The sequence below is a fragment of the Brachyhypopomus gauderio genome, chromosome 2 (genome assembly GCF_052324685.1).
Source record: "Brachyhypopomus gauderio isolate BG-103 chromosome 2, BGAUD_0.2, whole genome shotgun sequence".
NCBI classification, from domain to species: Eukaryota; Metazoa; Chordata; class Actinopteri; order Gymnotiformes; family Hypopomidae; genus Brachyhypopomus; species Brachyhypopomus gauderio.
In genome coordinates this window covers 4,239,839-4,525,677 of record NC_135212.1, presented here as the reverse complement: position 1 = coordinate 4,525,677, position 285,839 = coordinate 4,239,839, and the positions used below count along the sequence as shown (strand labels likewise).

General features: G+C 41.6%; 18 protein-coding genes and 10 long non-coding RNA genes across 33 annotated transcripts in view; 12 read left to right on the top strand and 16 right to left on the bottom strand.

Moving 5' to 3' along the window:
• Positions 1–2,636, bottom strand: part of LOC143490074 (uncharacterized) — a 12,347-nt gene extending 9,711 nt beyond the window's left edge. Inside the window, exons 1-4 of the mRNA XM_076988802.1 lie at positions 2,546–2,636; positions 1,241–1,378; positions 890–1,033; positions 1–141 (exon numbers count right to left, since the gene is read on the bottom strand). The exon at positions 1–141 is cut by the window's left edge and continues 24 nt beyond it. Coding sequence (XP_076844917.1) covers positions 1–141; positions 890–1,033; positions 1,241–1,378; positions 2,546–2,636 — 514 coding nt within the window. The remainder of the gene's footprint in view (positions 142–889; positions 1,034–1,240; positions 1,379–2,545) is intronic.
• Positions 2,637–5,095: 2,459 nt separating this feature from the next.
• Positions 5,096–11,940, top strand: LOC143489882 (uncharacterized). Its single transcript, XM_076988786.1, has 4 exons — positions 5,096–6,447; positions 6,524–6,600; positions 7,072–7,983; positions 11,934–11,940. The coding sequence occupies exons 1-4, from the start codon at positions 6,445–6,447 to the stop codon at positions 11,938–11,940; spliced, it is 999 nt and encodes a 332-aa protein (XP_076844901.1). The 5' UTR covers positions 5,096–6,444.
• Positions 11,941–17,668: 5,728 nt separating this feature from the next.
• On the bottom strand, positions 17,669–29,077 carry LOC143489688 (uncharacterized). Its single transcript, XM_076988772.1, has 4 exons — positions 28,930–29,077; positions 27,581–27,657; positions 26,379–27,102; positions 17,669–17,815 (listed from the first exon to the last, which is right to left on the bottom strand). Exons 1-4 carry the CDS (start codon positions 29,026–29,028, stop codon positions 17,669–17,671), a joined length of 1,047 nt encoding a protein of 348 aa, XP_076844887.1. The 5' UTR covers positions 29,029–29,077.
• A 201-nt stretch (positions 29,078–29,278) lies between these two features.
• Positions 29,279–46,461, top strand: LOC143484444 (uncharacterized). The gene is made up of 31 exons (XM_076983163.1): positions 29,279–29,731; positions 30,245–30,361; positions 31,450–31,614; positions 34,026–34,157; positions 34,370–34,513; positions 35,260–35,424; positions 35,640–35,705; positions 35,868–35,985; positions 36,183–36,288; positions 36,596–36,831; positions 37,329–37,454; positions 37,724–37,850; positions 38,226–38,394; positions 38,480–38,569; positions 38,788–38,905; positions 39,103–39,208; positions 39,516–39,751; positions 40,246–40,404; positions 40,696–40,822; positions 41,197–41,365; positions 41,451–41,540; positions 41,705–41,799; positions 42,149–42,199; positions 42,466–42,844; positions 42,956–43,132; positions 43,456–43,567; positions 44,192–44,289; positions 44,470–44,640; positions 45,056–45,261; positions 45,825–45,906; positions 46,249–46,461. Exons 1-26 carry the CDS (start codon positions 29,644–29,646, stop codon positions 43,560–43,562), a joined length of 3,663 nt encoding a protein of 1,220 aa, XP_076839278.1. The 5' UTR covers positions 29,279–29,643; the 3' UTR covers positions 43,563–43,567; positions 44,192–44,289; positions 44,470–44,640; positions 45,056–45,261; positions 45,825–45,906; positions 46,249–46,461.
• A 4,013-nt stretch (positions 46,462–50,474) lies between these two features.
• On the bottom strand, positions 50,475–50,906 carry LOC143508744 (uncharacterized). The gene is made up of 2 exons (XR_013129446.1): positions 50,753–50,906; positions 50,475–50,665 (listed from the first exon to the last, which is right to left on the bottom strand). It is a non-coding gene; the product is annotated as an uncharacterized LOC143508744 (long non-coding RNA).
• Positions 50,907–51,091: 185 nt separating this feature from the next.
• Positions 51,092–53,260, bottom strand: LOC143489254 (uncharacterized). The gene is made up of 9 exons (XM_076988146.1): positions 53,247–53,260; positions 52,938–53,162; positions 52,689–52,847; positions 52,441–52,588; positions 52,167–52,324; positions 51,932–52,075; positions 51,597–51,795; positions 51,347–51,469; positions 51,092–51,247 (listed from the first exon to the last, which is right to left on the bottom strand). Exons 1-9 carry the CDS (start codon positions 53,258–53,260, stop codon positions 51,092–51,094), a joined length of 1,326 nt encoding a protein of 441 aa, XP_076844261.1.
• Positions 53,261–69,837: 16,577 nt separating this feature from the next.
• On the bottom strand, positions 69,838–72,836 carry LOC143508743 (uncharacterized). Of its 2 annotated transcripts, none has more exons than XM_076997384.1 (3): positions 72,659–72,836; positions 71,297–71,373; positions 69,838–70,813 (listed from the first exon to the last, which is right to left on the bottom strand). In XM_076997384.1, exons 1-3 carry the CDS (start codon positions 72,755–72,757, stop codon positions 70,165–70,167), a joined length of 825 nt encoding a protein of 274 aa, XP_076853499.1. In that variant the 5' UTR covers positions 72,758–72,836; the 3' UTR covers positions 69,838–70,164. The 2 variants fall into 2 exon arrangements, with proteins under 2 accessions (XP_076853499.1, XP_076853500.1); XM_076997385.1 differs by having other exon boundaries at positions 69,838–70,810.
• A 171-nt stretch (positions 72,837–73,007) lies between these two features.
• LOC143484402 (uncharacterized) lies at positions 73,008–234,700 on the top strand. Of its 2 annotated transcripts, XM_076983106.1 has the most exons (39): positions 73,008–73,475; positions 73,989–74,105; positions 75,194–75,358; positions 76,531–76,668; positions 76,873–77,016; positions 77,765–77,929; positions 78,352–78,469; positions 78,667–78,772; positions 79,080–79,315; positions 79,811–79,936; positions 80,206–80,332; positions 80,708–80,876; positions 80,962–81,051; positions 81,270–81,387; positions 81,584–81,689; positions 81,997–82,232; positions 217,454–217,579; positions 217,849–217,975; positions 218,350–218,518; positions 218,604–218,693; positions 218,912–219,029; positions 219,226–219,331; positions 219,639–219,874; positions 220,372–220,530; positions 220,802–220,928; positions 221,302–221,470; positions 221,556–221,645; positions 221,810–221,904; positions 222,254–222,304; positions 222,571–222,949; positions 223,061–223,237; positions 223,561–223,672; positions 224,297–224,394; positions 224,575–224,745; positions 225,156–225,361; positions 225,925–226,006; positions 226,349–226,673; positions 229,145–229,326; positions 234,063–234,700. In XM_076983106.1, the coding sequence occupies exons 1-32, from the start codon at positions 73,388–73,390 to the stop codon at positions 223,665–223,667; spliced, it is 4,575 nt and encodes a 1,524-aa protein (XP_076839221.1). In that variant the 5' UTR covers positions 73,008–73,387; the 3' UTR covers positions 223,668–223,672; positions 224,297–224,394; positions 224,575–224,745; positions 225,156–225,361; positions 225,925–226,006; positions 226,349–226,673; positions 229,145–229,326; positions 234,063–234,700. The 2 variants fall into 2 exon arrangements, with proteins under 2 accessions (XP_076839221.1, XP_076839214.1); XM_076983099.1 differs by lacking the exons at positions 229,145–229,326; positions 234,063–234,700 and having other exon boundaries at positions 226,349–227,351.
• Positions 86,660–89,711, top strand: LOC143484418 (uncharacterized). Its single transcript, XM_076983117.1, has 5 exons — positions 86,660–86,750; positions 86,931–87,101; positions 87,516–87,721; positions 88,285–88,366; positions 88,709–89,711. Exons 1-4 carry the CDS (start codon positions 86,665–86,667, stop codon positions 88,338–88,340), a joined length of 519 nt encoding a protein of 172 aa, XP_076839232.1. The 5' UTR covers positions 86,660–86,664; the 3' UTR covers positions 88,341–88,366; positions 88,709–89,711.
• LOC143508742 (uncharacterized) lies at positions 94,127–94,671 on the bottom strand. The gene is made up of 3 exons (XR_013129445.1): positions 94,561–94,671; positions 94,326–94,469; positions 94,127–94,205 (listed from the first exon to the last, which is right to left on the bottom strand). It is a non-coding gene; the product is annotated as an uncharacterized LOC143508742 (long non-coding RNA).
• Positions 95,079–98,232, bottom strand: LOC143508956 (uncharacterized). Its single transcript, XM_076997536.1, has 5 exons — positions 98,067–98,232; positions 95,824–96,017; positions 95,648–95,740; positions 95,332–95,556; positions 95,079–95,241 (listed from the first exon to the last, which is right to left on the bottom strand). The coding sequence occupies exons 3-5, from the start codon at positions 95,659–95,661 to the stop codon at positions 95,079–95,081; spliced, it is 402 nt and encodes a 133-aa protein (XP_076853651.1). The 5' UTR covers positions 95,662–95,740; positions 95,824–96,017; positions 98,067–98,232.
• LOC143484375 (uncharacterized) lies at positions 102,635–109,179 on the top strand. Of its 2 annotated transcripts, XR_013122629.1 has the most exons (8): positions 102,635–103,070; positions 106,073–106,163; positions 106,531–106,925; positions 107,007–107,109; positions 108,447–108,506; positions 108,655–108,706; positions 108,889–108,936; positions 109,088–109,179. It is a non-coding gene; the product is annotated as an uncharacterized LOC143484375 (long non-coding RNA). The 2 variants fall into 2 exon arrangements; XR_013122627.1 differs by lacking the exon at positions 102,635–103,070 and having other exon boundaries at positions 105,900–106,163.
• On the bottom strand, positions 103,672–105,414 carry LOC143484386 (uncharacterized). The gene is made up of 3 exons (XR_013122632.1): positions 105,091–105,414; positions 104,487–104,609; positions 103,672–103,908 (listed from the first exon to the last, which is right to left on the bottom strand). It is a non-coding gene; the product is annotated as an uncharacterized LOC143484386 (long non-coding RNA).
• LOC143484392 (uncharacterized) lies at positions 107,321–110,800 on the bottom strand. Of its 2 annotated transcripts, XR_013122634.1 has the most exons (5): positions 110,758–110,800; positions 110,427–110,612; positions 108,635–108,718; positions 107,787–107,874; positions 107,321–107,662 (listed from the first exon to the last, which is right to left on the bottom strand). It is a non-coding gene; the product is annotated as an uncharacterized LOC143484392 (long non-coding RNA). The 2 variants fall into 2 exon arrangements; XR_013122633.1 differs by lacking the exons at positions 110,427–110,612; positions 110,758–110,800 and adding an exon at positions 109,035–109,162.
• LOC143508741 (uncharacterized) lies at positions 136,471–153,097 on the top strand. The gene is made up of 4 exons (XR_013129444.1): positions 136,471–136,735; positions 152,147–152,341; positions 152,418–152,494; positions 152,707–153,097. It is a non-coding gene; the product is annotated as an uncharacterized LOC143508741 (long non-coding RNA).
• LOC143508955 (uncharacterized) lies at positions 162,956–164,174 on the top strand. The gene is made up of 5 exons (XM_076997535.1): positions 162,956–163,054; positions 163,172–163,328; positions 163,420–163,563; positions 163,684–163,897; positions 164,025–164,174. The coding sequence occupies exons 2-5, from the start codon at positions 163,201–163,203 to the stop codon at positions 164,172–164,174; spliced, it is 636 nt and encodes a 211-aa protein (XP_076853650.1). The 5' UTR covers positions 162,956–163,054; positions 163,172–163,200.
• LOC143508740 (uncharacterized) lies at positions 164,266–165,798 on the top strand. Its single transcript, XM_076997382.1, has 4 exons — positions 164,266–164,401; positions 164,540–164,743; positions 164,834–165,030; positions 165,148–165,798. The coding sequence occupies exons 1-4, from the start codon at positions 164,274–164,276 to the stop codon at positions 165,270–165,272; spliced, it is 654 nt and encodes a 217-aa protein (XP_076853497.1). The 5' UTR covers positions 164,266–164,273; the 3' UTR covers positions 165,273–165,798.
• On the bottom strand, positions 168,326–182,706 carry LOC143484361 (uncharacterized). Of its 2 annotated transcripts, none has more exons than XM_076983061.1 (29): positions 182,580–182,706; positions 181,278–181,415; positions 180,927–181,070; positions 180,014–180,178; positions 179,733–179,798; positions 179,453–179,570; positions 179,150–179,255; positions 178,607–178,842; positions 177,984–178,109; positions 177,588–177,714; positions 177,044–177,212; positions 176,869–176,958; positions 176,533–176,650; positions 176,230–176,335; positions 175,687–175,922; positions 175,034–175,192; positions 174,617–174,743; positions 174,075–174,243; positions 173,900–173,989; positions 173,641–173,735; positions 173,241–173,291; positions 172,596–172,974; positions 172,308–172,484; positions 171,990–172,101; positions 171,263–171,360; positions 170,912–171,082; positions 170,291–170,496; positions 169,644–169,725; positions 168,326–169,301 (listed from the first exon to the last, which is right to left on the bottom strand). In XM_076983061.1, exons 1-24 carry the CDS (start codon positions 182,668–182,670, stop codon positions 171,995–171,997), a joined length of 3,390 nt encoding a protein of 1,129 aa, XP_076839176.1. In that variant the 5' UTR covers positions 182,671–182,706; the 3' UTR covers positions 168,326–169,301; positions 169,644–169,725; positions 170,291–170,496; positions 170,912–171,082; positions 171,263–171,360; positions 171,990–171,994. The 2 variants fall into 2 exon arrangements, with proteins under 2 accessions (XP_076839176.1, XP_076839182.1); XM_076983067.1 differs by having other exon boundaries at positions 170,912–171,077.
• On the top strand, positions 186,321–188,073 carry LOC143508739 (uncharacterized). The gene is made up of 3 exons (XM_076997381.1): positions 186,321–186,474; positions 186,543–186,619; positions 187,098–188,073. The coding sequence occupies exons 1-3, from the start codon at positions 186,472–186,474 to the stop codon at positions 188,071–188,073; spliced, it is 1,056 nt and encodes a 351-aa protein (XP_076853496.1). The 5' UTR covers positions 186,321–186,471.
• Positions 196,061–210,458, bottom strand: LOC143508954 (uncharacterized). Its single transcript, XM_076997534.1, has 4 exons — positions 210,298–210,458; positions 208,941–209,017; positions 208,010–208,454; positions 196,061–196,207 (listed from the first exon to the last, which is right to left on the bottom strand). The coding sequence occupies exons 1-4, from the start codon at positions 210,394–210,396 to the stop codon at positions 196,061–196,063; spliced, it is 768 nt and encodes a 255-aa protein (XP_076853649.1). The 5' UTR covers positions 210,397–210,458.
• LOC143508953 (uncharacterized) lies at positions 210,647–214,692 on the top strand. The gene is made up of 5 exons (XM_076997533.1): positions 210,647–211,114; positions 211,628–211,744; positions 212,833–212,997; positions 214,169–214,306; positions 214,514–214,692. The coding sequence occupies exons 1-5, from the start codon at positions 211,027–211,029 to the stop codon at positions 214,690–214,692; spliced, it is 687 nt and encodes a 228-aa protein (XP_076853648.1). The 5' UTR covers positions 210,647–211,026.
• LOC143508738 (uncharacterized) lies at positions 229,927–231,011 on the bottom strand. The gene is made up of 3 exons (XM_076997380.1): positions 230,913–231,011; positions 230,629–230,825; positions 229,927–230,511 (listed from the first exon to the last, which is right to left on the bottom strand). Exons 1-3 carry the CDS (start codon positions 230,975–230,977, stop codon positions 230,387–230,389), a joined length of 387 nt encoding a protein of 128 aa, XP_076853495.1. The 5' UTR covers positions 230,978–231,011; the 3' UTR covers positions 229,927–230,386.
• Positions 231,252–232,144, bottom strand: LOC143488822 (uncharacterized). The gene is made up of 4 exons (XM_076987749.1): positions 232,092–232,144; positions 231,757–231,955; positions 231,507–231,629; positions 231,252–231,407 (listed from the first exon to the last, which is right to left on the bottom strand). Exons 2-4 carry the CDS (start codon positions 231,883–231,885, stop codon positions 231,252–231,254), a joined length of 408 nt encoding a protein of 135 aa, XP_076843864.1. The 5' UTR covers positions 231,886–231,955; positions 232,092–232,144.
• LOC143488678 (uncharacterized) lies at positions 232,321–233,425 on the bottom strand. Its single transcript, XM_076987530.1, has 5 exons — positions 233,412–233,425; positions 233,096–233,320; positions 232,847–233,005; positions 232,617–232,746; positions 232,321–232,482 (listed from the first exon to the last, which is right to left on the bottom strand). The coding sequence occupies exons 1-5, from the start codon at positions 233,423–233,425 to the stop codon at positions 232,321–232,323; spliced, it is 690 nt and encodes a 229-aa protein (XP_076843645.1).
• A 4,311-nt stretch (positions 234,701–239,011) lies between the features above and the next one.
• Positions 239,012–240,679, top strand: LOC143508737 (uncharacterized). Its single transcript, XR_013129443.1, has 3 exons — positions 239,012–239,231; positions 239,812–239,998; positions 240,217–240,679. It is a non-coding gene; the product is annotated as an uncharacterized LOC143508737 (long non-coding RNA).
• Positions 240,680–263,534: 22,855 nt separating this feature from the next.
• LOC143508736 (uncharacterized) lies at positions 263,535–264,793 on the bottom strand. Its single transcript, XR_013129442.1, has 4 exons — positions 264,672–264,793; positions 264,289–264,465; positions 263,836–263,953; positions 263,535–263,638 (listed from the first exon to the last, which is right to left on the bottom strand). It is a non-coding gene; the product is annotated as an uncharacterized LOC143508736 (long non-coding RNA).
• Positions 264,794–271,018: 6,225 nt separating this feature from the next.
• LOC143508735 (uncharacterized) lies at positions 271,019–272,277 on the bottom strand. The gene is made up of 4 exons (XR_013129441.1): positions 272,156–272,277; positions 271,773–271,949; positions 271,320–271,437; positions 271,019–271,122 (listed from the first exon to the last, which is right to left on the bottom strand). It is a non-coding gene; the product is annotated as an uncharacterized LOC143508735 (long non-coding RNA).
• Positions 272,278–278,579: 6,302 nt separating this feature from the next.
• On the top strand, positions 278,580–282,310 carry LOC143508734 (uncharacterized). Its single transcript, XR_013129440.1, has 6 exons — positions 278,580–278,728; positions 279,098–279,234; positions 279,980–280,073; positions 280,158–280,288; positions 280,529–280,720; positions 281,728–282,310. It is a non-coding gene; the product is annotated as an uncharacterized LOC143508734 (long non-coding RNA).
• The last annotated feature ends 3,529 nt before the right edge of the window (positions 282,311–285,839 follow it).

The following is a 285,839-nucleotide window of genomic DNA, read 5'->3' as shown; positions in this document are numbered from 1 at the left end:
GAGGCTCTCGGCCAGCAGGTTTGGGGAGTGGAGGCAACTTTGTGAAGGTGGGTGGAGAAGGCCTCATCAGTCTTGACGAGGTCACTCTCGTGCGTGAAGTGAGCACAGGCAGTTTGCAACACCTGATGGAGCCAACTTCACCTGCATGGGCGAATAAGGACATTAGCAGAAATTAACTCACCATAACATTTCTCAGTGCCTTAGTACTACGTTGCATATGTTTCTTTATCTGAAAGTGCCACTGAAATATGATTCAAGCAAGATGGACCGAGAACGGCAACTTCTCATATGCATCTTGCTACAATTCATGTAATGGCAGCACAATGAAGTAGTACTGAATAACTGAAAGCAGGGCATCCGTGAGCCCAGAAGCAGGAAGACATTTATCAGAGCTTCAGTAAATGTGTGACCCAGTTTTAGTTTAGCTTAGTCATGATTCTTTTAGTTTGTTGCATCATGAAATCTTACATTTCAATACAATTTGATACAATTTAACACAATTCAGAATTATTTTAATTCTGATACTGGTAGATACATTAGCCTAGTTCTGCTAATGGCTAGCACATCTCGCCTCTGCTAGACACTGTTCCATTACTGAGTGAAACCATGTCAGATGAAGATCATCAAATTTGAATCTAAGTATTTTGTACATTTGACAAGTGGTGACTATAAATGATCTAAGTATATGCACATTTTTTGGTTAAAATTTAATTCATGTAGTATGTATGACACCACAAAATTGGGTCTGCTCATCAATCCCACTGACGTGGGAACAAGTGCAAGACAAGCTTAGTGCAAGACCAACTTAACTTAAGCGGGCACCCAAATAACCAGCCATGCCTCACTGTGTGTGCCTAGCACGTTCTTAGCAACGTAGCCATGCACTCACCAGTACTGTCCCTCCACGGGCCCGGGTCTCTGCGCCGAGGGCTTGTGTCTCGCTGCACTCCCGGAAGAGTGACCAGAGGGTAGGAGGGCAGTAGGAAAGACCCGGGGGGGTTCCCAGGCAGCAAGCGGCTGGATTTGGGCAAACCTGCATGGAAAAGGGCATCCATGATCATGTGTTTAGCTCCGTTCACTTGACACCTGAGTGAAGTTTCTGACTAAATGATCTCCTTGTTCCCAAATATCGTATTTACCAATATTTTAACACAAAAACAAATGATGCAACATTATAAATTCTACATTTTGTACAGGTATTTCAATGACATATAAAGTAAAGCCAACATCAATAAGTCACCTCTACCAGCATCACTGGGGTTAACTGCTTTGAAGATGTCTGGGAGCAAGGGTTGACGATGTCCTCCGCTCCGGTGAAGTCTCCCCACTCTCTCTCTCCTCCACCCTGGAGAGTGGAGCTGGGGAGGCTCCACTGAACCTGGACATGAAACACAGACAGAACTGTAGAGGACACGTTCAATCTTCAGACCAGCATATGAAATTAAGACCTGCAGATCATACTGCATTTTAAATAATAATAGATTATGATAATCGATATTTTGGCATGGCTCAAATGTATATCAAGAGTAGCATTAAGTGGATAAACGAAATGTGCTAATGAATAGGAGCAATTCGAATAACATTTAAGAAAACTTTTATTCATAATCAAATCTGCATATGGCAGTGAGGAGCAAAAGTGGCTATGGGAGAGCTCTGGAGAGCTGTGGATCAGAACAGCGCAGGCCCGGGGTAGTGGGGTGCTGGCACAATCAACTGACTGCAATAAAACATTCAAGTCTAGTCTTGCTTGTAAGCTCACATTGTCCTTGCCAACAGAAGTAGGTACAAAACACAAACTCCTTATATCACACAGACTGCTGCTGCATACCACAGCTTAACGCTGGCCAGGTGATACCCAATACTTAAAGAAGCCATGTTATATAGATTACAAAGATTAATAGATATATGGCAGCATATCTATTAACTTTGGCAGCAGTCCAGATGAGGTATCAGAGGCCAGCAAAGCAGCATGACAATGTTTTGTTTAGATTGTTTGAGGGTGTACTAAAATAGTGAAAAATGACATCTGTAATCCATATACATGTATTATCAGTATTATACTATGCTGGTATAACAATGATTTGAAGCATTATCACCTTAGACTAAACACAACCACCTAGCAGATCACAAGTGTCACAGTACACACACACTGTATGTGGGCCGTCAAGGTGCCCACTCTAAAGTGCTCTACTCTACACCAAACATATCACAGCTAAAGTAAAGAATGGAACATGAAATACATTCAGTTTTTTCTCAATGGAATCGGCATGTGCCTGTTTACAGCCTTGATATTCACCATGTGGGATCAGGGAGGAATTGGGTAAATACTGAAATGATCATATGACTCCTATCTTATCCATGATCAGTGGAACTGATGGTGTTACAACTCTCCCCATGTTACAACCATACCCGGTCTCCCCTATAGGGCTTTCAAAGCAGTTTTTGCTTTTTTTAATACTTTTTTTTTTTTTTTACTTTTTTTGTTGTTGTTGCTGCAACAAATGATTTGGATGCCATTTCCAGGAGAGCAAAAGAGTGAGCTCACCTTTGGCAGGCCTGAAGGCACGGAGAGGCTCTCGGCCAGCAGGTTTGGGCAGTGGAGGCAACTTTGTGAAGGTGGGTGGAGAAGGCCTCATCAGTCCCGACCTGGTCACTCTCGTGCGTGAAGTGAGCACAGGCAGTTTGGAACACCTGCTGGAGCCAACTTCACCTGCATGGGCGAATAAGGACATTAGCAGAAATTAACTCACCATAACATTTCTCAGTGCCTTAGTACTACGTTGCATATGTTTCTTTATCTGAAAGTGCCACTGAAATATGATTCAAGCAAGATGGACCGAGAACGGCAACTTCTCATATGCATCTTGCTACAATTCATATAATGGCAGCACAATGAAGTAGTACTGAATAACTGAAAGCAGGGCATCCGTGAGCCCAGAAGCAGGAAGACATTTATCAGAGCTTCAGTAAATGTGTGACCCAGTTTTAGTTTAGCTTAGTTATGATTCTTTTAGTTTATTGCATCATGAAATCTTACATTTCAATACAACTTGATTCAATTTAATTATTTCGGCACAATTCAGAATTATTTTAATTCTGATACTGGTAGATACTGAAGAGCCAAACTACAGTACCTCCTAGCTCTGCTCATGTCTAGCACATCTCGCCTCTGCTAGACACTGCTAGACAGTCCAGATGAGGTATCAGAAGCCAGCAAAGCAGCATGACAATGTTTTGTTTAGATTGTTTGAGGGTGTACTAAAATAGTGATAAATGACATCTGTAATCCATATACATGTATTATCAGTATTATACTATGCTGGTATAACAATGATTCGAAGCATTGTCACCTTAGACTAAACACAACCGCCTAGCAGATAACGAGTGTCACAGTACACCCAGACTGTATGTGGGTCGTCAAGGTGCCCACTCTAAAGTGCTCTACTCTACACCAAACATATCACAGCTAAAGTAAAAATTGGAACATGAAATACATTAAATTCATTTGTCTTCCTCTGGTCCATCTGGTTCATTCGTTTGTCTTCCCCTGTTTCTAATAAATACTGTCCCCATGTTTAATAATACAAATATGCAGTCATGGTCCGGTGGTAGGGAACTGGTCTTGTGAGGGTCGTGGGTTCGATTCCCAGGCCTGAGGCCATGAGTGAGGTGCCTTTGAGCAAGGCACCTAACCACAACTGCTCCCCGGGCAAATGTAATAAAAGTTTTTTTCTACTTTATCATGCATGGTTATTTGGATTGTTGAATACGCATGTAATCTTCAGTGTTACACAGTACCAGTGTGGAGTGGTCTTTCTACAGGCATCTTAACATGGCCGACATCTGAGGGTCCCGCCGTACTTCCGTGAGGGAAGGGTGCTGGTCCACAGGGATCTTGGGGGTTGTAGGCCACACCTGAAAATACCACAGCAGGTAAAGTGAAACCCAGCATGCCTCCCGGTGAGGCTCAAATGCCTTTAAGTGATTCCCAATGAACAAGTGATTATAACAAGGGCTATGTGATGCCATGTGATGTCATTAGAATGTGGGGAGAAGGCTTAAGAATTTGTGATGTCATGTTAGAAATCTGTCTCTTTTTAAAAATGTTTATTTTTATTTGCTTTTTCCATGACCACATGGACAATGTTAACATGGTGGGATTTATGAAAATTGTGCTGAGTCAAAGAAATTAAAGAAATAACCCATGCTCCATTAATTATATTATCCTGTACACATGAAATAAAGAGCTTGACAGTCATCAGTAGAATAAATATACATGTTATTTTTCTGAACCTTAGAAACCTACTATATAAATGTGTATATTTAACTTTTAATTATTATGAAAAAGCCTATAGAAATCCATACTCTTAAGAATTAATATACTGTCTTACATAGAAGTATAAAAAGAAGAAAATTTATTTTTCTCACCATGAGTGGTAAAACCTGGTGTGTCTATGAAGGTCTTCTGTTCCTGTCCAGGCCTTGGCTGGTCAGTTCTCCTGGGGTAAAAACTCATTCTCCACCTGAAAAATAGAAAGAATAGAAAGAGAGAAAGATCTAGAAAAAATTGAAAGATTAGTTAAATTTGTATGGTTTGTAATTCTCAGCAAAATGTCGTGCGCCTTGTTCTGAGCTTTTCAGCATCAAAACTGAATCCAAACATTCCACCTTCCCAACCAAACATTCTACATTCTAAACCAAACATTCCAAAGTTGAGTAGCACGTGATATCACAGTTTACTATTTTTCTAACCAAAACACCAAATCAGCCAGACTGCTACAATAACCTGATGCAGCCTGGCTTGTACCCAAAGGGTTCATACCAGAGCCCGTATATATGTTATATATACATCAAAGAAATGAATAGAAACTAGCTAGCAGTGGTGCTAACGACAGCTAGCGTCGCCACAGCGGGCGGAAATGATCATACAGTTAAGCCCGCCCACTAAGAGGGAAGATATGATTGGTCAATTTTGCTGTCATTTGAAACTGGTATTGCGCTGATTGGTCTAGGTGCACGCACCACTTCCTCGTTGGTGTCAGGATGGTACCGTATTTCCGGTTGGTATGCGGAATGGCCGAGTGTAATGGCCGAGTGTAAATTCACAAGGTGCCTCTGGGAGTTCCCGAAGTTTACCGTCAACGATGTGCGTCGTATTGTCAGAGCATCAAGTACAACGACACAGAGTAAACTTGAAAAGGGTTTCAAGTTCTACGTTTCATCCTACCTCTGCAATTTTGAAGGTAAGTGGCTGACGCTAGTTAGCTAGCTAGCCTGAGGTGGCAGTCTAATGAAGTGATGTTGTTTTTAGTAACGAACCGACCTGTCCTAGTACTAGAAATGCCTTTTAAAACATGTTTGTATTTCTGATGGAAGTATCAGGCAAAAGTAAGGCTGACGAGATAACAGTGAGGGCTCACTGCTACAGATCTATGAAGAAAACAGATACACCACACCAGCTGAGAGTAGCACTGGTTAAAATGATACGAGTTCTGTTCAGTGTCACGTTCAAAGTTCTGTTGAACAAGTTCAAAAGTTAGTTCAACACAAGTTCAATCTTTTATCCTTGCTCTTACTTCACGTAAGCTGTGATAACCATAGGCATTGGTTTTCAAAGCTTACAATGGTAGCCGAATGCAGAGTAGCTGAGTGGGAATCATTAGCAGTCTGTTTTGCCTATAGTAAACAAATGGGAGTTTATTTTACAGTTCGAGCTATTGTTATCTACCTCTATGACTCAAAAGCAGAATATAGTCCACCTCAGCTATTCTTCAAACTGCATTTTCTAAAATCTGTCAATCTGTCTTTCAAATCCTTCATCTTCTTTATTTACATATGGCTTCAACACTTACACCTATTAACATATTCTGATAACACTCTTCAAGAAGCAGTTGAAGTAAAACCTGCACTGTTCTGTTGTAGGTGGTGGAAACAACAAAATAATATAAATATAAGTAGGCCTGTTTCACTCCTATGTGTAAGCATTTCATCTGGAGTGAAAATGAAGTTTAAATCTAAAATATATTTAGTTTATAGTTGCTCAGTGAACTAGTAGATTGAACCATGCACAACACTGTAGAATAGAAAGACAGTATAGCCAAGTGTTTTAAGAGTGATGCAAAACAGCACAAACGTTACATGAGACAATAGACAAGTGACATTCACCACTAACAACATGATGGGACAGATATTGCGCCTATTGACATTGCTGAAGTCTTTTTTTCAAGATATTAAATTTAGCCTCTTGTGTATTTCAGATGACATTACGTGATTCAATGCCAGTTGTGCTCATTAACAGCAACTGCTCTTGTGTTGCTGGTTGCGGAATCTGCAACCACTTGGTTGCATTGCTTTTCCAGACTGCTCATTATTCTGAATCTGGCATGTCTGTCGTCCCTCCTGTCCTTTCATGCACACAGACAGAAGTGGCATAAACCACGAACAATGGTTTGTCTTATTTCATTATTTAATGTTAGTTAATGTATCACAGTCACTTTACTAACACCATCTTTTAAATTAATAGGGAGTGAAGCCTGGACCCGTGGATGCCATGGTTGTCCTAAAGCCAAAACCAGGTGCTACTACAGCCAGTGGAGTTAGGTATGTAGTACCAAATTTAATAGGCAGATTACAGTGTGTGCTAAAAAAATAAATGCTTTTGATCATCTGATAAGACCCTGTTCTCTTCAAAATTTAATTTAGCCTCGTTGTACTTCAGATGACATGTGATATAATAATAATAATAATTTTTATTTATATAGCGCTTTCCACAATGCTCAACGATGCTTTACAAAACACATTACAACAGAAGGCATAAAGATAATGTAAGGAACAGGCAGCAAGTGTACCCTATCCCGAAAATACACTCAATATATAAAATACACAAAAAGAAAAAAAATAAAATACATATATAGGGCAAATATGTATATCTACGTATGCACACATGCATAAACATATACATACACATACCTACACACACACACAATGTGATATGTGATTCACAATCAGTTGTGCTGGTGAACAGATTACAATGTGTAAAAATAAATGTTATTCACTCTTCTTTTATTTCAGAAGTACACTTTTCAAGGGCTACTGCGGTGACCTCCCACACCCGGCCACCCTCAATCCTGGACCAGTCTACGCTGGAATGAAAGCAGATTCTCTTCCACTCATCTACACAATGAACATCTCGCCTGACAAGCCACTTGTGGACTCCATCTTTGGGAAGGTACAAGTTGGCAGTGTACTGTCCTATCAACAACCACCACCTCCATCTGACAGTGTTGTCATACATGAGGATGCACCCCCATTCCCGAGTCTGCCACTAGAATATTACCATCTAAGCCCACCTGAATATTCATTTGTGCCAACACACCAAGAACAGCTACACCTAAGCTCACTTTCTGTGACCTTGTCACAGTCACACCTTATTGAGGAGGCAACAAGATCCCAAAGTGCTACACCTGAGTGGCATTCACTTAGGAGAGAAAGATTGACTGCCTCACATTTCAGAGAAGTGAGCCACGTTAGAGGTCCAGGTGCTGCAGAAAGCCTGGCAGAAAGGATAATCCGAGGGACACGACAAACAGCACACGTGAAGAGGGGACTTGAAATAGAAACAGGGGCCTTAAAGGACTATGCAGTTCTGAAAAACTTGAACTTGACCAAGTGTGGGCTAGTGATTCATCCAGATGCATCTTGGCTGGGTGCATCACCTGATGGACTTGTATATGACCCACTTGAGCGTCCATCATTTGGGCTTGTTGAAATTAAGTGCCCAAATGCACAAAGCTATGTAGACTGCAAATTCCTCAAAGTGGCACAAGGCCTACACAAATTGAAGGAGAGCCATTGTTATTATTGGCAAATTCAGGGCCAATTATTGATTACTGGTATGCAGTGGTGTGATTTAGTTATCTGTGCCCATGATATCTTTGTGCAGCGAATTTACAGAGATAGCAGTGTATTAGAAGAGGTGAAAAGGTGTGATATGTTTTTCTTTAACACTTACATGCCAAAATACCTCTCTATGCCCAAGCAATAGAAAATCATAATGAAGACATAAACTCATGAACAATTAAAACAATTTCAATTTATTCTGTCAATTGTATTACTATTGTATTTCATTTTTTACAAATACAGTAACAGTTAAGAAATACATAATGTTGTATTGTGTTGTGTCAATTTTACATATAAAAGTGAAAGCATTTTATACAATTAATCATATTGCACTGTACCTTAACATTGCAGCCAATATTTACAGACTAGCATGACCTAAAGCAGGGGTCGGCAACGTTTTTGACTCAGAGCCACAAAAGCAAAGTAATTGGAAATTTATTTCAGTGACGATGACATGTCACTCAAGCGAACCGAAACCGGACATTTGTGAAATTCCACCCGAACATTTTTTTAAGTCTCAAAAATAATATACGTTAATTAAATACTCATGAATTCTATTCAAAAGCTGAGCCGCATCAGAGGGATCAAAGAGCTGCATGCGGCTCCGGAGCCGCGGGTTGCCGACCCCTGACCTTAAAGGGATCATTTTAAGGTTAGAGAAATAAATAAATAAATAAATCACCATAATTCACATTACATCATCTGTCTAATTCTGGATTGAGATTAGCCATTGTTTGCCCAGGCTTTTACCAAGGGGCCATTTTGATAATTCACCAAAAGACAGGCAACAGTAAAAATTTGGTTTATGCTCCCTGTGATTGAAAGGGGGATCACTGTGCTGAATATTTTATGTTCTTTGGCTCTGCGAATCACACGCTCAACATGGACTCTCAGTCTTGCAATGGACTGTGACGTTCTGATTTCTGACCTAGACAGTTGAGCTCTCTTTGACAGAAACGTGGGTATGTGGACTTTGCATGGAACGCAGTCTTCAACAAGGAAACCCTTGTCCACCATGATGGCCATAGATGGGTCAAGGAGGGCCACAATGCCAGACTGCTTTAAGATCTCTTTATCACTGATAGCACCTTGATAAAGAGAAGACACAAAGGTCAATGCGCCATGAGGGGCTATCTCAATCAACCCTTTGAATGTACAGTGTGATTTATAAGTGTAAAACACTTCACTCTGGAGGAGAAGGGAATTTGGAGTTTGACATCCTAGTTCTGTGCAATCTAAAATTATTTGAGTGTCAGCGTAGTCCTGAAACACATCTCAGAGGTGAGTTTTCACAGTGTCCACATCTAACCAAATAGAAACAGCTCCCAATACAGTATAAAGGAAGTTGGCCCAGGTGTTAATAATACGACTAACAGTTGACCAATGTATTCTAAATCTGTGGGCCAAATCCTTTTGCATCAGTCCCAATGACAGGTAGTTCATAAGAGAAAAAACTCATCAATTGGTTGAAGAACCTGGGGAAAAATACATTATCCTATTGTCATATTACATTATGACTATCAAAACTTCTTTTGATGTAAAGATTAATTTGAAAATGATGACATAACATGCTTTGTATGGACAACACGAAAACATTTACCGTTGCACTGGCAGTGAGGGACCTGATCAGTCTTCTCAACAGTCCGTGCACTTGTAACCCGTATGATGTTGTGGGTGACTGGCTCTATTTGCTTCCAAAAGCCCATCAGGTGGGCATGGCTTGCAAATCTGTGGAATATAAAAGTTATATATAAAGTTATATAATGGCTAATTCATTCATAATGTATTTCAGACACCAGGGAAGGCCCATCCGTATACTGTGTCCTGCCATATTTTTTATTTCCCTGGTAAAGAATCATATGTCGTCATCAGAGGCAGAAAACCGCTCCAAACAGAACTTGCTGCTGACAGTTAAGTCTTCGATTTGTTTTCGGAGCCTTGATATCTCCTTGCGTAGCTCTTGATTTTCATTGAGGGAGAGATCAAGCGCAGCAGGCTCATTACTGACGCAGTAGTCATGTTCATGACACGGTAAGGGGTCATCATCATCATGGTCAGTCTGCATCTCTGTTAGATCAGTGTTGGGTGGACGCTCTGTTCTTTCCCATACTCCAGGTCGTGGAGTTGGAATAGTATAGTTATTCCATTGAAATAGCACAGGAAAAGCTCCAGGTCGCAGTCATCGTCGTCCAGCAGGAGTGGTTCGAGCAGATCAGCAGTGATAAAATGTCGCGAACACACTCAGGAAGTACTCGTGATGATAAAATGATCTCTCCTGATCTTAACCACCCATTGTTTCTGCAGTTCTGGGTCCTTTGGAAAGGTGTGGAAGCTCAGGTAGGAATTACACCTTGTCGATGCTGTGCAGAATGGCACACAGCAGTGGTGGTTGGACCTGCTGTCTGTACGTTGTTGAAACGATACTTTTTTTTGTTTACCTGTCATGTTTAGGACACGTAAACGGACAGGAGATGAAGGAAACTTCCAAGTAAATAACGGTAAATATGCTCGTTACAAGACTGGTGAGGTGAATAGCTAGCACAGTGTACGCTTTCAATGGCTACCGGATGTCAACAACCATCCTAACCTTTTAGCAGAAATTACGTTACTTAACAGCGTGCACATAGGCCATTATAACTGCCTGGCCCTCTGTAAACGAACAGCGGGCATCACAGTCCTGATAGGGGGAGACAGGCTCACAGGCTTCCACTTAACCTCTCACCTTCCAACACAGATTGAATAGACACAGGTGAATAATGTATTTGCTTATATTTTTGTAATTGTTTAGATGTCGTATGTCAAACTGTAAGTAGATTAAATAAAATTGGATAAATTATATTATATATATGTTTTAAGAATATTTTATGGCCCTCTGAGAGTATATGTATATATATACATACGGTCTCTGGTCTCAACACAGCTCACTGTCAAATACTCCCCACTAGTGGGACAGTGATGTAGTACAAGTGACAAACTATTTAAAAAAAAACCATACATTGCATAAAATTATACACATAATCACCATTAATAGGTTAAAAGCAGGAATGCTTAGATGTATAATAATTTATAGCTATAGTAAATTATATATGCTGTTTCAGTGTGCCTAAAAATACACCATTCAAGTGTGTGGATTATAGTTCGACTGTAAATTAAACATAGTATTTTTGTTGTATAGTCAAAGTCAAATTTATTTATATAGCTTTCACAACATATGTCACAAAGCAGCTTTACAATCGTATGGGTCCAGATCCCTAATGAGCAAGCCAAGGCGACAGTGGCAAGGAAAAACTCCTTATGGTGGTGGGGATTAGGAAGAAACCTTGGGAGGACCAAGACTCAAAAGGGAACCCATCCTCCATTGGGCGGCCCGTTAGCACAAGTCCGTGGTGCGCAGGATGGTTCTACAGATAATGTTTAAGGTCCTTGTTCCCTGGCCAAGTAGTCACAGTCTCTTTGGTGTAGATGGTGAGCCTCAGGTAGGAGCATCAGCACGTCCTCTTGCATATAGTGTCATTAGCGTGCACACACACACAGGATGTGGTAAATCTCTCTTATTATTTGAGTGTTTGGAGTTGATTTAAATGCTTTAGCTAATATTACTGTCATTTAATTACCCTCGCATAAGACCCAAAACAAACACAAAAAGCAAGAACAAATGTTCAATATAACCCACAAGCACTTAGTGTTGTGCTGAAGTCCTCCCTGAGGCCGGTCTACAAAACCACACCCACTCAAAGGGGGCGTCAGCTCTGGCTGGGGCTGGCTGGGACTGGAAGGCTCAGGTGGTAGTGGGTTGTGACCTGCTCTCGGGCAGGTAGAGGACCATCTCTAGAGACACCAGCACATTGAATTCAAAGGCGATCAGCTCCAAAAGAATTCTTCAGTCTAACCTTATTGAACCTTGGAACACTATAACGCCGCCCCGATGGGAGAAGTACATATTCACTCTTCAAAACATGATTAGTACCAAAAATTATGTTTTTAGCCAGCCACATTGTGTTGGTATGATAAGTGGTCTCATATAATCTTTCTAGAGGCTGACCCACAATTTTTGAATATATCTTAATCAAATATTTCAATCCTGACTTTACAGATAAGGACAAGCAATTATACCACACAGCATTGCAATACTGCAGAACACTCAAAATAACAGCAGTATAGAACAACAGGAGTACAGTTGTGATCAAATTTATTCAACCCCCACTGAAATAAAGTGTTTTGGCCAGTTTGACATTGATTTTGATCATTTCAGTCATCTTATTTACAATTATATCAAAGAGGCACTTATAAATTAGACAAACATAACATAATATTTATGATGGAATAACCACAAATGTCTTTACTGTGCTCACATCATTATCAGTTTTATTCAACCCCCTAGTGACATTATTTTTTAGTACTTAGTACAACATCCTTTTCCAGTTATGACAGCTTTCAAGCGTGAAGCATAGCTTGACACAAGTGTCTTGCAGCGACCTATGGGTATCTTAGCCCATTCTTCATGGGCAAAAGCCTCCAGTTCAGTCACATTCTTAGGCTTGCGCACTGCAACTGCCTTCTTTAGGTCCCACCAGAGGTTCTCAATTGGATTTAAGTCTGGTGATTGCGATGGCCACTCTAGAATGTTCCAGCCTTTCATGTTCAACCATGCTCTAGTGGACTTGGATGTGTGCTTCGGATCATTGTCCTGTTGGAAGGTCCAACGTCTCCCAAGCCGCAGGTTTGTGACTGACTCCATCACATTTTCCTCCAAGATCTCCTGGTACTGAAGGGAATTCATGGTACCCTGCACACGTTGAAGCTTTCCTGTACCATTAGAAGCAAAACAGCCCCAAAGCATAATTGACCCCCCGCCATGCTTCACAGTAGGCAAGGTGTTCTTTTGTTCATAAGCCTGGTTCTTCCTTCTCCAAACATAGCGCTGGTCCATTGTCCCAAACAGTTCTAATTTAGTTTCATCTGACCACAGTACACTGTCCCAAAACCTTTGGGGCTTGTCCACATGACTTTTGGCATACTGCAGTCGACTTTTCTTGTTCTTTGGAGTCAGCAAGGGGGTGCGTCTGGGCGTTCTGGCATGGAGGTCTTCGTTATGCAGTGCGCGCCTTATTGTCTGAGCTGAAACTTCAGTGCCCACATCTGACAGGTCTTTTTTCAGTTCCTTAGCAGTCACGCGGGGATTTTTCTCCACATTACGCTTCAGGTAGCGCACAGCAGTCGCGGTCAGGATCTTCTTTCTGCCACGACCAGGTAACGTTTCCACTGTGCCCTTTAACTTGAACTTGCGAATGATACTTCCGATAGTGTCTCTTGGAATATTTAACAACTTCGCAATCTTTTTATATCCATTGCCATTCTTGTGAAGAGCAATAACCTCTTCTCTTGTCTTCTGGGACCATTCTCTTGCCTTCACCATGCTTGGAAACACACCAGTAGATGTCTAGAAGGAGCTGAGTATCACAGTCCTTTTAAATCTGCCTAATTGGTGCTTATCATGCTTGATTGCTGCTCGTTGACATCCACAGATGTTTTCAATACCTGATGGAAAACACTGGAATGAACCTCTGTTCTTAGGAGTGGTAGTCGTAAAGGGGAAATCACAAAAAGGCCATTTAATACTTTGACAAAAAAAAATTGATGCTATCCTAGTTGCATTTAGTTCTTTAACAAGTCCTTGTAAGATTTCATTCAGAACACAATTACAAATGTGCACTGAATTCCATAAAACCCTTTGCAGCATTGGGGGTTGAATAAATTTGATCACAACTGTATCTGCCGAGTAGCTCCAAAAGATCGGAGGCGACGGAGAAAATAAAGTCTCTGTCTGGTTTTTTTACAGATGTAGTTGATGTGGTGTTTCCATGATAAGCTAGCATCAATCATCACACCAAGATATTTATAGGACTCTTATAGGAAATTTGTAAGACTACAGCCGGAGGCAGAGCTTTTTCATTTAAAGCCCCCCAATTATGGAATAGCCTTCCAGCTCCAATCCGAGATTCTGACACAGTTCCAATCTTTAAATCTAGACTTAAGACTCACCTGTTTAATCAAGCCTTCAGCTAATATTCTCATTGTAAGGTGTAGGGGCTTGGGGGCCCCCCAGACGTTGAGATTTCTGGTGATCTGAGATGTTGATGCTCTCATCCAGCTGTGTCATGGCATCACTCTATTTGTGACAATGACTTGACTGGAAAGCAATGTCTCAGTGAGCCCTCATGCCTGTGGTCAACTCTGAACTCCTCCCTTTAGTTATGCTGCTATAGATTAGCCTGCCGGAGCCACATGCTCATCACTGGCACGTGAGCTATGTACATTTAAAACAATGGTGGTTTAAATTCAGGTCCACTCAGTCTGTATCTTCTATCTTCTTGCATGCCTCCACCCAAGACGATTGGATACAGGCACCTGCAGGCACCTGGGGGATGGTCTGGCTTGCTGGTGAATGTGCTGATGCCGGGGTTGGATGAGCCGTTGCCACGAGGGGTCGTGCTGATGCTGGCCCGCCTGAGGCCCACCGCCTGCACCGAGGGAACAGGAGCCTGGACTGTTGCTGTAGAACTTTGAAACCACTCTGCGACCACGAACTTGTGTTAACGGGCCGCCCAATGGAGGATGGGTTCCCTTTTGAGTCTTGGTCCTCCCGAGGTTTCTACCTAATCCCCACCATCATAGGGAGTTTTTCCTCGCCACTGTCGCCTTTGGCTTGCTCATTAGGGATCTGGACCCATACGATTGTAAAGCTGCTTTGTGACAACGTTTGTTGTGAAAAGCGCTATATAAATAAATTTGACTTGACTTGACTTGACTCCACCTGTTCGATTACCTCATTATTGATAATAGTGGAGGTAACAGATATTGGTTTCTGGCTGAATACTATTCCCTTTGTTTTCTTTGTGTTTATTTCCAGAGTATTATATTTGCTCCATGTCACTACTTTGTTAACACCTTGTTGGTGTAGATCATGGTTGTCCGAGTCATGTAATAATGTAAACAAAACAGTCATCTGAGTATTTTAGCACATACTGATTATTTGAAGACGAGCGACAGTCATCTGTGTATAGAGTAAAAAGAACAGCAGAACTCACACAGCCCTGAGGTGCACCAACATTAGTTGAAATAGCCAAAGAAAGTGTCTTATTCACTTTGACTAGCTGGACTCTGTTTGTAAGGAACGAGGCATACCAGTGGATCAAATAAGGGTTCACACCCAGATGGGACATTTTGGAAAGTAAAATACTGGGATGTATTGTATTGAAGGCTGATGAATAATCTAGAAAGAGTGCTCTTGCATAGTTACGAGGTTTATCTAAATGCTTAGTGATTATATGAACCAATGTGGCAACAGCATCTTCTGTGCCACAACCTATTTTATATGCAAACTGAAATGAATCCAATTTATCATTAATACAAATAATTTGTAGATGTCTGAGCATGAGTCTCTCTAGAGCCTCATAATTACTGAAGTCAAAGCTATAGGTCTAAAGTCTTTATGTTCCCTTCATAATTACTGAAGTCAAAGCTATAGGTCTAAAATCTTTATGTTCCCTTCATAATTACTGAAGTCAAAGCTATAGGTCTAAAATCTTTATGTTCCCTTCATAATTACTGAAGTCAAAGCTATAGGTCTAAAATCTTTATGTTCCCTTCATAATTACTGAAGTCAAAGCTATAGGTCTAAAGTCTTTATGTTCCCTTCATAATTACTGAAGTCAAAGCTATAGGTCTAAAATCTTTATGTTCTTTTGGATGTTGCGTTTTAGGCAGTGGTTTTATATATGATGTTTTCCATGCTGTTGGAACTGTGCAAGTATCAACTGAAAGTTGAAACACTGGTTGCCAAGCTGGTGTCAGCTCTGTCGCGAAGGTTTTTAAAATAAAAGGGCTACACTTATCAGGCCCTTCAGCTTTTCTGGTATTAGTGGCTTTAAAAACTTTCCTAACTTCATCACCACCAGTTATAATTCTGTCTGATGGCAGAGGTTGAATATTTCTAAGAATTCGATTACATTTTGCAAGACTGTCAGGTAATTCAAATCTTGTAAAGTAATTATTTAAGTCAGGCATGTCAAACTCAGTTTGGCTGTGGGGCCGGATCCAGACCTTCTGTTCTCAGGTGGGCCGGATCAGTAACTACAAATCAACTCCAAATATTTAGCTTTATTTTTCAGTACTATGCTTTATCATTCAGCCTACATTTTTAGCCTACCCTACATATTATAATCATGGATGAAAAGGGATCTTTTCTAAGCACAACACATTAAAACAATGAAAAAAAAAAGATTTTCATGTTTGACGGTGAATGTGTTAACAACTGGTTTATTTTAACAGTTGAGTGAATGCAGTTTTATACCTGAAGCAACTCACCACATTAACAAACTCAAGTGGGAGCTATGAAAAAAATATTTTCGCCTTAATTGTCATACTGCTTTGAAATAAATTAAAAAAGGAATACAAATAAAAGTTATAGCAGTGCATGGGTAATAAGATTAGACTACATCAGATCAAACTACTAGGCTGGGCCTACTGAAGCTGAGAACATACTGCACAATATTAATGATCTTTAATATGAAACCAGATGAATCTTATTTTTAATGATCTGTATTCATGAGTGCAAACAAATTTCGTGTCATCACACTTTTTTTCTCTCTCTCACTGCATTCCTGCAGTCTACTTGCTGCTGCTGGCTCCTGTAACTTGGCATCTTTTTGCCTTCACAAGTGCATCGATATTAGGTGTCAAATCCTGAGTAGCGGCACATTTAACAATGTAATTCAAGTGTTTATTTGTTAACCTTGAGCGCTGCTTTGTTTTATTATTGTTCATTACAGAGAACACCTGTTCACAAAGATAAGTAGTCCCAAACATGGATAGAACTTATGCAGCCATGGCTGTTAATTTGGGGTAACCTGGCACGAGATATTGATAAAACGTATTCAATTCCACGGACCCAAATTTATCCTTCATAGCAGAATCGCTTCATAGCGGTATCGCATCCTGTGACTGAAGCTTTAACTCGTGTCAGTGCTGCATGCTGTCATTTACTGCCCTCTAGCGACCAGAGAGAGCATTTGATTTGTATTCATTTTTTCAAAATCACAACTTTTCATAGAAATGATCTAGAGACTTGCTTCATTTTTTGACATACTCAGAAATTTATGCCGGGCCGTATTAAATAATCCAACGGGCCGGGTCCGGCCCGCCGGCCCTATGTTTGACATGCCTTGTAATCATTATCTGTTACAATGTGTTTATTTGGAGATATCATTCCTGTCATGGATTTCATGGTGTCCCACACCTTTTTTGAGTTATTAGTTTTGAATGCGTTTTCTAAATCTAAATGATTATGATATTGTAGTGAACTTGAAGTGACTCAAATCAATGGTTATTGTGGGGCTCGTAAAAGCAACCTTACAGAAAAGGCTGTTTACATAGCAGTTGCATTCCTGCAGACATCAAATTCTTGACATTCAATAGACTCAAAATGCTATCTTGTATAGCTACAATACAATGCTACACATTAACTACAATGTCCTGTTCAAACTCTTGAACAATGTCATGTTCAAGCTCCTCTTGATTACAACAGTAGTTCATCTCCTTACACACTGGCTCTTCTCTCAACATCCACAGCACATAATGATGTGCTTTCCTATGTGATACTAATGTCATTCATTGCTGTGAACTGAATACACACACACACACACACACACATTTATGTATGTATGTATTATGTAAGCATGTGTACTGATTCCTTCTCCTAGCAGGTTCCTCATGCAGCTCTTTGATTGGTCCTTTCTGTCTGGTCTGCACTCACGCCCATCAGCTGTTTGTCCTCTTGTTTCTGCAGGTCGCTGTTGCTCTTGGTGGCCAGCAGGGGGCAGGCGGCGCCACCAGCTTGTGGTTGGCCTTGATCGGCCTGCAACAACCTCACAGGACTGAAATGTCTGGTTAACACTAGAACTACCAAACCCCCTTTAGACAGACTCTCAACTAGACTCCCAACTAATGTCAAATGACAGGATCTCTTGCTCTCTTGGCAGGTGTGATAAGCCCTTCTTACCTCCAGTGTTATGTAAATGAGGCGTGTGTCAGCTGTGGGTGGTTGCTGTTGACACACCTTTCAATACACACCTTTGGCTGCCTCATGAGACTGCAAGCTCTCTTGCAAGAAGAAGTCTGCTCATCTCAGGAGCATATGTTTGAGATTTTATTTGAGAAAGGTTGAAATAATGTGAAATTGACACAAACATAATATTTGAATTATAGTGGCATATTGAATATTCAAAATAGCTGATTTTTTTTTTTTTTACCTTATTTGAAATAGTTTTTGTCTTTTGAAAAACTGCCACTAGGTAAAGATTTGTTTACATAAATTTATACAAAAAAAATCCTCAGCTCCTTGAAATAGAATAATAATCTTGAGTAATTTTAACTTATCAAGATGGTACTTTTTGCAGCGTGCCTCTTCCAAAACACAACAGCCATAACTAGTAAACAAAAAGGAAATTTAGGAAATCTTACACTGCAGAAAGTAACATTTTCATTAGTCAAAATAGCTCTGATTTGTTTTAACTTATTCGAAATAGTTTTTGTCTTTTGAAAAACTACCACTATATGTACAGAAACAGCCTTTTCTGTAAGGTTGCTTTTACGAGCCCCACAATAACCATTGATTTGAGTCACTTCAAGTTCACTACAATATCATAATCATTTAGATTTAGAAAACGCATTCAAAACTAATAACTCAAAAAAGGTGTGGGACACCATGAAATCCATGACAGGAATGATATCTCCAAATAAACACATTGTAACAGATAATGATTACAAGGCATGTCAAACATAGGGCCGGCGGGCCGGACCCGGCCCGTTGGATTATTTAATACGGCCCGGCATAAATTTCTGAGTATGTCAAAAAATGAAGCAAGTCTCTAGCTCATTTCTATCAAAAGTTGTGATTTTGAAAAAATGAATACAAATCAAATGCTCTCTCTGGTCGCTAGAGGGCAGTAAATGACAGCATGCAGCACTGACACGAGTTAAAGCTTCAGTCACAGGATGCGATTCCGCTATGAAGCGATTCTGCTATGAAGGATAAATTTGGGTCCGTGGAATTGAATACGTTTTATCAATATCTCGTGCCAGGTTACCCCAAATTAACAGCTATGGCTGCATAAGTTCTATCCATGTTTGGGACTACTTATCTTTGTGAACAAGATCATTAATATTGTGCAGTATGTTCTCAGCTTCAGTAGGTCCAGCCTAGTAGTTTGATCTGATGTAGTCTAATCTTATTACCCATGCACTGCTATAACTTTTATTTGTATTTCTTTTTTAATTTATTTCAAAGCAGTATGACAATTAAGGCGAAAATATTTTTTTCATAGCTCCCACTTGAGTTTGTTAATGTGGTGAGTTGCTTCAGGTATAAAACTGCATTCACTCAACTGTTAAAATAAACCAGTTGTTAACACATTCACCGTCAAACATGAAAATCTTTTTTTTTTCATTGGTTTAATGTGTTGTGCTTAGAAAAGATCCCTTTTCATCCATGATTATAATATGTAGGGTAGGCTAAAAATGTAGGCTGAATGATAAAGCATAGTACTGAAAAATAAAGCTAAATATTTGGAGTTGATTTGTAGTTACTGATCCGGCCCACCTGAGAACAGAAGGTCTGGATCCGGCCCCACAGCCAAACTGAGTTTGACATGCCTGACTTAAATAATTACTTTACAAGATTTGAATTACCTGACAGTCTTGCAAAATGTAATCGAATTCTTAGAAATATTCAACCTCTGCCATCAGACAGAATTATAACTGGTGGTGATGAAGTTAGGAAAGTTTTTAAAGCCACTAATACCAGAAAAGCTGAAGGGCCTGATAAGTGTAGCCCTTTTATTTTAAAAACCTTCGCGACAGAGCTGACACCAGCTTGGCAACCAGTGTTTCAACTTTCAGTTGATACATGCACAGTTCCAACAGCATGGAAAACATCATATATAAAACCACTGCCTAAAACGCAACATCCAAAAGAACAAAGATTTTAGACCTATAGCTTTGACTTCAGTAATTATGAAGGGAACAAAGATTTTAGACCTATAGCTTTGACTTCAGTAATTATGAAGGGAACATAAAGACTTTAGACCTATAGCTTTGACTTCAGTAATTATGAGGCTCTAGAGAGACTCATGCTCAGACATCTACAAATTATTTGTATTAATGATAAATTGGATTCATTTCAGTTTGCATATAAAATAGGTTGTGGCACAGAAGATGCTGTTGCCACATTGGTTCATATAATCACTAAGCATTTAGATAAACCTCGTAACTATGCAAGAGCACTCTTTCTAGATCAGGGGTGCTCATTACGTCGATCGCGATTGACCGGTCGATCGCGAAGGAAGTGTCGGCCGATCGCGAAGGAATGTGCGTAGATCGCGTCACATAAAATAGTAGTAGATGAATCGCACATCTGCGCTGACGGTTGTATTTTGATTGACATTCACGGTAGCCAATCTGCAATCCACTCAACAAATTACGTTCGCCTCCCCCCCCCAACATATTACGTTCGCCACCCCCCCCCCCCCCCCCCCCCCCGCTCAACAAATTACGTTCGCTGCCAACCCGGTAGATCTTTCTGACTGGGTCATCTTATAAGTAGCTCGCAAGCTGAAAACTGTGGGCACCCCTGTTCTAGATTATTCATCAGCCTTCAATACAATACATCCCAGTATTTTACTTTCCAAAATGTCCCATCTGGGTGTGAACCCTTATTTGATCCACTGGTATGCCTCGTTCCTTACAAACAGAGTCCAGCTAGTCAAAGTGAATAAGACACTTTCTTTGGCTATTTCAACTAATGTTGGTGCACCTCAGGGCTGTGTGAGTTCTGCTGTTCTTTTTACTCTATACACAGATGACTGTCGCTCGTCTTCAAATAATCAGTATGTGCTAAAATACTCAGATGACTGTTTTGTTTACATTATTACATGACTCGGACAACCATGATCTACACCAACAAGGTGTTAAAGTAGTGACATGGAGCAAATATAATACTCTGGAAATAAACACAAAGAAAACAAAGGGAATAGTATTCAGCCAGAAACCAATATCTGTTACCTCCACTATTATCAATAATGAGGTAATCGAACAGGTGGAGTCAAGTCAAGTCAAATTTATTTATATAGCGCTTTTCACAACAAACGTTGTCACAAAGCAGCTTTACAATCGTATGGGTCCAGATCCCTAATGAGCAAGCCAAAGGCGACAGTGGCGAGGAAAAACTCCCTATGATGGTGGGGATTAGGAAGAAACCTCGGGAGGACCAAGACTCAAAAGGGAAGCCATCCTCCATTGGGCGGCCCGTTAACACAAGTCCGTGGTCACAGAGTGGTTTCAAAGTTCTACAGCAACAGTCCAGGCTCCTGTTCCCTCGGTGCAGGCGGTGGGCCTCAGGCGGGCCAGCATCAGCACGACCCCTCGTGGCAACGGCTCATCCAACCCCGGCATCAGCACATTCACCGGCAAGCCAGACCATCCCCCAGGTGCCTGCAGGTGCCTGTATCCAATCGTCTTGGGTGGAGGCATGCAAGAAGATAGAAGATACAGACTGAGTGGACCTGAATTTAAACCACCATTGTTTTAAATGTACATAGCTCACGTGCCAGTGATGAGCATGTGGCTCCGGCAGGCTAATCTATAGCAGCATAACTAAAGGGAGGAGTTCAGAGTTGACCACAGGCATGAGGGCTCACTGAGACATTGCTTTCCAGTCAAGTCATTGTCACAAATAGAGTGATGCCATGACACAGCTGGATGACAGCATCAACATCTCAGATCACCAGAAATCTCAACGTCTGGGGGGCCCCCAAGCCCCTACACCTTACAATGAGAATATTAGCTGAAGGCTTGATTAAACAGGTGAGTCTTAAGTCTAGATTTAAAGATTGGAACTGTGTCAGAATCTCGGATTGGAGCTGGAAGGCTATTCCATAATTGGGGGGCTTTAAATGAAAAAGCTCTGCCTCCAGCTGTAGTCTTACAAATTTCCTATAAGAGTCCTATAAATATCTTGGTGTGATGATTGATGCTAGCTTATCATGGAAACACCACATCAACTACATCTGTAAAAAAACCAGACAGAGACTTTATTTTCTCCGTCGCCTCCGATCTAGTGGAGCTACTCGGCAGATACTCCTGTTGTTCTATACTGCTGTTATTTTGAGTGTTCTGCAGTATTGCAATGCTGTGTGGTATAATTGCTTGTCCTTATCTGTAAAGTCAGGATTGAAATATTTGATTAAGATATATTCAAAAATTGTGGGTCAGCCTCTAGAAAGATTATATGAGACCACTTATCATACCAACACAATGCGGCTGGCTAAAAATATAATTTTTGGTACTAATCATGTTTTGAAGAGTGAATATGTACTTCTCCCATCGGGGCGGCGTTATAGTGTTCCAAGGTTCAATAAGGTTAGACTGAAGAATTCTTTTGGAGCTGATCGCCTTTGAATTCAATGTGCTGGTGTCTCTAGAGATGGTCCTCTACCTGCCCGAGAGCAGGTCACAACCCACTACCACCTGAGCATTCCAGTCCCAGCCAGTCCCAGCCAGAGCTGACGCCCCCTTTGAGTGGGTGTGGTTTTGTAGACCGGCCTCAGGGAGGACTTCAGCACAACACTAAGTGCTTGTGGGTTATATTGAACATTTGTTCTTGCTTTTTGTGTTTGTTTTGGGTCTTATGCGAGGGTAATTAAATGACAGTAATATTAGCTAAAGCATTTAAATCAACTCCAAACACTCAAATAATAAGAGAGATTTACCACATCCTGTGTGTGTGCTAATGACACTATATGCAAGAGGACGTGCTGATGCTCCTACCTGAGGCTCACCATCTACACCAAAAAGACTGTGACTACTTGGCCGGGGAACAAGGACCTTAAACATTATCTGTAGAACCAGCCTGCGCACCACGGACTTGTGCTAACGGGCCGCCCAATGGAGGATGGGTTCCCTTTTGAGTCTTGGTCCTCCCAAGGTTTCTTCCTAATCCCCACCACCATAGGGAGTTTTTCCTTGCCACTGTCGCCTTGGCTTGCTCATTAGGGATCTGGACCCATACGATTGTAAAGCTGCTTTGTGACATATGTTGTGAAAGCTATATAAATAAATTTGACTTTGACTATACAACAAAAATAACTTCTATGTTTAATTTACAGTCGAACTATAATCCACACACTTGAATGGTGTATTTTTAGGCACACTGAAACAGCATATATAATTTACTATAGCTATAAATTATTATACATCTAAGCATTCCTGCTTTTAACCTATTAATGGTGATTATGTGTATAATTTTATGCAATGTATGGTTTTTTTTTAAATAGTTTGTCACTTGTACTACATCACTGTCCCACTAGTGGGGAGTATTTGACAGTGAGCTGTGTTGAGACCAGAGACCGTATGTATATATATACATATACTCTCAGAGGGCCATAAAATATTCTTAAAACATAAATATATATAATATAATTTATCCAATTTTATTTAATCTACTTACAGTTTGACATACGACATCTAAACAATTACAAAAATATAAGCAAATACATTATTCACCTGTGTCTATTCAATCTGTGTTGGAAGGTGAGGGGTTAAGTGGAAGCCTGTGAGCCTGTGTCTCCCCCTATCAGGACTGTGATGCCCGCTGTTCGTTTACAGAGGGCCAGGCAGTTATAATGGCCTATGTGCACGCTGTTAAGTGACGTAATTTCTGCTAAAAGGTTAGGATGGTTGTTGACATCCGGTAGCCATTGAAAGCGTACACTGTGCTAGCTATTCACCTCACCAGTCTTGTAACGAGCATATTTACCGTTATTTACTTGGAAGTTTCCTTCATCTCCTGTCCGTTTACGTGTCCTAAACATGACAGGTAAACAAAAAAAAGTATTGTTTCAACAACGTACAGACAGCAGGTCCAACCACCACTGCTGTGTGCCATTCTGCACAGCATCGACAAGGTGTAATTCCTACCTGAGCTTCCACACCTTTCCAAAGGACCCAGAACTGCAGAAACAATGGGTGGTTAAGATCAGGAGAGATCATTTTATCATCACGAGTACTTCCCGAGTGTGTTCGCGACATTTTATCACTGCTGATCTGCTCGAACCACTCCTGCTGGACGACGATGACTGCGACCTGGAGCTTTTCCTGTGCTATTTCAATGGAATAACTATACTATTCCAACTCCACGACCTGGAGTATGGGAAAGAACAGAGCGTCCACCCAACACTGATCTAACAGAGATGCAGACTGACCATGATGATGATGACCCCTTACCGTGTCATGAACATGACTACTGCGTCAGTAATGAGCCTGCTGCGCTTGATCTCTCCCTCAATGAAAATCAAGAGCTACGCAAGGAGATATCAAGGCTCCGAAAACAAATCGAAGACTTAACTGTCAGCAGCAAGTTCTGTTTGGAGCGGTTTATTGCCTCTGATGACGACATATGATTCTTTACCAGGGAAATAAAAAATATGGCAGGACACAGTATACGGATGGGCCTTCCCTGGTGTCTGAAATACATTGTGAATGAATTAGCCATTATATAACTTTATATATAACTTTTATATTCCACAGATTTGCAAGCCATGCCCACCTGATGGGCTTTTGGAAGCAAATAGAGCCAGCCACCCACAACATCATACGGGTTACAAAAGCACGGACTGTTGAGAAGACCGATCAGGTCCCTCACTCTGCCAGTGCAACGGTAAATGTTTTCGTGTTGTCCATACAAAGCATGTTATGTCATCATTTTCAAATTAATCTTTACATCAAAAGAAGTTTTGATAGTCATAATGTAATATGACAATAGGATAATGTATTTTTCCCCAGGTTCTTCAACCAATTGATGAGTTTTTTCTCTTATGAACTACCTGTCATTGGGACTGATGCAAAAGGATTTGGCCCACAGATTTAGAATACATTGGTCAACTGTTAGTCGTATTATTAACACCTGGGCCAACTTCCTTTATACTGTATTGGGAGCTGTTTCTATTTGGTTAGATGTGGACACTGTGAAAACTCACCTCTGAGATGTGTTTCAGGACTACGCTGACACTCAAATAATTTTAGATTGCACAGAACTGAGATGTCAAACTCCAAATTCCCTTCTCCTCCAGAGTGAAGTGTTTTACACTTATAAATCACACTGTACATTCAAAGGGTTGATTGAGATAGCCCCTCATGGCGCATTGACCTTTGTGTCTTCTCTTTATCAAGGTGCTATCAGTGATAAAGAGATCTTAAAGCAGTCTGGCATTGTGGCCCTCCTTGACCCATCTATGGCCATCACGGTGGACAAGGGTTTCCTTGTTGAAGACTGCGTTCCATGCAAAGTCCACATACCCACGTTTCTGTCAAAGAGAGCTCAACTGTCTAGGTCAGAAATCAGAACGTCACAGTCCATTGCAAGACTGAGAGTCCATGTTGAGCGTGTGATTCGCAGAGCCAAAGAACATAAAATATTCAGCACAGTGCTCCCCCTTTCAATCACAGGGAGCATAAACCAAATTTTTACTGTTGCCTGTCTTTTGGTGAATTATCAAAATGGCCCCTTGGTAAAAGCCTGGGCAAACAATGGCTAATCTCAATCCAGAATTAGACAGATGATGTAATGTGAATTACGGTGATTTATTTATTTATTTATTTCTCTAACCTTAAAATGATCCCTTTAAGGTCAGGGGTCGGCAACCCGCGGCTCCGGAGCCGCATGCAGCTCTTTGATCCCTCTGATGCGGCTCAGCTTTTGAATAGAATTCATGAGTATTTAATTAACGTATATTATTTTTGAGACTTAAAAAAAATGTTCGGGTGGAATTTCACAAATGTCTGGATTCGGTTCGCTTGAGTGACATGTCATCGCCACTGAAATAAATTTCCAATTATTTTGCTTTTGTGGCTCTGAGTCAAAAATGTTGCCAACCCCTGCTTTAGGTCATGCTAGTCTGTAAATATTGGCTGCAATGTTAAGGTACAGTGCAATATGATTAATTGTATAAAATGCTTTCACTTTTATATGTAAAATTGACACAACACAATACAACATTATGTATTTCTTAACTGTTACTGTATTTGTAAAAAATGAAATACAATAGTAATACAATTGACAGAATAAATTGAAATTGTTTTAATTGTTCATGAGTTTATGTCTTCATTATGATTTTCTATTGCTTGGGCATAGAGAGGTATTTTGGCATGTAAGTGTTAAAGAAAAACATATCACACCTCCTTTTCACCTCTTCTAATACACTGCTATCTCTGTAAATTCGCTGCACAAAGATATCATGGGCACAGATAACTAAATCACACCACTGCATACCAGTAATCAATAATTGGCCCTGAATTTGCCAATAATAACAATGGCTCTCTTTCAATTTGTGTAGGCCTTGTGCCACTTTGAGGAATTTGCAGTCTACATAGCTTTGTGCATTTGGGCACTTAATTTCAACAAGCCCAAATGATGGACGCTCAAGTGGGTCATATACAAGTCCATCAGGTGATGCACCCAGCCAAGATGCATCTGGATGAATCACTAGCCCACACTTGGTCAAGTTCAAGTTTTTCAGAACTGCATAGTCCTTTAAGGCCCCTGTTTCTATTTCAAGTCCCCTCTTCACGTGTGCTGTTTGTCGTGTCCCTCGGATTATCCTTTCTGCCAGGCTTTCTGCAGCACCTGGACCTCTAACGTGGCTCACTTCTCTGAAATGTGAGGCAGTCAATCTTTCTCTCCTAAGTGAATGCCACTCAGGTGTAGCACTTTGGGATCTTGTTGCCTCCTCAATAAGGTGTGACTGTGACAAGGTCACAGAAAGTGAGCTTAGGTGTAGCTGTTCTTGGTGTGTTGGCACAAATGAATATTCAGGTGGGCTTAGATGGTAATATTCTAGTGGCAGACTCGGGAATGGGGGTGCATCCTCATGTATGACAACACTGTCAGATGGAGGTGGTGGTTGTTGATAGGACAGTACACTGCCAACTTGTACCTTCCCAAAGATGGAGTCCACAAGTGGCTTGTCAGGCGAGATGTTCATTGTGTAGATGAGTGGAAGAGAATCTGCTTTCATTCCAGCGTAGACTGGTCCAGGATTGAGGGTGGCCGGGTGTGGGAGGTCACCGCAGTAGCCCTTGAAAAGTGTACTTCTGAAATAAAAGAAGAGTGAATAACATTTATTTTTACACATTGTAATCTGTTCACCAGCACAACTGATTGTGAATCACATATCACATTGTGTGTGTGTGTAGGTATGTGTATGTATATGTTTATGCATGTGTGCATACGTAGATATACATATTTGCCCTATATATGTATTTTATTTTTTTTTCTTTTTGTGTATTTTATATATTGAGTGTATTTTCGGGATAGGGTACACTTGCTGCCTGTTCCTTACATTATCTTTATGCCTTCTGTTTTAATGTGTTTTGTAAAGCATCTTTGAGCATTGTGGAAAGCGCTATATAAATAAAAATTATAATTATTATTATTATTATATCACATGTCATCTGAAGTACAACGAGGCTAAATTAAATTTTGAAGAGAACAGGGTCTTATCAGATTATCAAAAGCATTTATTTTTTTAGCACACACTGTAATCTGCCTATTAAATTTGGTACTACATACCTAACTCCACTGGCTGTAGTAGCACCTGGTTTTGGCTTTAGGACAACCATGGCATCCACGGGTCCAGGCTTCACTCCCTATTAATTTAAAAGATGGTGTTAGTAAAGTGACTGTGATACATTAACTAACATTAAATAAGACAAACCATTGTTCGTGGTTTATGCCACTTCTGTCTGTGTGCATGAAAGGACAGGAGGGACGACAGACATGCCAGATTCAGAATAATGAGCAGTCTGGAAAAGCAATGCAACCAAGTGGTTGCAGATTCCGCAACCAGCAACACAAGAGCAGTTGCTGTTAATGAGCACAACTGGCATTGAATCACGTAATGTCATCTGAAATACACAAGAGGCTAAATTTAATATCTTGAAAAAAAGACTTCAACAATGTCAATAGGCGCAATATCTGTCCCATCATGTTGTTAGTGGTGAATGTCACTTGTCTATTGTCTCATGTAACGTTTGTGCTGTTTTGCATCACTCTTAAAACACTTGGCTATACTGTCTTTCTATTCTACAGTGTTGTGCATGGTTCAATCTACTAGTTCACTGAGCAACTATAAACTAAATATATTTTAGATTTAAACTTCATTTTCACTCCAGATGAAATGCTTACACATAGGAGTGAAACAGGCCTACTTATATTTATATTATTTTGTTGTTTCCACCACCTACAACAGAACAGTGCAGGTTTTACTTCAACTGCTTCTTGAAGAGTGTTATCAGAATATGTTAATAGGTGTAAGTGTTGAAGCCATATGTAAATAAAGAAGATGAAGGATTTGAAAGACAGATTGACAGATTTTAGAAAATGCAGTTTGAAGAATAGCTGAGGTGGACTATATTCTGCTTTTGAGTCATAGACGTAGATAACAATAGCTCGAACTGTAAAATAAACTCCCATTTGTTTACTATAGGCAAAATAGACTGCTAATGATTCCCACTCAGCTACTCTGCATTTGGCTACCATTGTAAGCTTTGAAAACCAATGCCTATGGTTATCACAGCTTACGTGAAGTAGGAGCAAGGATAAAAGATTGAACTTGTGTTGAACTAACTTTTGAACTTGTTCAACAGAACTTTGAACGTGACACTGAACAGAACTCGTGTCATTTTAACCAGTCCTACTCTCAGCTGGTGTGGCGTATCTGTTTTCTTCATAGATCTGTAGCAGTGAGCCCTCACTGTTATCTCGTCAGCCTTACTTTTGCCTGATACTTCCATCAGAAATACAAACATGTTTTAAAAGGCATTTCTAGTACTAGGACAGGTCGGTTCGTTACTAAAAACAACATCACTTCATAAGACTGCCACCTCAGGCTAGCTAGCTAACTAGCGTCAGCCACTTACCTTCAAAATTGCAGAGGTAGGATGAAACGTAGAACTTGAAACCCTTTTCAAGTTTACTCTGTGTCGTTGTACTTGATGCTCTGACAATACGACGCACATCGTTGACGGTAAACTTCGGGAACTCCAACAGGCACCTTGTGAATTTACACTCGGCCATTACACTCGGCCATTCCGCATACCAACCGGAAATACGGTACCATCCTGACACCAACGAGGAAGTGGTGCGTGCACCTAGACCAATCAGCGCAATACCAGTTTCAAATGACAGCAAAATTGACCAATCATATCTTCCCTCTTAGTGGGCGGGCTTAACTGTATGATAATTTCCGCCCGCTGTGGCGACGCTAGCTGTCGTTAGCACCACTGCTAGCTAGTTTCTATTCATTTCTTTGATGTATATATAACATATATACGGGCTCTGGTATGAACCCTTTGGGTACAAGCCAGGCTGCATCAGGTTATTGTAGCAGTCTGGCTGATTTGGTTAGAAAAATAGTAAACTGTGATATCACGTGCTACTCAACTTTGGAATGTTTGGTTTAGAATATTTGGTTGGGAAGGTGGAATGTTTGGATTCAGTTTTGATGCTGAAAAGCTCAGAACAAGGCGCACGACATTTTGCTCTGAGAAAACCAAACCATACAAATTTAACTAATCTTTCTATTTTTTCTAGATCTTTCTCTCTTTCTATTCTTTCTATTTTTCAGGTGGAGAATGAGTTTTTACCCCAGGAGAACTGACCAGCCAAGGCCTGGACAGGAACAGAAGACCTTCATAGACACACCAGGTTTTACCACTCATGGTGAGAAAAATAAATTTTCTTCTTTTTATACTTCTATGTAAGACAGTATATTAATTCTTAAGAGTATGGATTTCTATAGGCTTTTTCATAATAATTAAAAGTTAAATATACACATTTATATAGTAGGTTTCTAAGGTTCAGAAAAATAACATGTATATTTATTCTACTGATGACTGTCAAGCTCTTTATTTCATGTGTACAGGATAATATAATTAATGGAGCATGGGTTATTTCTTTAATTTCTTTGACTCAGCACAATTTTCATAAATCCCACCATGTTAACATTGTCCATGTGGTCATGGAAAAAGCAAATAAAAATAAACATTTTTAAAAAGAGACAGATTTCTAACATGACATCACAAATTCTTAAGCCTTCTCCCCACATTCTAATGACATCACATGGCATCACATAGCCCTTGTTATAATCACTTGTTCATTGGGAAACACTTAAAGGCATTTGAGCCTCACCGGGAGGCATGCTGGGTTTCACTTTACCTGCTGTGGTATTTTCAGGTGTGCCCTACAACCCCCAAGATCCCTGTGGACCAGCACCCTTCCCTCACGGAAGTACGGCGGGACCCTCAGATGTCGGCCATGTTAAGATGCCTGTAGAAAGACCACTCCACACTGGTACTGTGTAACACTGAAGATTACATGCGTATTCAACAATCCAAATAACCATGCATGATAAAGTAGAAAAAAACTTTTATTACATTTGCCCGGGGAGCAGTTGTGGTTAGGTGCCTTGCTCAAAGGCACCTCACTCATGGCCTCAGGCCTGGGAATCGAACCCACGACCCTCACAAGACCAGTTCCCTACCACCGGACCATGACTGCATATTTGTATTATTAAACATGGGGACAGTATTTATTAGAAACAGGGGAAGACAAACGAATGAACCAGATGGACCAGAGGAAGACAAATGAATTTAATGTATTTCATGTTCCAATCTTTACTTTAGCTGTGATATGTTTGGTGTAGAGTAGAGCACTTTAGAGTGGGCACCTTGACGACCCACATACAGTCTGGGTGTACTGTGACACTCGTTATCTGCTAGGCGGTTGTGTTTAGTCTAAGGTGACAATGTTTCGAATCATTGTTATACCAGCATAGTATAATACTGATAATACATGTATATGGATTACAGATGTCATTTATCACAATTTTAGTACACCCCCAATCAATCTAAACAAAACATTGTCATGCTGCTTTGCTGGCTTCTGATACCTCATCTGGACTGTCTAGCAGTGTCTAGCAGAGGCGAGATGTGCTAGACATGAGCAGAGCTAGGAGGTACTGTAGTTTGGCTCTTCAGTATCTACCAGTATCAGAATTAAAATAATTCTGAATTGTGCCGAAATAATTAAATTGAATCAAGTTGTATTGAAATGTAAGATTTCATGATGCAATAAACTAAAAGAATCATAACTAAGCTAAACTAAAACTGGGTCACACATATACTGAAGCTCTGATAAATGTCTTCCTGCTTCTGGGCTCACGGATGCCCTGCTTTCAGTTATTCAGTACTACTTCATTGTGCTGCCATTACATGAATTGTAGCAAGATGCATATGAGAAGTTGCCGTTCTCGGTCCATCTTGCTTGAATCATATTTCAGTGGCACTTTCAGATAAAGAAACATATGCAACGTAGTACTAAGGCACTGAGAAATGTTATGGTGAGTTAATTTCTGCTAATGTCCTTATTCGCCCATGCAGGTGAAGTTGGCTCCAGCAGGTGTCCCCCACTGCCTGTGCTCACTTCACGCACGAGAGTGACCAGGTCGGGACTGATGAGGCCTTCTCCACCCACCTTCACAAAGTTGCCTCCACTCCCCAAACCTGCTGGCCGAGAGCCTCTCCGTGCCTTCAGGCCTGCCAAAGGTGAGCTCACTCTTTTGCTCTCCTGGAAATGTTATACAAATCATTTGTTGCAGCAACAACAACAAAAAAAGTAAAAAAAAAAAAAAAAGTATTAAAAAAAGCAAAAACTGCTTTGAAAGCCCTATAGGGGAGACCGGGTATGGTTGTAACATGGGGAGAGTTGTAACACCATCAGTTCCACTGATCATGGATAAGATAGGAGTCATATGTAGGGTTGCAGCGGTAACCGGTTTCACGGTATACCACGGTATTAAAATGCACGGTTATCATATCGTGTGCGTTTGCTTATTACCGGTAAAAAGCAAGCCAGCGGAGAAACTGACCCGCGCATGCGCAACTCCGCTCCGGTTCAGCTACTCCGCACACAGCGGTGAGAATGGCAGAAAGTGCATCAGACTTAACACATTATTTAACAAAAAAAGCTAAACTAAAATCAGCGGCGAAAATGACGTAATCGCGGTGGCTCCGCCCGGACATACTTGGTCTCGCGCGCTGTCGATTCGCGAGGTCGTGCACCTCTCGAATTTTGTAACTTTGCGCGCGCTGCGCCTCAGCGCAATGAACAAAGTCATGTTTGCAGGGTTCATACACCTTTATAAGGTGGAATTAAAGTACTTGTACGTAACTTTAAAGGTCCGTTTCAATATTTCCCAGCACCTTAAACTTAATTAAGTTAAATATTTATAAATTTACTCGAAATAATTCGCTTATTTAATCACATTATTTAATGGTTGTTTATTTCCAAAATGCCCAATCTTAACATCTTCACGTTCTCTCATGTTTCGTCCTGGAATTACAAGAGGCTCGTATTTGTTAACGTAAGACAAAAGAACTGTGCGGAGTCGCGAGCTACGGTCACTAGTGAAAGTATAAACCTAGCTTTTTAAGGTCCTTTCTTTCACTGGATGTGAAAGACGCCATTAATTTACATGCGTTCATTTTCAAATTCTAACGTGCCTGTTTTTGATATGTTAAAACCAGACTCGGTGTGAAAGCCTTAAAATAGAAATCTCTATTGTGAGGATCATGTCAGAAATAAATCCTCTCTTCCTGCAGTATCTGGTTATATTCTAACTTGGAAGTACAACGGACGTTTACAACAGTTGTTGATCAGACAGCGACCCCGGCTGAGTTTATCAGATATTAAATAATTTAAACTTAAATAATTGTACTGAAATCCATGATTTAGGTTTCTCTAATTTTGCAGTATTTATATAAACATGTGTACAGCTTATTTTTTTAAAGGACACATTTTGTATACAATAGTTCCAGGTTTCTACAATAAATAGTTAATTGAACAAAAATAACTTGTTGTAATTTCTTTAAGGGTCAGTGTATCTTTTAATAATATACAAACTAACTGTGATACCGTGATAACCGTGATACCGCGGTATTTTCTGAGACGGTTATCATACCGTGAAAATCTCATACCGTTGCAACCCTAGTCATATGATCATTTCAGTATTTACCCAATTCCTCCCTGATACCACATGGTGAATATCAAGGCTGTAAACAGGCACATGCCGATTCCATCGAGAAAAAACTGAATGTATTTCATGTTCCATTCTTTACTTTAGCTGTGATATGTTTGGTGTAGAGTAGAGCACTTTAGAGTGGGCACCTTGACGGCCCACATACAGTGTGTGTGTACTGTGACACTTGTGATCTGCTAGGTGGTTGTGTTTAGTCTAAGGTGATAATGCTTCAAATCATTGTTATACCAGCATAGTATAATACTGATAATACATGTATATGGATTACAGATGTCATTTTTCACTATTTTAGTACACCCTCAAACAATCTAAACAAAACATTGTCATGCTGCTTTGCTGGCCTCTGATACCTCATCTGGACTGCTGCCAAAGTTAATAGATATGCTGCCATATATCTATTAATCTTTGTAATCTATATAACATGGCTTCTTTAAGTATTGGGTATCACCTGGCCAGCGTTAAGCTGTGGTATGCAGCAGCAGTCTGTGTGATATAAGGAGTTTGTGTTTTGTACCTACTTCTGTTGGCAAGGACAATGTGAGCTTACAAGCAAGACTAGACTTGAATGTTTTATTGCAGTCAGTTGATTGTGCCAGCACCCCACTACCCCGGGCCTGCGCTGTTCTGATCCACAGCTCTCCAGAGCTCTCCCATAGCCACTTTTGCTCCTCACTGCCATCTGCAGATTTGATTATGAATAAAAGTTTTCTTAAATGTTATTCGAATTGCTCCTATTCATTAGCACATTTCGTTTATCCACTTAATGCTACTCTTGATATACATTTGAGCCATGCCAAAATATCGATTATCATAATCTATTATTATTTAAAATGCAGTATGATCTGCAGGTCTTAATTTCATATGCTGGTCTGAAGATTGAACGTGTCCTCTACAGTTCTGTCTGTGTTTCATGTCCAGGTTCAGTGGAGCCTCCCCAGCTCCACTCTCCAGGGTGGAGGAGAGAGAGAGTGGGGAGACTTCACCGGAGCGGAGGACATCGTCAACCCTTGCTCCCAGACATCTTCAAAGCAGTTAACCCCAGTGATGCTGGTAGAGATGACTTATTGATGTTGGCTTTACTTTATATGTCATTGAAATACCTGTACAAAATGTAGAATTTATAATGTTGCATCATTTGTTTTGTGTTAAAATATTGGTAAATACAATATTTGGGAACAAGGAGATCATTTAGTCAGAAACTTCACTCAGGTGTCAAGTGAACGGAGCTAAACTCATGATCATGGATGCCCTTTTCCATGCAGGTTTGCCCAAATCCAGCCGCTTGCTGCCTGGGATTCTCCCCGGGTCTTTCCTACTGCCCTCCTACCCTCTGGTCACTCTTCCGGGAGTGCAGCGAGACACAAGCCCTCGGCGCAGAGACCCGGGCCCGTGGAGGGACAGTACTGGTGAGTGCATGGCTACGTTGCTAAGAACGTGCTAGGCACACACAGTGAGGCATGGCTGGTTATTTGGGTGCCCGCTTAAGTTAAGTTGGTCTTGCACTAAGCTTGTCTTGCACTTGTTCCCACGTCAGTGGGATTGATGAGCAGACCCAATTTTGTGGTGTCATACATACTACATGAATTAAATTTTAACCAAAAAATGTGCATATACGTAGATCATTTATAGTCACCGCTTGTCAAATGTACAAAATACTTAGATTCAAATTTGATGATCTTCATCTGACATGGTTTCACTCAGTAATGGAAGTGTCTAGCAGAGGCGAGATGTGCTAGCCATTAGCAGAACTAGGCTAATGTATCTACCAGTATCAGAATTAAAATAATTCTGAATTGTGTTAAATTGTATCAAATTGTATTGAAATGTAAGATTTCATGATGCAACAAACTAAAAGAATCATGACTAAGCTAAACTAAAACTGGGTCACACATTTACTGAAGCTCTGATAAATGTCTTCCTGCTTCTGGGCTCACGGATGCCCTGCTTTCAGATATTCAGTACTACTTCATTGTGCTGCCATTACATGAATTGTAGCAAGATGCATATGAGAAGTTGCCGTTCTCGGTCCATCTTGCTTGAATCATATTTCAGTGGCACTTTCAGATAAAGAAACATATGCAACGTAGTACTAAGGCACTGAGAAATGTTATGGTGAGTTAATTTCTGCTAATGTCCTTATTCGCCCATGCAGGTGAAGTTGGCTCCAGCAGGTGTTGCAAACTGCCTGTGCTCACTTCACGCACGAGAGTGACCTCGTCAAGACTGATGAGGCCTTCTCCACCCACCTTCACAAAGTTGCCTCCACTCCCCAAACCTGCTGGCCGAGAGCCTCTCCGTGCCTTCAGGCCTGCCAAAGGTGAGCTCACTCTTTTGCTCTCCTGGAAATTGCATCCAAACCATTTGCTGCACCAACAACAATAACAAAAAAAGCCCCTGCTGATCCTCTTGTACATTGCTATGCCTGCACCCATGAACATTGTTTTTCTGCACCATGAAGAAACCACTATGAAACCAGAAGTTATATTTGAGATTTTTGATAGAGTACGTGTTAATATGTATTGTACTTTTCAGGATCTCAAGTGCAAAGCACCAGGGCGTCCCCTGCTGATGACATGTCTGAAGGAGTTATTGGCAGAGGTTGGAATTGGTTTGCTGTTAACACTACATTACACAACACAATGTTTTAAATCTAGTTGAATAATGTTTTGCAGTCAGTCTTCAAGCTGATTTGAACCAAAGTTGAGCTGGTAGCCCTAAAAGTCCTAGTCAGTTTATTTGGGTTCTGGTATCCCTCTCTAGATGAATTCACACCAGGAACTCCCAGGAAGGATCCCCACGAGCAGCAGACTTTACGGCCCTTCTCCAAACCAGACCTCGCTCTCGCTCTGAGCTTCAGTCTGCTTAGCTCTGATGACTGGTAAGTCACACCTGCAAAATTCTGAAGCATATGGCTAGGGCAGGTTAAACAGCAAGTCATTTATGGTGTTCTGCATATATGGTATGTATGCATGTATTTAGTGAAGTTTTTTCCTCTTTGTCCCTTTTCTTGTAGCATTTTTTTCTTGCAGTAGCAGATGGTTACAGTGTGTGTCTATGTCCAATATCTTCATACAGGGAGAAGAAAATTGAAGGGTTGATTTTCATCCGTAGATTGGCTCAGCACCACTCTGATGTGCTTGGCAGCAGGCTTCATGAGGTCTGCATTGTTCTTATTCAAGAGGTAAGCCACTAGATTTGCTGACTGTGTATCTGTCTGAATTCTAAAATTAGCAGACACCATCAGCATGTACACATTACAGGTGATGTTGCTGACAAAGTCAAGTCAGAGTTAGCATAGTACTTTGAAATTCCTTTTTTATAAAAACATTTCTCATCTAATTGAAATTCAGATGGCATAGCCAACTGTAATTAGTGATTAAGGTATTTCCGCCTACATAACACATTGCAGTGGTGGATTATACTTATTAAGATGGTGGTGGCAGTGTTGGATGTGGCTAAAACGAGGTGGAACGTCGTGTTTCCTGCAGGTGCTGCACCTGCGCTCCGCCGTGTCCCGCACGGCGGTGGTGTCCTTGAGGGAGTTGTACTCCAGCCTGCAGAAAGGGATGGACCAGGAAGTGGAGACTACAGCTAAGGTCCTCCTCCACAAAGCAGCGGAGTCCAATGGCTTCATCAGGCAGGACGTGGACACAGCTCTGGACAGCATGGTGCAGAACTGCACCCCCATTTGGAGCATGAACGCCCTTCTCGCTGGAGGACTCTGGTCAGTTAGCCTGCAGTGAGCTTTAAACTGTGGCTTTCAGATAGCAACAACAGTCACAAGAGACTAACTCAGCACTGATTTTGGCTGCTGTTCTTTGCTGCTGTTTTTACTTCTCCATTGTTCTTTCAAAATATTGCCCTGGCCTATATCAATATTTGTAGTTATTTATCCTCTTAGATATTCTTTTCATTGCATTCCATCTCCGCTCTGCTGATCCAAACTGCCCTTCACACCACTTAAAGAATAGGCTAGTTAGCTAGCGCACAGAGGACATGCAAACGTTTTCTGTTTAAAAAGTACAGATGTACCCTAACTGGTGCAATCTAAGCCATCGAATAGAATATGATCATTTGATTGTGCACTTGGATCATACATAAGGGTATTACGTTTCTTTATAGAAGCTAAAAGTTGTACTGTGTACATTGATTGGATGGATTAATAGTTATTGCCTTCTTTTTTAAATGCCCTAATTTTTTTCCTTCTGTTTTCCTCAAAAGTCATCTGAATGCTGCAGTAAGAAAGTGTACTGCTCGGCACTTGGCTACTTTGGTAGCGAAGATTGGTGCAGAGCGAATTATTCCTGCAGTCTCCAAGTTGGCACAGGACTCTTCCCAAGAAACCAGGTTAGTACTGGGATCAGAACGAGAATTCTACAAAGCTTATTCAGTTTCCCAGATATTAATCTTTTGCTCATTCTTTTAGTCTCCTAGTCTGATACTCTGAAGTCAGCAAATGCTGCTAAATTGTAGAGTAATAGAAGCACTATCGTGTTTTCTAGACACAGACGTCCTTGTAAAATTGTGCGCTGGTAAGATAAATGGTCGGTGTGCTGTGAGTTACGGGTCCCTCACTCACGGTTCTCTCCTGTTTTGGGGTCTGTTCCTCGTCTCAGGCGCTTGGGCCGGCGTATGCTGCTGTTCCTGTCCTCCCACCACGACTTTGATAAGATGGTGGAAAAGTACATCCCTGCCAAAGACCTGGCAACCATCAGGAACACTGTCCACACTCTGAAATCCAAGGTGGCGATTCATGTTTAGATACATGATGAGGATTTTTTTATCCCATTCAGCACTATGCCCCATGTTAACTTACTAAACAAACTTATTCACAAAAGTTTTAGGTGAAACAGACTGCAATAAAAAAACCATCTAAACTGTGATGGTAGACATTGATTGTAAACAAATATTAAAGTACAGGGCAGTGTGTGGCACCACACATTGTATTTACAGTAAGGCATGCACAGTGTAGTCTCAGACCCAGTAGTTAAATGACAGAGCATAGTTCAAAATGAACCGGCTTGAAACTTTTGGGATAGAATCAAAGTATGAAGCAACATGTGGACTTCAATATCATCACTCCATATTTTGTGGTGATTCGTACGTGTGTATTCCCAGGAGAGGACAAAGGTGTCTAGGATTCCAAGATATAAGACGCGTCAGCCTCGTCTGGAGCAGCAAGAAGCTCCAGCCGCACAGGTGGAGCGTCACAACACGCAGCGAATGAAGCGCAGCCTTAGGCACACGGTGAGGGACGTGAGCCCAGACGACGCGGCACCTCTGAAAGGTAACGGCTGACCTCGGCAAACGCTCCCCTCCTGTTTCCTGAGAACCTAACCTTACCGCTTACCCGTGAACCTCCTTCCCATCAGACCTGCAGCTGAACAGTAATGTTCCAGCCCAGACTAGCAGACGAGCTACCAGACTGATCACAGCATGTCCGTCCCTTTCAAACAGTTCTGGTGAGTGTTGCCTGCTCTTCAGCGCTTCATGTGTGATCACTGCTCTTGCACGTAAATTGCTTTGCTGTTAACACTGCATTACACAACAATGTTTTAAATCTAGTTCTCCATGTTGAATAATGTTTTGCAGTCAGTCTTCAAGCTGATTTGAACCAAAGTTGAGCTGGTAGCCCTAAAAGTCCTAGTCAGTTTGTTTGGGTTCTGGTATTCCTCTCTAGATGAACTCAAACCAGGATCTCCCAGGAAGGATCCCCACGAGCCGCAGACTTTACGGCCCTTCTCCAAACCAGATCTTGCTCTCGCTCAGAGCTTCAGACTGCTTAGATCTGATGACTGGTAAGTCACACCTGCAAAATTCTGAAGCATTTGGTTAGGGCAGGTTAAACAGCAAGTCATTTATGGTGTTCTGCATATATGGTAAGTATGCATGTATTTAGTGAAGTTTTTTCCTCTTTGTCCCTTTTCTTGTAGCATTTTTTTCTTTCAGTAGCAGATGGTTACAGTGTGTGTCTATGTCCAATATCTTCATACAGGGAGAAGAAATTTGAAGGGTTGATGTTCATCCGTAGATTGGCTCAGCATCACTCTGGTGTGCTTACCAGCAGGCTTCATGGTGTCTGCACTGTTCTTATTCAAGAGGTAAGCCACTAGATTTGCTGACTGTGTATCTGTCTGAATTCTAAAATTGGCAGACATCATCAGCATGTACACATAACAGGTGATGTTGCTGACAAAGTCAAGTCAGAGTTAGCATAGTACTTTGAAATTCCTTTTTTATAAAAACATTCCTCATCTAAGTGAAATTCAGATGGTATAGCTAACTGTAATTAGTGATTAAGGTATTTCCGCCTACATAACACATTGCAGTGGTGGATTATACTTATTAAGATGGTGGTGGCAGTGTTGGATGTGGCTAAAACGAGCTGGAACGTCGTCTTTCCTGCAGGTGCGGAACCTTCGCTCTCGCGTGTCCCGCATGGCGGTGGTGTCCTTGAGGGAGTTGTACTCCAGCCTGCAGAAAGGGATGGACCAGGAAGTGGCGGCTACAGCTAAGGTCCTCCTCCACAAAGCAGCGGAGTCCAATGCCTTCATCAGGCAGGACGTGGACACAGCTCTGGACAGCATGGTGCAGAACTGCACCCCCATTCGAAGCATGAACGCCCTTCTCGCTGGAGGACTCTGGTCAGTTAGCCTGCAGTGAGCTTTAAACTGTGGCTTTCAGATAGCAACAACAGTCACAAGAAGCTAACACAGCACTGATTTTGGCTGCTGTTCTTTGCTGCTGTTTTTACTTCTCCATTGTTCTTTCAAAATATTGCCCTGGCCTATATCAATATTTTTAGTTATTTATCCTCTTAGATATTCAATTCATTGCATTCCATCTCCGCTCTGCTGATCCAAACTGCCCTTCACACCGCTTAAAGAATAGACTAGTTAGCTAGCTTACAGGACATGCAAACATTTTCTGTTAAAAAACACAGATGTACACTAACTGGTGCAAACTAAGCCATCGAATAGAATATGATCATTTGATTGTGCACTTAGATCATACATAAGGGTATTAAGTTTCTTTATAGAAGCTAAAAGTTGTACTGTATACATTGATTGGATGGATTAATAGTTATTACCTTCTTTTTTAAATGCCCTAATTTTTTTCCTTATGTTTTCTTCAAAAGTCATCTGAATGCTGCAGTAAGAAAGTGTACTGCTCAGCACTTGGCTACTTTGGTAGAGAAGATTGGTGCTGGCCGATTATTGTCTGGGGCGAAAAACGTCACAGCGCGAATTATTCCTGCAGTCTCCAAGTTGGCACAGGACTCTTCCCAAGAAACCAGGTTAGTACTGGGATCAGAACGTGAATTCTACAAAGCTTATTCAGTTTCCCAGATAGTAATCTTTTGCTGATTCTTTTAGTCTCCTAGTCTGATACTCTGAAGTCAGCAAATGTTGCTAAATAGAGTAGAGTAATAGAGTAATAGAAGAGTAATAGAAGCAGTATCGTGTATTCTACACACAGACGTCCTTGTAAAATTGTACCCTGGTAAGATAAATGGTTGGTGTGCTGTGAGTCACGGGGTCCCTCACTCACGGTTCTCTCCTGTTTTGGGGTCTGTTCCTCGTCTCAGGCGCTTGGGCCGGCGTATGCTGCTGTTCCTGTCCTCCCACCACGACTTTGATAAGATGGTGGAAAAGTACATCCCTGCCAAAGACCTGGCAACCATCAGGGACACTGTCCACACTCTGAAATCCAAGGTAGCATTTCATGTTTGGATACATGATGAGGATTTTTTATCCCATTCAGCACTATGCCCCATGTTAACTCACTAAACAAACTTATTCACAAAACGTTTAGGTGATACAAACTGCAATTAAAAAACCATCTAAACTGTGATGGTAGACATATATTGTAAACAAATACTAAAGTACAGTGCAGTGCGTGGCACCACACATTGTATTTACAGTAAGGCATGCACAGTGTAGTCCCAGACCCAGTAGTTAAAGGACAGAGCATAGTTCAAAATAATCCGGCTTGAAACCTTTGGGATAAAATCAAAGTATGAAGCAACATGTGGACTTCAATATCATCACTCCATATTTTGTGGTGATTCGTACGTGTGTATTCCCAGGAGAGGACAAAGGTGTCTAGGATTTCAAGAGATAAGATGCATCAGCCTCGTCTGGAGCAGCAAGAAGCTCCAGCCGCACAGGTGGAGCGTCACAACACGCAGCTAGTGAAGCGCAGCCTTAGGCACACGGTGAGGGACGTGAGCCCAGACGACGCGGCACCTCTGAAAGGTAACGGCTGACCTCGGCAAACGCTCCCCTCCTGTTTCCTGAGAACTTTACCTTACCGCTTACCCGTGAACCTCCTTCCCATCAGACCTGCAGCTGAACAGTAATGTTCCAGCCCAGACTAGCAGACGAGCTACCAGACTGATCACAGCACATCCGTCCCTTTCAAACAGTTCTGGTGAGTGTTGCCTGCTCTTCAGCTCTTCATGTGTGATCACTGAGCTTGCACGTAAATTGTTTTGCTGTTAACACTGCATTACACAACAATGTTTTAAATCTAGTTCCCCATGTTGAATAATGTTTTGCAGTTACAAGGATGTAACTTGTTTTTGTTTCATGTAGTGAGCTTCACTTCACGCTACACTGTGGGAGATCTCCTGGGCTCAGGAGGATACGGCGCAGTGTATGCAGGAGTCCGCAAGGCTGATGGAAAACAGGTGAGCATCAGCACACAATACAAGAATGATTGTGGGACCTAATTTCTATTTTAGATTGTGATTAGAACTTTGAAAGGAGCGATGAGTTTTCCCTAGAGAGCCTTTGTTATTCACATGGCAATCAAGTGGTCAAATCTAATGTACCTTGACCTTTTACCACTTTTTGAACACAAAGATCCTGATTATACAATGTGATAAGCTTGACAATCTGTGGATGAGTATTTATCAGACTCCAGATTTATGTGTTACCTGAGAAGCTGTGGCTACCATCTGCAAGCCCTTAGATATGTTAAATGTACTGACTGTTTTGTGTAAACAACTTCACTTACTGTGTTTTTTATGTGACCAGATCGCCATTAAATATGTGCCAAAGCATCACGAAGAACGGTTCATCACTGTTGTAAGTCCAATATCTTTACTTATGTAATATTGTAACAATGTCTGGAACTTTTTAGATGGGTAAAACTGCAAAGGGACTATAAACGCAAAGCTTTTAATTTTCCATTCAGTGACTCCTCCCAACACGAATGGAAAACAGTTCACTTTTTAGATTCATGTTTCATCTAATGATTGGTACCAATCCAGATCCCTTTCGTGTTATCCTGCTAACCATAATTCCACTATAAAACTTCAAACCTACACTAACCATGTGTTCCTTAATTTTAGCCCGGCAAAACTCGCAGTCTCCCCCTAGAGGTGGCTTTAATGAAGATGGTGTGCAGGCCACCTCGTTGTCAGCATATTGTGAAGCTCCTAGATTGGTATGAGTACCGCTACTGCTTCATCTTGATTCTGGAGCGACCCGTCCCCTGCATGGACCTGTTTGGCTTCTTGGACTTGTACCAACGCCAACTGCCTGAGCCACTGGCACGACGGATCATGCGTCAGGTGGTTCAGGCTGTCCTTCACTGCCGTGACCGAGGAGTTCTGCATAGAGACATCAAGGAAGAGAACCTTCTGGTCAACACGGACACCCTTGACGTCAAGTTGATCGACTTTGGTTGTGGCGATCTGCTTAAGACCGAACCCTACAGGCGCTTTGAAGGTTATTCACCATAGGAATGAAATGTGCACCTTAAGTAAAAAAATGGGATCAAATTAGAGACTATTATAAACTTGTTATTTTGTTACTGATGATTCTCTCTCGTTGTCTCAGGCACCATGGTATACTGCCCACCTGAATGGCTGGTTGACAGGGCGTATGAGGGCCGTCAAGCCACCATCTGGAGTCTGGGTGTGCTCCTCTACAGTATTATCTGTGGACATGTGCCCTTTCAGAAGAAGGAAGACATTGTTGAGGCACACCTGTGCTTCAAGGGAAACCCATCCAGAGGTGAAAAGGCAGAAGCATCTTCAAGATAACTTGAAAGTCTAAATTGCAAAATGATAATTTATGTAATTATTTCATCTGGTAATGTAATACACAACCACAGATTGATCAAATGGACTAATGAAGAATGGAGAATTGGCAATACAACATTTTGTAACCGTCTTAAAATTCTAAAAAGACTTGTTCAGTCTTTTTTGTTAGTGATGGATGTTTCTGTACAGTTCTGTCATTTAAAAACGTTGAATAAGCCATTAGAACAGTCAGATCAGAAGTTTCAGATGGTAACTGATTTTCTTTCTCAACTAATCCCGTTGCTACACACACAGACTGCCGCCATCTGATAACATGGTGTCTGCAAAAGGACCCTGAAAAACGTCCTGTGCTCGAGGATGTCCTGGCACATCAGTGGTTTTTGGAAGGTCTTCAGAACTAAGTCAGGTTAGACAGGGAGTGTACATGGAACTGGGCATGAGACTAGAGGACAGCCACCAGTGCAAAATTACATAGTCTGGGCCACTGATATTGAGTAATATGCAAGGTGCAGTGTAATATTAGATGAGCTTATCAAGTTGTTGCTTATGGACCAGAAAAATCTGGGTCAGGCATAGTGTACTATATAACAATTGAATGCTATAAGTGGTATATGCTTATATGTAGTACTTATTAATCGAAAATATCCAAGGTGTATCCACTCTGAAATCCAAGATGGCGATTCATGTTTGGATACATGATGAGGATTTTTTATCCCATTCAGCACTATGCCCCATGTTAACTCACTAAACAAACTTATTCACAAAACGTTTAGGTGAAACAGACTGCAATAAAAAAACCATCTAAACTGTGATGGTAGACATTGATTGTAAACAAATAATAAAGTACAGGGCACTGCGTGGCACCACACATTGTATTTACAGTAAGGCATGCACAGTGTAGTCCCAGACCCAGTAGTTAAAGGACAGAGCATAGTTCAAAATGAACCGGCTATCTTTTGGGATAGAATCAAAGTATGAAACAACATGTGGACTTCAATATCATCACTCCATGATGTTGATGTGGCTTTAGGGTCTGGGTGAGATGCCTCAAGATACTCCTTCAGCTCGAGGCAGGCGCTCTATCCCAGCTGTGGAGTCATGCGCACCTCCTCCTCAGTTTGCCAGCAGGTGAATATTTAAACAGTTAATCAAAACAACAACAAAAAAAAGTGCATCCTGATTGGAACTGCTTTGATGTTTGCAATTTTTGATGGTGTTGATGTTGGTTTAATTTGATTGCAGCCTTGTTCATTTTCTGTTTGGACACTATAACCCAATCCTTGTGTTTTCTCTCTTGTGTGTTTTCAGCAAAGATGGCAGCAGAGCACACATCCACAGCATTACAGACAAGACAGAGTACATCAAGCAGCTCAAGACCTGCTGGGTTCAAAAGACTTCAGGGAGCCCATCAAGGGCATTGATCAGCTGGTGGCCGACTGCGAGGACAACCCATATATGGTCATGGGCAACATGTTCCTGGTAACACATTTGAACTGAATTGATTTTTAATGTTTTCAGCAGCTTTCAGAAGTGATCTGTATGGGGGGGTCATACGTTGGAGAACATTAAATGCTGGCACATCTGAAGAAATGTCAAAAGCTCAGATGCTCCAGAGTAGAAAATATTACAACAATCAGTTTTAACTATTACAGTGGAGGGCAGTCATGTTCATTGTTAGCGTGAGCTTGTTTTACAATGTATGTGAAGATTTCACCCAAGTGTATCCTTGAAATTGCATTAAACCAAAGAATCCAAGTGAATGACTTGAAAAATCAGTTGGTTGAAATGAAAGGGCTTGAAATCAAATCAGCTCCAGGGCTTAGTGGCACTGATATGGTGAGTGTCTGATGAATGCATGGGCGGCTTGCTCTATACCTCTCTTCCTCTGCTACAGGTATTTGATGCTTTCAAAGCACGACTGCAAGGTTAACCTCTATGCCTTGGAGGCCTTACAGAAGATAATCACACTGCTCAGAGACAACCTGGCCCAAGTGGTCTACATCTTAGTCCCAGCTATAGTGGACAATCACCTCAACTCCAAGAATAACGCCATCTACATGGCAACAAGAGGTGCCATTCAAGCTCTCATCAATAACCTTGGTGGGTTCTTTTCTCTCTTTAAAAACATCTTGAAGGACACATGCCACTGGGCTTTAGAAAAACAACAACAAAAATGATTGTGTTCTGTTTTACCTTTGTATCTTTCGATGAAAGGTTGCTAGGTTGGGGAAAGGTTCACACAAATCAGTAAAAAAATGTTCTTGCTCTTTGGCTCGATGTTTGTGGTGCAGATCAAATGGAAATCTCCTTTCATATTAAGGCACAGTCCAATATAAAGAAAAAAATATTTCTGTAAGACTGACAGGAGATCTTGCGTTATCTGACAGCAGATTGTTAAATAATGGAGTTTACAGTGGATGTGCTTAGGCTCTTTTGTTCTGCCTATTCACTCAAATAATTATGCATATGCGTTCCAAATGACCATTTTCAAACAGAGCTTTGTGCTCCTATCAGATACTGTTCATATATATTTAGTTAAAGTGTAACATTTTATGTGAATAATTAGTTGTTTTGATAAAGCAGGACACGTTTCTAAAAAGAATTACCATACTGTAAATATTGCTGAACTTGACCAACACTGTCCTTGATATATATTTTTTCAGATAACACTACTTCAACCGTTTTGCACAAAGGCTCAATTTCTCAGTGGAAAAGCTAAAGTGGATCTTGTTGATAAAGTTGCAGGTAAGTAAACAATATACAATATCTAATGTTTTGTGGTTGTGTATACAGAAATATTTTACAAATTCAAATACATTTATCAAAAAACAATTCTTTCAGAAAGTCATTCCACTGATATGCTAAGAGATGGCAGAGATAAAAAAAGATAAAAGATTTACCAGAAATACTATAATTCCTATATTAATTAATAATATTTATAATATTGATAATAATAATCATTCCAGAGAGTTACCACATTTACCAAATACTGTCACTTTCTAGGTAAAAAAAATGCTTCTGTAATAACCCAGTGCTGTCCAGGGTTGATTTATTTATCTTTGTTCCTTTTAAATGTTCTTTTTATAGAGCTGGTTAGGGAACTCTACCCCTGCAAGCCACAACTGGTTGAACAGAAGGTGCTTCCTCTGCTCTGGTAGCTCCTGGGGACCTCCAGCAACAGTGGTACGGTCCACGGGAGGGGTGGAAGCGTGAGGGGTCCACTGTCCACCTATGCCAAGCCCTTCATGCCCACATGGGTCCGGCGCTGCTGGACTGTGCTGCTTCCCAACCTTCCAATATCCGCAAGAGCCTAAAGGAGTTTGTGAAGAACCTCCCGATCACCTCAGAGCTGCCAGCCAGACCTCCAGACCAAAATAAAGCCCAACATGGATTCTACTTGAAGATGTTTGTGCATTTCTTACTGTGCCTGCACTCTAAATGAAAGAGAGAGGAAGAAAGTCAAACGTTTTTAACATTTTGAATTAGCAGAAAGCTAAATCCTTAAACTTAGAAGTCCTTTTAAATAAGGAGCACAGATTTTAGTGAATCACATCAGGTTTAACATGCCTAGGAGCTCTGCTCTTTTTGCACTTTGAAATACTAACACATGATTATTTTCTGTTGACATATCCTGAGGTAACTGTGCAGAATGTAATTTATCACATGCAAAAGGAACAAGGATCTATAGTCTTTTTGTTGTTTGGTATGTGTAATGTGACTTTTCAATGAGGAGTCTTAAAAAATGAAAAAGCTATGATTCATAAAATTACTTTTGTATTCTATAGCCAGGGCTTAATTTGAGCCGGATCCTGCCGGAACAGGATCCAGGAGCTCTTTAATTTTGAAGGGTGCGTTCTGGGAACTGTCTGCCTCACTCCAGTAACTTTCAAGCCTACTAATTATAAGTTATGAAGAAATCTGTCTGCATTGAACCAATTAATTGAACAAATACAGTTGCAATCAGAAATATTCAACCCCCTCACCTCCAAAGACATTATAGAGATGTGGATGAAAGACAATGACAATAAATGACAAAAAAAACCACATTAAGCAACAAGTAGTATTTATTCATACATATTGGAGTTATTTTGACAACAGAAGTTGACTTAACTTTGAAGTTCAAATGAAAAATGTAACTCTTTGTACACATGTGCATGTGCACTATTATTCAACCCCCTGCTTCAATACTTTGTGGAGCATTCTTTAGCTTTTATAACTTCCAACAAACGTTTTTGGTAAGTACTAACAAGCTTCTTACACCTCTCAATTGGAATCTTGGCCCATTCTTCACATGCAAAAGCCTCTAGTTCAGTGATGTTTGATGGCTTCCGTGCTGCAACTGCCTTCTTTAAATCCCACCAAAGATTTTCAGTCAGGTTTAGATCTGGGGACTGAGAAGGCCACTCCAGGACATTCCAGGATCTTTTTCTCAACCAAGCTTTGGTTGACTTGAAGGTGTGCTTGGAATCATTGTCTTGCTGGAAGGTCCAATGATTGCCAAGGTTTAATTTGTCAACAGATGGCATCACGTTCCTCTTTAAAATGGCCTGGTATTTCTGAGAATCCATGATGCTAGGTACACAATCAAGATTGCCATTTCCTGCTGCAGAAAAACAGCCCCACATCATCAATGACCCACCTCCATGCTTGAGTGTGGGGATGGTATTCTTCTGGTCATAAACCTGGCCTTTCGCACGCCAGACATACCGTTGATCCATATGTCCAAACAGTTCCAGTTTGGTTTCATCAGTCCATAGAACTGTCTCCCAAAACTCTGTAGCCTTATCCAAATTCCTCCTGGCATATTCTAGTTGACTTTTGATGCTCCTTGTGGTTAAGAGTGGAGTGTGTCTTAGAGTCCGGCCATGAAGTCCTCTTTTATTCAGCGCACGTCTTATAGTAGCTACTGAAGCACTTGTTCCAGCCTTCATCAGGTCATCCTGTAGGTGTCTTGCACTCACACAGGGGTTTTTCTTAGTTGTCCTGACTATGTTGCTAAGGACCCTTGATGAAATTTTGGGCTTTCTTCCACAGCCAGGCAGGTTTGCAGCTGTTCCATAAGTTTTAAACTTCCTTATAATGCTCCCAATGGTGTCCCTTGGGATGTTATATTTTTTGGAAATCTTCTTATACCCAAGGCCCTTTAGGTGTGATGAAATCTTTACAAAATATACTGTTACACACAAATATTATATCATGCATTTTCTGTTCTGATTTTATGTATCACTCAACCCATGAAGAAGTCATCCAAAGCAGAATCTTGAAAAAACTTATATTGATAAATCCTTAATATCTTTGGGGGGTTGAATATTTTTGATTGCAACTGTAATTCTATAAAAGAGATTTTTTAAACACAAGATCCACATTCAGGCTTCCTAAATCACATAAGAGCTCTCCCTTTTAGCGTCTCCCCTATAAAGCTAGTTATACTTTCGAGAGTGACCGTAGCGCGCGACTCCGCACAACTCGCGCAAACCTCCGCGAAGGGTGGAGGTGTTTATACTAGCCGCGTCACATTCTATGCAGTGTTGTCTGAAATGATATGATGTGGTAGTATAAAGAAACACCCAAAAACAGGGGAAGGAACATTTACCTGATGAATTTTAATGTTGCTTTGTGTTTCAGATTTGAAAGTGCTGGAATTTAGGCTATAGTACTTGAACATGCACTTAAAATGCACTTCTGCACTTAAAACACTTATAAAACACATGTAAATAATTTAAAAGTAATTTATATATACAAATTGGCTTGTTATTTTGACATTTGTGTGCCTAAGCGTTGCGTTTTGTGTGTGATGCGGTGACATTTTTGCCCCCAGTGACCCCTTGTCTCATGCCGCTGTTTGCGTTCCGGCATCGTTCTGCAGCAGAAGAATCTCAAGAAGTCAGATGAAGTCCGTTCTCAGTGGAGTAGAGTGACCTGGTCTTGACAATCCAGAAACTGGTTATGAAGTGGACTCTCTGTGTGGCCTCTTAAATAAGGCCTCCCCACTGCCTCAAGGTGACACACTCTGTTAATGGCCTGAAGAGGAACAATAGGTATCGTTAGCTGCATCCTAATTTACATACTAAAAGGCAGGAATCAAAATGGCCCCAGTCAATCTGCATTGCATTTTAATTTATCTAAGTTACTTACATACTTACTTCAGTTACTTACATTTCTGCTGTATTTATAATTACATTAAAAATTGTTCCTTCCCTAATACTACTGCTAAACTTCTTAAAAATACAGTGATGATGAAGATAATGAAAGAGCAGGAGGTCAGTCTTTATCTTTAAATAATATTGTTCCTTCCCTAATACTAAACTTAAGGGGCACACCTCTGGGCATGATGTGAGGTGAGAGGCCTCTTGGGCCTGGGTATTTTAATGCACAAAGTGGTCATTTGTACAGGGTGGATCACCCATGCCTATAATCCTACTGTGTGTGGCGGGGGCAAGGTGCACCTTGGGGAGACACGGTATTCTAAGAATAAAACATAAGTTTAATTTTTTAAATGTTCAAGAAAATTACGCATACATAAAAGCATAAAACAAACATCACATTATTTACATTTTTTCCCCCTCAGGAGGGTCAGAGCCACACCAAGTCCAGGCCTTCTCCAGCAAACGATTTTCTTTGGACTCAATAGTCAAATAAGAGTTCCTCGTTCACTGCAATGTCCCGGAGAGCCAAAAAGAGAACAATATCGTTGCCGTCCACATGGTAAAGCCTTGGCCTAATGTTCGCCTTCTTGCTCGAATGATTAATCAGGCGTCCAAAGGTGGTCATCTCCGGATGGCAAGGACAGGTCTCCTCGTGTGCATCCACGCACTTTGCCTGACCTGACTTGTCTGTAAAGAAGAACATGTATCCACTGTCCAGTTCTCCAGTGTACTTGTGTATACGCAGACCCTCCTGACGTGACACCACTGTCCCATGGTAGTCACACACCACCTCTCCCTGTCGGAACCTCCTGGACGTGAACACTCCACGTCTTTTCCCGGGAGTTTCCAGGACGACAAGGCCTTTCCACTTTTGGGTCCTGGTCATCTTCTGTATTGTGGTGGAGTCCAAGGCGGCGTCAACTTGGCCAGCGGGCTTCCACTGTTGTAGAATCTGTGTGGCATCGGGGACGTTCACCTTCCACCCCTGCTTGCCCAGCCATCGGCGCACACTTGACTCCGATGGCTGCCGCCGGCCAAAGTGTTCTGTGAAGAAAAGAAAAACACATGGGTCAGCTCAAGCATAAGTCAAATAGTGTGCATAAAATGCATGACGTGGTTGGGGTTGTGTTGGGCCCTGGTGTTGGGGTTCAGATAACTCACCTAGCACATGCTGGATGCGCATCTGTAGCTGTTCACAGCGCTAGCGGTCATAACAGTAGCGCTCGTGCAGTTGCGTCATCGCAGTCCGCACCGACCGCTTCGGAGACACACCATCGACGGTCACCGGATGTGCCCGGACGAGCAAATCGTATGCCGCCTGGTCATCCAGCTGAGGGCGGCCACGTCTGTTCTCTGATCTACAAGGAACAAGATAGATGATGAGTATAGGCAAAATCACTACAATTGGAGACCATACTATAGTGGAGACTTGAACAAGCACTCACTCTGAACCACCGGTAAGCTGCTGCAGGACCAGACTCGCTGACACCACATTCTCAGGCACCTTCATGCGGTTGTGACGTTCTGCAGTGGCCGTGCTGTGGGTCAGGTAGTCTGCTACCATGGATTTGTCGCTGTCTGACAGGAGCTTTGTGGCCGATGCAAATGACCGCCGCGCCACCTGGCTGGTGACCTTCTCCATGTTGTATCTGCAACATAGGGGTAATGTGCTCATTAATTCCACATCCAACACACACATATATGTATGGTGTTAAAAAAAGAATACTAAAAAAAATAATAATAATAAAACTGTATTTGAAAGAAGACAGGTTTATTTGTTTCACTTACTTATCATGCAGCCGTGCCAGGTCATTCGATGCATTGTGAATCGGATTCCCCGTTGAGGAGATGAAAAATGTCTCCTCATCAGCTCCATCCATGTGCTTCCTCTTCTTCCTCAAGAAGACCGGGCGCATCTCCGTGAAATAGGCATCGAACCACTGTGGAAACAGGAAAGCAGTTAATTTCATATCAAATGCAAGGACACATTCACATAATTAACATTTTTACCAGAATTAAACCAGTGCTGAGCATCTTACCATCTCCTCCTCCTGGGAGAGGGCAAAGGTGGCAACCTGTGTGGCAGCGTTCTTGTGCTCCTTAACACCCACCACAACATGGCCACCTTGCCCAGAGACTCTCCGCAGCATCCATTCTTTAACCTACAAGAGGAGGGAAAGATTCTTAGTTAAGCATGAGGCTAATTAAAAACTGTAACGAGGCAAATATATATATATTTAAAAAAAACCCACAAAACAAAAGGCCCGTGTTTTTAATGCTAACACTTACAGTCATGTGCTCGACTACACCCGGTCGCTGAAGGTGGCGCAGAATCAGTAGTGCCTCCAGGTAGTAGAGTATCAGCTGAGACTGTTTGGTTGACAGCTCCTTGGGCTCAGACGCAATCAGTATCTCCATTGCATTCAAGAAGTCGGCCTTGGCTGCCTCCAACACTGCCACGCACTTCTCAAGAGGGACGCAACCCTCGCTGAGAATTTCAAAGCCGTTGAAAGAAGAAAAAAAAAGTGCACTTTAACTTTATGTACGATTCACTTACATCTTTCCATCCTTACTACGACATAAGATCTGTAAATATAAATTGGGTGTGGTATAAAGATGCTAACCGTTTCCTTGTCACCTCCTTACTGACTTGCTTCTGGGTTGAGGCCTGTACGTGCCCAAGAAACAACAGGAAGTTCTTGCAGTCTGCATGCAGCTCTTTGTCACTGAACATTATGTCAGTGAATCCCACGTGGAAGTTCAAGAAGCTGAAATGAAACAGGATGAGAATCAGCCCCTGTGATTACAAAAGCCCTGCACTGCAGCATACACTACCAGTAGGAACAACACACTGCTTACCGTTTGATGCTCTTGACATAGTTCTGCACGGTCTGCTTAGTCAGACCAGCTCCTGCGAGGTCGGACAAGTACTGCCGTGTCTTCTCTGGCTGTCTTACAAAAAACAAGTTGGGCTCCCTGTGGTCCATGAAAAACAGGAAGCGTGCTACGTTGTCCACCTGGAACAAAGCAAAGAGTGTGGGCTCTTTAGTCTGAAATGTGCCGTGGTCTTATTGAATCAAGATTTATTAATCGTATAAATGCAGTAATACATTTGTATTGAGAATGTTCTTACCTCCTGTTTGGAGTTTACATTTCCCAACTCCTTTCTCAGGTACGTGGCAAATGCACAGAGGAGAGGATGGTCATTGGAGTGCTTCTTATATAAGCCGGCCGCTGACATCCGCTCCCTCAACGATGTCCCCTGATTAACATCAGCAGGGCTGAAAAGCAAACCAAAACATAATTAAATATATTGCCTACGACACATGGGCATTGCTATGTGAAGTGCAAGCAGAGTACGTGAAACCATGAAACACTCACCACTGGTAGAGCTCCCCAGAGCTGCTGCTGCTGGCCGTATCGGACGCTCCGGCGACGGGATCAGCGGCGGATGGAAGATCAGGGATGGCAGGGGTGGGATCTGGGATGGGGGGGATGTTCAGCACGACATTCCCCCTGACCTGAAGCTCCTCAATCAGTCTACAACAAACACACACGGCAATTATAAATCATACAAGTACAAATAGGCTGACAACAAAGACCATTAAATGTAATACTATTGTACAGTACCCGTCAACAGGAGTGGGACTGGACACGATCCTCTTTATGAGGTCGTAGTCCCATACACGGCCGTTGCGCAGGAGGTTGTTTGCTTCTGTCTTGGCCGTCTCCACTGCCCTCGCAAAGTCTGTCTCTGAGGCGTTCTTCATGCAGTTCCTCCTCAGGTGCACCGAAAGACTCCAGTGGGTCTTCTTGCACAAAGTACACAGGAGGAAGGTCCTATGGCAAGCTTGGCTATGTGGGAGAAAGAAAATTAGAAAACTAATACTAATGGTAACAATATAGTTTGATACAGATAAATAAGCAGACTGTACTTACGCATCAGAAGCCATCCTAATTTAATCAGGTGCAGAGCTCTACAGAGTCAAAACAGCTGTGGTAGGACGTGGAGTGGACCCTCTTGGATGTTACCTGTAGCACAAGGAAGTAGACAAATTGCAAAAGCAAACAAACCAAAAAAGTTCAGAAACAGTAATAAAATCAATGTAAAAAACCTGTAGAAAATCCTGTTTCCGGTCAGGCAAAGTCAACTAGCAAAGCAATCTGCAGCAGAAGAATCTCAAGAAGTCCAGTGGAGTAGAGTGACCTGGTCCTGACAATCCACTGGTTATGAAGTGGACTCTCTGTGTGGCCTCTTAAATAAGGCCTCCCCACTGCCTCAAGGTGACACCCTCTGTTAATGGCCTGAAGAGGAACAACAGGTATCGTTAGCTGCATCCTAATTTACATACTAAAAGGCAGGAATCAAAATGGCCCCAGTCCATCTGCATTGCATTTTAATTTATCTAAGTTACTTACATACTTACTTACTGCAGTTACTTACATTTCTGCTGTATTTATAATTACATTAAAAATTGTTCCTTCCCTAATACTACTGCTAAACTTCTTAAAGGGGGCATATGGCTCTGTTCCCCGAGCTGCTCTGGGCCTATCTGACCACTCTATGGTCCATCTTCTCCCAACCTACAGACAGATGCTCAATCCTGAGGTTAGTATTGTAAAGAAGTGGACCAGTGAGGCAAAAGAAAGTCTTCAGGACTGCATGGAGTCAACAGACTGGTGTGTGTTTGACGACGCTACAAGCAGCCTGGACGAATACACTGACACAGTGACGTCCTACATCAGCTTCTGTGAGGACATCTGTGTTCCAACCAGGACTCACATAAGATGACAGTGACAAGCCCTGGTTCAACGCCAAACCGAAGCAGCTGCGCCGGTCTAAAGAGGAAGCATTTAAGAGCGGGGACCGGGCGCTCTACAACAAGGCAAGGAACACACTCAACAGAGAGATCAGAGCTGCTAAGAAGAGCTACTCCACCAAGCTGAGCAGACTGATGTCCACTAACGAGCCATCAGCCGTCTGGAGATGCCTGCACAGTCTCTCAGGCTACAAAAGAATCCCCCACCAGACAATGGGGGGTCGTCAACTGGCTGATGACCTCAACAGCTTCCACTGCAGGTTTGAAAAGCCCAGCTCCACCCAACCGGACAGCACCAATTCATACCCCCCTGACTCTCAGCCACCCATCCAGCCTGCCCTGAAGATCTGTGAAGGAGACGTCAAAAAACAAAGAGTGAGGAAGGCCCATACGGAGTGTCACCCTCCTGTCTGAGGATCTGTGCAGACCAGCTGGCTCCTGTCTTCACAGAGATCTTCAACAAATCACTGGAGCTGTGTGTCGTACCGTCGTGCTTCAAACGATCCACAATTATACCCATCCCCAAAAAGCCCACCATCACAGGACTGAACGACTACAGACCCGTTGCACTGACCTCTGTGGTCCTGAAATCCTTCGAGAGGCTGGTTCTCACTCACTTGAAGGAGATCACCAACCCCCAGCTAGACCCCCTGCATTTCGCTTATCGAGCCAACAGGTCGGTGGACGATGCAGTGAACATGGGTCTTCACCACATCCTCCAGCACCTTGACCCTCCATGTACATACGCAAGAGTTCTGTTCTTGGACTTCAGCTCTGCGTTCAACACGATCATCCCCGGACATCTACACACCAAACTGACCCAACTCAGTGTGCCAGCCTCCACCTGCCAGTGGATCACCAGCTTCCTCACTAGCAGAGAGGTGAGGCTGGGAAAGATCACCTCAGGAACCAGCACCACCAGCACAGGAGCTCCACAAGGTTGTGTTCTCTCCCCTCTGCTCTTCTCACTGTACCTCCACTGACCCCTCAGTCCAAATCCTGAAGTTTGCAGACAATTTGACGGTCATTGGTCTCATCCGGGACAGCGATGAGTCTGCTTACAGACGGGCTGTTGAGCATGTGGTCCTCTGGAGCAAATACAACAACCTGGAGCTGAACACAGCAAAAACAGTGGAGATGAGAGTGGACTTCAGGAGAAGCCCCCCAACTCTTCCAGCACTCACCATCCTGGACAGTACTGTGATGGCTGTGGACTCCTACAACAATCTCCTGAAATGGACTTGAAATGGGAGTACAACATCAGCACCATCATCAAGAAAGCTCAGCAGAGACTGTACTTCCTGCGTCAGCTGAGGAAGTTCAACCTGCCCCAGGAGCTGATGGTGCAGTTCTACACCGCCACCATTGAGTCTGTCCTCACTGCATCCATCACAGTGTGGGGCAGCTCAGCTACCAAACACGACACCCACCGACTGCAGCGCATCATCAGGTCTGCAGAGAGGACCATCGGAGTGACACTACCCACCCTGCCAGATCTACTCACCTCCAGAACCAGGAAACGTGCAGAGAACATTGTGTCTTTTTTTTTTTTTTTTTTTTTTTTTTTTTTGGCCCACCTCCACCCCCCCCATCTTTGGAGGACAACTTTGTTTTTATGTACAGATTTAAATGGCAATTATAACAATTCTGTATAATATATAGTGTAGTGATAACAATATATAGTGATAACAATATGCAAAGTGATAATTATTGGGGTTAGGTGGACCAAGAAAAGAGGGGGAGAGAAATAATAAAAAGGGAAAAGACAGAGGTAGGAGAAGAAAGGAAAAGAAAAAGAAAAGAAGAAAAAAAAAATAATAATAATAAAATAAAAAATAAAAAATTAATAATAATAAAATAATAATAATAATAATAATATTAATAAAATAAAACACGCAACCAGCTCAAATGACCACTGCAAAGAAGTACAGAAAGTAAACCAAATACATATAGTGCAGATGAGTGCGATGTATGGGTGTGTGTGAGTGTGTGTTTATGTGCAACCTAGAAGTGCAACATAGGATAGATGTATGGAATGTACTTACCAGCAAGGGTGGGTAGCTGCGACAGCATTCCCCCAGAGGCCAGAGGCGGGTGGAGAGAGACCCGGGAATCCCACCCGCCCACGGCCCCCCACAGAGCGGTGGAGTACCAGAGCCGCACTTCCCAGAAACCCTCACCCGCCCGCCCCCGCAGGCGGGAGAGAGAGACCCCGGACAGCGCCCCACCAGTTAAGGAGCGCAGGTCCAGGGGAACCAGAGGGAACAGAGCGCCTCCCCCCCAGGATGCCCCCCCCCCCCCCAGGGGCCAGCGGCAAAACCACGGCGCCACGCGCCCGGAAAGCCACCCACCACCCGGCAGGGCCCACCTCCCGCCGAGGAGCACCCGGCCGCCCCATACCACCACCGCCCAGGGGAGCGGGCCAACCGCCCCTACGCCGGGGGGCCAAGCCGGACTCCGGAGCTCCAAGGCGCCCCCCCTCTGGAGTGGTGCAGTAGTCTCAGGGGAGTGTCCATGAGTGAACCGGGCACGACCAGCCCCGACCCAGAACCAGCTGTCCTCACCCACCTAACCAAACCCACCCTACATTCGCCCCTATACACCCCCACCATGTACACACCCACCCCCACACACACACACACATACACTCAAATTCACCCTCACACCTCCAAACCTGGCCATATGTCCCCTCCCTCCAACACGCACTCATTCATCCACCCATTCAGAAACAAGAAGAAAACAAGGACAGAGACACACACTTATCCAGACTAGCACACCCTCTGCGGCAGGGGCAAATGGCTGGACCAGCAAGGACCTGCAGTGGTCCTAGGAAGCCACCAGCCCAGTCCCGTGCCAGCAACCCCCCCCCCCCGCCCCGGCAGGGAGCAGGAAGTGGGTGAAGGAAGGCCTTCCCACCCCTCCACCCCCAGTGTTGTGTGTAGGTGTTGGTGTATATGCATGTGTCGTAGTGTGTGATACTATGGTGCAGTTAAAATTGAGGGGACAGGTGCTAGGACAAACGTGAGTGCATGTCCACACCGTCCCCTCAAAGGCCCTCAATGTCTAAAGTGCAGTAAAAACTGAGGGACAGACAGTGGTGAGGAGACGGGTGAACCATGGCAGCAGGCCCACCTCATCAACCTCTGGGTACCTGCCTGTCCCCAGAATCCTAAATGAGCAAGGATGTGTGTGTGTGTGTGTGTGTGTGTGTGTGTGTGTGTGGGGGGGGGGGGGGGGGAATGCTTAGGTCCAGAGGAAAGGGTCCTCTGGAAGAGGAGAGCCAGCTTGCTAGCTGGCTCATTGAGCACCGAACTTCACTGCCCCCCCAGCTCAAGGCAGGGAGCGGTCGACCCGGGGAGACCAGGGCGGCAACCCCCCCCACCACCACATCCAAGCCCGGGTCCACACCACCCCCACCACAGAGAGCAGCCGGTCCGCACATCCACATACACCTAGACACACATTTCTTTCATACACGTATGCACTCACACACATTTAACCCATAAATATATACATATATACACATATACATACATACATCCATCCATATATATAAATATATACATACACATACATACATATATACATATATATCTACACATACATATACACCCACACACGCTAGTCCCATATACACCACACCCCTGTGTATGCACCCACAACCATACCAATCGCACAGTGAACAAACGATGACAGACAAAGACAGTATTGAGGACATGCTGGTCGGAGTCCGGAACCCTACCTCCCGGCCCACCCCAGACATCCCCATCATCCACCACCCCACTCCCACCACCCAGGCACCTCGGAGCCCCAAGGCCCAGACCCGACCCCCCGACCCAGGCCGACCGACCCACCCCCCCAGCGGCGCAACCGCAGCGGCGCAGGTCCCCCCGCACGGGCAGGGCCCCAGCTCGGGGTCGGGGGGCCCCAGGCACCAGGCCCCGGGTCCCGCCACCCGGCCCCACAGGGGAGGCCAGCCACCCCGCCGAGGGCCAGCACCTGCCCCCCCCCCACGCCCCGGCCCCACACCCCAGAGCCCAGAGGGAGCGCCACCCAAGCCCCCCCAACCACCGCCCGCCAGGGCAAGCACATGCCATCCCAGGTCGGCAGCCCCGGCCCCCCCGCCCAGAAAGTGGCCGGCACGAGCAGTCTCCCCGGGGTCGACCCCCAGCCACCAACCGGCCCTCCGGGGGCCGAGGCCCCTGCCAACCACCCCGACTAGCTAATGGAACTGATCAGTGGGGACCAAAGAGAATTAAATTCCTCCAACTGGTCTTTAGAGGAAGCAGACATTCTCTCCAGACAGATGTGATCAAGTAATGAATTTTTGTAATGAGTAATATGCAGGTCCTTTTTCGTTTTCCAATTGATAAGAATGGTTTTCTTGGCGATGCATAGGGCAGTGAGAACTATGTGTGATATGTCTGCCTCTGTATCTAATTCACTGACGTCTCCTAAGATGCACAGTCTGGGGGAAGTTGGGATGCAGCTTTTAAGCCCCGTGGACAATTCTACACATACCTTCTTCCAGAATTCCTTAACAGGCCTACAATCCCATATAGCATGCATATAGTTATCAATTATATTGCCTGTACAGTGGGTGCATATGTTTGATTGTGCTAGGCCCATTTGGAACATCCTTTGTCCTGTATAGTGTGTTCTATGAAGGACTTTGTATTGTATAAGTTGTAAGTTGGGGCTTTTACTTATTTTGAAGATATTTGTACATATGTCGGTCCAGAAATGTTGATCTGGATTAATAAATAGATCTCGTTCCCATTTGGCTATCGGAAGGGATATTGAGTCATCAAATTTTAACAATAATTTATACAATTTTGATAATAATTTAGGAGTATATAGATTAAAAAATTCAGTTATCCATGCTGATATTTCTAAGTTCAGTTGATTGCGGTTGAATCTCTGTTGAATGATGGATTTTAATTGTTGATATTCCAGAAATCTACTGTTGTTTATTCCATATTCTGATACAAGTTCCTGGAATGTGACAAAGTTTCCATCTTTAATAACATGTTCTAAATTTTTTATTCCCCTGTCATGCCATGATGAAAAATGTAGTACTTTCTTGTTCTGACAGATGTCTGGATTGTTCCAAATGGGTGTTAGTTTGCATGGGATGAGTGGGGACCAAGTTAATTTAAGGAATTCCCACCAGGCTGTCAGTGAAGTATTTATATTAAGGCTTTTAAAGCAGTCCTGACGCTTAATATTAGAGCTAATGTAAGGTAGGTCTGAGAGTTTTATTTTCCCGCAAAATGCTTGTTCTAGGTCCAACCATGGCCTGTCTATTAAGTCGTATTTGACCCATTTTAAAATGTACTGTAATCTATTGGCTAAGAAATATTGATAAAAATTTGGTAATTCTAAGCCACCATTGCGTTTTGGCTTTTGGAAGGTTTTCATACTTATTCTTGATGGCTTGTTTTTCCATAGAAATTTTGAGATGTTTGAATCTAGGGATTTAAACCAAGCAGCAGAGGGTTTATTTGGGATTAATGAGAATAAATAGTTAACTTTGGGTAGAACCATCATTTTAATGGTAGCCACTCTCCCCATGAGTGATATAGGTAAAGCGTTCCAACGTGTGAGATCATCTTCTATTGTTTTTAATAGAGGGATACATTGTGTCTGATGCTTCACACCCTGGACACCACCTGTTCCATCGTCTTCCCTCAGGACGGCGTTTTAGACAACTGAAGACTAAGACCACCAGACTAAAGAGAAGCTTCTTCCCACTTGCCATCACTCTCATGAACAGCTGAACACTACAACACAACATACAGGATACAGTCTGTCACATACACACAAGACCGTTACGTACAATCCATCCAGCTCGTCCCTCTCACCCTGTTCACCTCCTGTACTGCACTTTATTATCTGGTGATGGTGCATAAGAATACACTGTACTTATTGCCCCTGCCAGTAATTATCCTGTTCCCATATTTATATGCCTTATTTTAATTCAGTTTAACTTATCTATCTAATTCAGTCTGCACCTCATATATACAATATGTTGTATATATACAACTCTGTACACTGTGTACAATGTATGTGTATGTAAAAAATTTATGTTTTGTGTGTGTGTTTCATGTGTGAGTTAATGTTTTTACTTCGGTAATGTTATTGTTGGTTTTTGTACACTGGGAGCTACTGTAACCAAACATAAATTCCTTGTATGCGTGAGCATACTTGGCCAATAAAGCCAGATTCTGATTCTGATTCCGATTACAGAATACCTGGTACATGCTGGTTTTAGACAGTCAAACCACAAACCAGCTACCAGATGGTTTAAGATGGTACAACCAGCTATAAACCAGCTACAAGATATAATCAAGCTACCACGTATGAACAAGCTAACAGCTGGCTTTGGATTGTTTAACCAGTTACCAGCTACACGGTTCCAAAACAGCTTACACTGGTGCAGCTGGTCAGCCAGTTTAACCAGCTTTAGATGTTTTTTCCAGCAGGGAAATGTTTAATTGTGTCAGCCTGCACAAGGGATATGTGATTTAGGCCTCTATGTTTTATAATTATTTATAATAAACTATGATTACCTACGTTATCAGAATGTGACAACACTATACTGTAACAGCACATTTCTTTCTCAACAACGAACACACAGATGATGTGCAACAACGATCCTTGTGCTCACATGGTCAGATTTCGGTGTAACACCGGCAAACATGAGTGGAGACGTGCTCACGTGCTGCACGGCACACCAGATAGCACTGGGCACAGAGGGTCGTGTTGTACTTTGCATCGACTGCGATGTTAAAAAAGAGAGAGAGAGAAAAAGAGAGATCATATTACACCTGCACTCCACTCACTGCACTGGTTACCTGTCAGTTTTAGAATAGATTTTAAGGTTCTAGTCATGGTTTTTAAATGTCTTCATGGTCTTGCTCCTCTTTACCTCAGAGAAAATATGGTTAGATATGTTCCAGTCAGGTCTCTCAGGTCTTCAAACAGTAATCTACTGGTGATTCCTAAAAACCGATTTCTTTAGGCCTAGTGAGTGACACTAACTCATTTACTGCCTCACCAGATTCACAGACTCAAAGTCTGAGTCTTCATCATCATAGATGTCCTCTTGTTGTTGTTGTTGTTCTTCTTCTTCTTCTTCTTCAGTCTTTTTTGCGCAGAGAAAGCCTGGAAACACAAACCCACACACAGTAAGCTCAGAAGGTTTAAACCTCCATAAGCTTCCACATTCCTTCTGGAGTCAACAGAGTTGTGACTTTGCTGCCAAATTAAGTCCTCAGACATCAGCAATTTCTACACACACACACACACACACACACACATGCGCGCACACACACACACATGCGCACACACGCGCACGCATGCTCGCACACACACCCAGGATTCTAAGGGGTCTCAAGATACCAGGTCACGTCCACCTGAACCAAGCACCACCAACACTACTTTGCAGTCACTGTGAAGCATTGCCTACATTTCCCTGTTTGCATGCTAAGCTGTTCCTATCGTTTACTCTCGTGTTACTCAAGAATTGCAGAATATGTCATCTGCTGTCTGCCGTCTCACCTGCTACCACAACCACTTCTACCCCTTCCAAGTCTCATGGAGGGATGAGTTCCCCTCTACACCTCGCCACAATTATTTTAAATAAAATACACACTGGCTATACTGAAGTTCACCTCTGACCACATGACTTCGCAGTATTAAAGCAGTATTATGTCTAAATATCTATATAGTTATAGTCACTACCTCACAGGATTGAAATGTCTGTTTTGGTTTTTTTTTTTTTGTGATTTATCTGTGTTGGCCTCACCAAAATCATACTGCCCTTAAAATAACCGTTGTTGAATGTAGATATATGTGCTTCATATAGAATAGCCTACACATCCAGTTAAGTCACAAAAATTAGAGTTAACCAGACATTTCAGTCCTGTGAGGTTGTGTTGCAGGCCGTCTGATCAAGGCCAACCACAAGCTGGTGGCGCCGCCTGCCCCCTGCTGGCCACCAAGAGCAACAGCGACCTGCAGAAACAAGAGGACAAACAGCTGATGGGCGTGAGTGCAGACCAGACAGAAAGGACCAATCAAAGAGCTGCATGAGGAACCTGCTAGGAGAAGGAATCAGTACACATGCTTACATAATACATACATACATAAATGTGTGTGTGTGTGTGTGTGTGTGTGTGTGTGTATTCAGTTCACAGCAATGAATGACATTAGTATCACATAGGAAAGCACATCATTATGTGCTGTGGATGTTGAGAGAAGAGCCAGTGTGTAAGGAGATGAACTACTGTTGTAATCAAGAGGAGCTTGAACATGACATTGTTCAAGAGTTTGAACAGGACATTGTAGTTAATGTGTAGCATTGTATTGTAGCTATACAAGATAGCATTTTGAGTCTATTGAATGTCAAGAATTTGATGTCTGCAGGAATGCAACTGCTATTTAAACAGCCTTTTCTGTAAGGTTGCTTTTACGAGCCCCACAATAACCATTGATTTGAGTCACTTCAAGTTCACTACAATATCATAATCATTTAGATTTAGAAAACGCATTCAAAACTAATAACTCAAAAAAGGTGTGGGACACCATGAAATCCATGACAGGAATGATATCTCCAAATAAACACATTGTAACAGATAATGATTACAAGGCATGTCAAACATAGGGCCGGCGGGCCGGACCCGGCCCGTTGGATTATTTAATATGGCCCGGCATAAATTTCTGAGTATGTCAAAAAATGAAGCAAGTCTCATTTCTATCAGCTCATTTCTATCAAAAGTTGTGATTTTGAAAAAATGAATACAAATCAAATGCTCTCTCTGGTCGCTAGAGGGCAGTAAATGACAGCATGCAGCACTGACACGAGTTAAGGCTTCAGTCACAGGATGCGATTCCGCTATGAAGCGATTCTGCTATGAAGGATAAATTTGGGTCCGTGGAATTGAATACGTTTTATCAATATCTCGTGCCAGGTTACCCCAAATTAACAGCCATGGCTGCATAAGTTCTATCCATGTTTGGGACTACTTATCTTTGTGAACAGGTGTTCTCTGTAATGAACAATAATAAAACAAAGCAGCGCTCAAGGTTAACAAATAAACACTTGAATTACATTGTTAAATGTGCCGCTACTCAGGATTTGACACCTAATATCGATGCACTTGTGAAGGCAAAAAGATGCCAAGTTACAGGAGCCAGCAGCAGCAAGTAGACTGCAGGAATGCAGTGAGAGAGAGAAAAAAAGTGTGATGACACGAAATTTGTTTGCACTCATGAATACAGATCATTAAAAATAAGATTCATCTGGTTTCATATTAAAGATCATTAATATTGTGCAGTATGTTCTCAGCTTCAGTAGGTCCAGCCTAGTAGTTTGATCTGATGTAGTCTAATCTTATTACCCATGCACTGCTATAACTTTTATTTGTATTTCTTTTTTAATTTATTTCAAAGCAGTATGACAATTAAGGCGAAAATATTTTTTTCATAGCTCCCACTTGAGTTTGTTAATGTGGTGAGTTGCTTCAGGTATAAAACTGCATTCACTCAACTGTTAAAATAAACCAGTTGTTAACACATTCACCGTCAAACATGAAAATCTTTTTTTTTTCATTGTTTTAATGTGTTGTGCTTAGAAAAGATCCCTTTTCACCCATGATTATAATATGTAGGGTAGGCTAAAAATGTAGGCTGAATGATAAAGCATAGTACTGAAAAATAAAGCTAAATATTTGGAGTTGATTTGTAGTTACTGATCCGGCCCACCTGAGAACAGAAGGTCTGGATCCGGCCCCACAGCCAAACTGAGTTTGACATGCCTGACTTAAATAATTTCTTTACAAGATTTGAATTACCTGACAGTCTTGCAAAATGTAATCGAATTCTTAGAAATATTCAACCTCTGCCATCAGACAGAATTATAACTGGTGGTGATGAAGTTAGGAAAGTTTTTAAAGCCACTAATACCAGAAAAGCTGAAGGGCCTGATAAGTGTAGCCCTTTTATTTTAAAAACCTTCGCCACAGAGCTGACACCAGCTTGGCATCTACAAATTATTTGTATTAATGATAAATTGGATTCATTTCAGTTTGCATATAAAATAGGTTGTGGCACAGAAGATGCTGTTGCCACATTGGTTCATATAATCACTAAGCATTTAGATAAACCTCGTAACTATGCAAGAGCACTCTTTCTAGATTATTCATCAGCCTTCAATACAATACATCCCAGTATTTTACTTTCCAAAATGTCCCATCTGGGTGTGAACCCTTATTTGATCCACTGGTATGCCTCGTTCCTTACAAACAGAGTCCAGCTAGTCAAAGTGAATAAGACACTTTCTTTGGCTATTTCAACTAATGTTGGTGCACCTCAGGGCTGTGTGAGTTCTGCTGTTCTTTTTACTCTATACACAGATGACTGTCGCTAGTCTTCAAATAATCAGTATGTGCTAAAATACTCAGATGACTGTTTTGTTAACATTATTACATGACTCGGACAACCATGATCTACACCAACAAGGTGTTAACAAAGTAGTGACATGGAGCAAATATAATACTCTGGAAATAAACACAAAGAAAACAAAGGAAATAGTATTCAGCCAGAAACCAATATCTGTTACCTCTACTATTATCAATAATGAGGTAATCGAACAGGTGGAGTCAAGTCAAGTCAAATTTATTTATATAGCGCTTTTCACAACAAACGTTGTCACAAAGCAGCTTTACAATCGTATGGGTCCAGATCCCTAATGAGCAAGCCAAAGGCGACAGTGGCGAGGAAAAACTCCCTATGATGGTGGGGATTAGGAAGAAACCTCGGGAGGACCAAGACTCAAAAGGGAGCCCATCCTCCATTGGGCGGCCCGTTAACACAAGTCCGTGGTGGTTTCAAAGTTCTACAGCAACAGTCCAGGCTCCTGTTCCCTCGGTGCAGGCGGTGGGCCTCAGGCGGGCCAGCATCAGCACGACCCCTCGTGGCAACGGCTCATCCAACCCCGGCATCAGCACATTCACCGGCAAGCCAGACCATCCCCCAGGTGCCTGCAGGTGCCTGTATCCAATCGTCTTGGGTGGAGGCATGCAAGAAGATAGAAGATACAGACTGAGTGGACCTGAATTTAAACCACCATTGTTTTAAATGTACATAGCTCACGTGCCAGTGATGAGCATGTGGCTCCGGCAGGCTAATCTATAGCAGCATAACTAAAGGGAGGAGTTCAGAGTTGACCACAGGCATGAGGGCTCACTGAGACATTGCTTTCCAGTCAAGTCATTGTCACAAATAGAGTGATGCCATGACACAGCTGGATGACAGCATCAACATCTCAGATCACCAGAAATCTCAACGTCTGGGGGGCCCCCAAGCCCCTACACCTTACAATGAGAATATTAGCTGAAGGCTTGATTAAACAGGTGAGTCTTAAGTCTAGATTTAAAGATTGGAACTGTGTCAGAATCTCGGATTGGAGCTGGAAGGCTATTCCATAATTTGGGGGCTTTAAATGAGAAAGCTCTGCCTCCGGCTGTAGTCTTACAAATTTCCTATAAGAGTCCTATAAATATCTTGGTGTGATGATTGATGCTAGCTTATCATGGAAACACCACATCAACTACATCTGCAAAAAAACCACACAGAGACTTTATTTTCTCCGTCGCCTCCGATCTATTGGAGCTACTCGGCAGATACTCCTGTTGTTCTATACTGCTGTTATTTTGAGTGTTCTGCAGTATTGCAATGCTGTGTGGTATAATTGCTTGTCCTTATCTGTAAAGTCAGGATTGAAATATTTGATTAAGATATGTTCAAAAATTGTGGGTCAGCCTCTAGAAAGATTATATGAGACCACTTATCATACCAACACAATGCGGCTGGCTAAAAACATAATTTTTGGTACTAATCATATTTTGAAGAGCGAATATGTACTTCTCCCATCGGGGCGGCGTTATAGTGTTCCAAGGTTTAATAAGGTTAGACTGAAGAATTCTTTTGGAGCTGATCGCCTTTGAATTCAATGTGCTGGTGTCTCTAGAGATGGTCCTCTACCTGCCCGAGAGCAGGTCACAACCCACTACCACCTGAGCCTTCCAGTCCCAGCCAGTCCCAGCCCACCCCCTTTGAGTGGGTTTGGTTTTGTAGACCGGCCTCAGGGAGGACTTCAGCACAACACTAAGTGCTTGTGGGTTATATTGAACATTTGTTCTTGCTTTTTGTGTTTGTTTTGGGTCTTATGCGAGGGTAATTAAATGACAGTAATATTAGCTAAAGCATTTAAATCAACTCCAAACACTCAAATAATAAGAGAGATTTTCCACATCCTGTGTGTGTGTGCACGCTAATGACACTATATGCAAGAGGACGTGCTGATGCTCCTACCTGAGGCTCACCATCTACACCAAAGAGACTGTGACTACTTGGGAACATGGACCTTAAACATTATCTGTAGAACCATCCTGCGCACCACGGACTTGTACTAACGGGCCACCCAATGGAGGATGGGTTCCCTTTTGAGTCTTGGTCCTCCCAAGGTTTCTTCCTAATCCCCACCACCATAAGGAGTTTTTCCTTGCCACTGTCGCCTTGGCTTGCTCATTAGGGATCTGGACCCATACGATTGTAAAGCTGCTTTGTGACATATGTTGTGAAAGCTATATAAATAAATTTGACTTTGACTATACAACAAAAATACTATGTTTAATTTACAGTCGAACTATAATCCACACACTTGAATGGTGTATTTTTAGGCACACTGAAACAGCATATATAATTTACTATAGCTATAAATTATTATACATCTAAGCATTCCTGCTTTTAACCTATTAATGGTGATTATGTGTATAATTTTATGCAATGTATGTTTTTTTTTTTAAATAGTTTGTCACTTGTACTACATCACTGTCCCACTAGTGGGGAGTATTTGACAGTGAGCTGTGTTGAGACCAGAGACCGTATGTATATATATACATATACTCTCAGAGGGCCATAAAATATTCTTAAAACATATATATAATATAATTTATCCAATTTTATTTAATCTACTTACAGTTTGACATACGACATCTAAACAATTACAAAAATATAAGCAAATACATTATTCACCTGTGTCTATTCAATCTGTGTTGGAAGGTGAGGGGTTAAGTGGAAGCCTGTGAGCCTGTGTCTCCCCCTATCAGGACTGTGATGCCCGCTGTTCGTTTACAGAGGGCCAGGCAGTTATAATGGCCTATGTGCACGCTGTTAAGTAACGTAATTTCTGCTAAAAGGTTAGGATGGTTGTTGACATCCGGTAGCCATTGAAAGCGTACACTGTGCTAGCTATTCACCTCACCAGTCTTGTAACGAGCATATTTACCGTTATTTACTTGGAAGTTTCCTTCATCTCCTGTCCGTTTACGTGTCCTAAACATGACAGGTAAACAAAAAAAAGTATCGTTTCAACAACGTACAGACAGCAGGTCCAACCACCACTGCTGTGTGCCATTCTGCACAGCATCGACAAGGTGTAATTCCTACCTGAGCTTCCACACCTTTCCAAAGGACCCAGAACTGCAGAAACAATGGGTGGTTAAGATCAGGAGAGATCATTTTATTGTCACGAGTACTTCCTGAGTGTGTTTGCGACATTTTATCACTGCTGATCTGCTCGAACTACTCCTGCTGGACGACGATGACTGCGACTTGGAACTTTTCCTGTGCTATTTCAATGGAATAACTATACTATTCCAACTCCACGACCTGGAGTATGGGAAAGAACAGAGCGTCCACCCAACACTGATCTAACAGAGATGCAGACTGACCATGATGATGATGACCCCTTACCGTGTCATGAACATGACTACTGCGTCAGTAATGAGCCTGCTGCGCTTGATCTCTCCCTCAATGAAAATCAAGAGCTACGCAAGGAGATATCAAGGCTCCGAAAACAAATCGAAGACTTAACTGTCAGCAGCAAGTTCTGTTTGGAGCGGTTTTCTGCCTCTGATGACGACATATGATTCTTTACCAGGGAAATAAAAAATATGGCAGGACACAGTATACGGATGGGCCTTCCCTGGTGTCTGAAATACATTATGAATGAATTAGCCATTATATAACTTTATATATAACTTTTATATTCCACAGATTTGCAAGCCATGCCCACCTGATGGGCTTTTGGAAGCAAATAGAGCCAGTCACCCACAACATCATACGGGTTACAAGTGCACGGACTGTTGAGAAGACTGATCAGGTCCCTCACTCTGCCAGTGCAACGGTAAATGTTTTCGTGTTGTCCATACAAAGCATGTTATGTCATCATTTTCAAATTAATCTTTACATCAAAAGAAGTTTTGATAGTCATAATGTAATATGACAATAGGATAATGTATTTTTCCCCAGGTTCTTCAACCAATTGATGAGTTTTTTCTCTTATGAACTACCTGTCATTGGGACTGATGCAAAAGGATTTGGCCCACAGATTTAGAATACATTGGTCAACTGTTAGTCGTATTATTAACACCTGGGCCAACTTCCTTTATACTGTATTGGGAGCTGTTTCTATTTGGTTAGATGTGGACACTGTGAAAACTCACCTCTGAGATGTGTTTCAGGACTACGCTGACACTCAAATAATTTTAGATTGCACAGAACTAGGATGTCAAACTCCAAATTCCCTTCTCCTCCAGAGTGAAGTGTTTTACACTTATAAATCACACTGTACATTCAAAGGGTTGATTGAGATAGCCCCTCATGGCGCATTGACCTTTGTGTCTTCTCTTTATCAAGGTGCTATCAGTGATAAAGAGATCTTAAAGCAGTCTGGCATTGTGGCCCTCCTTGACCCATCTATGGCCATCATGGTGGACAAGGGTTTCCTTGTTGAAGACTGCGTTCCATGCAAAGTCCACATACCCACGTTTCTGTCAAAGAGAGCTCAACTGTCTAGGTCAGAAATCAGAACGTCACAGTCCATTGCAAGACTGAGAGTCCATGTTGAGCGTGTGATTCGCAGAGCCAAAGAACATAAAATATTCAGCACAGTGATCCCCCTTTCAATCACAGGGAGCATAAACCAAATTTTTACTGTTGCCTGTCTTTTGGTGAATTATCAAAATGGCCCCTTGGTAAAAGCCTGGGCAAACAATGGCTAATCTCAATCCAGAATTAGACAGATGATGTAATGTGAATTATGGTGATTTATTTATTTATTTATTTCTCTAACCTTAAAATGATCCCTTTAAGGTCAGGGGTCGGCAACCCGCGGCTCCGGAGCCGCATGCAGCTCTTTGATCCCTCTGATGCGGCTCAGCTTTTGAATAGAATTCATGAGTATTTAATTAACGTATATTATTTTTGAGACTTAAAAAAATGTTCGGGTGGAATTTCACAAATGTCCGGTTTCGGTTCGCTTGAGTGACATGTCATCGTCACTGAAATAAATTTCCAATTATTTTGCTTTTGTGGCTCTGAGTCAAAAACGTTGCCGACCCCTGCTTTAGGTCATGCTAGTCTGTAAATATTGGCTGCAATGTTAAGGTACAGTGCAATATGATTAATTGTATAAAATGCTTTCACTTTTATATGTAAAATTGACACAACACAATACAACATTATGTATTTCTTAACTGTTACTGTATTTGTAAAAAATGAAATACAATAGTAATACAATTGACAGAATAAATTGAAATTGTTTTAATTGTTCATGAGTTTATGTCTTCATTATGATTTTCTATTGCTTGGGCATAGAGAGGTATTTTGGCATGTAAGTGTTAAAGAAAAACATATCACACCTCCTTTTCACCTCTTCTAATACACTGCTATCTCTGTAAATTCGCTGCACAAAGATATCATGGGCACAGATAACTAAATCACACCACTGCATACCAGTAATCAATAATTGGCCCTGAATTTGCCAATAATAACAATGGCTCTCCTTCAATTTGTGTAGGCCTTGTGCCACTTTGAGGAATTTGCAGTCTACATAGCTTTGTGCATTTGGGCACTTAATTTCAACAAGCCCAAATGATGGACGCTCAAGTGGGTCATATACAAGTCCATCAGGTGATGCACCCAGCCAAGATGCATCTGGATGAATCACTAGCCCACACTTGGTCAAGTTCAAGTTTTTCAGAACTGCATAGTCCTTTAAGGCCCCTGGTTTCTATTTCAAGTCCCCTCTTCACGTGTGCTGTTTGTCGTGTCCCTCGGATTATCCTTTCTGCCAGGCTTTCTGCAGCACCTGGACCTCTAACGTGGCTCACTTCTCTGAAATGTGAGGCAGTCAATCTTTCTCTCCTAAGTGAATGCCACTCAGGTGTAGCACTTTGGGATCTTGTTGCCTCCTCAATAAGGTGTGACTGTGACAAGGTCACAGAAAGTGAGCTTAGGTGTAGCTGTTCTTGGTGTGTTGGCACAAATGAATATTCAGGTGGGCTTAGATGGTAATATTCTAGTGGCAGACTCGGGAATGGGGGTGCATCCTCATGTATGACAACACTGTCAGATGGAGGTGGTGGTTGTTGATAGGACAGTACACTGCCAACTTGTACCTTCCCAAAGATGGAGTCCACAAGTGGCTTGTCAGGCGAGATGTTCATTGTGTAGATGAGTGGAAGAGAATCTGCTTTCATTCCAGCGTAGACTGGTCCAGGATTGAGGGTGGCCGGGTGTGGGAGGTCACCGCAGTAGCCCTTGAAAAGTGTACTTCTGAAATAAAAGAAGAGTGAATAACATTTATTTTTACACATTGTAATCTGTTCACCAGCACAACTGATTGTGAATCACATATCACATTGTGTGTGTGTGTAGGTATGTGTATGTATATGTTTATGCATGTGTGCATACGTAGATATACATATTTGCCCTATATATGTATTTTATTTTTTTTCTTTTTGTGTATTTTATATATTGAGTGTATTTTCGGGATAGGGTACACTTGCTGCCTGTTCCTTACATTATCTTTATGCCTTCTGTTTTAATGTGTTTTGTAAAGCATCTTTGAGCATTGTGGAAAGCGCTATATAAATAAAAATTATTATTATTATTATTATTATTATTATATCACATGTCATCTGAAGTACAACGAGGCTAAATTAAATTTTGAAGAGAACAGGGTCTTATCAGATGATCAAAAGCATTTATTTTTTTAGCACACACTGTAATCTGCCTATTAAATTTGGTACTACATACCTAACTCCACTGGCTGTAGTAGCACCTGGTTTTGGCTTTAGGACAACCATGGCATCCACGGGTCCAGGCTTCACTCCCTATTAATTTAAAAGATGGTGTTAGTAAAGTGACTGTGATACATTAACTAACATTAAATAATGAAATAAGACAAACCATTGTTCGTGGTTTATGCTACTTCTGTTCTGTCTGTGTGCATGAAAGGACAGGAGGGACGACAGACATGCCAGATTCAGAATAATGAGCAGTCTGGAAAAGCAATGCAACCAAGTGGTTGCAAATTCCGCAACCAGCAACACAAGAGCAGTTGCTGTTAATGAGCACAACTGGCATTGAATCACGTAATGTCATCTGAAATACACAAGAGGCTAAATTTAATATCTTGAAAAAAAGACTTCAGCAATGTCAATAGGCGCAATATCTGTCCCATCATGTTGTTAGTGGTGAATGTCACTTGTCTATTGTCTCATGTAACGTTTGTGCTGTTTTGCATCACTCTTAAAACACTTGGCTATACTGTCTTTCTATTCTACAGTGTTGTGCATGGTTCAATCTACTAGTTCACTGAGCAACTATAAACTAAATATATTTTAGATTTAAACTTCATTTTCACTCCAGATGAAATGCTTACACATAGGAGTGAAACAGGCCTACTTATATTTATATTATTTTGTTGTTTCCACCACCTACAACAGAACAGTGCAGGTTTTACTTCAATTGCTTCTTGAAGAGTGTTATCAGAATATGTTAATAGGTGTAAGTGTTGAAGCCATATGTAAATAAAGAAGATGAAGGATTTGAAAGACAGATTGACAGATTTTAGAAAATGCAGTTTGAAGAATAGCTGAGGTGGACTATATTCTGCTTTTGAGTCATAGAGGTAGATAACAATAGCTCGAACTGTAAAATAAACTCCCATTTGTTTACTATAGGCAAAACAGACTGCTAATGATTCCCACTCAGCTACTCTGCATTCGGCTACCATTGTAAGCTTTGAAAACCAATGCCTATGGTTATCACAGCTTACGTGAAGTAAGAGCAAGGATAAAAGATTGAACTTGTGTTGAACTAACTTTTGAACTTGTTCAACAGAACTTTGAACGTGACACTGAACAGAACTCGTATCATTTTAACCAGTGCTACTCTCAGCTGGTGTGGTGTATCTGTTTTCTTCATAGATCTGTAGCAGTGAGCCCTCACTGTTATCTCGTCAGCCTTACTTTTGCCTGATACTTCCATCAGAAATACAAACATGTTTTAAAAGGCATTTCTAGTACTAGGACAGGTCGGTTCGTTACTAAAAACAACATCACTTCATTAGACTGCCACCTCAGGCTAGCTAGCTAACTAGCGTCAGCCACTTACCTTCAAAATTGCAGAGGTAGGATGAAACGTAGAACTTGAAACCCTTTTCAAGTTGACTCTGTGTCGTTGTACTTGATGCTCTGACAATACGACGCACATCGTTGACGGTAAACTTCGGGAACTCCCAGAGGCACCTTGTGAATTTACACTCGGCCATTACACTCGGCCATTCCGCATACCAACCGGAAATACGGTACCATCCTGACACCAACGAGGAAGTGGTGCGTGCACCTAGACCAATCAGCGCAATACCAGTTTCAAATGACAGCAAAATTGACCAATCATATCTTCCCTCTTAGTGGGCGGGCTTAACTGTATGATCATTTCCGCCCGCTGTGGCGACGCTAGCTGTCGTTAGCACCACTGCTAGCTAGTTTCTATTCATTTCTTTGATGTATATATAACATATATACGGGCTCTGGTATGAACCCTTTGGGTACAAGCCAGGCTGCATCAGGTTATTGTAGCAGTCTGGCTGATTTGGTGTTTTGGTTAGAAAAATAGTAAACTGTGATATCACGTGCTACTCAACTTTGGAATGTTTGGTTTAGAATGTAGAATGTTTGGTTGGGAAGGTGGAATGTTTGGATTCAGTTTTGATGCTGAAAAGCTCAGAACAAGGCGCACGACATTTTGCTCTGAGAAAACCAAACCATACAAATTTAACTAATCTTTCTATTTTTTCTAGATCTTTCTCTCTTTCTATTCTTTCTATTTTTCAGGTGGATAATGAGTTTTTACCCCAGGAGAACTGACCAGCCAAGGCCTGGACAGGAACAGAAGACCTTCATAGACACACCAGGTTTTACCACTCATGGTGAGAAAAATAAATTTTCTTCTTTTTATACTTCTATGTAAGACAGTATATTAATTCTTAAGAGTATGGATTTCTATAGGCTTTTTCATAATAATTAAAAGTTAAATATACACATTTATATAGTAGGTTTCTAAGGTTCAGAAAAATAACATGTATATTTATTCTACTGATGACTGTCAAGCTCTTTATTTCATGTGTACAGGATAATATAATTAATGGAGCATGGGTTATTTCTTTAATTTCTTTGACTCAGCACAATTTTCATAAATCCCACCATGTTAACATTGTCCATGTGGTCATGGAAAAAGCAAATAAAAATAAACATTTTTAAAAAGAGACAGATTTCTAACATGACATCACAAATTCTTAAGCCTTCTCCCCACATTCTAATGACATCACATGGCATCACATAGCCCTTGTTATAATCACTTGTTCATTGGGAATCACTTAAAGGCATTTGAGCCTCACCGGGAGGCATGCTGGGTTTCACTTTACCTGCTGTGGTATTTTCAGGTGTGCCCTACAACCCCCAAGATCCCTGTGGACCAGCACCCTTCCCTCACGGAAGTACGGCGGGACCCTCAGATGTCGGCCATGTTAAGATGCCTGTAGAAAGACCACTCCACACTGGTACTGTGTAACACTGAAGATTACATGCGTATTCAACAATCCAAATAACCATGCATGATAAAGTAGAAAAAAACTTTTATTACATTTGCCCGGGGAGCAGTTGTGGTTAGGTGCCTTGCTCAAAGGCACCTCACTCATGGCCTCAGGCCTGGGAATCGAACCCACGACCCTCACAAGACCAGTTCCCTACCACCGGACCATGACTGCATATTTGTATTATTAAACATGGGGACAGTATTTATTAGAAACAGGGGAAGACAAACGAATGAACCAGATGGACCAGAGGAAGACAAATGAATTTAATGTATTTCATGTTCCAATCTTTACTTTAGCTGTGATATGTTTGGTGTAGAGTAGAGCACTTTAGAGTGGGCACCTTGACGACCCACATACAGTCTGGGTGTACTGTGACACTCGTTATCTGCTAGGCGGTTGTGTTTAGTCTAAGGTGACAATGCTTCGAATCATTGTTATGCCAGCATAGTATAATACTGATAATACATGTATATGGATTACAGATGTCATTTATCACTATTTTAGTACACCCCCAATCAATCTAAACAAAACATTGTCATGCTGCTTTGCTGGCTTCTGATACCTCATCTGGACTGTCTAGCAGTGTCTAGCAGAGGCGAGATGTGCTAGACATGAGCAGAGCTAGGAGGTACTGTAGTTTGGCTCTTCAGTATCTACCAGTATCAGAATTAAAATAATTCTGAATTGTGCCGAAATAATTAAATTGAATCAAGTTGTATTGAAATGTAAGATTTCATGATGCAATAAACTAAAAGAATCATAACTAAGCTAAACTAAAACTGGGTCACACATTTACTGAAGCTCTGATAAATGTCTTCCTGCTTCTGGGCTCACGGATGCCCTGCTTTCAGTTATTCAGTACTACTTCATTGTGCTGCCATTACATGAATTGTAGCAAGATGCATATGAGAAGTTGCCGTTCTCGGTCCATCTTGCTTGAATCATATTTCAGTGGCACTTTCAGATAAAGAAACATATGCAACGTAGTACTAAGGCACTGAGAAATGTTATGGTGAGGTAATTTCTGCTAATGTCCTTATTCGCCCATGCAGGTGAAGTTGGCTCCAGCAGGTGTCCCCCACTGCCTGTGCTCACTTCACGCACGAGAGTGACCAGGTCGGGACTGATGAGGCCTTCTCCACCCACCTTCACAAAGTTGCCTCCACTCCCCAAACCTGCTGGCCGAGAGCCTCTCCGTGCCTTCAGGCCTGCCAAAGGTGAGCTCACTCTTTTGCTCTCCTGGAAATGGCATCCAAATCATTTGTTGCAGCAACAACAACAAAAAAAGTAAAAAAAAAAGTATTAAAAAAAGCAAAAACTGCTTTGAAAGCCCTATAGGGGAGACCGGGTATGGTTGTAACATGGGGAGAGTTGTAACACCATCAGTTCCACTGATCATGGATAAGATAGGAGTCATATGATCATTTCAGTATTTACCCAATTCCTCCCTGATCCCACATGGTGAATATCAAGGCTGTAAACAGGCACATGCCGATTCCATCGAGAAAAAACTGAATGTATTTCATGTTCCATTCTTTACTTTAGCTGTGATATGTTTGGTGTAGAGTAGAGCACTTTAGAGTGGGCACCTTGACGGCCCACATACAGTGTGTGTGTACTGTGACACTCGTTATCTGCTAGGTGGTTGTGTTTAGTCTAAGGTGATAATGCTTCAAATCATTGTTATACCAGCATAGTATAATACTGATAATACATGTATATGGATTACAGATGTCATTTTTCACTATTTTAGTACACCCTCAAACAATCTAAACAAAACATTGTCATGCTGCTTTGCTGGCCTCTCATACCTCATCTGGACTGCTGCCAAAGTTAATAGATATGCTGCCATATATCTATTAATCTTTGTAATCTATATAACATGGCTTCTTTAAGTATTGGGTATCACCTGGCCAGCGTTAAGCTGTGGTATGCAGCAGCAGTCTGTGTGATATAAGGAGTTTGTGCTTTGTACCTACTTCTGTTGGCAAGGACAATGTGAGCTTACAAGCAAGACTAGACTTGAATGTTTTATTGCAGTCAGTTGATTGTGCCAGCACCCCACTACCCCGGGCCTGCGCTGTTCTGATCCACAGCTCTCCACAGCTCTCCAGAGCTCTCCCATAGCCACTTTTGCTCCTCACTGCCATCTGCAGATTTGATTATGAATTTAAGTTTTCTTAAATGTTATTCGAATTGCTCCTATTCATTAGCACATTTCTTTTATCCAGTTAATGCTACTCTTGATATACATTTGAGCCATGCCAAAATATCGATTATCATAATCTATTATTATTTAAAATGCAGTATGATCTGCAGGTCTTAATTTCATATGCTGGTCTGAAGATTGAACGTGTCCTCTACAGTTCTGTCTGTGTTTCATGTCCAGGTTCAGTGGAGCCTCCCCAGCTCCACTCTCCAGGGTGGAGGAGAGAGAGAGTGGGGAGACTTCACCGGAGCGGAGGACATCGTCAACCCTTGCTCCCAGACATCTTCAAAGCAGTTAACCCCAGTGATGCTGGTAGAGGTGACTTATTGATGTTGGCTTTACTTTATATGTCATTGAAATACCTGTACATGTAGAATTTATAATGTTGCATCATTTGTTTTTGTGTTAAAATATTGGTAAATACGATATTTGGGAACAAGGAGATCATTTAGTCAGAAACTTCACTCAGGTGTCAAGTGAACGGAGCTAAACTCATGATCATGGATGCCCTTTTCCATGCAGGTTTGCCCAAATCCAGCCGCTTGCTGCCTGGGAACCCCCCCGGGTCTTTCCTACTGCCCTCCTACCCTCTGGTCACTCTTCCGGGAGTGCAGCGAGACACAAGCCCTCGGCGCAGAGACCCGGGCCCGTGGAGGGACAGTACTGGTGAGTGCATGGCTACGTTGCTAAGAACGTGCTAGGCACACACAGTGAGGCATGGCTGGTTATTTGGGTGTCCGGTTAAGTTAAGTTGGTCTTGCACTAAGCTTGTCTTGCACTTGTTCCCACGTCAGTGGGATTGATGAGCAGACCCAATTTTGTGGTGTCATACATACTACATGAATTTAATTTTAACCAAAAAATGTGCATATACGTAGATCATTTATAGTCACCGCTTGTCAAATGTACAAAATACTTAAATTCAAATTTGATGATCTTCATCTGACATGGTTTCACTCAGTAATGGAACAGTGTCTAGCAGAGGCGAGATGTGCTAGCCATTAGCAGAACTAGGCTAATGTATCTACCAGTATCAGAATTAAAATAATTCTGAATTGTCTTAAATTGTATCAAATTGTACTGAAATGTAAGATTTCATGATGCAACAAACTAAAAGAATCATAAGTAAGCTAAACTAAAACTGGGTCACACATTTACTGAAGCTCTGATAAATGTCTTCCTGCTTCTGGGCTCACGGATGCCCTGCTTTCAGTTATTCAGTACTACTTCATTGTGCTGCCATTACATGAATTGTAGCAAGATGCATATGAGAAGTTGCCGTTCTCCATCCATCTTGCTTGAATCATATTTCAGTGGCACTTTCAGATAAAGAAACATATGCAACGTAGTACTAAGGCACTGAGAAATGTTATGGTGAGTTAATTTCTGCTAATGTCCTTATTCGCCCATGCAGGTGAAGTTGGCTCCAGCAGGTGTTCCAAACTGCCTGTGCTCACTTCACGCACGAGAGTGACCTCGTCAAGACTGATGAGGCCTTCTCCACCCACCTTCACAAAGTTGCCTCCACTCCCCAAACCTGCTGGCCGAGAGCCTCTCCGTGCCTTCAGGCCTGCCAAAGGTGAGCTCACTCTTTTGCTCTCCTGGAAATGGCATCCAAACCATTTGCTGCACCAACAACAACAAAAAAGTTAAAAAAGTAAAAACTGCTTTGAAAGCCCTATACTACAAACAAAAAGGCCCTGCTGATCCTCTTGTACATTGCTATGCCTGCACCCATGAACATTGTTTTTCTGCACCATGAAGAAACCACTATGAAACCAGTAGTTATATTTGAGATTTTTGACATGTCTGAAGGAGTAATTGGCAGAGGTTGGAATTGGTTTGCTGTTAACACTGCATTACACAACACAATGTTTTAAATCTAGTTCTCCATGTTGAATAATGTTTTGCAGTCAGTCTTCAAGCTGATTTGAACCAAAGTTGAGCTGGTAGCCCTAAAAGTCCTAGTCAGTTTATTTGGGTTCTGGTATCCCTCTCTAGATGAATTCACGCCAGGAACTCCCCGGAAGGATCCCCACGAGCAGCAGACTTTACAGCCCTTCTCCAAACCAGACCTCGCTCTCGCTCGGAGCTTCAGTCTGCTTAGCTCTGATGACTGGTAAGTCACACCTGCAAAATTCTGAAGCATTTGGTTAGGGCAGGTTAAACAGCAAGTCATTTATGGTGTTCTGCATATATGGTAAGTATGCATGTATTTAGTGAAGTTTTTTCCTCTTTGTCCCTTTTCTTGTAGCATTTTTTTCTTGCAATAGCCGATGGTTACAGTGTGTGTCTATGTCCAATATCTTCATACAGGGAGAAGAAAATTGAAGGGTTGATGTTAATCCGTAGATTGGCTCAGCATCACTCTGGTGTGCTTACCAGCAGGCTTCATGAGGTCTGCATTGTTGTTATTCAAGAGGTAAGCCACTAGATTTGCTGACTGTGTATTGGTCTGAATTCTAAAATTGGCAGACACCATCAGCATGTACACATTACAGGTGATGTTGCTGACAAAGTCAAGTCAGGGTTAGCATAGTACTTTAAAATTCCTTTTTTATAAAAACATTTCTCATCTAATTGAAATTCAGATGGCATAGCTAACTGTAATTAGTGATTAAGGTATTTCCGCCTACATAACATATTGCAGTGGTGGATTATACTTATTACGATGGCGGTGGCAGTGTTGAATGTGGCTAAAATGAGCTGGAACGTCGTGTTTCCTGCAGGTGCTGCACCTGCGCTCTGCCGTGTCCCGCATGGCGGTGGTGTCCTTGAGGGAGTTGTACTCCAGCCTGCAGAAAGGAATGGACCAGGAAGTGGAGACTACAGCTAAGGTCCTCCTCCACAAAGCAGCGGAGTCCAATGGCTTCATCAGGCAGGACGTGGACACAGCTCTGGACAGCATGGTGCAGAACTGCACCCCCATTTGGAGCATGAACGCCCTTCTCGCTGGAGGACTCTGGTCAGTTAGCCTGCAGTGAGCTTTAAGCTGTGGCTTTCAGATAGCAACAACAGTCACAAGAAGCTAACACAGCACTGATTTTGGCTGCTGTTCTTTGCTGCTGTTTTTACTTCTCCATTGTTCTTTCAAAATATTGCCCTGGCCTATATCAATATTTGTAGTTATTTATCCTGTTAAATATTATTTTTATTGCGTTCCATCTCCGCTCTGCTGATCCAAACTGCCCTTCACACCGCTTAAAGAATAGGCTAGTTTGCTAACTCACAGGACATACAAACATTTTCTGTTAAAAAAATACAGATGTAAACTAACTGGTGCAAACTAAGCCATCAAATAGAATATGATCATTTGATTGTGCACTTAGATCATACATAAGGGTATTACGTTTCTTTATAGAAGCTAAAAGTTGTACTGTATACATTGATTGGATGGATTAATAGTTATTACCTTCTTTTTTAAATGCCCTAATTTTTTTCCTTCTGTTTTCCTCAAAAGTCATCTGAATGCTGCAGTAAGAAAGTGTACTGCTCAGCACTTGGCTACTTTGGTAGAGAAGATTGGTGCAGAGCGAATTATTCCTGCAGTCTCCAAGTTGGCACAGGACTCTTCCCAAGAAACCAGGTTAGTACTGGGATCAGAACAAGAATTCTACAAAGCTTATTCAGTTTCCCAGATATTAATCTTTTGCTCATTCTTTTAGTCTCCTAGTGTGATACTCTGAAGTCAGCAAATGCTGCTAAATTGTAGAGTAATAGAAGCACTATCGTGTTTTCTAGACACAGACGTCCTTGTAAAATTGGGCCCTGGTAAGATAAATGGTTGGTGTGCTGTGAGTCACGGGTCGCTCACTCACGGTTCTCTCCTGTATTGGGGTCTGTTCCTCGTCTCAGGCGCTTGGGCCGGCGTATGCTGCTGTTCCTGTCCTCCCACCACGACTTTGATAAGATGGTGGAAAAGTACATCCCTGCCAAAGACCTGGCAACCATCAGGGACACTGTCCACACTCTGAAATCCAAGGTAGCATTTCATGTTTGGATACATGATGAGGATGTTTTATCCCATTCAGCACTATGCCCCATGTTAACTCACTAAACAAACTTATTCACAAAACGTTTAGGTGATACAGACTGCAATAAAAAAAACCATCTAAACTGTGATGGTAGACATATATTGTAAACAAATACTAAAGTACAGGGCAGTGCGTGGCACCACACATTGTATTTACAGTAAGGCATGCACAGTGTAGTCCCAGACCCAGTAGTTAAAGGACAGAGCATAGTTCAAAATGAACCGGCTTGAAACCTTTGGGATAAAATCAAAGTATGAAGCAACATGTGGACTTCAATATCACCACTCCATATTTTGTGGTGATTCGTACGTGTGTATTCCCAGGAGAGGACAAAGGTGTCTAGGATTCCAAGATATAAGACGCGTCAGCCTCGTCTGGAGCAGCAAGAAGCTCCAGCCGCACAGGTGGAGCGTCACAACACGCAGCGAATGAAGCGCAGCCTTAGGCACACGGTGAGGGACGTGAGCCCAGACGACGCGGCACCTCTGAAAGGTAACGGCTGACCTCGGCAAACGCTCCCCTCCTGTTTCCTGAGAACCTAACCTTACCGCTTACCCGTGAACCTCCTTCCCATCAGACCTGCAGCTGAACAGTAATGTTCCAGCCCAGACTAGCAGACGAGCTACCAGACTGATCAGAGCACGTCCGTCCCTTTCAAACAGTTCTGGTGAGTGTTGCCTGCTCTTCAGCGCTTCATGTGTGATCACTGTGCTTGCACGTAAATTGCTTTGCTGTTAACACTGCATTACACAACAATGTTTTAAATCTAGTTCTCCATGTTAAATAATGTTTTGCAGTCAGTCTTCAAGCTGATTTGAACCAAAGTTGAGCTGGTAGCCCTAAAAGTCCTAGTCAGTTTGTTTGGGTTCTGGTATTCCTCTCTAGATGAACTCAAACCAGGATCTCCCAGGAAGGATCCCCACGAGCAGCAGACTTTACGGCCCTTCTCCAAACCAGATCTTGCTCTCGCTCAGAGCTTCAGTCTGCTTAGATCTGATGACTGGTAAGTCACACCTGCAAAATTCTGAAGCATTTGGTTAGGGCAGGTTAAACAGCAAGTCATTTATGGTGTTCTGCATATATGGTAAGTATGCATGTATTTAGTGAAGTTTTTTCCTCTTTGTCCCTTTTCTTGTAGCATTTTTTCTTTCAGTAGCCGATGGTTACAGTGTGTGTCTATGTCCAATATCTTCATACAGGGAGAAGAAAATTGAAGGGTTGATGTTAATCCGTAGATTGGCTCACCATCACTCTGATGTGCTTGGCAGCAGGCTTCATGATGTCTGCACTGTTCTTATTCAAGAGGTAAGCCACTAGATTTGCTGACTGTGTATCTCTCTGAATTCTAAAATTGGCAGACACCATCAGCATGTACACATTACAGGTGATGTTGCTGACAAAGTCAAGTCAGAGTTAGCATAGTACTTTGAAATTCCTTTTTTATAAAAACATTTCTCATCTAATTGAAATTCAGATGGTATATCTAACTGTAATTAGTGATTAAGGTATTTCCGCCTACATAACGCATTGCAGTGGTGGATTATACTTATTAAGATGGTGGTGGCAGTGTTGAATGTGGCTAAAACGAGCTGGAACGTCGTCTTTCCTGCAGGTGCGGAACCTTCGCTCTGCCGTATCCCGCATGGCGGTGGTGTCCTTGAGGGAGTTGTACTCCAGCCTGCAGAAAGGAATGGACCAGGAAGTGGCGGCTACAGCTAAGGTCCTCCTCCACAAAGCAGCGGAGTCCAATGCCTTCATCAGGCAGGACGTGGACACAGCTCTGGACAGCATGGTGCAGAACTGCACCCCCATTCGGAGCATGAACGCCCTTCTCGCTGGAGGACTCTGGTCAGTTAGCCTGCAGTGAGCTTTAAACTGTGGCTTTCAGATAGCAACAACAGTCACAAGAAGCTAACACAGCACTGATTTTGGCTGCTGTTCTTTGCTCCTGTTTTTACTTCTCCATTGTTCTTTCAAAATATTGCCCTTGCCTATATCAATATTTTTAGTTATTTATCCTCTTAGATATTCTTTTTATTGCGTTCCATCTCCGCTCTGCTGATCCAAACTGCCCTTCACACTGCTTAAAGAATAGGCTAGTTAGCTAGCTCACAGAGGACATACAAACATTTTCTGTTTAAAAATACAGATGGACACTAACTGGTGCAAACTAAGCCATCAAATAGAATATGATCATTTGATTGTGCACTTAGATCATACATAAGGGTATTAAGTTTCTTTATAGAAGCTAAAAGTTGTACTGTGTACATTGATTGGATGGATTAATAGTTATTGCCTTCTTTTTTTGAATGCCCTAATTTTTTTCCTTCTGTTTTTTTCAAAAGTCATCTGAATGCTGCAGTAAGAAAGTGTACTGCTCAGCACTTGGCTACTTTGGTAGAGAAGATTGGTGCTGGCCGATTATTGTCTGGGGCGAAAAACGTCACAGCGCGAATTATTCCTGCAGTCTCCAAGTTGGCACAGGACTCTTCCCAAGAAACCAGGTTAGTACTGGGATCAGAACATGGATTCTACAAAGCTTATTCAGTTTCCCAGATAAAGTAATCTTTTCCTGATTCTTTCAGTCTCCTATTCTGATACTCTGAAGTCAGCAAATGCTGCTAAATTGTAGAGTAATAGAAGCACTACCGTGTATTCTACACACAGACGTCCTTGTAAAATTGTGCCCTGGTAAGATAAATGGTCGGTATGCTCTGAGTCATGGGTCCCTCACTCATGGTTCTCTCCTGTTTTGGGGTCTGTTCCTCGTCTCAGGCGCTTGGGCCAGCGTATGCTGCTGTTCCTGTCCTCCCACCACGACTTTGATAAGATGGTGGAAAAGTACATCCCTGCCAAAGACCTGGCAACCATCAGGGACACTGTCCACACTCTGAAATCCAAGGTAGCATTTCATGTTTGGATACATGATGAGGATTTTTTATCCCATTCAGCACTATGCCCCATGTTAACTCACTAAACAAACTTATTCACAAAACGTTTAGGTGATACAAACTGCAATTAAAAAACCATCTAAACTGTGATGGTAGACATATATTGTAAACAAATACTAAAGTACAGTGCAGTGCGTGGCACCACACATTGTATTTACAGTAAGGCATGCACAGTGTAGTCCCAGACCCAGTAGTTAAAGGACAGAGCATAGTTCAAAATAATCCGGCTTGAAACCTTTGGGATAAAATCAAAGTATGAAGCAACATGTGGACTTCAATATCATCACTCCATATTTTGTGGTGATTGTACGTGTGTATTCCCAGGAGAGGACAAAGGTGTCTAGGATTTCAAGAGATAAGATGCATCAGCCTCGTCTGGAGCAGCAAGAAGCTCCAGCCGCACAGGTGGAGCGTCACAACACGCAGCGAATGAAGCGCAGCCTTAGGCACACGGTGAGGGACGTGAGCCCAGACGACGCGGCACCTCTGAAAGGTAACGGCTGACCTCGGCAAACGCTCCCCTCCTGTTTCCTGAGAACTTTACCTTACCGCTTACCCGTGAACCTCCTTCCCATCAGACCTGCAGCTGAACAGTAATGTTCCAGCCCAGACTAGCAGACGAGCTACCAGACTGATCACAGCACATCCGTCCCTTTCAAACAGTTCTGGTGAGTGTTGCCTGCTCTTCAGCGCTTCATGTGTGATCACTGAGCTTGCACGTAAATTGTTTTGCTGTTAACACTGCATTACACAACAATGTTTTAAATCTAGTTCCCCATGTTGAATAATGTTTTGCAGTTACAAGGATGTAACTTGTTTTTGTTTCATGTAGTGAGCTTCACTTCACGCTACACTGTGGGAGATCTCCTAGGCTCAGGAGGATACGGCGCAGTGTATGCAGGAGTCCGCAAGGCTGATGGAAAACAGGTGAGCATCAGCACACAATACAAGAATGATTGTGGGACCTAATTTCTATTTTAGATTGTGATTAGAACTTTGAAAGGAGCGATGAGTTTTCCCTAGAGAGCCTTTGTTATTCACATGGCAATCAAGTGGTCAAATCTAATGTACCTTGACCTTTTACCACTTTTTGAACACAAAGATCCTGATTATACAATGTGATAAGCTTGACAATCTGTGGATGAGTATTTATCAGACTCCAGATTTATGTGTTACCTGAGAAGCTGTGGCTACCATCTGCAAGCCCTTAGATATGTTAAATGTACTGACTGTTTTGTGTAAACAACTTTACTTCCTGTGTTTTTTATGTGACCAGATCGCCATTAAATATGTGCCAAAGCATCACGAAGAACGGTTCATCACTGTTGTAAGTCCAATATCTTTACTTATGTAATATTGTAACAATGTCTGGGACTTTTTAGATGGGTAAAACTGCAAAGGGACTATAAACGCAAAGCTTTTAATTTTCCATTCAGTGACTCCTCCCAACACGAATGGAAAACTTAACTTTTTAGATTCATGTTTCATCTAATGATTGGTACCAATCCAGATCCCTTTCGTGTTATCCTGCTAACCATAATTCCACTATAAAACTTCAAACCTACACTAACCATGTGTTCCTTAATTTTAGCCCGGCAAAACTCGCAGTCTCCCCCTAGAGGTGGCTTTAATGAAGATGGTGTGCAGGCCACCTCGTTGTCAGCATATTGTGAAGCTCCTAGATTGGTATGAGTACCGCTACTGCTTCATCTTGATTCTGGAGCGACCCGTCCCCTGCATGGACCTGTTTGGCTTCTTAGACTTGTACCAACGCCAACTGCCTGAGCCACTGGCACGACGGATCATGCGTCAGGTGGTTCAGGCTGTCCTTCACTGCCGTGACCGAGGAGTTCTGCATAGAGACATCAAGGAAGAGAACCTTCTGGTCAACACGGACACCCTTGACGTCAAGTTGATCGACTTTGGTTGTGGCGATCTGCTTAAGACCGAACCCTACAGGCGCTTTGAAGGTTATTCACCATAGGAATGAAATGTGCACCTTAAGTTAAAAAATGGGATCAAATTAGAGACTATTATAAACTTGTTATTTTGTTACTGATGATTCTCTCTCGTTGTCTCAGGAACCATGGTATACTGCCCACCTGAATGGCTGGTTGACAGGGCGTATGAGGGCCGTCAAGCCACCATCTGGAGTCTGGGTGTGCTCCTCTACAGTATTATCTGTGGACATGTGCCCTTTCAGAAGAAGGAAGACATTGTTGAGGCACACCTGTGCTTCAAGGGAAACCCATCCAGAGGTGAAAAGGCAGAAGCATCTTCAAGATAACTTGAAAGTCTAAATTGCAAAATGATAATTTATGTAATTATTTCATCTGGTAATGTAATACACAACCACAGATTGATCAAATGGACTAATGAAGAATGGAGAATTGGCAATACAACATTTTGTAACCGTCTTAAAATTATAAAAAGACTTGTTCAGTCTTTTTTGTTAGTGATGGATGTTTCTGTACAGTTCTGTCATTTAAAAACGTTGAATAAGCCATTAGAACAGTCAGATCAGAAGTTTCAGATGGTAACTGATTTTCTTTCTCAACTAATCCCGTTGCTACACACACAGACTGCCGCCATCTGATAACATGGTGTCTGCAAAAGGACCCTGAAAAACGTCCTGTGCTCGAGGATGTCCTGGCACATCAGTGGTTTTTGGAAGGTCTTCAGAACTAAGTCAGGTTAGACAGGGAGTGTACATGGAACTGGGCATGAGACTAGAGGACAGCCACCAGTGCAAAATTACATAGTCTGGGCCACTGATATTGAGTAATATGCAAGGTGCAGTGTAATATTAGATGAGCTTATCAAGTTGTTGCTTATGGACCAGAAAAATCTGGGTCAGGCATAGTGTACTATATAACAATTGAATGCTATAAGTGGTATATGCTTATATGTAGTACTTATTAATCGAAAATATCCAAGGTGTATCCACTCTGAAATCCAAGATGGCGATTCATGTTTGGATACATGATGAGGATTTTTTATCCCATTCAGCACTATGCCCCATGTTAACTCACTAAACAAACTTATTCACAAAACGTTTAGGTGAAACAGACTGCAATAAAAAAACCATCTAAACTGTGATGGTAGACATTGATTGTAAACAAATAATAAAGTACAGGGCACTGCGTGGCACCACACATTGTATTTACAGTAAGGCATGCACAGTGTAGTCCCAGACCCAGTAGTTAAAGGACAGAGCATAGTTCAAAATGAACCGGCTATCTTTTGGGATAGAATCAAAGTATGAAACAACATGTGGACTTCAATATCATCACTCCATGATGTTGATGTGGCTTTAGGGTCTGGGTGAGATGCCTCAAGATACTCCTTCAGCTCGAGGCAGGCGCTCTATCCCAGCTGTGGAGTCATGCGCACCTCCTCCTCAGTTTGCCAGCAGGTGATTATTTAAACAGTTAATCAAAACAACAACAAAAAAAAGTGCATCCTGATTGGAACTGCTTTGATGTTTGCAATTTTTGATGGTGTTGATGTTGGTTTAATTTGATTGCAGCCTTGTTCATTTTCTGTTTGGACACTATAACCCAATCCTTGTGTTTTCTCTCTTGTGTGTTTTCAGCAAAGATGGCAGCAGAGCACACATCCACAGCATTACAGACAAGACAGAGTACATCAAGCAGCTCAAGACCTGCTGGGTTCAAAAGACTTCAGGGAGCCCATCAAGGGCATTGATCAGCTGGTGGCCGACTGCGAGGACAACCCATATATGGTCATGGGCAACATGTTCCTGGTAACACATTTGAACTGAATTGATTTTTTATGTTTTCAGCAGCTTTCAGAAGTGATCTGTATGGGGGGTCATACGTTGGAGAACATTAAATGCTGGCACATCTGAAGAAATGTCAAAAGCTCAGATGCTCCAGAGTAGAAAATATTACAACAATCAGTTTTAACTATTACAGTGGAGGGCAGTCATGTTCATTGTTAGCGTGAGCTTGTTTTACAATGTATGTGAAGATTTCACCCAAGTGTATCCTTGAAATTGCATTAAACCAAAGAATCCAAGTGAATGACTTGAAAAATCAGTTGGTTGAAATGAAAGGGCTTGAAATCAAATCAGCTCCAGGGCTTAGTGGCACTGATATGGTGAGTGTCTGATGAATGCATGGGCGGCTTGCTCTATACCCCTCTTCCTCTGCTACAGGTATTTGATGCTTTCAAAGCACGACTGCAAGGTTAACCTCTATGCCTTGGAGGCCTTACAGAAGATAATCACACTGCTCAGAGACAACCTGGCCCAAGTGCTCTACATCTTAGTCCCAGCTATAGTGGACAATCACCTCAACTCCAAGAATAACGCCATCTACATGGCAACAAGAGGTGCCATTCAAGCTCTCATCAATAACCTTGGTGGGTTCTTTTCTCTCTTTAAAAACATCTTGAAGGACACATGCCACTGGGCTTTAGAAAAACAACAACAAAAATGATTGTGTTCTGTTTTACCTTTGTATCTTTCGATGAAAGGTTGCTAGGTTGGGGAAAGGTTCACACAAATCAGTAAAAGAATGTTCTTGCTCTTTGGCTCGATGTTTGTGGTGCAGATCAAATGGAAATCTCCTTTCATATTAAGGCACAGTCCAATATAAAGAAAAAAATATTTCTGTAAGACTGACAGGAGATCTTGCGTTATCTGACAGCAGATCGTTAAATAATGGAGTTTACAGTGGATGTGCTTAGGCTCTTTTGTTCTGCCTATTCACTCAAATAATTATGCATATGCGTTCCAAATGACCATTTTCAAACAGAGCTTTGTGCTCCTATCAGATACTGTTCATATATATTTAGTTAAAGTGTAACATTTTATGTGAATAATTAGTTGTTTTGATAAAGCAGGACACGTTTCTAAAAAGAATTACCATACTGTAAATATTGCTGAACTTGACCAACACTGTCCTTGATATATATTTTTTCAGATAACACTACTTCAACCGTTTTGCACAAAGGCTCAATTTCTCAGTGGAAAAGCTAAAGTGGATCTTGTTGATAAAGTTGCAGGTAAGTAAACAATATACAATATCTAATGTTTTATGGTTGTGTATACAGAAATATTTTACAAATTCAAATACATTTATCAAAAAACAATTCTTTCAGAAAGTCATTCCACTGATATGCTAAGAGATGGCAGAGATAAAAAAAGATAAAAGATTTACCAGAAATACTATAATTCCTATATTAATTAATAATATTTATAATATTGATAATAATAATCATTCCAGAGAGTTACCACATTTACCAAATACTGTCACTTTCTAGGTAAAAAAAATGCTTCTGTAATAACCCAGTGCTGTCCAGGGTTGATTTATTTATCTTTGTTCCTTTTAAATGTTCTTTTTATAGAGCTGGTTAGGGAACTCTACCCCTGCAAGCCACAACTGGTTGAACAGAAGGTGCTTCCTCTGCTCTGGTAGCTCCTGGGGACCTCCAGCAACAGTGGTACGGTCCACGGGAGGGGTGGAAGCGTGAGAGGGGCCACTGTCCACCTGTGCCAAGCCCTTCCTGATCGCATGGGCCCGGCGCTGCTGAACTGAGCTGCTTCCCAACCTTCCAATATCCGCAAGAGCCTAAAGGAGTTTGTGAAGAACCTCCCGATCACCTCAGAGCTGCCAGCCAGACCTCCAGACCAAAATAAAGCCCAACATGGATTCTACTTGAAGATGGACATGTTTGTGCATTTCTTACTGTGCCTGCACTCTAAATGAAAGAGAGAGGAAGAAAGTCAAACGTTTTTAACATTTTGAATTAGCAGAAAGCTAAATCCTTAAACTCAGAAGTCCTTTTAAATAAGCAGCACAGATTTTAGTGAATCACATCAGGTTTAACATGCCTAGGAGCTCTGCTCTTTTTGCACTTTGAAATACTAACACTTATCATGATAACTGTTGTCATGGTGACTATAGATATATATTGTTCTATGATTATTTTCTGTTGACATATCCTGAGGTAACTGTGCAGAATGTAATTTATCACATGCAAAAGGAACAAGGATCTATAGTCTTTTTGTTGTTTGGTATGTGTAATGTGACTTTTCAATGAGGAGTCTTAAAAAATGAAAAAGCTATGATTCATAAAATTACTTTTGTATTCTATAGCCAGGGCTTAATTTGAGCCGGATCCTGCCGGAACAGGATCCGGGAGCTCTTTAATTTTGAAGGGTGCGTTCCGGGAACTGTCTGCCTCACTCCAGTAACTTTCAAGCCTACTAATTATAAGTTATGAAGAAATCTGTCTGCATTGAACCAATTAATTGAACAAATACAGTTGCAATCAGAAATATTCAACCCCCTCACCTCCAAAGACATTATAGAGATGTGGATGAAAGACAATGACAATAAATGACAAAAAAAACCACATTAAGCAACAAGTAGTATTTATTCATACATATTGGAGTTATTTTGACAACAGAAGTTGACTTAACTTTGAAGTTCAAATGAAAAATGTAACTCTTTGTACACATGTGCATGTGCACTATTATTCAACCCCCTGCTTCAATACTTTGTGGAGCATTCTTTAGCTTTTATAACTTCCAACAAACGTTTTTGGTAAGTACTAACAAGCTTCTTACACCTCTCAATTGGAATCTTGGCCCATTCTTCACATGCAAAAGCCTCTAGTTCAGTGATGTTTGATGGCTTCCGTGCTGCAACTGCCTTCTTTAAATCCCACCAAAGATTTTCAGTCAGGTTTAGATCTGGGGACTGAGAAGGCTACTCCAGGACATTCCAGGATCTTTTTCTCAACCAAGCTTTGGTTGACTTGAAGGTGTGCTTGGAATCATTGTCTTGCTGGAAGGTCCAATGATTGCCAAGGTTTAATTTGTCAACAGATGGCATCACGTTCCTCTTTAAAATGGCCTGGTATTTCTGAGAATCCATGATGCTAGGTACACAATCAAGATTGCCATTTCCTGCTGCAGAAAAACAGCCCCACATCATCAATGACCCACCTCCATGCTTGAGTGTGGGGATGGTATTCTTCTGGTCATAAACCTGGCCTTTCGCACGCCAGACATACCGTTGATCCATGTGTCCAAACAGTTCCAGTTTGGTTTCATCAGTCCATAGAACTGTCTCCCAAAACTCTGTAGCCTTATCCAAATTCCTCCTGGCATATTCTAGTTGACTTTTGATGCTCCTTGTGGTTAAGAGTGGAGTGTGTCTTAGAGTCCGGCCATGAAGTCCTCTTTTATTCAGTGCACGTCTTATAGTAGCTACTGAAGCACTTGTTCCAGCCTTCATCAGGTCATCCTGTAGGTGTCTTGCACTCACACAGGGGTTTTTCTTAGTTGTCCTGACTAAGTTGCTAAGGACCCTTGATGAAATTTTGGGCTTTCTTCCACAGCCAGGCAGGTTTGCAGCTGTTCCATAAGTTTTAAACTTCCTTATAATGCTCCCAATGGTGTCCCTTGGGATGTTATATTTTTTGGAAATCTTCTTATACCCAAGGCCCTTTAGGTGTGATGAAATCTTTACAAAATATACTGTTACACACAAATATTATATCATGCATTTTCTGTTCTGATTTTATGTATCACTCAACCCATGAAGAAGTCATCCAAAGCAGAATCTTGAAAAAACTTATATTGATAAATCCTTAATATCTTTGGGGGGTTGAATATTTTTGATTGCAACTGTAATTCTATAAAAGAGATTTTTTAAACACAAGATCCACATTCAGGCTTCCTAAATCACATAAGAGCTCTCCCTTTTAGCGTCTCCCCTATAAAGCTAGTTATACTTTCGAGAGTGACCGTAGCGCGCGACTCCGCACAACTCGCGCAAACCTCCGCGAAGGGTGGAGGTGTTTATACTAGCCGCGTCACATTCTATGCAGTGTTGTCTGAAATGATATGATGTGGTAGTATAAAGAAACACCCAAAAACAGGGGAAGGAACATTTACCTGATGAATTTTAATGTTGCTTTGTGTTTCAGATTTGAAAGTGCTGGAATTTAGGCTATAGTACTTGAACATGCACTTAAAATGCACTTCTGCACTTAAAACACTTATAAAACACATGTAAATAATTTAAAAGTAATTTATATATACAAATTGGCTTGTTATTTTGACATTTGTGTGCCTAAGCGTTGCGTTTTGTGTGTGATCCAGTGACATTTTTGCCCCCAGTGACCCCTTGTCTCATGCCGCTGTTTGCGTTCCGGCATCGTTCTGCAGCAGAAGAATCTCAAGAAGTCAGATGAAGTCCGTTCTCAGTGGAGTAGAGTGACCTGGTCTTGACAATCCAGAAACTGGTTATGAAGTGGACTCTCTGTGTGGCCTCTTAAATAAGGCCTCCCCACTGCCTCAAGGTGACACACTCTGTTAATGGCCTGAAGAGGAACAATAGGTATCGTTAGCTGCATCCTAATTTACATACTAAAAGGCAGGAATCAAAATGGCCCCAGTCAATCTGCATTGCATTTTAATTTATCTAAGTTACTTACATACTTACTTCAGTTACTTACATTTCTGCTGTATTTATAATTACATTAAAAATTGTTCCTTCCCTAATACTACTGCTAAACTTCTTAAAAATACAGTGATGATGATAATGAAAGAGCAGGAGGTCAGTCTTTATGTTTAAATAATATTGTTCCTTCCCTAATACTAAACTTAAGGGGCACACCTCTGGGCATGATGTGAGGTGAGAGGCCTCTTGGGCCTGGGTATTTTAATGCACAAAGTGGTCATTTGTACAGGGTGGATCACCCATGCCTATAATCCTACTGTGTGTGGCGGGGGCAAGGTGCACCTTGGGAAGACATGGTATTCTAAGAATAAAACATAAGTTTAATTTTTTTAATGTTCAAGAAAATTACGCATACATAAAAGCATAAAACAAACATCACATTATTTACATTTTTTCCCCCTCATCGTTGCCGTCCACATGGTAAAGCCTTGGCCTAATGTTCGCCTTCTTGCTCGAATGATTAATCAGGCGTCCAAAGGTGGTCATCTCCGGATGGCAAGGACAGGTCTCCTCGTGTGCATCCACGCACTTTGCCTGACCTGACTTGTCTGTAAAGAAGAACATGTATCCACTGTCCAGTTCTCCAGTGTTCTTGTGTATACGCAGACCCTCCTGACGTGACACCACTGTCCCATGGTAGTCACACACCACCTCTCCCTGTCGGAACCTCCTGGACGTGAACACTCCACGTCCTTTCCCGGGAGTTTCCAGGACGACAAGGCCTTTCCACGTTTGGGTCCTGGTCATCTTCTGTATTGTGGTGGAGTTCAAGGCGGCGTCAACTTGGCCAGCGGGCTTCCACTGTTGTAGAATCTGTGTGGCATCGGGGACGTTCACCTTCCACCCCTGCTTGCCCAGCCATCGGCGCACACTTGACTCCGATGGCTGCCGCCGGCCAAAGTGTTCTGTGAAGAAAAGAAAAACACATGTGTCAGCTCAAGCATAAGTCAAATAGTGTGCATAAAATGCATGACATGCGGTTGGGGTTGTGTTGGGCCCTGGTGTTGGGATTCAGATAACTCACCTAGCACGTGCTGGATGCGCATCTGTAGCTGTTCACAGCGCCAGCGGTCATAACAGTAGCGCTCGTGCAGTTGCGTCATCGCAGTCCGCACCGACCGCTTCGGAGGCACACCATCGACGGTCACCGGATGTGCCCGGACGAGCAAATCGTATGCCGCCTGGTCATCCAGATGAGGGCGGCCACGTCTGTTTTCTGATCTACAAGAAACAAGAGGATAGATGATGAGTATAGGCAAAATTACTACAATTGGAGACCATACTATAGTGGAGACTTGAACAAGCACTCACTCTGAACCACCGGTAAGCTGCTGCAGGACCAGACTCGCTGACACCACATTCTCAGGCACCTTCATGCGGTTGTGACGTTCTGCAGTGGCCGTGCTGTTGGTCAGGTAGTCTGCTACCATGGATTTGTCGCTGTCTGACAGGAGCTTTGTGGCCGATTTAAATGACCGCCGCGCCACCTGGCTGGTGACCTTCTCCACGTTGTATCTGCAACATAGAGGTAATGTGCTCATTAATTCCACATCCAACACACACATATATGTATGGTGTTAAAAAAATAATACTAAAAAAAAAAATAATAATAAAACTGTATTTGAAAGAAGACAGGTTTTTTTGTTTCACTTACTTATCATGCAGCCGTGCCAGGTCATTCGATGCATTGTGAATCGGATTCCCCGTTGAGGAGATGAAAAATGTCTCCTCATCAGCTCCATCCATGTGCTTCCTCTTCTTCCCCAAGAAGACCGGGCGCATCTCCGTGAAATAGGCATCGAACCACTGTGGAAACAGGAAAGCAGTTAATTTCATATCAAATGCAAGGACACATTCACATAATTAACATTTTTACCAGAATTAAACCAGTGCTGAGCATCTTACCATCTCCTCCTCCTGGGAGAGGGCAAAGGTGGCAACCTGTGTGGCAGCGTTCTTGTGCTCCTTAACACCCACCACAACATGGCCACCTTGCCCAGAGACTCTCCGCAGCATCCATTCTTTAACCTACAAGAGGAGGGAAAGATTCTTAGTTAAGCATGAGGCTAATTAAAAACTGTAACGAGGCAAATATATATATATAAAAAAAAAACCCACAAAACAAAAGGCCCGTGTTTTTAATGCTAACACTTACAGTCATGTGCTCGACTACACCCGGTCGCTGAAGGTGGCGCAGAATCAGTAGTGCCTCCAGGTAGTAGAGTATCACCTGAGACTGTTTGGTTGACAGCTCCTTGGGCTCAGACGCAATCAGTATCTCCATTGCATTCAAGAAGTCGGCCTTGGCTGCCTCCAACACTGCCACGCACTTCTCAAGAGGGACGCAACCCTCGCTGAGAATTTCAAAGCTGTTGAAAGAAGAAAAAAAAGTGCACTTTAACTTTATGTACGATTCACTTACATCTTTCCATCCTTACTACGACATAAGATCTGTAAATATAAATTGGGTGTGGTATAAAGATGCTAACCGTTTCCTTGTCACCTCCTTACTGACTTGCTTCTGGGTTGAGGCCTGTACGTGCCCAAGAAACAACAGGAAGTTCTTGCAGTCTGCATGCAGCTCTTTGTCACTGAACATTATGTCAGTGAATCCCACGTGGAAGTTCAAGAAGCTGAAATGAAACAGGATGAGAATCAGCCCCTGTGATTACAAAAGCCCTGCACTGCAGCATACACTACCAGTAGGAACAACACACTGCTTACCGTTTGATGCTCTTGACATAGTTCTGCACGGTCTGCTTAGTCAGACCAGCTCCTGCGAGGTCGGACAAGTACTGCCGTGTCTTCTCTGGCTGTCTTACAAAAAACAAGTTGGGCTCCCTGTGGTCCATGAAAAACAGGAAGCGTGCTACGTTGTCCACCTGGAACAAAGCAAAGAGTGTGGGCTCTTTAGTCTGAAATGTGCCGTGGTCTTATTGAATCAAGATTTATTAATCGTATAAATGCAGTAATACATTTGTATTGAGAATGTTCTTACCTCCTGTTTGGAGTTTACATTTCCCAACTCTTTTCTCAGGTACGTGGCAAATGCACAGAGGAGAGGATGGTCATTGGAGTGCTTCTTTTATAAGCCGGCCGCTGACATCCGCTCCCTCAACGATGTCCCCTGATTAACATCAGCAGGGCTGAAAAGCAAACCAAAACATAATTGAATATATTGCCTACGACACATGGGCATTGCTATGTGAAGTGCAAGCAGAGTACGTGAAACCATGAAACACTCACCACTGGTAGAGCTCCCCAGAGCTGCTGCTGCTGGCCGTATCGGACGCTCCGGTGACGGGATCAGCGGCGGATGGAAGATCAGGGATGGCAGGGGTGGGATCTGGGATGGGGGGGATGTTCAGCACGACATTCCCCCTGACCTGAAGCTCCTCAATCAGTCTACAACAAACACACACGGCAATTATAAATCATACAAGTACAAATAGGCTGACAACAAAGACCATTAAATGTAATACTATTGTACAGTACCCGTCAACAGGAGTGGGACTGGACACGATCCTCTTTATGAGGTCGTAGTCCCATACACGGCCGTTGCGCAGGAGGTTGTTTGCTTCTGTCTTGGCCGTCTCCACTGCCCTCGCAATGTCTGTCTCTGAGGCGTTCTTCATGCAGTTCCTCCTCAGGTGCACCGAAAGACTCCAGTGGGTCTTCTTGCACAAAGTACACAGGAGGAAGGTCCTATGGCAAGCTTGGCTATGTGGGAGAAAGAAAATCATCAGTGCCCCAACTAATACTAATGGTAACAATATAGTTTGATACAGATAAATAAGCAGACTGTACTTACGCATCAGAAGCCATCCTAATTTAATCAGGTGCAGAGCTCTACAGAGTCAAAACAGCTGTGGTAGGACGTGGAGTGGACCCTCTCGGATGTTACCTGTAGCACAAGGAAGTAGACAAATTGCAAAAGCAAACAAACCAAAAAAGTTCAGAAACAGTAATAAAATCAATGTAAAAAACCTGTAGAAAATCCTGTTTCCGGTCAGGCAAAGTCAACTGGCAAAGCAATCTGCAGCAGAAGAATCTCAAGAAGTCCAGTGGAGTAGAGTGACCTGGTCCTGACAATCCAAAAACTGGTTATGAAGTGGACTCTCTGTGTGGCCTCTTAAATAAGGCCTCCCCACTGCCTTAAGGTGACACCCTCTGTTAATGGCCTGAAGAGGAACAATAGGTATCGTTAGCTGCATCCTAATTTACATACTAAAAGGCAGGAATCAAAATGGCCCCAGTCCGTCTGCATTGCATTTTAATTTATCTAAGTTACTTACGTACTTACTTACTGCAATTACTTACATTTCTGCTGTATTTATAATTACATTTAAAATTGTTCCTTCCCTAATACTACTGCTAAACTTCTTAAAGGGGGCATATGGCTCTGTTCCCCGAGCTGCTCTGGGCCTATCTGACCACTCTATGGTCCATCTTCTCCCAACCTACAGACAGATGCTCAATCCTGAGGTTAGTATTGTAAAGAAGTGGACCAGTGAGGCAAAAGAAAGTCTTCAGGACTGCATGGAGTCAACAGACTGGTGTGTGTTTGACGACGCTACAAGCAGCCTGGATGAATACACTGACACAGTGACGTCCTACATCAGCTTCTGTGAGGACATCTGTGTTCCAACCTGGACTCACATAAGATACAACAATGACAAGCCCTGGTTCAACGCCAAACTGAAACAGCTGCGCCGGTCTAAAGAGGAAGCATTTAGGAGCGGGGACCGGGCGCTCTACAACAAGGCAAGGAACACACTCAACAGAGAGATCAGAGCTGCTAAGAAGAACTACTCCACCAAGCTGAGCAGACTGATGTCCACTAACGAGCCATCAGCCGTCTGGAGATGCCTGCACAGTCTCTCAGGCTACAAAAGAACCCCCCACCAGACAATGGGGGGTCGTCAACTGGCTGATGACCTTAACAGCTTCTACTGCAGGTTTGAAAAGTCCAGCTCCACCCAACCGGACAGCACCAATTCACACCCCCCTGACTCTCAGCCACCCATCCAGCCTGCCCGGAAGATCTGTGAAGGAGACGTGCACCGACTCTTCAAAAAACAAAGAGTGAGTATGGTCCATACGGAGTGTCACCCTCCTGTCTGAGGATCTGTGCAGACCAGCTGGCTCCTGTCTTCACAGAGATCTTCAACAAATCACTGGAGCTGTGTGTCGTACCGTCATGCTTCAAACGATCCACAATAATACCCATCCCCAAAAAGCCCACCATCACAGGACTGAACGACTACACACCCGTTGCACTGACCTCTGTGGTCATGAAATCCTTCGAGAGGCTGGTTCTCACTCACTTGAAGGAGATCACCAACCCCCAGCTAGACCCCCTGCAGTTTGCTTATCGAACCAACAGGTCGGTGGACGATGCAGTGAACATGGGTCTTCACCACATCCTCCAGCACCTTGACCATCCAAGTACATACGCAAGAGTTCTGTTCTTGGACTTCAGCTCTGCGTTCAACATGATCATCCCCGGACATCTACACACCAAACTGACCCAACTCAGTGTGCCAGCCTCCACCTGCCAGTGGATCACCAGCTTCCTCACTAGCAGAGAGCAGCAGGTGAGGCTGGGAAAGATCACCTCAGGAACCAGGACCACCAGCACAGGAGCTCCACAAGGTTGTGTTCTCTCTCCTCTGCTCTTCTCACTCTACATAAACGAGTGTACCTCTACTGACCCCTCAGTCCAAATCCTGAAGTTTGCAGACAATTTGACGGTCATTGGTCTCATCCGGGACAGCGATGAGTCTGCTTACAGACGGGCTGTTGAGCATGTGTTCCTCTGGATCAAATACAACAACCTGGAGCTGAACACAACAAAAACAGTGGAGATGAGAGTGGACTTCAGGAGAAGCCCCCCAACCCGCCCAGCACTCACCATCCTGGACAGTAACGTGATGGCTGTGGACTCCTACAGCATTCTACAAGGTCTTGAAATGGGAGTACAACATCAGCACCATCATCAAGAAAGCTCAGCAGAGACTGTACTTCCTGCGTCAGCTGAGGAAGTTCAACCTGCCCCAGGAGCTGATGGTGCAGTTCTACACCGCCACCATTGAGTCTGTCCTCACTGCATCCATCACAGTGTGGGGCAGCTCAGCTACCAAACACGACACCCACCGACTGCAGCGCATCATCAGGTCTGCAGAGAGGACCATCGGTGTGACACTACCCACCCTGCCAGATCTACACACCTCCAGAACCAGGAAGTGTGCAGAGAACATTGTGTCTGATGCTTCACACCCTGGACACCACCTGTTCCATCGTCTTCCCTCAGGACGGCGTTTTAGACAACTGAAGACTAAGACCACCAGACTAAAGAGAAGCTTCTTCCCACTTGCCATCACTCTCATGAACAGCTGAACACTAAAACACAACATACAGGATACAGTCTGTCACATACACACAAGACCGTTACGTACAATCCATCCAGCTCGTCCCCTCTCACCCTGTTCACCTCCTGTACTGCACTTTATTATCTGGTGATGGTGCATAAGAATACACTGTACTTATTGCCCCTGCCAGTAATTATCCTGTTCCCATATTTATATGCCTTATTTTAATTCAGTTTAACTTATCTATCTAATTCAGTCTGCATCTCATATATACAATATGTTGTATATATACAACTCTGTACACTGTGTACAATGTATGTGTATGTAAAAAATGTATGTTTTGTGTGTGTGTTTCATGTGTGAGTTAATGTTTTTACTTCGGTAATGTTATTGTTAGTTTTTGTGCACTGGGAGCTACTGTAACCAAACACAAATTCCTTGTATGCGTGAGCATACTTGGCCAATAAAGCCAGATTCTGATTCTGATTCCGATTACAGAATACCTGGTACATGCTGGTTTTAGACAGTCAAACCACAAACCAGCTACCAGATGGTTTAAGATGGTACAACCAGCTATAAACCAGCTACAAGATATAATCAAGCTACCACGTATGAACCAGCTAACAGCTGGCTTTGGATTGTTTAACCAGTTACCAGCTACACGGTTCCAAAACAGCTTACACTGGTGCAGCTGGTCAGCCAGTTTAACCAGCTTTAGATGTTTTTTCCAGCAGGGAAATGTTTAATTGTGTCAGCCTGCACAAGGGATATGTGATTTAGGCCTCTATGTTTTATAATTATTTATAATAAACTATGATTACCTACGTTATCAGAATGTGACAACACTATACTGTAACAGCACATTTCTTTCTCAACAACGAACACACAGATGATGTGCAACAACGATCCTTGTGCTCACATGGTCAGATTTCGGTGTAACACCGGCAAACATGAGTGGAGACGTGCTCACGTGCTGCACGGCACACCAGATAGCACTGGGCACAGAGGGTCGTGTTGTACTTTGCATCGACTGCGATGTTAAAAAAGAGAGAGAGAGAAAAAGAGAGATCATATTACACCTGCACTCCACTCACTGCACTGGTTACCTGTCAGCTTTAGAATAGATTTTAAGGTTCTAGTCATGGTTTTTAAATGTCTTCATGGTCTTGCTCCTCTTTACCTCAGTGAAATGATGGTTAGATATGTTCCAGTCAGGTCTCTCAGGTCTTCAAACAGTAATCTACTGGTGATTCCTAAAAGCCGATTTCTTTAGGCCTAGTGAGTGACACTAACTCATTTACTGCCTCACCAGATTCACAGACTCAAAGTCTGAGTCTTCATCATCATAGATGTCCTCTTGTTGTTGTTGTTGTTGTTCTTCTTCTTCTTCTTCAGTCTTTTTCACGCAGAGAAAGCCTGGAAACACAAACCCACACACAGTAAGCTCAGAAGGTTTAAACCTCCATAAGCTTCCACATTCCTTCTGGAGTCAACAGAGTTGTGACTTTGCTGCCAAATTAAGTCCTCAGACATCAGCAATTTCTACACACACACACACACACACACACACACACACATGCGCGCACACACACACACATGCGCACACACGCGCACGCATGCTCGCACACACACCCAGGATTCTAAGGGGTCTCAAGATACCAGGTCACGTCCACCTGAACCAAGCACCACCAACACTACTTTGCAGTCACTGTGAAGCATTGCCTACATTTCCCTGTTTGCATGCTAAGCTGTTCCTATCGTTTACTCTCGTGTTACTCAAGAATTGCAGAATATGTCATCTGCTGTCTGCCGTCTCACCTGCTACCACAACCACTTCTACCCCTTCCAAGTCTCATGGAGGGATGAGTTCCCCTCTACACCTCGCCACAATTATTTTAAATAAAATACACACTGGCTATACTGAAGTTCACCTCTGACCACATGACTTCGCAGTATTAAAGCAGTATTATGTCTAAATATCTATATAGTTATAGTCACTACCTCACAGGATTGAAATGTCTGTTTTGGTTTTTTTTTTTTTGTGATTTATCTGTGTTGGCCTCACCAAAATCATACTGCCCTTAAAATAACCGTTGTTGAATGTAGATATATGTGCTTCATATAGAATAGCCTACACATCCAGTTAAGTCACAAAAATTAGAGTTAACCAGACATTTCAGTCCTGTGAGGTTGTGTTGCAGGCCGTCTGATCAAGGCCAACCACAAGCTGGTGGCGCCGCCTGCCCCCTGCTGGCCACCAAGAGCAACAGCGACCTGCAGAAACAAGAGGACAAACAGCTGATGGGCGTGAGTGCAGACCAGACAGAAAGGACCAATCAAAGAGCTGCATGAGGAACCTGCTAGGAGAAGGAATCAGTACACATGCTTACATAATACATACATACATAAATGTGTGTGTGTGTGTGTGTGTGTGTGTGTGTGTGTGTTCAGTTCACAGCAATGAATGACATTAGTATCACACAGGAAAATACATCATTATGTGCTGTGGATGTTGAGAGAAGAGCCAGTGTGTAAGGAGATGAACTACTGTTGTAATCAAGAGGAGCTTGAACATGACATTGTTCAAGAGTTTGAACAGGACATTATAGTTAATGTGTAGCATTAGGGTTACCAAACGTCCGTATTTCCCGGGACATGTCCGTATTTCACGTCCTGTCCCGGGCGTCCCGGGATATTTTTTAAAACTGTGGAAATGTCCTGGTTTTTAAATTACGTTAATCGGGCCATTAATTCTACAGGCACTAGGACCCTGAGCACGGCGCTGTATGACACGGAATCCCTGAGCCTCATCAGTTGAGCCTCATCATACTCAACTGGCGGAGAACCAACAACTTACGTTCCCCCCCCCCCCCCCCCCCCCCCCCTACATAGGTCACCCTATGTAGCATTGTATTGTAGCTATACAAGATAGCATTTTCAGTCTATTGAATGTCAAGAATTTGATGCAATATTTAATGATGTGTATTAAACAGCCTTTTCTGTAAGGTTGCTTTTACGAGCCCCACAATAACCATTCATTTTGAGGATGGAGCTGATCGCCTTTGAATTCAATGTGCTGGTGTCTCTAGAGATGGTCCTCTACCTGCCCGAGAGCAGGTCACAACCAGAGCCCTATTAAAGAGAGAGAGTCGCGTCAACTCCGTTCACTCCAATGGACCAGTTTTTTTACAGCAATGGCGGATCGTGGAGCCTGTCAATAGTTCCCGGAAGTTAGCAGCAAATACGAGCAGCGCAGTCAAACTGGAGCAGTGGACCATCTGTGATACACTTTTACAGGTTAGTACGCTTAAAAAATCAGATTGTGTATTATAAGGACATCAGAATCAAATTAGCATGTGCATTAAAATGTGAATTAAAGCATTTTAGTGAATTATCCACCTCCTAATAAGCAGATTGAACTAAATCTATGCTAAGACAACGCGAATACGGTTAGCGAGATTTCACATTAACGACCGACAGCCTATTAATTGTAAATTCCTCTCTTAATGCCATTTCACCTAAACGCGATGTTTTTGCGGGGTAACTAAATATTGGTTAAATATAACATTTGAGTGTGATTGTAGAGTGAGTTGGGTCGAGGAGGTAAAATGAAGATATCCATTTTGGAGTACCAACGTTTTATTTCCTTTTATTTTATTTATTTATCCTTTTATTTATTGTATTTTCCTTTTTATTTTGTTTTATTTATTTTTATTTTATTTTATTAACGTATTTTCTCAGTTTTTGAAACTGCTGGATATAAAAGACGTATACTATTTAGTGTGATTAAGTTTTAAATATTCTATCACTTAAAGAAATAATATAATTATTAGGAGTTCATACTTATTATACCTGTGTCAACACTATAGCTGGGATCAGCAGCTATGGGCCCTGTCTTTACAGGTCCAGTGGTGCATCGTAGTGCAGGGGGCTTCCTCTTTCTGAGTGCGGGGGGCGATGCACAAATATGGTGGGAACAGCATCTGCTCTCAGCCTAGTCTTGCCCTGTTTGGTTTTGATGAACTGGTCTGCCTCAAAATGTGCCTGCAGAGTGATGTGAGTTTACTCCTCACACATGACAACTCAGTTTTGTCTACCCATATACATATTCCATAGTGGGTGAATACACAGTATTAGAGAACACTTACTGGATACGTATACACTCATTACACATATAAAAAACAACCAAGGATGTGCAACAAGTTCAAATTCCTATCACATCAATACTCATAATAATCATTTTCTACTGTATTTTTCTCCTCTCTCTCTTTAAGCCAAAGAACCATAGGGGATTCAATGGAGCCTGCAACTAGATAGCACCCTCACCCTGCACCCGAGTCTGTCTGGAGTCTTAGATGCTTTTTTTGTTCACTATTCTGTATTTTAATAAATCAGGCATTAAGCTTTCCAATAGTGTGTTTCCCAGACAGCACAAGTACGTCTCAGAGACGTCGTATTTACATCAGTATATCGTAGAAACATCGCGTTCCATTTTCGAACGTCGCATATACATCATATGCACATCTAATTTACGATTTAAAGCGGGAGCGTCATATTCATCGCCATTGCATCGCTGCGACGTCAAAACAACGTTTCCCATCCTGATGTGGCAGAGTGAGATTTTTGGGGCAACCCCACTCCCTCCCTAATTGTAAATTGCGGTGGAGCCGTGTGAGTCGCGGGGTAGGTTAATCCTGGCATTATAAATAGCGGGGGTGTGGTTACGGGTGCGGATTCCCTTCTGTCATCCGGTTTTCCCAGCACCTCTAACGGTGGCAAGTTATCGTTGTTGGGCCTGGCTTCCTTTGGTGGACCAGCTTAATACCGTCGGGGTATGGCGCTTCTTTTGGCGTCTGATTATCGGTGCGTGCGGTGCGCTGAGAACTAACATGCTCTGCTGTTTCGTCGCAGTTCGGTGGGCGCGTCATTGGAATTACTGTGCTGATCTATCAACCACGGGTGGGCAGTTACTATTTGCCCTTGATTTTACAAAACGTTGGCATATTAAAGAGTTTGCTAAGTAATGTTTTGATGGATTGATAGCATCAACAACAGCTGCAATGAAGGCATGGATAGTTATGTCCTGTGTTCGACACATACTGTGTTGTATGTGAGTGCTGTGTTTGTTTCAGTCTGTTAGAAAAATCATGTACTGACGAGGCCTGACAGCAGTGCATCCTGTTATATTTAATACTGAGATATAATTATAACATTATTTTTCTGTATATTCTAACTGACATGCATATACATTTTAAATTAAAGTTATGGTGTTGCATCTGTAAAGATGGTTGGTTGTGTCTATATGGCTACAATGATTTTGAGCTAGAATCAACAACATTCAAACAAAAAGTGAGAGCTACTGCACATTTATAGAAATAATAGAAATAATTGGTAATATTTTTTATTTTACAGTTAAATAAATAACAGCAGAACCTAAAGCAAGAAGTTTACAAAAGAAAAAAAAAACACCAACAGTGCAAGGTTAGGCCAAGTATTTACAACAATAATAACAGCAACAACAGTAATTTAACAAAAACAATAATTTAAAATCACAAACAATAAACATCACCAATAATAATACATAATAATAACCAGCCATTAATGCATTTTATTTGCAAGCTGGACATGTATAATCTTTATCAACTGAAGGCTTCTGGACGCAGTCATGGTGGTACCATCTCTCACAGTTGTCACAGCATATCTGGAACAAATGAAAAGCAGGTCTAACTGAAAGGTGCCCATCTAAAATGTAGAAATTACTATCATGCTTTACATTTTTAGTCCAAAGATTTGATGCAGTGCTCTATTGATAAGTTAAGTGCAAAGATGTTACAAAATAAATGATTGAGAATTTACTGCACTCATTTGCATGTCAGAGTTAGCATATTAAACTGCCTAAAAGGTGAGTGTAACATTCTGCTTGACGCAGAGCAGGGAGGCGGACACAAACGCTGAGAAGAGCGAGATTTATTCAAGGGGTTTCCATAAACAGAGTCGTAGTCACGGGCACGGGTCATAACGGGAGGGCAATCAGGAATAAGAGTGTGTATTACAAGGGCCCAGAGGTAGAAGCCTGGATGCAAAGCAGTGAAAGGATGAGCCTTTTGAAAATGAAAATGTGAGAATTAGACCTTCCTTACTTGAACAGGAAGCCAGCATGGTGTTTTCAACAAGAATCACATGTTGACAAACAATATGAGCTGCAGTATTTTGAATGCTTTCTAGAAGCCAGCAAAATGTGAGTTACAGTAGTCAAGTGTAAAGATGACTAGAGCTTACTGATGTTGCTCGTATTGATTTAGCATTTCAAGAGAAAAGATCAAACTCATGAGGAGCTCCAGCAATGACACTTGAAGGTGAGGTTGTGTGTGAGCCATCCCAGGCTACATGACCAGATAAACCCTGAAGATAGGATGAGAACCAAGCATCACAAGAAAGTGATGAAATTCACATGTAGTAGTTCACAGTATCAAAAACAGTAGACCAATCTAGTAGGATGTGAACAGAAGACAACCTTTTCCTGGCTTTGTGGGGAGGTTTTGTTATAGACAATACAGCAATATCTGGTGAATACCCTGGTCTGTACCACAGATGGTTGACTTAAAGAAATTTGTTCCTCTCAAGATACTAATAAAACTGAGAAAAGACAGCCTGTTCCAAGGTCTCTGACAGAAATTTGAGAAAATGGGTCTAATTCACAGTATAACTGAGCATAATTATAAATGAGTATAATTCGTAGTTTGTAGGATTTAAAGGATCCCTGAGAAAATGCTATATTATGACATTATGTACGACTAATAGCCTAATATCTCATATTTGTAGTACTAATATCTCAACAATAGTACATGCAGATCAATGTATTTAGATGTGTTGCTGCGCTTACCCAGTTTGTTTGATCATGATCCTCCATTCCACAGTAATGGCACAGGTTGCTCAGATTGTCTGAGATGAAAGTATTAATACATTTCCTCATTTTTACATGTCAAACATATGTCCATACAGGATGTGGTACTAATTAACTAGCATAAAACGTATATTATTTTAATAAAGAACATGCATTTCAGAGGACATAAATTTTATGCCATTTACAGTGACCAACCACAAAGACAACACGCCAGATTCCTGGAGGAGAGTCATGGCAATGCCCAGCCTCAGCTCATTGACTGCCTCTTGAGTGGTTTGGGTGTTGACAGCCATTTCCTTTAATATGCACTCTAAACTAAGGACAGTTTAGATCGATCAAAATGATAAGCCTGCATTGCTAAATAATAAGGTTGACTGTTAGACAACAAAATCTTTAATATAAGTAACTAAAAGATCTTGACAAATGCCACTTGACCTTCATCATCATAATTTGGGTTCAAGTGTAAAAACGGATAAAGTTCTTGTGAACTTTTAAATTAAAATTATAATGTTACAACAACTGCTGTAGTCTACTGTACACTCACGTTCAAAGCCAAGACACCACCACGATCCTGCTGACGTGCATGACGGAGAGTGCTGCACGTTACAGCCTGTCTTTCGCAGGAACGCCCTTTAGTGTAATTATGAAAATACACACTCTTATTCTCAAAAATGCATTTGGGATGATTTCTAGTATGTGTATGATTTATTGTGATTTATAATACCACTGTATATTTACCTTGTTGCTTCCAAGCACCTGCTGTAAAATGCACCCCCTTGTAACTCAGTCTCTGTTGATGGTAGGTCAAATTCACTTTAGAATTACACAGCTGAGACCATTTCATGTTGATTGAGTTTCATTAATATAGGACAATACAGTTAAGCAATGTATAATCATCCTTCTCTAATACATTTGTCCTGGCAAATTACTGGGGATCAATACACTCGCCATGACGTTCTAGAATGTTGACGTATAATGGAAAGGACCAATGAGCGTCCAGCAGTCCTGTACCTGTGGGTGAGCAACAGACGGACTTCTTCAGGGAAACCCAGGTAGGTTATGTAGTTATAACTCTACTGAGGTAAAATAAATAATGAAGTAATGTTTAATAACTGGTTGTTTCCAAGAATCTAACTATCTCTGAAAGTTAAATCTTAGCTATCCATTTTACTACAACGGCCTACGGTTAAAGTGTTAGCATCTAAGCTAACCATCATTTTACTACAACGGCCCTGACGGCAATCGCGCGAGACAACACCGCGAGTTCAAACCAGCTTGTCCGTTAGCTGTAGCCTAGGTTAGCTAGCTAGTTCGCCTTAGCTTAGCTTCTTTGTAACTAAAAGACAAATCGGTATGACAAAAAGGGAAAGGGAGTGTAATCGCTAGTGTTGTTGGCTAACTTATTTCCTTACTTTTTAGATACACTACACCAGGGGTCGGCAACTGGCGGACCGCGGTCCGTATCCGGACCCGAACGCAGTCCTGTCCGGACTCAATCTCATTCCTGATTAACTGGATACGGACCCAAAAAAAAACATATTTATTCATTTTGACGGGAGAATTAATTTTAAACCGGAGTATTTATTTCAGGGCTATTGAAAAAAACACTCCGTCACGAGTGTTACGTTCACCACCACAGCTCAACAACTTGCGTTCGCCACCCCCCGGACCTTAGGTGACAGCTATCTGCCAAAATTGGACCGCGGACAAATTTAGTTGAGTACCCCTGCACTAGACAATGTCAACAGGAAATGGAAGACATCATGTGACACATCCGACCTTATTTCCGATGGAGAAAACGGACCTAAATCAAGGTACATTCATCTTCCACTGAGGTAATCTAGACATAAGTATATATTGTGATTTAGATGACTTCAACTATAACTTACTTGCAGATCAAAAAAGAGACCATGTTGGTGGTCAGATGAAGAGTCTCAACCAAAGCAAAGAGGCCCAAGAGCAAATTACCTTGGCCACCACCACCACCACAAGTACACAGTAAGCACAAAAACACCCAAATATTGTGTAGGAGCAGGATTGAGAAACCCTGATGTACAGAATGTTCTCTACAAATATATTAAACTCCAAATAATATATACATACATAATTAAAATGCACTGTCCCTTACTAAATCAAATCAAATATATTTGTATAGCAATTTTCACAACACAAGTTGTCACAAAGCGCTTTACAGGATTTACATGGTTAACAATACTATGGGTCCAAATCCCTAATGAGCAAGCCAAAGGCGACAGTGGCAAGGAAAAACTCCCTAGATGGTGGGGAATAGGAAGAAACCTTGGGAAGACCAAGACTCAAAAGGGAACCCATCCTCCATTGGGCGGCCCGTTAACACACAAATTACACAAAAACAAATTATACAGACGAATACACAAGTCACAAACAAATCACATAATCAGGCTAAGTATAAGGTAACTAGAATAAAAGTTCTGGGTGTTGATATTGTCAATGTAAATGTCTTGTGATGAACGCCAGGTTTTCATTCCGTGTCGGAGTGATGATAATGGTATTGTAGTCTCCGACTGCAGTCCTGTGAACGAAGTGAACGTGCTGTGTTGTAATGATCAATAAGTTCACTAAAAGTATTTTATAGTTAATACGGAATCTAACAGGCAGCTAATGTAATGACGATAGTATAGGACTAATGTCCTTACCTCTTCTTAGCTCCAATATCAAAACCACAGCTTACAGCCAAGGGGAAACCAGTAAACCCTCCAAACACTTGTAGGTACCTGATCATACCTGCATTGAAATACAAAAAAGAATGACTTAAATGTATTTATATTCATATGCCATTTATGTATTCACAGCCCCAAGTCTACCCAGAGTAAGGCAGCATTGGATGGAGGTTAACTTCAGGGATTTCACTAAACAACGCTAAAAGAAATATATCAGCAATGTTAACATTCAATAAATCTCCTAGCAGAACTACTCGCACACAGAATAGGGGCCAGGAATCCAGTCGACACTTCTGAAAATGAGGGGGAAAAGGGGGAAAAACAAAGAAAACCTGCATACTTCCACATTATACCTACTAAATTAATACAACACCACATTTCAACCCATTTAGAAACATAAATAGATCACTTTATTAATCCCAGAGGGAGTCACGTATTGCAGCATTGTTATAATAGTATTCATGATGCTAAAAACACACTTATTGTGAACATTACACTTTGCTCTGCTGACACCACTCAGTGGTCATATTCTAATGGATACTTTTCAAAGTAAGAAAGCACTGCTGATCTAAACTGTCATTAAAATCTGATCAATTAAGTCTGATTAAACCTATTGTGTCAATGTTTCCCCCCTAGCATCAAACCCGCCACTACACAGTCAGAATGTGGATTTTAGAACAATGTCCTCCTATCAAAGTAAGGTTATAGGGTACAGTAAAACAGATACTCCATGTAAACTTAGCTTGTTCCCTAAAATGCAGACAGTATCTGCAGTGTACCTTTATAAAGAAATTACAAACACATATGAACACACATGTACTTACCAGACATATTCTTTCCACAGCGCCACAGCCACAATAGGAGTCCTCCGATTGGTCTCACATCTCCACCTCATGGTAGGACACATACTGAAAGTTTAAAATGTTTACTCTAAGCAGTGCAAAATTACACATACACTGGGTCTTCATATTAAATATTTGTTGTTGGGCACAGCAGTTTAAGGCAATGTCCTTATTTTATCCTTATTTTTGTCCATTGCATTGACTCTAATTACCGCATGTTTTTACTACTTTTTTAGCATCAAGAGCTCGCGCCTCAGGACGTTTAATACCCTCCCAGTGCACTCGTATGTTTTCAAAAATTTAATTCCAAACAAACTCAATTTCACTAAACATCCTTGCTCAAATTAAATATATCAATGTATATGATAATGTGAATGCAAACCTTTTTGAATATTCATTTAAATTTTATTGTTGTGTATGTTATATATGTCACAGCCACTGATTGATGCATCCTTGAGGCTATTGGTGAGGTGCAGCTGCAACTGCAGCATTTAACTGCAGTTGTTCAGGCAATGGCAGGAGAGAGGAACAGAAATCTTCCAACACCACTGGAAGAAGATCTGGAAGAAAACATACTCCCCCTCCAGTGTGCAGAGGATTTCGTGCGTCTAGAACATGATTTGACCAACAGTGATACAAAAAAAAAAGGTCAGTACTGAAATATACCATTTTAACAAACTCGCACAGAGTACACATTTTGTAAACATCTTGTAAAAGATAAACATTTATTTAGGAACAAAGTAATTATCTTTTCTTTCGAGTACAAAATTAAGAACGATATATCCATCCATCCTGATGGTTGATTTAAGGAACATTATTATGAACTCCTTAATGTTTGTAATCATACCTTTGTAAATTTTAAAAACCTTTTATGAATTCGGTCCCTGGTTTTTATTTGTCTGTCTGTCTGTCTACAGATGTCAAAGCTGTCATTAGATGGGGGCAGTCAGGGCCTGGTGGTTAGGGAACTGGTGTGGCAGAGGAGAAAAAAAGGAATTGGGCACACTCGCATCAAGGAACTTGTAGTATGTAAGTATGAAAATAAGACCATAGTATACCAAACATGACAAATATAGTACCATAAAAAACAAATCACAAATAGCTTTGTTTTATAATTGACATTTACCGTCTTGGTTGGTGATCCTTAGTTTTGATGTGTATAGTCACAACAGGGGTGAATAATCTTATCCACAAAGGCTTCATGTTGGTATCAGTTTTTAAAAAATTATCATGTGTGCTTCTGCAGCCAAAGTGCCCCTTTCTGGATAGAACTGGACACCACTGAGTAAAATAACTGACTTTTAAAGAAATTTTAAGATGGCATATCTCAGAAATGATTTGCAATGCATATTACATGAAACAATTCAGTGTCACTCTTAAATCTTAAGACGCACATACATTTAATTAGAAATGCTTGCCTTCTAATATGAAGAGAAATTAGTGCCAAATTGAAAAGCAGTCATTGGAAAAATGTATTCAAAGTATAATATCCATAGTGCCGTATTGCTCTAAACCACAGGCATACTAATTAGTACCTGCACTCATCTGTTGTGTTTTCATCCCTCTTTCCATCCCATTCATTTTTCCACACCCACAAGCCATAGAGTTTCTGTATCTGAACAGCCACTAAACTTCATGTACACAGCTTTTCATTAGCACTTCTTAGCAATAGTGCCTAAATGGCTTATTAGCAACAGGCTCATCCTTAGGCTCAAAATTATCTTAGAAACTAAAACATACAAGTAATTTTCTAATTAAACAATGTTGTACTTACAGCATCTGCGATGAGAAATCCTCAGCTGTCCCACCCATGTGAAGCTGATGCAGAAAAGTCGATGAAAGACTGGCTTCGTCTGGCGCCTGACAGACTTCATCGCGGAAGACCACGCTGAATCAACGTGATCAAGTCGATTTAAGCCCTTCGTGTTCATACATGGACAGTTCCGTTTTTGTTACAGCACTGAGAAAATGATTTACAATATCATACTTAAACAACTACAACACTTTTATTATTATATGGTGTTAAAGAAAGGAATACGGAAGGACAAGTGGTGGTAGATTTTGCTAAGAGGATAAAGATAAAGATGGCTGTAGTTAACACTTACTTTAAGAAAAAGGAAGAGCACAGGGTAACATATAAGAGTGGGGGAACATGCACACAGGTCGACTATATCCTCTAGGAGACAAAACCTGAGAGGTTAGTGATTGCAAGGTGTTACCAGGGGAGAGTGTAGCTAAACAGCATAGGATGGTGATATGTAGGATGGTTTTAGAGGTGAAGAAGAGGAGAGTGAGAGCGCCACCTAAGATCAGGTGGTGGAAGTTAAAGGATGAGGACTGTTCGCAATTGTCATGGACAGAGTGACACGCAATTCCCGAAAGATGATTATTTTGAATAATAATAATAATGTGATTTACATTTTATCATTTTTTAGTAATTGTTTGTTTATGCATGTGAATTGGTTCTAAAATACAACTTTTCAAAATAATATTTTATGTACACTTTAGAATTTGTTAAGTTTTTGTTTGTGCATGTGAATTAGTTAATACAACTTTTCAAAATTGTAAACTGGCTGTCTCTTTACATCTTTTAAACTGGTTGTCTCTAAATCTTTTAAAGGCAAAATCTGAATAACAGGAAATAGGAATTAAACTCCACAAACAACTATTTCGTTATCTAGCTAGTTGTCTACCTGGGATTATATGCAGAACAAGAATAAATAGGCTACTGCTGCTCGCGTGAAGATCTTTAAAAGAACAAAACATGCAAACTCTCTGCGAAAACGCACGACGGAATAACGGACTCGCATGGCTTGATCTAAAAACGACGTTGGTAAGACGATGTATAGACACTTTAACGATGAAGCTGTAAGCGTCGTATAAACATCGTAAATACAGCTTAAAAGCATCAGATAATGAACGTCGTTCGGAGATCAGATGGACGTCGTTTGAACATCAGGTAACGACGTCTATGCGACGTCGTGCCAGTGAGCAAACGACCGACCGCAGATGCTTTAACGACGTAACTGTGAACGTCGCATAAACGTCTTGCCGACGTATCTGTGCTGTCTGGGTTATTGTGAAAAGTGCAAATGCAGTGTTTGATGATTACCTCACATATATATTTGCTGTTGTAATCTTTAGTGAGGGTAAGATTGCTCCTGCTTAGTTGAGACAACCATTTTTTTCTCCTCTCAGTATCAGTGGGGAAACCATACATTTTTGCTCGATTGGAGCATCCCCATGCAACACAGCAAACCATGGTGGACACTACACAAACAACACGGAGGAAAGGACCCAGAAAAAACTGCTTGACATGATATTCATATTTGAGATTATTAGAGATTTATTTAATGAATTAATTGCTGTAAATAAGTGTGTATTAAAAAGACAAGATATATATAATTTATCTATGTATTTTAATATGTCATATACCAGAGGTGGGGACTCGAGTCACATGACTTGGACTCGAGTCAGACTCGAGTCATTAATATTAAGACTTTTGACTTGACTTGAAAAAATATTCAGAGACTTAGACTTGACTTGGACTTTTACACCAATAACTTGGGACTTGAATTGGACTTGAACCTGTTTACTTGCAAAGACTTGATTTTTTTTTTACCCCAAATCTAAATTTTAAAACGCATATTAATATTTATAAAGTGCGCCCCATTAATTTCATTTCCGTCCTTCTGACGCAGACCGGCGTTACACCAGATTCTGTGACCGTCGAGTTTTGTGACCACAGGGGGCGCTATTTCACAGTTTCTGTTCAGAGGCACAAACGCTTTACGAATGCTACGTAAACTACGCTGATGCACTTTCTTTACTCGTTTTGTTGGTGTCCACGAGCCAAAATATGACAGATGTTTATATTTACATTTATCGTCTCTTAATTACATAAATGTACTTAAACAAGATTTACCATCCCCTCACCATTGCAGCCAACAAAGAAATCATGAATGGGATGTAGAGGTGAGCCTTTTTAACTGGGGTCACCAATTCTGACGGCAGCCATCAGAAATTGTGACCCCACTGAATCTCCAGGTAACAATAGTAGCCTACACCGTGACCCCACAATAACAGAAAACAATGAAAAAATAACCCTAACCTTTTATTAGTCTATATTTAAACATTTTATTCAAATGTTTAGAATAACCATTCGTAATGACAGCATCTTGCTTACGATGAAGCTTGCTATTTTCGTGTAAAATGATGTAACGAAACATTCTTGTTTAAGTACATTTATGTAATTAAGAGAAGATAAAATGTAAATGATCTGTCATCTTTTGGCTGGCGGACACCAACAAAACGAGTAAAGAAACGCATCAGCGTAGCATTCGTAAAGCATTGGTGCCTGTAAAAAAAAAAAGACTCGAAAGGACTTGAAATTCCAAGTTTCAGACTTGGGACTTGACTTGACGGTTGCCTGTCTTGACTCGAGACTTGACTTGAGTTGACGGTTTTTGCTTGAGACTTGACTCGGGACTTGAGGATAAAGACTTGGACTTACTTGAGACTTGCAAAACACTGACTTGGTCCCACCTCTGTCATATACTGTCTGGATGTAAATGTAAGGTGTTTTAATGTACCCTTTTAAAGCATATTTCTGCACAATGAAGTCAAAGAAAAATTTCCTTCTGTCAGAAAATGTACATTAGTCATTTAGATTACTTAGGTCACCAATACCATGGGATTACAGAAATTACCATGAATGTTAGAAAATTAATCTCAACTGAATTTCTCACCCCTTCCTGTCCCTCTAAATATATAAATGAACGTAATATATAACAATTATAAAACAATCAAAGCATTAAACAGCAATGTGCTCTAAAATTAGCCTAAAGTTGGTCGTTATATGTTCACAATAATCCTCAAATCGCAGTTCTGTCTCTGTGTTTATGCGCTCAAATTGAACTTCCTGGAACTATCTGAAGCCTCCGTGAATCACGTGACCATCAAGCTTTTTGAACTTCCGTTGTCGCGACTCTCTCTCTATACGGCTCTGGTCACAACCCACTACCACCTGAGCCTTCCAGTCCCAGCCAGTCCCAGCCAGAGCTTACGCCCCCTTTGAGTGGGTGTGGTTTTGCAGACCGGCCTCTGGGAGGACTTTAGCACAACACTAAGTGCTTGTGAGTTATATTGAACATTTGTTCTTGCTTTTTGTGTTTGTTTTTGGGTCTTATGCGAGGGTAATTAAATGACAGTAATATTAGCTAAAGCATTTAAATCAACTCCAAACACTCAAATAATAAGATAAATTTTCCACATCCTGTGTGTGTGTTAATGACACTATATGCAAGAGGACGTGCTGATGCTCCTACCTGAGGCTCACCATCTACACCAAAGAGACTGTGACTACTTGGCCGGGGAACAAGGACCTTAAACATTATCTGTAGAACCATCCTGTGCACCATGGACTTGTGCTAACGGGCCGCCCAATGGTGGATGGGTTCCCTTTTGAGTCTTGGTCCTCCCAAGGTTTCTTCCTAATCCCCACCACCATAGGGAGTTTTTCCTTGCCACTGTCGCCTTGGCTTGTTCATTAGGGATCTGGACCCATACGATTGTAAAGCTGCTTTGTGACATGTGTTGTGAAAGCTATATAAATAAATTTGACTTTGACTATACAACAAAAATAACTTCTATGTTTAATTTACAGTAGAACTATAATCCACACACTTGAATGGTGTATTTTAGGCACACTGAAACAGCATATATAATTTACTATAGCTATAAATTAGTATACATCTAAGCATTCCTGCTTTTAACCTATTAATGGTGATTATGTGTATAATTTTATGCAATGTATGATTTTTTAAAAATAGTTTGTCACTTGTACTACATCACTGTCCCACTAGTGGGCAGTATTTTACAGTGAGCTGTGTTGAGACCAGAGACCGTATGTGTATATATATATATATATATATATATATATATATATATATATATATATATATATATATATATATATATATATATATATATATATATATATATATATATATATATATATATATACACATACTCTCAGAGGGCCTAAAAATATTCTTAAAACATAAATATATATAATATAATTTATCCAGTTTTATCTACTTACAGTTTGACAATCGACATCTAAACAATTACAAAAATATAAGCAAATACATTATTCAACCGTGTCTATTCAATCTGTGTAGGAAGGTGAGGGGTTAAGTGGAAGCCTGTGAGCCTGTGTCTCCCCCTATCAGGACTGTGATGCCCACTGTTCGTTTACAGAGGGCCTGGCAGTTATAATTCAGCGCAATACCAGTTTTAAATGACAGCAAAATTGACCAATCATATCTTCCCTCTTAGTGGGCGGGCTGTATGATAATTTCCGCCCACTGTGGCGACGCTAGCTGTCGTTAGCATACCACCGCTAGCTAGTTTCATTCCTAGCTTCGATTCATTCCTTTGATGTATATAATATATACGGTCTCTGGTATGAACCCTTTGGCTACAAGCCAAACTGTGTAGCAGCCTGGCTGATTTGGTGTGTTGGTTAGAAAAATAGTAAATTGTGATATCACGTGCTACTCAACTTTGGAATGTTTGGTTTAGAATGTTTGGTTGGGAAGGTGGAATGTTTGGATTTCAGTTTTGATGCTGAAAAGCTCAGAACAAGTCGCAAGACATTTTGCTCTGTGAATTACAATACATACAAAACTAACAAATCTCTCTATTTTTTCTAGATCTTTCTCTCTTTCTATTCATTCTATTTTTCAGGTGGAGAATGAGTTTTTACCCCAGGAGAACTGACCAGCCAAGGCCTGGGCAGGAACAGAACCACTTTAAAGACACACCATGTTTTACCACTCATGGTTAGAAAAATACATTTTCTTCTTTTTATACTTCTATGTAAGACAGTATATAAATTCTTATGAGTATGGATTTCCATAAGCTTATTCATAATAATTAAAAGTTAAATATACACATTTATATAGTAGGTTTCTAAGGTTCAGAAAAATAACATGTATCTTTATTCTACTGATGACTGTCAAGCTCTTTATTTCATGTGTACAGGATAATATAATAAATGGAGCATGGGTTATTTCTTTGATTTCTTTGACTCAGCACAATTTTCATAAATGTTAACATTGTCCATGTGGCCATGGAAAAAGCTAATAAAAATAAACATTTTTAAAAAGAAACAGATTTCTAACATGACATCACAAATTCTTAAGCATTCTCCCCACATTCTAATGACATCACATGGCACCATAGCCCTTGTTATAATCACTTGTTCATTGGGAAACACTTACAAGGCATTTGAGCCTCACCGAGAGGCATGCTGGGTTTCACTTTACCTGCTGTGGTATTTTCAGGTGTGCCCTACAACCCCCAAGATCCCTGTGGACCAGCACCCTTCCCTCACGGAAGTACGGCGGGACCCTCAGATGTCGGCCATGTTAAGATGCCTGTAGAAGGACCACTCCACACTGGTACTGTGTAACACTGAAGATTACATGAATTGTAGCAAGATGCATATGAGAAGTTGCCGTTCTCGGTCCATCTTGCTTGAATCATATTTCAGTGGCACTTTCAGATAAAGAAACATATGCAACATAGTACTAAGGCACTGAGAAATGTTATGGTGAGTTAATTTCTGCTAATGTCCTTATTCGCCCATGCAGGTGAAGTTGGCTCCAGCAGGTGTTCCAAACTGTCTGTGCTCACTTCACGCACGAGAGTGACCAGGTCGGGACTGATGAGGCCTTCTCCGCCCACCATCACAAAGTTGCCTCCACTCCCCAAACCTGCTGGCCGAGAGCCTCTCCGTGCCTTCAGGCCTGCCAAAGGTGAGCTCACTCTTTTGCTCTCCTGGAAATGGCATCCAAATCATTTGTTGCAGCAACAACAACAAAAAAAGTTTAAAAAAAAGTAGTAAAAAAGTAAAAACTGCTTTGAAAGCCCTATAGGGGAGACCGGGTATGGTTGTAACATGGGGAGAGTTGTAACACCATCAGTTCCACTGATCACGGATAAGATAGGAGTCATATGATCATTTCAGTATTTACCCAATTCCTCCCTGATACCACATGGTGAATATCAAGGCTGTAAACAGGCACATGCCGATTCCATCGAGAAAAAACTGAATGTATTTCATGTTCCATTCTTTACTTTAGCTGTGATATGTTTGGTGTAGAGTAGAGCACTTTAGAGTGGGCACCTTGACGGCCCACATACAGTGTGGGTGTACTGTGACACTCGTTAACTGCTAGGCGGTTGTGTTTAGTCTAAGGTGATAATGCTTCGAATCATTGTTATACCAGCATAGTATAATACTGATAATACATGTATATGGATTACAGATGTCATTTTTCACTATTTTAGTACACCCCCAAACAATCTAAACAAAACATTGTCATGCTGCTTTGCTGGCTTCTGATACCTCATCTGGACTGCTGCCAAAGCATATATCTATTAATCTTTGTAATCTATATAATCTTCTTTAAGTATTGGGTATCACCTGGCCAGCGTTAAGCAGTGGTATGCAGCAGCAGTCTGTGTGATATAAGGAGTTTGTGCTTTGTACCTACTTCTGTTGGCAAGGACAATGAGAGCTTACAAGCAAGACTAGACTTGAATGTTTTATTGCAGTCAGTTGATTGTGCCAGCACCCCACTCCCCAGAATGCCAATCCCACATGCCAAAATATTGATTATCATAATCTATTATTATTATTTAAAATGCAGTATGATCTGCAGGTCTTAATTTCATATGCTGGTCTGAAGATTGAACGTGTCCTCTACAGTTCTGCCTGTGTTTCATGTCCAGGTTCAGTGGAGCCTCCCCAGCTCCACTCTCCAGGGTGGAAGAGAGAGAGAGTGGGGAGACTTGGCCGGAGCGGCAGACATATTCAACCCTTGCTCCCAGACATCTTCAAAGCAGTTAACCCCAGTGATGCTGGTAGAGATGACTTATTGATGTTGGCTTTACTTTATATGTCATTGAAATACCTGTACAAAATGTAGAATTTATAATGTTGCATCATTTGTTTTGTGTTAAAATATTGGTAAATACGATATTTGAGAACAAGGAGATCATTTAGTCAGAAACTTCACTCAGGTGTCAAGTGAACGGAGCTAAACTCATGAGCATGGATGCCCTTTCCCATGCAGGTTTACCCAAATCCAGCCGCTTGCTGCCTGGGAACCCCCCCGGGTCTTTCCTACTGCCCTCCTACCCTCTGGCCATTCCTCCGGGAGTGCAGCGAGACACAAGCCCTCGGCGCAGAGACCCGGGCCCGTGGAGGGACAGTACTGATGAGTGCATGGCTACGTTGCTAAGAACGTGCTAGGCACACACAGTGAGGCATGGCTGGTTATTTGGGTGCCCGCTTAAGTTAAGTTGGTCTTGCACTAAGCTTGTCTTGCACTTGTTCCCATGTCATTGGTAAATTGATGAGCAGAATTTTGTGGTGTCATACATACTACATGAATTTTATTTTAACCAAAAAATGTGCATATACTTAGATCATTTATAGTCACCACTTGTCAAATGTACAAAATACTCAAATTTGATGATCTTCATCTGACATGGTTTTACTCAGTAATGGAACAGTGTCTAGCAGAGGCGAGATGTGCTAGCCATTAGCAGAGCTAGGCTAATGTATCTACCAGTATCAGAATTAAAATACTTCTGAATTGTGCCAAAATAATTAAATTGAATCTAATTGTATTGAAATGTAAGATTTCATGATGCAATGAGCTAAAAGAATCACAACTAAGCTAAACTAAAACTGGGTCACACATATACTGAAGCTCTGATAAATGTCTTCCTGCTTCTGGGCTCTGGAATGCCCTGCTTTAAGTTATTCAGTACTTCATTGTGCTGCCATTACATGAATTGTAGCAAGATGCATATGAGAAGTTGCCGTTCTCGGTCCATCTTGCTTGAATCATATTTCAGTGGCACTTTCAGATAAAGAAAGTGCAATGTAGTACAAAGGCACTGAGAAATGTTATGGTGAGTTAATTTCTGCTAATGGCCTTGCTAATGGCTCACTTCACGCACGAGAGGGACCTCGTCAGGACTGATTAGGCCTTCTCCGCCCACCTCCCCAGTGGAAGCCCTGCAGAAGGAGAAACCTGGCAGGAACCTCCACCTGGACCTCGCCCTCATGTGCTTACATGACCCAGATGAGGAGCCGGTGGACAAGGAGTAGGTCAGTAGGAACATATTTCATGTTGTATATAGTCGAAGTATCTCAGTCTCAGATGCATTAGTTTAACTGATTTGGTTGCTGCCTGCAAATGTTACTCAAGTGTTGTACTTCCTGGATTTTAATGCATAAACACAGCATTGGTCCTAATATAAGCTGACAAACCTAACGTCTGTGTCTACATAATAAAGGCCCTGTAGCATCCCAGTATTAAAGCTGACCATGCATGTGATATGCTTTGCTTAGGTGTCCAAATATGATGAGACGATGTTTCCTTCTGCTGATGCTACATTTGCATTTATCTCAGTTGTTAAGGATATCAAGATAGTCCTAGCACTATGAGAGGGAGCATTGTCTGGTTGAGAGTATCCATCTCCCTTTGGGTATATGGTGGCTGTGAATAAATTAATTAACCTAGTTAAGATATGAAGCGTTTGGTTCCAAAACGCTATAAATCCATTTTGATCAATTTGAGTAAAAATGTGTTTTCTTTAAGTGGTAGGCTGAAAACCACTGTTTTCTGTTTCAAACTATCAAATACCATACTAAGGTTAAAAAAACACAAACAAATTAAATCAAGATTTTAATATTTAAAGATTTATTTTAAAAAACAATTCATTTTTTTGCAAAACGCAAGAAATCCATGCCATGTTTTTTTTCAAAATGTCTTATATATCCTTTGTCATCAATAGAATTTTTTTTTTTACTGAAAATGTGCAAAATACAGTAATAAATAACTGTAAATTGTACATCTTAATATAATAGTTTGACCCTTGGGCCTAAAAACACAAATTCATATAATATATAAATTTATATTATTATAATATAATAACCCCACTCCTAGCTTGGTTATGAACAACCCCAGCAAACAGTGTTTGTACATGAGTCACAGAGCTAAATCTTTTCCACGTTTGATAATTTTGCGAGCTAAACGTGCGCACTTTAGCCAGTCCGTCTACTTCGCGGCGATGTAACGATTCTCGGTTAGGGGCTGGATAGTCTGCCGCTGAATGATATCCAGCCGTAAGTGGGACTGGTAAGAATCTGGGCATTGATAAAATAAAATAAGTATATCTCTTTTTCCAATAACTGCTGTACAAACAGGCTCTTCTATATAATCAAAACCGTTCATTTTTGCGGACTTTGACAGTGAAAAACGAGATATATTTTAACAAAGTAGGCTACAAGAAATGCCGGGCGGCTCAACAGGTTGCGTGCTATGATGTTTACATTCCGTATCTGGTGGTGCACTGTGATTGGATGAGTGGAGATGTGGCGTACTGCGGGAAATCAGAATTGGCGTTGCATTTTGGAAGGAAAGAGAGAAAGCAGGGCAGTATTACACGGCGGATGTGGCGTTTTGATAAAATTTGAATATTGGCTTTTCAAGAGTGGTCACATACCATTCTGATCTCGGCTCTAACTCATTTTTTTTTTTTTACGGCGTTTATCGCGTTTTGGAACAAAACTCTTCATATATTCTGGCATCAAGGCATTGATATGTAGTTATTAGACCCAGTAAATGGCATTTACCTAACATACAGGGAGGATCCAGCTTCAAACTGGGCAAAATTTGTGTTTCTTTGGTCAGTCAATACTTGTATAGTATTGTTGTATGTACTTGTACTTGACAGATATAGCGGGTATGGGCAGTTGCACTTGGGCTGACAGACTCTTTATTTTTCAGATGATGAACTCCCTGCGCCTCTTGCGTAACAGAGTGGCTAAGAAGCGGGCTAAGGTGAATGCGAGTGGCAGAGAAGCAATGTTGCCTCCACTCACCAAACCTGCTGGCCGAAAGCCTCTCCGTGCCTTCAGGCCTGCCAAAGGTGAGCTCACTCTTTTGCTCTCCTGGAAATTGCATCCAAATCATTTGCTGCAGCAAAAAAAAAAAAAAAGTATTAAAAAAGTAAAAACTGCTTTGAAAGCCCTATACTTCAAACAAAAAGCCCCTGCTGATCCTCTTGTATATTGCTATGCCTATGGCAAGCCGTTTTAGCTTTTATTCCTTTAATACATGTGAAAATACAATTTCCACTAGTACAAATTTAATTATTGATATCATAAATTAAATTCATTCAAGTAAGAATTCATTTTTCACTAGTAAAAATTTTATTTCTACTAGTAAGAATTTAATTAATAAATGTACAAATTATATATTTGATATCAACAATATAAATTTTACTAGTGAAACTTATATTTTTGATATCAAGAATAGAATTCTTACTAGTAAAAATTTAATTCCTACATGTAAAAATTTAATTTCTACTAGTAAAAATTGAATTATTACATGTTCTAATGTTAATTAGCTTGATTTGCATGTGGATACAGACGCGGAGACCACATCAAGTATTGTCTAGTTTTCAAAAAAAAAAAAAAAAAGTAGAGCTTGCTCCTTTCTTCATGGTGTCATGCACACAAGATTACACCTTACTTTAAGTGTGGGCTTAAACTCTTGTAAATTCAGCCAATTTAGGTTTATCACAGATTATGAGGAGAGTCAGACTACTTCATAGGGAAATGTAATGGAGGCTTGCGTGGAGGTTGCCTTGCTACAAGTAGAAAAATCAAAAGCTCTGTTGTCTTAAGCGTCAAAAATGACCCGCCACCACATTTAACTGAAGAGACTGCATATAACCCCTTATTGATCTTTTTTCAACATGAAGTTTGATTACTTTTCCTACAGTGTCTCGAAGATTGGACAAAGTGAAGAAAACCTTTGTTAATATTTTCATGAAAGTTGTACAACACTACACTGTAAAACATTTATTGTAGAATTTACAGTAATTAACTGGCAAAAAAGTTGCCAGTAATCTACTGTAAAAAGTGTTGTTAATTACTGTAAAAGGAATTACAGTATGTTGCTGTAACTCAGATTACAGTTTTTCCCTGTATTTAAATTACAAGCATTTCCTGTGTTTTTTACAGTAACCTCTTGTAATCCATACGGTAGAATTTACAGTAATTAGCTGGCAAAAAAGTTGCCAGTAATCTACTGTAAAAAGAGTTGTTACTGTAAAAGGAATTACAGTATGTTAGTGTAACTCAGATTATAGTTTTTTCCTGTTTTTAAATTATAGTAATTTAATTAATTTAACATTTACACTAACTACTGTTAACTTTCGGTTTAAAGCAATTTTCTTTAATATAGTACTACTTTACTGGCATCAAGGGTTGCAGTAGATTTACCCTGAAAAATTAGATTTTTTTCAATTCTAGATATTAATGCTAATCATATCCTAGCCATATGCATACTCATCAATACATTAAATTGAACTGCATTAGAATTTTTTCACAAAAATAGACAGCCACACTGTTAAAATGTAAAACATTTAAGAATAATGTTGATAAGGTTGGACTAAAAAAACATGTTGAAAATTCATTCAAGGAGTACAGGTGCATACAGGGCATTGTGTCAACATGACATAACAATCTGGAGACTTATAAAAAAATAATTATTTAACTTTCTACTATATCTTTAGACATTGTGACCTCTCATATTTATCACCAACACTGAAGAAATTAATGTGTTTACAACAAATGATTTAATTCTGAAATGGCCTTTAAAAATACCTAGACAACATATTCATAAACATGTACCAAAATAAGAACTACAAACATCAGTTAGCAAAACAACTTAACCAATAACATTTCTGAATACAATATATGAACAACTGGCATAATATGTTCACAAAGTTCCTTGGTTCGTTCTTTAGAACTTTTCATGCCATACTCACATAGACAGCCATTGAAAGTCCATTAAGTATTTGAGAAGAGTACACACGTGTGGGTTGACCGTGTTGTTCTTTTTCGCAAAGACCTTCCCACCTTTCTTGCCGATGGTTGGAATAATTCCAATGAAGTATCTAAAACTGAAAAATAACATAGCCCCATGCTTTATATCAAAGTATATGTTTGATAGGCTCCATGTTTCACATTTAAAATAAGATGCAATTCTAAATTATACCTGGTCTTACTTTAAACCATCATTATCCCAAGTCCTTAAATCAAATGTTAACAATTATATTTTGGCCTTTTCTGAAAAAGCTGGCCTAAACTACTGCAGTGTACTTAATTCCAAGTTCAATAGTATTTTTTTTTTTCAAAGGCCTGATGTGGCTGCGGGGGCAGTGAAGATTTATCAGTTAAATATTCTGACCATTTGAGGTTATATTAGAAAATATAAATGAGTGTAAAATATATCACTTTTCTATTTGGTACAAAAACAAAAATGTTCACAGTGATACATCTTTGCTTAGTTATCTGAGGTCTTCCTAACACAGATTTAATTAAATGCAACCCGTACTTGCGTGTTAGCTTATAACAGCATTTAGAGGCCACGGTACTGAACATGGAAATATCCAGTAGTTAGCGTCATACATGCAGCATGTAGAACTAGTAGTTCTCAATACACTTCTCCACTGAACAGCACGTTAACAAGTAGCTACTACCAGGAATAAAATGGCCACAGCACTACAAAATAATATAAAAACGCAGAGAAGAGGAGCACGATGTTTTAGTTGGTTCAGGTGCTGCCGCAGCAAGCTTTTTAATGACCAACAAAGTCTGGTAAAAACGAAGGAGCAAGCTTTAACTATGACCCACATGGTGTTTAAAAAAACACATGCAGTCATGCACCTTTTATAACTGAATGCCAAATGTCGTTGTAAACGTAGCTATAAACGAGAGCACTAACCTGGTTGGTCAACTATTTCCATTATTACGGAGCAAATAAAGTAAGATTTAACCGAAGAACCACCTCACACATTTAGCACTAGCAGACCGACAGGGAATACAGCTAACGTTAAACACTTAGCCTCGTTTTAAAAATGAACTTGAAACTATAAATTGCTGTTGAAAAATGTAATGTTGGCTCAAGAAAATAACGCCTTTTCACAATGTCGACACACAGTGATTATGAAGATGTTTGTGCTGGTAGAGTTGTAACTCCAGGAGAAGAGTAGCCTAGCGAATAGCCATTGCTATTGCTGCTATTGCTATTGGTTGCTATTGGTTGTCCTAAAAGTCGCTAGTGTTGGGAATTTTCTTCTCCGACCCAGACGGGCCCCAACACCGCCCCGATGAACCGACTGGTTTTTGACTGAGTGGTCCAAGCAAAGTCTTGACAACAAAAGTTCTTTTAAAATGATTTATATAGAATATAATTGAATGCAATATAATAGAAGTATACGTGGTACAAACTCTTCAGTGCACTGGTGCTAGTTGCCTAGGAATCTACCTAACCCAAGTGGATCTCAGCAGTGTCCAAGCGAAAAGCCTCTCGTGCTGGGCGATGTCCTTTCTTTCATACTCTCTGTCCATAAGTTTCGATTTGTTAAGTTTCGATAACTCCCCAATCCTGGCTGCTCTCCATGGAAAATCACCTGCTCCTCTTCTCCCAGCCTGTGTGTCTGGTTATCTAAAAACTGCTTGCTACACATCCTGCACTGAATAGGCCCCTTCTGTTCTCCTCAAGGCCACTGAGGCCTCCTTACTCCTGCTTTCCCACAGTCTTCCTGAAAAACACTAAATGGACACATCAAGTTATTAGCCTTTAATTTTCTTTTTTCCAACACTAGAAGTCACTAAATGACGTCATCACCTAATTTGCATAATACATGTTTTTGAAGCTGTAAAAGAATAACGTTGGGAGAGATTAATTAAAATGAGTAAAAACACCCTAAATATGTTAGAACTACAAATGAACAACATCTGTTGCCTTTGAAATAGGCAGTCACTTCTCAAAAGAACTACATGACTTTAATGCTTTGTATAAATAATTTTTACGTAAATTACAGTTTTTTTGCTGTGTCGTTAAATGTTAGTATATGAGTAGCAGTTAGCAGGAACTAGTTGGCATAGAAATCAACCTTACAATACAGGCAGTATGCCCGTGTATTATCTCCAATACATGGCTTCAGCCAGCCAGCCAGGATTTGATTCCCACTCATTCCTGTATTTTTGAGAATAGAGTTTAGAGTAAGACATGATGAGCAAGTTAGCTAGATGTTAAGCTTTCACAGAGACGCACTGTGGACGAGTCCAGTGACCGGCTACGTGGTGAATGAGGTGTAGAATGACTGAGACTGTGTGAGTTAAATTCAGTGATTTCTTTTCGTGTCTCACATATTTACATCCCCCGTCGGCGGCTGCTTTGGGCATGCGCAGTTCATTTGCAGTGTGGATGTGGAGCGGTGAGGGTCTGCTCTGAGTGTTGTGGGGCTCACGGCAGCACCCGCCGGGGCTCACGGCCCAGAGGACAGCAACTAAAGAGCGTGTTTGTTCAGAGTCGCAAAAAGTCTCCAATAACACCACAAAAAGTCGCTAGATTTGTCGCTAGTCGCTTTTTACTACAAAAAGTCGCTAGAGGGTCTGAAAAGTCGCTAAATATAGCGACAAAGTCGCTAAGTTGGCAACACTGCTCTGGAGCGAAAGCACTTGACACAACTTGGCTAATCTAGCTAACAAGCTAATGGTGTCCATAAGCAACATTTACGAGTAATATTGTCCACAGTTTATTTTTACAAGGTAAATACTGACTAGCTGTCCGTATATTATTCGTAGGTTATCATATTTTGCCAGCTAGATGTGAGTTTCAGTAATATTAACTTGAACTTACAAGCTGTGCCGTATAAAAAATGGCATTCTTCAGGCTGTCTTCTCTCTTCTCCTGTCTTCCCACGCAATCCATTCAAGACTTTTACAGTGCATTACTGTACACGACCCTGCCTGCGGTTGTGCTCTTCCATTACTGTTATTTCCTGTAATTTTTTTTTTGCAACCACAATGCACTCTAAAATACAGTTACAGGTTGTAAAAATGTAAAACAGTATATTACTGTAAAAAAATACTGTAAAAACTACAGCAATTTTTTACAGTGTAGGGTACAAAGATTTTTTTAGGGTCATTTTTGACCCACCAGTCTCATATTCAGGTTCACGCATGCACACACACACACACACACACACACACACACACACACACAGTCTTGTGCCAGTTCACATGAGTTCAAAGTTCAGTTCATACTAATGAAAAGGAACTACAATGAGTCCCCACATAACGATGGGGTTAGAGACTGAAAAGTCCGTCGTAAAGCAGTTTTTATTGTTAAGCGTGACCCTAGATTTAGATATACTTTGATCGTAAATACAGTATAGAAAAAACTAACAATGTTCTTGTGCGTGCGTACAGCATGAGAAAGAGGGATTGCGTTGCCGAAATGGTCTGTGGTGGAGGCTGCGCTGCTAGCTGCCTCAGCCCAGCGTATCGTACACAACACTATGCAACACTCCATTGTGCTACCACTGCTCCTCCACGCACCGCGCAAAATAAAAAAAAAGTCGTTCCTTGCAACGGTAATTTTTGCTCTTACGACAGGATGTGTGTACATTATTTTAAGACAACATGAGGGCTAAGAAAAAAGTATGCTACCATAAATGCATACAATTTTGTAAACATGGAAAGCTTCTATTAAGATACAAAGGGCCAGCCCTTCCATTAGGCGACATAGGCAAATGCTAGGGGCGCCGTCTGTCCAGGGGGGCGCTCGTGTGAATACGTTTTTTTTTTTTTTTAACAAATGAACAATAAATGTGAAAACAAGCAAAGTCGTTTTGCGCTCTGCGCACCTCGTTACTGTTTCTCTGTGGGGGAAAAAACACCACAGAGTGAGTGACATCTCCTCGTAAAGATGTCAAAAAGGCAGAAGTCCTCTGGTGCCAAGGGTAGTAAAAGGAGATAAGTGGAGGAAGAAATGCGGCAAAAAACAGGTAATATAATGGTAATATGTGGTGAATTAACACTATACCATTGGCGAACCGTCAGGGACTTCAACGCCTTCTCTGAAGGTTAATTGATCTTAAAAACGATGCTTTATCTATTATATGTAATATATGTTAATAACGCTTTACCAATAATTTGTATTTTCCCTATAAATCGGCTTTCAAATCCACTTTTCTGTGGTGGAAAAAAACCTCAGCGGTGAAATAAAAAATCAACCAATCAGAATATTTCACACCATTGTCTCTAGGTAAAAGAGAGAAAGGACCTTTTACATTGAGAGCTTTTATTATAGATTGGCAGTTTTATCAACCAATCATATTATTGAATTAGAATCGTGGGGGCGTGCTCCAATGGTCTCTCATTTTTATTTGAAACAAATTCAAAATGTTGCCAATCTGTAGCTGTTGTGTTTTTCTTTGAAACCAGCTCACTTGACTCACAACTAACACTCCATCGTCATTTTGGCTTTTTCCCCTCAGTATGATCTTAGTGAAAACCGCCACTGTCATCATACTGCCCAATCCTAGTAGGTGCTATGATAGCTTAGATCAGCAAGTTTTAAAATAAACTGTTCATTGCAGATGCACTTTTGAAATAATAATGTTGCAGTAGGCAAATTGTCCTGATTTGCACTGGTGGTAGTTGTTGTTTTTTTATTTGTTTATTTTATTTATTATTAATATTTAAAAGTTGTTCTCTGCACTACGTTATGTAAAATATTTTTAAAATATTTTTTGTACAACACCTTTATATTTATTGCTTGTTATATGGTAATATTTAAGTCATTTGCTTTTTATTTGTTTCTTTAATAGTGACACAATCAACCCAATGATTGATGATGCAGGGGGCACCAACCAAAATCTCGCCTAGGGCACCACATTGGTCAGGGCTGGCTCTGAAGATACAGAATCCATTGCCATTTTGTCATGAACCACTCATATTAAAGATGGCTGCATACTTGGCAACCTTAGATCTTTGGAGCCACTCCCACAGAGTGACAATGGGCCACTATTGAATAAGTTTATACACATGCTTCATTAGCTCATTTGTATAGATTTATACTAGTAAAAATGTTATTCTTACATGTATGAATTTAATTCTTGATATCAATAATGTTATTTTTACATGTAAGAATTCAATTCTTGATATCAAGAAAGAAATTCTTACATGTAAAAATAACATTTTTGATATCAAGATAAGAATTCTCACATGTAAAAATTCTATTTTTGATATCTGATATCAGAAATAAAATATTTGATATCAGAAATGTAATTCATGATATTAAAAATTAATTTTTTACATGTAAGAATTTAATTTTTACATGTAAGAATTAAATTCTTGATATCAGAAATTTTAATCTTGATATCACAAATTACATTCTTACTAGTAAAAACTCAATTCTGATTTTTCACTAGTAAAAATTGAATTCTTACATGTAAGAATTACATTCTTACTAGTAGAAATTGAATTCTTACATGTGAAAATTATTTTTGAACATGTAAAAATACAATTTTATATGGCAAGCCGTTTTAGCTTTTATTCGTATTTTATTTATTCAAAGTTTTTAAATGACAACTGTACAGAAACATCCATCACTAACAAAAAAGACTGAACAAGTCTTTGTATAATTTTAAAACGGTTACAAAATGTTGTATTGCCAATTCTCCATTTTTCATTAGTCCATTTTATCAATCTGTGGTTGTGTATTACATTACCAGATGAAATAATTACATAAATTATCATTTTGCAATTTAGACTTTCAAGTTATCTTAAAGATGCTTCTGCCTTTTCACCTCTGGATGGGTTTGGTGTGCCTCAACAATGTCTTCCTTCTTCTGAAAGGGCACATGTCCACAGATAATACTGTAGAGGAGCACACCCAGACTCCAGATGGTGGCTTGACGGCCCTCATACGCCCTGTCAACCAGCCATTCAGGTGGGCAGCATACCTTGGTGCCTGAGACGAGAGAGAATCATCAGTAACAAAATAAAAAGTTTATAATAGTCTCTAATTTGATCCCATTTTTTAACTTGAGGTGCACATTTCATTCCTATGGTGAATAACCTCTAAAGTGCCTGTAGGGTTCGGTCTTAAGCAGATCGCTACAACCAAAGTTGATCAACTTGACGTCAAGGGTGTCTGTGTTGACCAGAAGGTTCTCTTCCTTGATGTCTCTATGCAGAACTCCTCGGTCACGGCAGTGAAGGACAGCCTGAACCACCTGACGCATGATCTGTCGTGCCAGTGGCTCAGGCAGTTGGCGTTGGTACAAGTCCAAGAAGCCAAACAGGTCCATGCAGGGGACGGGTCGCTCCAGAATCAAGATGAAGCAGTAGCAGTACTCAAACCAATCTAGGAGCTCCACAATATGCTCACAACGAGGTGGCCTGCACACCATCTTCATTAAAGCCACCTCTAGGGGCAGACTGCGAGTTTTGCCGGGCTAAAATTAAGGAACACATGGTTAGTGTGGGTTTGAAGTTTTATAGTGGAATTATGGTTAGCAGGATAACATGAAAGGGATCTGGATTGGTACCAATCATTAGATGAAACCTGAATCTATAAAGTGAACTGTTTTCCATTTGTGTTGGGAGGAGACACTGAATGGAAAATGAACAGCTTTGCGTTTATAGTCCCTTTGCAGTTTTACCCATCTAAAAAGTTCCAGACATTGTTGCAATATTACATAAGTAAAGATATTGGACTTACAACAGTGATGAACCGTTCTGCGTGATGCTTTGGCACATATTTCATGGTGATCTGGTCACATAAAAAACACAGGAAGTGAAAAAAGTGGTAAAAGGTCAAGGTACATTAGATTTGACCACTTGATTGCCATGTGAATAACAAAGGTTCTCTAGGGAAATCTCATAGCCCCTTTCAAAGTTCTAATTACAATCTAAAATAGAAATAGGTCCCACAATCATTCTTGTATTGTGTGCTGATGCTCACCTGTTTTCCATCAGCCTTGCGGACTCCTGCATACACTGCGCCGTATCCTCCTGAGCCCAGGAGATCTCCCACAGTGTAGCGTGAAGTGAAGCTCACTACATGAAACAAAAACAAGTTACATCCTTGTAACTGAAAAACATTATTCAACATGGAGATCTAGATTTAAAACATTGTTGTGTAATGCAGTGTTAACAGCAAGGTAATTTACGTGCAAGCGCAGTGATCACATGAAGCGCTGAAGAGCAGGCAACACTCACCAGAACTGTTTGAAAGGGACGGACGTGCTCTGATCAGTCTAAAAAAATGACTAAAAGAATGAGCAAAAGATTAATATCTGGGAAACTGAATAAGCTTTGTATAATTCTCGTTCTGATCCCAGTACTAACCTGGTTTCTTGGGAAGAGTCCTGTGCCAACTTGGAGACTGCAGGAATAATTCGCTCTGCACCAATCTTCTCTACCTAAGTAGCCAAGTGCCGAGCAGTACACTTTCTTACTGCAGCATTCAGATGACTTTTGAGGAAAACAGAAGGAAAAAAATTAGGGCATTCAAAAAAAGAAGGCAATAACTATTAATCCATCCAATCAATGTACACAGTACAACTTTTAGCTTCTATAAAGAAACGTAATACCCTTATGTATGATCTACGTGCACAATCAAATGATCATATTCTATTTGATGGCTTAGATTGCACCAGTTAGTGTCCATCTGTATTTTTAAACAGAAAATGTTTGTATGTCCTCTGTGAGCTAGCTAACTAGCCTATTCTTTAAGCAGTGTGAAGGGCAGTTTGGATCAGCAGAGCGGAGATGGAATGCAATGAAAAGAAGATATAAGAGGATAAATAACAAAAAATATTGATATAGACCAGGGCAATATTTTGAAAGAACAATGGAGAAGTAAAAACAGCAGCCAAAATCAGTGCTGTGTTAGCTTCTTGCGACTGTTGCTGCTATCTGAAAGCCACAGTTTAAAGCTCACTGCAGGCTAACTGACCAGAGTCCTCCAGCGAGAAGGGCGTTCATGCTCCGAATGGGGGTGCAGTTCTGCACCATGCTGTCCAGAGCTGTGTCCACGTCCTGCCTGATGAAGCCAGACAGATACACAGTCAGCAAATCTAGTGACTTACCTCTTGAATAAGAACAATGCAGACATCATGAAGCCTGCTGCCAAGCACATCAGAGTGATACTGAGCCAATTTACAGATTAACATCAACCCTTCAATTTTCTTCTCCCTGTATGAAGATATTGGACATAGACACACACTGTAACCATCTGCTACTGAAAGATAAAAATGCTACAAGAAAAGGGACAAAGAGGAAAAAACTTCACTAAATACATGCAAACGTACCATATATGCAGAACACCATAAATGACTTGCTGTTTTACCTGCCCTAACCAAATGCTTCAGAATTTTGCAGGTGTGACTTACCAGTCATCAGATCTAAGCAGTCTGAAGTTCTGAGCGAGAGCGAGATCTGGTTTGGAGAAAGGCCGTAAAGTCTGCTGCTCGTGGGGATCCTTCCTGGGAGTTCCTGGTTTGAGTTAATCTAGAGAGGAATACCAGAACCCAAACAAACTGACTAGGACTTTTAGGGCTACCAGCTCAACTTTGGTTCAAATCAGCTTGAAGACTGACTGCAAAACATTATTTAACATGGAGAACTAGATTTAAAACATCGTTGTGTAATGCAGTGTTAACAGCAAACCAATTCCAACCTCTGCCAATTACTAGACAGATGGGTCTGCTCATCAATTTACCACTGACGTGGGAACAAGTGCAAGACAAGCTTAGTGCAAGACGAACTTAACCAGGCACCCAAATAACCGGCCATGCCTCACTGTGTGTGCTAGCACGTTCTTAGCAACGTAGCCATGCGCTCACCAGTACTGTCCCTCCATGGGCCCGGGTCTCTGCGCCGAGGGCTTGTATCTCGCTGCACTCCCGGAAGAGTGGCCAGAGGGTAGGAGGGCAGTAGGAACGACCCGGGGAGGTTCCCAGGCAGCAAGCGGCTGGATTTGGGCAAACCTGCATGGGAATGGGCATCCATGATCATGAGTTTAGCTCCGCTCATTTGACACCTGAGTGAAGTTTCTGACTAAATGATCTCCTTGTTCCCAAATATCGTTTTTACCAATATTTTAACACAAAACAAATGATGCAACATTATAAATTCTACATTTTGTACGGGTATTTCAATGACATATAAAGTAAAGCCAACATCAATAAGTCACCTCTACCAGCATCACTGGGGTTAACTGCTTTGAAGATGTCTGGGAGCAAGGGTTGACGATGTCTGCTGCTCCGGTGAAGTCTCCCCACTCTCTCTCTCTCTCTTCCACCCTGGAGAGTGGAGCTGGGGAGGCTCTACTGAACATGGACATGAAACACAGGCAGAACTGTAGAGGACACATTCAATCTTCAGACCAGCATATGAAATTAAGACCTGCAGATCATACTGCATTTTAAATAATAATAGATTATGATAATCGATATTTTGGCATGTGGGATTGGCATTCTGGGGAGTGGGGTGCTGGCACAATCAACTGACTGCAATAAAACATTCAAGTCTAGTCTTGCTTGTAAGCTCACATTGTCCTTGCCAACAGAAGTAGGTACAAAGCACAAACTCCTTATATCACACAGACTGCTGCTGCATACCACTGCTTAACGCTGGCCAGGTGATACCCAATACTTAAAGAAGCCATGTTATATAGATTACAAATATTAATAGATATATGGCAGCATATCTATTAACTTTGGCAGCAGTCCAGATGAGGTATCAGAGGCCAGCAAAGCAGCATGACAATGTTTTGTTTAGATTGTTTGGGGGTGTACTAAACTAGTGATAAATGACCTCTGTAATCCATATACATGTATTATCAGTATTATACTATGCTGGTATAACAATGATTCGGAGCATTAGCACCTTAGACTAAACACAACCACCTAGTAGATAACGAGTGTCACAGTACACCCACACTGTATGTGGGCCGTCAAGGTGCCCACTCTAAAGTGCTCTACACCAAACATATCACAGCTAAAGTAAAGAATGGAACATGAAATACATTCAGTTTTTTCTCGATGGAATCGGCATGTGCCTGTTTACAGCCTTGATATTCATCATGTGGGATCAGGGAGGAATTGGGTAAATACTGAAATGATCATATGACTCCTATCTTATCCAAGATCAGTGGAACTGATGGTGTTACAACTCTCCCCATGTTACAACCATACCCGGTCTCCCCTATAGGGCTTTCAAAGCAGTTTTTGCTTTTTTAATAACTTTTTTCAAACTTTTTTTGTTGTTGTTGCTGCAACAAATGGTTTGGATACCATTTCCAGGAGAGCAAAAGAGTGAGCTCACCTTTGGCAGGCCTGAAGGCACAGAGTGGCTTTCGGCCAGCAGGTTTGGGGAGTGGAGGCAACTTTGTGAAGGTGGGCGGAGAAGGCCTCATCAGTCCCGACCTGGTCACTCTCGTGCGTGAAGTGAGCACAGGCAGTGGGGGACACCTGCTGGAGCCAACTTCACCTGCATGGGCGAATAAGGCCATTAGCAGAAATTAACTCACCATAACATTTCTCAGTGTCTTAGTACCACCTTGTAGGGGTGTATTCAACTAAGGATTTTCATAGTCGAATCTGATTCGTCAGCTTTTCCCTTTAGTCGACTAATAGTCGAATCGGGTTTATTATTTTATTTTTTTATTTAGAGCACCTTAAACGGGATCCCGTTCTCATTCAGGACTTTTTCCTCTTCAAAGTAAAAACCTAAAACACTCAGATAAATGAATAAACACGGTAGGTTGGCTTTATTCAGCTTTTATTTATTTACTTATTTATTTTTTTATGAAACGTTAGAGAACATTAACCGTCAGTGCGCATTGCGCATATCGAACTGTCAGACAGGCACTGTGCAAAATGTCAAAAATATTTTAAATAAAATATGCCTGCCTGAAAATATAAAAAAAATTGCCACACAACAGCAAAAAAATACAAGGAAAGGTTCAAGTAACGGGGTTTAAAAGCAAACAACAACAAAAAATATTTATAGGCCTACTTGCCCAGACGCACCGCGACGAGACGAGACAACACAACTGAAACGACAAAAGTTTTTTTTTCGCATTACGCGTTTTAAATGGTATGCCATGTTGGTTGTTGTCGTGCGAAATGAAAGACGTTGATGACATAACTTGCACTTTACTTTGTTTGATTCATCTTTATGTTTTTCAAAATACTTTTGAAGTTTTTTAGTAGACATTATAATCTCGGCAGATGCTGCGCGTATTGTGTAGCGTGTTCAGCTCCGCTCGTTTGGATTGGGCAGCTGCAGGGTGTGATTTATTAATATGTAGTAAGGAAGATGCCTATTGTTAATGCGCAAACATCATTTCTAAATATTTATTAACAGAAATTAGGATGATTTTATTTGACAAAAGGCTATATATAACGAAAACAAAGACATTTCATGTAACAACTAATGTTTAGCTGCATCCTTGGGCACCCCCATGCAGTTAGAATGGTACATTCGACTATGACGTTCATAGTCGACTAGGGGGTATAGTCGACTATAGTCGAGGTCGAATGTTCTTTATCTGAATGTGCCACTGAAATATGATTCAAGCAAGATGGACCGAGAACGGCAACTTCTCATATGCATCTTGCTACACTTCATGTAATGGCAGCACAATGAAGTAGTACTGAATAACTGAAAACAGGGCATCCGTGAGCCCAGAAGCAGGAAGACATTTATCAGAGCTTCAGTAAATGTGTGACCCAGTTTTAGTTTAGCTTAGTTATGATTCTTTTAGTTTATTGCATCATGAAATCTTACATTTCAATACAATTTGATTCAATTTAATTATTTCTGCACAATTCAGAATTATTTTAATTCTGATACTGGTAGATACTGAAGAGCCAAACTACAGTACCTCCTAGCTCTGCTCATGTCTAGCACATCTTGCCTCTGCTAGACACTGCTAGACAGTCCAGATGAGGTATCAGAAGCCAGCAAAGCAGCATGACAATGTTATGACAATGACAATGTTTTGTTTAGATTGTTTGGGGGTGTACTAAAATAGTGAAAAATGACATCTGTAATCCATATACATGTATTATCAGTATTATACTATGCTGGTATAATAATGATTCAAAGCATTATCACCTTAGACTAAACACAACCGCCTAGCAGTTAACGAGTGTCACAGTACACCCACACTGTATGTGGGTGGTCAAGGTGCCCACTCTAAAGTGCTCTACTCTACACCAAACATATCTACAGTGCCATGTGAATTCATTACAATGTTGAAGAATATGTGATGTCATATTTTCTGATAAAACTGATGTTTTACTGGTCAGGTCATGTGCAGAAAGCTGATGGTTCTGCACCTCTGCCAGTCCTTACAAACAAATGTAATAGATGTTTTTTTCTACTTCATCAAGCATGATTATTTGGATTGTTGAATACGCATGTAATCTTCAGTGTTACACAGTACCAGTGTGGAGTGGTCCTTCTACAGGCATCTTAACATGGCCAGGGGTGCAATTACTTACTTTCTAAGGTGTATGCAAACATACTATCGGCGCCCCCCCGGACGAAAATTGTTGACGGGGGGGGGGGGGGTGGCGAACGTAAGATGGACACAAATTAAGTATTACATCGATTACAATCATTAACATGACAGTCCTGTGTTGTACGTAGCACTGATTACAACGACGCTCATTACATCTAGTGCAGCGCCCCTATGCATCGCATACGCTGCATGCCCCCACTGAACATGGCCGACATCTGAGGGTCCCGCCGTACTTCCGTGAGGGAAGGGTGCTGGTCCACAGGGATCTTGGGGGTTGTAGGGCACACCTGAAAATACCACAGCAGGTAAAGTGAAACCCAGCATGCCTCTCGGTGAGGCTCAAATGCCTTGTAAGTGTTTCTCAATGAACAAGTGATTATAACAAGGGCTATGTGATGCCATGTGATGTCATTAGAATGTGGGGAGAATGCTTAAGAATTTGTGATGTCATGTTAGAAATCTGTTTCTTTTAAAAAATGTTTATTTTTATTAGCTTTTTCCATGGCCACATGGACAATGTTATGGTGGGATTTATGAAAATTGTGCTGAGTCAAATAAATCAAAGAAATAACCCATGCTCCATTAATTATATTATCCTGTACACATGAAATAAAGAGCTTGACAGTCATCAGTAGAATAAATATACATGTTATTTTTCTGAACCTTAGAAACCTACTATATAAATGTGTATATTTAACTTTTAATTATTATGAATAAGCCTATAGAAATCCATACTCATAAGAATTAATATACTGTCTTACATAGAAGTATAAAAAGAAGAAAATGTATTTTTCTCACCATGAGTGGTAAAACCTGGTGTGTCTTTGAAGTGGTTCTGTTCCTGTCCAGGCCTTGGCTGGTCAGTTCTCCTGGGGTAAAAACTCATTCTCCACCTGAAAAATAGAAAGAATAGAAAGATTAGTTAGATTTGTATTGTAATCCACAGAGCAAAATGTCGTGTGACTTGTTCTGAGCTTTTCAGCATCAAAACTGAAATCCAAACATTCCACCTTCCCAACCAAACATTCTAAACCAAACATTCTAAACCAAACATTCCAAAGTTGAGTAGCACGTGATATCACAATTTACAATTTTTCTAACCAAAACACCAAATCAGCGAGGCTGCTACGATAACCTGATGCAGCCTGGCTTGTACCCAAAGGGTTCATACCAGAGACCGTATATATTATATATATGCATCAAAGGAATGAATCTAAACTAGCTAGCGGTGGTACGCTAACGACAGCTAGCATCGCCTCAGCGGGTGGAAATTATCATACAGTTAAGCCCGCCCACTAAGAGGGAACATATGATTGGTCATTTGAAACTGGTACTGCGCTGATTCGCCTAGGTGCATGCACCACTTCCTCGTTTGGTGTAAGGATGGTACCATATTTCCGGTTGGTATGCGGATGTGCCGATGTTATGGCCGAGTCTATGAAATTCACAAGGTGCCTCTTGGAGTTCCCGAAGTTTACCATCAACGATGTGCGTCGTATTGTCAGAGCATCAAGTACCACGCCACAGAGTAAACTTGAAAAGGGTTTCAAGTTCTACGTTTCATCCTACCTCTGCAATTTTGAAGGTAAGTCGCTGACGCTAGTTAGCTAGCTAGCCTGAGGTGGCAGTCTAATGAAGTGATGTTGTTTTTAGTAACAAACCAACCTGTCCTAGTACTAGAAATGCCTTTTTAAAACATGTTTGTATTTCTGATGGAAGTGTCAGGCAAAAGTAAGGCTAACGAGATAACAGTGAGGGCTCACTGCTACAGATCTATGAAGAAAACAGATACGCCACACCAGCTGAGAGTAGGACTGGTTAAAATGACACAAGTTCTGTTCAGTGTCACGTTCAAAGTTCTATTGAACAAGTTCAAAAGTTAGTTCAACACAAGTTCAATCTTTTATCCTTGCTCCTACTTCACGTAAGCTGTGATAACCATAGGCATTGGTTTTCAAAGCTTACAATGGTAGCCAAATGCAGAGTAGCTGAGTGGGAATCATTAGCAGTCTATTTTGCCTATAGTAAACAAATGGGAGTTTATTTTACAGTTCGAGCTATTGTTATCTACCTCTATGACTCAAAAGCAGAATATAGTCCACCTCAGCTATTCTTCAAACTGCATTTTCTAAAATCTGTCAATCTGTCTTTCAAATCTTTCATCTTAACTTCTTTATTAACATATGGCTTCAACACTTACACCTATTAACATATTCTGATAACACTCTTCAAGAAGCAGTTGAAGTAAAACCTGCACTGTTCTGTTGTTGGTGGTGGAAACAACAAAATAATATAAATATAAGTAGGCTTGTTTCACTCCTATGTGTAAGCATTTCATCTGGAGTAGGGTTGTCCTGATCCGATATTTGGATCGGATCGGCCACCGATATTAGCAAAAAATGCGTATTGGTATCGGATCGGCAGGCACGAGAAAATGCCGATCCAGACTCCCGATCCAGTTTTTTAGATAATCCATTGCAGTTTTTGCTGTGGTTTTGCCAGTGAGAGTAAAATCCGGTCCGCATTTTCCAGCACATCTTCAGCACACGAGCACAGCGTCTCCCCAGTTTAGCTCCGCGGCATCTCCTAACCATTAGGACCGCCGTGTAAATTGGAAGTTATCGATAAAAATGTCAGTTGTGTGGGATTATATTACCTTAAAGCACATATGTCAAAGTCAAGGCCCGCGGGCCAGATCCGGCCCGTGAATTGATTATCTATGGCTCCCTGGATGATATTTAATTACTATTAGAACCGGCCCGCAGGCCACAGCCGCCCGCTGGTGTTTTGCACGCACAAACACTACATTCCCCACAATGCAACGGTAGCCCGCAAAGTCACTGCAGCGCGCACAAGCGGCGAGGGTCTGCGCGCCGAAAATAACGTAATCGCAGTGGCTCAGCTCGTGGGTGAGCGTCTCGTGCGTCTTTCGATGTACTGTATTGCTGTTTGTACTTTGCGCGCGCCGCGCCTCAGCGCAATGAACAAAGTCATGTTTGCAGGGTTCATACACCTTTACAAGGTGGAATTCAAGCACTTGTACGTCACTTTCAAGGTCCATTTCAATATTTCCCAGCATGTTAAACTTAATTAAGTTAAATATTTATACATATATTCGAAATTATTCGAAATAATTCGCTTTTTATTCACATTATTTAATAGTTGTTTATTTTCAAAACGCCCAATATTAACGTCTTCACGTTCTCTCATGTTTCGTCCTGGAATTACAAGATACAAGAGAACTGTTCAGTCAGATAGCTATTTGTTGTGAAATGAAGTAGTTACAATTTCAAGCATTTTCAAGTACTTTAGCTTAAATTCCAGCAAAATTTCTAACCTTTATTACTTTATTCGTGTTTGCTTGTTGAAAAATATTTTCACTTGAAATTACTGACAGATCCATAAGAAAATATTGCTTTATTCATTTAAGCATTAAATAATATACACTGTGTTAGGTCTTGGTTCAATAGGCTATGTGCAATCATTTTAATATGTTTTAATAAACATTGAACCAGTCCGGCCCTCGGTTTGTAGCAAATTTGTTTTTTTGGCCCTCTGTGTATTTGACTTTGACATCCCTGCCTTAAAGGATGACAAAGATGAAGAGGTAGAGTGCAACATATGCCACAGTAAAGTCAAGCATGGTGGTAAAGCTGTAAGAACTTTTAATACAACCAATCTAATCAAGCATTTAGCGAAATACCACCATAAACAACATGACGAGTTTCTAAAGAAAACCGAAGACAAAAAGAAAGGTCCTACACAACTAACACTGGCAGAAACGTTTGAATTGAAGGGAGTGTATAGATGGGGATGGAGCAGCAAAGTGTGGAGTAGAAGGCATTTTGCTTTTAGTTAGTTTACGATATGTGCACGGATTTTTTTTAAAGCTTTGGTTTACACTTGTTCAAGAGCACTGATGGATGTTAATGTTAATAGACTATTTGTTAATAGACTATTTTACACTCAGGTTGTGTGTTTTGCTTTTTTAATATAATTTACAATATTATTTGCACTTGTGGCTTTTTAATCCTTGGTTTACTGATGCTATTTCTGTTATTTAATATTTTGTCTATTTTGAGTTTATTAATTGCTAAATAAACAGGTCAGTTTCTCCTTACCAACCACTGTGTATTATTCAAACACACCTAATTCAGCTGGCTACTTGTTATCAAGAATAAAACGCTTTTCAACATGTGTAGTGGCAACTCTTTCATGCTCTGCTACCACCAACGGAGCGGGCGAATAGCAACCAGTCTGACGCGACAAAAATTTTCCTCAAGCTCAGAAAATATTCATGTAACAATGTTTACTGACATATAAGGTAAAAATACAAAAAATATCAATAATCCAAGCTGTACATGTCTATCTTAGTTGAGGTCTTAACTGGTCGGTCGGTCAGAAAACTGTATCACCTCAACCCGACCGTCTAAAGAACTTAAACAGAACTGAATTGATTTAACTGCAATTGAAGCACATACACACTCCCCTAGTGGGTAAACACATGTACTGCATTTCTCAACATGGCTCTTACATTTCCGGCCCCTAATTGTTTATGCTATGGGCAGAACAATGACCAAATTCTCATTTTAAAAGAGCCATTGTATATAAACTTTAAACTGTCAAATGTCAATAAATGTCAATACTGAAAACATTTCGTTCAGTCCACTTGAAGAGTCCTTATGCCAGAATTTCCTGACTCCTGGATCAAGCAGAGCTTAGTCACTGGTCTGTCCAATTGACTGGTCTTTGTTTGCACAACAGCCCGCCTGACCAAGCCCTTGGCATCAGGCAAGGTCTTTGTGATTCGTCCCATCGTCCAAGAGTTGCGTGGAGCAGTATCATCTGCTATCAAGACGACATCTCCCTCTTGAAAGTTCCTCTTTGGTCTTGACCACCTTTGGCGACTCTGAAGTAGTGGAAGGTACTCTTTAAGCCACCTTGTCCAAAACAGATCTGCGATATATTGCACCTGCCGCCATCGTCTTCGAACATACTGGTCATTCGCGGAGAAGATTCCAGGCGGGATGTTCGTTTGTGTCTTCATAAGCAGTAAGTGATTAGGTGTCAAGACATCAAGATCATTAGGATCGTCTGATGACAGTGTGAGAGGCCTGTTGTTAATGATGGATTCCACCTCACACATGACAGTTAGCAGACCTTCATCATCCAGTGACTGCTGTCCGACGATTGAATTCAGGATCTTCCGGACTGTACGTATCTGCCTTTCCCACACACCACCGTGATGAGAGGCTGCGGGGGCACTGAATATCCATTCGACTCCTCTCTCCATCATTGCATCAACGATTCTCTTTTGGTTCAGGTCTTGTAGTGCCTCACGAAGCTCTCTCTCAGCAGCAACAAAATTAGTCCCATTGTCCGAACGCATAATCTTGACCTGACCTCTTCTGCATGTAAAGCGACGAAGTGCATTTACACAAGAGTCTGTGTCCAGACTATGGGCAATCTCAATGTGAACAGCTCTTATGGTAAGGCAGGTAAAGAGTACTCCGTATCTTTTGACATGGCTTCTTCCTCTCTTGACCAAAAAAGGTCCAAAGAAGTCTACTCCTACGTTGGTAAACGGAGGCTGATCTGGTATGATGCGGTCCAATGGCAGATCTGCCATTTTTTGCTCTCCTGTCCTACTATTGAGCCTTCTGCAGACTGTGCATTTTGAAATTACGCCTCTAATTGCTGAGCTTACTTGAGGTATCCAATACTTGGCACGCAGCTTGGATAGCATGTAGTTGCGCCCACAATGTCCGATTTCCTTGTGGATGTGTTGCAAGATGAGAGCAGCAATTGAAGACCCCTTGCAAAGAATTGCAGGGTGCTTCATCTCCTCAGACATTGACATTCTGGAGAGACGTCCTCCCACTCTCACAATTTCCTCTTTCAGGAAGGGATCCAGCTTGTAGATTGGACTGGTTCTTTTTACATGTCTACCTGTCTGTAAAGCCATAATTTCCTCTGGATACGTTTGGAGCTGACTAAACCTGATTAGCTCATTTTCAGCCTCTTCCAGGTCTTTTATGGTGAGCAAAGTTGGTTTCACCATCAGGCGACACTTTCTCATGTGTGCAGTTGTCAGCAGCTCTTGTTGGTTTGGACAGCTCTCTGACAATGCGACTTTGTCCATAAAGATCTTTCTTTCCTCTCTCAAATGTAGCAAAATTCGTTTCAGCTTAACACTAGAGCTCCTAGAGAAGCGAAAATTTTCACAAGGCTTGGTAAGGTCCATGTAGCCCACTCCCCTGCTGTGAAGGGATTAACGCCCATTGTCTTGGTAATGCGGTGGAAGCGGCTCACCCCCAGCTCATACGCCTGCCAAAGCCCTGGCTCTCCCCCAAGCTCATACGCCTGCCAAAGCACTGGCTCACCCCCAAGCTCATACGACTTCACGAAAAACTTTTCAAGGTTACAAAGTCGGTATATGTTACCGATGCTACAACAAACAGCGGAAAATTTGTAGACTCGTGTTTCAAAAATTACAATTCAAGCGCACGTAGAGACGACAAGTTTCTGTAATGAGTCCCATCAAACTATAAAAATAAATAAAATTGTTTGAATCTTGCTCTTTGTATATTTCCTATACTATACTGTATAATATTTGTTGTAATCGAACACTTTCTGATTCCGCGTTTGAATTCGCGTTTGAAAAGCTAAGAAATTATTAGGCGCAATTAGCTTGATGCTAATGTTATATAGGAAATCTCATCATATGGCTAGCGGAAATTAGCGTGATCGCGTTGCATCACTGCATCACTGATAAATATTGTGATCTAAACAGCAGGCTGGAAAAGGAGAGGAAAAGACAGGAAAACAAATTCATGTGCTGCAAAACAACTTTATTCTGATCAAATATGGATGTCTATTCCGGGTTTCTTGAAGTGGAATGTCCATTCCGGGTGTGGTGAAGTGCGACTCTGGAACAGAAAGAAGATTATTGGAGATTATAAAAAGCGATAGGAGATTATAGTGTGTATGTGTGCCTCTTGTGCTCGCAGTGTTTTTGAACTTTCCTTTCCATGATGTCGACAGGTGTAAGTGCGTCTAGTGCTCGCGGGGTATTTGAACCTTCTGGTCCATGATGGCGATGCCACACTGAAGAACAATTCAAAGTACACCTTACATTTTGAATAAGATCTTTCAGAAGACAAAAAAATATGTACCACCACATATACTTATCAACGTACCTTCATGTAGTTGTAGCTAACACTTGCTACACCGCCAGGGACCCTCGTTCTTACATTTGCGGCAGGTGTACTTGCCGCATTCAACACACACGTTGATGCTGTGGTTGCGGTTGCAGTGTGACTGCACTTGACACGTGGTCGTCTTTCCAGGTGAAGGCGAAGGACGTGGCGTTTTCTTCAACTCCTTTTCCTGTAGATGACGATGACGAAGTTCCCCAGCAAGAGCATATAGAAAAACTCTCCTGCTCTCTGTGGACCCCGTGCATGCTGTGTACAAAACATGCGCGTTCATCGCTGCCAGGTCAAGTATGTTATAAAACACTGCAACGGGCCACCGGCGTGTTCCTGCGCGCACTGTGTATGAACGCACCTTCTGATCCATGATGTCAACGGCGCACTGCAAAGAACAATTACAAAGAAGTACATGTTATATTTTGAACGAATTCATTCATGTATAAATTGATTCTGCCATGCCAACACATATGCATACCTTCATCCGGTTGTAGTCCGTCACGGTGTTTGGCTTCTTTTTTCTGTCGTCGGCAATCCTCACGTGCGTATGCATAGTGCTGAGAACGCAGACGACTTTATTAGCCTTGGGGGCATACACCGTCAGCAGCGCATCATGTGATCTGTACAGCTCTGTTGAAAACTTGTCACGTCCCTTGGTGTTTTTGGCTTCCGTGGGAATTTCCCGTCGAATCTTATTTATTGTCCCAAGCAGAGTTGTGTTGGCCTCCAGCAACTTTTCAGCCAGTGAAAGAGATGTGAAGAAATTGTCCGTGGCTACAGTTCTTCCCTTGCCCAGGTATGGCTTCATGAGTTTCATAACCACATTCTCGGACACTCTTTCACCCTTGGGACGATCGGGGTCCTTTCCCAGATATGGAATTGCGTTGCACATGAACTTCGTCTTCAAGTCAGAAGCAACCCAAAACTTAATCCCAAATTTGTCCGGCTTTGATGCAATGTACTGTGTGAACGGACAGCGAACCTTGGTAGGAAACAGCTGCTCGTCGACTGTAAGATCTTGACCGGGGGTGTAAGACAGGTTGCAATTCTTCACAAATCGCTGCCAGATGTCCGAGATCGCAGCAAACTTGTCGCTCTTCGCACGCTCCGCACGGGTGTCCTTGTTATCAAACCGCAGGTACCGCATAATTTCCTGGTACCGGTCCCGCGGCATTGTCTCCTTGATCGAAGGCACAGCGAACATTGCTGACCAACACTCCGTCATGGCTCCAACAGGAGAGAGGACTGCACGTAGAAAAAGGATGGCTACGAACGCCATCAATTCACTGACCGAAAAACTCCAGGTGCGGTCTGTTCTGTGGGCTTCATGGACTGTGCAATCGGTGATGAGTCGCAGCATCTCCATGTCGAGCAAACACAGAAAACTCTGCAGCCTACTTGTGATCCTACGCTGTATGAGTAAAAATAAATAAATGACGCAAGGTTAATTACACGTACGAAATATCAGTCAAACACAAGCATAAACACTGCAAAGAATATTACGTTACTACGTTGTATGAGTAAAAATAAATAAATGACGCAAGGTTAATTACATGTACGAAATATCAGTCAAACACAAGCATAAACACTGCAAAGAATATTACGTTACTACGTTGTATGAGTAAAAATAAATAAATGACGCAAGGTTAATTACACGTACGAAATATCAGTCAAACACAAGCATAAACACTGCAAAAAATATTACGTTACTATACCTTGGCATGTTCTGTAGGCCCAGCCGGCTCAACGAATGATGAATTGGGCAAACGGCTGACATGAGAGCGTGTGATGTCAACCTTCTCCCACACAGTACCGTCTTTTGCCCGTACAGCCTGTGTAGAAGCGCTTGGTCCAGGTGTGGTGTCGGCCTGTGTAGCGCTTGGTCCAGGTGTGGTGTCGGCCTGTGTACGATTCCTCTTTCTTGGAGGGCTCTTCTTTACCTCATCCGATGAAAAGTTTGTGTCTTCATCCGATGAATCGCTGGTAAAACTACAGCAAGAAAGTTCCTCTCCCCCATCGGACTCGCAGCAGTCCACGTTAGTAAGGATGGTCGCAAGTTCTTTAGCAGTGTACCTCCTCTGGTGCGCCATAGTGTTTTCCGTCTTCTCCACACAGGATAGTAAGGAAAATGTAAGTCACCAGCATTTGTGTTTCTGCTTTTATCATGACTCTGAAGAACACACCCACAGCAGCTCATACAAATGTAAATCTGGGACGCTTCATACATAACGCCGAAACCACGCTAATGACATACATACATGGGACCCGTGATAATGGTTCAAATATGTAAATGTGTTGCGCTATTGAAATGTGGCGCTATTCCTGCTTCTATCATGACTGAAGAACACACCCACAGACAGCAGCTCATACTAACTGAACATACCCCTAACTGAAAAGAAAAATCTATCTATCTATCTATCTATCTATCTATCTATCTATCTATCTATCTATCTACGTATCTATCTATCTATCTATCTATCTATCTATCTATCTATCTATCTATCTATCTATCTATCTATCTATATATCTATCTATCTATGCTTCATAAATAACGCCAATACCACGCTAATGATAATGTGTTTCAGCTTCTATCATGACTGAAGAACACACCCACAGACAGCAGCTCATACTAACTGAACATACCCCTCACTGAAAAGAAAAATCTATCTATATATATATATATATATATATATATATATATATATATATATATATATATATATATATATATATATATATAATCTATCTATCTATCTATCGACGCTTCATAACGACAATAACACGCTAATGATAATGTGTTTCACGGGAACACTATGGACCCGTGATAATGGTTCAGCGATGTAAATGTGTGGCGCTATTGAAGTGCATACACAAGAAAATCTGGGACGCTTCATAACGACAATACCACGCTAATGATAATGTGTTTCACGGGAACACTATGGACCCGTGATAATGGTTCTGCGATGTAAATGTGTGGCGCTATTGAAGTGCATACACAAGAAAATCTGGGACGCTTCATAACGACAATACCACGCTAATGATAATGTGTTTCACGGGAACACTATGGACCCGTGATAATGGTTCTGCGATGTAAATGTGTGGCGCTATTGAAGTGCATACACAAGAAAATCTGGGACGCTTCATAACGACAATAACACGCTAATGATAATGTGTTTCACGGGAACACTATGGACCCGTGATAATGGTTCAGCGATGTAAATGTGTGGCGCTATTGAAGTGCATACACAAGAAAATCTGGGACGCTTCATAACGACAATAACACGCTAATGATAATGTGTTTCACGGGAACAATATAGACCCGTGATAATGGTTCAGCGATGTAAATGTGTGGCGCTATTGAAGTGCATACACAAGAAAATCTGGGACGCTTCATAACGACAATACCACGCTAATGATAATGTGTTTCACGGGAACACTATGGACCCGTGATAATGGTTCAGCGATGTAAATGTGTGGCGCTATTGAAGTGCATACACAAGAAATTTTGGGACGCTTCATAACGACAATACCACGCTAATGATAATGTGTTTCACGGGAACACTATGGACCCGTGATAATGGTTCATAATAATGACTGAAGAACACACCCACAGACAGCAGCTCATACTAACTGAGCATACCCCTAACTGAAAAGAAAAATCTATCTATCTATCTCTCTCTCTCTCATTATATATATATATATATATATATATATATATATATATATATATATATATATATATATATGTGTGTGTGTGTGTGTGTGTGTAATTCAAGCGCACGCAGCAGCAGACGTAGAGACAACTGTTTCTCTAACAACAGCTTGAGGCTAATGTTATATTGGAAATCCCATGGCATTGCTAGCCGAAATTAGCATTATGATTGCGGTGCTATCTATCTAATTCTAGACAGAATATACCCAATAAAGACAGTGAGAGGATCAAACAAATACATGTGCTATACTTTATTGACAGATATACAACAAATTTAGCAGTATATAATATATTTACAGAGGATATTAGTAGCAGTAGTAGACTGCAGTAGTAGACTGCAGTAGACTGCTGCCTCAGACTTGCTCTGTGAATTAACATAATAAAGGGTGATGTTTGTTCTTGCTAATTGCTGGTAAGACAGAGGGGAAGGAGGGGTGATGTCCTGACAGTCTTGAATTTTCAGGAGCTCTAGTGTTAAAAAACCAGGCCACTGCTCCTTTCAGCCGTGTCCAATCAGAATAGTAAGCGATCAGCTTATCCAGAGCCAACACCTTCTTCTGCCTATCCTCTTCAACCTTTATTGCACAGGACTTGATCTCAGGATCATCTTGGGGTATGTCATTCCCATAAGGCAATTCCGGCCAATCTTCCTGAGACTTTAGAAGGAAACTTGGGCCTTGCAACCAAGTCTTGTTCTCAAGAAAATCCTTCACTTTCACCCCCCTTGAGGCTTGGTCCGCTGGATTTTCTCCTGACTTAACATAACGCCACTGGGAAAGCTGGCTATGTTCCCTTATCACTGCAACTCTGTTCGTGACGAAAGTCTTGAAGCGACTATGCTCATTTTCAATGTATCTCAGGACTGTAGTGCTGTCAGTCCAAAAGATGGAGTCTTGGAGTGGCACCTGTAGTTCACGTTGCAACATCTGGTCCATTTTTACAGCCACCACCGCAGCTGTTAGCTCTAACCGTGGGATTGTTACATGTTTCAAAGGGGCTACTCTGGCTTTTCCCATTAAGAGAGTGCAACATTTCTCTCCAGCTTGGTTTGACAGGAGCAGGTATGAAGCAGTGCCATAGCCGGTCTCGGATGCATCAGCAAAGTGATGCAGTTGTGCTGACTGCAAAGGTCCAAATGCTATTGGCTTCACACACCTGCTTACTGAGAATCCCTCTAGCATTTTCATTTCTGTCAACCATTCTTGCCATCTGACTGTCTGTGAGTCTTTGATTTCTTGATCCCAGCCACACTTTTGTTCACACAGAGTCCTCAGGATCTGCTTTGCGGGCAGAATAACTGGTGCCAAGAGTCCTAGGGGGTCGTATAATGCACTGACCACAGACAGAATCCCCCGCCTTGTTTTTGGCCTTTCAGGAACATTCAGTTGAAATTGGAAACTGTCTGAGTCCGTGCGCCACTGGACACCCAGGGCGCGCTCTATGGGAGGGATGCTGTGGCTCAGATCCAAGTCTTTGACATCAGTTGCACGATCTTCTTCAGGGATGGTCAACAGAACAGCATTACTGGAACTGACCCACTTAGTCAGCTGAAAGCCACCCATGGCGCACAGTGCTCTTAGGTCTTTCACAAGCTGAATTGCCTGAGTTTCAGAAGAAACTGACTTCAAGAAGTCATCTACATAACAGTTGTGAAGAACTGTATCAGCTGCTTCTGGACTTGCTGTTTCCTTGTTGTCCTCTGCAGTTTTCCTTAAGGCATAAGATGCACAACTGGGTGAAGATGTTGCACCGAAAAGGTGAACAGTCATTTTGAATTCTTCCATCTCTTCATCCAGGTTGCCATCTGGCCACCACAGGAAACGTAGAAGGTCTGCATCCTCTTCAGGAACTTTAACCTGATAGAACATGGCTTTGACATCTGCCATCAATGCCACAGGCTCTTGCCTGAATCTCGTTAGAACACCGACAAGAGTATTGGTAAGGTTTGGGCCCTGCAGTAACTGCTCATTTAAAGAGACTCCTCTGTAGGTTGCGGTGCAATCAAAGACAATCCGAAATTTCTTTTTCTTGGGATGATACACTCCGTGGTGGGGAATGTACCACACCCTGCCATCATCACGCAGTAATTTCTCCCTGGGAACCTTGACTGCATATCCATTCTTAATGACGTCTTTCATGAACATCTTATAGTCTTCATGGAAGCTTGGAAGTCTTTTCAGTTTCCTTTTCAGGCTGACTGCACGTTGTTCTGCAATACAGCGGTTGTTTGGCATTTTTACTGCCTCATCTTTCAGTGGCAAGCCTACACAATAATGCCCATTCACTAGTCTAGCAGAATTACTCACTAGAGACATGAACCTTTGGTCTTCTTGTGACAGTTCTTCCTTCTCTTCATGGACACGTTCTGGGAAATCTGCATTGTACTGTTGTCTTAACAGCTCCTCTATTTCCACAACTGAGAGACGGTTAACAGTGTGGTTCTCGCCGGAGTTACTGTCCATCTTCAGACTTCTTAGCGGTCCATTAATCACCCAGCCTAAAGCAGTTCTCACTGCATAGGGACCATCTCCTTCACTATGTACTACATGCCATGGCTCCATTGCCTTTGGAACATTGGTGCCTATGAGCAGGCCCACTTCAGCATTGATCTGAGGTAAAGACACATCTTTCAGATAAGACCACCTTGCAATGTCTTCTGGCTTAGGAATATTCTCCTTTTGCACTGGGATGAAACTATGGGTGAATACTCTGCCCAGGTCTATGTACGTATCCTCCTCCACACCACAAACTTCTAAGTCTGTCAGAACAAATGTCTTCAAAACCTTACTGTCATCTGCCCTGTTACAGCCCATGGTGTTGAGAAGAATCTGTGTTCGTCTGCCCCTGAGTTTCAGCTTTCTTAGTAGATCTTCAGTGCAGAAGCTTGCTGTGCTGCCAGGATCCATAAATGCATATGTTTCCACATATCTATCACTCTTCTTGGATTTGATCTTCACGGGCAATACAGCTAAGGCACATTTCCCTCCGGCCCCAGTATAAGCACAAGCTTCACTGTCCAGAGAGATGCATGCACTGGTGATTTCTTTGCTCTCTGAGCAATCTTCTTCCTTTTTATCACAAGGCAAGATGTCTTCATTCTTTTCCATGTGCAACAGGTCTGGATGCCTTTGTGTACATATCTGACACTTTGCTTTCCTTTTGCAGTCCTTGCTAAGGTGTCCTGGAAAGAGACATCCAAAGCACAAGCCCTTGGACTTTAGAAAATCCAATCTATCTTTAACTGGTAGCTCTCTAATCCTTCTACACTCTGCCAGAGTGTGCTTGTTGTGACAGTAGACACAAGGTTTCTGCAAAGCAATATTAACAACCTTCTTCACTGTCACTTCTTGTTCTTTTTCTTCTAATGGAGCCTTAACGCCTGTAGCAAAGCTACTCCTTTGACTACCTCTCCTGACTTCATTGTCTTTTCTGTTCTTTCCTTCTTTTATCACATGAGACTCTGACATGATTCCAAATATGGGGTCCATGATGATTTTTGCCTGGCGATCAATGAACTCGACCATATCTGAGAACCTGGCACGTCCTCTCCCCTTCTCTTGAATTTCAAAAGCTGTCACTCTCCATTTCTCACGCACTTTGTAAGGAAGCTTCGAAAGAACAGTCCGCATATTAGTGGGGTTGTCCATTTCCTCCATGAAGTCTAAATCACCCATTGTGTTCTTGCAGCCGATCAGGAACAGCGCATATGCATTGAGAGCTTTACCGTCTTCTTGCCTGATGATAGGCCAGTTCAATGCTTTCTCCATGTAGGCATTTGCAATCTTTAACTCATTGCCATAGTTTTTTTGCAGCAGCCTTCTGGCTTCCTTGTAGCCTCTTTCCGATGGCATATGCTCACAGCTACGAACTAGTTCCTGTGCTTCACCACTGGTGTACTGCTCCAGGTAGTAGAACCTGTCTTGGTAGGAATCAGCTTTGCTCTCCACAGCATGTTCATATGACCTAATGAACGACTTGTAAGTGAGAGGATCACCTTTAAACACTGGAACCTCCTTGCGTGGCAGACTTGATAAATTATGCTGTCTTACAAGCATCTCTGTGATGAAACTTTGTTTCTGTAACACTTGATGTAGGTCTTTGTCATCATTCAATTGCCTTGCACCTTGTGTCTGGTTACTACGCACTGGCTGGTATAGTCCAGGATCAGAGCTCTGTAGTATTCTTTCTGCTGAAGTCTGTGCTCTATCGTCTCTTTCTTCCTTTATAACGTTTTGTCTAAAAGATCTTTTAGAGACATAACTGTTCATGCCATCTTCTTCATATGACTCTAACACTTTCAATTTTGCAATTGATTCTGCAAGTGCTGCGTCAACTTCTAACTTCTCTCTTTTAGCCTTGAGCTTGGCTTCTTCAAGATCAAGAACTTGTTTTTGTTCTAGTGCTGCTGCTCGTGCTAGTAGAGCTGCATGTTCTGCTGCCTCTTTGGCGCGCACAGCTGACACTGAGCTCCTTGAGGACCTTCTGGACCCACCTGAGGCTACAGATCCATATTTATTTTTAGGTCAGCAATCCTGCAGATTAACTTGTGAAACACTATCACCCACATCATCATCTTCTTCGAAGGAAACATCTGAAGGTGCACTTGGAACCTTTTCTTGTTTTTGAAGCTGGCATCCAACCCATTCCATTGAATTGTCAACATATGCCTTGACTGACATTATCTTATTGATGAACCATTCCTGATCCACTTTCCTTTCTTCTTTATCCATTAAAGGAATAATGGAATCATTGAGCTTGACTACGTCTTCCTGCAAGTTCCACATATCACCTTGCAAAAGATCTCGCACTCTGTATACATTCTCATCATTACCCATGAGCTCATCAATTTCTTTCATTTTAGTTGTGAGCTGGCTGAATTTCCCCTTTCTTGTTCCAATTAGTCTATGCAGCTTCTCTTGTAATGCCCTTTCAGTAGGCTTTGGCGCCCTCCTGTGGCCAACATCTTCAGGTGTCTGTTTGTTTCCAGCACTTTCTGCCATCATATTAATTCACTAGCAACCCTTTCAACATCAAATGCTTGTGTCTTTATACTTCTTCGAAGTGCAGAGATTATCCTAATATAAGATCCGCGATTAAACAAGACACCACATCCTCACTGAATGACTCAGCATGTAGCAATAGCAGCTATGTTAGCAGGGGTTAGCTTCTGCTTCTGACTCAGCATTTAGCAATAGCAGGAGTTAGCTTCAGCTCACCTTTCCAAACTCTTAAATCCCCTTCACGCTCCTGGTGGTTCTGTGAAGGGTCCTACTTCCAGTGAAGTTTTCTGACTTTATGTAGTGGCAACTCTTTCATGCTCTGCTACCACCAACGGAGCGGGCGAATAGCAACCAGTCTGACGCGACAAAAATTTCCTCAAGCTCAGAAAATATTCATGTAACAATGTTTACTGACATATAAGGTAAAAATACAAAAAATATCAATAATCCAAGCTGTACATGTCTATCTTAGTTGAGGTCTTAACTGGTCGGTCGGTCAGAAAACTGTATCACCTCAACCCGACCGTCTAAAGAACTTAAACAGAACTGAATTGATTTAACTGCAATTGAAGCACATACACACTCCCCTAGTGGGTAAACACATGTACTGCATTTCTCAACATGGCTCTTACAACATGAGTTGACAACAAAGTAAGTTGGCTAAATAACTTTAAACTTTAATACATGCTCGGATAGGCCGGTATCGGTATCGGCCGATATCGGCATCGGATCGGAAGTGCAAATAAATATCGGTATCGGATCGGAAGTTCAAAAAGCTGGATCGGGACATCCCTAATCTGGAGTGAAAATGAAGTTTAAATCTAAAATATATTTAGTTTATAGTTGCTCAGTGAACTAGTAGATTGAACCATGCACAACACTGTAGAATAGAAAGACAGTATAGCCAGTATAGCCAAGTGTTTTAAGAGTGATGCAAAACAGCACAAACGTCACATGAGACAATAGACAAGTGACATTCACCACTAACAACATGATGGGACAGATTTTGCGCCTATTGACATTGCTGAAGTATTCTTTTCAAGATATTAAATTTTGCCTCTTGTGTATTTCAGATGACATTACGTGATTCAATGCCAGTTGTGCTCATTAACAGCAACTGCTCTTGTGTTGCTGGTTGCGGAATCTGCAACCACTTGGTTGCATTGCTTTTCTAGACTGCTCATTATTCTGAATCTGGCATGTCTGTCGTCCCTCCTGTCCTTTCATGCACACAGACAGAACAGAAGTGGCATAAACCACCAACAATGGTTTGTCTTATTTCATTATTTAATGTTAGTTAATGTATCACATTCACTTTACTAACACCATCTTTTAAATTAATAGGGGGTGAAGCCTGGACCTGTGGATGCCATGGTTGTCCTAAAGCCAAAACCAGGTGCTACTACAGCCAGTGGAGTTAGGTATGTAGTACCAAATTTAATAGGCAGATTACAGTGTGTGGTAAAAAAAAATAAATGCTTTTGATCATCTGATAAGACCCTGTTCTCTTCAAAATTTAATTTAGCCTCGTTGTACTTCAGATGACATGTGATATGTGATTCACAATCAGTTGTGCTGGTGAACAGATTACAATGTGTAAAAATAAATGTTATTCACTCTTCTTTTATTTCAGAAGTACACTTTTCAAGGGCTACAGCGGTGAGCTCCCACACCCGGCCACCCTCAATCCTGGACCAGTCTACGCTGGAATGAAAGCAGATTCTCTTCCACTCATCTGCACAATGAACATCTCGCCTGACAAGCCACTTGTGGACTCCATCTTTGGGAAGGTACAAGTTGGCAGTGTACTGTCCTATCAACAACCACCACCTCCATCTGACAGTGTTGTCATACATGAGGATGCACCCCCATTCCCAAGTCTGCCACTAGAATGTTACCATCTAAGCCCACCTGAATATTCATTTGTGCCAACACACCAAGAACAGCTACACCTAAGCTCAGTTTCTGTGACCTTGTCACAGTCACACCTTATTGAGGAGGCAACAAGATCCCAAAGTGCTACACCTGAGTGGCATTCACTTAGGTGAGAAAGAGTGACTGCCTCACATTTCAGAGAGGTGAGCCACGTTAGAGGTCCAGGTGCTGCAGAAAGCCTGGCAGAAAGGACACGACAAACAGCACACGTGAAGAGGGGACTTGAAATGGAAACAGGGGCCTTAAAGGACTATGCAGTTCTGAAAAACTTGAACTTGACCAAGTGTGGGCTAGTGATTCATCCAGATGCATCTTGGCTGGGTGCATCACCTGATGGACTTGTATATGACCCACTTGAGCGTCCATCATTTGGGCTTGTTGAAATTAAGTGCCCAAATGCACAAAGCTATGTAGACTGCAAATTCCTCAAAGTGGCACAAGGCCTACACAAATTGAAGGAGAGCCATTGTTATTATTGGCAAATCCAGGGCCAGTTATCGATTACTGGTATGCAGTGGTGTGATTTAGTTATCTGTGCCCATGATGATATCTTTGTGCAGCGAGTTTACAGAGATAGCAGTGTATTAGAAGAGGTGAAAAGGAGGTGTGACATGTTTTTCTTTAACACTTACATGCCAAAATACCTCTCTATGCCTAAGCAATAGAAAATCATAATGAAGACATGAACTCATGAACAATTAAAACAATTAAAATTTATTCTGTCAATTGTACTACTATTGTATTGATTTCATTTTTTACAAATACAGTAAAAGTTAAGAAATACATAATGTTGTATTGTGTTGTCAATTTTACATATAAAAGTGAAAGCATTTTATACAATTAATCATATTGCACTGTACCTTAACATTGCAGCCAATATTTACAGACTAGCATGACCTAAAGCAGGGGTCGGCAACCTTTTTGACTCGGAGCCACAAAAGCAAAATAATTGGAAATTTATTTCAGTGACGATGACATGTCACTTAAGCGAACCGAAACTAAATACCGGACATTTGTGAAATTCCACCCGAACATTTTTTTAAGTCTCAAAAATAATATACGTTAATTAAATACTCATTAATTCTATTCAAAAGCTGAGCTGCATCAGAGGGATCAAAGAGCTGCATGCGTCTCCAGAGCCGTGGGTTGCCGACCCCTGACTTTAAAAGGATCATTTTAAGGTTAGAGAAAAAAATAAATAAATAAATCACCGTAATTCACATTACATCATCTGTCTAATTCTGGATTGAGATTAGCCATTGTTTGCCCAGGCTTTTACCAAGGGGCCACTTTGATAATTCACCAAAAGACAGGCAACAGTAAAAATTTGGTTTATGCTCCCTGTGATTGAAAGGGGGATCACTGTGCTGAATATTTTATGTTCTTTGACTCTGCGAATCCCACGCTCAACATGGACTCTCAGTCTTGCAATGGACTGTGACGTTCTGATCTCTGACCTAGACAGTTGAGCTCTCTTTGACAGAAACGTGGGTATGTGGACTTTGCATGGAACGCAGTCTTCAACAAGGAAACCCTTGTTGATGAACCCTTGTTGATGGTTGATCTATTGATGGCCATAGATGGGTCAAGGAGGACCACAATGCCAGACTGCTTTAAAATCTCTTCATCACTGATAGCACCTTGATAAAGAGAAGACACAAAGGTCACTGCGCCATGAGGGGCTATCCCAATCAACCCCTTGAATGTACAGTGTGATTTATAAGTGGAAAACACTTCACTCTGGAGGAGAAGGGAATTTGGAGTTTGCCATCTCAGTTCTGTGCAATCTAAAATTATTTGAGTGTGAGCGTAGTCCTGAAACACATCTGGGAGGTGAGTTTTCACAGTGCCCACATCTAACCAAATAGAAACAGCTCCCAATACAGTATAAAGGAAGTTGGCCCAGGTGTTAATAATACGACTAACAGTTGACCGATGTATTCTAAATCTGTGGGCCAAATCCTTTTGCATCAGTCCCAATGACAGGTAGTTCATGAAGAGAAAAATCTCATCAATTGCTTGAAGAACCTGGGGAAAAATACATTATAATATTATTTTGATGTAAAGATTTATTTGAAAATGATGACATAACATGCTTTGTATGGACAACACGAAAACATTTGCTTGTAACCCGTATGATGTTGTGGGTGGCTGGCTCTATTTGCTTCCAAAAGCCCATCAGGTGGGCATGGCTTGCAAATCTATGGAATATAAAAGTTATATATAAAGTTATATAATGGCTAATTCATTCACAATGTATTTCAGACACCAGAAAAGGCCCATCCGTATACTGTGTCCTGCCATATTTTTTATTTCCCTGGTAAAGAATCGTATGTCGTCATCAGAGGCAGAAAACCGCTCCAAACAGAACTTGCTGCTGACAGTTAAGTCTTCGATTTGTTTTCTGAGCCTTGATATCTCCTTGCGTAGCTCTTGATTTTCATTGAGGGAGAGATCAAGCGCAGCAGGCTCATTACTGACGCAGTAGTCATGTTCATGACACGGTAAGGGGTCATCATCATCATGGTCAGTCTGCATCTCTGTTAGATCAGTGTTGGGTGGACGCTCTGTTCTTTCCCATACTCCAGGTCGTGGAGTTGGAATAGTATAGTTATTCCATTGAAATAGCACAGGAAAAGCTCCAGGTCGCAGTCGTCGTCGTCCAGCAGGAGTGGGAGGTTCGAGCAGATCAGCAGTGATAAAATGTCGCGAACACACTCGGGAAGTACTCGTGATGATAAAATGATCTCTCCTGATCTTAACCACCCATTGTTTCTGCAGTTCTGAGTCCTTTGGAAAGGTGTGGAAGCTCAGGTAGGAATTACACCTTGTCGATGCTGTGCAGAATGGCACACAGCAGTGGTGGTTGGACCTGCTGTCTGTACGTTGTTGAAATGATACTTTTTTTTGTTTACCTGTCATATTTAGGACACGTAAAAGGACAGGAGATGAAGGAAACTTCCAAGTAAATAACGGTAAATATGCTCGTTACAAGACTGGTGAGGTGAATAGACAACACAGTGTACGCTTTCAATGGCTACCGGATGTCAACAACCATCATAACATTTTAGCAGAAATTACGTCACTTAACAGCGTGCACATAGGCCATTATAAATGCCTGGCCCTCTGTAAACGAACAGCGAACAGCGGGCATCACAGTCCTGATAGGGGGAGACACAGGCTCACAGGCTTCCACTTAACCCCTCACCTTCCAACACAGATTGAATAGACACGGGTGAATAATTTATTTGCTTATGTTTTTGTAATTGTTTAGATGTCGTATGTCAAACTAAGTAGATTAAATAAAATTGGATAAATTATATTATATATATTTATGTTTTAAGAATATTTTATGGCCCTCTGAGAGTATATGTATATATATACATACGGTCTCTGGTCTCAACACAGCTCACTGTCAAATACTGCCCACTAGTGGGACAGTGATGTAGTACAAGTGACAAACTATTTTTAAAAAACCATACATTGCATAAAATTATACACATAATCACCATTAATAGGTTAAAAGCAGGAATGCTTAGATGTATAATAATTTATAGCTATAGTAAATTATATATGCTGTTTCAGTGTGCCTAAAATACACCATTCAAGTGTGTGGATTATAGCTCTACTGTAAATTAAACATAGAAGTTATTTTTGTTGTATAGTCAAAGTCAAAGTCAAATTTATTTATATAGCTTTCACAACACATGTCACAAAGCAGCTTTACAATCGTATGGGTCCAGATCCCTAATGAGCAAGCCAAGGCTACAGTGGCAAGGAAAAACTCCCTATGGTGGTGGGGATTAGGAAGAAACCTTGGGAGGACCAAGACTCAAAAGGGAACCCATCCTCCATTGGGCGGCCCGTTAGCACAAGTCCGTGGTGCGCAGGATGGTTCTACAGATAATGTTTAAGGTCCTTGTTCCCCGGCCAAGTAGTCACAGTCTCTTTGGTGTAGATGGTGAGCCTCAGGTAGGAGCATCAGCACGTCCTCTTGCATATAGTGTCATTAGCACACACACAGGATGTGGGAAATCTCTCTTATTATTTGAGTGTTTGGAGTTGATTTAAGTGCTTTAGCTAATATTACTGTCATTTAATTACCCTCGCATAATACCCAAAAACAAACACAAAAAGCAAGAACAAATGTTCAATATAACCCACAAGCACTTAGTGTTGTGCTGAAGGTCTCCCTGAGGCCGGTCTGCAAAACCACACCCACTCAAAGGGGGTGTAAGCTCTGGCTGGGCTGGCTGGGACAGGAAGGCTCAGGTGGTAGTGGGTTGTGACCTGCTCTCGGGCAGGTAGAGGACCATCTCTAGAGACACCAGCACATTGAATTCAAAGGCGATCTGCTCCATCCTGCTAATGTGGAAGCTCTCCTCCAGCTCCTGCAAAGAGCAGAGACAGTGAGGGGCGGAGTTAGTAAAGGATCTGGAGTGCTCATTCTGATTGGTTGAGCTTCATGGGAACATGTGTTTGGAATTCAGTGAACAAAGCTCCAGAGCATGATTATACTTAGATATTATTGAAGCAATTTAACGCTTTAACATCTGTGTTATCTAGCACGTTGGTGTGTGTACTCTGTGCAGGAATAAAATGAAACTAAATGATTATGATATTGTAGTTGTAACGTCCGGGTGTAGGATGCAGGCACCAAGACGATTACGGTGAACATATAACGTTTATTACAAGTAGACGTATAAGCTCCGGATGGAGCGCGAGCAGCTTTAAATCACACTCACGCAGACACGTAGCTTTAGACAAAGACGAGCACAAGACACTGCGCGAACGCACATTATATAGGTGAGTTACACCGACCCACGTGACCTCGAGACAAGGCACAGGTGTAACAAACGAACACGCTCACAAACAACCCAAACCCACGGAAGTACAAACATGGACATAACCGCACGCAGACGACAGTATGACACGCCCACAGGGAAGGGTCTGGAGCTGTTCCGTGACAGAACCCTCCACCAGGGGCTCGCTACTCCCGGAGCGTCCCGCGCAGCTGGAAAGCCCCGAACCAACACCAACGGGCAGGTCCGGAGCCGGAGCTGTTCCGTGACAGTAGTGAACTTGAAGTGACTCAAATCAAAGGTTATTGTGGGGCTCGTAAAAGCAACCTTACAGAAAAGGCTGTTCAATACACGTCATTAAAAATAACAGTTGCATTCCTGCAGACATCAAATTCTTGACATTCAATAGACTCAAAATGCTATCTTGTATAGCTACAATACAATGCTACACATTAACTATAATGTCCTGTTCAAACTCTTGAACAATGTCATGTTCAAGCTCCTCTTGATTACAACAGTAGTTCATCTCCTTACACACTGGCTCTTCTCTCAACATCCACAGCACATAATGATGTGTTTTCCTATGTGATACTAATGTCATTCATTGCTGTGAACTGAACACACACACACACACACACACACACACACACACACACACACACACACACACACACACACACACACACACACATTTATGTATGTATGTATTATGTAAGCATGTGTACTGATTCCTTCTCCTAGCAGGTTCCTCATGCAGCTCTTTGATTGGTCCTTTCTGTCTGGTCTGCACTCACGCCCATCAGCTGTTTGTCCTCTTGTTTCTGCAGGTCGCTGTTGCTCTTGGTGGCCAGCAGGGGGCAGGCGGCGCCACCAGCTTGTGGTTGGCCTTGATCAGACGGCCTGCAACACAACCTCACAGGACTGAAATGTCTGGTTAACTCTAATTTTTGTGACTTAACTGGATGTGTAGGCTATTCTATATGAAGCACATATCTCTACATTCAACAAGGGTTATTTTAAGGGCAGTATGATTTTGGTAAGGCCAACACAGATAAGTCACAAAAAAAAAAAAAAACCAAAACAGACATTTCAATCCTGTGAGGTAGTGACTACAACTTAGTTCATTGAGCACTTTAGTTTTGTCCTTACTAGATATTTAGACATAATACTGCTTTAATACTGCGAAGTCATGTGGTCAGAGGTGAACTTCAGTATAGCCAGTGTGTATTTTATTTAAAATAATTGTGGCGAGGTGTAGAGGGGAACTCATCCCTCCATGACACTTGGAAGGGGTACAAGTGGTTGTGGTAGCAGGTGAGACGGCAGACAGCAGATGACATATTCTGCAATTCTTGAGTAACACGAGAGTAAACAATAGGAACAGCTTAGCATGCAAACAGGGAAATGTAGGCAATGCTTCACAGTGACTGCAAAGTAGTGTTGGTGGTGCTTGGTTCAGGTGGACGTGACCTGGTATCTTGAGACCCCTTAGAATCCTGGGTGTGTGTGCGAGCATGCGTGCGCGTGTGTGTGTGTGTGTGTAGAAATTGCTGATGTCTGAGGACTTAATTTGGCAGCAAAGTCACAACTCTGTTGACTCCAGAAGGAATGTGGAAGCTTATGGAGGTTTAAACCTTCTGAGCTTACTGTGTGTGGGTTTGTGTTTCCAGGCTTTCTCTGCGTGAAAAAGACTGAAGAAGAAGAAGAAGAAGAACAACAACAACAACAAGAGGACATCTATGATGATGAAGACTCACACTTTGAGTCTGTGAATCTGGTGAGGCAGTAAATGAGTTAGTGTCACTCACTAGGCCTAAAGAAATCGGCTTTTAGGAATCACCAGTAGATTACTGTTTGAAGACCTGAGAGACCTGACTGGAACATATCTAACCATCATTTCACTGAGGTAAAGAGGAGCAAGACCATGAAGACATTTAAAAACCATGACTAGAACCTTAAAATCTATTCTAAAACTGACAGGTAACCAGTGCAGTGAGTGGAGTGCAGGTGTAATATGATCTCTCTTTTTCTCTCTCTCTCTTTTTTAACATCGCAGTCGATGCAAAGTACAACACGACCCTCTGTGCCCAGTGCTATCTGGTGTGCCGTGCAGCACGTGAGCACGTCTCCACTCATGTTTGCCGGTGTTACACCGAAATCTGACCATGTGAGCACAAGGATCGTTGTTGCACATCATCTGTGTGTTCGTTGTTGAGAAAGAAATGTGCTGTTACAGTATAGTGTTGTCACATTCTGATAACGTAGGTAATCATAGTTTATTATAAATAATTATAAAACATAGAGGCCTAAATCACATATCCCTTGTGCAGGCTGACACAATTAAACATTTCCCTGCTGGAAAAAACATCTAAAGCTGGTTAAACTGGCTGACCAGCTGCACCAGTGTAAGCTGTTTTGGAACCGTGTAGCTGGTAACTGGTTAAACAATCCAAAGCCAGCTGTTAGCTTGTTCATACGTGGTAGCTTGATTATATCTTGTAGCTGGTTTATAGCTGGTTGTACCATCTTAAACCATCTGGTAGCTGGTTTGTGGTTTGACTGTCTAAAACCAGCATGTACCAGGTATTCTGTAATCGGAATCAGAATCAGAATCTGGCTTTATTGGCCAAGTATGCTCACGCATACAAGGAATTTATGTTTGGTTACAGTAGCTCCCAGTGTACAAAAACCAACAATAACATTACCGAAGTAAAAACATTAACTCACACATGAAACACACACACAAAACATAATTTTTTTACATGCACATACATTGTACACAGTGTACAGAGTTGTATATATACAACATATTGTATATATGAGGTGCAGACTGAATTAGATAGATAAGTTAAACTGAATTAAAATAAGGCATATAAATATGGGAACAGGATAATTACTGGCAGGGGCAATAAGTACAGTGTATTCTTATGCACCATCACCAGATAATAAAGTGCAGTACAGGAGGTGAACAGGGTGAGAGGGACGAGCTGGATGGATTGTACGTAACGGTCTTGTGTGTATGTGACAGACTGTATCCTGTATGTTGTGTTTTAGTGTTCAGCTGTTCATGAGAGTGATGGCAAGTGGGAAGAAGCTTCTCTTTAGTCTGGTGGTCTTAGTCTTCAGTTGTCTAAAACGCCGTCCTGAGGGAAGACGCTGGAACAAGTGGTGTCCAGGGTGTGAAGCATCAGACACAATGTTCTCTGCACACTTCCTGGTTCTAGAGGTGTGTAGATCTGGCAGGGTGGGTAGTGTCACTCCGATGGTCCTCTCTGCAGACCTGATGATGCGCTGCAGTCGGTGGGTGTCGTGTTTGGTAGCTGAGCTGCCCCACACTGTGATGGATGCAGTGAGGACAGACTCAATGGTGGCGGTGTAGAACTGCACCATCAGCTCCTGGGGCAGGTTGAACTTCCTCAGCTGACGCAGGAAGTACAGTCTCTGCTGAGCTTTCTTGATGATGGTGCTGATGTTGTAGTCCCATTTCAAGACCTTGTAGATTGCTGTAGGAGTCCACAGCCATCACGTTACTGTCCAGGATGTTGAGTGCTGGGCGGATTGGGGGGCTTCTCCTGAAGTCCACTCTCATCTCCACTGTTTTTGTTGTGTTCAGCATCACAGAAGCTGATGTAGGACGTCACTGTGTCAGTGTATTCGTCCAGGCTGCTTGTAGCGTCGTCAAACACACACCAGTCTGTTGACTCCATGCAGTCCTGAAGACTTTCTTTTGCCTCACTGGTCCACTTCTTTACAATACTAACCTCAGGATTGAGCATCTGTCTGTAGGTTGGGAGAAGATGGACCATAGAGTGGTCAGATAGGCCCAGAGCAGCTCGGGGAACAGAGCCATATGCCCCCTTTAAGAAGTTTAGCAGTAGTATTAGGGAAGGAACAATTTTAAATGTAATTATAAATACAGCAGAAATGTAAGTAATTGCAGTAAGTAAGTACGTAAGTAACTTAGATAAATTAAAATGCAATGCAGACGGACTGGGGCCATTTTGATTCCTGCCTTTTAGTATGTAAATTAGGATGCAGCTAACGATACCTATTGTTCCTCTTCAGGCCATTAACAGAGGGTGTCACCTTGAGGCAGTGGGGAGGCCTTATTTAAGAGGCCACACAGAGAGTCCACTTCATAACCAGTGGATTGTCAGGACCAGGTCACTCTACTCCACTGGACTTCTTGAGATTCTTCTGCTGCAGATTGCTTTGCCAGTTGACTTTGCCTGACCGGAAACAGGATTTTCTACAGGTTTTTTACATTGATTTTATTACTGTTTCTGAACTTTTTTGGTTTGTTTGCTTTTGCAATTTGTCTACTTCCTTGTGCTACAGGTAACATCCGAGAGGGTCCACTCCACGTCCTACCACAGCTGTTTTGACTCTGTAGAGCTCTGCACCTGATTAAATTAGGATGGCTTCTGATGCGTAAGTACAGTCTCCTTATTTATCTGTATCAAACTATATTGTTACCATTAGTATTAGTTGGGGCACTGATGATTTTCTTTCTCCCACATAGCCAAGCTTGCCATAGGACCTTCCTCCTGTGTACTTTGTGCAAGAAGACCCACTGGAGTCTTTCGTTGCACCTGAGGAGGAACTGCATGAAGAACGCCTCAGAGACAGACTTTGCGAGGGCAGTGGAGACGGCCAAGACAGAAGCAAACAACCTCCTGCGCAACAGCCGTGTATGGGACTACGACCTCATAAAGAGGATCGTGTCCAGTCCCACTCCTGTTGACGGGTACTGTACAATAGTATTACATTTAATGGTCTTTGTTGTCAGCCTATTTGTACTTGTATGATTTATAATTGCCGTGTGTGTTTGTTGTAGACTGATTGAGGAGCTTCAGGTCAGGGGGAATGTCGTGCTGAACATCCCCCCCATCCCAGATCCCACCCCTGCCATCCCTGATCTTCCATCCGCCGCTGATCCCGTCGCCGGAGCGTCCGATACGGCCAGCAGCAGCAGCTCTGTGGAGCTCTACCAGTGGTGAGTGTTTCATGGTTTCACGTACTCTGCTTGCACTTCACATAGCAATGCCCATGTGTCGTAGGCAATATATTTAATTATGTTTTGGTTTGCTTTTCAGCCCTGCTGATGTTAATCAGGGGACATCGTTGAGGGAGCGGATGTCAGCGGCCGGCTTATATAAGAAGCACTCCAATGACCATCCTCTCCTCTGTGCATTTGCCACGTACCTGAGAAAAGAGTTGGGAAATGTAAACTCCAAACAGGAGGTAAGAACATTCTCAATACAAATGTATTACTGCATTTATACGATTAATAAATCCTGATTCAATAAGACCACGGCACATTTCAGACTAAAGAGCCCACACTCTTTGCTTTGTTCCAAGTGGACAACGTAGCACGCTTCCTGTTTTTCATGGACCACAGGGAGCCCAACTTGTTTTTTGTAAGACAGCCAGAGAAGACACGGCAGTACTTGTCCGACCTCGCAGGAGCTGGTCTGACTAAGCAGACCGTGCAGAACTATGTCAAGAGCATCAAACGGTAAGCAGTGTGTTGTTCCTACTGGTAGTGTATGCTGCAGTGCAGGGCTTTTGTAATCACAGGGGCTGATTCTCATCCTGTTTCATTTCAGCTTCTTGAACTTCCACGTGGGATTCACTGACATAATGTTCAGTGACAAAGAGCTGCATGCAGACTGCAAGAACTTCCTGTTGTTTCTTGGGCACGTACAGGCCTCAACCCAGAAGCAAGTCAGTAAGGAGGTGACAAGGAAACGGTTAGCATCTTTATACCACACCCAATTTATATTTACAGATCTTATGTCGTAGTAAGGATGGAAAGATGTAAGTGAATCGTACATAAAGTTAAAGTGCACTTTTTTTTCTTCTTTCAACAGCTTTGAAATTCTCAGCGAGGGTTGCGTCCCTCTTGAGAAGTGCGTGGCAGTGTTGGAGGCAGCCAAGGCCGACTTCTTGAATGCAATGGAGATACTGATTGCGTCTGAGCCCAAGGAGCTGTCAACCAAACAGTCTCAGCTGATACTCTACTACCTGGAGGCACTACTGATTCTGCGCCACCTTCAGCGACCGGGTGTAGTCGAGCACATGACTGTAAGTGTTAGCATTAAAAACACGGGCCTTTTGTTTTGTGGGTTTTTTTAAAATATATATATATTTGCCTCGGTACAGTTTTTAATTAGCCTCATGCTTGACTAAGAATCTTTCCCTCCTCTTGTAGGTTAAAGAATGGATGTTGTGGAAGAGAGTCTCTGGGCAAGGTGGCCATGTTGTGGTGGGTGTTAAGGAGCACAAGAACGCTGCCACACAGGTTGCCACCTTTGCCCTCTCCCGGGAGGAGGAGATGGTAAGATGCTCAGCACTGGTTTAATTCTGGTAAAAATGTTAATTATGTGAATGTGTCCTTGCATTTGATATGAAATTAACTGCTTTCCTGTTTCCACAGTGGTTCGATGCCTATTTCACGGAGATGCGCCCGGTCTTCTTGAGGAAGAAGAGGAAGCACATGGATGGAGCTGATGAGGAGACATTTTTCATCTCCTCAACGGGGAATCTGATTCACAATGCATCGAATGACCTGGCACGGCTGCATGATAAGTAAGTGAAACAAAAAAACCTGTCTTCTTTCAAATACAGTTTTATTATTTTTTTTTTTTTAGTATTCTTTTTTTAACACCATACATATATGTGTGTGTTGGATGTGGAATTAATGAGCACATTACCCCTATGTTGCAGATACAACGTGGAGAAGGTCACCAGCCAGGTGGCGCGGCGGTCATTTGAATCGGCCACAAAGCTCCTGTCCGACAGCGAAAAGTCCATGGTAGCAGACTACCTGACCCACAGCACGGCCACTGCAGAACGTCACAACCGCATGAAGGTGCCTGAGAATGTGGTGTCAGCGAGTCTGGTCCTGCAGCAGCTTACCGGTGGTTCAGAGTGAGTGCTTGTTCAAGTCTCCACTATAGTATGGTCTCCAATTGTAGTGATTTTGCCTATACTCATCATCTATCTTCTTGTTTTTTGTAGATCAGAGAACAGACGTGGCCGCCCTCAGCTGGATGACCAGGCGGCATACGATTTGCTCGTCCGGGCACATCCGGTGACCGTCGATGGTGTGCCTCCGAAGCGGTCGGTGCGGACTGCGATGACGCAACTGCACGAGCGCTACTGTTATGACCGCTGGCGCTGTGAACAGCTACAGATGCGCATCCAGCATGTGCTAGGTGAGTTATCTGAACCCCAACACCAGGGCCCAACACAACCCCAACCACGTCATGCATTTTATGCACACTATTTGACTTATGCTTGAGCTGACACATGTGTTTTTCTTTTCTTCACAGAACACTTTGGCCGGCGGCAGCCATCGGAGTCGTGTGCGCCGATGGCTGGGCAAGCAGGGGTGGAAGGTGAACGTCCCCGATGCCACACAGATTCTACAACAGTGGAAGCCCGCTGGCCAAGTTGACGCCGCCTTGGACTCCACCACAATACAGAAGATGACCAGGACCCAAAAGTGGAAAGGCCTGGTCGTCCTGGAAACTCCCGGGAAAGGACGTGGAGTGTTCACGTCCAGGAGGTTCCGACAGGGAGAGGTGGTGTGTGACTACCATGGGACAGTGGTGTCACGTCAGGAGGGTCTGCGTATACACAAGAACACTGGAGAACTGGACAGTGGATACATGTTCTTCTTTACAGACAAGTCAGGTCAGGCAAAGTGCGTGGATGCACACGAGGAGACCTGTCCTTGCCATCCGGAGATGACCACCTTTGGACGCCTGATTAATCATTCGAGCAAGAAGGCGAACATTAGGCCAAGGCTTTACCATGTGGACGGTAACTATGTTGTTCTCTTTTTGGCTCTTCGGGACATTGCAGTGAACGAGGAACTCTTATTTGACTATTGAGTCCAAAGAAAATCGTTTGCTGGAGAAGGCCTGGACTTGGTGTGGCTCTGACCCTCCTGAGGGGGAAAAATGTAAATAATGTGATGTTTGTTTTATGCTTTTATGTATGCGTAATTTTCTTGAACATTTAAAAAATTAAATTTATGTTTTATTCTTAGAATACCATGTCTCCCCAAGGTGCACCTTGCCCCCGCCACACACAGTAGGATTATAGGCATGGGTGATCCACCCTGTACAAATGACCACTTTGTGCATTAAAATACCCAGGCCCAAGAGGCCTCTCACCTCACATCATGCCCAGAGGTGTGCCCCTTAAGTTTAGTATTAGGGAAGGAACAATATTATTTAAAGATAAAGACTGACCTCCTGCTCTTTCATTATCTTCATCATCACTGTATTTTTAAGAAGTTTAGCAGTAGTATTAGGGAAGGAACAATTTTTAATGTAATTATAAATACAGCAGAAATGTAAGTAACTGAAGTAAGTATGTAAGTAACTTAGATAAATTAAAATGCAATGCAGATTGACTGGGGCCATTTTGATTCCTGCCTTTTAGTATGTAAATTAGGATGCAGCTAACGATACCTATTGTTCCTCTTCAGGCCATTAACAGAGTGTGTCACCTTGAGGCAGTGGGGAGGCCTTATTTAAGAGGCCACACAGAGAGTCCACTTCATAACCAGTTTCTGGATTGTCAAGACCAGGTCACTCTACTCCACTGAGAACGGACTTCATCTGACTTCTTGAGATTCTTCTGCTGCAGAACGATGCCGGAACGCAAACAGCGGCATGAGACAAGGGGTCACTGGGGGCAAAAATGTCACTGGATCACACACAAAACGCAACGCTTAGGCACACAAATGTCAAAATAACAAGCCAATTTGTATATATAAATTACTTTTAAATTATTTACATGTGTTTTATAAGTGTTTTAAGTGCAGAAGTGCATTTTAAGTGCATGTTCAAGTACTATAGCCTAAATTCCAGCACTTTCAAATCTGAAACACAAAGCAACATTAAAATTCATCAGGTAAATGTTCCTTCCCCTGTTTTTGGGTGTTTCTTTATACTACCACATCATATCATTTCAGACAACACTGCATAGAATGTGACGCGGCTAGTATAAACACCTCCACCCTTCGCGGAGGTTTGCGCGAGTTGTGCGGAGTCGCGCGCTACGGTCACTCTCGAAAGTATAACTAGCTTTATAGGGGAGACGCTAAAAGGGAGAGCTCTTATGTGATTTAGGAAGCCTGAATGTGGATCTTGTGTTTAAAAAATCTCTTTTATAGAATTACAGTTGCAATCAAAAATATTCAACCCCCCAAAGATATTAAGGATTTATCAATATAAGTTTTTTCAAGATTCTGCTTTGGATGACTTCTTCATGGGTTGAGTGATACATAAAATCAGAACAGAAAATGCATGATATAATATTTGTGTGTAACAGTATATTTTGTAAAGATTTCATCACACCTAAAGGGCCTTGGGTATAAGAAGATTTCCAAAAAATATAACATCCCAAGGGACACCATTGGGAGCATTATAAGGAAGTTTAAAACTTATGGAACAGCTGCAAACCTGCCTGGCTGTGGAAGAAAGCCCAAAATTTCATCAAGGGTCCTTAGCAACTTAGTCAGGACAACTAAGAAAAACCCCTGTGTGAGTGCAAGACACCTACAGGATGACCTGATGAAGGCTGGAACAAGTGCTTCAGTAACAACTATAAGACGTGCGCTGAATAAAAGAGGACTTCATGGCCGGACTCTAAGACACACTCCACTCTTAACCACAAGGAGCATCAAAAGTCAACTAGAATATGCCAGGAGGAATTTGGATAAGGCTACAGAGTTTTGGGAGACAGTTCTATGGACTGATGAAACCAAACTGGAACTGTTTGGACACATGGATCAACGGTATGTCTGGCGTGCGAAAGGCCAGGTTTATGACCAGAAGAATACCATCCCCACACTCAAGCATGGAGGTGGGTCATTGATGATGTGGGGCTGTTTTTCTGCAGCAGGAAATGGCAATCTTGATTGTGTACCTAGCATCATGGATTCTCAGAAATACCAGGCCATTTTAAAGAGGAACGTGATGCCATCTGTTGACAAATTAAACCTTGGCAATCATTGGACCTTCCAGCAAGACAATGATTCCAAGCACACCTTCAAGTCAACCAAAGCTTGGTTGAGAAAAAGATCCTGGAATGTCCTGGAGTGGCCTTCTCAGTCCCCAGATCTAAACCTGACTGAAAATCTTTGGTGGGATTTAAAGAAGGCAGTTGCAGCACGGAAGCCATCAAACATCACTGAACTAGAGGCTTTTGCATGTGAAGAATGGGCCAAGATTCCAATTGAGAGGTGTAAGAAGCTTGTTAGTACTTACCAAAAACGTTTGTTGGAAGTTATAAAAGCTAAAGAATGCTCCACAAAGTATTGAAGCAGGGGGTTGAATAATAGTGCACATGCACATGTGTACAAAGAGTTACATTTTTCATTTGAACTTCAAAGTTAAGTCAACTTCTGTTGTCAAAATAACTCCAATATGTATGAATAAATACTACTTGTTGCTTAATGTGGTTTTTTTTGTCATTTATTGTCATTGTCTTTCATCCACATCTCTATAATGTCTTTGGAGGTGAGGGGGTTGAATATTTCTGATTGCAACTGTATTTGTTCAATTAATTGGTTCAATGCAGACAGATTTCTTCATAACTTATAATTAGTAGGCTTGAAAGTTACTGGAGTGAGGCAGACAGTTCCCAGAACGCACCCTTCAAAATTAAAGAGCTCCTGGATCCTGTTCCGGCAGGATCCGGCTCAAATTAAGCCCTGGCTATAGAATACAAAAGTAATTTTATGAATCATAGCTTTTTCATTTTTTAAGACTCCTCATTGAAAAGTCACATTACACATACCAAACAACAAAAAGACTATAGATCCTTGTTCCTTTTGCATGTGATAAATTACATTCTGCACAGTTACCTCAGGATATGTCAACAGAAAATAATCATAGAACAATATATATCTATAGTCACCATGACAACAGTTATCATGATAAGTGTTAGTATTTCAAAGTGCAAAAAGAGCAGAGCTCCTAGGCATGTTAAACCTGATGTGATTCACTAAAATCTGTGCTCCTTATTTAAAAGGACTTCTAAGTTTAAGGATTTAGCTTTCTGCTAATTCAAAATGTTAAAAACGTTTGACTTTCTTCCTCTCTCTTTCATTTAGAGTGCAGGCACAGTAAGAAATGCACAAACATCTTCATCTTCAAGTAGAATCCATGTTGGGCTTTATTTTGGTCTGGAGGTCTGGCTGGCAGCTCTGAGGTGATCGGGAGGTTCTTCACAAACTCCTTTAGGCTCTTGCGGATATTGGAAGGTTGGGAAGCAGCGCAGTCCAGCAGCGCCGGACCCATGTGGGCATGAAGGGCTTGGCATAGGTGGACAGTGGCCCCTCTCACGCTTCCACCCCTGCCGTGGACCGTACCACTGTTGCTGGAGGTCCCCAGGAGCTACCAGAGCAGAGGAAGCACCTTCTGTTCAACCAGTTGTGGCTTGCAGGGGTAGAGTTCCCTAACCAGCTCTATAAAAAGAACATTTAAAAGGAACAAAGATAAATAAATCAACCCTGGACAGCACTGGGTTATTACAGAAGCATTTTTTTTACCTAGAAAGTGACAGTATTTGGTAAATGTGGTAACTCTCTGGAATGATTATTATTATCAATATTATAAATATTATTAATTAATATAGGAATTATAGTATTTCTGGTAAATCTTTTATCTTTTTTTATCTCTGCCATCTCTTAGCATATCAGTGGAATGACTTTCTGAAAGAATTGTTTTTTGATAAATGTATTTGAATTTGTAAAATATTTCTGTATACACAACCACAAAACATTAGATATTGTATATTGTTTACTTACCTGCAACTTTATCAACAAGATCCACTTTAGCTTTTCCACTGAGAAATTGAGCCTTTGTGCAAAACGGTTGAAGTAGTGTTATCTGAAAAAATATATATCAAGGACAGTGTTGGTCAAGTTCAGCAATATTTACAGTATGGTAATTCTTTTTAGAAACGTGTCCTGCTTTATCAAAACAACTAATTATTCACATAAAATGTTACACTTTAACTAAATATATATATGAACAGTATCTGATAGGAGCACAAAGCTCTGTTTGAAAATGGTCATTTGGAACGCATATGCATAATTATTTGAGTGAATAGGCAGAACAAAAGAGCCTAAGCACATCCACTGTAAACTCCATTATTTAACAATCTGCTGTCAGATAACGCAAGATCTCCTGTCAGTCTTACAGAAATATTTTTTTCTTTATATTGGACTGTGCCTTAATATGAAAGGAGATTTCCATTTGATCTGCACCACAAACATCGAGCCAAAGAGCAAGAACATTTTTTTACTGATTTGTGTGAACCTTTCCCCAACCTAGCAACCTTTCATCGAAAGATACAAAGGTAAAACAGAACACAATCATTTTTGTTGTTGTTTTTCTAAAGCCCAGTGGCATGTGTCCTTCAAGATGTTTTTAAAGAGAGAAAAGAACCCACCAAGGTTATTGATGAGAGCTTGAATGGCACCTCTTGTTGCCATGTAGATGGCGTTATTCTTGGAGTTGAGGTGATTGTCCACTATAGCTGGGACTAAGATGTAGACCACTTGGGCCAGGTTGTCTCTGAGCAGTGTGATTATCTTCTGTAAGGCCTCCAAGGCATAGAGGTTAACCTTGCAGTCGTGCTTTGAAAGCATCAAATACCTGTAGCAGAGGAAGAGAGGTATAGAGCAAGCCGCCCATGCATTCATCAGACACTCACCATATCAGTGCCACTAAGCCCTGGAGCTGATTTGATTTCAAGCCCTTTCATTTCAACCAACTGATTTTTCAAGTCATTCACTTGGATTCTTTGGTTTAATGCAATTTCAAGGATACACTTGGGTGAAATCTTCACATACATTGTAAAACAAGCTCACGCTAACAATGAACATGACTGCCCTCCACTGTAATAGTTAAAACTGATTGTTGTAATATTTTCTACTCTGGAGCATCTGAGCTTTTGACATTTCTTCAGATGTGCCAGCATTTAATGTTCTCCAACGTATGACCCCCCCATACAGATCACTTCTGAAAGCTGCTGAAAACATTAAAAATCAATTCAGTTCAAATGTGTTACCAGGAACATGTTGCCCATGACCATATATGGGTTGTCCTCGCAGTCGGCCACCAGCTGATCAATGCCCTTGATGGGCTCCCTGAAGTCTTTTGAACCCAGCAGGTCTTGAGCTGCTTGATGTACTCTGTCTTGTCTGTAATGCTGTGGATGTGTGCTCTGCTGCCATCTTTGCTGAAAACACACAAGAGAGAAAACACAAGGATTGGGTTATAGTGTCCAAACAGAAAATGAACAAGGCTGCAATCAAATTAAACCAACATCAACACCATCAAAAATTGCAAACATCAAAGCAGTTCCAATCAGGATGCACTTTTTTTTGTTGTTGTTTTGATTAACTGTTTAAATATTCACCTGCTGGCAAACTGAGGAGGAGGTGCGCATGACTCCACAGCTGGGATAGAGTGCCTGCCTCGAGCTGAAGGAGTATCTTGAGGCATCTCACCCAGACCCTAAAGCCACATCAACATCATGGAGTGATGATATTGAAGTCCACATGTTGTTTCATACTTTGATTCTATCCCAAAAGATAGCCGGTTCATTTTGAACTATGCTCTGTCCTTTAACTACTGGGTCTGGGACTACACTGTGCATGCCTTACTGTAAATACAATGTGTGGTGCCACGCACTGCCCTGTACTTTATTATTTGTTTACAATCAATGTCTACCATCACAGTATAGATGGTTTTTTTATTGCAGTCTGTTTCACCTAAACGTTTTGTGAATAAGTTTGTTTAGTGAGTTAACATGGGGCATAGTGGCTGAATGGGATAAAAAAAAAATCCTCATCATGTATCCAAACATGAATCGCCATCTTGGATTTCAGAGTGGATACACCTTGGATATTTTCGATTAATAAGTACTACATATAAGCATATACCACTTATAGCATTCAATTGTTATATAGTACACTATGCCTGACCCAGATTTTTCTGGTCCATAAGCAACAACTTGATAAGCTCATCCAATATTACACTGCACCTTGCATATTACTCAATATCAGTGGCCCAGACTATGTAATTTTGCACTGGTGGCTGTCCTCTAGTCTCATGCCCAGTTCCATGTACACTCCCTGTCTAACCTGACTTAGTTCTGAAGACCTTCCAAAAACCACGGATGTGCCAGGACATCTTCGAGCACAGGACGTTTTTCAGGGTCCTTTTGCAGACACCATGTTATCAGATGGCGGCAGTCTGTGTGTGTAGCAACGGGATTAGTTGAGAAAGAAAATCAGTTACCATCTGAAACTTCTGATCTGACTGTTCTAATGGCTTATTCAACGTTTTTAAATGACAGAACTGTACAGAAACATCAATCACTAACAAAAAAGACTGAACATAAATTATCATTTTGCAATTTAGACTTTCAAGTTATCTTGAAGATGCTTCTGCCTTTTCACCTCTGGATGGGTTTCCCTTGAAGCACAGGTGTGCCTCAACAATGTCTTCCTTCTTCTGAAAGGGCACATGTCCACAGATAATACTGTAGAGGAGCACACCCAGACTCCAGATGGTGGCTTGACGGCCCTCATACGCCCTGTCAACCAGCCATTCAGGTGGGCAGTATACCATGGTGCCTGAGACAACGAGAGAGAATCATCAGTAACAAAATAACAAGTTTATAATAGTCTCTAATTTGATCCCATTTTTTTACTTAAGGTGCACATTTCATTCCTATGGTGAATAACCTTCAAATCGCCTGTAGGGTTCGGTCTTAAGCAGATCGCCACAACCAAAGTCGATCAACTTGACGTCAAGGGTGTCCGTGTTGACCAGAAGGTTCTCTTCCTTGATGTCTCTATGCAGAACTCCTCGGTCACGGCAGTGAAGGACAGCCTGAACCACCTGACGCATGATCCGTCGTGCCAGTGGCTCAGGCAGTTGGCGTTGGTACAAGTCCAAGAAGCCAAACAGGTCCATGCAGGGGACGGGTCGCTCCAGAATCAAGATGAAGCAGTAGCGGTACTCATACCAATCTAGGAGCTTCACAATATGCTGACAACGAGGTGGCCTGCACACCATCTTCATTAAAGCCACCTCTAGGGGGAGACTGCGAGTTTTGCCGGGCTAAAATTAAGGAACACATGGTTAGTGTAGGTTTGAAGTTTTATAGTGGAATTATGGTTAGCAGGATAACACGAAAGGGATCTGGATTGGTACCAATCATTAGATGAAACATGAATCTAAAAAGTGAACTGTTTTCCATTCGTGTTGGGAGGAGTCACTGAATGGAAAATTAAAAGCTTTGCGTTTATAGTCCCTTTGCAGTTTTACCCATCTAAAAAGTTCCAGACATTGTTACAATATTACATAAGTAAAGATATTGGACTTACAACAGTGATGAACCGTTCTTCGTGATGCTTTGGCACATATTTAATGGCGATCTGGTCACATAAAAAACACAGTAAGTGAAGTTGTTTACACAAAACAGTCAGTACATTTAACATATCTAAGGGCTTGCAGATGGTAGCCACAGCTTCTCAGGTAACACATAAATCTGGAGTCTGATAAATACTCATCCACAGATTGTCAAGCTTATCACATTGTATAATCAGGATCTTTGTGTTCAAAAAGTGGTAAAAGGTCAAGGTACATTAGATTTGACCACTTGATTGCCATGTGAATAACAAAGGCTCTCTAGGGAAAACTCATCGCTCCTTTCAAAGTTCTAATCACAATCTAAAATAGAAATTAGGTCCCACAATCATTCTTGTATTGTGTGCTGATGCTCACCTGTTTTCCATCAGCCTTGCGGACTCCTGCATACACTGCGCCGTATCCTCCTGAGCCTAGGAGATCTCCCACAGTGTAGCGTGAAGTGAAGCTCACTACATGAAACAAAAACAAGTTACATCCTTGTAACTGCAAAACATTATTCAACATGGGGAACTAGATTTAAAACATTGTTGTGTAATGCAGTGTTAACAGCAAAACAATTTACGTGCAAGCTCAGTGATCACACATGAAGAGCTGAAGAGCAGGCAACACTCACCAGAACTGTTTGAAAGGGACGGATGTGCTGTGATCAGTCTGGTAGCTCGTCTGCTAGTCTGGGCTGGAACATTACTGTTCAGCTGCAGGTCTGATGGAAAGGAGGTTCACGGGTAAGCGGTAAGGTAAAGTTCTCAGGAAACAGGAGGGGAGCGTTTGCCGAGGTCAGCCGTTACCTTTCAGAGGTGCCGCGTCGTCTGGGCTCACGTCCCTCACCGTGTGCCTAAGGCTGCGCTTCACTAGCTGCGTGTTGTGACGCTCCACCTGTGCGGCTGGAGCTTCTTGCTGCTCCAGACGAGGCTGATGCATCTTATCTCTTGAAATCCTAGACACCTTTGTCCTCTCCTGGGAATACACACGTACAATCACCACAAAATATGGAGTGATGATATTGAAGTCCACATGTTGCTTCATACTTTGATTTTATCCCAAAGGTTTCAAGCCGGATTATTTTGAACTATGCTCTGTCCTTTAACTACTGGGTCTGGGACTACACTGTGCATGCCTTACTGTAAATACAATGTGTGGTGCCACGCACTGCACTGTACTTTAGTATTTGTTTACAATATATGTCTACCATCACAGTTTAGATGGTTTTTTAATTGCAGTTTGTATCACCTAAACGTTTTGTGAATAAGTTTGTTTAGTGAGTTAACATGGGGCATAGTGCTGAATGGGATAAAAAATCCTCATCATGTATCCAAACATGAAATGCTACCTTGGATTTCAGAGTGTGGACAGTGTCCCTGATGGTTGCCAGGTCTTTGGCAGGGATGTACTTTTCCACCATCTTATCAAAGTCGTGGTGGGAGGACAGGAACAGCAGCATACGCCGGCCCAAGCGCCTGAGACGAGGAACAGACCCCAAAACAGGAGAGAACCGTGAGTGAGAGACCCGTGACTCACAGCACACCAACCATTTATCTTACCAGGGTACAATTTTACAAGGACGTCTGTGTGTAGAATACACGATACTGCTTCTATTACTCTTCTATTACTCTATTACTCTACTCTATTTAGCAACATTTGCTGACTTCAGAGTATCAGACTAGGAGACTAAAAGAATCAGCAAAAGATTACTATCTGGGAAACTGAATAAGCTTTGTAGAATTCACGTTCTGATCCCAGTACTAACCTGGTTTCTTGGGAAGAGTCCTGTGCCAACTTGGAGACTGCAGGAATAATTCGCGCTGTGACGTTTTTCGCCCCAGACAATAATCGGCCAGCACCAATCTTCTCTACCAAAGTAGCCAAGTGCTGAGCAGTACACTTTCTTACTGCAGCATTCAGATGACTTTTGAAGAAAACATAAGGAAAAAAATTAGGGCATTTAAAAAAGAAGGTAATAACTATTAATCCATCCAATCAATGTATACAGTACAACTTTTAGCTTCTATAAAGAAACTTAATACCCTTATGTATGATCTAAGTGCACAATCAAATGATCATATTCTATTCGATGGCTTAGTTTGCACCAGTTAGTGTACATCTGTGTTTTTTAACAGAAAATGTTTGCATGTCCTGTGAGCTAGCTAACTAGTCTATTCTTTAAGCGGTGTGAAGGGCAGTTTGGATCAGCAGAGCGGAGATGGAATGCAATGAATTGAATATCTAAGAGGATAAATAACTAAAAATATTGATATAGGCCAGGGCAATATTTTGAAAGAACAATGGAGAAGTAAAAACAGCAGCAAAGAACAGCAGCCAAAATCAGTGCTGTGTTAGCTTCTTGTGACTGTTGTTGCTATCTGAAAGCCACAGTTTAAAGCTCACTGCAGGCTAACTGACCAGAGGCCTCCAGCGAGAAGGGCGTTCATGCTTCGAATGGGGGTGCAGTTCTGCACCATGCTGTCCAGAGCTGTGTCCACGTCCTGCCTGATGAAGGCATTGGACTCCGCTGCTTTGTGGAGGAGGACCTTAGCTGTAGCCGCCACTTCCTGGTCCATCCCTTTCTGCAGGCTGGAGTACAACTCCCTCAAGGACACCACCGCCATGCGGGACACGCGAGAGCGAAGGTTCCGCACCTGCAGGAAAGACGACGTTCCAGCTCGTTTTAGCCACATCCAACACTGCCACCACCATCTTAATAAGTATAATCCACCACTGCAATGTGTTATGTAGGCGGAAATACCTTAATCACTAATTACAGTTAGCTATACCATCTGAATTTCACTTAGATGAGGAATGTTTTTATAAAAAAGGAATTTCAAAGTACTATGCTAACTCTGACTTGACTTTGTCAGCAACATCACCTGTTATGTGTACATGCTGATGATGTCTGCCAATTTTAGAATTCAGACAGATACACAGTCAGCAAATCTAGTGGCTTACCTCTTGAATAAGAACAGTGCAGACACCATGAAGCCTGCTGGTAAGCACACCAGAGTGATGCTGAGCCAATCTACGGATGAACATCAACCCTTCAAATTTCTTCTCCCTGTATGAAGATATTGGACATAGACACACACTGTAACCATCTGCTACTGAAAGAAAAAAATGCTACAAGAAAAGGGACAAAGAGGAAAAAACTTCACTAAATACATGCATACTTACCATATATGCAGAACACCATAAATGACTTGCTGTTTAACCTGCCCTAACCAAATGCTTCAGAATTTTGCAGGTGTGACTTACCAGTCATCAGATCTAAGCAGTCTGAAGCTCTGAGCGAGAGCAAGATCTGGTTTGGAGAAGGGCCGTAAAGTCTGCTGCTCGTGGGGATCCTTCCTGGGAGATCCTGGTTTGAGTTCATCTAGAGAGGAATACCAGAACCCAAACAAACTGACTAGGACTTTTAGGGCTACCAGCTCAACTTTGGTTCAAATCAGCTTGAAGACTGACTGCAAAACATTATTCAACATGGAGAACTAGATTTAAAACATTGTTGTGTAATGCAGTGTTAACAGCAAAGCAATTTACGTGCAAGAGCAGTGATCACACATGAAGCGCTGAAGAGCAGGCAACACTCACCAGAACTGTTTGAAAGGGACGGATGTGCTGTGATCAGTCTGGTAGCTCGTCTGCTAGTCTGGGCTGGAACATTACTGTTCAGCTGCAGGTCTGATGGGAAGGAGGTTCACGGGTAAGCGGTAAGGTAAGGTTCTCAGGAAACAGGAGGGGAGCGTTTGCCGAGGTCAGCCGTTACCTTTCAGAGGTGCCGCGTCGTCTGGGCTCACGTCCCTCACCGTGTGCCTAAGGCTGCGCTTCATTCGCTGCGTGTTGTGACGCTCCACCTGTGCGGCTGGAGCTTCTTGCTGCTCCAGACGAGGCTGACGCGTCTTATCTCTTGAAATCCTAGACACCTTTGTCCTCTCCTGGGAATACACACGTACGAATCACCACAAAATATGGAGTGATGATATTGAAGTCCACATGTTGCTTCATACTTTGATTCTATCCCAAAAGTTTCAAGCCGGTTCATTTTGAACTATGCTCTGTCATTTAACTACTGGGTCTGAGACTACACTGTGCATGCCTTACTGTAAATACAATGTGTGGTGCCACACACTGCCCTGTACTTTAATATTTGTTTACAATCAATGTCTACCATCACAGTTTAGATGGTTTTTTTATTGCAGTCTGTTTCACCTAAAACTTTTGTGAATAAGTTTGTTTAGTGAGTTAACATGGGGCATAGTGCTGAATGGGATAAAAAAATCCTCATCATGTATCTAAACATGAATCGCCACCTTGGATTTCAGAGTGTGGACAGTGTTCCTGATGGTTGCCAGGTCTTTGGCAGGGATGTACTTTTCCACCATCTTATCAAAGTCGTGGTGGGAGGACAGGAACAGCAGCATACGCCGGCCCAAGCGCCTGAGACGAGGAACAGACCCCAAAACAGGAGAGAACCGTGAGTGAGGGACCCGTAACTCACAGCACACCGACCATTTATCTTACCAGCGCACAATTTTACAAGGACGTCTGTGTCTAGAAAACACGATAGTGCTTCTATTACTCTACAATTTAGCAGCATTTGCTGACTTCAGAGTATCAGACTAGGAGACTAAAAGAATGAGCAAAAGATTAATATCTGGGAAACTGAATAAGCTTTGTAGAATTCTCGTTCTGATCCCAGTACTAACCTGGTTTCTTGGGAAGAGTCCTGTGCCAACTTGGAGACTGCAGGAATAATTCGCTCTGCACCAATCTTCGCTACCAAAGTAGCCAAGTGCCGAGCAGTACACTTTCTTACTGCAGCATTCAGATGACTTTTGAGGAAAACAGAAGGAAAAAAATTAGGGCATTTAAAAAAGAAGGCAATAACTATTAATCCATCCAATCAATGTACACAGTACAACTTTTAGCTTCTATAAAGAAACGTAATACCCTTATGTATGATCCAAGTGCACAATCAAATGATCATATTCTATTCGATGGCTTAGATTGCACCAGTTAGGGTACATCTGTACTTTTTAAACAGAAAACGTTTGCATGTCCTCTGTGCGCTAGCTAACTAGCCTATTCTTTAAGTGGTGTGAAGGGCAGTTTGGATCAGCAGAGCGGAGATGGAATGCAATGAAAAGAATATCTAAGAGCATAAATAACTAAAAATATTGATATAGGCCAGGGCAATATTTTGAAAGAACAATGGAGAAGTAAAAACAGCAGCAAAGAACAGCAGCCAAAATCAGTGCTGAGTTAGTCTCTTGTGACTGTTGTTGCTATCTGAAAGCCACAGTTTAAAGCTCACTGCAGGCTAACTGACCAGAGTCCTCCAGCGAGAAGGGCGTTCATGCTCCGAATGGGGGTGCAGTTCTGCACCATGCTGTCCAGAGCTGTGTCCACGTCCTGCCTGATGAAGCCATTGGACTCCGCTGCTTTGTGGAGGAGGACCTTAGCTGTAGTCTCCACTTCCTGGTCCATCCCTTTCTGCAGGCTGGAGTACAACTCCCTCAAGGACACCACCGCCGTGCGGGACACGGCGGAGCGCAGGTGCAGCACCTGCAGGAAACACGACGTTCCACCTCGTTTTAGCCACATCCAACACTGCCACCACCATCTTAATAAGTATAATCCACCACTGCAATGTGTTATGTAGGCGGAAATACCTTAATCACTAATTACAGTTGGCTATGCCATCTGAATTTCAATTAGATGAGAAATGTTTTTATAAAAAAGGAATTTCAAAGTACTATGCTAACTCTGACTTGACTTTGTCAGCAACATCACCTGTAATGTGTACATGCTGATGGTGTCTGCTAATTTTAGAATTCAGACAGATACACAGTCAGCAAATCTAGTGGCTTACCTCTTGAATAAGAACAATGCAGACCTCATGAAGCCTGCTGCCAAGCACATCAGAGTGGTGCTGAGCCAATCTACGGATGAAAATCAACCCTTCAATTTTCTTCTCCCTGTATGAAGATATTGGACATAGACACACACTGTAACCATCGGCTACTGCAAGAAAAAAATGCTACAAGAAAAGGGACAAAGAGGAAAAAACTTCACTAAATACATGCATACATACCATATATGCAGAACACCATAAATGACTTGCTGTTTAACCTGCCCTAGCCATATGCTTCAGAATTTTGCAGGTGTGACTTACCAGTCATCAGAGCTAAGCAGACTGAAGCTCAGAGCGAGAGCGAGGTCTGGTTTGGAGAAGGGCCGTAAAGTCTGCTGCTCGTGGGGATCCTTCCTGGGAGTTCCTGGTGTGAATTCATCTAGAGAGGGATACCAGAACCCAAATAAACTGACTAGGACTTTTAGGGCTACCAGCTCAACTTTGGTTCAAATCAGCTTGAAGACTGACTGCAAAACATTATTCAACTAGATTTAAAACATTGTGTTGTGTAATGTAGTGTTAACAGCAAACCAATTCCAACCTCTGCCAATAACTCCTTCAGACATGTCATCAGCAGGGGACGCCCTGGTGCTTTGCACTTGAGATCCTGAAAAGCACAATACATATTAACACGTACTCTATCAAAAATCTCAAATATAACTTCTGGTTTCATAGTGGTTTCTTCATGGTGCAGAAAAACAATGTTCATGGGTGCAGGCATAGCAATGTACAAGAGGATCAGCAGGGGCTTTTTTTGTTATTGTTGTTGGTGCAGCAAATGGTTTGGATGCAATTTCCAGGAGAGCAAAAGAGTGAGCTCACCTTTGGCAGGCCTGAAGGCACGGAGAGGCTCTCGGCCAGCAGGTTTGGGGAGTGGAGGCAACTTTGTGAAGGTGGGTGGAGAAGGCCTCATCAGTCCCGACCTGGTCACTCTCGTGCATGAAGTGAGCACAGGCAGTTTGCAACACCTGCTGGAGCCAACTTCACCTGCATGGGCGAATAAGGACATTAGCAGAAATTAACTCACCATAACATTTCTCAGTGCCTTAGTACTACGTTGCATATGTTTCTTTATCTGAAAGTGCCACTGAAATATGATTCAAGCAAGATGGACCGTGAACGGCAACTTCTCATATGCATCTTGCTACAATTCATGTAATGGCAGCACAATGAAGTAGTACTGAATATCTGAAAGCAGGGCATCCGTGAGCCCAGAAGCAGGAAGACATTTATCAGAGCTTCAGTAAATGTGTGACCCAGTTTTAGTTTAGCTTAGTCATGATTCTTTTAGTTTGTTGCATCATGAAATCTTACATTTCAATACAATTTGATACAATTTAACACAATTCAGAATTATTTTAATTCTGATACTGGTAGATACATTAGCCTAGTTCTGCTAATGGCTAGCACATCTCGCCTCTGCTAGACACTTCCATTACTGAGTGAAACCATGTCAGATGAAGATCATCAAATTTGAATCTAAGTATTTTGTACATTTGACAAGTGGTGACTATAAATGATCTAAGTATATGCACATTTTTTGGTTAAAATTTAATTCATGTAGTATGTATGACACCACAAAATTGGGTCTGCTCATCAATTTACCACTGACGTGGGAACAAGTGCAAGACAAGCTTAGTGCAAGACCAACTTAACTTAAGCGGGCACCCAAATAACCGGCCATGCCTCACTGTGTGTGCCTAGCACGTTCTTAGCAACGTAGCCATGCACTCACCAGTACTGTCCCTCCACGGGCCCGGGTCTCTGCGCCGAGGGCTTGTGTCTCGCTGCACTCCCGGAAGAGTGACCAGAGGGTATGAGGGCAGTAGGAAAGACCCGGGGGGGTTCCCAGGCAGCAAGCGGCTGGATTTGGGCAAACCTGCATGGAAAAGGGCATCCATGATCATGAGTTTAGCTCCGTTCACTTGACACCTGAGTGAAGTTTCTGACTAAATGATCTCCTTGTTCCCAAATATCGTATTTACCAATATTTTAACACAAAAACAAATGATGCAACATTATAAATTCTACATTTTGTACAGGTATTTCAATGACATATAAAGTAAAGCCAACATCAATAAGTCACCTCTACCAGCATCACTGGGGTTAACTGCTTTGAAGATGTCTGGGAGCAAGGGTTGACGATGTCCTCCGCTCCGGTGAAGTCTCCCCACTCTCTCTCTCTTCCACCCTGGAGAGTGGAGCTGGGGAGGCTCCACTGAACCTGGACATGAAACAGACAGAACTGTAGAGGACACGTTCAATCTTCAGACCAGCATATGAAATTAAGACCTGCAGATCATACTGCATTTTAAATAATAATAGATTATGATAATCGATATTTTGGCATGGCTCAAATGTATATCAAGAGTAGCATTAACTGGATAAAAGAAATGTGCTAATGAATAGGAGCAATTCGAATAACATTTAAGAAAACTTAAATTCATAATCAAATCTGCAGATGGCAGTGAGGAGCAAAAGTGGCTATGGGAGAGCTGTGGAGAGCTCTGGATCAGAACAGCGCAGGCCTGGGGAGTGGGGTGCTGGCACAATCAACTGACTGCAATAAAACATTCAAGTCTAGTCTTGCTTGTAAGCTCACATTGTCCTTGCCAACAGAAGTAGGTACAAAGCACAAACTCCTTATATCACACAGACTGCTGCTGCATACCACTGCTTAACGCTGGCCAGGTGATACCCAATACTTAAAGAAGCCATGTTATATAGATTACAAAGATTAATAGATATATGGCAGCATATCTATTAACTTTGGCAGCAGTCCAGATGAGGTATCAGAGGCCAGCAAAGCAGCATGACAATGTTTTGTTTAGATTGTTTGAGGGTGTACTAAAATAGTGATAAATGACATCTGTAATCCATATACATGTATTATCAGTATTATACTATGCTGGTATAACAATGATTCAAAGCATTATCACCTTAGACTAAACACAACCACCTAGCAGATAACAAGTGTCACAGTACACCCAGACTGTATGTGGGTCGTCAAGGTGCCCACTCTAAAGTGGTCTACTCTACACCAAACATATCACAGCTAAAGTAAAGAATGGAACATGAAATACATTCAGTTTTTTCTCGATGGAATCGGCATGTGCCTGTTTACAGCCTTGATATTCACCATGTGGGATCAGGGAGGAATTGGGTAAATACTGAAATGATCATATGACTCCTATCTTATCCATGATCAGTGGAACTGATGGTGTTACAACTCTCCCCATGTTACAACCATACCCGGTCTCCCCTATAGGGCTTTCAAAGCAGTTTTTGCTTTTTTTAATACTTTTTTTTTTTTTTTACTTTTTTTGTTGTTGTTGCTGCAACAAATGATTTGGATGCCATTTCCAGGAGAGCAAAAGAGTGAGCTCACCTTTGGCAGGCCTGAAGGCACGGAGAGGCTCTCGGCCAGCAGGTTTGGGCAGTGGAGGCAACTTTGTGAAGGTGGGTGGAGAAGGCCTCATCAGTCCCGACCTGGTCACTCTCGTGCGTGAAGTGAGCACAGGCAGTTTGGAACACCTGCTGGAGCCAACTTCACCTGCATGGGCGAATAAGGACATTAGCAGAAATTAACTCACCATAACATTTCTCAGTGCCTTAGTACTACGTTGCATATGTTTCTTTATCTGAAAGTGCCACTGAAATATGATTCAAGCAAGATGGACCGAGAACGGCAACTTCTCATATGCATCTTGCTACAATTCATATAATGGCAGCACAATGAAGTAGTACTGAATAACTGAAAGCAGGGCATCCGTGAGCCCAGAAGCAGGAAGACATTTATCAGAGCTTCAGTAAATGTGTGACCCAGTTTTAGTTTAGCTTAGTTATGATTCTTTTAGTTTATTGCATCGTGAAATCTTACATTTCAATACAACTTGATTCAATTTAATTATTTCGGCACAATTCAGAATTATTTTAATTCTGATACTGGTAGATACTGAAGAGCCAAACTACAGTACCTCCTAGCTCTGCTCATGTCTAGCACATCTCGCCTCTGCTAGACACTGCTAGACAGTCCAGATGAGGTATCAGAAGCCAGCAAAGCAGCATGACAATGTTTTGTTTAGATTGATTGGGGGTGTACTAAAATAGTGATAAATGACATCTGTAATCCATATACATGTATTATCAGTATTATACTATGCTGGTATAACAATGATTCGAAGCATTGTCACCTTAGACTAAACACAACCGCCTAGCAGATAACGAGTGTCACAGTACACCCAGACTGTATGTGGGTCGTCAAGGTGCCCACTCTAAAGTGCTCTACTCTACACCAAACATATCACAGCTAAAGTAAAGATTGGAACATGAAATACATTAAATTCATTTGTCTTCCTCTGGTCCATTCGTTTGTCTTCCCCTGTTTCTAATAAATACTGTCCCCATGTTTAATAATACAAATATGCAGTCATGGTCCGGTGGTAGGGAACTGGTCTTGTGAGGGTCGTGGGTTCGATTCCCAGGCCTGAGGCCATGAGTGAGGTGCCTTTGAGCAAGGCACCTAACCACAACTGCTCCCCGGGCAAATGTAATAAAGGTTTTTTTCTACTTTATCATGCATGGTTATTTGGATTGTTGAATACGCATGTAATCTTCAGTGTTACACAGTACCAGTGTGGAGTGGTCTTTCTACAGGCATCTTAACATGGCCGACATCTGAGGGTCCCGCCGTACTTCCGTGAGGGAAGGGTGCTGGTCCACAGGGATCTTGGGGGTTGTAGGGCACACCTGAAAATACCAGAGCAGGTAAAGTGAAACCCAGCATGCCTCCCGGTGAGGCTCAAATGCCTTTAAGTGTTTCCCAATGAACAAGTGATTATAACAAGGGCTATGTGATGCCATGTGATGTCATTAGAATGTGGGGAGAAGGCTTAAGAATTTGTGATGTCATGTTAGAAATCTGTCTCTTTTTAAAAATGTTTATTTTTATTTGCTTTTTCCATGACCACATGGACAATGTTAACATGGTGGGATTTATGAAAATTGTGCTGAGTCAAAGAAATTAAAGAAATAACCCATGCTCCATTAATTATATTATCCTGTATACATGAAATAAAGAGCTTGACAGTCATCAGTAGAATAAATATACATGTTATTTTTCTGAACCTTAGAAACCTACTATATAAATGTGTATATTTAACTTTTAATTATTATGAAAAAGCCTATAGAAATCCATACTCTTAAGAATTAATATACTGTCTTACATAGAAGTATAAAAAGAAGAAAATTTATTTTTCTCACCATGAGTGGTAAAACCTGGTGTGTCTATGAAGGTCTTCTGTTCCTGTCCAGGCCTTGGCTGGTCAGTTCTCCTTGGGTAAAAACTCATTCTCCACCTGAAAAATAGAAAGAATAGAAAGAGAGAAAGATCTAGAAAAAATAGAAAGATTAGTTAAATTTGTATGGTTTGGTTTTCTCAGAGCAAAATGTCGTGCGCCTTGTTCTGAGCTTTTCAGCATCAAAACTGAATCCAAACATTCCACCTTCCCAACCAAACATTCTACATTCTAAACCAAACATTCCAAAGTTGAGTAGCACGTGATATCACAGTTTACTATTTTTCTAACCAAAACACCAAATCAGCCAGACTGCTACAATAACCTGATGCAGCCTGGCTTGTACCCAAAGGGTTCATACCAGAGCCCGTATATATGTTATATATACATCAAAGAAATGAATAGAAACTAGCTAGCAGTGGTGCTAACGACAGCTAGCGTCGCCACAGCGGGCGGAAATTATCATACAGTTAAGCCCGCCCACTAAGAGGGAAGATATAATTGGTCAATTTTGCTGTCATTTGAAACTGGTATTGCGCTGATTGGTCTAGGTGCACGCACCACTTCCTCGTTGGTGTCAGGATGGTACCGTATTTCCGGTTGGTATGCGGAATGGCCGAGTGTAATGGCCGAGTGTAAATTCACAAGGTGCCTCTGGGAGTTCCCGAAGTTTACCGTCAACGATGTGCGTCGTATTGTCAGAGCATCAAGTACAACGACACAGAGTAAACTTGAAAAGGGTTTCAAGTTCTACGTTTCATCCTACCTCTGCAATTTTGAAGGTAAGTGGCTGACGCTAGTTAGCTAGCTAGCCTGAGGTGGCAGTCTAATGAAGTGATGTTGTTTTTAGTAACGAACCAACCTGTCCTAGTACTAGAAATGCCTTTTAAAACATGTTTGTATTTCTGATGGAAGTATCAGGCAAAAGTAAGGCTGACGAGATAACAGTGAGGGCTCACTGCTACAGATCTATGAAGAAAACAGATACGCCACACCAGCTGAGAGTAGGACTGGTTAAAATGACACGAGTTCTGTTCAGTGTCACGTTCAAAGTTCTGTTGAACAAGTTCAAAAGTTAGTTCAACACAAGTTCAATCTTTTATCCTTGCTCCTACTTCACGTAAGCTGTGATAACCATAGGCATTGGTTTTCAAAGCTTACAATGGTAGCCAAATGCAGAGTAGCTGAGTGGGAATCATTAGCAGTCTATTTTGCCTATAGTAAACAAATGGGAGTTTATTTTACAGTTCGAGCTATTGTTATCTACGTCTATGACTCAAAAGCAGAATATAGTCCACCTCAGCTATTCTTCAAACTGCATTTTCTAAAATCTGTCAATCTGTCTTTCAAATCCTTCATCTTCTTTATTTACATATGGCTTCAACACTTACACCTATTAACATATTCTGATAACACTCTTCAAGAAGCAGTTGAAGTAAAACCTGCACTGTTCTGTTGTAGGTGGTGGAAACAACAAAATAATATAAATATAAGTAGGCCTGTTTCACTCCTATGTGTAAGCATTTCATCTGGAGTGAAAATGAAGTTTAAATCTAAAATATATTTAGTTTATAGTTGCTCAGTGAACTAGTAGATTGAACCATGCACAACACTGTAGAATAGAAAGACAGTATAGCCAAGTGTTTTAAGAGTGATGCAAAACAGCACAAACGTTACATGAGACAATAGACAAGTGACATTCACCACTAACAACATGATGGGACAGATATTGCGCCTATTGACATTGTTGAAGTCTTTTTTTCAAGATATTAAATTTAGCCTCTTGTGTATTTCAGATGACATTACGTGATTCAATGCCAGTTGTGCTCATTAACAGCAACTGCTCTTGTGTTGCTGGTTGCGGAATCTGCAACCACTTGGTTGCATTGCTTTTCCAGACTGCTCATTATTCTGAATCTGGCATGTCTGTCGTCCCTCCTGTCCTTTCATGCACACAGACAGAAGTGGCATAAACCACGAACAATGGTTTGTCTTATTTAATGTTAGTTAATGTATCACAGTCACTTTACTAACACCATCTTTTAAATTAATAGGGAGTGAAGCCTGGACCCGTGGATGCCATGGTTGTCCTAAAGCCAAAACCAGGTGCTACTACAGCCAGTGGAGTTAGGTATGTAGTACCAAATTTAATAGGCAGATTACAGTGTGTGCTAAAAAAATAAATGCTTTTGATAATCTGATAAGACCCTGTTCTCTTCAAAATTTAATTTAGCCTCGTTGTACTTCAGATGACATGTGATATAATAATAATAATAATTATAATTTTTATTTATATAGCGCTTTCCACAATGCTCAAAGATGCTTTACAAAATACATTAAAACAGAAGGCATAAAGATAATGTAAGGAACAGGCAGCAAGTGTACCCTATCCCGAAAATACACTCAATATATAAAATACACAAAAAGAAAAAAAAATAAAATACATATATAGGGCAAATATGTATATCTACGTATGCACACATGCATAAACATATACATACACATACCTACACACACACACAATGTGATATGTGATTCACAATCAGTTGTGCTGGTGAACAGATTACAATGTGTAAAAATAAATGTTATTCACTCTTCTTTTATTTCAGAAGTACACTTTTCAAGGGCTACTGCGGTGACCTCCCACACCCGGCCACCCTCAATCCTGGACCAGTCTACGCTGGAATGAAAGCAGATTCTCTTCCACTCATCTACACAATGAACATCTCGCCTGACAAGCCACTTGTGGACTCCATCTTTGGGAAGGTACAAGTTGGCAGTGTACTGTCCTATCAACAACCACCACCTCCATCTGACAGTGTTGTCATACATGAGGATGCACCCCCATTCCCGAGTCTGCCACTAGAATATTACCATCTAAGCCCACCTGAATATTCATTTGTGCCAACACACCAAGAACAGCTACACCTAAGCTCACTTTCTGTGACCTTGTCACAGTCACACCTTATTGAGGAGGCAACAAGATCCCAAAGTGCTACACCTGAGTGGCATTCACTTAGGAGAGAAAGATTGACTGCCTCACATTTCAGAGAAGTGAGCCACGTTAGAGGTCCAGGTGCTGCAGAAAGCCTGGCAGAAAGGATAATCCGAGGGACACGACAAACAGCACACGTGAAGAGGGGACTTGAAATAGAAACAGGGGCCTTAAAGGACTATGCAGTTCTGAAAAACTTGAACTTGACCAAGTGTGGGCTAGTGATTCATCCAGATGCATCTTGGCTGGGTGCATCACCTGATGGACTTGTATATGACCCACTTGAGCGTCCATCATTTGGGCTTGTTGAAATTAAGTGCCCAAATGCACAAAGCTATGTAGACTGCAAATTCCTCAAAGTGGCACAAGGCCTACACAAATTGAAGGAGAGCCATTGTTATTATTGGCAAATTCAGGGCCAATTATTGATTACTGGTATGCAGTGGTGTGATTTAGTTATCTGTGCCCATGATATCTTTGTGCAGCGAATTTACAGAGATAGCAGTGTATTAGAAGAGGTGAAAAGGAGGTGTGATATGTTTTTCTTTAACACTTACATGCCAAAATACCTCTCTATGCCCAAGCAATAGAAAATCATAATGAAGACATAAACTCATGAACAATTAAAACAATTTCAATTTATTCTGTCAATTGTATTACTATTGTATTGATTTCATTTTTTACAAATACAGTAACAGTTAAGAAATACATAATGTTGTATTGTGTTGTGTCAATTTTACATATAAAAGTGAAAGCATTTTATACAATTAATCATATTGCACTGTACCTTAACATTGCAGCCAATATTTACAGACTAGCATGACCTAAAGCAGGGGTTGGCAACGTTTTTGACTCAGAGCCACAAAAGCAAAATAATTGGAAATTTATTTCAGTGGCGATGACATGTCACTCAAGCGAACCGAATCCAGACATTTGTGAAATTCCACCCGAACATTTTTTTAAGTCTCAAAAATAATATACGTTAATTAAATACTCATGAATTCTATTCAAAAGCTGAGCCGCATCAGAGGGATCAAAGAGCTGCATGCGGCTCCGGAGCCGCGGGTTGCCGACCCCTGACCTTAAAGGGATCATTTTAAGGTTAGAGAAATAAATAAATAAATAAATCACCGTAATTCACATTACATCATCTGTCTAATTCTGGATTGAGATTAGCCATTGTTTGCCCAGGCTTTTACCAAGGGGCCATTTTGATAATTCACCAAAAGACAGGCAACAGTAAAAATTTGGTTTATGCTCCCTGTGATTGAAAGGGGGAGCACTGTGCTGAATATTTTATGTTCTTTGGCTCTGCGAATCACACGCTCAACATGGACTCTCAGTCTTGCAATGGACTGTGACGTTCTGATTTCTGACCTAGACAGTTGAGCTCTCTTTGACAGAAACGTGGGTATGTGGACTTTGCATGGAACGCAGTCTTCAACAAGGAAACCCTTGTCCACCGTGATGGCCATAGATGGGTCAAGGAGGGCCACAATGCCAGACTGCTTTAAGATCTCTTTATCACTGATAGCACCTTGATAAAGAGAAGACACAAAGGTCAATGCGCCATGAGGGGCTATCTCAATCAACCCTTTGAATGTACAGTGTGATTTATAAGTGTAAAACACTTCACTCTGGAGGAGAAGGGAATTTGGAGTTTGACATCTCAGTTCTGTGCAATCTAAAATTATTTGAGTGTCAGCGTAGTCCTGAAACACATCTCAGAGGTGAGTTTTCACAGTGTCCACATCTAACCAAATAGAAACAGCTCCCAATACAGTATAAAGGAAGTTGGCCCAGGTGTTAATAATACGACTAACAGTTGACCAATGTATTCTAAATCTGTGGGCCAAATCCTTTTGCATCAGTCCCAATGACAGGTAGTTCATAAGAGAAAAAACTCATCAATTGGTTGAAGAACCTGGGGAAAAATACATTATCCTATTGTCATATTACATTATGACTATCAAAACTTCTTTTGATGTAAAGATTAATTTGAAAATGATGACATAACATGCTTTGTATGGACAACACGAAAACATTTACCGTTGCACTGGCAGAGTGAGGGACCTGATCGGTCTTCTCAACAGTCCGTGCTCTTGTAACCCGTATGATGTTGTGGGTGGCTGGCTCTATTTGCTTCCAAAAGCCCATCAGGTGGGCATGGCTTGCAAATCTGTGGAATATAAAAGTTATATATAAAGTTATATAATGGCTAATTCATTCACAATGTATTTCAGACACCAGGGAAGGCCCATCCGTATACTGTGTCCTGCCATATTTTTTATTTCCCTGGTAAAGAATCATATGTCGTCATCAGAGGCAATAAACCGCTCCAAACAGAACTTGCTGCTGACAGTTAAGTCTTCGATTTGTTTTCGGAGCCTTGATATCTCCTTGCGTAGCTCTTGATTTTCATTGAGGGAGAGATCAAGCGCAGCAGGCTCATTACTGACGCAGTAGTCATGTTCATGACACGGTAAGGGGTCATCATCATCATGGTCAGTCTGCATCTCTGTTAGATCAGTGTTGGGTGGACGCTCTGTTCTTTCCCATACTCCAGGTCGTGGAGTTGGAATAGTATAGTTATTCCATTGAAATAGCACAGGAAAAGCTCCAGGTCGCAGTCATCGTCGTCCAGCAGGAGTGGTTCGAGCAGATCAGCAGTGATAAAATGTCGCGAACACACTCGGGAAGTACTCGTGATGATAAAATGATCTCTCCTGATCTTAACCACCCATTGTTTCTGCAGTTCTGGGTCCTTTGGAAAGGTGTGGAAGCTCAGGTAGGAATTACACCTTGTCGATGCTGTGCAGAATGGCACACAGCAGTGGTGGTTGGACCTGCTGTCTGTACGTTGTTGAAACAATACTTTTTTTTGTTTACCTGTCATGTTTAGGACACGTAAACGGACAGGAGATGAAGGAAACTTCCAAGTAAATAACGGTAAATATGCTCGTTACAAGACTGGTGAGGTGAATAGCTAGCACAGTGTACGCTTTCAATGGCTACCGGATGTCAACAACCATCCTAACCTTTTAGCAGAAATTACGTCACTTAACAGCGTGCACATAGGCCATTATAACTGCCTGGCCCTCTGTAAACGAACAGCGGGCATCACAGTCCTGATAGGGGGAGACACAGGCTCACAGGCTTCCACTTAACCCCTCACCTTCCAACACAGATTGAATAGACACAGGTGAATAATGTATTTGCTTATATTTTTGTAATTGTTTAGATGTCGTATGTCAAACTGTAAGTAGATTAAATAAAATTGGATAAATTATATATATTTATGTTTTAAGAATATTTTATGGCCCTCTGAGAGTATATGTATATATATACATACGGTCTCTGGTCTCAACACAGCTCACTGTCAAATACTCCCCACTAGTGGGACAGTGATGTAGTACAAGTGACAAACTATTTTAAAAAAAACCATACATTGCATAAAATTATACACATAATCACCATTAATAGGTTAAAAGCAGGAATGCTTAGATGTATAATAATTTATAGCTATAGTAAATTATATATGCTGTTTCAGTGTGCCTAAAAATACACCATTCAAGTGTGTGGATTATAGTTCGACTGTAAATTAAACATAGAAGTTATTTTTGTTGTATAGTCAAAGTCAAATTTATTTATATAGCTTTCACAACATATGTCACAAAGCAGCTTTACAATCGTATGGGTCCAGATCCCTAATGAGCAAGCCAAGGCGACAGTGGCAAGGAAAAACTCCTTATGGTGGTGGGGATTAGGAAGAAACCTTGGGAGGACCAAGACTCAAAAGGGAACCCATCCTCCATTGGGCGGCCCGTTAGTACAAGTCCGTGGTGCGCAGGATGGTTCTACAGATAATAGAACCATCCTCAGGTAGGAGCATCAGCACGTCCTCTTGCATATAGTGTCATTAGCGTGCACACACACACAGGATGTGGTAAATCTCTCTTATTATTTGAGTGTTTGGAGTTGATTTAAATGCTTTAGCTAATATTACTGTCATTTAATTACCCTCGCATAAGACCCAAAACAAACACAAAAAGCAAGAACAAATGTTCAATATAACCCACAAGCACTTAGTGTTGTGCTGAAGTCCTCCCTGAGGCCGGTCTACAAAACCACACCCACTCAAAGGGGGCGTCAGCGCTGGCTGGTCTGGCTGGGACTGGAAGGCTCAGGTGGTAGTGGGTTGTGACCTGCTCTCGGGCAGGTAGAGGACCATCTCTAGAGACACCAGCACATTGAATTCAAAGGCGATCAGCTCCAAAAGAATTCTTCAGTCTAACCTTATTGAACCTTGGAACACTATAACGCCGCCCCGATGGGAGAAGTACATATTCACTCTTCAAAACATGATTAGTACCAAAAATTATGTTTTTAGCCAGCCGCATTGTGTTGGTATGATAAGTGGTCTCATATAATCTTTCTAGAGGCTGACCCACAATTTTTGAATATATCTTAATCAAATATTTCAATCCTGACTTTACAGATAAGGACAAGCAATTATACCACACAGCATTGCAATACTGCAGAACACTCAAAATAACAGCAGTATAGAACAACAGGAGTATCTGCCGAGTAGCTCCAAAAGATCGGAGGCGACGGAGAAAATAAAGTCTCTGTCTGGTTTTTTTACAGATGTAGTTGATGTGGTGTTTCCATGATAAGCTAGCATCAATCATCACACCAAGATATTTATAGGACTCTTATAGGAAATTTGTAAGACTATAGCCGGAGGCAGAGCTTTTTCATTTAAAGCCCCCCAATTATGGAATAGCCTTCCAGCTCCAATCCGAGATTCTGACACAGTTCCAATCTTTAAATCTAGACTTAAGACTCACCTGTTTAATCAAGCCTTCAGCTAATATTCTCATTGTAAGGTGTAGGGGCTTGGGGGCCCCCCAGACGTTGAGATTTCTGGTGATCTGAGATGTTGATGCTGTCATCCAGCTGTGTCATGGCATCACTCTATTTGTGACAATGACTTGACTGGAAAGCAATGTCTCAGTGAGCCCTCATGCCTGTGGTCAACTCTGAACTCCTCCCTTTAGTTATGCTGCTATAGATTAGCCTGCCGGAGCCACATGCTCATCACTGGCACGTGAGCTATGTACATTTAAATCAATGGTGGTTTAAATTCAGGTCCACTCAGTCTGTATCTTCTATCTTCTTGCATGCCTCCACCCAAGACGATTGGATACAGGCACCTGCAGGCACCTGGGGGATGGTCTGGCTTGCCGGTGAATGTGCTGATGCCGGGGTTGGATGAGCCGTTGCCACGAGGGGTCGTGCTGATGCTGGCCCGCCTGAGGCCCACCGCCTGCACCGAGGGAACAGGAGCCTGGACTGTTGCTGTAGAACTTTGAAACCACTCTGCGACCACGAACTTGTGTTAACGGGCCGCCCAATGGAGGATGGGTTCCCTTTTGAGTCTTGGTCCTCCCGAGGTTTCTTCCTAATCCCCACCATCATAGGGAGTTTTTCCTCGCCACTGTCGCCTTTGGCTTGCTCATTAGGGATCTGGACCCATACGATTGTAAAGCTGCTTTGTGACAACGTTTGTTGTGAAAAGCGCTATATAAATAAATTTGACTTGACTTGACTTGACTCCACCTGTTCGATTACCTCATTATTGATAATAGTGGAGGTAACAGATATTGGTTTCTGGCTGAATACTATTCCCTTTGTTTTCTTTGTGTTTATTTCCAGAGTATTATATTTGCTCCATGTCACTACTTTGTTAACACCTTGTTGGTGTAGATCATGGTTGTCCGAGTCATGTAATAATGTAAACAAAACAGTCATCTGAGTATTTTAGCACATACTGATTATTTGAAGACGAGCGACAGTCATCTGTGTATAGAGTAAAAAGAACAGCAGAACTCACACAGCCCTGAGGTGCACCAACATTAGTTGAAATAGCCAAAGAAAGTGTCTTATTCACTTTGACTAGCTGGACTCTGTTTGTAAGGAACGAGGCATACCAGTGGATCAAATAAGGGTTCACACCCAGATGGGACATTTTGGAAAGTAAAATACTGGGATGTATTGTATTGAAGGCTGATGAATAATCTAGAAAGAGTGCTCTTGCATAGTTACGAGGTTTATCTAAATGCTTAGTGATTATATGAACCAATGTGGCAACAGCATCTTCTGTGCCACAACCTATTTTATATGCAAACTGAAATGAATCCAATTTATCATTAATACAAATAATTTGTAGATGTCTGAGCATGAGTCTCTCTAGAGCCTCATAATTACTGAAGTCAAAGCTATAGGTCTAAAGTCTTTATGTTCCCTTCATAATTACTGAAGTCAAAGCTATAGGTCTAAAATCTTTATGTTCCCTTCATAATTACTGAAGTCAAAGCTATAGGTCTAAAATCTTTATGTTCCCTTCATAATTACTGAAGTCAAAGCTATAGGTCTAAAATCTTTATGTTCCCTTCATAATTACTGAAGTCAAAGCTATAGGTCTAAAGTCTTTATGTTCCCTTCATAATTACTGAAGTCAAAGCTATAGGTCTAAAATCTTTATGTTCTTTTGGATGTTGCGTTTTAGGCAGTGGTTTTATATATGATGTTTTCCATGCTGTTGGAACTGTGCAAGTATCAACTGAAAGTTGAAACACTGGTTGCCAAGCTGGTGTCAGCTCTGTCGCGAAGGTTTTTAAAATAAAAGGGCTACACTTATCAGGCCCTTCAGCTTTTCTGGTATTAGTGGCTTTAAAAACTTTCCTAACTTCATCACCACCAGTTATAATTCTGTCTGATGGCAGAGGTTGAATATTTCTAAGAATTCGATTACATTTTGCAAGACTGTCAGGTAATTCAAATCTTGTAAAGTAATTATTTAAGTCAGGCATGTCAAACTCAGTTTGGCTGTGGGGCCGGATCCAGACCTTCTGTTCTCAGGTGGGCCGGATCAGTAACTACAAATCAACTCCAAATATTTAGCTTTATTTTTCAGTACTATGCTTTATCATTCAGCCTACATTTTTAGCCTACCCTACATATTATAATCATGGATGAAAAGGGATCTTTTCTAAGCACAACACATTAAAACAATGAAAAAAAAAAGATTTTCATGTTTGACGGTGAATGTGTTAACAACTGGTTTATTTTAACAGTTGAGTGAATGCAGTTTTATACCTGAAGCAACTCACCACATTAACAAACTCAAGTGGGAGCTATGAAAAAAATATTTTCGCCTTAATTGTCATACTGCTTTGAAATAAATTAAAAAAGGAATACAAATAAAAGTTATAGCAGTGCATGGGTAATAAGATTAGACTACATCAGATCAAACTACTAGGCTGGGCCTACTGAAGCTGAGAACATACTGCACAATATTAATGATCTTTAATATGAAACCAGATGAATCTTATTTTTAATGATCTGTATTCATGAGTGCAAACAAATTTCGTGTCATCACACTTTTTTTCTCTCTCTCACTGCATTCCTGCAGTCTACTTGCTGCTGCTGGCTCCTGTAACTTGGCATCTTTTTGCCTTCACAAGTGCATCGATATTAGGTGTCAAATCCTGAGTAGCGGCACATTTAACAATGTAATTCAAGTGTTTATTTGTTAACCTTGAGCGCTGCTTTGTTTTATTATTGTTCATTACAGAGAACACCTGTTCACAAAGATAAGTAGTCCCAAACATGGATAGAACTTATGCAGCCATGGCTGTTAATTTGGGGTAACCTGGCACGAGATATTGATAAAACGTATTCAATTCCACGGACCCAAATTTATCCTTCATAGCAGAATCGCTTCATAGCGGTATCGCATCCTGTGACTGAAGCTTTAACTCGTGTCAGTGCTGCATGCTGTCATTTACTGCCCTCTAGCGACCAGAGAGAGCATTTGATTTGTATTCATTTTTTCAAAATCACAACTTTTCATAGAAATGATCTAGAGACTTGCTTCATTTTTTGACATACTCAGAAATTTATGCCGGGCCGTATTAAATAATCCAACGGGCCGGGTCCGGCCCGCCGGCCCTATGTTTGACATGCCTTGTAATCATTATCTGTTACAATGTGTTTATTTGGAGATATCATTCCTGTCATGGATTTCATGGTGTCCCACACCTTTTTTGAGTTATTAGTTTTGAATGCGTTTTCTAAATCTAAATGATTATGATATTGTAGTGAACTTGAAGTGACTCAAATCAATGGTTATTGTGGGGCTCGTAAAAGCAACCTTACAGAAAAGGCTGTTTACATAGCAGTTGCATTCCTGCAGACATCAAATTCTTGACATTCAATAGACTCAAAATGCTATCTTGTATAGCTACAATACAATGCTACACATTAACTACAATGTCCTGTTCAAACTCTTGAACAATGTCATGTTCAAGCTCCTCTTGATTACAACAGTAGTTCATCTCCTTACACACTGGCTCTTCTCTCAACATCCACAGCACATAATGATGTGCTTTCCTATGTGATACTAATGTCATTCATTGCTGTGAACTGAATACACACACACACACACACACACATTTATGTATGTATGTATTATGTAAGCATGTGTACTGATTCCTTCTCCTAGCAGGTTCCTCATGCAGCTCTTTGATTGGTCCTTTCTGTCTGGTCTGCACTCACGCCCATCAGCTGTTTGTCCTCTTGTTTCTGCAGGTCGCTGTTGCTCTTGGTGGCCAGCAGGGGGCAGGCGGCGCCACCAGCTTGTGGTTGGCCTTGATCGGCCTGCAACAACCTCACAGGACTGAAATGTCTGGTTAACACTAGAACTACCAAACCCCCTTTAGACAGACTCTCAACTAGACTCCCAACTAATGTCAAATGACAGGATCTCTTGCTCTCTTGGCAGGTGTGATAAGCCCTTCTTACCTCCAGTGTTATGTAAATGAGGCGTGTGTCAGCTGTGGGTGGTTGCTGTTGACACACCTTTCAATACACACCTTTGGCTGCCTCATGAGACTGCAAGCTCTCTTGCAAGAAGAAGTCTGCTCATCTCAGGAGCATATGTTTGAGATTTTATTTGAGAAAGGTTGAAATAATGTGAAATTGACACAAACATAATATTTGAATTATAGTGGCATATTGAATATTCAAAATAGCTGATTTTTTTTTTTTTTACCTTATTTGAAATAGTTTTTGTCTTTTGAAAAACTGCCACTAGGTAAAGATTTGTTTACATAAATTTATACAAAAAAAAAATCCTCAGCTCCTTGAAATAGAATAATAATCTTGAGTAATTTTAACTTATCAAGATGGTACTTTTTGCAGCGTGCCTCTTCCAAAACACAACAGCCATAACTAGTAAACAAAAAGGAAATTTAGGAAATCTTACACTGCAGAAAGTAACATTTTCATTAGTCAAAATAGCTCTGATTTGTTTTAACTTATTCGAAATAGTTTTTGTCTTTTGAAAAACTACCACTATATGTACAGAAACAGCCTTTTCTGTAAGGTTGCTTTTACGAGCCCCACAATAACCATTGATTTGAGTCACTTCAAGTTCACTACAATATCATAATCATTTAGATTTAGAAAACGCATTCAAAACTAATAACTCAAAAAAGGTGTGGGACACCATGAAATCCATGACAGGAATGATATCTCCAAATAAACACATTGTAACAGATAATGATTACAAGGCATGTCAAACATAGGGCCGGCGGGCCGGACCCGGCCCGTTGGATTATTTAATACGGCCCGGCATAAATTTCTGAGTATGTCAAAAAATGAAGCAAGTCTCTAGCTCATTTCTATGAAAAGTTGTGATTTTGAAAAAATGAATACAAATCAAATGCTCTCTCTGGTCGCTAGAGGGCAGTAAATGACAGCATGCAGCACTGACACGAGTTAAAGCTTCAGTCACAGGATGCGATTCCGCTATGAAGCGATTCTGCTATGAAGGATAAATTTGGGTCCGTGGAATTGAATACGTTTTATCAATATCTCGTGCCAGGTTACCCCAAATTAACAGCCATGGCTGCATAAGTTCTATCCATGTTTGGGACTACTTATCTTTGTGAACAAGATCATTAATATTGTGCAGTATGTTCTCAGCTTCAGTAGGTCCAGCCTAGTAGTTTGATCTGATGTAGTCTAATCTTATTACCCATGCACTGCTATAACTTTTATTTGTATTTCTTTTTTAATTTATTTCAAAGCAGTATGACAATTAAGGCGAAAATATTTTTTTCATAGCTCCCACTTGAGTTTGTTAATGTGGTGAGTTGCTTCAGGTATAAAACTGCATTCACTCAACTGTTAAAATAAACCAGTTGTTAACACATTCACCGTCAAACATGAAAATCTTTTTTTTTTCATTGTTTTAATGTGTTGTGCTTAGAAAAGATCCCTTTTCATCCATGATTATAATATGTAGGGTAGGCTAAAAATGTAGGCTGAATGATAAAGCATAGTACTGAAAAATAAAGCTAAATATTTGGAGTTGATTTGTAGTTACTGATCCGGCCCACCTGAGAACAGAAGGTCTGGATCCGGCCCCACAGCCAAACTGAGTTTGACATGCCTGACTTAAATAATTACTTTACAAGATTTGAATTACCTGACAGTCTTGCAAAATGTAATCGAATTCTTAGAAATATTCAACCTCTGCCATCAGACAGAATTATAACTGGTGGTGATGAAGTTAGGAAAGTTTTTAAAGCCACTAATACCAGAAAAGCTGAAGGGCCTGATAAGTGTAGCCCTTTTATTTTAAAAACCTTCGCGACAGCATGGAAAACATCATATATAAAACCACTGCCTAAAACGCAACATCCAAAAGAACATAAAGATTTTAGACCTATAGCTTTGACTTCAGTAATTATGAAGGGAACATAAAGACTTTAGACCTATAGCTTTGACTTCAGTAATTATGAAGGGAACATAAAGACTTTAGACCTATAGCTTTGACTTCAGTAATTATGAAGGGAACATAAAGACTTTAGACCTATAGCTTTGACTTCAGTAATTATGAAGGGAACATAAAGATTTTAGACCTATAGCTTTGACTTCAGTAATTATGAAGGGAACATAAAGACTTTAGACCTATAGCTTTGACTTCAGTAATTATGAGGCTCTAGAGAGACTCATGCTCAGACATCTACAAATTATTTGTATTAATGATAAATTGGATTCATTTCAGTTTGCATATAAAATAGGTTGTGGCACAGAAGATGCTGTTGCCACATTGGTTCATATAATCACTAAGCATTTAGATAAACCTCGTAACTATGCAAGAGCACTCTTTCTAGATTATTCATCAGCCTTCAATACAATACATCCCAGTATTTTACTTTCCAAAATGTCCCATCTGGGTGTGAACCCTTATTTGATCCACTGGTATGCCTCGTTCCTTACAAACAGAGTCCAGCTAGTCAAAGTGAATAAGACACTTTCTTTGGCTATTTCAACTAATGTTGGTGCACCTCAGGGCTGTGTGAGTTCTGCTGTTCTTTTTACTCTATACACAGATGACTGTCGCTCGTCTTCAAATAATCAGTATGTGCTAAAATACTCAGATGACTGTTTTGTTAACATTATTACATGACTCGGACAACCATGATCTACACCAACAAGGTGTTAACAAAGTAGTGACATGGAGCAAATATAATACTCTGGAAATAAACACAAAGAAAACAAAGGAAATAGTATTCAGCCAGAAACCAATATCTGTTACCTCCACTATTATCAATAATGAGGTAATCGAACAGGTGGAGTCAAGTCAAGTCAAGTCAAATTTATTTATATAGCGCTTTTCACAACAAACGTTGTCACAAAGCAGCTTTACAATCGTATGGGTCCAGATCCCTAATGAGCAAGCCAAAGGCGACAGTGGCGAGGAAAAACTCCCTATGATGGTGGGGATTAGGAAGAAACCTCGGGAGGACCAAGACTCAAAAGGGAACCCATCCTCCATTGGGCGGCCCGTTAACACAAGTTCGTGGTCGCAGAGTGGTTTCAAAGTTCTACAGCAACAGTCCAGGCTCCTGTTCCCTCGGTGCAGGCGGTGGGCCTCAGGCGGGCCAGCATCAGCACGACCCCTCGTGGCAACGGCTCATCCAACCCCGGCATCAGCACATTCACCGGCAAGCCAGACCATCCCCCAGGTGCCTGCAGGTGCCTGTATCCAATCGTCTTGGGTGGAGGCATGCAAGAAGATAGAAGATACAGACTGAGTGGACCTGAATTTAAACCACCATTGATTTAAATGTACATAGCTCACGTGCCAGTGATGAGCATGTGGCTCCGGCAGGCTAATCTATAGCAGCATAACTAAAGGGAGGAGTTCAGAGTTGACCACAGGCATGAGGGCTCACTGAGACATTGCTTTCCAGTCAAGTCATTGTCACAAATAGAGTGATGCCATGACACAGCTGGATGACAGCATCAACATCTCAGATCACCAGAAATCTCAACGTCTGGGGGGCCCCCAAGCCCCTACACCTTACAATGAGAATATTAGCTGAAGGCTTGATTAAACAGGTGAGTCTTAAGTCTAGATTTAAAGATTGGAACTGTGTCAGAATCTCGGATTGGAGCTGGAAGGCTATTCCATAATTGGGGGGCTTTAAATGAAAAAGCTCTGCCTCCGGCTATAGTCTTACAAATTTCCTATAAGAGTCCTATAAATATCTTGGTGTGATGATTGATGCTAGCTTATCATGGAAACACCACATCAACTACATCTGTAAAAAAACCAGACAGAGACTTTATTTTCTCCGTCGCCTCCGATCTTTTGGAGCTACTCGGCAGATACTCCTGTTGTTCTATACTGCTGTTATTTTGAGTGTTCTGCAGTATTGCAATGCTGTGTGGTATAATTGCTTGTCCTTATCTGTAAAGTCAGGATTGAAATATTTGATTAAGATATATTCAAAAATTGTGGGTCAGCCTCTAGAAAGATTATATGAGACCACTTATCATACCAACACAATGTGGCTGGCTAAAAACATAATTTTTGGTACTAATCATGTTTTGAAGAGTGAATATGTACTTCTCCCATCGGGGCGGCGTTATAGTGTTCCAAGGTTCAATAAGGTTAGACTGAAGAATTCTTTTGGAGCTGATCGCCTTTGAATTCAATGTGCTGGTGTCTCTAGAGCATGGGTGAGCAAGAAATTTTCATTTGACTGAAAATTTTTCCTAGCAAAAGACAATGCCAGCAATTACTGAAAATGTGGTGTAGCCTCTTTTGTCTAATTCTACACAATAAACACATTTATAAAGTATATTTATCTAAACAGCCTGTGTAATGAGAGAAGAGAGAATCTATGAAGCGACAAAATGCAACACCTGAGCTATAAATGTACATAAATGTTTTTATAATGGAGTTATCTGGGGGTCCTCTTCCAGAACATTGTTTAAAGATCAAGTCAAATTTAGTGAATCCTGGTGAGTTTTAAAATGGTATGAAGCTCTCTTGTTTTTATCAGATTTACTATCGCAAAAACATAAGCAGTAAGATTACCTGGTTTATCTTACAAAAAAAATTAATGTCCAAAAATGGCAAATTAAATCGCACCACTGGATGGAGCTTTTAAATACAAACAGAACAACACCATCCATGTTAAACTGGCTTAGAAATAAAAAGTTGACATTTCAAATGGAAGAAATGCGCCTTTTTTCTTCGACTATTAAAGCTAAACGAAGAAAAGTCTGTGATCGGTGGAGAGATTCTTCAGTATAAATAACCATAACTTCTATATTTCACTACAAATTCAAATAAAATTTGAAATGTAGTCACTTTATAGTATGGACATGACAGTATAATATTCAAAATGAATGAACAAATGAATATTTAATGATTAATCTTTAAATTAATTAATAAATAAGTCAGGTAATCATTATGGTGAAATAAAAAAAAACTACATTTCTATTAATATTCTGAGAAAACGCTGTAACCTAAAGATTCTGTTAACACAATTAAGACACAATATGATAAAAACAGGCGTGTAGGCATGATTAATTCATTATTTATTTATTTATTACTGTTATTAAAATTATCTGATACAAGACAACTCAAAGAAATTATGTCAATAAAGTTTAAAAGTATTGCAACTATTATGATTATAGTTAGTTTAAATATATAAAATATTTTATAAATATTTCGTGTTGGTTTATTAGGACATAAATTATGTGATTTTGTATTACGCCTTACGGTCTGACCACCTGTACCGGCTCAAAAAAAAACACTCTTATATTTCTGATAAAAATTTAACTTTATCAGAATAAGGATAAAATACTGAATTTATCTTACATCTACCTCTGAAGCTCTTCGGATGTCTGAAATACAGGCGGTCCCCGGGTTATTACGACGTCGTGCGTCGTACACGGAACTTGGTGTTTGGTGTGCGCGGCGGAAGAATACACAGTTATGCGGCTCGAGACCGAGGAGGACGGCGTCAGGATAGGATAACTGCGTGCAGTACGTTATTCGCGTACAGTATGTACCTTTGTTCCGACAAAGCCTGGTTAAAGCAAACACCCACACTACGCAAAGTAAAGCCTGTATACTTGACGAGTCGCCCTCGCGCCGAAAATGGCGTAATCGCGGTGGCTCCACCCGTGCGCGAGAGCCTCGCGCGCTGGCGATTCGCGAGGTCGTGCACCTCTCGAATTTTGTAACTTCACTTCGCCCGCGCCGCGCTTCAGCGCAATGAACTAAGTCATGTTTGCAGGCTTCATACACCTTTACAAGGTGGAATTAAAACACTTAAAAAAAGAATTAAAACACTTGTACGTCACTTTCAAGGTCCATTTCAATATTTCCCAGCACGTTAAACTTAATTAAGTTAAATATTTATACATATACTCGAAACGATTCGAAATAATTCGCGTTTTATTCACATTATTTAGGGGTTGTTTATTTTCAAAACGCCCGATCTTAACGTTTTCTCTCATGTTTCGTCCTGGAATTACAAGAGGCTCGTATTTGTTAACGTAATACAAGAGAATTGTTCAGTCAGATAGCTATTTGTTGTGAAACGAAGTAGATACAATTTCAAGCATGTTCATTTAGCCTAAATTCCAGCACTTTTTTCCTGAAACACAAAGCAACATTAAAATTGGTCAGGTGAATGCTCCCTCCCCAGTTTTTGAGGGCTGTTTCTTTATACTACCACATATCGTTTCGGACAACACTGCAAAGAATGCGACGCGCCAAGTAGCCTCCGCCGTTTGCTCAGGTGTGCGGAGTCGCGCGCTACGGTCACTCGCGAAAGTATAAGTATATATATTTCGTCTGAATACATCAAAAACAAAGGAGCTCGTCATTGATTTTAGGAAGACAAAAGGAATCATTCAACCCATCACCATCAACGGGGATTGTGTAGAAAGGGTCACAGACTTTCGCTTCCTGGGCATTCGCATTCAAGAGGACCTATCCTGGGGTGTGAACACCATGGAACTTACAAAGAAGGCACAACAGAGACTCTACTTTCTGAGGATCCTCAGGAAGAACAACATTAATCAGAGGCTGTTGGTGTCCTTCTACCGTTCCACCATAGAGAGCATCCTCACTCACGGACTCTGTGTGTGGTTCTCCAGTTGCACTGCAGCATGCAGAAAAGAACTACAGAGGATTGTGAGGTCTGCAGAGAAAATCATTGGGTGCTCCTTACCCACCCTGGAGGATCTATACAGCTCTCGTTGTCTACAAAAAATCCATAAAATCATCAGGGACAATTCTCACCCCGGTCATTATCTCTTAGAGCTGCTACCATCAGGTAGAAGGTACAGAGCAATTAAAACAAGGACAAATCGGCTGAGAAACAGCTTTTACCCCACTGCTATTCGGACACTAAATCACTTGTAACTGCTGATCATTCACATTTGTATCTTGATGTTACCAGTTGGTCTTGTAGAGACGTTTGCTTCTAAAGCTATTTGTCTTTTGTTAAAGACGTTCTTGTAAATCCTGTAAATTCTAAACCTAGTCTTTAAAAATACATATATATATATTTTTTTCTTTCTTCTTTTGTACACTCTACACCACAAGTAAGGCACCTTAATTTTCGTTATACCTGGTATAATGACAATAAAGATATTCTGATTCTGATTCTATAATCACCCCCAGGCAGGAGGGAGGTAACTTTTCTACGTAATGTCCGAAAATCAGAAGGCGGGAAGTCAATCAAATGACACCGCCGTCATCCATCCAGCGCCTCCAGTGAGAGGATCATATTTCGGACACAAAACAGATAGCACGCCTGTGTGGTTTATTATGATTTGACGGATTTTTTCCCCAAAAAATTCAAATGACGGAAATCCGTCGTAGTGACGGAGAACTTTAACCCATGCTCTAGAGATGGTCCTCTACCTGCCCGAGAGCAGGTCACAACCCACTACCACCTGAGCCTTCCAGTCCCAGCCAGTCCCAGCCAGAGCTGACGCCCCCTTTGAGTGGGTGTGGTTTTGTAGACCGGCCTCAGGGAGGACTTCAGCACAACACTAAGTGCTTGTGGGTTATATTGAACATTTGTTCTTGCTTTTTGTGTTTGTTTTGGGTCTTATGCGAGGGTAATTAAATGACAGTAATATTAGCTAAAGCATTTAAATCAACTCCAAACACTCAAATAATAAGAGAGATTTACCACATCCTGTGTGTGTGTGCACGCTAATGACACTATATGCAAGAGGACGTGCTGATGCTCCTACCTGAGGCTCACCATCTACACCAAAGAGACTGTGACTACTTGGCCAGGGAACAAGGACCTTAAACATTATCTGTAGAACCATCCTGCGCACCACGGACTTGTACTAACGGGCCGCCCAATGGAGGATGGGTTCCCTTTTGAGTCTTGGTCCTCCCAAGGTTTCTTCCTAATCCCCACCACCATAAGGAGTTTTTCCTTGCCACTGTCGCCTTGGCTTGCTCATTAGGGATCTGGACCCATACGATTGTAAAGCTGCTTTGTGACATATGTTGTGAAAGCTATATAAATAAATTTGACTTTGACTATACAACAAAAATAACTTCTATGTTTAATTTACAGTCGAACTATAATCCACACACTTGAATGGTGTATTTTTAGGCACACTGAAACAGCATATATAATTTACTATAGCTATAAATTATTATACATCTAAGCATTCCTGCTTTTAACCTATTAATGGTGATTATGTGTATAATTTTATGCAATGTATGGTTTTTTTTAAAATAGTTTGTCACTTGTACTACATCACTGTCCCACTAGTGGGGAGTATTTGACAGTGAGCTGTGTTGAGACCAGAGACCGTATGTATATATATACATATACTCTCAGAGGGCCATAAAATATTCTTAAAACATAAATATATATAATTTATCCAATTTTATTTAATCTACTTACAGTTTGACATACAACATCTAAACAATTACAAAAATATAAGCAAATACATTATTCACCTGTGTCTATTCAATCTGTGTTGGAAGGTGAGGGGTTAAGTGGAAGCCTGTGAGCCTGTCTCCCCCCCTATCAGGACTGTGATGCCCGCTGTTCGTTTACAGAGGGCCAGGCAGTTATAATGGCCTATGTGCACGCTGTTAAGTGACGTAATTTCTGCTAAAAGGTTAGGATGGTTGTTGACATCCGGTAGCCATTGAAAGCGTACACTGTGCTAGCTATTCACCTCACCAGTCTTGTAACGAGCATATTTACCGTTATTTACTTGGAAGTTTCCTTCATCTCCTGTCCGTTTACGTGTCCTAAACATGACAGGTAAACAAAAAAAAGTATCGTTTCAACAACGTATAGACAGCAGGTCCAACCACCACTGCTGTGTGCCATTCTGCACAGCATCGACAAGGTGTAATTCCTACCTGAGCTTCCACACCTTTCCAAAGGACCCAGAACTGCAGAAACAATGGGTGGTTAAGATCAGGAGAGATCATTTTATCATCACGAGTACTTCCTGAGTGTGTTCGCGACATTTTATCACTGCTGATCTGCTCGAACCACTCCTGCTGGACGACGATGACTGCGACCTGGAGCTTTTCCTGTGCTATTTCAATGGAATAACTATACTATTCCAACTCCACGACCTGGAGTATGGGAAAGAACAGAGCGTCCACCCAACACTGATCTAACAGAGATGCAGACTGACCATGATGATGATGACCCCTTACCGTGTCATGAACATGACTACTGCATCAGTAATGAGCCTGCTGCGCTTGATCTCTCCCTCAATGAAAATCAAGAGCTACGCAAGGAGATATCAAGGCTCCGAAAACAAATCGAAGACTTAACTGTCAGCAGCAAGTTCTGTTTGGAGCGGTTTTCTGCCTCTGATGACGACATATGATTCTTTACCAGGGAAATAAAAAATATGGCAGGACACAGTATACGGATGGGCCTTCCCTGGTGTCTGAAATACATTGTGAATGAATTAGCCATTATATAACTTTATATATAACTTTTATATTCCACAGATTTGCAAGCCATGCCCACCTGATGGGCTTTTGGAAGCAAATAGAGCCAGCCACCCACAACATCATACGGGTTACAAGTGCACGGACTGTTGAGAAGACTGATCAGGTCCCTCACTCTGCCAGTGCAACGGTAAATGTTTTCGTGTTGTCCATACAAAGCATGTTATGTCATCATTTTCAAATTAATCTTTACATCAAAAGAAGTTTTGATAGTCATAATGTAATATGACAATAGGATAATGTATTTTTCCCCAGGTTCTTCAACCAATTGATGAGTTTTTTCTCTTATGAACTACCTGTCATTGGGACTGATGCAAAAGGATTTGGCCCACAGATTTAGAATACATTGGTCAACTGTTAGTCGTATTATTAACACCTGGGCCAACTTCCTTTATACTGTATTGGGAGCTGTTTCTATTTGGTTAGATGTGGACACTGTGAAAACTCACCTCTGAGATGTGTTTCAGGACTACGCTGACACTCAAATAATTTTAGATTGCACAGAACTAAGATGTCAAACTCCAAATTCCCTTCTCCTCCAGAGTGAAGTGTTTTACACTTATAAATCACACTGTACATTCAAAGGGTTGATTGAGATAGCCCCTCATGGCGCATTGACCTTTGTGTCTTCTCTTTATCAAGGTGCTATCAGTGATAAAGAGATCTTAAAGCAGTCTGGCATTGTGGCCCTCCTTGACCCATCTATGGCCATCATGGTGGACAAGGGTTTCCTTGTTGAAGACTGCGTTCCATGCAAAGTCCACATACCCACGTTTCTGTCAAAGAGAGCTCAACTGTCTAGGTCAGAAATCAGAACGTCACAGTCCATTGCAAGACTGAGAGTCCATGTTGAGCGTGTGATTCGCAGAGTCAAAGAACATAAAATATTCAGCACAGTGATCCCCCTTTCAATCACAGGGAGCATAAACCAAATTTTTACTGTTGCCTGTCTTTTGGTGAATTATCAAAATGGCCCCTTGGTAAAAGCCTGGGCAAACAATGGCTAATCTCAATCCAGAATTAGACAGATGATGTAATGTGAATTACGGTGATTTATTTATTTATTTATTTCTCTAACCTTAAAATGATCCCTTTAAGGTCAGGGGTCGGCAACCCGCGGCTCCGGAGCCGCATGCAGCTCTTTGATCCCTCTGATGCGGCTCAGCTTTTGAATAGAATTCATGAGTATTTAATTAACGTATATTATTTTTGAGACTTAAAAAAATGTTCGGGTGGAATTTCACAAATGTCCGGTTTCGGTTCGCTTGAGTGACATGTCATCGCCACTGAAATAAATTTCCAATTATTTTGCTTTTGTGGCTCTGAGTCAAAAACGTTGCCAACCCCTGCTTTAGGTCATGCTAGTCTGTAAATATTGGCTGCAATGTTAAGGTACAGTGCAATATGATTAATTGTATAAAATGCTTTCACTTTTATATGTAAAATTGACACAACACAATACAACATTATGTATTTCTTAACTGTTACTGTATTTGTAAAAAATGAAATCAATACAATAGTAATACAATTGACAGAATAAATTGAAATTGTTTTAATTGTTCATGAGTTTATGTCTTCATTATGATTTTCTATTGCTTGGGCATAGAGAGGTATTTTGGCATGTAAGTGTTAAAGAAAAACATATCACATCTCCTTTTCACCTCTTCTAATACACTGCTATCTCTGTAAATTCGCTGCACAAAGATATCATGGGCACAGATAACTAAATCACACCACTGCATACCAGTAATCAATAATTGGCCCTGAATTTGCCAATAATAACAATGGCTCTCCTTCAATTTGTGTAGGCCTTGTGCCACTTTGAGGAATTTGCAGTCTACATAGCTTTGTGCATTTGGGCACTTAATTTCAACAAGCCCAAATGATGGATGCTCAAGTGGGTCATATACAAGTCCATCAGGTGATGCACCCAGCCAAGATGCATCTGGATGAATCACTAGCCCACACTTGGTCAAGTTCAAGTTTTTCAGAACTGCATAGTCCTTTAAGGCCCCTGTTTCTATTTCAAGTCCCCTCTTCACGTGTGCTGTTTGTCGTGTCCCTCGGATTATCCTTTCTGCCAGGCTTTCTGCAGCACCTGGACCTCTAACGTGGCTCACTTCTCTGAAATGTGAGGCAGTCAATATTTCTCTCCTAAGTGAATGCCACTCAGGTGTAGCACTTTGGGATCTTGTTGCCTCCTCAATAAGGTGTGACTGTGACAAGGTCACAGAAAGTGAGCTTAGGTGTAGCTGTTCTTGGTGTGTTGGCACAAATGAATATTCAGGTGGGCTTAGATGGTAATATTCTAGTGGCAGACTCGGGAATGGGGGTGCATCCTCATGTATGACAACACTGTCAGATGGAGGTGGTGGTTGTTGATAGGACAGTACACTGCCAACTTGTACCTTCCCAAAGATGGAGTCCACAAGTGGCTTGTCAGGCGAGATGTTCATTGTGTAGATGAGTGGAAGAGAATCTGCTTTCATTCCAGCGTAGACTGGTCCAGGATTGAGGGTGGCCGGGTGTGGGAGGTCACCGCAGTAGCCCTTGAAAAGTGTACTTCTGAAATAAAAGAAGAGTGAATAACATTTATTTTTACACATTGTAATCTGTTCACCAGCAGAACTGATTGTGAATCACATATCACATTGTGTGTGTGTGTAGGTATGTATATGTATATGTTTATGCATGTGTGCATACGTAGATATACATATTTGCCCTATATATGTATTTTATTTTTTTTCTTTTTGTGTATTTTATATATTGAGTGTATTTTCGGGATAGGGTACACTTGCTGCCTGTTCCTTACATTATCTTTATGCCTTCTGTTTTAATGTGTTTTGTAAAGCATCTTTGAGCATTGTGGAAAGCGCTATATAAATAAAAATTATTATTATTATTATTATTATTATTATTATATCACATGTCATCTGAAGTACAACGAGGCTAAATTAAATTTGGAAGAGAACAGGGTCTTATCAGATGATCAAAAGCATTTATTTTTTTAGCACACACTGTAATCTGCCTATTAAATTTGGTACTACATACCTAACTCCACTGGCTGTAGTAGCACCTGGTTTTGGCTTTAGGACAACCATGGCATCCACGGGTCCAGGCTTCACTCCCTATTAATTTAAAAGATGGTGTTAGTAAAGTGACTGTGATACATTAACTAACATTAAATAATGAAATAAGACAAACCATTGTTCGTGGTTTATGCCACTTCTGTCTGTGTGCATGAAAGGACAGGAGGGACGACAGACATGCCAGATTCAGAATAATGAGCAGTCTGGAAAAGCAATGCAACCAAGTGGTTGCAGATTCCGCAACCAGCAACACAAGAGCAGTTGCTGTTAATGAGCACAACTGGCATTGAATCACGTAATGTCATCTGAAATACACAAGAGGCTAAATTTAATATCTTGAAAAAAAGACTTCAGCAATGTCAATAGGCGCAATATCTGTCCCATCATGTTGTTAGTGGTGAATGTCACTTGTCTATTGTCTCATGTAACGTTTGTGCTGTTTTGCATCACTCTTAAAACACTTGGCTATACTGTCTTTCTATTCTACAGTGTTGAGCATGGTTCAATCTACTAGTTCACTGAGCAACTATAAACTAAATATATTTTAGATTTAAACTTCATTTTCACTCCAGATGAAATGCTTACACATAGGAGTGAAACAGGCCTACTTATATTTATATTATTTTGTTGTTTCCACCACCTACAACAGAACAGTGCAGGTTTTACTTCAACTGCTTCTTGAAGAGTGTTATCAGAATATGTTAATAGGTGTAAGTGTTGAAGCCATATGTAAATAAAGAAGATGAAGGATTTGAAAGACAGATTGACAGATTTTAGAAAATGCAGTTTGAAGAATAGCTGAGGTGGACTATATTCTGCTTTTGAGTCATAGAGGTAGATAACAATAGCTCGAACTGTAAAATAAACTCCCATTTGTTTACTATAGGCAAAACAGACTGCTAATGATTCCCACTCAGCTACTCTGCATTCGGCTACCATTGTAAGCTTTGAAAACCAATGCCTATGGTTATCACAGCTTACGTGAAGTAAGAGCAAGGATAAAAGATTGAACTTGTGTTGAACTAACTTTTGAACTTGTTCAACAGAACTTTGAACGTGACACTGAACAGAACTCGTATCATTTTAACCAGTGCTACTCTCAGCTGGTGTGGTGTATCTGTTTTCTTCATAGATCTGTAGCAGTGAGCCCTCACTGTTATCTCGTCAGCCTTACTTTTGCCTGATACTTCCATCAGAAATACAAACATGTTTTAAAAGGCATTTCTAGTACTAGGACAGGTCGGTTCGTTACTAAAAACAACATCACTTCATTAGACTGCCACCTCAGGCTAGCTAGCTAACTAGCGTCAGCCACTTACCTTCAAAATTGCAGAGGTAGGATGAAACGTAGAACTTGAAACCCTTTTCAAGTTGACTCTGTGTCGTTGTACTTGATGCTCTGACAATACGACGCACATCGTTGACGGTAAACTTCGGGAACTCCCAGAGGCACCTTGTGAATTTACACTCGGCCATTACACTCGGCCATTCCGCATACCAACCGGAAATACGGTACCATCCTGACACCAACGAGGAAGTGGTGCGTGCACCTAGACCAATCAGCGCAATACCAGTTTCAAATGACAGCAAAATTGACCAATCATATCTTCCCTCTTAGTGGGCGGGCTTAACTGTATGATTATTTCCGCCCGCTGTGGCGACGCTAGCTGTCGTTAGCACCACTGCTAGCTAGTTTCTATTCATTTCTTTGATGTATATATAACATATATACGGGCTCTGGTATGAACCCTTTGGGTACAAGCCAGGCTGCATCAGGTTATTGTAGCAGTCTGGCTGATTTGGTGTTTTGGTTAGAAAAATAGTAAACTGTGATATCACGTGCTACTCAACTTTGGAATGTTTGGTTTAGAATGTAGAATGTTTGGTTGGGAAGGTGGAATGTTTGGATTCAGTTTTGATGCTGAAAAGCTCAGAACAAGGCGCACGACATTTTGCTCTGAGAAAACCAAACCATACAAATTTAACTAATCTTTCTATTTTTTCTAGATCTTTCTCTCTTTCTATTCTTTCTATTTTTCAGGTGGAGAATGAGTTTTTACCCCAGGAGAACTGACCAGCCAAGGCCTGGACAGGAACAGAAGACCTTCATAGACACACCAGGTTTTACCACTCATGGTGAGAAAAATAAATTTTCTTCTTTTTATACTTCTATGTAAGACAGTATATTAATTCTTAAGAGTATGGATTTCTATAGGCTTTTTCATAATAATTAAAAGTTAAATATACACATTTATATAGTAGGTTTCTAAGGTTCAGAAAAATAACATGTATATTTATTCTACTGATGACTGTCAAGCTCTTTATTTCATGTGTACAGGATAATATAATTAATGGAGCATGGGTTATTTCTTTAATTTCTTTGATTCAGCACAATTTTCATAAATCCCACCATGTTAACATTGTCCATGTGGTCATGGAAAAAGCAAATAAAAATAAACATTTTTAAAAAGAGACAGATTTCTAACATGACATCACAAATTCTTAAGCCTTCTCCCCACATTCTAATGACATCACATGGCATCACATAGCCCTTGTTATAATCACTTGTTCATTGGGAATCACTTAAAGGCATTTGAGCCTCACCGGGAGGCATGCTGGGTTTCACTTTACCTGCTGTGGTATTTTCAGGTGTGCCCTACAACCCCCAAGATCCCTGTGGACCAGCACCCTTCCCTCACGGAAGTACGGCGGGACCCTCAGATGTCGGCCATGTTAAGATGCCTGTAGAAAGACCACTCCACACTGGTACTGTGTAACACTGAAGATTACATGCGTATTCAACAATCCAAATAACCATGCATGATAAAGTAGAAAAAAACTTTTATTACATTTGCCCGGGGAGCAGTTGTGGTTAGGTGCCTTGCTCAAAGGCACCTCACTCATGGCCTCAGGCCTGGGAATCGAACCCACGACCCTCACAAGACCAGTTCCCTACCACCGGACCATGACTGCATATTTGTATTATTAAACATGGGGACAGTATTTATTAGAAACAGGGGAAGACAAACGAATGAACCAGATGGACCAGAGGAAGACAAATGAATTTAATGTATTTCATGTTCCAATCTTTACTTTAGCTGTGATATGTTTGGTGTAGAGTAGAGCACTTTAGAGTGGGCACCTTGACGACCCACATACAGTCTGGGTGTACTGTGACACTCGTTATCTGCTAGGCGGTTGTGTTTAGTCTAAGGTGACAATGCTTCGAATCATTGTTATACCAGCATAGTATAATACTGATAATACATGTATATGGATTACAGATGTCATTTATCACTATTTTAGTACACCCCCAATCAATCTAAACAAAACATTGTCATGCTGCTTTGCTGGCTTCTGATACCTCATCTGGACTGTCTAGCAGTGTCTAGCAGAGGCGAGATGTGCTAGACATGAGCAGAGCTAGGAGGTACTGTAGTTTGGCTCTTCAGTATCTACCAGTATCAGAATTAAAATAATTCTGAATTGTGCCGAAATAATTAAATTGAATCAAGTTGTATTGAAATGTAAGATTTCATGATGCAATAAACTAAAAGAATCATAACTAAGCTAAACTAAAACTGGGTCACACATTTACTGAAGCTCTGATAAATGTCTTCCTGCTTCTGGGCTCACGGATGCCCTGCTTTCAGTTATTCAGTACTACTTCATTGTGCTGCCATTACATGAATTGTAGCAAGATGCATATGAGAAGTTGCCGTTCTCGGTCCATCTTGCTTGAATCATATTTCAGTGGCACTTTCAGATAAAGAAACATATGCAACGTAGTACTAAGGCACTGAGAAATGTTATGGTGAGGTAATTTCTGCTAATGTCCTTATTCGCCCATGCAGGTGAAGTTGGCTCCAGCAGGTGTCCCCCACTGCCTGTGCTCACTTCACGCACGAGAGTGACCAGGTCGGGACTGATGAGGCCTTCTCCACCCACCTTCACAAAGTTGCCTCCACTCCCCAAACCTGCTGGCCGAGAGCCTCTCCGTGCCTTCAGGCCTGCCAAAGGTGAGCTCACTCTTTTGCTCTCCTGGAAATGGCATCCAAATCATTTGTTGCAGCAACAACAACAAAAAAAGTAAAAAAAAAAGTATTAAAAAAAGCAAAAACTGCTTTGAAAGCCCTATAGGGGAGACCAGGTATGGTTGTAACATGGGGAGAGTTGTAACACCATCAGTTCCACTGATCATGGATAAGATAGGAGTCATATGATCATTTCAGTATTTACCCAATTCCTCCCTGATCCCACATGGTGAATATCAAGGCTGTAAACAGGCACATGCCGATTCCATCGAGAAAAAACTGAATGTATTTCATGTTCCATTCTTTACTTTAGCTGTGATATGTTTGGTGTAGAGTAGAGCACTTTAGAGTGGGCACCTTGACGGCCCACATACAGTGTGTGTGTACTGTGACACTCGTTATCTGCTAGGTGGTTGTGTTTAGTCTAAGGTGATAATGCTTCAAATCATTGTTATACCAGCATAGTATAATACTGATAATACATGTATATGGATTACAGATGTCATTTTTCACTATTTTAGTACACCCTCAAACAATCTAAACAAAACATTGTCATGCTGCTTTGCTGGCCTCTCATACCTCATCTGGACTGCTGCCAAAGTTAATAGATATGCTGCCATATATCTATTAATCTTTGTAATCTATATAACATGGCTTCTTTAAGTATTGGGTATCACCTGGCCAGCGTTAAGCTGTGGTATGCAGCAGCAGTCTGTGTGATATAAGGAGTTTGTGCTTTGTACCTACTTCTGTTGGCAAGGACAATGTGAGCTTACAAGCAAGACTAGACTTGAATGTTTTATTGCAGTCAGTTGATTGTGCCAGCACCCCACTACCCAGGCCTGCGCTGTTCTGATCCACAGCTCTCCACAGCTCTCCAGAGCTCTCCCATAGCCACTTTTGCTCCTCACTGCCATCTGCAGATTTGATTATGAATTTAAGTTTTCTTAAATGTTATTCGAATTGCTCCTATTCATTAGCACATTTCTTTTATCCACTTAATGCTACTCTTGATATACATTTGAGCCATGCCAAAATATTGATTATCATAATCTATTATTATTTAAAATGCAGTATGATCTGCAGGTCTTAATTTCATATGCTGGTCTGAAGATTGAACGTGTCCTCTACAGTTCTGTCTGTGTTTCATGTCCAGGTTCAGTGGAGCCTCCCCAGCTCCACTCTCCAGGGTGGAGGAGAGAGAGAGTGGGGAGACTTCACCGGAGCGGAGGACATCGTCAACCCTTGCTCCCAGACATCTTCAAAGCAGTTAACCCCAGTGATGCTGGTAGAGGTGACTTATTGATGTTGGCTTTACTTTATATGTCATTGAAATACCTGCACAAAATGTAGAATTTATAATGTTGCATCATTTGTTTTTGTGTTAAAATATTGGTAAATACGATATTTGGGAACAAGGAGATCATTTAGTCAGAAACTTCACTCAGGTGTCAAATGAGCGGAGCTAAACTCATGATCATGGATGCCCTTTTCCATGCAGGTTTGCCCAAATCCAGCCACTTGCTGCCTGGGAACCCCCCCGGGTCTTTCCTACTGCCCTCCTACCCTCTGGTCACTCTTCCGGGAGTGCAGCGAGACACAAGCCCTCGGCGCAGAGACCCGGGCCCGTGGAGGGACAGTATTGGTGAGTGCATGGCTACGTTGCTAAGAACGTGCTAGGCACACACAGTGAGGCATGGCTGGTTATTTGGGTGCCCGCTTAAGTTAAGTTGGTCTTGCACTAAGCTTGTCTTGCACTTGTTCCCACGTCAGTGGTAAATTGATGAGCAGACCTAATTTTGTGGTGTCATACATACTACATGAATTTAATTTTAACCAAAAAATGTGCATATACGTAGATCATTTATAGTCACCGCTTGTCAAATGTACAAAATACTTAAATTCAAATTTGATGATCTTCATCTGACATGGTTTCACTCAGTAATGGAACAGTGTCTAGCAGAGGCGAGATGTGCTAGCCATTAGCAGAACTAGGCTAATGTATCTACCAGTATCAGAATTAAAATAATTCTGAATTGTCTTAAATTGTATCAAATTGTACTGAAATGTAAGATTTCATGATGCAACAAACTAAAAGAATCATAAGTAAGCTAAACTAAAACTGGGTCACACATTTACTGAAGCTCTGATAAATGTCTTCCTGCTTCTGGGCTCACGGATGCCCTGCTTTCAGTTATTCAGTACTACTTCATTGTGCTGCCATTACATGAATTGTAGCAAGATGCATATGAGAAGTTGCCGTTCTCCATCCATCTTGCTTGAATCATATTTCAGTGGCACTTTCAGATAAAGAAACATATGCAACGTAGTACTAAGGCACTGAGAAATGTTATGGTGAGTTAATTTCTGCTAATGTCCTTATTCGCCCATGCAGGTGAAGTTGGCTCCAGCAGGTGTTCCAAACTGCCTGTGCTCACTTCACGCACGAGAGTGACCTCGTCAAGACTGATGAGGCCTTCTCCACCCACCTTCACAAAGTTGCCTCCACTCCCCAAACCTGCTGGCCGAGAGCCTCTCCGTGCCTTCAGGCCTGCCAAAGGTGAGCTCACTCTTTTGCTCTCCTGGAAATGGCATCCAAACCATTTGCTGCACCAACAACAACAAAAAAGTTAAAAAAGTAAAAACTGCTTTGAAAGCCCTATACTACAAACAAAAAGGCCCTGCTGATCCTCTTGTACATTGCTATGCCTGCACCCATGAACATTGTTTTTCTGCACCATGAAGAAACCACTATGAAACCAGTAGTTATATTTGAGATTTTTGACATGTCTGAAGGAGTAATTGGCAGAGGTTGGAATTGGTTTGCTGTTAACACTGCATTACACAACACAATGTTTTAAATCTAGTTCTCCATGTTGAATAATGTTTTGCAGTCAGTCTTCAAGCTGATTTGAACCAAAGTTGAGCTGGTAGCCCTAAAAGTCCTAGTCAGTTTATTTGGGTTCTGGTATCCCTCTCTAGATGAATTCACGCCAGGAACTCCCCGGAAGGATCCCCACGAGCAGCAGACTTTACAGCCCTTCTCCAAACCAGACCTCGCTCTCGCTCGGAGCTTCAGTCTGCTTAGCTCTGATGACTGGTAAGTCACACCTGCAAAATTCTGAAGCATTTGGTTAGGGCAGGTTAAACAGCAAGTCATTTATGGTGTTCTGCATATATGGTAAGTATGCATGTATTTAGTGAAGTTTTTTCCTCTTTGTCCCTTTTCTTGTAGCATTTTTTTCTTGCAATAGCCGATGGTTACAGTGTGTGTCTATGTCCAATATCTTCATACAGGGAGAAGAAAATTGAAGGGTTGATGTTAATCCGTAGATTGGCTCAGCATCACTCTGGTGTGCTTACCAGCAGGCTTCATGAGGTCTGCATTGTTGTTATTCAAGAGGTAAGCCACTAGATTTGCTGACTGTGTATTGGTCTGAATTCTAAAATTGGCAGACACCATCAGCATGTACACATTACAGGTGATGTTGCTGACAAAGTCAAGTCAGGGTTAGCATAGTACTTTAAAATTCCTTTTTTATAAAAACATTTCTCATCTAATTGAAATTCAGATGGCATAGCTAACTGTAATTAGTGATTAAGGTATTTCCGCCTACATAACATATTGCAGTGGTGGATTATACTTATTACGATGGCGGTGGCAGTGTTGAATGTGGCTAAAATGAGCTGGAACGTCGTGTTTCCTGCAGGTGCTGCACCTGCGCTCTGCCGTGTCCCGCATGGCGGTGGTGTCCTTGAGGGAGTTGTACTCCAGCCTGCAGAAAGGAATGGACCAGGAAGTGGAGACTACAGCTAAGGTCCTCCTCCACAAAGCAGCGGAGTCCAATGGCTTCATCAGGCAGGACGTGGACACAGCTCTGGACAGCATGGTGCAGAACTGCACCCCCATTCGAAGCATGAACGCCCTTCTCGCTGGAGGCCTCTGGTCAGTTAGCCTGCAGTGAGCTTTAAACTGTGGCTTTCAGATAGCAACAACAGTCACAAGAAGCTAACACAGCACTGATTTTGGCTGCTGTTCTTTGCTGCTGTTTTTACTTCTCCATTGTTCTTTCAAAATATTGCCCTGGCCTATATCAATATTTGTAGTTATTTATCCTGTTAAATATTATTTTTATTGCGTTCCATCTCCGCTCTGCTGATCCAAACTGCCCTTCACACCGCTTAAAGAATAGGCTAGTTTGCTAACTCACAGGACATACAAACATTTTCTGTTAAAAAAATACAGATGTAAACTAACTGGTGCAAACTAAGCCATCAAATAGAATATGATCATTTGATTGTGCACTTAGATCATACATAAGGGTATTAAGTTTCTTTATAGAAGCTAAAAGTTGTACTGTATACATTGATTGGATGGATTAATAGTTATTACCTTCTTTTTTAAATGCCCTAATTTTTTTCCTTCTGTTTTCCTCAAAAGTCATCTGAATGCTGCAGTAAGAAAGTGTACTGCTCAGCACTTGGCTACTTTGGTAGAGAAGATTGGTGCAGAGCGAATTATTCCTGCAGTCTCCAAGTTGGCACAGGACTCTTCCCAAGAAACCAGGTTAGTACTGGGATCAGAACAAGAATTCTACAAAGCTTATTCAGTTTCCCAGATATTAATCTTTTGCTCATTCTTTTAGTCTCCTAGTGTGATACTCTGAAGTCAGCAAATGCTGTTAAATTGTAGAGTAATAGAAGCACTATCGTGTTTTCTAGACACAGACGTCCTTGTAAAATTGGGCCCTGGTAAGATAAATGGTTGGTGTGCTGTGAGTCACGGGTCGCTCACTCACGGTTCTCTCCTGTATTGGGGTCTGTTCCTCGTCTCAGGCGCTTGGGCCGGCGTATGCTGCTGTTCCTGTCCTCCCACCACGACTTTGATAAGATGGTGGAAAAGTACATCCCTGCCAAAGACCTGGCAACCATCAGGAACACTGTCCACACTCTGAAATCCAAGGTGGCATTTCATGTTTGGATACATGATGAGGATTTTTTATCCCATTCAGCACTATGCCCCATGTTAACTCACTAAACAAACTTATTCACAAAACGTTTAGGTGATACAGACTGCAATAAAAAAACCATCTAAACTGTGATGGTAGACATATATTGTAAACAAATACTAAAGTACAGGGCAGTGCGTGGCACCACACATTGTATTTACAGTAAGGCATGCACAGTGTAGTCCCAGACCCAGTAGTTAAAGGACAGAGCATAGTTCAAAATGAACCGGCTTGAAACCTTTGGGATAAAATCAAAGTATGAAGCAACATGTGGACTTCAATATCACCACTCCATATTTTGTGGTGATTCGTACGTGTGTATTCCCAGGAGAGGACAAAGGTGTCTAGGATTCCAAGATATAAGACGCGTCAGCCTCGTCTGGAGCAGCAAGAAGCTCCAGCCGCACAGGTGGAGCGTCACAACACGCAGCGAATGAAGCGCAGCCTTAGGCACACGGTGAGGGACGTGAGCCCAGACGACGCGGCACCTCTGAAAGGTAACGGCTGACCTCGGCAAACGCTCCCCTCCTGTTTCCTGAGAACCTAACCTTACCGCTTACCCGTGAACCTCCTTCCCATCAGACCTGCAGCTGAACAGTAATGTTCCAGCCCAGACTAGCAGACGAGCTACCAGACTGATCAGAGCACGTCCGTCCCTTTCAAACAGTTCTGGTGAGTGTTGCCTGCTCTTCAGCGCTTCATGTGTGATCACTGTGCTTGCACGTAAATTGCTTTGCTGTTAACACTGCATTACACAACAATGTTTTAAATCTAGTTCTCCATGTTAAATAATGTTTTGCAGTCAGTCTTCAAGCTGATTTGAACCAAAGTTGAGCTGGTAGCCCTAAAAGTCCTAGTCAGTTTGTTTGGGTTCTGGTATTCCTCTCTAGATGAACTCAAACCAGGATCTCCCAGGAAGGATCCCCACGAGCAGCAGACTTTACGGCCCTTCTCCAAACCAGATCTTGCTCTCGCTCAGAGCTTCAGTCTGCTTAGATCTGATGACTGGTAAGTCACACCTGCAAAATTCTGAAGCATTTGGTTAGGGCAGGTTAAACAGCAAGTCATTTATGGTGTTCTGCATATATGGTAAGTATGCATGTATTTAGTGAAGTTTTTTCCTCTTTGTCCCTTTTCTTGTAGCATTTTTTCTTTCAGTAGCCGATGGTTACAGTGTGTGTCTATGTCCAATATCTTCATACAGGGAGAAGAAAATTGAAGGGTTGATGTTAATCCGTAGATTGGCTCACCATCACTCTGATGTGCTTGGCAGCAGGCTTCATGATGTCTGCACTGTTCTTATTCAAGAGGTAAGCCACTAGATTTGCTGACTGTGTATCTCTCTGAATTCTAAAATTGGCAGACACCATCAGCATGTACACATTACAGGTGATGTTGCTGACAAAGTCAAGTCAGAGTTAGCATAGTACTTTGAAATTCCTTTTTTATAAAAACATTTCTCATCTAATTGAAATTCAAATGGTATATCTAACTGTAATTAGTGATTAAGGTATTTCCGCCTACATAACGCATTGCAGTGGTGGATTATACTTATTAAGATGGTGGTGGCAGTGTTGAATGTGGCTAAAACGAGCTGGAACGTCGTCTTTCCTGCAGGTGCGGAACCTTCGCTCTCGCGTGTCCCGCATGGCGGTGGTGTCCTTGAGGGAGTTGTACTCCAGCCTGCAGAAAGGAATGGACCAGGAAGTGGCGGCTACAGCTAAGGTCCTCCTCCACAAAGCAGCGGAGTCCAATGCCTTCATCAGGCAGGACGTGGACACAGCTCTGGACAGCATGGTGCAGAACTGCACCCCCATTCGGAGCATGAACGCCCTTCTCGCTGGAGGACTCTGGTCAGTTAGCCTGCAGTGAGCTTTAAACTGTGGCTTTCAGATAGCAACAACAGTCACAAGAAGCTAACACAGCACTGATTTTGGCTGCTGTTCTTTGCTCCTGTTTTTACTTCTCCATTGTTCTTTCAAAATATTGCCCTTGCCTATATCAATATTTTTAGTTATTTATCCTCTTAGATATTCTTTTTATTGCGTTCCATCTCCGCTCTGCTGATCCAAACTGCCCTTCACACTGCTTAAAGAATAGGCTAGTTAGCTAGCTCACAGAGGAAATACAAACATTTTCTGTTTAAAAATACAGATGGACACTAACTGGTGCAAACTAAGCCATCAAATAGAATATGATCATTTGATTGTGCACTTAGATCATACATAAGGGTATTAAGTTTCTTTATAGAAGCTAAAAGTTGTACTGTGTACATTGATTGGATGGATTAATAGTTATTGCCTTCTTTTTTTGAATGCCCTAATTTTTTTCCTTCTGTTTTTTTCAAAAGTCATCTGAATGCTGCAGTAAGAAAGTGTACTGCTCAGCACTTGGCTACTTTGGTAGAGAAGATTGGTGCTGGCCGATTATTGTCTGGGGCGAAAAACGTCACAGCGCGAATTATTCCTGCAGTCTCCAAGTTGGCACAGGACTCTTCCCAAGAAACCAGGTTAGTACTGGGATCAGAACATGGATTCTACAAAGCTTATTCAGTTTCCCAGATAAAGTAATCTTTTCCTGATTCTTTCAGTCTCCTATTCTGATACTCTGAAGTCAGCAAATGCTGCTAAATTGTAGAGTAATAGAAGCACTACCGTGTATTCTACACACAGACGTCCTTGTAAAATTGTGCCCTGGTAAGATAAATGGTCGGTATGCTCTGAGTCATGGGTCCCTCACTCATGGTTCTCTCCTGTTTTGGGGTCTGTTCCTCGTCTCAGGCGCTTGGGCCAGCGTATGCTGCTGTTCCTGTCCTCCCACCACGACTTTGATAAGATGGTGGAAAAGTACATCCCTGCCAAAGACCTGGCAACCATCAGGGACACTGTCCACACTCTGAAATCCAAGGTAGCATTTCATGTTTGGATACATGATGAGGATTTTTTATCCCATTCAGCACTATGCCCCATGTTAACTCACTAAACAAACTTATTCACAAAACGTTTAGGTGATACAAACTGCAATTAAAAAACCATCTAAACTGTGATGGTAGACATATATTGTAAACAAATACTAAAGTACAGTGCAGTGCGTGGCACCACACATTGTATTTACAGTAAGGCATGCACAGTGTAGTCCCAGACCCAGTAGTTAAAGGACAGAGCATAGTTCAAAATAATCCGGCTTGAAACCTTTGGGATAAAATCAAAGTATGAAGCAACATGTGGACTTCAATATCATCACTCCATATTTTGTGGTGATTGTACGTGTGTATTCCCAGGAGAGGACAAAGGTGTCTAGGATTTCAAGAGATAAGATGCATCAGCCTCGTCTGGAGCAGCAAGAAGCTCCAGCCGCACAGGTGGAGCGTCACAACACGCAGCTAGTGAAGCGCAGCCTTAGGCACACGGTGAGGGACGTGAGCCCAGACGACGCGGCACCTCTGAAAGGTAACGGCTGACCTCGGCAAACGCTCCCCTCCTGTTTCCTGAGAACTTTACCTTACCGCTTACCCGTGAACCTCCTTCCCATCAGACCTGCAGCTGAACAGTAATGTTCCAGCCCAGACTAGCAGACGAGCTACCAGACTGATCACAGCACATCCGTCCCTTTCAAACAGTTCTGGTGAGTGTTGCCTGCTCTTCAGCGCTTCATGTGTGATCACTGAGCTTACACGTAAATTGTTTTGCTGTTAACACTGCATTACACAACAATGTTTTAAATCTAGTTCCCCATGTTGAATAATGTTTTGCAGTTACAAGGATGTAACTTGTTTTTGTTTCATGTAGTGAGCTTCACTTCACGCTACACTGTGGGAGATCTCCTAGGCTCAGGAGGATACGGCGCAGTGTATGCAGGAGTCCGCAAGGCTGATGGAAAACAGGTGAGCATCAGCACACAATACAAGAATGATTGTGGGACCTAATTTCTATTTTAGATTGTGATTAGAACTTTGAAAGGAGCGATGAGTTTTCCCTAGAGAGCCTTTGTTATTCACATGGCAATCAAGTGGTCAAATCTAATGTACCTTGACCTTTTACCACTTTTTGAACACAAAGATCCTGATTATACAATGTGATAAGCTTGATAATCTGTGGATGAGTATTTATCAGACTCCAGATTTATGTGTTACCTGAGAAGCTGTGGCTACCATCTGCAAGCCCTTAGATATGTTAAATGTACTGACTGTTTTGTGTAAACAACTTTACTTCCTGTGTTTTTTATGTGACCAGATCGCCATTAAATATGTGCCAAAGCATCACGAAGAACGGTTCATCACTGTTGTAAGTCCAATATCTTTACTTATGTAATATTGTAACAATGTCTGGAACTTTTTAGATGGGTAAAACTGCAAAGGGACTATAAACGCAAAGCTTTTAATTTTCCATTCAGTGACTCCTCCCAACACGAATGGAAAACAGTTAACTTTTTAGATTCATGTTTCATCTAATGATTGGTACCAATCCAGATCCCTTTCGTGTTATCCTGCTAACCATAATTCCACTATAAAACTTCAAACCTACACTAACCATGTGTTCCTTAATTTTAGCCCGGCAAAACTCGCAGTCTCCCCCTAGAGGTGGCTTTAATGAAGATGGTGTGCAGGCCACCTCGTTGTCAGCATATTGTGAAGCTCCTAGATTGGTATGAGTACCGCTACTGCTTCATCTTGATTCTGGAGCGACCCGTCCCCTGCATGGACCTGTTTGGCTTCTTAGACTTGTACCAACGCCAACTGCCTGAGCCACTGGCACGACGGATCATGCGTCAGGTGGTTCAGGCTGTCCTTCACTGCCGTGACCGAGGAGTTCTGCATAGAGACATCAAGGAAGAGAACCTTCTGGTCAACACGGACACCCTTGACGTCAAGTTGATCGACTTTGGTTGTGGCGATCTGCTTAAGACCGAACCCTACAGGCGCTTTGAAGGTTATTCACCATAGGAATGAAATGTGCACCTTAAGTTAAAAAATGGGATCAAATTAGAGACTATTATAAACTTGTTATTTTGTTACTGATGATTCTCTCTCGTTGTCTCAGGAACCATGGTATACTGCCCACCTGAATGGCTGGTTGACAGGGCGTATGAGGGCCGTCAAGCCACCATCTGGAGTCTGGGTGTGCTCCTCTACAGTATTATCTGTGGACATGTGCCCTTTCAGAAGAAGGAAGACATTGTTGAGGCACACCTGTGCTTCAAGGGAAACCCATCCAGAGGTGAAAAGGCAGAAGCATCTTCAAGATAACTTGAAAGTCTAAATTGCAAAATGATAATTTATGTAATTATTTCATCTGGTAATGTAATACACAACCACAGATTGATCAAATGGACTAATGAAGAATGGAGAATTGGCAATACAACATTTTGTAACCGTCTTAAAATTATAAAAAGACTTGTTCAGTCTTTTTTGTTAGTGATGGATGTTTCTGTACAGTTCTGTCATTTAAAAACGTTGAATAAGCCATTAGAACAGTCAGATCAGAAGTTTCAGATGGTAACTGATTTTCTTTCTCAACTAATCCCGTTGCTACACACACAGACTGCCGCCATCTGATAACATGGTGTCTGCAAAAGGACCCTGAAAAACGTCCTGTGCTCGAGGATGTCCTGGCACATCAGTGGTTTTTGGAAGGTCTTCAGAACTAAGTCAGGTTAGACAGGGAGTGTACATGGAACTGGGCATGAGACTAGAGGACAGCCACCAGTGCAAAATTACATAGTCTGGGCCACTGATATTGAGTAATATGCAAGGTGCAGTGTAATATTGGATGAGCTTATCAAGTTGTTGCTTATGGACCAGAAAAATCTGGGTCAGGCATAGTGTACTATATAACAATTGAATGCTATAAGTGGTATATGCTTATATGTAGTACTTATTAATCGAAAATATCCAAGGTGTATCCACTCTGAAATCCAAGATGGCGATTCATGTTTGGATACATGATGAGGATTTTTTATCCCATTCAGCACTATGCCCCATGTTAACTCACTAAACAAACTTATTCACAAAACGTTTAGGTGAAACAGACTGCAATAAAAAAACCATCTAAACTGTGATGGTAGACATTGATTGTAAACAAATAATAAAGTACAGGGCACTGCGTGGCACCACACATTGTATTTACAGTAAGGCATGCACAGTGTAGTCCCAGACCCAGTAGTTAAAGGACAGAGCATAGTTCAAAATGAACCGGCTATCTTTTGGGATAGAATCAAAGTATGAAACAACATGTGGACTTCAATATCATCACTCCATGATGTTGATGTGGCTTTAGGGTCTGGGTGAGATGCCTCAAGATACTCCTTCAGCTCGAGGCAGGCACTCTATCCCAGCTGTGGAGTCATGCGCACCTCCTCCTCAGTTTGCCAGCAGGTGAATATTTAAACAGTTAATCAAAACAACAACAAAAAAAAGTGCATCCTGATTGGAACTGCTTTGATGTTTGCAATTTTTGATGGTGTTGATGTTGGTTTAATTTGATTGCAGCCTTGTTCATTTTCTGTTTGGACACTATAACCCAATCCTTGTGTTTTCTCTCTTGTGTGTGTTCAGCAAAGACGGCAGCAGAGCACACATCCACAGCATTGCAGACAAGACAGAGTACGTCAAGCAGCTCAAGACCTGCTGGGTTCAAAAGACTTCAGGGAGCCCATCAAGGGCATTGATCAGCTGGTGGCCGACTGCGAGGACAACCCATATATGGTCATGGGCAACATGTTCCTGGTAACACATTTGAACTGAATTGATTTTTAATGTTTTCAGCAGCTTTCAGAAGTGATCTGTATGGGGGGTCATACGTTGGAGAACATTAAATGCTGGCACATCTGAAGAAATGTCAAAAGCTCAGATGCTCCAGAGTAGAAAATATTACAACAGTTTTAACTATTACAGTGGAGGGCAGTCATGTTCATTGTTAGCGTGAGCTTGTTTTACAATGTATGTGAAGATTTCACCCAAGTGTATCCTTGAAATTGCATTAAACCAAAGAATCCAAGTGAATGACTTGAAAAATCAGTTGGTTGAAATGAAAGGGCTTGAAATCAAATCAGCTCCAGGGCTTAGTGGCACTGATATGGTGAGTGTCTGATGAATGCATGGGCGGCTTGCTCTATACCTCTCTTCCTCTGCTACAGGTATTTGATGCTTTCAAAGCACGACTGCAAGGTTAACCTCTATGCCTTGGAGGCCTTACAGAAGATAATCACACTGCTCAGAGACAACCTGGTCCAAGTGGTCTACATCTTAGTCCCAGCTATAGTGGACAATCACCTCAACTCCAAGAATAACGCCATCTACATGGCAACAAGAGGTGCCATTCAAGCTCTCATCAATAACCTTGGTGGGTTTTTTTCTCTCTTTAAAAACATCTTGAAGGACACATGACACTGGGCTTTAGAAAAACAACAACAACAATGATTGTGTTCTGTTTTACCTTTGTATCTTTCGATGAAAGGTTGCTAGGTTGGGGAAAGGTTCACACAAATCAGTAAAAAAATGTTCTTGCTCTTTGGCTCGATGTTTGTGGTGCAGATCAAATGGAAATCTCCTTTCATATTAAGGCACAGTCCAATATAAAGAAAAAAATATTTCTGTAAGACTGACAGGAGATCTTGCACTATCTGACAGCAGATAGTTAAATAATGGAGTTTACAGTGGATGTGCTTAGGCTCTTTTGTTCTGCCTATTCACTCAAATAATTATGCATATGCGTTCCAAATGACCATTTGCAAACAGAGCTTTGTGCTCCTATCAGATACTGTTCATATATATTTAGTTAAAGTGTAACATTTTATGTGAATAATTAGTTGTTTTGATAAAGCAGGACACGTTTCTAAAAAGAATTACCATACTGTAAATATTGCTGAACTTGACCAACACTGTCCTTGATATATATTTTTTCAGATAACACTACTTCAACCGTTTTGCACAAAGGCTCAATTTCTCAGTGGAAAAGCTAAAGTGGATCTTGTTGATAAAGTTGCAGGTAAGTAAACAATATACAATATCTAATGTTTTGTGGTTGTGTATACAGAAATATTTTACAAATTCAAATACATTTATCAAAAAACAATTCTTTCAGAAAGTCATTCCACTGATATGCTAAGAGATGGCAGAGATAAAAAAAGATAAAAGATTTACCAGAAATACTATAATTCCTATATTAATTAATAATATTTATAATATTGATAATAATAATCATTCCAGAGAGTTACCACATTTACCAAATACTGTCACTTTCTAGGTAAAAAAAATGCTTCTGTAATAACCCAGTGCTGTCCAGGGTTGATTTATTTATCTTTGTTCCTTTTAAATGTTCTTTTTATAGAGCTGGTTAGGGAACTCTACCCCTGCAAGCCACAACTGGTTGAACAGAAGGTGCTTCCTCTGCTCTGGTAGCTCCTGGGGACCTCCAGCAACAGTGGTACGGTCCACGGGAGGGGTGGAAGCGTGAGAGGGGCCACTGTCCACCTGTGCCAAGCCCTTCCTGATCACATGGGCCCGGCGCTGCTGAACTGAGCTGCTTCCCAACCTTCCAATATCCGCAAGAGCCTAAAGGAGTTTGTGAAGAACCTCCCGATCACCTCAGAGCTGCCAGCCAGACCTCCAGACCAAAATAAAGCCCAACATGGATTCTACTTGAAGATGGAGATGTTTGTGCATTTCTTACTGTGCCTGCACTCTAAATGAAAGAGAGAGGAAGAAAGTCAAACGTTTTTAACATTTTGAATTAGCAGAAAGCTAAATCCTTAAACTTAGAAGTCCTTTTAAATAAGCAGCACAGATTTTAGTGAATCACATCAGGTTTAACATGCCTAGGAGCTCTGCTCTTTTTGCACTTTGAAATACTAACACTTATCATGATAACTGTTGTCATGGTGACTATAGATATATATTGTTCTATGATTATTTTCTGTTGACATATCCTGAGGTAACTGTGCAGAATGTAATTTATCACATGCAAAAGGAACAAGGATCTATAGTCTTTTTGTTGTTTGGTATGTGTAATGTGACTTTTCAATGAGGAGTCTTAAAAAATGAAAAAGCTATGATTCATAAAATTACTTTTGTATTCTATAGCCAGGGCTTAATTTGAGCCGGATCCTGCCGGAACAGGATCCGGGAGCTCTTTAATTTTGAAGGGTGCGTTCCGGGAACTGTCTGCCTCACTCCAGTAACTTTCAAGCCTACTAATTATAAGTTATGAAGAAATCTGTCTGCATTGAACCAATTAATTGAACAAATACAGTTGCAATCAGAAATATTCAACCCCCTCACCTCCAAAGACATTATAGAGATGTGGATGAAAGACAATGACAATAAATGACAAAAAAAACCACATTAAGCAACAAGTAGTATTTATTCATACATATTGGAGTTATTTTGACAACAGAAGTTGACTTAACTTTGAAGTTCAAATGAAAAATGTAACTCTTTGTACACATGTGCATGTGCACTATTATTCAACCCCCTGCTTCAATACTTTGTGGAGCATTCTTTAGCTTTTATAACTTCCAACAAACGTTTTTGGTAAGTACTAACAAGCTTCTTACACCTCTCAATTGGAATCTTGGCCCATTCTTCACATGCAAAAGCCTCTAGTTCAGTGATGTTTGATGGCTTCCGTGCTGCAACTGCCTTCTTTAAATCCCACCAAAGATTTTCAGTCAGGTTTAGATCTGGGGACTGAGAAGGCCACTCCAGGACATTCCAGGATCTTTTTCTCAACCAAGCTTTGGTTGACTTGAAGGTGTGCTTGGAATCATTGTCTTGCTGGAAGGTCCAATGATTGCCAAGGTTTAATTTGTCAACAGATGGCATCACGTTCCTCTTTAAAATGGCCTGGTATTTCTGAGAATCCATGATGCTAGGTACACAATCAAGATTGCCATTTCCTGCTGCAGAAAAACAGCCCCACATCATCAATGACCCACCTCCATGCTTGAGTGTGGGGATGGTATTCTTCTGGTCATAAACCTGGCCTTTCGCACGCCAGACATACCGTTGATCCATATGTCCAAACAGTTCCAGTTTGGTTTCATCAGTCCATAGAACTGTCTCCCAAAACTCTGTAGCCTTATCCAAATTCCTCCTGGCATATTCTAGTTGACTTTTGATGCTCCTTGTGGTTAAGAGTGGAGTGTGTCTTAGAGTCCGGCCATGAAGTCCTCTTTTATTCAGCGCACGTCTTATAGTAGCTACTGAAGCACTTGTTCCAGCCTTCATCAGGTCATCCTGTAGGTGTCTTGCACTCACACAGGGGTTTTTCTTAGTTGTCCTGACTAAGTTGCTAAGGACCCTTGATGAAATTTTGGGCTTTCTTCCACAGCCAGGCAGGTTTGCAGCTGTTCCATAAGTTTTAAACTTCCTTATAATGCTCCCAATGGTGTCCCTTGGGATGTTATATTTTTTGGAAATCTTCTTATACCCAAGGCCCTTTAGGTGTGATGAAATCTTTACAAAATATACTGTTACACACAAATATTATATCATGCATTTTCTGTTCTGATTTTATGTATCACTCAACCCATGAAGAAGTCATCCAAAGCAGAATCTTGAAAAAACTTATATTGATAAATCCTTAATATCTTTGGGGGGTTGAATATTTTTGATTGCAACTGTAATTCTATAAAAGAGATTTTTTAAACACAAGATCCACATTCAGGCTTCCTAAATCACATAAGAGCTCTCCCTTTTAGCGATGCCTTTCCGCGTCTCCCCTATAAAGCTAGTTATACTTTCGAGAGTGACCGTAGCGCGCGACTCCGCACAACTCGCGCAAACCTCCGCGAAGGGTGGAGGTGTTTATACTAGCCGCGTCACATTCTATGCAGTGTTGTCTGAAATGATATGATGTGGTAGTATAAAGAAACACCCAAAAACAGGGGAAGGAACATTTACCTGATGAATTTTAATGTTGCTTTGTTTCAGATTTGAAAGTGCTGGAATTTAGGCTATAGTACTTGAACATGCACTTAAAATGCACTTCTGCACTTAAAACACTTATAAAACACATGTAAATAATTTAAAAGTAATTTATATATACAAATTGGCTTGTTATTTTGACATTTGTGTGCATAAGCGTTGCGTTTTGTGTGTGATCCGGTGACATTTTTGCCCCCAGTGACCCCTTGTCTCATGCCGCTGTTTGCGTTCCGGCATCGTTCTGCAGCAGAAGAATCTCAAGAAGTCAGATGAAGTCCGTTCTCAGTGGAGTAGAGTGACCTGGTCTTGACAATCCAGAAACTGGTTATGAAGTGGACTCTCTGTGTGGCCTCTTAAATAAGGCCTCCCCACTGCCTCAAGGTGACACCCTCTGTTAATGGCCTGAAGAGGAACAATAGGTATCGTTAGCTGCATCCTAATTTACATACTAAAAGGCAGGAATCAAAATGGCCCCAGTCAATCTGCATTGCATTTTAATTTATCTAAGTTACTTACATACTTACTTCAGTTACTTACATTTCTGCTGTATTTATAATTACATTAAAAATTGTTCCTTCCCTAATACTACTGCTAAACTTCTTAAAAATACAGTGATGAAGATAATGAAAGAGCAGGAGGTCAGTCTTTATGTTTAAATAATATTGTTCCTTCCCTAATACTAAACTTAAGGGGCACACCTCTGGGCATGATGTGAGGTGAGAGGCCTCTTGGGCCTGGGTATTTTAATGCACAAAGTGGTCATTTGTACAGGGTGGATCACCCATGCCTATAATCCTACTGTGTGTGGCGGGGGCAAGGTGCACCTTGGGGAGACACGGTATTCTAAGAATAAAACATAAGTTTAATTTTTTTAATGTTCAAGAAAATTACGCATACATAAAAGCATAAAACAAACATCACATTATTTACATTTTTTCCCCCTCAGGAGGATCAGAGCCACACCAAGTCCAGGCCTTCTCCAGCAAACGATTTTCTTTGGACTCAATAGTCAAATAAGAGTTCCTCGTTCACTGCAATGTCCCGGAGAGCCAAAAAGAGAACAATATCGTTGCCGTCCACATGGTAAAGCCTTGGCCTAATGTTCGCCTTCTTGCTCGAATGATTAATCAGGCGTCCAAAGGTGGTCATCTCCGGATGGCAAGGACAGGTCTCCTCGTGTGCATCCACGCACTTTGCCTGACCTGACTTGTCTGTAAAGAAGAACATGTATCCACTGTCCAGTTCTCCAGTGTTCTTGTGTATACGCAGACCCTCCTGACGTGACACCACTGTCCCATGGTAGTCACACACCACCTCTCCCTGTCGGAACCTCCTGGACGTGAACACTCCACGTCCTTTCCCGGGAGTTTCCAGGACGACCAGGCCTTTCCACTTTTGGGTCCTGGTCATCTTCTGTATTGTGGTGGAGTCCAAGGCGGCGTCAACTTGGCCAGCGGGCTTCCACTGTTGTAGAATCTGTGTGGCATCGGGGACGTTCACCTTCCACCCCTGCTTGCCCAGCCATCGGCGCACACGACTCCGATGGCTGCCGCCGGCCAAAGTGTTCTGTGAAGAAAAGAAAAACACGTGTCAGCTCAAGCATAAGTCAAATAGTGTGCATAAAATGCATGACATGCGGTTGGGGTTGTGTTGGGCCCTGGTGTTGGGGTTCAGATAACTCACCTAGCACATGCTGGATGCGCATCTGTAGCTGTTCACAGCGCCAGCGGTCATAACAGTAGCGCTCGTGCAGTTGCGTCATCGCAGTCCGCACCGACCGCTTCGGAGGCACACCATCGACGGTCACCGGATGTGCCCGGACGAGCAAATCGTATGCCGCCTGGTCATCCAGCTGAGGGCGGCCACGTCTGTTCTCTGATCTACAAGGAACAAGATAGATGATGAGTATAGGCAAAATCACTACAATTGGAGACCATACTATAGTGGAGACTTGAACAAGCACTCACTCTGAACCACCGGTAAGCTGCTGCAGGACCAGACTCGCTGACACCACATTCTCAGGCACCTTCATGCGGTTGTGACGTTCTGCAGTGGCCGTGCTGTGGGTCAGGTAGTCTGCTACCATGGATTTGTCGCTGTCTGACAGGAGCTTTGTGGCCGATGCAAATGACCGCCGCGCCACCTGGCTGGTGACCTTCTCCATGTTGTATCTGCAACATAGGGGTAATGTGCTCATTAATTCCACATCCAACACACACATATATGTATGGTGTTAAAAAAAGAATACTAAAAAAAATAATAATAATAAAACTGTATTTGAAAGAAGACAGGTTTATTTGTTTCACTTACTTATCATGCAGCCGTGCCAGGTCATTCGATGCATTGTGAATCGGATTCCCCGTTGAGGAGATGAAAAATGTCTCCTCATCAGCTCCATCCATGTGCTTCCTCTTCTTCCCCAAGAAGACCGGGCGCATCTCCGTGAAATAGGCATCGAACCACTGTGGAAACAGGAAAGCAGTTAATTTCATATCAAATGCAAGGACACATTCACATAATTAACATTTTTACCAGAATTAAACCAGTGCTGAGCATCTTACCATCTCCTCCTCCTGGGAGAGGGCAAAGGTGGCAACCTGTGTGGCAGCGTTCTTGTGCTCCTTAACACCCACCACAACATGGCCACCTTGCCCAGAGACTCTCCGCAGCATCCATTCTTTAACCTACAAGAGGAGGGAAAGATTCTTAGTTAAGCATGAGGCTAATTAAAAACTGTAACGAGGCAAATATATATATATTTAAAAAAAACCCACAAAACAAAAGGCCCGTGTTTTTAATGCTAACACTTACAGTCATGTGCTCGACTACACCCGGTCGCTGAAGGTGGCGCAGAATCAGTAGTGCCTCCAGGTAGTAGAGTATCAGCTGAGACTGTTTGGTTGACAGCTCCTTGGGCTCAGACGCAATCAGTATCTCCATTGCATTCAAGAAGTCGGCCTTGGCTGCCTCCAACACTGCCACGCACTTCTCAAGAGGGACGCAACCCTCGCTGAGAATTTCAAAGCTGTTGAAAGAAGAAAAAAAAAGTGCACTTTAACTTTATGTACGATTCACTTACATCTTTCCATCCTTACTACGACATAAGATCTGTAAATATAAATTGGGTGTGGTATAAAGATGCTAACCGTTTCCTTGTCACCTCCTTACTGACTTGCTTCTGGGTTGAGGCCTGTACGTGCCCAAGAAACAACAGGAAGTTCTTGCAGTCTGCATGCAGCTCTGTCACTGAACATTATGTCAGTGAATCCCACGTGGAAGTTCAAGAAGCTGAAATGAAACAGGATGAGAATCAGCCCCTGTGATTACAAAAGCCCTGCACTGCAGCATACACTACCAGTGGGAACAACACACTGCTTACCGTTTGATGCTCTTGACATAGTTCTGCACGGTCTGCTTAGTCAGACCAGCTCCTGCGAGGTCGGACAAGTACTGCCGTGTCTTCTCTGGCTGTCTTACAAAAAACAAGTTGGGCTCCCTGTGGTCCATGAAAAACAGGAAGCGTGCTACGTTGTCCACCTGGAACAAAGCAAAGAGTGTGGGCTCTTTAGTCTGAAATGTGCCGTGGTCTTATTGAATCAAGATTTATTAATTGTATAAATGCAGTAATACATTTGTATTGAGAATGTTCTTATCTCCTGTTTGGAGTTTACATTTCCCAACTCTTTTCTCAGGTACGTGGCAAATGCACAGAGGAGAGGATGGTCATTGGAGTGCTTCTTATATAAGCCGGCCGCTGACATCCGCTCCCTCAACGATGTCCCCTGATTAACATCAGCAGGGCTGAAAAGCAAACCAAAACATAATTAAATATATTGCCTACGACACATGGGCATTGCTATGTGAAGTGCAAGCAGAGTACGTGAAACCATGAAACACTCACCACTGGTAGAGCTCCCCAGAGCTGCTGCTGCTGGCCGTATCGGACGCTCCGGCGACGGGATCAGCGGCGGATGGAAGATCAGGGATGGCAGGGGTGGGATCTGGGATGGGGGGGATGTTCAGCACGACATTCCCCCTGACCTGAAGCTCCTCAATCAGTCTACAACAAACACACACGGCAATTATAAATCATACAAGTACAAATAGGCTGACAACAAAGACCTTTAAATGTAATACTATTGTACAGTACCCGTCAACAGGAGTGGGACTGGACACGATCCTCTTTATGAGGTCGTAGTCCCATACACGGCCGTTGCGCAGGAGGTTGTTTGCTTCTGTCTTGGCCGTCTCCACTGCCCTCGCAAAGTCTGTCTCTGAGGCGTTCTTCATGCAGTTCCTCCTCAGGTGCACCGAAAGACTCCAGTGGGTCTTCTTGCACAAAGTACACAGGAGGAAGGTCCTATGGCAAGCTTGGCTATGTGGGAGAAAGAAAATCATCAGTGCCCCAACTAATACTAATGGTAACAATATAGTTTGATACAGATAAATAAGCAGACTGTACTTACGCATCAGAAGCCATCCTAATTTAATCAGGTGCAGAGCTCTACAGAGTCAAAACAGCTGTGGTAGGACGTGGAGTGGACCCTCTTGGATGTTACCTGTAGCACAAGGAAGTAGACAAATTGCAAAAGCAAACAAACCAAAAAAGTTCAGAAACAGTAATAAAATCAATGTAAAAAACCTGTAGAAAATCCTGTTTCCGGTCAGGCAAAGTCAACTAGCAAAGCAATCTGCAGCAGAAGAATCTCAAGAAGTCCAGTGGAGTAGAGTGACCTGGTCCTGACAATCCACTGGTTATGAAGTGGACTCTCTGTGTGGCCTCTTAAATAAGGCCTCCCCACTGCCTCAAGGTGACACCCTCTGTTAATGGCCTGAAGAGGAACAACAGGTATCGTTAGCTGCATCCTAATTTACATACTAAAAGGCAGGAATCAAAATGGCCCCAGTCCATCTGCATTGCATTTTAATTTATCTAAGTTACTTACATACTTACTTACTGCAGTTACTTACATTTCTGCTGTATTTATAATTACATTAAAAATTGTTCCTTCCCTAATACTACTGCTAAACTTCTTAAAGGGGGCATATGGCTCTGTTCCCCGAGCTGCTCTGGGCCTATCTGACCACTCTATGGTCCATCTTCTCCCAACCTACAGACAGATGCTCAATCCTGAGGTTAGTATTGTAAAGAAGTGGACCAGTGAGGCAAAAGAAAGTCTTCAGGACTGCATGGAGTCAACAGACTGGTGTGTGTTTGACGACGCTACAAGCAGCCTGGACGAATACACTGACACAGTGACGTCCTACATCAGCTTCTGTGAGGACATCTGTGTTCCAACCAGGACTCACATAAGATGACAGTGACAAGCCCTGGTTCAACGCCAAACCGAAGCAGCTGCGCCGGTCTAAAGAGGAAGCATTTAAGAGCGGGGACCGGGCGCTCTACAACAAGGCAAGGAACACACTCAACAGAGAGATCAGAGCTGCTAAGAAGAGCTACTCCACCAAGCTGAGCAGACTGATGTCCACTAACGAGCCATCAGCCGTCTGGAGATGCCTGCACAGTCTCTCAGGCTACAAAAGAATCCCCCACCAGACAATGGGGGGTCGTCAACTGGCTGATGACCTCAACAGCTTCCACTGCAGGTTTGAAAAGCCCAGCTCCACCCAACCGGACAGCACCAATTCATACCCCCCTGACTCTCAGCCACCCATCCAGCCTGCCCTGAAGATCTGTGAAGGAGACGTCAAAAAACAAAGAGTGAGGAAGGCCCATACGGAGTGTCACCCTCCTGTCTGAGGATCTGTGCAGACCAGCTGGCTCCTGTCTTCACAGAGATCTTCAACAAATCACTGGAGCTGTGTGTCGTACCGTCGTGCTTCAAACGATCCACAATTATACCCATCCCCAAAAAGCCCACCATCACAGGACTGAACGACTACAGACCCGTTGCACTGACCTCTGTGGTCCTGAAATCCTTCGAGAGGCTGGTTCTCACTCACTTGAAGGAGATCACCAACCCCCAGCTAGACCCCCTGCATTTCGCTTATCGAGCCAACAGGTCGGTGGACGATGCAGTGAACATGGGTCTTCACCACATCCTCCAGCACCTTGACCATCCAAGTACATACGCAAGAGTTCTGTTCTTGGACTTCAGCTCTGCGTTCAACACGATCATCCCCGGACATCTACACACCAAACTGACCCAACTCAGTGTGCCAGCCTCCACCTGCCAGTGGATCACCAGCTTCTTCACTAGCAGAGAGGTGAGGCTGGGAAAGATCACCTCAGGAACCAGCACCACCAGCACAGGAGCTCCACAAGGTTGTGTTCTCTCCCCTCTGCTCTTCTCACTGTACCTCCACTGACCCCTCAGTCCAAATCCTGAAGTTTGCAGACAATTTGACGGTCATTGGTCTCATCCGGGACAGCGATGAGTCTGCTTACAGACGGGCTGTTGAGCATGTGGTCCTCTGGAGCAAATACAACAACCTGGAGCTGAACACAGCAAAAACAGTGGAGATGAGAGTGGACTTCAGGAGAAGCCCCCCAACTCTTCCAGCACTCACCATCCTGGACAGTACTGTGATGGCTGTGGACTCCTACAACAATCTCCTGAAATGGACCTGAAATGGGAGTACAACATTAGCACCATCATCAAGAAAGCTCAGCAGAGACTGTACTTCCTGCGTCAGCTGAGGAAGTTCAACCTGCCCCAGGAGCTGATGGTGCAGTTCTACACCGCCACCATTGAGTCTGTCCTCACTGCATCCATCACAGTGTGGGGCAGCTCAGCTACCAAACACGACACCCACCGACTGCAGCGCATCATCAGGTCTGCAGAGAGGACCATCGGAGTGACACTACCCACCCTGCCAGATCTACTCACCTCCAGAACCAGGAAACGTGCAGAGAACATTGTGTCTGATGCTTCACAGCCTGGACACCACCTGTTCCATCGTCTTCCAGGACGGCGTTTTAGACAACCGAAGACTAAGACCACCAGACTAAAGAGAAGCTTCTTCCCACTTGCCATCACTCTCATGAACAGCTGAACACTAAAACAAAACATACAGGATACAGTCTGTCACATACACACAAGACCGTTACGTACAATCCATCCAGCTCGTCCCTCTCACCCTGTTCACCTCCTGTACTGCACTTTATTATCTGGTGATGGTGCATAAGAATACACTGTACTTATTGCCCCTGCCAGTAATTATCCTGTTCCCATATTTATATGCCTTATTTTAATTCAGTTTAACTTATCTATCTAATTCAGTCTGCACCTCATATATACAATATGTTGTATATATACAACTCTGTACACTGTGTACAATGTATGTGTATCTAAAAAATTTATGTTTTGTGTGTGTGTTTCATGTGTGAGTTAATGTTTTTACTTCTGTAATGTTATTGTTGGTTTTTGTACACTGGGAGCTACTGTAACCAAACATAAATTCCTTGTATGCGTGAGCATACTTGGCCAATAAAGCCAGATTCTGATTCTGATTCCGATTACAGAATACCTGGTACATGCTGGTTTTAGACAGTCAAACCACAAACCAGCTACCAGATGGTTTAAGATGGTACAACCAGCTATAAACCAGCTACAAGATATAATCAAGCTACCACGTATGAACAAGCTAACAGCTGGCTTTGGATTGTTTAACCAGTTACCAGCTACATGGTTCCAAAACAGCTTACACTGGTGCAGCTGGTCAGCCAGTTTAACCAGCTTTAGATGTTTTTTCCAGCAGGGAAATGTTTAATTGTGTCAGCCTGCACAAGGGATATGTGATTTAGGCCTCTATGTTTTATAATTATTTATAATAAACTATGATTACCTACGTTATCAGAATGTGACAACACTATACTGTAACAGCACATTTCTTTCTCAACAACGAACACACAGATGATGTGCAACAACGATCCTTGTGCTCACATGGTCAGATTTCGGTGTAACACCGGCAAACATGAGTGGAGACGTGCTCACGTGCTGCACGGCACACCAGATAGCACTGGGCACAGAGGGTCGTGTTGTACTTTGCATCGACTGCGATGTTAAAAAAGAGAGAGAGAGAAAAAGAGAGATCATATTACACCTACACTCCACTCACTGCACTGGTTACCTGTCAGTTTTAGAATAGATTTTAAGGTTCTAGTCATGGTTTTTAAATGTCTTCATGGTCTTGCTCCTCTTTACCTCAGTGAAATGATGGTTAGATATGTTCCAGTCAGGTCTCTCAGGTCTTCAAACAGTAATCTACTGGTGATTCCTAAAAGCCGATTTCTTTAGGCCTAGTGAGTGACACTAACCCATTTACTGCCTCACCAGATTCACAGACTCAAAGTGTGAGTCTTCATCATCATAGATGTCCTTGTTGTTGTTGTTGTTCTTCTTCTTCTTCTTCTTCAGTCTTTTTTGCGCAGAGAAAGCCTGGAAACACAAACCCACACACAGTAAGCTCAGAAGGTTTAAACCTCCATAAGCTTCCACATTCCTTCTGGAGTCAACAGAGTTGTGACTTTGCTGCCAAATTAAGTCTTCAGACATCAGCAATTTCTACACACACACACACACACACACACACACACACACACACACACACACACACACACACACATGCGCACACATGCGCACGCATGCTCGCACACACACCCAGGATTCTAAGGGGTCTCAAGATACCAGGTCACGTCCACCTGAACCAAGCACCACCAACACTACTTTGCAGTCACTGTGAAGCATTGCCTACATTTCCCTGTTTGCATGCTAAGCTGTTCCTATCGTTTACTCTCGTGTTACTCAAGAATTGCAGAATATGTCATCTGCTGTCTGCCGTCTCACCTGCTACCACAACCACTTCTACCCCTTCCAAGTCTCATGGAGGGATGAGTTCCCCTCTACACCTCGCCACAATTATTTTAAATAAAATACACACTGGCTATACTGAAGTTCACCTCTGACCACATGACTTCGCAGTATTAAAGCAGTATTATGTCTAAATATCTATATAGTTATAGTCACTACCTCACAGGATTGAAATGTCTGTTTTGGTTTTTTTTTTTTGTGACTTATCTGTGTTGGCCTTACCAAAATCATACTGCCCTTAAAATAACCCTTGTTGAATGTAGAGATATGTGCTTCATATAGAATAGCCTACACATCCAGTTAAGTCACAAAAATTAGAGTTAACCAGACATTTCAGTCCTGTGAGGTTGTGTTGCAGGCCGTCTGATCAAGGCCAACCACAAGCTGGTGGCGCCGCCTGCCCCCTGCTGGCCACCAAGAGCAACAGCGACCTGCAGAAACAAGAGGACAAACAGCTGATGGGCGTGAGTGCAGACCAGACAGAAAGGACCAATCAAAGAGCTGCATGAGGAACCTGCTAGGAGAAGGAATCAGTACACATGCTTACATAATACATACATACATAAATGTGTGTGTGTGTGTGTGTGTTCAGTTCACAGCAATGAATGACATTAGTATCACACAGGAAAACACATCATTATGTGCTGTGGATGTTGAGAGAAGAGCCAGTGTGTAAGGAGATGAACTACTGTTGTAATCAAGAGGAGCTTGAACATGACATTGTTCAAGAGTTTGAACAGGACATTATAGTTAATGTGTAGCATTAGGGTGACCAAACATCCGTATTTCCCGGGACATGTCCGTATTTCACGTCCTGTCCCGGGATATTTTTTAAAACTGTGGAAATGTCCTGGTTTTTAAATTACGTTAATCGGGCCATTAATTCTACAGGCACTAGGACCCTGAGCACGGCGCTGTATGACACGGAATCCCTGAGCCTCATCAGTTGAGCCTCATCATACTCAACTGGCGGAGAACCAACAACTTACGTTCGGCCCCCCCCCCCCCCCGGTTTTCCCAAACAAAAATATGGTCACCCTATGTAGCATTGTATTGTAGCTATACAAGATAGCATTTTCAGTCTATTGAATGTCAAGAATTTGATGTCCGCAGGAATGCAATATTTAATGATGTGTATTAAACAGCCTTTTCTGTAAGGTTGCTTTTACGAGCCCCACAATAACCATTCATTTTGAGGATGGAGCTGATCGCCTTTGAATTCAATGTGCTGGTGTCTCTACTAGAGATGGTCCTCTACCTGCCCGAGAGCAGGTCACAACCAGAGCCCTATTAAAGAGAGAGAGTCGCGTCAACTCCGTTCACTCCAATGGACCAGTTTTTTTACAGCAATGGCGGATCGTGGAGCCTGTCAATAGTTCCCGGAAGTTAGCAGCAAATACGAGCAGCGCAGTCAAACTGGAGCAGTGGACCATCTGTGATACACTTTTACAGGTTAGTACGCTTAAAAAATCAGATTGTGTATTATAAGGACATCAGAATCAAATTAGCATGTGCATTAAAATGTGAATTAAAGCATTTTAGTGAATTATCCACCTCCTAATAAGCAGATTTAGGGAACTAAATCTATGCTAAGACAACGCGAATACGGTTAGCGAGATTTCACATTAACGACCGACAGCCTATTAATTGTAAATTCCTCTCTTAATGCCATTTCACCTAAACGCGATGTTTTTGCGGGGTAGCTAAGTATTGGTTAAATATAACATTTGAGTGTGATTGTAGAGTGAGTTGGGTCGAGGAGGTAAAATGAAGATATCCATTTTGGAGTACCAGCTAACGTTTTATTTCCTTTTATTTTATTTATTTATCCTTTTATTTATTTTATTTTCCTTTTTATTTCGTTTTATTTATTTATTTTTTATTTTATTAACGTATTTCCTCAGTTTTTGAAACTGCTGGATATAAAAGACGTATACTATTTAGTGTGATTAAGTTTTAAATATTCTATCACTTAAAGAAATAATATAATTATTAGGAGTTCATACTTATTATACCTGTGTCAACACTATAGCTGTGATCAGCAGCTATGGGCCCTGTCTTTACAGGTCCAGTGGTGCATCGTAGTGCAGGGGGCTTCCTCTTTCTGAGTGCGGGGGGCGATGCACAAATATGGTGGGAACAGCATCTGCTCTCAGCCTAGTCTTGCCCTGTTTGGTTTTGATGAACTGGTCTGCCTCAAAATGTGCCTGCAGAGTGATGTGAGTTTACTCCTCACACATGACAACTCAGTTTTGTCTACCCATATACATATTCCATAGTGGGTGAATACACAGTATTAGAGAACACTTACTGGATACGTATACACTCATTACACGTATAAAAAACAACCAAGGATGTGCAACAAGTTCAAATTCATATCACATCAATACTCATAATAATCATTTTCTACTGTATTTTTCTCCTATCTCTCTTTAAGCCAAAGAACCATAGGGGATTCAATGGAGCCTGCAACTAGATAGCACCCTCACCCTGCACCCGAGTCTGTCTGGAGTCTTAGATTTTTTTTTTGTTCACTATTCTGTATTTTAATAAATCAGGCATTAAGCTTTCCAATAGTGTGTTTATTGTGAAAAGTGCAAATGCAGTGTTTGATGATTACCTCACATATATATTTGCTGTTGTAATCTTTAGTGAGGGTAAGATTGCTCCTGCTTAGTTGAGACAACCATTTTTTTCTCCTCTCAGTATCAGTGGGGAAACCATACATTTTTGCTCGATTGGAGCATCCCCATGCAACACAGCAAACCATGGTGGACACTACACAAACAACACGGAGGAAAGGACCCAGAAAAACTGCTTGACATGATATTCATATTTGAGATTATTAGAGATTTATTTAATGAATTAATTGCTGTAAATAAGTGTGTATTAAAAAGACAAGATATATATAATTTATCTATGTATTTTAATATGTCATATACTGTCTGGATGTAAATGTAATGTGTTTTAATGTACCCTTTTAAAGCATATTTCTGCACAATGAAGTCAAAGAAAAATTTCCTTCTGTCAGAAAATGTACAATAGTCATTTAGATTACTTAGGTCACCAATACCATGGGATTACAGAAATTACCATGAATGTTAGAAAATTAATCTCAACTGAATTTCTCACCCCTTCCTGTCCCTCTAAATATATAAATGAACGTAATATATAACAATTATAAAACAATCAAAGCATTAAACAGCAATGTGCTCTAAAATTAGCCTAAAGTTGGTCGTTATATGTTCACAATAATCCTCAAATCGCAGTTCTGTCTCTGTGTTTATGCGCTCAAATTGAACTTCCTGGAACTATCTGAAGCCTCCGTGAATCACGTGACCATCAAGCGTTTTGAACTTCCGTTGTCGCGACTCTCTCTCTCTATACGGCTCTGGTCACAACCCACTACCACCTGAGCCTTCCAGTCCCAGCCAGTCCCAGCCAGAGCTTACGCCCCCTTTGAGTGGGTGTGGTTTTGCAGACCGGCCTCAGGGAGGACTATAGCACAACTCTAAGTGCTTGTGAGTTATATTGAACATTTGTTCTTGCTTTTTGTGTTTGTTTTTGGGTCTTATGCGAGAGTAATTAAATGACAGTAATATTAGCTAAAGCATTTAAATCAACTCCAAACACTCAAATAATAAGATAAATTTTCCACATCCTGTGTGTGTGCACGCTAATGACACTATATGCAAGAGGACGTGCTGATGCTCCTACCTGAGGCTCACCATCTACACCAAAGAGACTGTGACTACTTGGCCAGGGAACAAGGACCTTAAACATTATCTGTAGAACCAGCCTGCGCACCACGGACTTGTGCTAACGAGCCGCCCAATGGTGGATGGGTTCCCTTTTGAGTCTTGGTCCTCCCAAGGTTTCTTCCTAATCCCCACCACCATAGGGAGTTTTTCCTTGCCACTGTCGCCTTGGCTTGTTCATTAGGGATCTGGACCCATACGATTGTAAAGCTGCTTTGTGACATGTGTTGTGAAAGCTATATAAATAAATTTGACTTTGACTATACAACAAAAATAACTTCTATGTTTAATTTACAGTAGAACTATAATCCACACACTTGAATGGTGTATTTTTAGGCACACTGAAACAGCATATATAATTTTCTATAGCTATAAATTAGTATACATCTAAGCATTCCTGCTTTTAACCTATTAATGGTGATATAATTTTATGCAATGTATGATTTTTTAAAAATAGTTTGTCACTTGTACTACATCTGTCACGGTCACAGCTCCGGACCCTTCCCTGTGGGCGTGCCACTATGTCGTCTGCGTGTCGTTATGCCCATGTATGTACTTCCGTGGGTGTGGGTTGTTCGTGAGCGTGTTCGTAGTCGCACCTGTGCCTTGTCTCGAGATCACGAGGGTTTGTGTTATTCACCTATTTAATGTGCGTTCGCGCAGTGTCTTGTGCTCGTCTTTGTCTAAAGTTTCGTGCCTGTGTGAGAGGTGTGTTGTCTGTTTGCACTCCGCACGGAGCTTCACGTGTTTGTTTGTTTTCATTAAACGTTCAGTGTTGCACAGTTGACGTTCGTCGTGCTTCATATCTCGAGCGTCACAGAAAGACGAGCCTAATAAAAGAAGGTATGCCTGGATATGCCACCAGGGCGCCTAAAGGTAGGAGAAAGAGCCGACGTCACCATGGCTCTTCTCCAGTCCGACGTCCCGAAGCCCCCATCTCCGAGCAGGAGATGATGCAGAGCCCCATCTGCGCTTACATACTCTGCGCCGCTCGGAGTGCGGAAGACGCGGAGATGGCCGAACACCTCCGTCAGTCCGCGGTGCGTATATGGGAGGACCAACACCCCACCGCGTCCCTAGAGCCACCACCCAGGGCTGTGGGCGGTTGTGTTTCGGAGGTGGAGAGAAACATGCCCCGGCGCGCGCCCTCTCCCGAGCGAGTTCCTGAGAGCGCCGAGGAGAGGAGAGAGGAGGTGTTTTTCCAGGCGGCGTGGAGAGAGGGACTCCGCGCAATGACGCGCGAGACCAACCCCCTGGCCGAAACCAGAGAAGGCACGGAGGACCCGCTGGTCGTCTATGCGGGGATGGTACGTGCCAATCCTCCCGAGGACGAGTCCGAGGAGGACGGCTCGGAGGAGGAGGAGTATCCCCCCTCAGTTTGCTCAAGGAGCACTGTGTATTACGGGGGGAAGGGGGGCAGTCTCCCACCGTTTGAAGGCGGGGCGGAGGGGACGGACTACGAGGTGGAGGAGTATTCCCCGTCAGTGTGCTCAAAGAGCACGGTCTACTACGGGGAGGGAGACGTCAGTCCTCCACCGTCTGACTACGGCGAGGAGAGGGAAGACTTCAGTCCCCCTTCGTCGCTGCACCCAGCCCTGTCGGGAACCGACGGGCAGAGCGAGGAGAGCGAGGGGGAGAGTCTTCGGTCGGTGAGTTCCCTCTCGACCGTATGCAAAGGGGGTAGGAGCGGACCGGACAGTCCGCCCACGTCAGACAGTGGAGACTCCTGCGGTGAGGAGCCCATGGAGCACGCTCGCTGTGAGACCCCCACACGGTCCATGGACTGGAGCGTGGCCGAGGAGGAGGAGCCGGCGATGGACACCACCCCCGATACCGGAACCAGGGGAGGCTGGCCTGGCAGAGGAAGGGCTTCCTACGGGAGGTTCCCAGAGAGGGTGGAGGAGCGCCAGCAGGCTTATAGGGCGGCAAGCCCCTACGGAACTCCCGGAGGAGGTAGCCGCGGACCAGGGAGGACAGTTGCCGCGAGACACGCTGGTCGCACCGCCTCCAGGCGGGAAACAGGTCGCGCTGCGCCTCGCGCGGTCGCCAGTCGCGCTGCGCCTCGCGCGGCCGCCAGTCGCGCTGCGCCTCGCGCGGCCACCAGTCGCGCTGCGCCTCGCGCGGCCACCAGTCGCGCTGCGCCTCCCCCCAAGCGGTCTCCAAGTCGCGCTGCTCCTGGCGCGTCCGCCGGTCGTGCGTCACCTGGCGGTGAGCACGCAGCACAGGCGGGGGGAGACCCGCCTTCTGCAGCGCCTCCAGTCCCCGGAGCTTTCTCTCCGCTGCAGGCTTTGCCTAAGGCGGGGAGCTTGGCTCCGATGATGAATGTTTATGTACCGGTGTTTTTGTCAGTCCCAGTGTTTCTCCCTAATCCACTGTTCCCATTTGTGCCCTTTGTGTTCAGCGTCCCTGTGTGCATGTTTGTGACTGTGCCATTGTTTAACGTATTCTCCCCTGTCTTCCCAGGGAGGGTGTTCTAGAGCTGTTCGCGGCGGTTCCCACCATCGGGGGAGACGGCTCTCGGAGGCTCGTGAACCCGGCGGCTCCGGACCTGCCCGTTGGTATTGGTTCGGGGCTTTTCCAGCTACGCGGGAAGCTCCGGGAGTAGCGAGCCCCTGGTGGAGGGTTCTGTCACGGTCACAGCTCCGGACCCTTCCCTGTGGGCGTGCCACTATGTCGTCTGCGTGTCGTTATGCCCATGTATGTACTTCCGTGGGTGTGGGTTGTTCGTGAGCGTGTTCGTAGTCGCACCTGTGCCTTGTCTCGAGATCACGAGGGTTTGTGTTATTCACCTATTTAATGTGCGTTCGCGCAGTGTCTTGTGCTCGTCTTTGTCTAAAGTTTCGTGCCTGTGTGAGAGGTGTGTTGTCTGTTTGCACTCCGCACGGAGCTTCACGTGTTTGTTTGTTTTCATTAAACGTTCAGTGTTGCACAGTTGACGTTCGTCGTGCTTCATATCTCGAGCGTCACAACATCACTGTCCCAGTATTTTACAGTGAGCTGTGTTGAGACCAGAGACCGTATGTGTGTGTATATATATATATATATATATATATATATATATATATATATATATATATATATATATATATATACACATACTCTCAGAGGGCCTAAAAATATTCTTAAAACATAAATATATATAATATAATTTATCCAATTTTATCTACTTACAGTTTGACAATCGACATCTAAACAATTACAAAAATATAAGCAAATACATTATTCAACCGTGTCTATTCAATCTGTGTAGGAAGGTGAGGGGTTAAGTGGAAGCCTGTGAGCCTGTGTCTCCCCCTATCAGGACTGTGATGCCCACTGTTCGTTTACAGAGGGCCTGGCAGTTATAATTCAGCGCAATACCAGTTTTAAATGACAGCAAAATTGACCAATCATATCTTCCCTCTTAGTGGGCGGGCTGTATGATAATTTCCGCCCACTGTGGCGACGCTAGCTGTCGTTAGCATACCACCGCTAGCTAGTTTCATTCCTAGCTTCGATTCATTCCTTTGATGTATATAATATATACCGTCTCTGGTATGAACCCTTTGGCTACAAGCCAAACTGTGTAGCAGCCTGGCTGATTTGGTGTGTTGGTTAGAAAAATAGTAAATTGTGATATCACGTGCTACTCAACTTTGGAATGTTTGGTTTAGAATGTTTGGTTGGGAAGGTGGAATGTTTGGATTTCAGTTTTGATGCTGAAAAGCTCAGAACAAGTCGCAAGACATTTTGCTCTGTGAATTACAATACATACAAAACTAACAAATCTCTCTATTTTTTCTAGATCTTTCTCTCTTTCTATTCATTCTATTTTTCAGGTGGAGAATGAGTTTTTACCCCAGGAGAACTGACCAGCCAAGGCCTGGGCAGGAACAGAACCACTTCAAAGACACACCATGTTTTACCACTCATGGTTAGAAAAATACATTTTCTTCTTTTTATACTTCTATGTAAGACAGTATATAAATTCTTATGAGTATGGATTTCCATAAGCTTATTCATAATAATTAAAACAGGGTTCTTGCAGGTTTCAGTGAGTTAAATTTAAGACTTTTTAAGACCTTTTAAGACCATTCTCAGTGAAATTTAAGACCAACACAACATATTACCACAAACAATCCAATGATCCCAGAAACTCTTAAAACATTTTATTTTGATTAATTTAGTTACAGGATTACATTAATTCAATATTAAAACAATCAAAATAGTAACACTCAACCCAAGCAACCTTACCAACACAACACTAGCATATCTACATACAACCTCACCCTACATATCTCTGAGTTCTTCCTTTTCAGTACCAATCTCAGCATTTGACTTGGAAAGGAGCTGAGCCATCTTGGATCCAGCCTTGCCCTCAGCTTCTTCTGCAAGAGAATTTGCCACTCTAGCAAGACAAGTGGATACGTCTTCCGAGCTTTTCTTCCTTTTCTTAAGGTCCTCTAAAGACTGCTCAGTCAGCTTTCTTTTCTGGCTCTGGGATTCCTTTTCTTTCCTGATTCATTCCTGATCCAGAAAGAGTCAGTATTTTGACCGTGTTGCACCCACAGATGCTAAGAGTTCCTTGGTGAGGGGAACCTGTGACACCTCCATGCATTGTGACAGTCACATATGAGTCTGTGTGTGCCAGTTGTGTCCTCTTGCATGTTTTCTGCCTCCACCTCCTTGTTGGAAAATAAGAAATAAAAAGATAGACGTACACCATCAAATTAAATAATCATACACACATTATACATTTAACAACATGTAGACTCAGCCTATCTTCAAGTATGTCTAAGGCATGGTTTGACCAAAATCCTCACACCCTGCAGCTGATAAAATTTATTAAATGTTACATTTTGGTTAAATTACTGAAATAAATGAAATTATAAAATTAACTAATTAAATAAAGGCTCAGAATTTTATTTCCCCAGGCCATCTGTATCTTAAAACACACAAAACTTTTTTAACCCCCTACCTTCTTTTCTATTTATTATCCCGATGAAACCAACTTACTTTGTCTAGCCATGCTGAATATGAATTTGAATGTTAACATTGAAAACGTTGGGACACACTACCTGTTTTTACCCTATGCCCACTAAAAGGCAATACATCAGTACAATGTAAATAAAACCATCTGCAATCCATGAAACAGAGCATGGGACAGTGGAACATGTTTCAAAACATGACATAACCCATCTACAGGGCATAGTTGTTTTTTTTTACATTTTACATGATTTAACACAGTAAATATATTTTTATTTCCTCTAGCTGGGATTTAGCATGCATTGAAACATTTCTCTAACTCAATGCCATGGACAGTACATGGTTCTGAGATGTTTTTGTATTGTAGCCTAATTGTATAAAATGGTTAACACATTGAAAAGAAGACTGTGGAGCATAAGTAAGGATCACTTACTTTGATAAGTTTTGGTAGATCATGGCCCATAAAATGAGAGCCCATGTACCTCGATTGCACATATCCATTGCTCCAGAACCGAACATGAAGATCCAGCTGTTTGGATTTTGTGGTTGAATTAAAGCTTTCATCGAACATTAACACATACGGCCCGGTAAGAGCGTATCAACTCTCTCTTGATGAAGTCTGCCAAGCCAAATCTAGCTATATATGCGATTTGTTTAGTCCACACGAAAACTTTTTCGCGATATTCGAACCAGGGAACATTGCCGTCACTCTATCCTAATGTAGCCCGAATATCATTAGCCGAAGCACTAGTGATACTGCGGTGGAGTCCGGCGGGACCCGGCACTGACGATAGCGAAAACGGCGGGGATGAGGCACAAAATTGCGTGAAGGCTTTTCGTGACAAGGGCCGTTTCCTGCCTGCGGTTATTATGGGTTTTGTAGTTTAATTAATTAACACGTACCAACACCTGTAGCCCCGCACAAACACAGACAACACAGAACTGACTTCCGGACGTTTCGATTAAACTACACTTTTCTAAAATTAACTAAGGTAAAATTTTAAGACCTGACTAAATTAAATTTAAGACCTTGGATGAAAATCTGGCTGTTTTTTAAGTCTTTTAAGGCCTTAAATTTAAAGTTTTGAATTTCAGACATTTTAAGACTTTTTAAGACCCCGCGGGAACCCTGTAAAAGTTAAATATACACATTTATATAGTAGGTTTCTAAGGTTCAGAAAAATAACATGTATCTTTATTCTACTGATGACTGTCAAGCTCTTTATTTCATGTGTACAGGATAATATAATAAATGGAGCATGGGTTATTTCTTTGATTTCTTTGACTCAGCACAATTTTCATAAATGTTAACATTGTCCATGTGGCCATGGAAAAAGCTAATAAAAATAAACATTTTTAAAAAGAAACAGATTTCTAACATGACATCACAAATTCTTAAGCATTCTCCCCACATTCTAATGACATCACATGGCACCATAGCCCTTGTTATAATCACTTGTTCATTGGGAAACACTTACAAGGCATTTGAGCCTCACCGAGAGGCATGCTGGGTTTCACTTTACCTGCTGTGGTATTTTCAGGAGTGCCCTACAACCCCCAAGATCCCTGTGGACCAGCACCCTTCCCTCACGGAAGTACGGCGGGACCCTCAGATGTCGGCCATGTTAAGATGCCTGTAGAAGGACCACTCCACACTGGTACTGTGTAACACTGAAGATTACATGAATTGTAGCAAGATGCAAATGAGAAGTTGCCGTTCTCGGTCCATCTTGCTTGAATCATATTTCAGTGGCACTTTCAGATAAAGAAACATATGCAACGTAGTACTAAGGCACTGAGAAATGTTATGGTGAGTTAATTTCTGCTAATGTCCTTATTCGCCCATGCAGGTGAAGTTGGCTCCAGCAGGTGTTCCAAACTGTCTGTGCTCACTTCACGCACGAGAGTGACCAGGTCGGGACTGATGAGGCCTTCTCCACCCACCATCACAAAGTTGCCTCCACTCCCCAAACCTGCTGGCCGAGAGCCTCTCCGTGCCTTCAGGCCTGCCAAAGGTGAGCTCACTCTTTTGCTCTCCTGGAAATGGCATCCAAATCATTTGTTGCAGCAACAACAACAAAAAAAGTTTAAAAAAAAGTAGTAAAAAAGTAAAAACTGCTTTGAAAGCCCTATAGGGGAGACCGGGTATGGTTGTAACATGGGGAGAGTTGTAACACCATCAGTTCCACTGATCACGGATAAGATAGGAGTCATATGATCATTTCAGTATTTACCCAATTCCTCCCTGATACCACATGGTGAATATCAAGGCTGTAAACAGGCACATGCCGATTCCATCGAGAAAAAACTGAATGTATTTCATGTTCCATTCTTTACTTTAGCTGTGATATGTTTGGTGTAGAGTAGAGCACTTTAGAGTGGGCACCTTGACGGCCCACATACAGTGTGGGTGTACTGTGACACTCGTTAACTGCTAGGCGGTTGTGTTTAGTCTAAGGTGATAATGCTTCGAATCATTGTTATACCAGCATAGTATAATACTGATAATACATGTATATGGATTACAGATGTCATTTTTCACTATTTTAGTACACCCCCAAACAATCTAAACAAAACATTGTCATGCTGCTTTGCTGGCTTCTGATACCTCATCTGGACTGCTGCCAAAGCATATATCTATTAATCTTTGTAATCTATATAATCTTCTTTAAGTATTGGGTATCACCTGGCCAGCGTTAAGCAGTGGTATGCAGCAGCAGTCTGTGTGATATAAGGAGTTTGTGCTTTGTACCTACTTCTGTTGGCAAGGACAATGTGAGCTTACAAGCAAGACTAGACTTGAATGTTTTATTGCAGTCAGTTGATTGTGCCAGCACCCCACTCCCCAGAATGCCAATCCCACATGCCAAAATATCGATTATCATAATCTATTATTATTATTTAAAATGCAGTATGATCTGCAGGTCTTAATTTCATATGCTGGTCTGAAGATTGAACGTGTCCTCTACAGTTCTGCCTGTGTTTCATGTCCAGGTTCAGTGGAGCCTCCCCAGCTCCACTCTCCAGGGTGGAAGAGAGAGAGAGTGGGGAGACTTGGCCGGAGCGGCAGACATCTTCAACCCTTGCTCCCAGACATCTTCAAAGCAGTTAACCCCAGTGATGCTGGTAGAGATGACTTATTGATGTTGGCTTTACTTTATATGTCATTGAAATACCTGTACAAAATGTAGAATTTATAATGTTGCATCATTTGTTTTGTGTTAAAATATTGGTAAATACGATATTTGAGAACAAGGAGATCATTTAGTCAGAAACTTCACTCAGGTGTCAAGTGAACGGAGCTAAACTCATGAGCATGGATGCCCTTTCCCATGCAGGTTTACCCAAATCCAGCCGCTTGCTGCCTGGGAACCCCCCCGGGTCTTTCCTACTGCCCTCCTACCCTCTGGCCATTCCTCCGGGAGTGCAGCGAGACACAAGCCCTCGGCGCAGAGACCCGGGCCCGTGGAGGGACAGTACTGATGAGTGCATGGCTACGTTGCTAAGAACGTGCTAGGCACACACAGTGAGGCATGGCTGGTTATTTGGGTGCCCGCTTAAGTTAAGTTGGTCTTGCACTAAGCTTGTCTTGCACTTGTTCCCATGTCATTGGTAAATTGATGAGCAGAACTTTGTGGTGTCATACATACTACATGAATTTTATTTTAACCAAAAAATGTGCATATACTTAGATCATTTATAGAATTTAAGAATCACAACTAAGCTAAACTAAAACTGGGTCACACATATACTGAAGCTCTGATAAATGTCTTCCTGCTTCTGGGCTCAGGAATGCCCTGCTTTAAGTTATTCAGTACTTCATTGTGCTGCCATTACATGAATTGTAGCAAGATGCATATGAGAAGTTGCCGTTCTCGGTCCATCTTGCTTGAATCATATTTCAGTGGCACTTTCAGATAAAGAAAGTGCAATGTAGTACAAAGGCACTGAGAAATGTTATGGTGAGTTAATTTCTGCTAATGGCCTTATTCACCCATGCAGGTGAAGTTGGCTCCAGCAGGTGTTCCCCACTGCCTGTGCTCACTTCACGCACGAGAGGGACCTCGTCAGGACTGATTAGGCCTTCTCCGCCCACCTCCCCAGTGGAAGCCCTGCAGAAGGAGAAACCTGGCAGGAACCTCCACCTGGACCTCGCCCTCATGTGCTTACATGACCCAGATGAGGAGCCGGTGGACAAGGAGTAGGTCAGTAGGAACATATTTCATGTTGTATATAGTCGAAGTATCTCAGTCTCAGATGCATTAGTTTAACTGATAGATTTCTTTGGTTGCTGCCTGCAAATGTTACTCAAGTGTTGTACTTCCTGGATTTTAATGCATAAACACAGCATTGGTCCTAATATAAGCTGACAAACCTAACGTCTGTGTCTACATAATAAAGGCCCTGTAGCATCCCAGTATTAAAGCTGACCATGCATGTGATATGCTTTGCTTAGGTGTCCAAATATGATGAGACGATGTTTCCTTCTGCTGATGCTACATTTGCATTTATCTCAGTTGTTAAGGATATCAAGATAGTCCTAGCACTATGAGAGGGAGCATTGTCTGGTTGAGAGTATCCATCTCCCTTTGGGTATATGGTGGCTGTGAATAAATTAATTAACCTAGTTAAGATATGAAGCGTTTGGTTCCAAAACGCTATAAATCCATTTTGATCAATTTGAGTAAAAATGTGTTTTCTTTACGTGGTAGGCTGAAAACCACTGTTTTCTGTTTCAAACTATCAAATACCATACTAAGGTTAAAAAAACACAAACAAATTAAATCAAGATTTTAATATTTAAAGATTTATTTTAAAAAACAATTCATTTTTTTGCAAAACGCAAGAAATCCATGCCATGTTTTTTTTCAAAATGTCTTATATATCCTTTGTCATCAATAGAATTTTTTTTTGACTGAAAATGTGCAAAATACAGTAATAAATAACTGTAAATTGTACATCTTAATATAATAGTTTGACCCTTGGGCCTAAAAACACAAATTCATATAATATATAAATTTATATTATTATATAATAATATCCCACTCCTAGCTAGGTTATGAACAACCCCAGCAAACAGTGTTTGTACATGAGTCACAGAGCTAAATCTTTTCCACGTTTGATAATTTTGCGAGCTAAACGTGCGCACTTTAGCCAGTCCGTCTACTTCGCGGCGATGTAACGATTCTCGGTTAGGGGCTGGATAGTCTGCCGCTGAATGATATCCAGCCGACAGTGGGACTGGTCAGAATCTGGGCATTGATAAAATAAAATAAGTATATCTCTTTTTCCAATAACTGCTGTACAAACAGGCTCCTCTATATAATCAAAACCGTTCATTTTTGCGGACTTTGACAGTGAAAAACGAGATATATTTTAACAAAGTAGGCTACAAGAAATGCCGGGCGGCTCAACAGGTTGCGTGCTATGATGTTTACATTCCGTATCTGGTGGTGCACTGTGATTGGATGAGTGGAGATGTGGCGTACTGCGGGAAATCAGAATTGGCGTTGCATTTTGGAAGGAAAGAGAGAAAGCAGGGCAGTATTACAAATAAAATTTGAATATTGGCTTTTCAAGAGTGGTCACATACCATTCTGATTCTGGCTCTAACTCATTTTTTTTTTAACGGCGTTTATCGCGTTTTGGAACAAAACTCTTCATATATTCTGGCATCAAGGCATTGATATGTAGTTATTAGACCCAGTAAATGGCATTTACCTAAAGCTGGGCGTACACTGTACGATATTTTAAATCGTATACTCAGCTCCAGCTCAAACTGTACGACTAAATCGCAGGGTTTAAAAGTTCACAGCTCACGATTCATATACTCACACTATACGACCCGACGCTCTCATGCGATCTCACGAGGAGCGATTTGAATTTCAAACATGTTTGATATTGTTGCGACGCTGCGATTTCTGATCGGGAGTTGGTCGTGAGGTGTGAATCGCTCCTCGTTTACCTGTGTAAACTATACGATGCACGACACGCGATTGAGCCGAAATCGGCCCGATCGCAAAAATAGTCGCACGAGTGAAAAATCGGCTGAAAATGGGCCAAACATCGCACAGTGTACGCCCAGCTTTACATACAGGGAGGATCCAGCTTCAAACTGGGCAAAATTTGTGTTTCTTTGGTCAGTCAATACTTGTATAGTATTGTTGTATGTACTTGTACTTGACAGATATAGCGGGTATGGGCAGTTGCACTTGGGCTGACAGACTCTTTATTTTTCAGATGATGAACTCCCTGCGCCTCTTGCGTAACAGAGTGGCTAAGAAGCGGGCTAAGGTGAATGCGAGTGGCAGAGAAGCAATGTTGCCTCCACTCACCAAACCTGCTGGCCGAAAGCCTCTCCGTGCCTTCAGGCCTGCCAAAGGTGAGCTCACTCTTTTGCTCTCCTGGAAATTGCATCCAAATCATTTGCTGCAGCAAAAAAAAAAAAAAAGTATTAAAAAAGTAAAAACTGCTTTGAAAGCCCTATACTTCAAACAAAAAGCCCCTGCTGATCCTCTTGTACATTGCTATGCCTATGGCAAGCCGTTTTAGCTTTTATTCCTTTAATACATGTGAAAATACAATTTCCACTAGTACAAATTTAATTATTGATATCATAAATTAAATTCATTCAAGTAAGAATTCATTATTCACTAGTAAAAATTTTATTTCTACTAGTAAATATTTAATTTCTACTAGTAAGAATTTAATTAATAAATGTACAAATTATATTTTTGATATCAACAATATAAATTTTACTAGTGAAACTTATATTTTTGATATCAAGAATAGAATTCTTACTAGTAAAAATTAAATTCTTACTAGTAAAAATTTTATTCCTACATGTAAAAATTTAATTTCTACTAGTAAAAATTGAATTATTACATGTTCTAATGTTAATTAGCTTGATTTGCATGTGGATACAGACGCGGAGACCACATCAAGTATTGTCTAGTTTTCAAAAAAAAAAAAAGTAGAGCTTGCTCCTTTCTTCATGGTGTCATGCACACAAGATTACACCTTACTTTAAGTGTGGGCTTAAACTCAAACTCAAAAGCTCTGTTGTCTTAAGCGTCAAAAATGACCCGCCACCACATTTAACTGAAGAGACTGCATATAACCCCTTATTGATCTTTTTTCAACATGAAGTTTGATTACTTTTCCTACAGTGTCTCGAAGATTGGACAAAGTGAAGAAAACCTTTGTTAATATTTTCATGAAAGTTGTACAACACTACACTGTCAAACATTTATTGTAGAATTTACAGTAATTAACTGGCAAAAAAGTTGCCAGTAATCTACTGTAAAAAGTGTTGTTAATTACTGTAAAAGGAATTACAGTATGTTGCTGTAACTCAGATTACAGTTTTCCCCTGTATTTAAATTACAAGCATTTCCTGTGTTTCTTACAGTAACCTCTTGTAATCCATACTGTAGAATTTACAGTAATTAGCTGGCAAAAAAGTTGCCAGTAATCTACTGTAAAAAGAGTTGTTACTGTAAAAGGAATTACAGTATGTTAGTGTAACTCAGATTATAGTTTTTTCCTGTTTTTAAATTATAGTAATTTAATTAATTTAACATTTACACTAACTACTGTTAACTTTCGGTTTAAAGCAATTTTCTTTAATATAGTACTACTTTACTGGCATCAAGGGTTGCAGTAGATTTACCCTGAAAAATTAGATTTTTTTCAATTCTAGATATTAATGCTAATCATATCCTAGCCATATGCATACTCATCAATACATTAAATTGAACTGCATTAGAATTTTTTCACAAAAATAGACAGCCACACTGTTAAAATGTAAAACATTTAAGAATAATGTTGATAAGGTTGGACTAAAAAAACATGTTGAAAATTCATTCAAGGAGTACAGGTGCATACAGGGCATTGTGTCAACATGACATAACAATCTGGAGACTTATAAAAAAATAATTATTTAACTTTCTACTATATCTTTAGACATTGTGACCTCTCATATTTATCACCAACACTGAAGAAATTAATGTGTTTACAACAAATTATTTAATTCTGAAATGGCCTTTAAAAATACCTAGACAACATATTCATAAACATGTACCAAAATAAGAACTACAAACATTGTATGAAATATCAGTTAGCAAAACAACTTAACCAATAACATTTCTGAATACAATATATGAACAACTGGCATAATATGTTCACAAAGTTCCTTGGTTCGTTCTTTAGAACTTTTCATGCCATACTCACATAGACAGCCATTGAAAGTCCATTAAGTATTTGAGAAGAGTACACATGTGTGGGTTGACCGTGTTGTTCTTTTTCGCAAAGACTTTCCCACCTTTCTTGCCGATGGTTGGAATAATTCCAATGAAGTATCTAAAACTGAAAAATAACATAGCCCCATGCTTTATATCAAAGTATATGTTTGATAGGCTCCATGTTTCACATTTAAAATAAGATGCAATTCTAAATTATACCTGGTCTTACTTTAAACCATCATTATCCCAAGTCCTTAAATCAAATGTTAACAATTATATTTTGGCCTTTTCTGAACAAGCTGGCCTAAACTACTGCAGTGTACTTAATTCCAAGTTCAATAGTATTTTTTTTTTTCAAAGGCCTGATGTGGCTGCGGGGGCAGTGAAGATTTATCAGTTAAATATTCTGACCATTTGAGGTTATATTAGAAAATATAAATGAGTGTAAAATATATCACTTTTCTATTTGGTACAAAAACAAAAATGTTCACAGTGATACATCTTTGCTTAGTTATCTGAGGTCTTCCTAACACAGATTTAATTAAATGCAACCCGTACTTGCGTGTTAGCTTATAACAGCATTTAGAGGCCACGGTACTGAACATGGAAATATCCAGTAGTTAGCGTCATACATGCAGCATGTAGAACTAGTAGTTCTCAATACACTTCTCCACTGAACAGCACGTTAACAAGTAGCTACTACCAGGAATAAAATGGCCACAGCACTACAAAATAATATAAAAACGCAGAGAAGAGGAGCACGATGTTTTAGTTGGTTCAGGTGCTGCCGCAGCAAGCTTTTTAATGACCAACAAAGTCTGGTAAAAACGAAGGAGCAAGCTTTAACTATGACCCACATGGTGTTTAAAAAAACACATGCAGTCATGCACCTTTTATAACTGAATGCCAAATGTCGTTGTAAACGTAGCTATAAACGAGAGCACTAACCTGGTTGGTCAACTATTTCCATTATTACGGAGCAAATAAAGTAAGATTTAACCGAAGAACCACCTCACACATTTAGCACTAGCAGACCGACAGGGAATACAGGTAACGTTAAACACTTAGCCTCGTTTTAAAAATGAACTTGAAACTATAAATTGCTGTTGAAAAATGTAATGTTGGCTCAAGAAAATAACGCCTTTTCACAATGTCGACACACAGTGATTATGAAGATGTTTGTGCTGGTAGAGTTGTAACTCCAGGAGAAGAGTAGCCTAGCGAATAGCCATTGCTATTGCTGCTATTGCTATTGGTTGTCCTAAAAGTCGCTAGAAGTCACTAAATGACGTCATCACCTAATTTGCATAATACATGTTTTTGAAGCTGTAAAAGAATAACGTTGGGAGAGATTAATTAAAATTAGTAAAAACACCCTAAATATGTTAGAACTACAAATGAACAACATCTGTTGCCTTTGAAATAGGCAGTCACTTCTCAAAAGAACTACATGACTTTAATGCTTTGTATAAATAATTTTTACGTAAATTAGTTTTTTTGCTGTGTTGTTAAATGTTAGTATATGAGTAGCAGTTAGCAGGAACTAGTTGGCATAGAAATCAACCTTACAATACAGGCAGCATGCCCGTGTATTATCTCCAATACATGACTTCAGCCAGCCAGCCAGGATTTGATTCCCACTCATTCCTGTATTTTTGAGAATAGAGTTTAGAGTAAGACATGATGAGCAAGTTAGCTAGATGTTAAGCTTTCACAGAGACGCACTGTGGACGAGTCCAGTGACCGGCTACGTGGTGAATGAGGTGTAGAATGACTGAGACTGTGTGAGTTAAATTCAGTGATTTCTTTTCGTGTCTCACATATTTTCATCCCCCGTCGGCGGCTGCTTTGGGCATGCGCAGTTCATTTGCAGTGTGGACGTGGAGCGGTGAGGGTCCGCTCTGAGTGTTGTGGGGCTCACGGCAGCACCCGCCGGGGCTCACGGCCCAGAGGACAGCAACTAAAGAGCGTGGTTGTTCAGAGTCGCAAAAAGTCTCCAATAACACCACAAAAAGTCGCTAGATTTGTCGCTAGTCGCTTTTTACTACAAAAAGTCGCTAGAGGGTCTGAAAAGTCACTAAATATAGCAACAAAGTCGCTAAGTTGGCAACACTGCTCTGGAGCGAAAGCACTTGACACAACTTGGCTAATCTAGCTAACAAGCTAATGGTGTCCATAAGCAACATTTACGAGTAATATTGTCCACAGTTTATTTTTACAAGGTAAATACTGACTAGCTGTCCGTAAGCTATATTATTCGTAGGTTATCATATTTTGCCAGCTAGATGTGAGTTTTAAGTAATATTAACTTGAACTTACCAGCTGTGCCGTATAAAAAATGGCGTTCTTCAGGCTGTCTTCTCCCTTCTCCTGTCTTCCCACGCAATCCGTTCAAGACTTTTACAGTGCATTACTGTACACAACCCTGCCTGCGGTTGTGCTCTTCCATTACTGTTATTTCCTGTAATTTTTTTTTTCGCAACCACGATGCACTCTAAAATACAGTTACAGGTTGTAAAAATGTAAAACAGTATATATTACTGTAAAAAAAATACTGTAAAAACTACAGCAATTTTTTACAGTGTAGGGTATAAAGATTTTTTTAGGGTCATTTTTGACCCACCAGTCTCATATTCAGGTTCACACACGCACGCACACACACACACACAGTCTTGTGCCAGTTCACATGAGTTCAAAGTTCAGTTCATACTAATGAAAAGGAACTACAATGAGTCCCCACATAACGATGGGGTTAGAGACTGAAAAGTCCGTCGTAAAGCAGTTTTTATTGTTAAGCGTGACCCTAGATTTAGATATACTTTGATCGTAAATGCAGTATAGAAAAAACTAACAATGTTCTTGTGCGTGCGTACAGCATGAGAAAGAGGGATTGCGTTGCTGAAATGGTCTGTGGTGGAGGCTGCGCTGCTAGCTGCCTCAGCCCAGCGTATCGTACACAACACTACGCAACACTCCACTGTGCTACCACTGCTCCTCCACGCACCGCGCAAAATAAAAAAAAAGTCGTCGTAACTCTGGTCCGTCCTTAAACAGACATGTTGTTAAGCGGGGACTCACTGTAGTTCAGGGGTCGGCAACTTTTGAGACATGGCGTGCCAACTCTAGTCAATGAGTGTGCCACTATGGCGGCGAGTTTAAATGTTGTGTGGCGAGTGTAAATTGTTAGCGGAGGGGGGGTGTAAATGGACACAAAGTATAGACGCATCCGCCGCTCGCGCAGGTTCACGCGAGTTGTGCGGAGTCGCGCTACGGTCACTCGCGAAAGTATCATCCGTTAATATAATAATTTATATTAATTTATAATTTTTTTGCTGATGCTGGTCCAGCGTGCTGCGTGCCAGTGATTATGCCTTGGTGTGCCAACGGTGGCACGCGTGCCATAGGTTGCCGACCCCTGCTGTAGTTCATAATCGTAGTTCATTTTTTAAAGCACTGCAGATCACCCACAATGTAAACCAGTACAAGCCTGTCCACGTCTTGGGAAACAGGCAGCAGATACTTTACAAAATGCTGGGAGCTTTATTTGGATGAATGGACTTTTGCAGTTGTTGCATCATACTTCTTAATTTCTTGTACTCAAGTTGCATATATTCCACAAGATGACTATAATGCTTCCAAAAAATGTCATTTTAAATTTTATGCCGATGTGGCCGATGTCCTGACTTGTTTTTTCAGACCAGGTGGGCACATTTTGCATGAAAACATGCACAACAGTGCACACTGCAAAATGTAGGCGCAAGATTTGCATTGGACAGGACTGCTCGGCCTGGATATTGAACAATAAAAATGAACTGCTGGACTGCCCAATGGAGCATGGGTTCTAATCCATCCCTGGAGTTTTTCCTTGCAACGGTAATTTTTGCTCTTACGACAGGATGTGTGTACATTATTTTAAGACAACATGAGGGCTAAGAAAAAAGTATGCTACCATAAATGCATACAATTTTGTAAACATGGAAAGCTTCTATTAAGATACACAGGGCCAGCCCTTCCATTAGGCGACATAGGCAAATGCTAGGGGCGCCGTCTGTCCAGGGGGGCGCTCGTGTGAATACGTTTTTTTTTTGAACAATTAATAAATGTAAAAACAAGCAAAGTCGTTTTGCGCTCTGCCAGGGTACCCGCGGGTCCTTAAAAAGTCTTAAAATGTCTTAAATTTAGTTTTCCATATTCAAGGCCTAAAAATGTCTTAAAATGTCTGGAATTTTATGAGGGGAGGCATTAAATTATTGTAAGTGTGTGTTGTTCAGTTGTTCTGGCGCGATGTGAACTTTGCCGAATCTAGCGCTAATGCAGAAAATAACCGCTCCAGGGTCCTAGTGCTAGATTTCTAGCGCTGGAGTATACGGCCTCAACAACGTCAACAATTTTCGTTCGCCACCCCCCCCCCCGTCAACGATATGGAACACACCTGCATCCCCAGCAATAGTATTATTTTTTCTTGTGAGAGGTAATAAAAAGGTCTTAAAAGTCATTGAATTTGAGATTTAAAAATGTGCAGATACCCTGTCTGCGCACCTCGTTACTGTTTCTCTGTGGGGGAAAAAACACCACAGAGTGAGTGACATCTCCTCGTAAAGATGTCAAAAAGGCAGAAGTCCTCTGGTGCCAAGGGTAGTAAAAGGAGATAAGTGGAGGAAGAAATGCGGCAAAAAACAGGTAATATAATGGTAATATGTGGTGAATTAACACTATACCATTGGCGAACCGTCAGGGACTTCAACGCCTTCTCTGAAGGTTAATTGATCTTAAAAACGATGCTTTATCTATTATATGTAATATATGTTAATAACGCTTTACCAATAATTTGTATTTTCCCTATAAATCGACTTTCAAATCCACTTTTCTGTGGTGGAAAAAAACCTCAGCGGTGAAATAAAAAATCAACCAATCAATATTTCACACCATTGTCTTTAGGTAAAAGAGAGAAAGGACCTTTTACACTGAGAGCTTTTATTATAGATTGGCAGTTTTATCAACCAATCATATTATCGAATTAGAATCGTGGGGGCGTGCTCCAATGGTCTCTCATTTTTATTTGAAACAAATTCAAAATGTTGCCAATCTGTAGCTGTTGTGTTTTTCTTTGAAACCAGCTCACTTGACTCACAACTAACACTCCATCGTCATTTTGGCTTTTTCCCCTCAGCATGATCTTAGTGAAAACCGCCACTGTCATCATACTGCCCAATCCTAGTAGGTGCTATGATAGCTTAGATCAGCAAGTTTTTAAATAAACTGTTCATTGCAGATGCACTTTTGAAATAATAATGTTGCAGTAGGCAAATTGTCCTGATTTGCACTGGTGGTAGTTGTTGTTTTTTAATTTGTTTATTTTATTTATTATTAATATTTAAAAGTTGTTCTCTGCACTACGTTATGTAAAATATTTTTAAAATATTTTTTGTACAACACCTTTATATTTATTGCTTGTTATATGGTAATATTTAAGTCATTTGCTTTTTATTTGTTTCTTTAATAGTGACACAATCAACCCAATGATTGATGATGCAGGGGGCACCAACCAAAATCTTGCCTAGGGCACCACATTGGTCAGGGCTGGCTCTGAAGATACAGAATCCATTGCCATTTTGTCATGAACCACTCATATTAAAGATGGCTGCATACTTGGCAACCTTAGATCTTTGGAGCCACTCCCACAGAGTGACAATGGGCCACTATTGAATAAGTTTATACACATGCTTCATTAGCTCATTTGTATAGATTTATACAAGTAAAAATGTTATTCTTACATGTATGAATTTAATTCTTGATATCAATAATGTTATTTTTACATGTAAGAATTCAATTCTTGATATCAAGAAATAAATTCTTACATGTAAAAATAACATTTTTGATATCAAGATAAGAATTCTCACATGTAAAAATTCTATTTTTGATATCTGATATCAGAAATAAAATATTTGATATCAGAAATGTAATTCATGATATTAAAAAATAATTTTTTACATGTAAGAATTTAATTTTTACATGTAAGAATTAAATTCTTGATATCAGAAATTTAAATCTTGATATCACAAATTACATTCTTACTAGTAAAAACTCAATTCTGATTTTTCACTAGTAAAAATTGAATTCTTACATGTAAGAATTACATTCTTACTAGTAGAAATTGAATTCTTACATGTGAAAATTATTTTTGAACATGTAAAAATACAATTTTATATGGCAAGCCGTTTTAGCTTTTATTCGTATTTTATTTATTCGTATTTATTCAAAGTTTTTAAATGACAACTGTACAGAAACATCCATCACTAACAAAAAAGACTGAACAAGTCTTTTTATAATTTTAAAACGGTTACAAAATGTTGTATTGCCAATTCTCCATTTTTCATTAGTCCATTTTATCAATCTGTGGTTGTGTATTACATTACCAGATGAAATAATTACATAAATTAGCATTTTGCAATTTAGACTTTCAAGTTATCTTAAAGATGCTTCTGCCTTTTCACCTCTGGATGGGTTTGGTGTGCCTCAACAATGTCTTCCTTCTTCTGAAAGGGCACATGTCCACAGATAATACTGTAGAGGAGCACACCCAGACTCCAGATGGTGGCTTGACGGCCCTCATACGCCCTGTCAACCAGCCATTCAGGTGGGCAGCATACCTTGGTGCCTGAGACAACGAGAGAGAATCATCAGTAACAAAATAACAAGTTTATAATAGTCTCTAATTTGATCCCATTTTTTAACTTGAGGTGCACATTTCATTCCTATGGTGAATAACCTCTAAAGTGCCTGTAGGGTTCGGTCTTAAGCAGATCGCTACAACCAAAGTTGATCAACTTGACGTCAAGGGTGTCTGTGTTGACCAGAAGGTTCTCTTCCTTGATGTCTCTATGCAGAACTCCTCGGTCACGGCAGTGAAGGACAGCCTGAACCACCTGACGCATGATCTGTCGTGCCAGTGGCTCAGGCAGTTGGCGTTGGTACAAGTCCAAGAAGCCAAACAGGTCCATGCAGGGGACGGGTCGCTCCAGAATCAAGATGAAGCAGTAGCAGTACTCAAACCAATCTAGGAGCTCCACAATATGCTCACAACGAGGTGGCCTGCACACCATTTTCATTAAAGCCACCTCTAGGGGCAGACTGCGAGTTTTGCCGGGCTAAAATTAAGGAACACATGGTTAGTGTGGGTTTGAAGTTTTATAGTGGAATTATGGTTAGCAGGATAACACGAAAGGGATCTGGATTGGTACCAATCATTAGATGAAACCTGAATCTATAAAGTGAACTGTTTTCCATTTGTGTTGGGAGGAGACACTGAATGGAAAATGAACAGCTTTGCGTTTATAGTCCCTTTGCAGTTTTACCCATCTAAAAAGTTCCAGACATTGTTGCAATATTACATAAGTAAAGATATTGGACTTACAACAGTGATGAACCGTTCTGCGTGATGCTTTGGCACATATTTCATGGTGATCTGGTCACATAAAAAACACAGGAAGTGAAAAAAGTGGTAAAAGGTCAAGGTACATTAGATTTGACCACTTGATTGCCATGTGAATAACAAAGGTTCTCTAGGAAAATCTCATAGCCCCTTTCAAAGTTCTAATTACAATCTAAAATAGAAATAGGTCCCACAATCATTCTTGTATTGTGTGCTGATGCTCACCTGTTTTCCATCAGCCTTGCGGACTCCTGCATACACTGCGCCGTATCCTCCTGAGCCCAGGAGATCTCCCACAGTGTAGCGTGAAGTGAAGCTCACTACATGAAACAAAAACAAGTTACATCCTTGTAACTGAAAAACATTATTCAACATGGAGATCTAGATTTAAAACATTGTTGTGTAATGCAGTGTTAACAGCAAAGTAATTTACGTGCAAGTGCAGTGATCACACATGAAGCGCTGAAGAGCAGGCAACACTCACCAGAACTGTTTGAAAGGGACGGACGTGCTCTGATCAGTCTAAAAAAATGACTAAAAGAATGAGCAAAAGATTAATATCTGGGAAACTGAATAAGCTTTGTAGAATTCTCGTTCTGATCCCAGTACTAACCTGGTTTCTTGGGAAGAGTCCTGTGCCAACTTGGAGACTGCAGGAATAATTCGCTCTGCACCAATCTTCTCTACCAAAGTAGCCAAGTGCCGAGCAGTACACTTTCTTACTGCAGCATTCAGATGACTTTTGAGGAAAACAGAAGGAAAAAAATTAGGGCATTCAAAAAAGAAGGCAATAACTATTAATCCATCCAATCAATGTACACAGTACAACGTTTAGCTTCTATAAAGAAACGTAATACCCTTATGTATGATCTACGTGCACAATCAAATTATCATATTCTATTTGATGGCTTAGATTGCACCAGTTAGTGTCCATCTGTATTTTCTAACAGAAAATGTTTGTATGTCCTCTGTGAGCTAGCTAACTAGCCTATTCTTTAAGCAGTGTGAAGGGCAGTTTGGATCAGCAGAGCGGAGATGGAATGCAATGAAAAGAAGATATAAGAGGATAAATAACAAAAAATATTGATATAGACCAGGGCAATATTTTGAAAGAACAATAGAGAAGTAAAAACAGCAGCCAAAATCAGTGCTGTGTTAGCTTCTTGCGACTGTTGCTGCTATCTGAAAGCCACAGTTTAAAGCTCACTGCAGGCTAACTGACCAGAGTCCTCCAGCGAGAAGGGCGTTCATGCTCCGAATGGGGGTGCAGTTCTGCACCATGCTGTCCAGAGCTGTGTCCACGTCCTGCCTGATGAAGCCAGACAGATACACAGTCAGCAAATCTAGTGACTTACCTCTTGAATAAGAACAATGCAAACATCATGAAGCCTGCTGCCAAGCACATCAGAGTGATACTGAGCCAATTTACGGATTAACATCAATCCTTCAATTTTCTTCTCCCTGTATGAAGATATTGGACATAGACACACACTGTAACCATCGGCTACTGAAAGATAAAAATGCTACAAGAAAAGGGACAAAGAGGAAAAAACTTCACTAAATACATGCAAACTTACCATATATGCAGAACACCATAAATGACTTGCTGTTTAACCTGCCCTAACCAAATGCTTCAGAATTTTGCAGGTGTGACTTACCAGTCATCAGATCTAAGCAGTCTGAAGCTCTGAGCGAGAGCGAGATCTGGTTTGGAAAAAGGCCGTAAAGTCTGCTGCTCGTGGGGATCCTTCCTGGGAGTTCCTGGTTTGAGTTCATCTAGAGAGGAATACCAGAACCCAAACAAACTGACTAGGACTTTTAGGGCTACCAGCTCAACTTTGGTTCAAATCAGCTTGAAGACTGACTGCAAAACATTATTTAACATGGAGAACTAGATTTAAAACATCGTTGTGTAATGCAGTGTTAACAGCAAACCAATTCCAACCTCTGCCAATTACTAGACAGATGGGTCTGCTCATCAATTTACCACTGACGTGGGAACAAGTGCAAGACAAGCTTAGTGCAAGACGAACTTAACCAGGCACCCAAATAACGGGCCATGCCTCACTGTGTGTGCTAGCACGTTCTTAGCAACGTAGCCATGCGCTCACCAGTACTGTCCCTCCATGGGCCCGGGTCACTGCGCCGAGGGCTCGTGTCTCGCTTGTGTCGTCTACGAGGCAGAGTGGGAGAGAGCTGCACTCCCGGAAGAGTGGCCAGAGGGTAGGAGGGCAGTAGGAACGACCCGGGGGGGTTCCCAGGCAGTAAGCGGCTGGATTTGGGCAAACCTGCATGGGAATGGGCATCCATGATCATGAGTTTAGCTCCGCTCATTTGACACCTGAGTGAAGTTTCTGACTAAATGATCTCCTTGTTCCCAAATATCGTATTTACCAATATTTTAACACAAAACAAATGATGCAACATTATAAATTCTACATTTTGTACAGGTATTTCAATGACATATAAAGTAAAGCCAACATCAATAAGTCACCTCTACCAGCATCACTGGGGTTAACTGCTTTGAAGATGTCTGGGAGCAAGGGTTGAAGATGTCTGCTGCTCCGGTGAAGTCTCCCCACTCTCTCTCTCTTCCACCCTGGAGAGTGGAGCTGGGGAGGCTCCACTGAACATGGACATGAAACACAGGCAGAACTGTAGAGGACACGTTCAATCTTCAGACCAGCATATGAAATTAAGACCTGCAGATCATACTGCATTTTAAATAATAATAATAGATTATGATAATCGATATTTTGGCATGTGGGATTGGCATTCTGGGGAGTGGGGTGCTGGCACAATCAACTGACTGCAATAAAACATTCAAGTCTAGTCTTGCTTGTAAGCTCACATTGTCCTTGCCAACAGAAGTAGGTACAAAGCACAAACTCCTTATATCACACAGACTGCTGCTGCATACCACTGCTTAACGCTGGCCAGGTGATACCCAATACTTAAAGAAGCCATGTTATATAGATTACAAAGATTAATAGATATATGGCAGCATATCTATTAACTTTGGCAGCAGTCCAGATGAGGTATCAGAGGCCAGCAAAGCAGCATGACAATGTTTTGTTTAGATTGTTTGGGGGTGTACTAAACTAGTGATAAATGACCTCTGTAATCTATATACATGTATTATCAGTATTATACTGTGCTGGTATAACAATGATTCGGAGCATTATCACCTTAGACTAAACACAACCACCTAGTAGATAACGAGTGTCACAGTACACCCACACTGTATGTGGGCCGTCAAGGTGCCCACTCTAAAGTGCTCTACACCAAACATATCACAGCTAAAGTAAAGAATGGAACATGAAATACATTCAGTTTTTTCTCGATGGAATCGGCATGTGCCTGTTTACAGCCTTGATATTCATCATGTGGGATCAGGGAGGAATTGGGTAAATACTGAAATGATCATATGACTCCTATCTTATCCAAGATCAGTGGAACTGATGGTGTTACAACTCTCCCCATGTTACAACCATACCCGGTCTCCCCTATAGGGCTTTCAAAGCAGTTTTTGCTTTTTTAATAACTTTTTTCAAACTTTTTTTGTTGTTGTTGCTGCAACAAATGGTTTGGATACCATTTCCAGGAGAGCTAAAGAGTGAGTTCACCTTTGGCAGGCCTGAAGGCACGGAGAGGCTCTCGGCCAGCAGGTTTGGGGAGTGGAGGCAACTTTGTGAAGGTGGGCGGAGAAGGCCTCATCAGTCTTGACGAGGTCACTCTCGTGCGTGAAGTGAGCACAGGCAGTTTGGAACACCTGCTGGAGCCAACTTCACCTGCATGGGCGAATAAGGCCATTAGCAGAAATTAACTCACCATAACATTTCTCAGTGTCTTAGTACCACATTGTAGGGGTGTATTCAACTAAGGATTTTCATAGTCGAATCTGATTCGTCAGCTTTTCCCTTTAGTCGACTAATAGTCGAATCGGGTTTATTATTTTATTTTTTTATTTAGAGCACCTTAAACGGGATCCCGTTCTCATTCAGGACTTTTTCCTCTTCAAAGTAAAAACCTAAAACACTCAGATAAATGAATAAACACGGTAGGTTGTGTCACGGTGAGGCGGCCCCCTACCGGCCGCCTCTGTCCACAGCGGCTGTGTTGTTGTTGTTTGGTGACGTCATGTGCGTCCCTCAGGTGGGCGGAGCCCGTGATCCGTCTCACCTGAGGGTCGTTTGTTTGCCTGTATATGTCTTGTCTTTGTACCAGTTGACCGCTGGTCATTATATCCTTAATTTGGATCTATTGCACGGGTTTTAGGTTTTGCACACTTTATATTAAACCACCCTTTTTCCCTGAGACTTGGCATGATCGCTTCTTTTTTGTTGCTCACACCTGCCCGTCACAGAATGACCAGCCACCCTTCGGAAGCCGCCGAGTCTCTTTTACTTTCTCCTTCGTTCGTGGTCATGTCTCGTGGTAAGTGTTTGTCTACGTGGTGTTTTGTTTGAAGAGCTCCGCCGTGCTTTTGTGTTTTGTGTGTGTGTGTGTGTATGTGTAGCACGGCGAGGACCAGGGCAGTCTGCCCTGGGAAAGCCCTTCGTGTCCGTTGTGTGTTGAGAGAGTTCCGCCGTGCGTTTGTTTGTGTGTGGCCGGTGAGGACCAGGGTGTCTGCCTGGAAAAACTCTCGTGTATGTGTGTGTGATAAGTGTGTACGGGTAACGGACCGGAGGATCAGTGTGCGTGCGCGTCGTTATGTGTTTAGTGTTTAATGTGTGTGACGCGGTCGCCGCTCGTCACGGTCGCCTCGCTCCCCGTGTGTCTTGTGTTTAATGTGGGGAGCGACTGCGACTCTGAGCGGCGCGTCACTATTGTGTTTATGTAGAGCACGCACGTTTTGAACCCGTTCGTTTACTGTTTGTACACCGTTTTTTGTTTGTCTAGTATTTGCGTATGTGTTTTGTCCTAGCGTGTTGTCTAATGTTTACATGTAATTCCACGCATGCTCCTCCCCCTAAATGTGTGTTTGGGGGGGGACCGGCTGTGGTCCCGTGCCATGGGGTGTGGCACGGAGGGCGTCGCTCCCGAGGGAGGCCCTGACCAGGTAAGTGGGGGGTTCTCCTGAGTTAGGATGGAGACCCCTCCCCCCTGGAGGGGGGATCAGGGTAGTGCGCGTTTGTGTTCTGTGTTGGTGTGTGTGGGTGTGTGTGTGCATTTGTGTTTTATGTGCAGGTGCTTCTCCCTGGCGTTGAATCGTGGCATTCCTGGACCTTGTGGGGGTCTCCAGCTGGCAGGAGCCCCCTTATGTTGTGGGGTGACCGGAGCCCGGTCGGAAAGAGCCCCTCCCTAGAGGGCTGGGGCCCCCGGATGTTTGGGGACCATGGGGCTCCGGTCTGAAAAGCTCCTGCACAGGACGGAGACCCTTCCACGGGGTCCTGGAGGTGACGTAGCCACGCCCCAGGGAGGTAACCTGCACACACATACACCCCGGACGGACAAGGAGCCGAGGCCCGCCGTCCTCGCACCTGTGGGGCTATGCGGCTTAAGGCCGGTTAGGGCGTGAGGGCCCTGTGACCGACCGGGGCGTGGTTTTGTCTTGTTGACGGCCCAGTCGGTCCAGGGTCCCGCCCAGGGAGGTGAGCTGACTAATGTTATGTGTTTTGTGTTTCAGCTCGTGGACTGCAGGAGGTGTGTCCCTGCCTGTCCTTGCCTTCCTGCCCCTTCGTGTTGTTGTGCAGCCGCTGTGTGCCACACACCCAGTGGAGGGGAGTGCGGCTTGGTGGGGGGGGTCTGTCACGGTGAGGCGGCCCCCTACCGGCCGCCTCTGTCCACAGCGGCTGTGTTGTTGTTGTTTTGTGACGTCGTGTACGCCCCTCAGGTGGGCGGAGCCCGTGATCCGTTCCCACCTGATGGTCGTTTGTCTGTCTATATATGTCTTGTCTTTGTACCAGTTGACCGCTGGTCATTATATCCTTAATTTGGATCTATTGCACGGGTTTTAGGTTTGCACACTTTATATTAAACCACCCTTTTTCCCTGAGACTTGGCGTGATCGCTTCCTTTTTGTTGCTCACACCTGCCCGTCACAGTAAGAATTTAATTTTTACATGTAAGAATTAAATTCTTGATATCAGAAATTTAAATCTTGATATCACAATTACATTCTTACTAGTAAAAACTCAATTCTGATTTTTCACTAGTAAAAATTGAATTCTTACATGTAAGAATTACATTCTTACTAGTAGAAATTGAATTCTTACATGTGAAAATTATTTTTGAACATGTAAAAATACAATTTTATATGGCAAGCCGTTTTAGCTTTTATTCGTATTTTATTTATTCGTATTTATTCAAAGTTTTTAAATGACAACTGTACAGAAACATCCATCACTAACAAAAAAGACTGAACAAGTCTTTTTATAATTTTAAAACGGTTACAAAATGTTGTATTGCCAATTCTCCATTTTTCATTAGTCCATTTTATCAATCTGTGGTTGTGTATTACATTACCAGATGAAATAATTACATAAATTATCATTTTGCAATTTAGACTTTCAAGTTATCTTAAAGATGCTTCTGCCTTTTCACCTCTGGATGGGTTTGGTGTGCCTCAACAATGTCTTACTTCTTCTGAAAGGGCACATGTCCACAGATAATACTGTAGAGGAGCACACCCAGACTCCAGATGGTGGCTTGACGGCCCTCATACGCCCTGTCAACCAGCCATTCAGGTGGGCAGCATACCTTGGTGCCTGAGACAACGAGAGAGAATCATCAGTAACAAAATAACAAGTTTATAATAGTCTCTAATTTGATCCCATTTTTTAACTTGAGGTGCACATTTCATTCCTATGGTGAATAACCTCTAAAGTGCCTGTAGGGTTCGGTCTTAAGCAGATCGCTACAACCAAAGTTGATCAACTTGACGTCAAGGGTGTCTGTGTTGACCAGAAGGTTCTCTTCCTTGATGTCTCTATGCAGAACTCCTCGGTCACGGCAGTGAAGGACAGCCTGAACCACCTGACGCATGATCTGTCGTGCCAGTGGCTCAGGCAGTTGGCGTTGGTACAAGTCCAAGAAGCCAAACAGGTCCATGCAGGGGACGGGTCGCTCCAGAATCAAGATGAAGCAGTAGCAGTACTCAAACCAATCTAGGAGCTCCACAATATGCTCACAACGAGGTGGCCTGCACACCATCTTCATTAAAGCCACCTCTAGGGGCAGACTGCGAGTTTTGCCGGGCTAAAATTAAGGAACACATGGTTAGTGTGGGTTTGAAGTTTTATAGTGGAATTATGGTTAGCAGGATAACACGAAAGGGATCTGGATTGGTACCAATCATTAGATGAAACCTGAATCTATAAAGTGAACTGTTTTCCATTTGTGTTGGGAGGAGACACTGAATGGAAAATGAACAGCTTTGCGTTTATAGTCCCTTTGCAGTTTTACCCATCTAAAAAGTTCCAGACATTGTTGCAATATTACATAAGTAAAGATATTGGACTTACAACAGTGATGAACCGTTCTGCGTGATGCTTTGGCACATATTTCATGGTGATCTGGTCACATAAAAAACACAGGAAGTGAAAAAAGTGGTAAAAGGTCAAGGTACATTAGATTTGACCACTTGATTGCCATGTGAATAACAAAGGTTCTCTAGGAAAATCTCATAGCCCCTTTCAAAGTTCTAATTACAATCTAAAATAGAAATAGGTCCCACAATCATTCTTGTATTGTGTGCTGATGCTCACCTGTTTTCCATCAGCCTTGCGGACTCCTGCATACACTGCGCCGTATCCTCCTGAGCCCAGGAGATCTCCCACAGTGTAGCGTGAAGTGAAGCTCACTACATGAAACAAAAACAAGTTACATCCTTGTAACTGAAAAACATTATTCAACATGGAGATCTAGATTTAAAACATTGTTGTGTAATGCAGTGTTAACAGCAAAGTAATTTACGTGCAAGTGCAGTGATCACACATGAAGCGCTGAAGAGCAGGCAACACTCACCAGAACTGTTTGAAAGGGACGGACGTGCTCTGATCAGTCTAAAAAAATGACTAAAAGAATGAGCAAAAGATTAATATCTGGGAAACTGAATAAGCTTTGTAGAATTCTCGTTCTGATCCCAGTACTAACCTGGTTTCTTGGGAAGAGTCCTGTGCCAACTTGGAGACTGCAGGAATAATTCGCTCTGCACCAATCTTCTCTACCAAAGTAGCCAAGTGCCGAGCAGTACACTTTCTTACTGCAGCATTCAGATGACTTTTGAGGAAAACAGAAGGAAAAAAATTAGGGCATTCAAAAAAGAAGGCAATAACTATTAATCCATCCAATCAATGTACACAGTACAACGTTTAGCTTCTATAAAGAAACGTAATACCCTTATGTATGATCTACGTGCACAATCAAATTATCATATTCTATTTGATGGCTTAGATTGCACCAGTTAGTGTCCATCTGTATTTTCTAACAGAAAATGTTTGTATGTCCTCTGTGAGCTAGCTAACTAGCCTATTCTTTAAGCAGTGTGAAGGGCAGTTTGGATCAGCAGAGCGGAGATGGAATGCAATGAAAAGAAGATATAAGAGGATAAATAACAAAAAATATTGATATAGACCAGGGCAATATTTTGAAAGAACAATAGAGAAGTAAAAACAGCAGCCAAAATCAGTGCTGTGTTAGCTTCTTGCGACTGTTGCTGCTATCTGAAAGCCACAGTTTAAAGCTCACTGCAGGCTAACTGACCAGAGTCCTCCAGCGAGAAGGGCGTTCATGCTCCGAATGGGGGTGCAGTTCTGCACCATGCTGTCCAGAGCTGTGTCCACGTCCTGCCTGATGAAGCCAGACAGATACACAGTCAGCAAATCTAGTGACTTACCTCTTGAATAAGAACAATGCAAACATCATGAAGCCTGCTGCCAAGCACATCAGAGTGATACTGAGCCAATTTACGGATTAACATCAATCCTTCAATTTTCTTCTCCCTGTATGAAGATATTGGACATAGACACACACTGTAACCATCGGCTACTGAAAGATAAAAATGCTACAAGAAAAGGGACAAAGAGGAAAAAACTTCACTAAATACATGCAAACTTACCATATATGCAGAACACCATAAATGACTTGCTGTTTAACCTGCCCTAACCAAATGCTTCAGAATTTTGCAGGTGTGACTTACCAGTCATCAGATCTAAGCAGTCTGAAGCTCTGAGCGAGAGCGAGATCTGGTTTGGAAAAAGGCCGTAAAGTCTGCTGCTCGTGGGGATCCTTCCTGGGAGTTCCTGGTTTGAGTTCATCTAGAGAGGAATACCAGAACCCAAACAAACTGACTAGGACTTTTAGGGCTACCAGCTCAACTTTGGTTCAAATCAGCTTGAAGACTGACTGCAAAACATTATTTAACATGGAGAACTAGATTTAAAACATCGTTGTGTAATGCAGTGTTAACAGCAAACCAATTCCAACCTCTGCCAATTACTAGACAGATGGGTCTGCTCATCAATTTACCACTGACGTGGGAACAAGTGCAAGACAAGCTTAGTGCAAGACGAACTTAACCAGGCACCCAAATAACGGGCCATGCCTCACTGTGTGTGCTAGCACGTTCTTAGCAACGTAGCCATGCGCTCACCAGTACTGTCCCTCCATGGGCCCGGGTCACTGCGCCGAGGGCTCGTGTCTCGCTTGTGTCGTCTACGAGGCAGAGTGGGAGAGAGCTGCACTCCCGGAAGAGTGGCCAGAGGGTAGGAGGGCAGTAGGAACGACCCGGGGGGGTTCCCAGGCAGTAAGCGGCTGGATTTGGGCAAACCTGCATGGGAATGGGCATCCATGATCATGAGTTTAGCTCCGCTCATTTGACACCTGAGTGAAGTTTCTGACTAAATGATCTCCTTGTTCCCAAATATCGTATTTACCAATATTTTAACACAAAACAAATGATGCAACATTATAAATTCTACATTTTGTACAGGTATTTCAATGACATATAAAGTAAAGCCAACATCAATAAGTCACCTCTACCAGCATCACTGGGGTTAACTGCTTTGAAGATGTCTGGGAGCAAGGGTTGAAGATGTCTGCTGCTCCGGTGAAGTCTCCCCACTCTCTCTCTCTTCCACCCTGGAGAGTGGAGCTGGGGAGGCTCCACTGAACATGGACATGAAACACAGGCAGAACTGTAGAGGACACGTTCAATCTTCAGACCAGCATATGAAATTAAGACCTGCAGATCATACTGCATTTTAAATAATAATAATAGATTATGATAATCGATATTTTGGCATGTGGGATTGGCATTCTGGGGAGTGGGGTGCTGGCACAATCAACTGACTGCAATAAAACATTCAAGTCTAGTCTTGCTTGTAAGCTCACATTGTCCTTGCCAACAGAAGTAGGTACAAAGCACAAACTCCTTATATCACACAGACTGCTGCTGCATACCACTGCTTAACGCTGGCCAGGTGATACCCAATACTTAAAGAAGCCATGTTATATAGATTACAAAGATTAATAGATATATGGCAGCATATCTATTAACTTTGGCAGCAGTCCAGATGAGGTATCAGAGGCCAGCAAAGCAGCATGACAATGTTTTGTTTAGATTGTTTGGGGGTGTACTAAACTAGTGATAAATGACCTCTGTAATCTATATACATGTATTATCAGTATTATACTGTGCTGGTATAACAATGATTCGGAGCATTATCACCTTAGACTAAACACAACCACCTAATAGATAACGAGTGTCACAGTACACCCACACTGTATGTGGGCCGTCAAGGTGCCCACTCTAAAGTGCTCTACACCAAACATATCACAGCTAAAGTAAAGAATGGAACATGAAATACATTCAGTTTTTTCTCGATGGAATCGGCATGTGCCTGTTTACAGCCTTGATATTCATCATGTGGGATCAGGGAGGAATTGGGTAAATACTGAAATGATCATATGACTCCTATCTTATCCAAGATCAGTGGAACTGATGGTGTTACAACTCTCCCCATGTTACAACCATACCCGGTCTCCCCTATAGGGCTTTCAAAGCAGTTTTTGCTTTTTTAATAACTTTTTTCAAATTTTTTTTGTTGTTGTTGCTGCAACAAATGGTTTGGATACCATTTCCAGGAGAGCAAAAGAGTGAGTTCACCTTTGGCAGGCCTGAAGGCACGGAGAGGCTCTCGGCCAGCAGGTTTGGGGAGTGGAGGCAACTTTGTGAAGGTGGGCGGAGAAGGCCTCATCAGTCTTGACGAGGTCACTCTCGTGCGTGAAGTGAGCACAGGCAGTTTGGAACACCTGCTGGAGCCAACTTCACCTGCATGGGCGAATAAGGCCATTAGCAAAAATTAACTCACCATAACATTTCTCAGTGTCTTAGTACCACATTGTAGGGGTGTATTCAACTAAGGATTTTCATAGTCGAATCTGATTCGTCAGCTTTTCCCTTTAGTCGACTAATAGTCGAATCGGGTTTATTATTTTATTTTTTTATTTAGAGCACCTTAAACGGGATCCCGTTCTCATTCAGGACTTTTTCCTCTTCAAAGTAAAAACCTAAAACACTCAGATAAATGAATAAACACGGTAGGTTGTGTCACGGTGAGGCGGCCCCCTACCGGCCGCCTCTGTCCACAGCGGCTGTGTTGTTGTTGTTTGGTGACGTCATGTGCGTCCCTCAGGTGGGCGGAGCCCGTGATCCGTCTCACCTGAGGGTCGTTTGTTTGCCTATATATGTCTTGTCTTTGTACCAGTTGACCGCTGGTCATTATATCCTTAATTTGGATCTATTGCACGGGTTTTAGGTTTTGCACACTTTATATTAAACCACCCTTTTTCCCTGAGACTTGGCGTGATCGCTTCTTTTTTGTTGCTCACACCTGCCCGTCACAGAATGACCAGCCACCCTTCGGAAGCCGCCGAGTCTCTTTTACTTTCTCCTTCGTTCGTGGTCATGTCTCGTGGTAAGTGTTTGTCTACGTGGTGTTTTGTTTGAAGAGCTCCGCCGTGCTTTTGTGTTTTGTGTGTGTGTGTGTGTATGTGTAGCACGGCGAGGACCAGGGCAGTCTGCCCTGGGAAAGCCCTTCGTGTCCGTTGTGTGTTGAGAGAGTTCCGCCGTGCGTTTGTTTGTGTGTGGCCGGTGAGGACCAGGGTGTCTGCCTGGGAAAACTCTCGTGTATGTGTGTGTGATAAGTGTGTACGGGTAACGGACCGGAGGATCAGTGTGCGTGCGCGTCGTTATGTGTTTAGTGTTTAATGTGTGTGACGCGGTCGCCGCTCGTCACGGTCGCCTCGCTCCCCGTGTGTCTTGTGTTTAATGTGGGGAGCGACTGCGACTCTGAGCGGCGCGTCACTATTGTGTTTATGTAGAGCACGCACGTTTTGAACCCGTTCGTTTACTGTTTGTACACCGTTTTTTGTTTGTCTAGTATTTGCGTATGTGTTTTGTCCTAGCGTGTTGTCTAATGTTTACATGTAATTCCACGCATGCTCCTCCCCCTGAATGTGTGTTTGGGGGGGGACCGGCTGTGGTCCCGTGCCATGGGGTGTGGCACGGAGGGCGTCGCTCCCGAGGGAGGCCCTGACCAGGTAAGTGGGGGGTTCTCCTGAGTTAGGATGGAGACCCCTCCCCCCTGGAGGGGGGATTAGGGTAGTGCGCGTTTGTGTTCTGTGTTGGTGTGTGTGGGTGTGTGTGTGCATTTGTGTTTTATGTGCAGGTGCTTCTCCCTGGCGTTGAATCGTGGCATTCCTGGACCTTGTGGGGGTCTCCAGCTGGCAGGAGCCCCCTTATGTTGTGGGGTGACCGGAGCCCGGTCGGAAAGAGCCCCTCCCTAGAGGGCTGGGGCCCCCGGATGTTTGGGGACCATGGGGCTCCGGTCTGAAAAGCTCCTGCACAGGACGGAGACCCTTCCACGGGGTCCTGGAGGTGACGTAGCCACGCCCCAGGGAGGTAACCTGCACACACATACACCCCGGACGGACAAGGAGCCGAGGCCCGCCGTCCTCGCACCTGTGGGGCTATGCGGCTTAAGGCCGGTTAGGGCGTGAGGGCCCTGTGACCGACCGGGGCGTGGTTTTGTCTTGTTGACGGCCCAGTCGGTCCAGGGTCCCGCCCAGGGAGGTGAGCTGACTAATGTTATGTGTTTTGTGTTTCAGCTCGTGGACTGCAGGAGGTGTGTCCCTGCCTGTCCTTGCCTTCCTGCCCCTTTGTGTTGTTGTGCAGCCGCTGTGTGCCACACACCCAGTGGAGGGGAGTGCGGCTTGGTGGGGGGGTCTGTCACGGTGAGGCGGCCCCCTACCGGCCGCCTCTGTCCACAGCGGCTGTGTTGTTGTTGTTTGGTGACGTCATGTGCGTCCCTCAGGTGGGCGGAGCCCGTGATCCGTCTCACCTGAGGGTCGTTTGTTTGCCTATATATGTCTTGTCTTTGTACCAGTTGACCGCTGGTCATTATATCCTTAATTTGGATCTATTGCACGGGTTTTAGGTTTTGCACACTTTATATTAAACCACCCTTTTTCCCTGAGACTTGGCGTGATCGCTTCCTTTTTGTTGCTCACACCTGCCCGTCACAGGTTGGCTTTATTCAGCTTTTATTTATTTACTTATTTATTTTTTTATGAAACGTTAGAGAACATTAACCGTCAGTGCGCATTGCGCATATCGAACTGTCAGACAGGCACTGTGCAAAATGTCAAAAATATTTTAAATAAAATATGCCTGCCTGAAAATATAAAAAAAATTGCCACACAACAGCAAAAAAATACAAGGAAAGGTTCAAGTAACGGGGTTTAAAAGCAAACAACAACAAAAAATATTTATAGGCCTACTTGCCGAGACGCACCGCGATGAGACGAGACAACACGACTGAAACGACAAAAGTTTTTTTTTCGCATTACGCGTTTTAAATGGTATGCCATGTTGGTTGTTGTCGTGCGAAATGAAAGACGTTGATGACATAACTTGCACTTTACTTTGTTTGATTCATCTTTATATTTTTCAAAATACTTTTGAAGTTTTTTAGTAGCCATTATAATCTCGGCAGATGCTGCGTATTCTGTAGCGTGTTCAGCTCCGCTCGTTTGGATTGTGCAACTGCAGGGTGTGATTTATTAATGTGTAGTAAAGAAGATGCTTATAAAAACATTTTTTAATATTTGTTAACAGAAATTAGATTTTATTTGACAAAAGGCTATATATAACGAAAACAAAGACATTTCATGTAACAACTAATGCTTAGCTGCATCCTTGGGCACCCCCATGCAGTTAGAATGGTACATTTGACTATGACGTTCATAGTCGACTAGGGGGTATAGTCGACTATAGTCGAATCAGCGACTATTGCAGGTCACCCCTAGAGATGACCCATCACAATTCGTTCACAAATGGCAGCAAATTATTAATAGCTGAACACTTATTTATTATAAACATACCTAGCAAACATCAATTAAAAAACACTCACCACAGCCGATCACTTGAAAACCAAATCCATCCTCATTTCTTTCTGAACGAACTGCTCAATGTTGCGATCATATAGCTGCTCCTACAGTGCTGCTAGTAGCTAGCTATTTATTAAGGATTGGCAGTTTAATTAACCAATCATATTTCGAATTAGAATGGTGGGGGCGTGCTCCAATGGTCTCAGGGTATTCTCGCTGGTCCTCGTGCATCAGTTCTACGTGGTTGGTGTCTCGTGAGCTTTTAGCTCAGCACTGCCATGAGGTTTTGTCAGCGAATTGCTAACAACACCATTTTCAAGACGGTCATTCAACGAAAAAGTGGATATTGTGAGAAAAGGCCAACCAACACCTCATCTTCAGATTCTAACACAAGCCGGGAAAGGGTACGTTGCACATAGTACACGCGATTATGACAACAGTGTTATGGACGTGTTTTAATACTACGCTCATGTTTTCATTTGGCTGTGTCTAGTGAAGGACCATGGCCAGTAATTACGGTTTGCCACTGCTAATTGCTTGGGGCCAGAATTAAACAGAAAAGGCAGTTTCTGGAGCTCAGTAATAATTTTGAATGGGGAAAAAAAAGGAAAACGGTGGAGTAACGCTGCCATCTTTTGGGTAAAATATGTCGGTGCGCCTATAATTTAAAAGTGTGTTTTCTGGAGGAAACTGTGGAAAGAAGACTTTCCTCTCTGGCCCGATCCCCTCCTTAGGAAGGGGCGCCCTTGTGAAAATGTCGTATATTTAAATATAATAATAGTATACTTGAACTATATGCGGAATAATTAAAGTATACTTTTTCTTCTTATACTTACAATTTTACCTACTTAATTAGTCTTTCAGTATACTTTGAAAAAGTATACTTTATTTGGCTGTGCTACTTTTGTACTGGCTATGTACTTAATAAAAATATACTTAGTATTAAACTGTGCTTTTTTATGATAAACTTATCATTTTACTAAATGTGTCCTATGAGCCTATATTTTTGCAATATAACTTATTGTACTGTACTTCAGTGAAAGTATCTATAAGTATTTACAATTTCAAATGAATATTCCAAAAACGTTGTGATAATAGAATTTAACATCTTTAACAAAATGCAATTTATAACAAATGATTCGGAAATGTGAAAGCATATGTGTGAACTCATTTTTAATACAACAAATACATATACATTAATATAAAAATAAAATTGAAAACTCAAAAGTACACTATAAGGTCAAAAGTATTATGACAACTATTCCTATTCTAATAGAAGTATATTACATGGTTAGTATTTCTTTTCTTAAGACGCTTTCTTGGAGTTGGACAGTCTTCTTCTAGATATGCCTTATATTGACCCCCTTTTTTAGCCATCCTGAAATGAAAAAAACAAAACAAACAAAAAAAAACATGCAATTATACAATTAATTGCTTGTTTGTAATTCTTTCTGTTCCTATTTGAGATTTGTAACAACACAAACTATATACTTCAGAAAGATATACCAATAGGGATCATGACTGAGATATATTCATTATGTTATGTATATACACACACAAACAAACAAACACACACACATGAAGGGATCTACATATTATTGGTCTTTGTATAACTGTATCGGAAAAATAGGCTATGACCTTTCAATTTCAATATCATTATCATTAGAATTAAAACGGTTACAAAATACTATCTAAATGATCAAAACAAGTCTATATATAGGCTTCCATGTGTAGTTCCATATGTAGTTGTTTACACTATATTATCTTCATATTCATTTTACTGCTGGAAAATGAACTTACCTGTTAAGCGCTGTGCAGACTGAACGCAGGAATAGCGCCAGAGAACTGTTTAAATTTAGTGCCAAAAATAATCAGGTTTAGCCTCGGTGTTCGTGGAACTTGGGAAGTTTGTCCAGTGCTGCAACTCAACCGTTAGCACTTCAGTAATGCTCGGAAAATTTGCGTTATTTTATTTTCAGGACATATCTGTGGAGGTTGAGAGCTCAGATATAATAGTGAAATCGAACACGCCACTGTCTCAGGTCACTGCTTGCCCAGATTTAACCAGTGAGGATGGCTGGATAGAGGTAAAATGGCCCATCAGAAAAGGAAGGAGGAAGACCGAAACACATGCCGCAAAAATACTGATGTTTGGAGGTAAGTGTAGCTAAATGATGGTGTGATTACTTTGTATAGTATTTGTCGTTATACATTTGGAATCATGCCTGCAGTCTATGGGGTTAGCCAACTAATGCTAGCTAGTTGAACAAATTGAGTTAGCTAGCTAGCTGGCTAGTTAAAACATGCCAGTTAACTCGCTAAGCTCGCTAGCTAATTACATCTAAAACTGCACTGCTTTCTGTAGTGCACTGCCACCAGTAACATTAGTCTTAAATGTAAGAACAAATTAGAATATTTTTGCTTTGTGGTAAAGCATGCACCATGGCATTTCCATTACCTGTTTAAATAACTTTAATCCCAGAACGTATTTGAAAAATAATATAAACTCTGAATTTCTTGTTTTAGACGATCAGAAGGTGCTTATTGAAAAGAGAAACTGATTCATCAGAGGTGAAGACACTTGGACAGAGGCTGTAGGAATGTTTAAAAGAAAAAAGTTTCTGTCTGCAGAAACCAGCATAAAAACTGACATACCCAAAAAGGTTTGTAATTTTTTATTATTTTTTTTATTTGTTTTATACTTAAACCAGTTTGTTAAGAGTGTTTTGACCTATTCATAACTCACAAAGTACTGCTTAACTTGAAGCATTTAACCTTAAAACTATAGATGCTGCCAAATGTCCTTTAAACAGTCATTCTGATTTACTATTGAAACTGTTTCTAATTTTCCAAAACAGGTATATAATAAAAATCATCAGCAAAATAAGACACAATTTTGTGTGTTTCTCTATATCAATTGAGCTTAGCAGTTTACAAAGAACTTTAAGAATGGCAATGTTGCGCCGGGTTCCCAAAGGCCTTCTTGGTCTCTAAACTTACAAACAAGTTTTAAGTAATTCTTTGTTGACTCAGCCTCACCATCTGCATTGGAAAGACATCACAGGTCGAAAAACCGAACCACTGATTCACGTACATTTAACCATTAATTTCATTAGGTTGTGATGCTGCCCACTGCACCATGATAAATCTAGGAACATTCTAACCACATAAGTCAAGCTGCTGTTTACCTAAAAGTATGACTTTTTCAAAACATAAATATTGATTGTCATGACATTCTACTCATTTTCAAAAAACATAGTTCTCAGTTTCAGTCTATCAGTAACAGCTTAATTGTTCAAAATCTTAACCTGTACTTGCCATTATATATACAGCTTAATTAACGGTTGTGCAAAATGTGGCAATGCAAATTTCTGTAAACTTTTTTTGCCTGTCATACCTTGGTTACAGAAGGACAGTGATTCAGACAGTGATGTGGAGATTATGAGGCCACGGAAAAAGTCAAAACCCTGCACAGCGGAACTTGATGAGGAGGCACTTAAAGGTTGTACAAACACTGTCCTGCTTAGTGACTTTGTCACTTACCTAAATATGTGTTCCTTAAATATATTTACATTATTCTCCCCAGAACTTCCGTCATTCATTAAAACAGTGAGGCAGTACTTGGAAAAGTTAGACCAATCAGATGCAAGGCGCAGTTCCGACACAACGGTGGATGAGGCCCAGCCAAGTTCCAGCAACCTGCAATCCCCTGATGTGGTAAAACGCTGATCTTTCTTGGCTTTGCTCATGGTGAATTTTGTGTGCTTTGCAAAGGGCCAATGTGGCTGCTGGATTTTAGTCCAACCAGGCCAGACAACACCTTATATCACTAGTTTAATTAGCTGGTCTTAGTTAACTGATTGTGTGACCTTTTTGGTTAGAAAAGGATAAAAAACAGCCACACTGGCCCTATGTGAATAAGATTGCCCACCCCTGATTTAAGGTTTTCTGTTTCAGGTTGTGCTTCCCAGTTCAACTGTTAAAGTTTCGAAGAGACACACTTGTCAGTTTATGCGCAAGAATTGGCCGTCCTGGTGTTTGGAAAGGAAATACTTGCAAAGTCTTTAATTACAAGGAAGCACAGCCATGCCTTTAAAGATCTTCCTGAAAAGGCCAAGCTTGATCCAGAGAAGGTCAATGCACTGATTGGTAAGTTAATTTTACAATATTTTTTTTACAAAGACTTTTATACTTAATCTGTTAATTTTTTCTTACTTAATTTGGGGCAGAATGAGCAATTCATTATGTAAACAGAATTTTTGCCAAATACTTGTTGAAGACTTTAAAAAGTATCTGGTGCAGGTAACTTTTTAAAGGACATTTAGCAAAATATGAGCCTAGGTGTGTTATGTAAACCTTTTGATCTTGTGGTTATGTAAGAAAACCCTGTGAGACAAATCTTTTTTTTTTTTCTACGAATGAAATTGAGTATGTTGTAACTTTTCTGCCCCAGAAAAAATGTTCAAGGTGATTGTATGTAAACCTCTGTAGCGACTGTGTGACGGGCAGGGGTGAGCAACTTAAAAAGGAAGCGATCACGCCAAGTCTCAGGGAAATAGGATGGTTTAATAGAAAGTGTGCAAACCAAAAACCCGTGCATTGTTCCAAATGAAGGAATAATAACCAGCAATCAACTGGTACAAAGACAAGACATATATAGACGAACAAACGACCCTCAGGTGAGACGGATCACGGGTCCCGCCCACCTGAGGGACGAACATCACGTGACCAAAAACAGGACATCTGCCGCTGTAAACGGGGGCGACCGGCAGGGGGCCCCCCCACAACGTGACAGACTGTATATTGCAGGGATCACTTTTTTTTTAAACAAATCTGTGTATTAGAATTTATAACAGTCTAGGACTGTAATTTTGCCTTTGAAAATTGTCATTGTCCTGATATATAAATGCAACATTTTAATACATTTTCAGTTTTAGAAAATAATAATATCTAACTAGTCTAATAGGTAACTGTCAGGAACAGCACGTGACCACCAACTTAGTCCTTGCACCTGCCGCTCGTTATCTCCCATAGCCACGTGTACTTAAGCCTTCCCCTCTCACCACCGGGTTGCGAAGTATTGTTGGCATGCCACTGACTAAGCGTTATCTCCTTGTGATTGCTCTCCTGTGCTCTGACCTCTGCTCTCGTTCCAGACATCGTTCCCAGCCTAGCCCTCTTGTACCTCCAGCCATCTGTCTACCCGGCGTGAACTCGGACCGTCTCGACCTCGGCTATCACACACATACACCGCACACACTCCACGGTGTTGCTCGTTTATACGAGTACTCCGTATTCACTTCAAAAAATAAACAGAAAACGAAAATCCGCAATTGGATCCCTGTCTTCCTTGTGGGAACGTTACAGTAACAAGATCAAGCTAAACATAAAAATGAGCTGTTTGCTTATTTTGAGCTATGAAATCCAACACGTTAGATTATGTAGTGATGTCGGATGTGAGTTAACATGGACTGCCTGCTCATTTGTCTGATCTTACATTGTATACATTTTGTGTTGCACCACATAGTGTGCATTATTAGCATATTTTTAAACTCTTAAACTTGGGATGGCTAAACCTAATTCTAGAGTATGTTATTTTAAAGTAGTGACTGTAACTTTCTTCCCACAGATTGTGTGATAGGACAGTTTCCAGAAACTACAGTCCAAGATGTTAAAAACATCTTAAGGCGAAAGTGCAATAATGAGTTACAACAGAAAGAAGGCTGTGCAAGTGTGAAGGGTTACTCTACAAGTACAACAACAATATAACAGTTACATATTTAAATATGTTCTGTTCTGGTTTTCTGTGTTTCACAATAATGTTTTAAGAATTGTGTGGTGCAGCTATATATATATATATATATATATTAGCTCAAAAAAAATAAAGGGAACACTAAAATAACACATCCTAGATCTCAATTAATAAAAATCTTCGAAATCAGTTGAAAATCTCTCATTTCTACCTGTTGTCTGTTCCATTTGCACAAGAGCAGTTGAAAAGTTGAAATTGATTCACAATCAGTGTTGCTTCCTATCTGTGGATGACTTGGAGTTACATTGTGTTAAGTGTTCCCTTTATTTTTTTGAGCAGTATGACGGTAAATAGATTATCTGAATTTTGATTTTGGCAGAAGTAAAAAAGAAATGTTTAAATAAAGTGTTCTGCATTCATTACACCCCTGTATGTGTTTTATATCACAGTTTTGTTCGAAGGTTGCATATTGACATACAACTTTGTATGTCAGTTACAGTTTTTTACTGTTTTCCACTGTAATGTGAATCTGGCTCTTTACAATGTGTCATTAGGAATGCTCCAGAATAACTACACAATGTGTATTATAACAAAATTGGAATTCTATGACAGTAGAACAGTACTACAGTCAGCATTATAGAAGTATGTGTCTTATCTTACTGGAAGTGTACTTGAAATTGATGACTAGACCTACATTACATTTATTAGAATTAAATGATTTGTACTACAGTAAAGTATTAGGAGTACATTAATTATACCACAGTTAGTGTATTAGGAGTACATTAATTATACCACAGTTAGTGTATTAGAAGTATATTACTTATCCCACCTAAAGTGTACTAGAATTACATGAATCACACTAAAGTAAGTGTATTAGAAGTACCTGACTTATTCTACAGAAAGTATACTAGGAGTACATTACTTGTACTAATAATAGTGTAATAGAAGTGCACGACATCCTACAGAAAGTGTATGTCAATTATACTTCAGTATATTAGGATTACATTACCTATACTAAAGTAAGTATATCACAAGATTAATTTAATCACACTTAATGTTTTTAATTTTCTGTTGGACAGCTCACACAAATACACTTAAATTATATTAAATAGTGGCGAAAATAACATATGATTAGTATATTTAGTATACACTTAGTGCAGATTTATATCACTTTAATTACAAATAAGTAGTAATTAAGTACAAATTAGTAGTTCCAAAATAGCACAACTTAAGTACATATATATTTCAGCATAATTTTAGTATACTTTTTTTTTACAAGGGCATGGAGCGCTTTAGCCGTTTGCTTAGCCTCCACACCTGGCTTCAGAAAGCTTGCCAAACATACAACTTGTTTTACATTGATCATTTTAATCTGTTCTGGAACCGACCGTCTTTTTACCACCATGATGGGATTCATCCCAGTAGACGCGGTTCACAGATTTTAAGCCACAATATATCTTACTCCGTTCTTAACCTAAAATGACTACTTGAAACCACTCACGAAAACCCAGCTATCCCAGTAATAATTAGTAATCGGCCTAGGATCAACCAGTCTTCTCTGTTTTTTTAAAAGAACTGTACTTATAATCTTTTTATTAACCCAGCTAATCTCATCCACATTAAGCTATCACTAACTCCCCTCTGCTCTCAGCCTGTTTCTCAGATTTCCCCATTAACATTTGACCGAATCATGGTTGAAGCAATCTGTGTCAGACTCGGAAGTAGCCCTAACAAATTATATCTACAGAGCAGATAGGAAAGCAAGGGGTGGGGGTGTGGTTATTTATGTAAAATGCAATGTCGAAGCAAAAGTTTTAATTATGTTATCCAAAGAAACATGCTTTGAATTGCTAGCTTTACAGATATGTATTGGCCGCAGTAACAGCTTTGTGGTTGCTGGTGTTTATAGACCTCCTTCTGCACCCTCGCATTCTATTGATGAGTTAGCTGGGCTTTTATCTCTACACACTGAGACAGAAATGATTATCTTGGGTGATTTTAACCTGAACTGGCTAACAAATGCATCCGACCATCTAAAAGAAGTGTGTGGCAACCTGTCGCTAAATCAATTAATTACTGAACCAACACGACCAAACTTGCATGACCCCACCAGATCAACATTAATAGATTTAATTTTATCAAATAGACCTGACAGAATTACCACTCTAGGTGTATTTGACCCGGGTATTAGTGACCACTGTCCTATCGGATGCATTAGGGACACCAGCATAAAGAAGTCAGGCTCTCGGATGGTGGTTAGAAGGTGTTTTAAACATTTTAATGATCAAGCTTTTTTAATTGATCTGGTACTAAGTAATATTCACGGTACCTCAGAAATCCAGGATGTCAATTTGGCACTAGATCATTTTACCCAAACATTTCTAGCAGTGGTAAACAAGTATGCCCCTGTAACGTTCTGCACGGGGCAGAACAGGGAGGCGGACACAAATGCTGAGGAGAGCGAGATTTATTAAGGGAAATTCCATAGACAGAGTCGAAGTGACGGGCATGGGTCATAACGGGTAGGCAGTCAGGACACGAAATACGGACAGACATAGCGAACACAACAAGGAAGACTCATGGAACAGCAGCACTGGGGCGAATCAGGCAAAACACAGAGAAAAACAAAAAGACCGACAACTAGACCTGGGAGACACAGGGACTAATATACACAGGACTAAACTAGGGACAGGTGATGACAATGACACAGGGGCGTGGTAACAAACAAGGAATCCATCAAAACCAACGAGCAGGGCGGGACAAACAGGCAGGGAACACGGACATGAGGGAACCCAGAGTGACAGCTACGAGAGGGGGCGTTGCCCTACGTGACAGAACCCCCCCTCAAAGCGTGCCACTCTGGGGCACGCAAGGGCAGACAGGACAGGGACAGCGGACACAGGACAGACCGGAGGGACAGGACCAGACAAAATAGGACGAGGGACCTGGGACACAGCATGACACGGGACACAGGGAGACCGGATAGGGCCAGGGCGAGGCACAGGAGCAGGGCTGGACAGGACAGGACCGGGGACAGACACTGGAGCGAGGCCAGGGGACAGGGCAGAGGTAAACACTGAGGCAAACACGGCCTGGACGACGGAGACTGGGACAGGAATGAAGTGGGTCACAATCTGGGGAACAGACACGGGAACCGGGACAGAGAGGACACCACCGGAACCAGACACAGGGACGGGCACAAGGACACGAACAGGCACACACACAGGGACTGGGACCAACACAAAACCAGGGACAGAACATGGGAGCAAGGGGAACATGGGCAAAGAGACAGGGGCACATGGCAGAGCAGGGGGCACAAAGAGTCCAGGCCCAATAGAGGGCAGCACAGTCTCTGGGGACACAGGCGCGGCCGGGCAGCGGGCACAGGCGCGGCCGGGCGGCGGGCAGCGGGAACAGGCGCGGCCGGGCGGCGGGCAGCGGGAACAGGCGCGGGCGGGCAGCGGGAACAGGCGCGGCGGGCAGCGGGAACAGGCAGGGTCCGCTGGCGGGCAGCGG

What these genes read in the sequence shown, in the direction of transcription:
- LOC143484361 (XM_076983061.1), bottom strand. Translation starts at nt 182,670, where the DNA reads ATGAGGCCTTCTCCACCCACCTTCACAAAGTTGCCTCCACTGCCCAAA. An exon ending in CCCCAGTGATGCTGGTAGAG is followed by an intron (nt 181,071 to 181,277) that starts GTGACTTATTGA and finishes TTTTCCATGCAG; the next exon opens with GTTTGCCCAAATCCAGCCGC. An exon ending in CTTCTCGCTGGAGGACTCTG is followed by an intron (nt 178,110 to 178,606) that starts GTCAGTTAGCCT and finishes TTTCCTCAAAAG; the next exon opens with TCATCTGAATGCTGCAGTAA.
- LOC143508955 (XM_076997535.1), top strand. Translation starts at nt 163,201, where the DNA reads ATGGACCACAGGGAGCCCAACTTGTTTTTTGTAAGACAGCCAGAGAAG. An exon ending in TATGTCAAGAGCATCAAACG is followed by an intron (nt 163,329 to 163,419) that starts GTAAGCAGTGTG and finishes GTTTCATTTCAG; the next exon opens with CTTCTTGAACTTCCACGTGG. An exon ending in AAGGAGGTGACAAGGAAACG is followed by an intron (nt 163,564 to 163,683) that starts GTTAGCATCTTT and finishes TTCTTTCAACAG; the next exon opens with CTTTGAAATTCTCAGCGAGG.
- LOC143508739 (XM_076997381.1), top strand. An exon ending in ACTACAGCCAGTGGAGTTAG is followed by an intron (nt 186,620 to 187,097) that starts GTATGTAGTACC and finishes CTTTTATTTCAG; the next exon opens with AAGTACACTTTTCAAGGGCT.
- LOC143488822 (XM_076987749.1), bottom strand. Translation starts at nt 231,885, where the DNA reads ATGGAGATACTGATTGCGTCTGAGCCCAAGGAGCTGTCAACCAAACAG. An exon ending in GTGTAGTCGAGCACATGACT is followed by an intron (nt 231,630 to 231,756) that starts GTAAGTGTTAGC and finishes CTCCTCTTGTAG; the next exon opens with GTTAAAGAATGGATGCTGCG. An exon ending in TCTCCCAGGAGGAGGAGATG is followed by an intron (nt 231,408 to 231,506) that starts GTAAGATGCTCA and finishes CTGTTTCCACAG; the next exon opens with TGGTTCGATGCCTATTTCAC.
- LOC143488678 (XM_076987530.1), bottom strand. An exon ending in AGTCCCACTCCTGTTGACGG is followed by an intron (nt 233,006 to 233,095) that starts GTACTGTACAAT and finishes TGTTTGTTGTAG; the next exon opens with ACTGATTGAGGAGCTTCAGG. An exon ending in TGAGAAAAGAGTTGGGAAAT is followed by an intron (nt 232,483 to 232,616) that starts GTAAACTCCAAA and finishes GCTTTGTTCCAG; the next exon opens with GTGGACAACGTAGCACGCTT.
- LOC143508738 (XM_076997380.1), bottom strand. Translation starts at nt 230,977, where the DNA reads ATGAAGGTGCCTGAGAATGTGGTGTCAGCGAGTCTGGTCCTGCAGCAG. An exon ending in CAGCTTACCGGTGGTTCAGA is followed by an intron (nt 230,826 to 230,912) that starts GTGAGTGCTTGT and finishes TGTTCCTTGTAG; the next exon opens with ATCAGAGAACAGACGTGGCC. An exon ending in GCGCATCCAGCATGTGCTAG is followed by an intron (nt 230,512 to 230,628) that starts GTGAGTTATCTG and finishes TTTTCTTCACAG; the next exon opens with AACACTTTGGCCGGCGGCAG.
- LOC143508953 (XM_076997533.1), top strand. Translation starts at nt 211,027, where the DNA reads ATGAGTTTTTACCCCAGGAGAACTGACCAGCCAAGGCCTGGACAGGAA. An exon ending in AGAAAGACCACTCCACACTG is followed by an intron (nt 211,745 to 212,832) that starts GTACTGTGTAAC and finishes TCGCCCATGCAG; the next exon opens with GTGAAGTTGGCTCCAGCAGG. An exon ending in TGCCTTCAGGCCTGCCAAAG is followed by an intron (nt 212,998 to 214,168) that starts GTGAGCTCACTC and finishes TTTCATGTCCAG; the next exon opens with GTTCAGTGGAGCCTCCCCAG.
- LOC143489254 (XM_076988146.1), bottom strand. An exon ending in AGTCCCACTCCTGTTGACGG is followed by an intron (nt 52,848 to 52,937) that starts GTACTGTACAAT and finishes TGTTTGTTGTAG; the next exon opens with ACTGATTGAGGAGCTTCAGG. An exon ending in TCTCCCAGGAGGAGGAGATG is followed by an intron (nt 51,248 to 51,346) that starts GTAAGATGCTCA and finishes CTGTTTCCACAG; the next exon opens with TGGTTCGATGCCTATTTCAC.
- LOC143508954 (XM_076997534.1), bottom strand. Translation starts at nt 210,396, where the DNA reads ATGTGCGTCGTATTGTCAGAGCATCAAGTACAACGACACAGAGTCAAC. An exon ending in CTACCTCTGCAATTTTGAAG is followed by an intron (nt 209,018 to 210,297) that starts GTAAGTGGCTGA and finishes TTAAATTAATAG; the next exon opens with GGAGTGAAGCCTGGACCCGT. An exon ending in ACTACAGCCAGTGGAGTTAG is followed by an intron (nt 208,455 to 208,940) that starts GTATGTAGTACC and finishes CTTTTATTTCAG; the next exon opens with AAGTACACTTTTCAAGGGCT.
- LOC143484418 (XM_076983117.1), top strand. Translation starts at nt 86,665, where the DNA reads ATGCCTCAAGATACTCCTTCAGCTCGAGGCAGGCGCTCTATCCCAGCT. An exon ending in TCATGGGCAACATGTTCCTG is followed by an intron (nt 87,102 to 87,515) that starts GTAACACATTTG and finishes CCTCTGCTACAG; the next exon opens with GTATTTGATGCTTTCAAAGC. An exon ending in AGCTCTCATCAATAACCTTG is followed by an intron (nt 87,722 to 88,284) that starts GTGGGTTCTTTT and finishes ATATTTTTTCAG; the next exon opens with ATAACACTACTTCAACCGTT.
- LOC143484402 (XM_076983106.1), top strand. Translation starts at nt 73,388, where the DNA reads ATGAGTTTTTACCCCAGGAGAACTGACCAGCCAAGGCCTGGACAGGAA. An exon ending in TGCCTTCAGGCCTGCCAAAG is followed by an intron (nt 77,930 to 78,351) that starts GTGAGCTCACTC and finishes ATCCCTCTCTAG; the next exon opens with ATGAATTCACGCCAGGAACT. An exon ending in TCCACACTCTGAAATCCAAG is followed by an intron (nt 80,333 to 80,707) that starts GTAGCATTTCAT and finishes GTGTATTCCCAG; the next exon opens with GAGAGGACAAAGGTGTCTAG.
- LOC143484444 (XM_076983163.1), top strand. Translation starts at nt 29,644, where the DNA reads ATGAGTTTTTACCCCAGGAGAACTGACCAGCCAAGGCCTGGACAGGAA. An exon ending in CGACGCGGCACCTCTGAAAG is followed by an intron (nt 38,395 to 38,479) that starts GTAACGGCTGAC and finishes CCTTCCCATCAG; the next exon opens with ACCTGCAGCTGAACAGTAAT. An exon ending in GCACTGTTCTTATTCAAGAG is followed by an intron (nt 39,209 to 39,515) that starts GTAAGCCACTAG and finishes TCTTTCCTGCAG; the next exon opens with GTGCGGAACCTTCGCTCTCG.
- LOC143508956 (XM_076997536.1), bottom strand. An exon ending in AGTCCCACTCCTGTTGACGG is followed by an intron (nt 95,242 to 95,331) that starts GTACTGTACAAT and finishes TGTTTGTTGTAG; the next exon opens with ACTGATTGAGGAGCTTCAGG.
- LOC143489688 (XM_076988772.1), bottom strand. Translation starts at nt 29,028, where the DNA reads ATGTGCGTCGTATTGTCAGAGCATCAAGTACAACGACACAGAGTAAAC. An exon ending in CTACCTCTGCAATTTTGAAG is followed by an intron (nt 27,658 to 28,929) that starts GTAAGTGGCTGA and finishes TTAAATTAATAG; the next exon opens with GGAGTGAAGCCTGGACCCGT. An exon ending in GCCCAAATGCACAAAGCTAT is followed by an intron (nt 17,816 to 26,378) that starts GTAGACTGCAAA and finishes AGGTTGTTGCAG; the next exon opens with GCCGATCAAGGCCAACCACA.
- LOC143508740 (XM_076997382.1), top strand. Translation starts at nt 164,274, where the DNA reads ATGCGCCCGGTCTTCTTGAGGAAGAAGAGGAAGCACATGGATGGAGCT. An exon ending in CTGGCACGGCTGCATGATAA is followed by an intron (nt 164,402 to 164,539) that starts GTAAGTGAAACA and finishes CCTATGTTGCAG; the next exon opens with ATACAACGTGGAGAAGGTCA. An exon ending in GCGCATCCAGCATGTGCTAG is followed by an intron (nt 165,031 to 165,147) that starts GTGAGTTATCTG and finishes TTTTCTTCACAG; the next exon opens with AACACTTTGGCCGGCGGCAG.
- LOC143489882 (XM_076988786.1), top strand. An exon ending in ACTACAGCCAGTGGAGTTAG is followed by an intron (nt 6,601 to 7,071) that starts GTATGTAGTACC and finishes CTTTTATTTCAG; the next exon opens with AAGTACACTTTTCAAGGGCT.
- LOC143508743 (XM_076997384.1), bottom strand. Translation starts at nt 72,757, where the DNA reads ATGTGCGTCGTATTGTCAGAGCATCAAGTACAACGACACAGAGTCAAC. An exon ending in CTACCTCTGCAATTTTGAAG is followed by an intron (nt 71,374 to 72,658) that starts GTAAGTGGCTGA and finishes TTAAATTAATAG; the next exon opens with GGAGTGAAGCCTGGACCCGT. An exon ending in ACTACAGCCAGTGGAGTTAG is followed by an intron (nt 70,814 to 71,296) that starts GTATGTAGTACC and finishes CTTTTATTTCAG; the next exon opens with AAGTACACTTTTCAAGGGCT.